Raw genomic sequence first — 288,358 nt, forward strand, 5'->3', positions numbered from 1 at the left:
TCTGCTTTAAAAATACTTGGGTCACTGACTTGAGTGCAATCCAGACTGTGTGCTGTGGATTTTTTTTAAGATTATTACAGTTTCCTCCAAGTGCTACAGCCACCGCAAGAAGTCATGAGACATGCTATTTATAATTTAACATTAAGTAGTTACTCATTACTATTAAAAATATACTAGTAATAATTAAAATGGTTCACTATAGTAGTGATGATTACCAGAATTATGTGATTGAGGACAAAGTTACACACTTTTATAAAAACACAAAGCAGACCATGCTTGACAAATCTGTAAGCTGGCCCCTCTGCTTAAACACACAATTCACATGTTCCCGTCACACATTTATCATCGATATTCTGTCTTGCTTATGTGTACACAACTGTCCGTCCACTTTCAATTCTGCTTACACAGTCCAGCAGCGACTAACCCAATAGAACTGCACAAGACACTGACACCACTCCTTGGTCAAGTCCTGTAGCTTTTAAAATAGATAACACCACGTCCATTTTCCCCAGAAATGTAGACAATGTAAGGGGTCTTTCTCTCATAGTTTTTGGTGTTACTGAATACTCTAAGAATAATCAAAAGTCATCACATTTTTACAAAACAGATTATTTAGGCAAAACATGATATGCAAAGAGGAATACAGAACTATAAAATGAACAATTCATGCAAACATGGTTTATTTGGATTGAACAATATAGAAATTTTGACTATTTCTTTTAAGTGCACTTTTATAACGATTTACTCATCTTTCTTCTGGATGACATAATAGTAATATAAAAATGCAATCAAAATATTTTATTTGTTTAAGGAATGATGCATTTTAGTTGCAGAGCTATTTCGGCTTATATATAAATCATATGCACAACTTCTATACAAATATGCAAGCTGAAGTAACTAGAAAGAGAAAGACACTCCCAATAGACAATGATCTGCAATTATTCCACTGTGGCCAAAGCCAGTAACAACTAAACAAAGTGTAAATAATTGATACAAAGTATGTGAATAAAAATACAGGTTACATATTGCAAGAATCCCACACCATGATATTATTTTCTGATTATTATAAGAAATAAATTTGTAGAAAATAGATATTCCTTCAATTCTATGTCCTTTTTTACAGGACTATAAACAACCTTTAACTTTAAAAAGCATTGAAAAGTATGCTTTATTTACTTTCTCAGTCTTAGGCCAAGTATTTATGCAATTACTGCAGAAAATCTTATTTTCAACGGGTTCTCATGAGCCATAGTGATCCTAAAAGACAGAAAAAAAGAGAAATTAATGGAGAAACAAAAGTTGAACTAGAAAGTAAACCCCCCATTTGTGTTTATTTTGCCTGTACATATCAAAAAGCTGCAAGGGCACCAGCAATGGCGTATGTAGCTTTCTCCAGACACATGCTAAAGGAAACCTTAATCAAGTTCTAATTCCTAGTCATTCGGTACCAGTCACCTAGTCAGAGAACCTGCATACGCTGTGCCCAAATGCATGCACATCATATTATATTTGACAGCTTGACCTCTAAATCAGTTTAAAACCAAAGAACTGCCAGCTTAAGGTGAGTTATAGTTGCAGGTTTACAAGCAGAAGTCATTAACCTGATATGCCAACGTGCAATTCCCATAGTAGGCAGATCGTCCAACTTGGCAACTTTCCCTGAAATGCTTTTATCTGCACCACAAACCCCTCCCCTGACATACTTTAGTAACTACAAAAGGAGGGGAAGTGTGTGTGTGTGTGTGTGTGTGTGTATAATCTTGGCGTGGGATGGATAGATACTTTATTGAAAGTCAAATTCTGCAGAAGGTCCTACATATCAGAATAAAACAAACCACACCCCAATATAAAAACTGCTAGATCATAGACAGCTGCTGTTGTCAACAACCAGCTTATAGAGAAACAGATAATATAGACATATTGTTGAACTACAATAAATTACATTGGAGGAATATACAGTACTACACAAGAAGTGTGACCTTAGTCAAGGTTTAACTAAACCAGAAGCTTTGTTACAAAGCAAGAAAGCCTGTCCTTTACAGTAATAATGAAAATACTGTTCTAAACATACCTGAATAGAAGTCATAACTCCATTAGCCAGTACAGACAGTCTCCCTGCCACTGATTTGACTCCTTGTTTGAGCTGACTCATATCAGGAGCAGAAGGCATAACATTGGTGAAGCTGTATTTCCCTGGAAAATAAACAAAATTGAAGGGAAAGCAAATGGTCAATGTAGAAAGGGTTGCTAGCCATAGGCCTTTATTATAGACAATAAAGTAAATAGAGGCAATGCATCAAGATTTTTTTTTTTATTCTAGAATGTTTTGAGATTATACAGTGCATCCAGGAAAGTATTCACCGCGCATCACTTTTTCCACATTTTGTTATGTTACAGCCTTATTCCAAAATGGATTAAATTCATTTTTTTCCTCAGAATTCTACACACAACACCCCACAATGACAACATGAAAAAAAAATTTACTTGAGATTTTTGCAAATTTATTAAAAATCAAAAAATTGAGAAAGCACATGTATGTAAGTATTCACAGCCTTTGCCATGAAGCTCAAAATTCAGCTCAGATGCATCCTGTTTCCCCTGATCATCCTTGAGATGTTTCTGCAGCTTATTTAGAGTCCACCTGTGGTAAATTCAGTTGATTGGACATGATTTGTAAAGCCACCCACCTGTCTATATAAGGTCCCACAGTTGACAGTTCATGTCCGAGCACAAACCAAGCATTAAGTCAAAGGAATTGTCTGAAGACCTCCGAGACAGGATTGTCTCGAGGCACAAATCTGAGAAAGGTTACAGAAAAAGTTCTGCTGCTTTGAAGGTCCCAATGAGCACAGTGGCCTCCATCATCCATAAGTGGATGAAGTTCGAAACCACCAGGACTCTTCCTAGAGCTGGCCGGCCGTCTAAACTGAGTGATCGGGAGAGAAGGGCCTTAGTCAGGGAGGTGACCAAGAACCCGATAGTCACTCTGTCAGAGCTCCAGAGGTCCTCTGTGGAGAGAGGAGAACCTTCCAGAAGGACAACCATTTCTGCAGCAATCCACCAATCAGGCCTGTATGGTAGAGTGGCCAGACGGAAGCCACTCCTTAGTAAAAGGCACATGGCAGCCCGCCTGGAGTTTGCCAAAAGGCACCTGAAGGACACTCACACCATGAGAAAGAAAATTCTCTGGTCTGATGAGACAAAGATTGAACTCTTTGGTGTGAATGCCAGGTGTCACGTTTGGAGGAAACCAGGCACCGCTCATCACCAGGCCAATACCATCCCTACAGTGAAGCATGGTGGTGGCAGCATCATGCTATGGGGATGTTTTTCAGTGGCAGGAACTGGGAGACTAGTCAGGATAAAGGGAAAGATGACTGCAGCAATGTACAGAGACATCCTGGATGAAAACCTGCTCCAGAGCGCTCTTGACCTCAGACTGGGGCAACGGTTCATCTTTCAGCAGGACAACGACCCTAAGCACACAGCCAAGATATCAAAGGAGTGGCTTCAGGACAACTCTGTGAATGTCCTTGAGTGGCCCAGCCAGAGCCTAGACTTGAATCCGACTGAACATCTCTGGAGAGATCTTAAAATGGCTGTGCACCGACGCTTCCCATCCAACCTGATGGAGCTTGAGAAGTGCTGCAAAGAGGACTGGGCGAAACTGGCCAAGGATAGGTGTGCCAAGCTTGTGGCATCATATTCAAAAAGACTTGAGGCTGTAATTGCTGCCAAAGGTGCATCGACAAAGTATTGAGCAAAGGCTGTGAATACTTATGTACATGGGATTTCAGTTTTTTTTATTTTTTAATAAATTTGCAAAAACCTCAAACTTTTTTCACATAGTCATTATGGGTGTTGTGTGTAGAATTCTGAGGAGTAAAATAGGTTTAATCCATTTTGGAATAAGGCTGTAACATAACAAAATGTGAAAAAAGTGATGCGCTATGAATACTTTCCGGATGCACTGTAGCTCTCAGATTTCTAAGATTCAAGAACATCCTGATGATATCTTGGTCTGAAATTTTTATAAGCTACAAACACTGACTACTAAGAAATATTTAAGGCTTTTAATAGTGGCTATAAAAAATTTCAACAGCATTAAATTTTTTGAACAGTGTAAAACCAATATACAGTTCTTTTTATTTCAGCATGTACTTATACATTAACACACAATGTTAATGTGTTTATTTATAAAAATAAATAAAAGAAACAAATTTAAAATGTCTTAAATGTATGCAGTATGTATCCCTACAACTGAAAGAAACCACTCTTACAACTTGTTTTGCCTTTTGTCTTTTGTTTTTTAAATGTGTCGATCAGCACAAGCAGCATGCAACCTGCTTATCCCATCCCTCACGGCCATAGCTCAAGTCGGACAAAAAGTTTTCCCAGCTCAAGTCTGTTTATCTGGGTGTGAGGTGCCTGGAGTTGTATAGGGTAAATAATAGAACGTTATTTGGAACACATGCATTTCATGTGTGTTCCGTGTCTACAACAATCTGGGTAAATGTAGGATGATAGGAAATGTTGCACATAACTAAAACAAACTTTTTTCATGTTATAGTACTAATGACAGAATTTTGACATGAAGTGTATAATGTGTGAAGACTGAAGTCCAAATATCAAATAAACATTTTCACAAAAGGTACAACCAAAACAAGTGTGCTTTTATTCAAGAATATAACCGATATAAAAACAAATCGGGTTAGGGCATAATGCCGACACAACCGCTTGGATGGTGCAGAGGTAAGAACTGCGGACTCAAAATCAAGAGGTTGCAAGTTTGATACCGGGCCCTTCCTAGATTTACCGTTTTGAGTAGTGAGCTGCCTCTTATTGTTACTATTATAGAATAAAAAACATACATTTGATTTATTTGAGTTTGTAACAGTCTGTGTAAATTTATGGCACTTGTAAAAGTTAGCGTTTTTTATTATTATTCAGTTTTATTCTCTTAGTGACATTCATGCTCCCCCCCATCTGACACTGCTAGTTTTCAAATAAAGACTTGCTATAACAGAGGAGAACTCTGATGAGGATGAGAGTTCTACATTGAAGAAAGAGAACAGAGGCCTTCCCTGCAAGAAACATACACTCACATAAGAACAATGCAGCTGCACCAGGTGTAAAAGTGAAAGATGGCACAGCAAGAGGTTGGGCATCATCCTGCCAGTCAATGTGCCACATGCATGTCCTTCAACGAAACAGCATGGTTTACAGAGCTTGCCATGGTATCGTGCAAAGTCCTGTTTGTGATTATGTTTTGCGATGGTCTTTATATGAAAAACATATATTACTTATAGAAAAGCCATATCGAATGTTATTGACCTATTTATACTTTGATTTATGTACTTCTAACAGCATAAAGTCACAAGTAGAATGCAGAGTTTCCCCGTGTTTGATCGACACGGGCATACTCACAAAGTACATGTACAATGCTGCTTAAGTATGCAAATGACTTTAGCTGCATGTGGAAGGTCCTGTCACACTTTACCAAACTGTTACTACGGTTCTGCCTTTGTCCAGAAATGGCTCCATAGACTTTCTGAGACTAAGGTCATAAAGCTTTTCTCCCATGGGACAACTGGGATCTTTTCCTGAATAAGGAGTGGTATTGCACATGTACTTTGTCAGCACGTCCTTCAGACTGAGAGAATAAAACTGAATAAAAAATGTTAACTTTTACATTTCATTCAGGCATTCATTATCCAACCCGCTATATCCTGACACAGGGTTACGGGGGTCTGCCGGAGCCAATTCCAGCTAACACTGTTGCTGGTATTGAAAATGCACTGTTGTTTAAAAAACAAAGTCCAACTTCCAAAAATGATTGGTCAACTAAGTTTCTTTTTAAGTGTCAAAACTTGCATTTGCATACTTGTGATATGTCATGAGGGAACAAGCCAAGAGGTCTCTTAACTTAAAATATTTCCCAGTGATAGGTATTTTTGGTATTATTTTGTCTACCCATTTTGCTAGTTTTAATCATCGCTTGATGATGTATTTAGCCATGCAGACTGCTTATCCACATATGCATGTCAGTGCCTGACATTCTGCGCAGATGTATGAGGATTTTTCAGACTAAATGGAGGCAAGTGGAATAGAAATTGTTCTCCCTTGATTCACCAATATTTTAAAATGCATCTTCCAGTTATAAAGAGAAACTGCACAGGTCTTTAAAAATCCTATATAAGCATGCTGGGTTGTACACTAAGCGATTTAAGCATGTGAAGCAAAGTGTTCAGAAAACAGACGTTTGCTTTGTTATTGCATTTCTTTATGACGCCAAGGTCATCTTGTTCAGTATGGCTATTTTGTACAGTGAACCGATTTAATGACAGCTCACAGTAAGGAGATTTTAGTTGATGGATAGTACAGTCTGTTTCATTTACACTTGTCAACTGTTATTATTTATTTTCAGTTTGGCAATTTGCTCAAACCTTCCTCCAATTAGGAGGTTCAAGAGGCATATACACGAACAGGTTTAATGGATAAAGTATATAGATTAACCATTCAAGCCAAAGCAAATCAACCCTAAACAAAAGGTTCTGCTGGGCTAGTGTGGCAACATTTTAGAAACTGTGGGTAGTTCTATGGGAAGTGCCAATGCTTCAGAATTTATTCAACAGGTGAATGGGTCACTTACTACCATACAAATTTACTAAGTACTCCATCATAAGTCAGCATCACTCAGTGGTTGAGGATCCAAGTGCAAAAATAGCAAAGTAAAAATGTGCATACGTTTCAAATTCACTCTCACAATTAACACATTTTCTTAAATGTTTTTGCACTGCATTGACATTTTCTTCCTTTATCTGTTTTAACTATTTAATATAGCAAAACAACTATTATACAGAGGTAGCAACTCCTATAGCACAAGGTTTATGGTAATACATAATGAATACTATACTTTTCATCTCACCTCTACTAGGAAGTAAACATCAGTGTTCACAAACAAAGTGGTATTTCCTACATTCACAAAAACTGTAGAAGTATTTTTTTCTGCCCAAAACTGACACAATAAAACTACTTTTTTAATGATGCATTGCACAAAATAGAATCAAAACTTAGTTTACTCCTTACCTATCTGTTTCTTTTGATCATCAAAGAGATCTGCTGAGCTTATTGATGAACTCCCAGAAAACCTTTCTAGCTTTGTTTTGGCTTCATACTGTATTAATGCAAAATAAAAACCTTGTCAAACACAAGTTTGTTTTCGCAAGATGAAATTGTGAATTATAGAAAAATATCTACCTTAAATTGTAAAATATTAAAGGTATATACATTATTTTAAAAAAGTGACATTACACAATCATATTATATATAGTTTGTCTTACAGTGGATATAAAAAGTCTATACACCCCTGTCAAAATCACAGATTTTGTGTAATTAAAAAATGAAACCAAGATGAATCCTGTTAGAACTTGCAATCAATACCAAGAAGGTGAAAACAAAATCAGAAAACTTGTTTAGTGAATCATACAAAAAACTTAGTTGCATTAGTGTGCACACCTTTTAAAAATCAACGATGAGGCCACGATCAGAATCAACCAGTCACAACAAGTCTCATCACAAATAAGTTACTATATACCTGAAATCAATTAAACTGGCTCTGACTGAGCTCAGATAAAGTTTGGCTGTTCCTGCAGGATTATTCTGATATCCTCTTGGTTGCAACATACTCCAAAAGCCATTGTCCACAAAGAGCTTTAAAAACATGAATGGGAGCTCACCATTGAAAGGTATCAAAGGACAGGGGTAAAAAAAAAAAAAAAAAAATTATCCAAAGCATTAAACATCCCCATGGACCACGGTGAAGACAGTCATCAACAAGTGGAGAAAATATGCCTCAACAATGACTCTACGAATATCAGGGCGCCCCTCCAAGACTGATGAGAACACAAGAAGAAAACTGGTCAGGGAGATCAAGAGGCCTATAGCAACATTAAAGAAGCTGTAGGATTTCCTGGCAAATACTAGTTGTTCCCTACATATGATAACAGTCAGTCATTTTCTTTTTATGTCTGGGTTGTGAGGTAGAGTAGAAAGACGAAAGCCTTTTCTCACAAAGAAAAACATCCAGGCCTGGCTAAACTTTGCAAAAAGGTAAGCTCAGACTCCTACAATCATGTGGAAAAATGCATTATGGCCTGATGAGACCAAGGTTGTATGTTTGGCACATCATCAAAAGAATACTATACCCATAAGTGAAGCATGGCAGAGGCAGCATCATACTTTGGGGCTGCTTTTCTTCAGCTGGAACTGGGGCTTTTGTCAAGGTGGATAGAATCATGAACAGCTCTAAGTATCAGTCTATTTTGGCACAAAACCTTCAAGCATCACTTCACCTTTCTAAAAGACAACGACCCAAAGCACACATTAAAAATCAATAAAGCACTGGCTTCATCAAAGGAGGATCAATGTTCTGGAATAGCTCAGCCAGAGTCCAGACCTTAATCCAACTGAAAATCTGTAGGGTGACCTAAAGAGAGCTGTGCACAGGAGATGCCCTTGTAATTTGACAGATCTGGATTTTTTCTCCCCCCCCCCTCAAGGTTGGACAATAAACACCAAGTCCAGATCTGTCAAACTGATAGACTCTTACCTCAAAAACACTGAGTACTGTTGTAAAAATCAAAAGGTACTTCAACCAAGTATTAGTTTAGGGAGTGTGCACACTAATGCAACCGGGTTTATGTATTTTTTCTTTTTTCACTAAACTGTTTGATTTTGTGTTCATCTTTTAACTTAGTGTATGTTAGAACACTCTAGACGAGAACATGCCATTCAGCCCTTCTTTGAATAGACTGCAATTTTGCAATAGAGGTGGAAAAAGATCAGACAGGATTTATCTTGGTTTCATTTTTTTTATTACCAAAAATCTGATTTTGACAGGGGTGTGTAGACTTTTTATATTCAATGCAAGTCATATCATAAATATATCTCAGATAAAATGAATTATGAATGAACATAGTAATAATATAATTTACCACCTAAAAACAAGGATGGCTTTCACAGCACACCTGCTTATGTGGTCAAAAAGTTTAGCTTGGTAAAGTTCAGAAATAAACCACGTTGTAGTTGAATTTAACAACGACAAAGAAGGAATTATTTAAATTTGTTCAATTGTAGCAACACTTAAAAAGTGTTAAAAAAAACAATTCTGACATAAAGACAATGTTTTGAGAAACATCAACGTTAATCATGATTCCAAATTACATAAGAAAACATTTTACTACAAGCATTGTGACAGTATAAATTTGGGAATTAGATTTACCATAATTAGTTATAGGAAATAGCACCTCATTAAGATAACTCTTTTTGAAACTGTATTTTAGCCACCTTATGTTGCAAACCAAAATATTATTTAAAATGATAGAAAAAAAACCCCATTTACTTCAGAATCGTCTTGTTTCCCAAAATACATGTCCGATGAAATTGCTTTTGCATTTCCAAACTTTTTTTGGGCATCATCCATAGAACTGGGTTCATGCTCCTGTTTTCGACGTGTTGTTAGTCTGCAGAAGAGTTTCAATTTAAAAATCAACTCTCAGAAACAAGCAACAATCATATATATTTTCTACATTAAACAAAAAAAGTAGATAGGAAATCAACAGACAAGGAAGATCGGACTTGCTCCACAAAAAAATGACACGGATCACAAAACGCAACTAGTTAATGCAAACAGTAGAAGTAGATGATGTAGGAAAAAGGAAATCCAAGAATAAGAAACCTTAATGTAAATTAAGAAAGCACAGCTGAGACAGAGTGGGAGGGAAGTTTAGGCAAAGTTACAAGGGTCCTACTACTCTTAACAGTAGAGTTTATACAAGGAGGAAAAGTGTGAAGATTGGAAAGGAGCACCTTCACAAAAATAAATTGATAAAACTCTTAGGTACACTATTAAATTATTAATAATAACTTACTGGGATAAACACTATAGATATTAAAGGTTTACACAGTCTTGCTGAATATGTTGTTGATGTAAACAGGCCAGACCCTGCAAACACTCAAAAAGATCTTCTAACCAAAAAACGTATCAGTGTAAATCAAATTATTTATAGGAAATTTACCACTAATTGCCAATTCAAATTTGTTTAATGTGTATGTTACCTAATCAGGTACACCATTTTTAATTGTTACGTTTGAAAAAACCATACTTGAGTAGCCAGGTAAGGCATTTTCATGTTCTCATAACAGGAGTGGGGTTAAAAAAAAAAAAAAAAGAAAATGAAGAAAATATTTTATATGATATTCTTCAATTTGATCACATAGGAGAACCGACCTTTAAAATTTTGTTGTATACCATATTTATTTAGTTATATTCACTTATTTGGTTATAACACTGCAATTTAATTCTGCCATCACCTTAAGAAAAGTTTTATTAAAACTACTCTTTAGGTTATATAACTTATTACATTTACATTATTTGACTTTTCATTGGAACTGATCAGGTTATTTTTAAGAAACAGATTTTGTAATGTACTGTAGACTTTGCAAAATGATTCTAAAAAGATTTGTAGCTAGCTAAGTCAAGGTTTAGCAAATGCTAGTCCAAATTGAATTACAAGTAATTTATAAAGAAATGTTACACTAATAGCCATTTATAAAAGTTTTGCAGTAGAGTAGGGGATAAGCTCAGGGATCTGAAGTGCATGTAGGTCATTTGCCTTACCTTCACCCTTGTGCAGCAATTTAACATTTAAATATTCACAAGAGCTGAAACAAAGTTCAAATTTAGAAATGATGTAGTATATCAAGTAATGTATTTTAGTGTTGCGATTACTATGCACAGTTGAACTTCTTGTCCACAAACTCTGAACTTGCACCTAGAAAGAACATACTAAAATGGAATTGGTGGTGTCTGAATTGGAGTAGGCAATTAGATGGCACTGAATACTAATTTTCCTTATCTACACATTTCTTTCATCTTTATCATTTTGCAGGAGGGCTTGAACTTAGTTTAGTCCCATTACCCAGTTCTGAAGGGCCTAAATGGCATGAGGATTATCAGTGCTGTTCTCAGACCACTGTCTAGTTTCTTCTCTTTAAACTGATTCATTCAGAGTAACAAGCAGCGATTTAAAGTATATTTTTAATTTTTGGACAATTGTAAATTAACAGTTAAATTGTAAATGATTGCTTATCCATCCAATTTCTCACCTGCTGAGTCCAATACAGGAGGGTATAGTTTCCTAGATCCTATCCACGAATTGAGAAAAAGTTCAAAAGCACTTATGTTAACACAGCACAATGATGCAGTGTTTCCATTTATTAACTTGTCTCCAGTCAATACTTTGAAGCTTGCATTTCACTCTTTGTATGGTAAAGTGAAAGGCCCACAGCTTACTGTTTCCCTCAGCATGTTTTAGAGTTTTCCAACATAATATTATTACTTGGAACTGAACCTTACAGTATTTGCAATTTTGGTTTTGTATTTTTTCCTTCCACATTTTCAAAATGTAACTTTTTTTTAGGTCATGCATGCAGGTCCTCAGCAACAACAAAGTTCAGCAACCCTCAGATTTAATGATTACTGTGTGCCAAAACAGCAAGCAATATGCAGGTTCTGCTAATGATTAAGATGAACATATATTGTGTAGAACACAGATACTGTAGGTATGAGTATGTATGATGAAAAGGTTTCAACAATTGCCTCTACTCATCAAGAAAAAAAAAAATCAGTAGATTTAATGTGACATACACACCTAAGCAAAGTTTAGCAGCGGTTCAGCAAGTTTAATTAAGGACAATATTAATAAATGTATGCCAATTTTGAAAGATTTTTTGAACAGTTATTTGTAATTTGAATGTTTTTTTCCAGTTTAGAGTAAAACAGAAAACTTATTTCCCACTTTGTTATGGTAGATGTTTGTTTTAATATGTCAAACAAAACATTTTAATAGCATATGTTTAACATTAAGCTATCTTACCATGCCCATAAAAAAGTCATGGTGGTTTTGAGTGATATAGTAACAAAACACAAAGACTGGTGAAACAGTCTGATGTAATGTAATGTAATGCACTTATGTTGATTAATTAGATAATTGAAAATCCAATCGTCTCTCAGAAAAATAACCTTTAAAGACTGTGGTAAGGAAAAAATTAACTGCTATAGAACATATAGGGTGTATGCACTTTATGGAAGGTCCTCTAATAAAACAAAACACTGAATACTGTCAACATGCAAGAAAAACAAATATACAAATATTTAAATATAGTGCACAGTATAAATTCGGTGCCATCACAGGCTAATTTCTAAAAGCATTACAGGGGAATTTTATTTTATTATTGTTTTAAAACATAAAAGGACAGACCCAGCAAAACTGCAAAATTCAAAGGATCAGCAAAAACAGTTTCAGTTTGATATAAACTGATAAGCCCAATAACCTTGTATTTCCCTAATCAAAGTGTCATAAAGCAGTGATGAATTAAGTACCATGCAAGACATTTGTAAATTAAATTTCTTGATAATTTAGCTTTTTTTTTTTCTTCTTTTAATATACATTAGCTCATACAATTTTCTTTCATTTTAAATAAAAGGCTATATCTTGTCCCTTATGCTTCTCCCTGGTAACATTTCTGTCGAAAAAATTATTTCTGTTGTAAAAAAGGAAGTAGGTTTGAATAACAGTGCATGGCCTGTAGTAAAAGTCACGTTTATGTATTCCTTCAACCATCCTTTCTGCCAGCACCAATTATTTTCTCAAGAGTATAGCTTACAGTTATAATTATATAAATATAATTTCATTTGTGCCCTAGGCAATTCACAGGAGCATATGCCTTGACTCTGTAATGTGCTTTATATTGTATTTTATATTGATACTTCCTGCACAGTAAAACGAGGGGACAAGCATTACCTGCTTATGATTTCTGAATAGCTCAGAAAAAGTAAATTTAAAGTGGTAGGAGGAAACAAAAAACAGCCCAGTAATAAAAGGCATGGCTCTTTTCTTCACAGATATTGTAGATGTAAAATGTTAAAAAAGTCAACCAAATAAAAGGCATACAATGGGGCAAAAAAGTATTTAGTCAGCCACCAATTGTGCAAGTTCTCCCACTTAAAAAGATGAGAGGCCTGTAATTTTCATCATAGGTATACCTCAACTATGAGAGACAAAATGAGAAAAAAAAAATCCAGAGAATCACATTGTCTGATTTTGAAGAATTTATTTGCAAATTATGGTGGAAAATAAGTATTTGGTCACCTACAAACAAGCAAGATTTCTGGCTCTCACAGACCTGTAACTTCTTCTGTAAGAGGCTCCTCTGTCCTCCACTTGTTACCTGTATTAATGGCACCTGTTTGAACTCGTTATCAATATAAAAGACACCTGTCCACAACCTCAAATAGTCACACTCCAAACTCCACTATGGCCAAGACCAAAGAGCTGTCAAAGGACACCAGAAACAAAATTGTAGACCTGCACTAGGCTGGGAAGACTGAATCTGCAATAGGTAAGCAGCTTGGTGTGAAGAAATCAACTGTGGGAGCAATTATTAGAAAATGGAAGACATACAAGACCACTGATAATCTCCCTCGATCTGGGGCAACACGCAAGATCTCACCCCGTGGGGTCAAAATGATCAAGAACGGTGAGCAAAAATCCCAGAACCACACGGGGGGACCAAGTGAATGAACTGCAGAGAGCTGGGACCAAAGTAACAAAGGCTACCATCAGTAACACACTACGCCACCAGGGACTCAAATCCTGCAGTGCCAGACATGTCCCCCTGCTTAAGCCAGTACATGTGCAGGCCCGTCTGAAGTTTGCTAGAGAGCATTTGGATGATCCAGAAGAGGATTGGGAGAATGTCATATGGTCAGATGAAACCAAAATAGAACTTTCTGGTAAAAACTCTACTCGTCGTGTTTGGAGGAGAAAGAATGCTGAGTTGCATCCAAAGAAACCCATACCTACTGTAAAGCATGGGGGTGGAAACATCATGCTTTGGGGCTGTTTTTCTGCAAAGGGACCAGGACGACTGATCCGTGTAAAGGAAAGAATGAATGGGGCCATGTATCGTCAGATTTTGAGAAAAACCTCCTTCCATCAGCAAGGGCATTGAAGATGAAACGTGGCTGGGTCTTTCAGCATGACAATGATCCCAAACACACCGCCCTGGTAACGAAGGAGTGGCTTTGTAAGAAGCATTTCAAGGTCCTGGAGTGGCCTAGCCAGTCTCCAGATCTCAACCCATAGAAAATCTTTGGAGGGAGTTGAATGTCCGTGTTGCCCATCGACAGCCCCAAAACATCACTGCTCTAGAGGAGATCTGCATGGAGAAATGGGCCAAAATACCAGCAACAATGTGTGAAAACCTTGTGAAGGCTTACAGAAAACGTTTGACCTCTGTCATTGCCAACAAAGGGTATATAACAAAGTGTTGAGATGAACTTTTGTTATTGACCAAATACTTTTTTCCACCATAATTTGCAAATAAATTCTTCAAAAATCAGACAATGTCATTTTCTGGGGTTTTTTTTCCTCAGTTTGTCTCTCATAGTTGAGGTATACCTATGATGAAAATTACAGGCCTCTCTCATCTTTTTAAGTGGGAGAACTTGCACAATTGGTGGCTGACTAAATACTTTTTTGCCCCACTGTATGGGAAAAAGATTTTTTTTAAATGAACTCAGAAAAAGTAAAAAAAAAAAAAAAATGCTTAACCAATAGCAGTAATATGGCAATTTGTTTTAAGTACAAAAAGCTATTTTTCCAGGAGATTTAAAATATCCTAAAATAATTAATTTTTATTACTTTGTGATTCAGAAATACTATTTCCAAATATTTTAAATATTCTATTATATGAAACAAAACATATCAATTAACAGAATACCTTTCATCAAATGATGACATTTTTGCACTAACAATGGTCTCTGGTTCTGGTTGGCTGGTCTCTTTCCAAGAAGCATCACTGTTGTCTTCCCATTTGGAAAAAAAACTACTTGAGTCAGAGTCACCATAGTACCTTGAAATTAGAACCATACAGAAATCCATCAGTTAAGATAGAATCAATTTGTTAAAGTTTGTTTAGATAGAGATAGAGATAGACAGACAGACAGACGAGATATATATACATTTTTTCCTTGATTTAAACCTCTGCTCCATATTTTAAAGTTATAAATCAAACTATTTAGACAGGATTAAATTGCATATTGTACACTTTCTTTTAAGGGTATTTGCATATATTTTGCTCACGCCATGTTAAAACTACGAACATATTCATATTTGTCATATTTGGTACTTTGTTGCATATCCCTTGCATGCAATCACTGCTTGAAGTCTGATTCATAGAAATCAACTGGTGTTGAGGAACTTCTCTGGTGATGCTCTGCCAAGCCTCTAATGCAGCCATCTTCAGGTACTTCTTGTTCTGTGGGCTTGTCCTCTTATGGAAGGCATGAATTTAACTTTGGAAAAACTCCTGTTATGCCTTAGCAGTATTTCTGGGATCATTATCTTATTGTAGCATGAAAATGAGGCTAGAAGCACTTACTGGAACTGCAGCTGATAACATGTTTCTGTACACCTCAGAATTGACTGTGCCACTGTCATCAGCAGTTCCTTCATCAATGAAGATAAGTGTGCCAGTACCTGTGGCAGACACACATGCCCAAGCCATAAGGCCTCCACCACCATGTTTAACAGATGAGGTGGTATGCTTTGGATCTTGGGCAGTTAATTTTTGTCTCCAGACTTTACTCTTGCCATCATTCTCATATAGGTTCATTTTTGTCTTGTCTCGCCACAAGACCTTTTTCCAAAATTCTGAAGGATCTTTTAAGTACTTTTTTGCCAACTATAATCTGGCCATCCTGTTTTTCTCGCTAACTAGTGATTTGCATCTTGCATTGTGGCCTTTATTTTTGTTTGTTGCCTTTGCATTTCTGTTCATGAAGTCTTTGATAGTAGTCTGACACACACACACCTGCCTGCCTCCTGAAGACCATTTCCGATCTGTTGGATGGGCATTTGTGGCTATTTCTTTACCATAGTGAGGATTCTTCTGACATCAGCAGTGGAAGTCTTCTTTGGTCTACCAGTTCCTTTGAAATTGCTGAGCTCACCAGTGTATTCTTTCTTCTTAATGATATTCTAGACTGTTGATTTACAGAATCCTAAGGTTTTACCAAATGTCTCTAATGGTCTTATTCTTGGTTTTCTGCCTCATAATGGCTTCTTTGACTTGCATTGACACAGCTCTTGTTCTCATGTTGAACAATGGCAACTACAGACTCCAAAGGCATTCTGTAGGTAGAGGCAAGCCCAGGTATCTTATGTCTGCACTACTGTAGCAATGAAACACATCTGCGTAACCACAAACACCTGTGACGCCAATTGTCTCAGACATTATGCTGCCCTGAAATGGGAGGGCCACGTACAGTGGGTACGGAAAGTATTCAGACCCCCTTCAATTTTTCACTTTTTGTCATATTGCAGCAATTTGCTAAAATCATTTAAATTAATTTTTTCCCTCATTAATGTACATACAGCACCCCATATTGACAGACAAAAAAAAGAATTTTTGAAATTGTTGCAGATTTATTAAAAAAGAAAAACTGAAATATCACATGGTCCTAAGTATTCAGACCCTTTGCTCAGTATTTAGTAGAAGCACCCTTTTGAGCTAATACAGCCATTAGTCTTCTTGGGAAAGATGAAACAAGTTTTTCACACGCTTTTCACAAGCGGTATGTGTGGAGACGACCAGGCACTGCTCATCACTTGTCCAATACAGTCCCCACAGTGAAGCATGGCGGTGGCAACATCATGCTGTGGGGGTGTTTTTCAGCTGCAGGGACAGGACGACTGGTTGCAATCGAGGGAAAGATGAATGCGGCCAAGTACAGGGATATCCTGGACAAAAACCTTCTCCAGAGTGCTAAGGACCTCAGACTGGGCCGAAGGTTTACCTTCCAACAAGACAATGACCCTAAGCACACATCTAAAATAACGAAGGAGTGGCTTCACAACAACTCTGTGACTGTTCTTGAATGGCCCAGCCAGAGCCCTGACTTAAACCCAATTGAGCATCTCTGGAGAGACCTAAAAATGGCTGTCCACCAACGTTTACCATCCAACCCGACAGAACTGGAGAGGATCTGCAAGGAGGAATGGCAGAGGATCCCCAAATCCAGGTGTGAAAAACTTGTTGCATCTTTCCCAAGAAGATTCATGGCTATATTAGCTCAAAAGGGTGCTTCTACTAAATACTGAGCAAAGGGTCTGAATACTTAGGACCATGTGATATTTCAGTTTTTCTTTTTTAATAAATCTGCAACAATTTCAAAAATTCTTTTTTTTGTCTGTCAATATGGGGTGCTGTGTGTACATTAATGAGGGAAAAATTAATTTAAATGATTTTAGGAAATGGCTGCAATATGACAAAGAGTGAAAAATTGAAGGGGGTCTGAATACTTTCCGTACCCACTGTATATATATATATATATAAAAAAAAAAAAAAAGTGTTGTCATTTCTACATTATGTGATCAAAATGTATGCAAGTATCCTTAAAGTTAAAGTCTGTAATTTTAAGCTGTGGAGCAGAGGGGTAAATCAAGGTGCCAAACATTATGGAGGGCAATGTATGTATTTATTTTTTTAAGTTGCTTTGGATATAGGAGTCGGGTAAATAATTCTACCTGTGAAACTCAGAGCCTCCAGTGACAAAGCATATATAAAAGGTGGCAGTGACTATGTGTTGTGGCCTCTTGCAGGACAGCATAGCCACAGAAATGGATTAACTATTCTGTAAAAAGAGTGAAACCAGTCACACACAACCTTTTTTTTTTTTTTTTTTTTTTTTTTTTTTTTTAAGTGTATTAACTTCCTGCATCTCTAGAAATATGAAATTAGACACATATTGCATAAAGTGCAGGCTTCCCTGCTTTCCCATGGTCTATGTCACTTTGTGTACAAAGAAAATCAGAAACTGTTTACTGAACTAAGGATAAATCCGCCATTTAGTGCCACTGCTGTCGTGTAGGAATTAGAAAGTTCCTTCAACTAAATAATGAGGCTCCATGGAGGAACCAGAGTTTTAAAACAGAAAAGTACGGTCTTTTTCACTGAAAAGAAGGCTGTGAAGTTATACAACCAAAAATATAAATGGGTTGTTTTTGGAATGATGTGCTAATAAGAGACTATGACTTTAAAAATTCCACAATGTTTAATAAAGACACACAGCATTTTGGGAATATTTGGGTGCATAAATTGGTGGAAGGGTAAGAAAGCCTTAAGTCTTATAACTTCAACTGAGTTTTTGCCTTTGAATAAGATTTATTTTTTTAACATTGTTAAATTACATTTAACTAACATATTTTGACTCATCTTAATACTATAAAAGCAAACACAACTCCGGCTCCACAAATATAGCAACCAAAAGGCATGAAAGTGCAGCCCTGGAACCTCACATTCTTGTATTCTATGACAGAGCGAGGAAATACACAAAGACCTTAGAGTAGAACCACTGCTTCACCAGATCTGGAAGAAGCAGATGAGGGGATTTGGGTATGTTGTTCATATACCTCCTGGGATGTTCCCATTAAGATTTAAAAGGTGTGACCCACTGGGAGAAGACCTGGGAACACTGGAGGCATTATATCTGTTGTTTCTGGGAAGGGCTGGTTATTCTTCTGGAAGTTTTACAAGAGGTTACTGTGTATAGGAAGGCCTGATCAGCATTGCTCAATGTTGCTACCACAACCCTCTCCACAAAAAGAACAAAGAAAATGATGCTGATAATAATATAAACTCTAACAGGCTCTACCGGATGAAGATGTGTGTAATAATCTGACATACGATGATTACTTACACATGAAGAGCATAATGTAAAAAATAAATTTTACCTAAATATTTCATTTTTTATTTTAAAGCAATAATCACAAAATCATTTAAAAAGGCTAATATATAAAAACTCCCAAAGCCTAGAGAAATAAGTTAATTTTATCAGAAATAACAATATAACATACTGTTTTGTGCCTGTGTGTGTCCGGAGACAGGACAACATTCTGTTTAGGATTTTAAACTTTTTGTATTTACTTATTACAAATGGTATATTCCAGTACAAAGAAATCATGCATATCTTCAGAAAATGAAAAGATATGGTTTACCTGGATTTAGAACTAAATGATGAATTATCATTTTCCGATTCATCTTCAATATACTTTTTTCTTGAAAGTTTAGACCCAGATGGGAGGTCCTGCTGTATTATCTGCATGTCTGAAACCACGGAATGTGAAACACCACTGAAATGAAAAGCAAAACAATTTTATTAATTTATAGACTTTTGCTCACATTATATTTGTACACGTTACTTCACCCAATTTATAATTTTCTTTCAGAATACATTGATAACTAATGCTACTTACACATTTCTAAATAAACACCACGAAACATTAGAAAATATGAAGCGTTTATCCTTAATACAGTATAGTGCACAAAATTACAAGATGTAGGATGAAACTGAATACATTTGTAATTTTGGTATTCATTTTTTTTGTATTATGGATGCATGGAATACTCCATGCAAGTTTCATAAATGTTCTGTAAAAGATGCATGCACAGTTATGCAAATATAAGCTTTCAAAAATGATTTTAAAACAAACAAGTATCCAAAAGTAGAAACTCAATTTGTGCCATACAATATGGAAAAGAATTCCTTAAAATGTTATATTTAGGACTTTTAAATCTTGATATGTAATTTAACTTCATAATAAATAAGTATGAGATGTAGACAAAAAACCTCTGAGCTGTTGCTGTAATAGAGTGCTTCTGTGCAGAAGAATGTACATGAAAGTAGCAGCTTCAGAATCTTATTTTCGAACAGTACAAGCTTTAAAACTGTATTTGATATTTACAATGGAAGAATACAGTTTTAAATACACAGTAAATTATGATTCATGTTTCTTCAGTTTTGTAATATAAAATTTAGAAAAAAAATTTAAATGAACAGCCACAATTAATTAAGTCTGTGCTAAAAAAGGTAATATCTGAAAGCAAACAAAGTTCTAAACAGATAGGACAGGTTAACCTATTATTTCCATCCATCCATTTTCCAACCCGCTGAATCCGAACACAGGGTCACGGGGGTCTGCTGGAGCCAATCCCAGCCAACACAGGGCACAAGGCAGGAACCAATCCTGGGCAGGGTGCCAACCCACCACAGGACACACACACAAACACACCCACACACCAAGCACACAGTAGGGCCAATTTAGAATCGCCAATCCACCTAACCTGCATATCTTTGGACTGTGGGAGGAAACCGGAGCGCCCGGAGGAAACCCACGCAGACACGGGGAGAACATGCAAACTCCACGCAGGGAGGACCCGGGAAGCGAACCCAGGTCCCCAGGTCTCCCAACTGCGAGGCAGCAGCGCTACCCGCTGCGCCACCGTGCTGCCCAACCTATGATTTACTGCTGTTTAAAACTTATTAAAAAAAAAAAAAAAAATCACTCTATACAGAACTTCCTAATTAAAAATCACAAAGAAATGTGGCTTACAAATTGAAGAAATGTAACTATTGATAGTAATGGCAATAAAATGCACTGATTATCAGTTAAAAAGAAATCTTCCATATGATTCTTTAAATAAATTATACAACATATAAAGCTTGCACTATTTCCTGGCACTATGCCGATTATTCTGTGTTTGCTGATTAAATTTGCAAAGACTGTGTGATGTCTGTGTTTTATTTATTTTATATGATTTCATGTTAGTGATACTGCGGTGGGTTGGCACCCTGCCCAGGATTGGTTCCTGCCTTATGCCCTGTGTTGGCTGGGATTGGCTCCAGCAGACCCCCGTGACCCTGTGTTCGGATTCAGCGGGTTGGATAATGGATGGATGGATGTTAGTGATAGAGATTATATATTATATATATATTTTAAACTGCCCCTCTTCCATTTAAGAATTTATGTTTAAGCTACACAAGAAAAAATCTCATTTATGTGAATACAAGTCTAACCCATGAACTGAATGAGGAGTTACTTCTGTTAACAAGTTTAGAAATATATGAACTACAGGTAAGTTAAAGTAATATGTCATTATATCACCAATCCTGCTTGACTTTAGTTTTCATTATCATGATCTAAAACAAAACATCAAGTTAATCTTAGAACTGATTGTCACCTTCTGTTGCCAAAACCCATTCCCAGCCTTTCCGCCTGCTCCTTTTTCTTGCCTGCCAAATTCTTCAGCTTTTCATTGTCCTTCACTCGTTGTATTTCAAGGTCATGATAAGCTAGTCTCATAGATGTTACCCTGTTTAAAATCAGGAAATGTTATTGTTACCTCCTTTTGCCATTTAGATAGTACAACCTCTACAATTTCTATTATTTATTTGAAAAAATACACCAATTAATTAGCAAAAGAAGAAAATTAACCTAAATGAGATTTTCTTTAATGAGTAATATTGGCTACGTTCATGCTCACACATTGCCCTAGGCCATTAAATTTGCTGGTATGTACTATTACGTGAATGGAATATTCTAGAAAGTAGATGTCTTTTAGTTTTGATTTCTGAATCATCCTAAACACATGTACGTTATTTATTCACATTCTATTCCACCCACTTTCTGTTTAACCTAGTCTCTTGCTGTAAACATGCCTAGCACACTACATAATGGATGCCACATATTTACTAACATGAGAAACCAAGTCTACCAAATGGCCTGTGGCAAATGATGCACTGCTCTCTTATACTACAATGGCACAACTTGCGGACTGCATCATGAGCTTTTAAACCCAGTTATAATACTGAATTTTACCATCCTCCTTTGATTTGTCCTAATGACACTCGTTAGAATACAAAGTAAATTTTTTTATCTAAATTTGGATGTAAGTAAAATTACTTGCTATCACTAGTCTGTATTATAAAATAAACAGATGTAACTTATTTAATAAAACTTATTTCCAATAAAAATTTAAAATTATAAAATTTCAAGTAAATGTTCTGTAAAGTAACTAAATAAACCCTTTTCACTTTATATTAACAATAGACGTTATAGTGAGCTCATTAACCCAATGTACTGACTATACACTATACTTAATTCTGTATATGTGAAATAGGCCATATATTTTAAATCAAACATCAGACAAAGCAATCAATATATTAACTTTTTTGTAGACCTACAGAAACCAAAAGAAAGAAACAATATTCAGTCAGTGCTAGCTTACAAAGTCTCTTCCTTTTCTGCTTTCTGTTTAGTATGTTGTTCTTCATTTTCTCTCAATTTATCCACTGCCTGAGCCCTCTTCTCAATTTCGCTGAAGCTCTGGCAGCTTACTTTCTGGGCTCCAAGACCACCTTTCTTGGCTCCAAGCTATATATAAAAACACAACACCAGTTGCCAATGAAAACATGAACTTGCTCATTACTTAGAAAATTACATTAAAAATAAATGTATATATGTTTAAGTTAGAGGGTTTTAAGGGTGTTCATTGTAAATTCTAATTCTAACATGAAATTCTAATGTGAAAATAATTCTAAGAGTGATAACTCTTTATGGAAATATCTTTATACATATGGAATCTGACATACTCAAGATCTATGATTTCTGTATCACATATTATGCAAGATGTATATCATTAATATCAGCATGCTCTGCAAAAGAATAAAATAAAAGTTATCTTTTACTTCAGTGTTTTGTACTAAATCACAAAACAAGTTTTATTTTTTAAAAATAATACCCAAGAATACTACCGTGTTTCCCCAAAAAGAAGACAGGGTCTTATATTAATTTTTGCTCCAAAAGATGCACAAGGGCTTTTTTTCCAGGGGATATCGTATATTTATTCATGTACAACAATATACATTTATCCAAATACAGTCATGTCATCTTCTGCTGGAATATTGTCGTAATTCTCCACATTCAAACCCTGAATTCCAGCCTGAATTTCTTGCTACTCCAGCCGTTTTTAGGATCCTCCAGAATCGATGTGCCTGCTTCAATGTTTGATGAATGGTTCGATGTGGTGAAGCAAAATGCTGACATACAAATGTATTCATGTTGCTTTTATATTCAAGCGTCGCATATTCCCCAAAGTAATGACATGACAAATTTTAAAAGTCTCACATACAATCTTCTGTTTGGGGATTCGGTGAAGCTACAATGAAGTTAGTGTACGTGTATGCTTGTGTTCACCTTGCAATGATCTGAAGCCCCGTTTGTTTCTGTTTTGCGCTGATGCTGCTGGAATGAGCGCATCTCCGAATTGATGGATGTAATCATTAAACATCCTTTTCAAAGATATTGTGGAAAGGTGTCCTCAGAATTTCATGGATGTTTCGGGCACACGTGTCGCATCTCGTGAAGTATAAACCTGGCTTTAGGCGCCTTACTTTTCAGATGACAATTTTGACTAAGGTTTATTTTTGGGGTAGGGCTTATATTACAGAGCAGCCTGAAAATCATGCTAGGGCTTATTTTCAGAGTAGGTCTTATTTTCGGGGAAACACGGTAATACACTTGTAACATTCACAAAGCTTCTCTATGCCATTCAAATAGTACAGGAACACAGTGTGCGGTTAGAGGAAGTAAATGCAGAGTCACTCTGATCCCAGATGGGGTTCTAGGGCATAAAGTGACAACAGGATGGGATAAAATGCTACTGCACAAACTGAAGTCAAATGATTGCAAAGTCAGGAGGAGAGTGGGTCAGACACTCAGTTGGCAGGAACTAGAGAGATCAAGGTGAAAGAGAGAGAGAAAGAATTAATAGCTGTGTGAAGCTTTGTTTCCTTCCTTCAGTTTATAACGACATGGATATTTAAACACACACAAATCCATGCGTCCAAATTTTTTTCCTTGCTCTCAGTACAGCAAGCAGACATTTAACATTAAAATTAGTACAGTGATGAAAGTAATCTAATCAACAATCCTTCACTGCTGAATTACTGTTACTGCCAGGCAACATCCAGGAAAATAGCACATGATCAAATATAACAGCTTAGTTATCAGCGTTTGTCTAAAAGCAACCAGCTGTCTTGGTGTGGAATATGTCATGTTATTCACAATGACCTGAGAGAAATTATTTACCAGTTTTTAAGCCAAAATAACAAAACTGGTCAGTCGCTAGCTACAGCAGGGGTGATTCATGGCAAGATCATGGCACATTCAAAGCCACTACAGTAAATTAAAATCAGTCATTCTCCTAAGACAGAAATTTCTAGCAACACTACCACCAGTTAAGAATAACTGTGAGCTAAGTATTGCTGAATATTTCCTATCTGATTCAATCAGATTGTCTACAAAGAAATATCCATCTCGGACAATTTAATAATGTTCTCCTCTGTCCCAAAATCCACAGTGAGCCCTTCACTTTATGACATTCAGGACCAGGCTGGGTAGGCTCATGTAAGGTACATATAAACCAGGTTTCTCTAGAATTGAAAACCAAACCTATATCATCATAGCCATTTCCTCAAAAAGTGTTGAGCTTCAAAAACATTGCAACTAAACAAGTAAGATGTGAAACAATGCAGTCTTGAACTAGGCAATGTTGTATTGTTTTTGAATTAAACCAAAATGCAGTCGTGGTTTTGTGTGCAATTTTATTAGGTAAGACTGGTCTTAAAGTTTCATGGTATCCAGAAAGACAGCAAAAAAATACAAGTCTGATTTATCAGACTGATACCACAAAGAAGGCAATAGATACAGATATTAGTCCATAACAAAATTATTGTTTTGTTAATGAAAACTGTAACTAACTAAAATTTTAAGCAGATACATAACTAAAATTAGAGTAGTGAGAAAAAGTGCACATTCGAAAATTAGCTGAAATAAAATTGAGTGGAACAATTAAAAAAAAAAAATAAACACCTGCCAGTAAGCCTTTTAGTAACCAGTGTCCATTCTAAGGTGCAAACAACATTTTCCAACAGCGCTCAAAGAACCAAGTCAGTTAATTTCCCAGCCAAAAATTTACAACACAGGGGCAGCACAATGGCCCTTACCCCAGGAATTATTAAAACTTGACTTGAAAAGCCCAAAGGTAAATCCTTTGAAAATTCACATTATAAAGTGACCCAATTAGATTAGTGTTTCTGATGAATGAGCAGAAGACATTCATTCACAGTTTTCCATTTATTCTCTTTGAAGTAATTTGGTTTGTTAAATATAGCAAAGCAAAACATGAATGGATAGAAAACATTATTTGTTAAAAAAAAAAAAATTAAAGATGTTGCTGGATGGTAGTCATTTTTACAAGTGTAGACTGTCTCACTATAGGAAATTCAATTTTTAAATCAAGTTTGAATTAATTTTAATAATCTATTGGTATATATTGCTCTGTGAAAAAAGATATAGTTAAACTGCTTACATAATTTTATTTTCTTCAATGTCTGGTTACACACCACATTCACTATATCTGTTCAGCTTGATTAATGAATGAATGAATGAATGAACAAATGCACAAACTGATCTGCTCGAGTAGTTTAAAAAATGACACTTCAATAAAAAACATTTTGAAATGCATTCTATAATGATTACAAATTTCATATTAAATATTAATAGATAATAATATTGTATAATATTAAGCCATGCTCACAGGATAATGCAACTAAAATGTTCTGCATACACTATCCCAGCTTTTACTACATTGCTGTTGACCATCCCTACTCTTTCACTAAATCGCTATGCATTTTCTTGGCTATAAAGCTTAATAAGCATGACGGTTATCCACTGCCTAGATAGAACATGAACAATCAGCAAAGAACTGATCATAAATAAGAAATTCCTGTCCAGAATAACATAAGCAAGCACATGATCGATGATGTGGCAGACTTGTCCATAACATTGGCAATCACAAACTTTATATGTTGTGCCCAGTGCTCATTAGTGCCATCTCTCTTTTGGATACCTAGAGCAAAAAGGTGCCCATTTTAGCCTTTTATGGGAATAAACGCAAGTCAGTACAATCCCTTTGCTACACAGGCACACTGTGCACTTCTTAATTGTCATCACATAGTAATATTTTAAGCTAAAATGAAAACTAAAGTGACTTTCTCAAAACAAAAACTAATTGAGGAAAAGTCAACAAAAATAAAAAGCAAACAGAAATGGTCAAAACTGAACTAAAAATAAAACAGGTAAAAATAGTATAGAAATAAAAAGTAAAAAAAAAATGGAACTGGAAAATAAAAGCTCTGTGATCTTTCATACTATTGGTTGATCTGTTGTTGCATTAAGTTTAATTGCTTTATTGATGATTAATTTATGTTTGTAAATCTATCTATTACATCTTTTCAATTGTGACATTCAGCTTTTGTTACCTGCCCTATTACACTTGCTGAACAAACAGGCCCTAGCCTAATGTTACTCAATTATGTTTATCCCTTTTGCAAATTGCTTTGGATAAAGGCAGCTGCCAGGCAAATAAATTTAAATGTAAATGAAATATCCTTTGTGCAGATGAAGACTGCACCTAAAAAAAAGGCATAGCCATTACCAGTTACGACTATTCATGTTCTGAGTACAAGAAGATGGCAAAGCTGTGGGTACCTGGGCATCACAAGCCACAATACAATCCAGGTTATAGAGTATCCAGAATGTGCACTTTACAGTTTCACAGTATGTAAACTGTAAAAAGTGTAAATGGTTTTAGCTTTAAGTTTTGTGTCTTGAGATAACGTGCCAGGTTACCTGGTGGTCTGGCGGCATGCAGGTGGCGAAGAGAAGCCCGTGTGATGCCCTATCCTACAGGTGGATGAAATGAGTACAGCAAGATGGCCATAGGCTTTCAGGTATAAGACGGAGTCCATAATTATCAATAATTATGCCCAGTACATGTGAAGAGGGGACAAGTAAGGTGAGATGCTACTTGCCCTACTGCTTGTGTGCATATTTTCATGGTGCTCTCCATAGCCCTAATAGTGGTAAACTTTGCATTGTTTTGCTGGGGTTCAGCAATTTTCCCATCTCAGTAATTGTTATAATACATTCCCTGCAGAACCAGAGGTGTTCAAATCAAGTTTTGCCCTGGTTACTTGCCATCTGCAACAGTTACTAATGACATATGGATTGGTGTTACGCTTAGATTTTAAGCAAATTATTACAAATAGTGTTTTTTCTTTAATTTACTGTACATGATTTTGTGTTGTCCAGCCATTGGAGTATGGGGTTTATCTTCAGGTTTCCAAATTTTCTTGTGGTGCTAAGAAACTGCACAATGACCCTTTCCAAGCTGCACACATTTGTTGCTAAGCACATTTTCTGCCACATAATTGTTACTGTATCCTTTGTCAGAATGCATGTTGGTGCTCTTTTTCCCCTATGCACCTTTATCATGCCACCATGGCAAATAGCAATATTTTCTGCCACTCAGGTGTACAAAATTTAGTATTATCAGAAAAAAGATTAAAAGAGTGTGCATACTTACAGCCTTTTTGGCATTAGGTGGTTTCTTCTTAATCAGAGATGATGATTCTATTGAAAGGAAACACTTATTCATTATCTGACCATTGAAACACATCTACATTATAGATAACCAAGATCAGAATGCAGAGAAGTGATTCACAAAAAACAGCTGCAAGGTTAAAGCCACACAACTCAAACGTTTATCCTTGTTCTCTAAACTAATTATTTTTTTTAATAAAATTTTGTCAAAAGGGTGGTTTCTGCTTGCATCAAACAGTAGAAGAAATAGTTGATAAACATGATAATTAGTGCTGCCAACTGAACTACCAGAGAGTGAAACATACATGTCGACCTTGTTATGCTTAGAGAGCTTTAGTGAATCTTGTTTATTGATACTTCTCATGAAAATGAGTTAACTGAAACCAGCAGAGTGAACAGTAAAGGGCAGTCCACACACAAACAACTAATATAAAGAACTGGAAATGTTCCATAAAGAGGACTGGTCCAGGATCCCTCAACAAGTGTTCTCAAACCTAGTTAGACATTACAGAAAGAGGCTCCATGCAGTTATTTTTTTGCCAAGAGAGGCTTCACTAAATGCTGTGCCTATAAAAAGTGGCAGGACTTTGAAAAGGCTGTTCAGAGTAGCTTTGTGGAGAGAGAGAAACCACAGTGTTCAGATGATAGACAGAGACCCGTCTACACAGACTTAAGGCTGTCAAGACTACCGAAGTGCATCTAATAAAAACACATGCAGCCGATTTTTTAAGAGATATGTTTTCAGTTTGACAGTAAAGAGTCTTTATGTGTTGGTCAGAGTCAAGAACAAAAAAATTAAATCCACTATGATTTAGTGTTGTGCAGCAAAAATGTGAAAGCTTCTAAGGGGTGAATAGTTTTTATATCACTGTCTAAATAATGAGTGTACCAGTATTTATGAAACCTATACTTTCAATAAATAAAACTGTACTACTAAAGAAAGGATTTTGCTTGAAAATAAGGCTTACACATGTTTAATCCCCAAATATTTTTTTTTAATAAATTCGCAAACCTTTCTGAAAACGTTTTCATTTTGTCCTTATGTGTTTGAGTGTAGATTGATAAGCAAAATTTACTTATTTATCCATTTAAAATGAAATCGACAACACAATAATGTGTGCAGAAAATGAAGGGATCAGAATACTTTATGAATCCTCTATACCTAATAAGGTAAAGGTGAAACATTAAAATGAAAGCACTAACAAAAGTCTCCCCCAAACATTATATTACAAAATGTGACTTAACATAAGTTGTAGATTCAGAGTTGTGCACATAGGAAGAGGTGCAAATTTGAATAAATTTTTCATCAACATACTGTAAAGCCCATGTCACATTATGCAACATCTACAGCGATTTTCAGTCATAGCCTTCATTTCTATAATCTTGCCAAGTCTGAGGCAGTCAACAGCATGTTCCCATGAAGCAGGTCGTCTAATGTGACATACCCAGTGACTCACTACAACCAGCCTGCAACTTGCTCCAATAAAATTAAACCGGTTTAATTTTGTCTTTAGTCTTATTGGCAGGCGAGCTGACAAGCAAAGAGTGCTTACCTGGAAGTGCAATGCATAGAATGTAGAGACGAGAAATATGAAATATGCATGCTCTGAACCTCGCAAACAGAAGAAATGCTTGTCTCATGTTTAACATTGTAAAACAGAATGGAAAAAAGAAAAAAGGGGTAAAGATGTGGGCTGAAATTGTCAGTAATCGATAATCTTTCATAAAGTGCCGGCTCTGTCAGGCAGCACATTATTGGCTGTTACAAAAAGGGACGAGCATGACCGTACTGGATGTTACGCACTTAAGTGGTAAATGTGACATGGACAGAAATTTTCAATGTGTAAACTGACATGGTTCAGCGTTTGTGTTCACCCCATAACTAGAAATCGTAAAATGTGACATCAGATTTAAATGACCACACCTTTGTGTATTTTTAATTGTCAATGTTCTTAAAACACTGGGCAAATAACCTGCTTAAGGTTAGCAAGCGAGTAAAAATAAAATTTATTTTTGAAAAAAATGGCTAAATTATAAGCTTGAGTCGACTTGCATGTTGCAATCTATGGTAGATCATTTTATCATAATGCAAAACATTCATTTCAACCAAAAGAAAGCCAGCTTTCATTAATTAACATTACAGTATAAATATCATGCATTCCAGAAGTTTTGTGCACATTAAGTTTTACCCTTTTGTGGTAATATCAAGGCAGAACAGTTGGGTAAAAGCTCCCAGACTCAAAGTTTATCCATTTTATGTGTCTGAGACTGGCGTGAAACAAAGAACAAACAACCAACAAATTGCAGCTTACAAAGTTCTATCAGTCACCTTTGCTATGTGTGACTCCTGCAGATAAGGTCACAGAATCAGCTAAAATGGGGAAAAATAAACAGTTTGAGTCAGACAGTTAGATAAAAGTCTGCTGCTTGCTGGAAACACAAATGAGAATGTTGCACTTTATAGATATTCCCATTAAAATACATTAAGAAGGAATCAATGTAAACCACCTGCTGTGAAATAACTAAAAAAAACACTTCAATAACTTTTAGAAATATTGCATCTTTTATATGTGTATTTATAATTTTTTTTACATTACCAAGTGCAGCTTTCGGAGACACACTGAGCAGGTCAACACTTGGTCCCTCACTTTGATCACCTAAACAAAAGAAAACACCACATTAGCCCACATAAAGACAACATTACAAATGAATCACTGAAGTCTCCATACAGTAAATTAGCTTTAATCTCTTCCACTTTGGTTTGTTTTTCTGCAAAGTATATTACATATATTATAACATTAAAAAAAATCTCCACAAAAATATGACACAGAAAAAAGCTTCTCAGGCTCTGAAACATTATTTCTTTTAGTACTTACTTTAATATTCATATATTTGGCCTGTTTGAGGTTCCATGTTAATTGTCAATAGCAAACTTTACTATAAACTTGCTGTATTTGTCAACATGTCATATTCGTAAACACAATGGCCTAGAGAACAGGCCATGAAATATATGCTTAGGACACTGAGCATGGACCTCAGAGGGTGGGAGAAAAAAAAAAAAAATCACAAGCTACAAGTTCAATTTGGCCACATTCAATGGCCTACCATTAACATCAAATATTGCGGAGTTTAGAGATTCATCATTGGTATCGACAGATTCCACAGCAGAGGACTGCAATAATGCTGCTATTTAAATGAAGCATTAGAAACTGACACATTTCAGCAGCCCAGTCATTGATAAAATCGACAGAGTAGAGGTTGTGAACAGTTGTAAAAGGCATTGAACGTGGATTTGGAATTTTTGGGGACATTTCTGTGCTACTTAGTATATCGACGAATTTTTGGGGACATTTCTGTGCTACTTAGTATATCAACAAAATCAATGTTAATTATTTTTTAAAAACTTGTATTTGTAGTGTTTCAGTTTTGATAAAACAACAATCACAACAACAATAATAACAAACCTTCCAAAAGTTGCAGCATAATAAAAGTAAATGATCAACATGGCTATATGACTGCAACTGTTTGCTTTCTCTGCATTGCTAAATACTGATTCAATTCAGAGTATAAGCACCTCACATATCGTCTGACATTGAAACTTGTATTAAAATGTGACAAATATTACTCAGTTGTTCACCACCAGATGACACTACTGATTTGCTCCTGACACAATAAGAAGTTGTCGATAGTTTATTTTCCATTGGAAAAACTCTGATATGTGCATTAAGTGAATTTTGATATTGCATTTTTGCATGCACTGGTGTGGACAAAGTAAACAGGGGTCAATATGTAAATGTTTAAAGATGATTATTATGCTTAGATTTAATTTAATTTCATTATTACATTGGGCCAGTTGGTTAATTTTAGGAGTCTACATTAAATTATGTATACTGCATAATTAATTAAGATTATTGTTTTGCTGTTATTGTCACAGTAAAGATACCCTGTTAAGGTTCTATCCCAATAGGTTGATTTTTCCCATAATTTTCAATCACAGACTTCAATTACATAATCTTAGTGAGTCGGGCGCAGATGCATCATGCTCCCATGACCACCAGTCATGCAGTTTACATACTCAGCAACTCTGACCAGTCTGTGACTCACCTCCACAAAGTCAAACTGGTTTGCTTTTTCCTAAAATCGAATAGATGGGCTTGTGCGTGTGTGAGTTATTAACCAAAAAGCACTGGCCTGAAAGTACAATGCACAGAATTCTGCAATGAGCAACAACAGAAGAGAAACTAGTCTGTCCCATGTCTTGTGTTTGTTGTACAGTATTAAGACAGAATGGGGAAAAAGGGAAAAAAAGGGTGAATTAGTGTAAGCCACCCTAATTTGGGGTATTCATAAGAAATGTAATGATTTGCTTCACTAAATATTTGAAATACTACATGTGTGCTTTAATTTAATGTTTCAAGTTTAAATATTCTCAATTTTAATAGAAATTTGACATTTTTTACCCTGTGATTTACTTTAGTTTGTTCAAAATTCAATCGTTCATATCTAAACCAGTTCCACACAAACAACTTAACATTACAACTAAAATGCATAAAATCAAAAGAGTTTATTTCTACCAACAAAAATATTCAATGAAACAAAAACACAATCAGCCACTATTTACAACCCTCCTATTCTTACGGCCATGTCTCTTTGGTCTTTACACTTTTACTTTTATTTTAAACAACTTGCACTTGCAGAGTCAAGACAGTCGGCAGGAGCTTAACGTGTTGCTATCTGCAGGCTGTGTTCAGCTCCAGCATAGCAGACAAACTCACCATCCTGCACACAATTGAGCTCATGGCTCCATCACCATCCAAACTGAAAAGTGCTCCAGATCCCCTTGACACCCAATTTTGATCCCCAATCCCAGGCCCTTAGCAATGCTGCTTAGCATCAAAAGCAGTCTCAGGGGCTGAGGGAGCTCTTCTGTGCCCGCACCAACTGCCTCAACTAAGGTGTTTGCTTGACTGTCAGTATTGCCCAGCTCAATCTACGAGGACCATTTCTAAAGAAACACATACCAAAATATTACAGTCATGATCAAGATAAAATGACACACCACACACCTATATGTTTCCCATTTTTTCAAAATCTTGTGAAAAACAGTAGATTTGAATACTCATACTATTAGGGGGTGAAACCCTGATGTTGGTTGATGTGGCATGCACAACTTCTGATCATTTCACCTGAAGATGTCTATTGGTTTACTCTATATCATAAGGGTGTAAATCCCTGCAAAAAAATGTGGTACAAAAAAATGGCTTGAAAAGTTTTTTTTCCACTCTAGAAAGCAACAAATAGGTGGGTGTGGGCTCAAAAAGCTTGACATCTGTCATGGTCAAACATCAATATGCATCGAACAGTTAATAATGATATGTGAGTGAGTCGTCGGACAAAAAACACTGAAATGGTTTCAAAGCGTTAATAAGTAATTCATATGAACATAGAAGAGGAGTGAAATTGTGAAGCATTTATACAGGCACTGCTGAATTCAGACAGCGTGTTAATTGGCTGTCATAATATGGCGAGCTTGCAAAACTTTGAAAATTTTTAATTGGGCTGAAAAGATGTCACAGAGTGGTGCAATTTTTCACTCCCTGCAATTAGCAGTCATGTAATCTGACATCCTCAATGCATTAAGCTCAAGTAAGAGTAAGTTTAACATCCCTTCTGACTGACAGTCGAATACTGTGCTGCCAGGCATTTTAGGTACAGAGCAGCCTCTAAAAATTTAAACCACACTGCAGCTGAATTCAAATTTTATTCATTCATGTCACACAAATGTCATCTTTACAATAAATAAATACCCTGTAAGCACCAGAATTTACATCGGGGATGGAAATTTATTTTAGTCTTGGTTAATCTTACTGGTGAGGCTGTTCATATTACTTTTAACTGAAGGTTGTAAGATTTCTGACATTTTTGCATTACCTTAGCCTCATCAGAATTTACATGTATCTTTGGAAAGAGTGGCTGGATGACCTGATGGCCATAGGTGGACAGATTATGACCTGCCTGTTTTAATGCTAATGACCATGTGTTATTTTTTTTCTATTGTCTGTATAGAATGAGATTTTTGGTTTTCTCTTCTTAATTGCAATCTGCTCTCAAATTAATATATTGTTTATATATTGTGGCATGCCACTGGGGGTGGTACCCAGCCGGGACACCCGAGAGCCTCCAGACCACGAGGGGACGACCGCCCTGGTTGCGTTGGGGACCACCGGTGCAGGGCTTGGAAGCCCAACCCTGTAGGGGCTCATGGTCACCACCAGGGGGCGCCCCGGTGCCTGGAGAGCCCTGGACCTCAGCACTTCCGCCACACCTGGAAGTGCTTTGGGGGGGAGAAGAACAGGGACACCTGGAGGGGTCCACACAGGGGAGTGTCGGGAAGCACCTGGAGCCCATCCGGGCGTGCATAAAAGGGGCTGCCTCCCTGCAGACAGAGACTGGAGTTGGGCAGAGGTGGACAAGAGTCTTGTTGGAGAGGAGTGGAGGCAGCCTGAAGAAGGCAGGCACTGGAGAGAGAGAGGCCTGGACTTTGGGGGGGATTGGTGCTGGAGGCAATGGGTTTGTGCAAATCTAAATACTGTATATATTATATAATAAACGTGTGTTGGGTGCAACCACGATGTCCATCTGTCTGTGTCTGGGCTGCTTCTCACAATATATATATTTTAGAAAACTAAAAAGTCAATAGAGTACATGTAAATTTCTGAATTAGTATTACATGGTATTCTTGTGCTTGTGTGTTCTTCAATGTGATTTAGTTTAATTAACTATTTTTGAATAAACAGAATTGAGTTGAAGGAAAAATTTAAGTAGCAGCTGGCTAGGTTTTTAGACTATTCATATATCATAAAGATACTAACAGGAGTTAAATGCAATCCTTATATATTTAAATTCTACATTTTACCCTCAGTCTGATAAGTGTGTATAGTACGTATATCCTGGCACAGTGATTTTATTTTATATTATTATTATTATATACTGTATTACATTTTTTGCTCAAACTTCATATAGGTAAACAATTTACATGGTGGAATGGTGTTCATCTAGTATTGTTTCCACCTTATATCCTATGTTGGGACATATTCTGGACCCCTCCAATTAGCTCATTAAGTAAATGAACCAAGAGATAATATAAATCTTACTTTTAAATAATTTTTTAAATATAAATAATATAAAACTTTCCAATGATTTCCTCAGATTTATTATGAGATGTTAACAAAATCAATTATTCGGGCAGCTTTGAGCAAGATATTTTACAGCAAATATGGAAAATACTAAGACTCAATTTAAAATAAAGTCAATTTGCTTTATCAGAATCAGAATTCATTTTGTTGACCAGGCACACTAAAGTGTACTAGGAATTTGTCTTGATAGCATTGGTGCAACATACAACGACAACACAGAATACAAAAGATAAATATAAACAGATAAAAAGTAAAATATAAAATGATAAAATATTGCTTATTGCTATCCAAAATAAACTATCATTTTAAAGTTTGTAATCAAACTGAAGTAATGCATTATCCTTAAACTATCCAAAAATAAGGTCATTTCTTAAGACAGAATTATAATTTTGGAATTGTAAATTGCAGGATTTTAGGATGTTACATTTAAATAACATTGTGTCTAGAGAGCAGTTTCAATGAATAATATGCATTTAACAATGGATCAAAACATTCCATTTATACCCAAGGAATAAAGTACTTAATTCTGTAATTCTGTCTTACCTAATAATGTGTCATCAATAAGAAATTCATTTTAAGAAAATAGTAAATACTACACTTACCTTCATCATGTTTCTGAATAATGTCATTTGATGGGTCTTGAATTGTTTCTGCCTTAAGATCTTGCTCACTTACCAATGACAACCAATCACCTGAAGGAACCTACAATTAAAACAAAAATTTCAAGTGTAAAAAAAATGCAAAAAACAAGGTTAAGAAGTACACAGAAATACAGTACTGTACATTTATACACACCTGTGTGTGCACAGCAAAGAAATCTTCTTGCTTTTCAAGTGGCGAAGTTGGAGAACTTGGGTTCTGTCCTAAGCCGTCCAACCACAACTGCAAGCAAGAAACACAGCATACATAAAATATTACTAGCATTACGAATAAATAATAAAATGTGAATGATTACTAACATTGGGTTCCAGTTCATACTCAAATTGATAGTTATAGTCCACACTTTCAAAACAGTTTCCTTTACCATTTTATTTTTATTTAACTCTCTTCTTACATACAGTTTGCTCCCTTAATTGTACCCAAGTACTGATTAGCTACAAGCAGTGCAGACCAAGGTGTAGACATGCGAAAGGGGATGAATTACAGCAAACTCTACAGAAAAAGATAAATTAAGAAAATGGCAAAAGAAAACTAAGCTTTTAAAGTTATGGTAAAGAACAGGAATGTTAATGATTTTTTTTAAAAATATCTATAGGCAAGATAACAAAACAAGGAGTTCAAATAAAATTAAGAATGACACACTGACTGACTGTGGACTGGTTGGAATAAAAACTTGCACCCATGGGGTTCTCCTAGTACTGAACCTGAAAACAACTGTTTTAGATTTAGCCATTATTTAAGGAACTGGTGGCAGTGTTTATCCATAGAGACTGGAGGAATGGGAAAGAGGGTGGGATGGGGAGGTGACAAAGGTTATGAAACAAGTCTTTCAGAAAATGGTAATATATTTGGATATTTACAAAAAGTAAGTGATCCGTGTATTTCATTTAATACAATTAAATGAGCCCATTAATGAAGTTTCAAGTCCAAAAATGACAAGAGTGCACTGGAGAGGGCAGCCAACAGGCAGAATTATGAGCCAGAAATTTGGGGGGTAATAAAGAAAGGTCTGAAGTGAGGAAGAGAATGATTCAGAAAGAAGGTGAGCTGGAGAAACTTGCAATATAGTGGGTAAACAGATCAACCACATCACAGGGTATTCAGGGATCTTTCCCTGGTTTAATTTGAGTGCTTAAGCTTTGTTGTTTTAGCCTCTTATTTCCTGTAATTTGCCCTGTTGTAATTATTTCTTTTTTTATTAATAAAACTTCTTCTGCTATTCTGATTTTTTTTGGTCATGATCTTGGTTCAGAGATTATTGTCAAGTAACTTTCTAAAGTGCACAATTGAAAAGAAAAACTGATTAATTCAGATTAGTAAAGCTGGATTAGTAAAGTAAAGTAAATGGAATTATACCACATTTTCAACCAGTTGAAGTCTGATATTGATTTTACCAGAAAGACAATTAAGGAGTAAACTAAAATAATTCTGTAACAAAAGGCACAGAGTAACAGTTCTGCATTATAGTATTGTAAGAGAAGAATAGGATTATGAAATACATGAATACAGGAAGCAGTGCAACATGGAATATTCAAAAACGGGTAATAAATAAAAAAAAAAAAAAGCATTACAGCACTTGCCAAATAAATACAGTATATTTGTAAATATAAAATAACAGCAAAGGAGAAAAGATCATTTCTTGTTCAATAAGGAACTTACATCTGTTCCATGCTTTCTTGTAGCTTGTGTAGCCAATGATTTAAGTTTCTCCCTGTACAGCTGGGCAGCCCGGCTATTATACTTGGCATTGGCATCATTAGTGGTGCACCCATGTTGACGAAAGAAAGACATCTAGAGTAATTTAAAACACATCATGAAAAAAAGGAAATACAAAATGAAATGTTTCTGGTAGATTCAAAACTATAATATACAGTAGACCCCCGCGAAATTTGCGGTTCAGGGTTCGTGGACTTTTCCTTAGAACCTAACTATTAATTATTAGCAGAAAGCGCAAATATCCTCTGCAATTTTTTATGGCTTTTTTCGTGGAAATACTGTGCTGTAGAGAGAACAGGAAGCAACCACTGAGGGAAACGCGGAATGGGATGGTGAAAGTAGCCAATCCGAGAGCATTATTCATTTCTCCTTGCTGCTGATTGACTGCTACCCTGTGACATGTCTCCAGCTGAGTGTCCTCGTGTTTTCCATTTTGTTATTGTATTCATTTTGTTATTCTTCAAGGCACAAGATGTCACCGAAACACGCTGCACCTTCTAAGGATTCTGGCACTGAGCCTAAGCGCCAGAAGAAGTTTAAAACACTCCAGGAGAAGGTTGACCAACTGGATTTGCTCCGGGAACTAAAGTTATGCTGCAGTAGTGCACCACTATGGCATTAATGAAAGCACCGCACGCTACATAAAGAAGAACGAAGCAGCGATCTGCAGTACCATATCCAAGTTTTTATGATAGTGCCAAAAAGGTAACGACCGTAAGGAATAAAAATATCGTTAGGATGGAATCTGCCTTGGCATTGTGGATCACCGACTGCAGGAAGAAGAACATCCCCTTGGACGGTAACATCATCCGTGAGAAAGCACAGAAATTGTACCAGCAGTTCGCTACAGGAGACAATGTAGCAACTTCCCATCACAATGTTCCTGAAACCTATAAAGAAAGACCAGCACGAAACCCCACCAGAAGAAGACCCATCCAAAGATTCGACTCCTCTTGAAGTGCCTGAAGAAGAGGTGCCACCTGAGGAGTTTTAAATCCTCTGCATCGTACTGCACAGCTACTTCATCATCATCATCATCATTCATCATTGGTGAGTACCCGTACATTTTACTGTATTTTAATTAAATAAAATTATTATTTACTCTACTTAAAACACAGAAAACGCGCTTGCATGAATTACAGTATGTATAGCGGTAACATCGGTATTTTACACTCTAGCACCGCGGGAGACATAGCAGTATAGTACTTTGGAGTTTGCAACGAAATTAAAGTGTTTTGGGGGCATACTGTATTTAGGGTTTAAAACTATAAAAATAGGAATTTAAAAGGCATTTTTTTAACCACATCCAACAGTTGTGGTTTTTCACAAGTCGCGGGTACTCTAGGAGCGTAACCCCCGTGAATTTTGGGGGTGTGCTGTACACCCAAGGTTTGAATACTGGGATATAGATAATATCTACAGGATGAGAAACATGTCATTCAAGAGGCATCAATACATAATTTAGGCATACTTTTATATTCTTACAAAATAGGCAAAATAAACCTTTATATATTAAAAGTACAGATTATTTTATACATCTTTGCTATATTTTCAAATATTTTAACTTTCCTTTGTATTAAAAAAATCAGTTGCAATTTAGGTGCATTACTCAAACTATTAAGATGAAAAAATGTATTGAATAATTCATGAACAGTTTTAATACATGATATAAAAATTTCAGTAATTTAAGTGTCAAGCTGACACATATCTTCTCTAACTTTGCATGTATTCACTACTTTACAGATGCCGGATTTGGTGGCTGAAAGGGTACCATTTATTTACTCCATTGCCTTCCTGGAAGACTTCAGTGCTCATATGGGGAAGGATGGAGTAAACTGGAGGGGTGGAACTGGGAGAACTGCTTGCCTGATCTGAATATGTGCAGTGAATTATTACAGGATATCTGTGCTAGTCATGGATTGTTTTCACACAAGGCTGCTCATAAGTGTACCTACTATAATTTTAGAGTACATTGAGCCAATGTAAATGACTGACTTTGGAGTCATGTTGTCTGATCTAATGGGGTTGTGAATGCTCAGGTAAAGAGAGGTGCCAAACTGTCAACTGAGCACCATTTGAGAAGCTGGCTCAGTCAGTTGCAGTGCCTGCTGGACAGACCTGGAAGACAAATACGGATAATTGAGGGGCTGCTGGAAATGCATAGCAGATGCCTCTGTTCGGAATGACTTTACCTCCCACATTCTGGGCCACTTCTCCTCCATCTTGGGAAAGGTTTGAAATGTAGAGTCCAAATGGACATGGTTCAAGACCTCAGTAATGGAGACAGCTTCAAGGACCTATAGCCAAAAGGTTGTTGTTGCTGTCATTGAGGCAACCCTAAAACACACGGAGGATAAACCCAAGTTGCAGAATGAGGCCTTCCATACAATATAAGCAGAAGGGTTAACTAGATTTAACAAAGAGATACTGACAGACCAAAAGTGACAATACCTGTGGTAGTGGCCAAAGTGAATGTTCTTGCAAACCACTTCACAAGTTAGGAAAAGTAAACTGAATGTCACCAAGACTATTCTCAGAAATGACGAAAGGAGACTTTGGCCCTAATGAGAATATCATCGACAGGAGGAAAAAGCACGCAGAGGTTCCTAGGAAAGGCAATGCTTTTCTACTATTTACACAATGAACGCACCTATATTTTTTTAAAATAAACACAGCCAAAAAACTTGGAATGGCAATTACAAGGCGTCTGTTCTTTAAAAAAAAAAAAAAATTCAGTAAATGGGCCGTTATGGTTATCACCATTTTTGATTCACAGTGCTCAAAAGGTCATTGTGATGAAGCAAACCACAAGCAGTTTGTGGAGTGACAAAGCAAGCTTCAAGACATGGGCATACTTGAGCATTCAATACTACTTTAAACAGAAGAACGAGAGTAACTGCCATGCCTGTTTTGAACAGAAACCCAAAGATGTCTAACATGATATTTGTAGGCTTACTACAATACAAAAATTTTATAAATACATGCAAGGGTTTACATATCCTCATTGTGACCTGCACAACTGTAACCACTACCATATCCACAATGTACAGTATACAAAACTACTTATTCCGGTAAATACAAAAAATAATTATTGCAAATTGTCTTAATTTGAGAAGTAATTTTTTTTTTCAAAAAAAATGTGAAAGGAATAAGACATGTTAATTGGACACTCTAAACTGGCCAAGTGCATGACTGTGCTCAGTGATGGAATGTCTTTCCAACTTGGGTTGACTCCTTTCTGTGGCATCCCTTGTGTAACCCGAGGTGACCCAATACACACTAAATTTTGAAAAAAATTAAAAATTAGCATTACATAAAAAATTCATTCACATCTTTACAAACAACACACTTCTATAGCTAGAATAAAAGAATAGCTTCTATAAACCGCTGCTTTATTTCCAGTATTGAGTCACGTTTTTCAGGATTAAACCTTATCCATTATTCAATAGCAGAAATCCAAGTACTATTACGACAACGTCTAGAAGAAAAATCTATACAGGAAGCATTTGCACACTTTGCTTTATTGACAGCTTTTTGTAAATATATGACTCACATTTCAATGACACTATAGGCCAGGAAAAATATAACTGGATATATTTACATTTTCTACAAAAGCCCTTTATTACATCAGAACAAAAAAATATAACTTCATAAACCTCTGTCTTAGCCATTTACAAGTGCTTAAAAATCTAAAATATATGAAATAAGGGAAAAAATACTTACAGCATTTACATTACCCCCAACTTGCATACACCGTAACTGAAACCAGGACCAATTAGAATCTAATTCTGTAGATCTGTAAAAATTACATTAAATTTCTATGTTAAACTAATTACAAAACATGCTAAAAATCCATGCAGCCTATTAACATGGTTTAGAAACCATTTATAAATAAAGGTGATCCAAAGGAAATGCAACTATGTTTTACCTCAAATATTCTGCACTTTGCTGATGCTATTATAATGTAATTCTTCCACAGAACATTCCTTTGTATAAAATCTTGTTTGTAATATATTTTGGAATATTCCTAAATCCTAGTAGATTTTAGATTATCATTATAGTTAAAAAAAGAGGTAAACCCACAGTCCAGTACATTTTACAATTCATTATATTTAGGATTTCCCAAATATAATTCTACAGGTTTGACATTTTGCCATTAGGATTGGGACCACCTTTATTACAGGTGTGGAATGTCATGTAGTCAATTTATCAAATGGCTGTTTGGGGGGAAAAAAAAATAAAATAAATAAAAAAGATATATCCTGAATGCTCCACAACCTGTAAAAAATGCTGCATCTCAAAATGCTCCATAATATGTAATTGTTAAAGGGATGCTTATTATGTCTACAAAATTTCCAAAGCACAGACCCTAACACCCGGCTACGTGCAATAACCTTTGTGCAAATATCTGGATTAAACCTATTCCCATGTCCAATTTTCCATATTCCTTCATAAAAGAGACCTACAACATCATCAGATTTACATGCCTTTCCTAAAAGTAGGACAAAATTACCACCCTTGGTCATTTATTTATTCATTTATTTTTTAAATTTTTATTAATTTTATTGTAATCATTCCATACAAATAGATCAATTTATAACAAAAAAAAAAAAAAAAAAAAAAATTGAAAACAAATCAAACCCCACCCCTGAGAAGGAGAGCTTAGCCAAAGAAGAATTGCTTAGGGCTTTTTAATAAGGTAACAATAAACAAAAAGAAGGTAGAAATATATATAGGTATATAAAAAATGGAGAAGGAAAATAAATGCAGTAATAGTTATTTCTCTTATTCTAAAATAATATTGATTAGATCCTGCCAGGTTTTGAAAAAGTTCTGTACAGATCCTCTAACTGAGAATTTGATTTTTTCCAATTTCAAATAATATAAAACATTGGTTTCCCACTGACTTATCAGAGGAGAGTTAGGATTCTTCCAATATAACAAAATAAATCTGCGTGCCAAAAGTGTAGTGAATGCAATCACCGTTTGCTTGTCCTTCTCCACTTCAAGTCCGTCTGGAAGAACACCGAACACAGCTGTTAATGGGTTAGAAGGGATTGTGACCCCAAGGCTGTCTGAAAGGCACTTAAAAATTTTGGTCCAAAATGATGTTAGTTTGGTGCAGGCCCAAAACATGTGACCCAGTGAGGCAGGAGCTTGGTTGCAGTGTTCGCAGGCTGGATCTTGCCCTGGAAACATTTTGAACAGTTTTAAGTGAGACAGAGGCGCTCGATATATAATTTTTAGTTGAATAATCCTATACTTTGCACATATGGAGCTCGAGTGAATTCTCTGCTTTGCTACCTTCCATTTCTTTTCTGATATATTGATTAAGAGATCTTCTTCCCAATGTCCTCTTGGGTCTTTGAAAGGTAGGGACTCTAAGATTTTATATAATGCGGAAATGGTGTTTAATTCCTCGAAATTTATATAATGCGGAAATGGTGTTTAATTCCTCGAAATTTATATAATGCGGAAATGGTGTTTAATTCCTCGAAATTCTAAATACTATCTGCCGAAAATATAATTCATTAACAGTCTTTAAGCTTAAAATAATCTTCAGCAATTTTAAGATATTAAAATAATAAAAGAAAGAACCCTGGGAATGGTTTTAAAAAGTAGTCTAGGATAAACATAGTAAATCCTAATATAATAGTATACTGAAATAGTATAAATAGTAGAAATAGCAATAAACCAAGAGTATGATGTTAAACAGTCTACATTAAGGTAGAAAAACAAAAACAAAAAAAACCCAGCCCTACTTTAATTACTTCCACACTCACGTCTATAAAAGAGGATCCAACAGCAGATGATAGGTCCTTCCCATGTCTTGACAGAATACGTCTCCTTATTAACTTTCAAAAAAGTGTCGGAAACAGCTTCTTTAGTTCCTTTTCAGCTTCCTCCTTGCTTGGAAATAGATAATATCGGTCTTGAACTTCCACTTTCAGTTTGGCGGGATACAAGAGGCTGTATTTGATATCGGCTTTCTGTAGCAACTTTTTAATCTTAAAGTAGGCTGCGCATTTTGCAGCTGTTAATGGTGAGAAGTTGGGGAAAATACGAATAAGATTATTTTCAAATATAATCTCTTACTTGTGTCTGAGAAGTGCCATCACATCAAGCTTACATCGTAATCGCTCAAAGCGGACAATAAAAGACCTAGGTTTACAGGTGCTTGATCTGTATGTGCGATAAGCAGCTGCTATCTCAATGTCGAGTTTAAAATAATCTCCAATTATTTTAGAGAGTAATTCTACTGCAAATTTCACTGGGTTTGAGCTTTCTCGTTTCTCAGGTATACCCTCAATTCTTATATTGTTTCTTCTGCACCCATCTTCCAGGGCCGCAAGTCTCCGAGTTTTTTGCATTCGGAATTCGCAGCTGTAGCTTTTTCATCAGCGTTAGACACCAATTGTTCCGCTGTTTCAACTCGAGCCGTGAATGCCTGCTTAACGTCATCCAGCTGATCTGCAACATCATTAATCTGGTCGGCAAGCATTTTCAGTTTGGATCTATTTTCTTCGATGTGTTCCTTTAATTTCTCCAACATGCCTTTAAAGTTCACGTCAAAACGTTTAAATACACACATTTCCCGGTCTTTGTTATCCTTCTTAAGCTCGTTCTTAAGCTCAATGTTCGCCTTCTTAAGCTCATTCTTGTTATCCTTCTTAAGCTCATTTATGGCCGTAGCCATGGCAGAGGCCAGTGTAGCGATCATCTCTTTCATTTCATTTCATTTCGGACTTCATGCTCAGCGAGTGGAAATGCAGCTCCTGTTACAGCAGGTGCTGCGGGCTTGCGGTGAGTAGATTAGAGCACATCCTGCAGGGCCTTTTCTAGTCTGGAATGATCCTTAGAATTCGGCGATCCATCGCGACCTGCATCACTTGCACCTTCACTCCCATTTTCACTCTCGACTGGAGACGATACAATGGAGCGGGGTCCCAGGAAATCTGCACATTCGTCTGCCTGTTCCAGGTCAGTCTCCGAAAGGCCATACCTTGCACTTGGGCCGGATGTCTGTCCAGACTTTGATGCAGCTTTAAGTTTCTTTTCCGGTTCTTTCTGACATTTCTTCTTGTTACTCATGCTTGTATATTGTAGTGTAGTAGTATATTGTAGTGGAAGTTCCTTGGTTGGATTAAAAACAGGATACCTCTAAATAATATGAAATACGTGGGAAAGTAAAGCCGCTGCTAGCGGAGCTCTGCTTCAGACGTCCATCTCCTATAACGGACGAGTCTCGATGACTATTGGTCATTTATTTATTAAGAAAAATGATCCAATGTCACAAATCTGTGAGTGGCAAAATTATGTGAATCTTTGCTTTTTGTATTTGATGTGACCCCCTTTTTGTTGCAATAACTGTGAATAAATGTTTCTGGTAGGTATTTATCAGTCCTGCACATCAGCTTGCAGGAATTTTAGCCCAATCCTCCATACAGAATTGCTTCAACTCAGGGATGTTGCTAGGTTTTCTCAAATGAACTGCACTCTTCAGGCCCTTCCACAACACTTCTATTGGGATGAGGTCAGGACTTTGACTTGGCCATTCCAAAACCTTTATTTTGTTCTTCATCAACCACTTTTTTAATAGAACGACTAGTGTGCTTGGATTTGTTGTCTTGCTGCATGACCCAGTTTCTCTTGAGCTGTTGTCCATGGACAGATGTCCTTTCATTTTCCTTTAGAATTCACTGGTATAAATCAGAATTAAATTTTCATGTGCACAGTGGCAAGCTCTCCTGACCCGGATGCAGCAAAACAGAACCCTGTATCTCTTGTGACCTCACAGACAATCACACACCTTGCCCTTGGAGTGTTCTTTGTTTGTGGACCACTACTGGGGAGAGTAACAATAGTCTTAAACTTCCTCCATTTGTGCACAGTTTGTCCGACTGTGGATTGGTGCAGTCCAAGCTCTTTATTTTTTTTAGCCTTTCCCAGCATGATGAATGTCAACAATTTTCTTTCCGAGGTCCCCTGGAATGTTCCTTGTCCGTGGCATGATACACTGATACTACACAAACATGTCTGAAGATGAAGCCCTTGATGGAACCCTGTTCTTTTAATATAAACAGGGTGCCTATTCACACCCGATTGTCATCACAGTGACTGACAACCATGACATTGACGGACAACGACTCTAATCTCACCTTCAAATTACCTGCTAGCTTCATATACTTTTGCCACTCATAGATATGCAACACCAGGCGAGTTTCCTCAATAACTAAACAACTAAATATGATATTTTTGTCTCATTTGTTTAGCTGGGTTCACCACATCTACTTTTAGGACTTGTGTGAAAATCTGAATATAGTTTAAGTCATATTTATGCAGGAATATGGAAAATTCTGAAGGGTTCACTAACTTTAAAATACCACTTTACCTGTAACTGCTGGTTTTCTTCTTAACCAATGACTTAACTAGGTGTTGATTGCCACTTTAACTTAGACACCACATTAATTTATTACCTTAATTTTGCAGGAGTGAAAATTCATCACAACACCTTTTGTAAGCAATTTTTTGTATTATTGTTTTTATATGAATTATTGTACAACACATTCAATTTGTTTAGATAAACTCATTGTTACTGGGCTCCCATTGATAGAGATGAATTTACAATAAACCAGAAGTTTAAAAGGAAAGGAATTGGGAAGCTACAAAGCAAATTTTTTGCCAGAGTTAAAGTATAAGTTGGGTATTTTTCAAGTTATTTCTTCACAAACAAATTGTGATCTAAAGTTTTTTATAATTTTTAAAAATACCCTACCTGCAGTTCATAATGGAGGCTATAGGGTACAGAGCAACACCAGAAAATAAAACCCTAAAGAATTACCGAATATGCCCACTTTGAAACAACAAAAGAAAAAAAAATATGACTTCCATATTTCCAATGATTTGAGACAAAAGAAATCTGGAAATAATCATTATATCATGAATTCCTGTTACTACATTTCTTGAGATATGTTTTGTGGTACAAATGTCTTTTGTGGGAGGAGTTCTCACATAAATATGGAAGTAAATCAACACGATAAGAAGCATGTGTCAGGAAAAGCTTACCGTGTTTTGGTCTTTTGACAGGAAACCACTTCTTTCAAACTGAACAGTTATTGAGGATGAAGACAAGTGCTAAAATGAGTGCAGAACTGGTCTTCTTATAAAAAAAAAAAAAGCTGAATCTCATAATATTGGTCTTTTTGCGGTTTGAAAAATTACATGCAGGAGCTATTTTATATACTACATTTTCGGTAAGTTTTTAAACTGTTATTTTCCAGTGGTCTATGCCCCATAGCCTCCAATATAAAATACCAGGGCAGGCAAGATATTTTTTTAAACTAGCAACTGTATATATGCCATGTTTAAGAATAAATAACTAAATTTTGAACTTAAAAATTTTAGTTCAATAAAATAAAAAATTTTGAACTTATCCTTTAAACAATTAAAACTATGCAAAATTCTTATCACTTATGGTTTTTATTTCCAGATAGCCTATTAAAAGGTTTTTTTTTTTTTTTTTGTTTTTTTTTTTTAAAATGGAGGCCCCCCACAATAATCAGACTAAGTAAATAACAGCATTTAATACAAAATCAACTCTGCCACAAAAACAAAAAGAAAGCAACATAAAGGATTGTGTTTGTTTATGAAATTGACTGTAGTCAGCATATCTTGTCCTGTGCTAGCTTCTTTTTCAAAACATGTTCAAGGTTATGAACTTCTGTCTCTCTTCAGTGCACATAATACTGTAGCTATAAAGGAAATAAGGTAGTCACAGACCTCTTACAAAGTTACTTTCCAACTTAACCAAACTAGCTTAAGCTCCTCATATTAGTTAAACAATTTAGAGGAAACATAATTGTAGACTACTATTAATATCACTCATGCTATATAACTATGCACACTCGTATCAAATGCAAGAGTTAAAAAAGACTCAAACTAGTCGAATGTCAAATGAATTACAGAAACTTTGCTACAGAGGACATTGTTTTACAGATGATAAAAGTAACAATGAATAAGGGCCTAGAGTTTTTTTCAAAAGGACTGAAGACGAATGATGACAGATATTATTGTACAATTTGATTCCTTCAATCAAAAAATTTCAAAATATGATGGAAATGTAAATGTCACTTGCTTGTCTATTTTGACTTAAAAAAATTTTGACTTTAGTTTCCACATTTACTGTATACAGTATGTGATACGCAAAAAATGTGTGTTAAACTGTTCTTCAAATAACAGTACATTATGGTAAAAAAATCACATGACAAAATTAGGCTGCACTATAGCAACAGACCTACAAAAATAAAAGATATACCTCATACTGCCCAAGTGCCAGACTGATTTTTTTTAAAACACTAAATTAGCCATTCCAGGTGAAGGCATTGAATAAGTAACATTTGACTCTTGCCAGGACATCTGACTGAAAGAAGCAGCTTTAATCATGTAACCTCCTTCTTTGTCAAAGCTGTAAATGACACAGCTTTGTTTAAGTTAGTCATATTTTTTCATAACAAAGTGTTACCTTCATGAATATACACAAAAGGCTGTCACTAAACTGACAACCAAAACTAAATTTCAGGCACCACAAAATAACAGCAGCTTTAATAAAAAAGTTTCTCTAGAAGCCAAGCTTTTCTTTTATCTTGAAGAGTTGCCCTGAGAAGTTTCACTTCATTAAAAAAATCTCACATACCCATTACCAGTTTTCATTGATTGTGAAAATTGTTCTCGGCACTCTTTGTAGCTGAAAAGCTAATTTCTAATTTGGAAAATCTTAATGATAAAGATTAACACCACACCCCAACAATACTATTTGTTTCAAGTCTGTATTTTGTTGGTTTGGATACTTGATCTATTGTGTTCCCCAAATAAATGCAAAGATGAGAAAAAAATTCTTGTACCTCCAAGACAACAAGAACAATCGATTGATAGCATTTGTAAAATAAAAAAATACATTAACTGTTTTAATAAAATATATTGTTTAGCTAACTGAATTAACAACTGAAAAAAAAACTACTGTTAATATAAGTGTCAATTTAACTCTTTTTAAATGTTGCATGAGCATATCTACCTGATAAAGGTCAAATGTACTCCCAAAGATCTGTGCGTTCCTGAGCAGTCAATACACAAAAATACACCATAGGTAATGCTTGCCCAGCTTGGATTTTTAGCTCCACAGTCAAAGCATACCTAAGAGAAAAAGGAAAATTATAAATTTATATAATTCCAACAGTTTATGGTTAAACTACATGCACTAGGAAAAAAAAAAAGATGTGTTTAGAAGAGAGTTTACAAAATGAACAATACCCAATATACACAAAAAGAGCATACAATTCACTTTCTACCTACACCAATGTATAAATGAACCAAGCAGTCACAGTCAAACATATCACCTCCCCACTACCTTACTGAACTCACAAGCCACATTCACATTACTATATTGTGGATGTGCCATTTACCTAATCTGTATATCTGTGGGATATAGAAGCAGAACTGGAGTACCCAGGAAAAAGCCCATGAAGAATGGGGAGAACATTCAATATCCATACAGTAAACGGATCACGTTTTATTTACCAAGTCTAGTTAGAACAGTGCATAACCAATAAATTACAGTGGTCTTAGTGAGATGGATTCCAAGTTAAAATGAAACTAGAATCTATATACATTTGTCAGTTGGTTTTCCTTCCAGAACTTAAGACTCTGACCTATATTTTATATAATGAAGCAGGTGTTACAAATGATAAAAAGTTGTTAAAGATAAGGACAGATGAATGTGGTCTTCCATTCACTTCTTTCTCCATACAGTTAACAGCAAATCATAGCTCACATCAAAGAGGTCCTCAACCCTGTACTACAGCAATTTAGGTAGTATGCCACATACTATAGAAGAGCCCACAAAGTATTTGTTTCATATGCTACAAAATTCCTTCCATTGTATTGCTCATTTCTTTTCCAGAGTTGTTTATAACTCATGGAAGTATTTCATTCAACTTTTTAGTCCTTTTTCTTCATTTACAAGTTCTCCATCCTTACAACTGTAGCACAATGCATGGGTTTGGAAGCCATTTTAAAGGCATTTTAATACACACAGTCAATATGTATGTGCCAAATCAAGAGATGATTTGTTTCACTCTCCAGTTAATTCAGCTGCGTTTCACACAGCAAACATTCAAGCAAACTAGAAGCAACAATAAAACACCCCATGGGCATGTTATGGACTTCTTTTTTTGGACAAAAGTTATTTCTTTTCAGGAAAAATGTTCATTTACGATTGATAAGAGCTGTGCTTTGTGCACCATTTCATTTGCAATTACCATGTGATTGGTCTACCATATACAGCTCCACGAGCAGAATGCCTATTATCTGACAACTACAAAAGAACATTAAAATTACACCCTACTTTTCATGCTTCAGAAAGGACACATTTCATCTAGAAAACTGTACACAGGATGGCAAGTTCTGGTGGAGTATATAGTGATGTACTGTATTTCAATTTCATTTAGACAGTGAAGGCATCAGATGAATTTAATTTCACTGCATGCTTATCACTGCGCATTTTCTCTCTAGAAACCTAGTAAGTGAACATCACCACTATTTAGTTTACCTCAAATTATATATCTGCTGTCTTTAGGCCTGTAAATATGTACTAGTAATGTTCACATTTACTAGATAGTATCAAAGTTAGTATGCCTGCTGGGTTTGCATTGTGCCTGAAGTGGGATCGCATTTAAAGAATGGCCACTCACCTGCGTCACTCTTGTGGAATAGTTCATCAGCTGCACAGAGCATTAGTTTCTAACTAACTCTGTACTGTATATGGTTTGATTTTTTTTTTGGATAGCACTATCCGATAATGAGGGAGAAAAGATGCTCCGAGGATGAATCAGAAGCTAGGATTCACCTGATTAACTGATACTTGTGTGAGCTGCTTTATGCAAATTCATATGTCGTGTAGGCCTGGGTAAAAATATCGATTTTCCAATTGTTATTTTTTCAACTGAACGATTCAATACTGATACGTACAAGTCTCAAGATCAATCTTGTGAATCTCTGTCCTGCTGAATTACTGTATAGATTTTTGCTTATCTTTGTTTTTGGCATCTGAGCCAGTAGATGTCGCTATTGCACCTGTTAGGCACTGGACTTTCTGCGTAAAATGCACTATACTACTTCACATAAAATGGTGTGTTGTCCTCAACTGAAAACACCACCTTTGACACTTAAATTAGATGTGTGGATATACTATGGATTCAAACAGTGCATCAGTAAAGAACATCTGTATAACAGCAGTCATAAGTTGTGCAATTCAGAAGTCAAGTATTGTTGTAACACAACAAATTTGAGAAATCTTTTATCCCCAACGTCACACAAACAATCTCAGTCAACATATAAACGAGTAGAGCCTAAATCTACACTGGAGATGGCGTTTAGCTCCAAATATCCATTTATGTCGCCTCATGCCCAAGGACAAAAAAAAAAAAAAAAAAAATCTTGAGCAGATTGTATCTGTAAAGGTAAAGTGACACTACACCGTTGTTGAAAATGAGGGCTTTCAACAAATGTTTAGAACTGTGGTATGCAATTCCAATCACAAAGCAAATGAGAGACATTATTGTATACCCAGGCTTTATGGGGATCTTAAGTAAAGCACTGCCATGTCTCTGAGGTCAGAGGAGAGAGAGTAGCCTTGGAAGCAGATTCCTACGTGACAATCACATATCACATTAAAAATGGTTGGGCACCTGTGGTGCAGATGTTGCAGATAAGACTGCTGCATGGCAGTCACACCAGGAGCAACCTCACTATATGCAGAGCTGCTAAGATGGCTTGCTGTTGTTCCAAAAACCTTTCCAGCATCTCCTATCTCCACCGTGTGACCGCATTAATCACAAGTTTGCGTTTGGTAAGTCCAGTAAATGTTGCTTTCTAATTAAGCATGTGGCTAGCTGCATTGGAAAAAAAAAGTCTTCAACATACCTCAACTGGCCAAGCAAGTGGCCAATTGTTGGAATTTTCAGAGCAGCTTGCGATACCAAAGTGAACAAGTGTGCAAAAGCAGCCAGCGTGAAGTGGCTCCATCAGCTGTACCGCATCGTTGTCAGTCACAATGGCTGGTTCTCTGTCTATTATATCCCATTCATCCAGCGTGCCTGTCAACAGGTATCAGCTCTAGATACTTGCTTTAAAACATTTACTTTTTGTCTCAGGAGGAACTGTGAGGACACATTTTTGAAATGGACTAATGTGACTGCATACAATTGACTTGCATATAATTTTAATGATTGTTACAGGAGTACTGGGTGACAATACACAGTATAATCCCTGCTAAGTATAAGGCTGCTTAGAAGCAGACCACTCAGAGTGCCCACGCTGACCTAATCCACCGTCAAAAGCACTAACATTGGGCATGCAAGTGCCAGAACTGAACTTGGATCACGATCACCTGGTCCAAAGAATCATATTTTATGTTGTAATATTTGGACAGCTGGGTACATGTATGTCATTTACCTGGGGAAAAGATGGCTCAAGGATGCATTGTGAAAAGATGACAAACGAGTTGGGGACGCACAATGCTATAGGCCATGTTCTGTTAAGAAAGCCTGTGTCCAGACATTCATGTGGACGTTAACTTGATGTAGTATATACCAAACGCCTAAACAGCTTTGCAAATCAGGTATACCCCTTCACAGCAATGGTATTTCCTGATGGAAGTAGCATCTTTCGGGTAAGCTCTGTGAACCAGACGTATAAGGTTTACATATTTAGACAACAATGAGGGAATCTTGCTTAAAAGGGGGGTGGGGGAAAAAGTAGACAGCTCACAAAGTGTCAGATTTCTAAACTAATCCAACACCTCATGAAGGCAGCACTCAAAACAGGGGCAGTAATTTTGAACTGTAAAGGGCAGAGTAGCTCTTATTAACCTGGTCCAAAAGAGCTTCTGATTACAGTGGAGCCTCAGTTAACAAACTTAATACGTTCCGCAACTGTTTGCCAACCAAAGCAATTTTTCCAATTGAAATTAATGTAAATACAATTAATCCGTTCCAGCATCAGAAATTCTGTAATTTTATTTTTTTTAAGGGTTTTTCTGTAATGCAAAATATAGAAAAAAATGTATATATCATTAGTACAAACAAATAAACTAAACTACGTAAAAGAGTACTGCATTTATCTTGTTTGTTGTATTTGGTGGCATAGGTGGATGGCGGAGGAAGAGGAGAAGGAAGCTACTGTTTTGAAGGGGAATCCCCCTCCGTAAAAAAAAAAAAAAAAAAAAAAAATCGGGTAACACTGATTCGGGTGTTTTTTCACATCGCAATTCCTTTTGTTTGGGCACAAGAAAGCGATCTAATAAGACTCATCTTTTTCTTTGCTGCAGAATTTTTCTAAAATGCGATATTGCATTGTCATTCATTATGTTAATTGCCCTATTAGCCACAACTTTGTTAGGGTGGTGCTTCTCAATAAATTCCTGCACATCATTCCACTTATTGCAAATTTCCTTTATCTGAGCACTGGTAATTTCCTCTCTAACCTCCTCTTCCTCTGATGAATGCTCTTCCTGTAAGGCTTTCACCTGTTCTTCCTATAAGGCAACCAGCTCTTCTGTGGTTAGTTCATCTCGATGGTCCTCCATCAACTCCTCCACGTCAGCATCACTGACCTCTAATCCCATACTCTTACCAGTGGACACGATTTCATTCACTACTTCGGCAGAGCTCTCTGCTTCAAATCCCTCGAAGTCTTGGACACAACTTGGCCAAAAGTTTCCTCCAGGCAGATTGCAATGTGCGGGAAGAGACCTCACTCCAGGCTTTGTCAATGAGGTTGATGCAGTGGAGGATGTTAAAGTGTTCCTTCCAAAAAACTCGAAGGGTCAAATCAGTTTCATTAGTGACCTGGAAACACCTGGAAAACTGTGCCTTCATGTATAGCTTCTTGAAACTGGAAATGACCTGCTGATCCATTGGTTACAGTAATGGAGTAGTATTAGGTGGAAGATATTTGACATTGATGAAGTCATACTCTATATCCAGGTCTTCCTCCAAATCTGGTGGATGCGCAGGAGCATTATCCATTAACAGAAGACATCTAATAGGAAGATTCTTTTCCTGAAGATAATTTTTGACAGTTGGGGCAAACACTTCTGTCAGCCAATCCATAAATAAGGTCCGAGTTACCCATGCCTTGTTATTTGCCCTCCATTGTACAGGCAGTTTAGACTATCACATTATTGCGCCTAAAGACGCGGAGATTTTCAGTGTGGTAGACGAAAAGTGGCTTAACCTTAAAGTCACCACATGCATTAACGCAAAATAAAAGTGTAAGCCTGTCTTTCATAGGCTTGTGACCGGGTAGTGCCTTCTCCTCTTGGGTGATGCAAGTTCTTCTGGGCATTTTTTTCCAGAATAACCCTGTCTCATCGCAATTAAACACTTGATGCGAGACATAGCCTTCACTTTCAACAAACTCCGCGAATTCATCCACAAATGCTTTTGCTGCGGTTTCATTTGAACTTGCAGCCTCCCCGTGTCTTATAACACTATGAATTCCACTTCGCCAGCGAAAATTATCAAACCACCCTCTACTCGCTTTAAAGTTTCGCTCGTTGGCACTTGTACTGGGTGTTTCGATCAACAAATCACTGTGTAACTGCTTAGCCTTTTCACAAATTATTGCTTCGCTAACACTATCTCCAGCCAGCTGCTTTTCATTTATCCAAATTAGCAGCAGTTTTTCCACTTCTTCTAGCACTTTAGACCTTTGTTTTGTTAACACAGTCACTCCTTTAGCCACTTCAGCCGCTTTAAATGCCTCTTTGTTCTTTAGAATTGTACAGACCGTCAATTTCGGCATGTTGTATTCCTTTTCGATGTTGGAAACACGAATGCCATTCTCGTGTTTTGCTATAATTTCTCTCTTTACTGCTACACTAACACGTTTCCTACTGCCACTATCATTAACACATTTCTCTTTCTTAGGTGCCATAACAAGTAAATATGCAAATAAAAAATAACATCGAAACTGAAAAAATAAAAAAGTAACGTTAGTGAACGCAACACTCAGAAAAGCAATGTTTACAGCAAGCACATCAAAGCACAAATGAGCATGAAAGCACAAAAACCGGTCTGTGCTTGCATTCGTTATCCAAATTTCGGTCGTTAACCAAGACAAAAATTGTTCAAAATAAAAGTTTGTTAACCAATTTGTTCGTTAAGTAGTGCGTTCTTTAACTGAGGTTCCACTGTACAATAAAGTGTCTACAGCTAAAAAGTACCCTAAAAAGACTATCAAACATTTAAATGTGTGTTAGAGCACATTGAATGTGATGAAAATAAACATATCTTGCACCAAGTGAAAACCATTTTGTTAACATCAGATTATATATTAGCAATCAAAGACATCAATGGACTAGTGATAAAAGTGAGCAATATGTTGTCACAGTTGCTGTATATGTTCTCTGTTGTTCATTTACAATAGTGTCAAGAGTTGAGGTGGGGTTGAAAGAACTAGCATCTAGGTTTATGAAAACATGAATTGTAAAATATGTGTTTGAAGCAAACAATGTGTAACACCCTGTTTAATGAGGTGGAAAGGACAGGCATTAAGGGAGGTGATAAAGAAAAACCACTGGAGATATATATTTTAGTACTAAAAACACCCAATTCAACAAATCTGCCTAATGACACCATGCACGGATAAGGCTGCACAACATCCACCTTCTGATGCCACATCTAAATAAATAAAGCAAGTTAACTTTACTGTTTAACTGAAAATGCAAACATACCCTGCTAGAATATAGCCATAACATTTTAATAAGTATTATACAACTAGACTACAATGCTCATCTAAACTCTACTTGATGCTGTCATTCCATATAGTAATGCAATAATCAAAATGACAGAAAGATAGGGTAGCAGATAAAAGCACATATCAAACATGCAGAGCCAAGTAGCTCCAGTGGTCTACAGTTGTGTGTGTCTGTCAGTCTGTCTTTCTGTTCTGTCTGTCTGTTCTGTCGCCATGCTCATTACAATTTGTGCTAATGAGCACCCAATATGAAAACAACAATTTTATCTTTTTATTTTCTCTCCCATGAAGTTTTCAGTTTAGTTTCTTTTGCTCTCTCCCTGAAACCCCAGGGTTTTAAAGTGCACTGTCTGGAAAAATTGGAGGCTGGTATTTTAGGAAGAAGCCTTGTGGGCAAAGTCTTTGCAGTGACGGATTTCTCCGCTACTCACTTCAAACTTTATAGACAGCAGAGCCCAGACATTCTTCTTTGAGAATCACATCAGACCCTCACAAGACTATCTTCCAGTAGAATAACATACCTTGCCACTTTGCACAAATTATTCAGGAATGGCTTGAGAAACATGATGGGAGTTTCAGATGTTGCCCTAGCCTCCAAATTTCCCAGATCTCAATCTAGTCGCCCATCTGTGGGATGTACTGGAACAACAAGGTTCAACCTGCAGTATTCCGAGGTCTTACAGAGTGCATGCCTCAGCAGGTCAGAGCTATTTTGGTGACACACAGAGGAGCAGGAGCACATTAGGCAGGTGGACATGTACTCTTCTGCTAAATAAATCTTAGGCTGGAGAGGTCTACTAATTTTTTAAATTGGAGATGACCCACTTAAACGTTTTCCAATGCTGTCTCTGTCCTAGTGTCTACATAAATGCAGAAGGAAGTCCAGTTTCTGTATTTTATCTTGCCTGAAGAAGGGGTCTTAGCTGCCGCAAAACTTTACACATTATAGTCTGTACAGTTAGCCAGTAAAAGTTGTCATTTTGCTTGACTTCTCATTGTTTCCATAATAAAAGTAAACTAGGGAGTAATTCAGTTTTCTTGAATAACATACTGAGATCATCCATCCATTCCATCCATTTTCCAACCCGCTGAATCCGAACACAGGGTCACGGGGGTCTGCTGGAGCCAATCCCAGCCAACACAGGGAACAAGGCAGGAAACAATCCTGGGCAGGGTGCCAACCCACCGCAGATCATAATAAATTTTTAATTGCTGAAGCTCTCTCTCAGAATTTATTTATATTATCTTTATCAGAAACCTAGTTCATTCCTGGCTAAAGACATGTTAGAGACTCGAACGAAAGCATGCTACATCACTACTGTAGCAGTTTGCAATATTTCCCTCATTTCAATCCACAAGAAGAGCAATTTCAAGTACATTTGAAGAAGTATTTTGTCACAAAACTCACTGAAACACTGGCATATACAGCCATGTATGTTGTATCAAAGAAATACCATAACCTCTAACTGTGACACTGCTTAAAACTATTTATGCTTGGGTGTAGGTCATTGCGGCTTTCAATTTGTAATCGAAGCTGAAAAGTGATACTGCTCTCATCATTATCAACATATGTTTTCTATAGTAATGACATACACACTGAGGTTGAAGTTTTGACATAGACTGTTCAAGAGACTATAATGTGAATTATAGAATCACCTCTAATTAAGCTCTCTACCCTGTCTTGAAGGTGAGGATCACATGTTTGTTCACATAAGTTCCTTATTAAATATCATGATTTATATATAAATAAAAAATTAATTGCTATGGTTTTGATAAAACTCAATGATACATGTTTTTAACTGAAGATGGATTTTGTGGTAATTATCCCATAATTCAGCCAATGAATTAATCTGTTAGTCAGAGATCTAAGTATACATTAGGTTTATAAGTTATGTTGATGATACTATTGCATGCTGAGCAGGTGACAAATATGAAGTACTACTGACCATGAGCAACTTGGATGTATCTGAAACACTTACTTTCAGAAGAGCTAAATTAGGGAAACATTCAAGAATGCTACAGTATTGAACCAGTGTGTTCTGGTTTCATCCATAATAGTATGACCTTGGCTGAAAGTGAACTGATTCTAATAATAATAATAATAATAATAATTCATTACATTTATATAGCGCTTTTCTATACAACATGTAATGGTATATTAGGTGGTACTTTGGCTTATTTATTATTCTCCAAGACTCAATTCATTGTCTACAGAGTAGTTTGAGTGCAAGCATTAATCTGAACACATTTAAATGTATCCATATCTAATAGAACGTCCGTCTGTCTGTCTGTATATTCCCAATACAATCCTACACCCTTTGACGAATCCAGACCAAATTTGGCATAGTTGCTGTCTAGGACCATGGCGGCAATATGGACTACCTTGGAACCCAAGATTATGAACCAGGGCTCTCGGTGTGTTTTTTTTTTTTTTTTTAAAACCTTTGCTGTACAGTTTGCACACCACTGCCACCTGCAGGCTCAGATCAAGTAAAACATCCAAAAGCCATATATCATGCCCAGAGCCTAACATTACTTATTTGGGCAACACCATATGCTGCTTCTATCTAATTTAATGATATAAAAAAAAGAGCATTGTGTGCTTTTGCAGTAGGATGTTGGGTCAGCAGTCCACCTTGAACTAAGAGGATGAGTTGGACATGACAGAGTTCATAGTTAGACGCTTCTTCCCACTTCACATCACATCACATACCCCCCCACCACTCACTGCAGGTGATCTCTGTGCTGTAAAGTCAAAGAGAGAAACAACGGTCTTAGATATTGATGCTCGTACTTCTAATGGAAAAGCCACAGAAATTGTGTTGCAATGACTAAATCTACTGCTCCATGCTCTTGTGAATTTCCCATTGGGATTAATAAAGTATCTATCTATCTATCTATCTATCTACATATTAATACGTCGGTTTAATACATAGGATGCCAACCCTTGTATATATCTACTTACAGAGGCACTCAAATCATAGGGTTACTTATGTACTAAATGGAAAACATATTTTTTTTTTTTTTGGAATCTGATCCCCTACATCTTTGAAAAAGTATGAATATATATCTTTTCTGTCTGTAGCAGCTCTCAGAAAAATTGAGAAGTGTAAGTAATGTTGAACCTAGATCATCTGACTTCTTAGACAGACATTCAAGTACCAAAATGAAGAGACTTACTAAATTTTTACATACATTTGCAACTTTTGTTTTCTTACTACAGCAGAAACCCAATTTAGCATTTCTATGTTTAACTTTTTTCGACTTTTTACATTTTTGAATAGTGAGTGGATATGATGACTTTTTTTCAGAAGAAACGTTAATTTTGGAAAAAAGGGACTGTTTGTGTTATAGTTAAGCTTCATTTAACAAATATTTCTATATAAGTAATTTACTTTATTATAAACAGTGCTACAGATTTTATATGTGTGCTGTACCTTTATTGCAGCAAATTAAAAGAAATATATATATATATATATATATATATATATATATATAAAAACACTAAATTTTTTTATCTATTAATTATGTAGTAATTGTTGGCTGGGATTTGCTCCAGCAGACCCCCATGACCCTGTAGATAGGATATAGCAGGTTGGATAATGGATGGATGTTTCTTCAAAAAACCTTTGTATGATACACAGCAACAAATAATAAACAGTACAAATCTTTAAAAAAGCCTATTGTGTACTAAGCAGCAATTTCAAATTTGTCTTTTTCCAATTAAAAGTGTTAGCTGCTGCATTTTAAACAAGCTCGCTGTCCAACCTCAAGCAGTGTCCATTTTAATTTAAAGGACAAAATAAAGCTCTGAATTCCTTAAAGTAGTTTTTCTTGCCATTTGTGTAGGTGCATAGGACGACTTCTTGGATTACCTTTTTTTCAGTTTATTACTCCACTTTCTTTAACATAAACACAGATGTTTTATCTGTATGCAAAGGGATGCAAGTCCTGTGTGTCAAGTATGCTCAACCTGGCATAACCAACATGGTGATAAAATGAGTGCCACCATCTGAAGTCATTCAAACACAGTATTTCAGATTACACTGGCAAACATGTGTGTTCTAAAATTAGTAGAAACTGTACTTCGTGCCAGACATATAATTAAAATGTCACAGAAAATGCTGACCAGCTGCTCAACACATGAGTTGTATGCATGACCTTGGATGCTGTCTGTACCTTTAGCTTTGCAAGTGTTCATTTTCATCAGAGACTTATTGGTTTTGTCTATGAACAGGACAAGAACCTGGAACACGTGGAGGAGCTTGTTCCGCTGACTGGCTGGGTGCTATTGGATCTGAAGCAAGCATATAAGTATTTCAAATGTTAATCACATCTAGTAAGGACTGTTAGACAGATAACTTTGATCTTATGGTCTGGCTCATTACCTTACAACATGTATCATTGAGATGAACTGTTAGATCAGTTTTATATCTAAATTTTGTATAGTTTAATGACAGTTCTAAGTTATTTTTTCCACAGCAACATAAATACATTCTAATTCTCAAAAATACACCATTTATTCAAAATCATATGTAGTGATTTTTTTTTGGACATTTCATATGAATCCATCCATCCATCCATCCATCCATCCATTGTCTCCCGCTTATCCGAGGTCGGGTCGCGGGGGCAGCAGCTTGAGCAGAGATGCCCAGACTTCCCTCTCCCCGGCCACTTCTTCTAGCTCTTCCGGGAGAATCCCAAGGCGTTCCCAGGCCAGTCGAGAGACATAGTCCCTCCAGCGTGTCCTGGGTCTTCCCCGGGGCCTCCTCCCGGTTGGACGTGCCTGGAACACCTCACCAGGGAGGCGTCCAGGAGGCATCCTGATCAGATGCCCGAGCCACCTCATCTGACTCCTCTCGATGCGGAGGAGCAGCGGCTCTACTCTGAGCCCCTCCCGGATGACTAAGCTTCTCACCCTATCTTTAAGGGAAAGCCCAGACACCCTGCGGAGGAAACTCATTTCAGCCGCTTGTATTCGCGATCTCGTTCTTTCGGTCACTACCCATAGCTCATGACCATAGGTGAGGGTAGGAACATAGATCGACTGGTAAATTGAGAGCTTCGCCTTGCGGCTCAGCTCCTTTTTCACCACGACAGACCGATGCAACGCCCGCATTACTGCGGATGCCGCACCGATCCGCCTGTCGATCTCACGCTCCATTCTTCCCTCACTCGTGAACAAGACCCCGAGATACTTGAACTCCTCCACTTGGGGCAGGATCTCGCTACCCATTTCATATGAATTACAGGTATATTCACACAATACCGTAGTTGTCTTAACATGTTACTCCAGAAGAAATCAGTTTGTATATACTGTGTATTTCCTTACTGTTTTTTAGCATGTTATACCTAAAAATCAATCAAACCCTGAAAAAATTAGCATTTAAAAAAATAAAATAGTATTGCACTTATGTTTTTCATCTGGTTGAGCTGCACTTTGTTATTATGTTAGGCATCAACCCTGCATCCATACCCATTACAAATACACAGATGGGATGCCAGATAAAGTAGAATTTTAATTTTTAATGTGGGAATTTAAGTCATCCACATCTCTCAGACAGAATCTCACAGAAGATGTGAATTGAATGGCATAGTCAATATTTTGGGAAAACCTAAGATAAAATTAGTTTTTTTGGGTAAATGATTGGTGCTACACTCTTGATGACCAACATATTGCAATAATTATGCAATGCACTATAGTAAATGCAAGCAGGCCTGTTAAACACTAATATGAATGAGGTTTTAATGTCAATGCAGTGTTAAAACACAACTGTTGTGTTTAAACAAGATTATTAAAGTCAGCTACACAGCCACAACAGCACAAAACCATAAGAAATACACATATTTTTTTGGACAGTATACAGATAAAATGTATAGTTTTCCCTTATAAATAAAAGTGCCTTATATTTTCTAACTCTGTTAGTGAGAGTAAATAAATATATGGATAGTTTGTGAGAGAAACCAAATGACTATTATGGTTAAAAAAAAAAGTGAATATACATCCTGATCAGTGACAAACTATTTTTAGGATGAATGCCTCTTCACTTTCATAAAGTGAAGCACTGTACTTGAAAAGATAAAATGTGAGGTTTTGTTTTACACTTTAATTTTCAAATAAGGTACAGAATTTAAATAAACAATTTTTTTAGGAATACTCCACTGACTATTTTTAAATATTACCTTTATCCACTATACATAGTCCAAGTGACTGATATCAGAGGATACAAAAGTTCACCTCTGTTGTAACAAATTACTGACCTTTGAACTTCTAAGCACTTGGATACTTTGTCCTTTCCAAATAGATTTTAAAACAACAAATACACAACACTCAATAATTAAGTATGAAGATAAAACTATTTAGTTAAAAAATGAAGTTTAATCAATACAACATAGTACTTAGAAACAACTGGCCTAAAAAGTCATACAGCATTTAATTCAACACATTATTAAACAGTTAACAATCTGCAAATACAAGAATACAAGATTGGGTCCTTTTTTGTAAAAAGGATTTATAAATAATTATTGCTATGCATGGATAGATTGAGGCCTCCGTTGACCCTTAATTGGATTAAACACCTTACTCCACTTGTATAATGATTTTTTTTTTTTACTTTGAACTAAGCTCTTCATCAACAATTTAAAAAAAAAAAAAAAAAAAATCAACCACCACAAGAGGAAGCTTTAGGCAGGTCAACATTACAGGGAGATTCATATAGATATCTGGCATAAGAAAAACAAGACACTTCTGAGAAAACTTTACACAGTAGTCATTTTCAGTATACAAAACCTGAAAGCCACATAAATACAGAAAATCTAATGCTGCATGTGTTTTTTAATTTCCCAAAAGGAAGGCAATAGCAAAATGAGGTAGGGGCAAAAAGGGTTTGTGTTCTTTTGTCTAAGTAAACAATAGCTGGATCTGCAAGAGTGGAAAATTTAACACAGGAATGTTTATTTGTAATGCATACTGAGTGATGCATGAGAAGAGGTACTGACTTACTATGAAATACTATGCTCTATTAGGACAACATTAACTGAAAACCAGCAAAAATTACTATTAAGAAAATCAAATTCAATTTTAGCTTGTGGCAAAATAAATAATTTTTTCCACAGGTAACAATAAATTTAATAATCCATTCGGCATATTCAAATTCAGTTAAAACTGCTGCCTCATAGCTCCAGGTTACCGGTTTGATCCCTTATCTGGCTACGCACTGTGACAGATTTGCCTGTTCTTTTAGAAACAAATTTCCCTTCATCTTCCAAAGATATGACTAATAGATTCATTGGCTTGGTCTGCTTGCGCGAGTGTGGCCATGTGTTTGATGGTGTTGTGACATGCGCTGGCTCTACAATATGAAAATGAATGGAAAAAAATGCCATCAATATGTAAGCCACTGAGGGTAACTAATCCATTCCCCATGCTATTCTAACACCGAAAAACAAAGCTAATGTCCTTTAAGTGTCTTTGTAAAAGGTTCTTTGAGTACCTAGATTTTCATCCAGACTCAAGATTCATTGCTTTATGTCGTGATGCTAAAAGATTGCTTAAAATGTACCATTTTAACTCTTTTTGTATTATGTTTCCTTTTGATTGTATGTCTTTGTTTGGTCTTACTGTGAAACTGATATATCATTATATCCAACAAACATTTTTTGAACTACAATATAAACTGCAGTTTAAACATTTAGCACCAGTGCAATACCTACATCACTCCTATGAATCAGTTACACTGGCTTCCCATAAACTAACTTGCCAGGGCATAAATTTCATCACTGCATATAACATTTATTGCTACTGCTTACTTCTAGAAGCCAGAGACTGTCTGATGGCAGTACCAGGAAATTTTGTTTGAAATGTTACCCCTTTATCTCTTCCAGTGACTATTTTAATTTGGATTTTTCATAACTGCATTTTAGTTCTACCTCTATTATATATTCACAGAAATATCATAAACTTCATGAATTTACAATTACTATTAATCTCTAATTATCCCTGATTTCCTTTTGTTTTTTCACCACCTGATCAAAGTACTGTGCAGCCACTTATGATGTTGGAATGAAAGCAGATACTCCAATTGTAGCCAAGACCCCAATACATCAAATCTTCTGGGGTGATGTTTAAAAACAACTGGACTTACTTAGGCACACTTATGTTAAGCAGAATGCCCAGTACAGGCAGGGCAGGTCTTTTGGCCTTCAAACCCCTGCTGATTTTGTTATTACTCTCCTGCATCACGGTCCTGAAGCGTTTTTTTTCTGTCCTCCCCAGCTATCTGACCACAGACTTATCATTAGAGACTTAAAAATGAATCAATATATAAGGGACCTTACTTTATCTACTTGTACACTTTTGTCATGTGTGTATTGATATATTTTCATTTGTTATTTTTGGCGTGTCATTTATTTGTTCTCATTCATACCTATTTCTAATTTCCTTTTCTTACAACTCTGACATCTTATAAAAGATATTCTACATTTACTTGTACGAAAATGTACTATAGAAACAAATGTTATTTTAGACCTATTATCCCCTTCATTTAATTGCATTTCAACTTTTAGATCCTACTCTACTAATGAGGACTCTGGTATGCTGTTTAAATAAATGTCAATCCACTGCTACATATATTTTATTGTTTTATACTGGAAAAGATGGTCCAGGTAAAGGGCACTAAGACATACATGGCCTCTTGCCACTGTGTGAATACCGAGCGGTTTATCCTGCATTGCTTTGCATCATACAACAACAATGGACACACTGTGCAAACACCTTGTGAATGGGACTTAAGGTGAAAGAATTCTTGCAGACTCTGAAGGGAGCTTGTATATGAAAAAACAGACTACAATTATATCATAAACAGATCAAATCCGACGAAGCCTTCTTGCAAAAACAACTTAGGTAATACTTTATTTTTTCCTCCCACAATGTTCAGATGTGTTGCACACTAGGCCAGTGCAACAAACACATCTGGATGGATTTTGGAATTTCGTGCCACGCAGCACCTTATTAACTTGGTATTTTCATGACATGGCCTGAAAATACAAACGAGGGCGTGATGGTGAACATTATGAGACAAACGACAAACCAGCTCACCAAGCAAATATTAGCCTCACCTTTAGAGAGCATTGTTTTTATCCTGCAAAAGTCAAACTCTGTTGCGCCGAACAGCTGTTACAAGTTAGACACGCGTCAACGACTACCGTTTCACCAGACAAAATCTGTGTATGTCTGTCCAAGTTGAACAAAGATATTTTTCACGTCATCTATTAAATCTGCATTCCACTGAAATATTTAGTGAAGCCATAGTTTCACAGAAAAATATATTATGACCACGAACGAGAGTTTACAGTAGATTACAACATTAAATGACTTGTCGCTTCGCTAAAACATACCTTCAGATTAATGTTACACCTTATAAACAGGTGTGATACTCGCGAAATATGCGTGCACGAAAGGGCTACGAAGAGCTTCCCACGCAGAAACAATCACAAACAATAATAAGTGCGACGTGTCACCGGCTAGCTGAGCTTAAAACCACACTTCCTGATGGTAGACCAAACTGATTCCTAAAAGAACGAATCCGACACCACACCCGAACAGTTTAAAAAAAAAAAAAGAAAAAAAAAACAGGAGCCTTTACCTTGTTCGTAGGAATGGATCGGAGTCGTTTGAAAATTGCTAAAATGTCTTGCTTGGTAGGGTTAGACATCTTCTTGCGGATCCTCCAGCACGAACCAACCAGTCAGTCAAACAACGCCACATCAACCTGGCTGTGAGCTAAGGATTGTGAAAGCCTCGACTTCCGGGTTGGAGACCGCGCGAACTGCAGGCGACTCTCGCGCGTGCTAGCAGAAAAACGCTCTTGTACCCTGTGGTGACGTCATCAACACGCGCCTACTCATCAATTCACGCGGTCGCGGAGCCGCAAAACTTAAGCAGATGTCCGAAAACAAGAGTTGACGGCTGCAGTTAGGTAGAGTGTGAGTTCAGGCTAAGTATGGAGTAAGTAAACTATATTTGTTTTTGTGTAAACTTTCCCTATATTGCGGTGTTCAGCATCTTTAGGTAAGGTTCGTAAAAGAGATAATGCAATATTTAATAAAAGTGATTTTCACGATTCGTGTTTCTTTGCAACTAGACTAAGGATCAAAGAAAACCCTCTTCATTCTTTTAAAAGCAATTTTTAGTTTTTCCAGTAATTTGAAAAACTACATTAGCGAAATATTTTATTTGTGTGCATTAAATATATTTTAACCTTTAGTGGTATCCATCAATTTTTATATTTGTCAATATTAAGCCAGCAGCTATAGTACCTGCAGTTCATAACAGGTAATCTAACATGAAACTTGCTGCTGGAAAGTTGGTAAGGCCATCAAAAGGAGGTTACCCTGTGGTCCGCATGCGGAACCCAAAACAGTGACAGGCATACTTTACAAAAAAAAAAAAAAAAAACTGGAGAAATTAGTTCCTTACTCTCGGTGGTCATAAACGTTCCCTAGGTATCTTTTGAAAAGAGTAGGTTGTTCCCTGATGGCCTTGTTAAACTGCCTATCACAGCATTGTTCATTCTGATTCCTGATCATTCCATGTCTCTGGACGGATGGTGACATCACACTGGCAGTAGGCTTCCCCAGTGTCGTTTATGGGGTTAGGCTGCATTACTGGGTTTGTCCAGCGACCCACAGTGGATAAAACAATTTCTGCAGTTATCCAACCAGTATTAAGATTGCCATTATCATTAAAGAGAACAAGTTTCTGCTGGGGTGGCACGGTGGCGCAGTGGGTAGCGCTGCTGCCTCGCAGTTGGGAGATCTGGGGACCTGGGTTCGATTCCCGGGTCCTCCCTGCGTGGAGTTTGCATGTTCTCCCCGTGTCTGCATGGGTTTCCTCCCACGGTCCAAAGACATGCAGGTTAGGTGGATTGGCGATTCTAAATTGGCCCTAGAGTGTGCTTGGTGTGTGGGTGTGTTTGTGTGTGTCCTGCGGTGGGTTGGCACCCTGCCCAGGATTGTTTCCTGCCTTGTGCCCTGTGTTGGCTGGGATTGGCTCCAGCAGACCCCCGTGACCCTGTGTTCGGATTCAGTGGGTTGGAAAATGGATGGATGGAAGTTTCTGCTGAGCTCTGCCACCTCCTGGTAGAGGTCATTATTGAACTAGTGTTTGCTTCCCCATGGATTTCAGACTTAGTTGTGGCAAAAAAGAAATCAGGGGGTCTGCATCTTTGCATTTGTTTGTGTTCTGTAAATAAAGCAATCATTCCCTATAAATGCCCTTTGCCAGCAATCATTCCCAATAAATACCCTTTGCCAGCAATCATTCCCGATAAATACTCTTTGCCGGCTGACGAAGAGTTGACCACACATTTTCATGAGTCTATAGATTTCAGTAAACCGGACATAAATTGTGGCTATTTGCATGTTCCTCTTACTTCTATAAGCAGAGATCTTACCGTTTTTGTGACACACCTCAGAGTCTTCCATTACAAAAGGATGCCCATTGGCCTCAGCTGTGCACCTAGCTGCTTCCAGAAGATCTTGTCACTGATCCTGGCAGGAATCACAGGTGTAGCCATTTATTTGAATGACATCATTGTGCACGGTGAGCGCCTTTCTCAGATGTTCCACCAACTCTTAAATCACCATGTCACCCTTAACTCTGAAGGGCATTGTAAAGCTGAAGCAGCATTGCAGTTGTACTGTGTGGTGGTCTAATAGAGACCGTGATGATGAGATAAAGGACTGCACTGCCTGTCTTCTCAGTGGCAAACCTTCACATAGTCCACCAGCCCCCCTCACTCATATACAATGGTCACTTGCTCCCTGGAAGCACATTCAGGTTAACATTTGGGGTGAATTACTTGGTGCACCACACCATGCCTGTTATCTCCTAATGGCATATGATCTCCATTCCAAATGGCCAGAGGCCCTACCGCTTCAACTGTGACCACCTAATCCATTATTACAGGCCTGGATTACCTTTTTGTTTGGTGGAGCCTGCCAGACATGACAACTATTGATAATGGACCCAAGTTCGTTTTAGGGGAATTTTATAAGGACTAGGAAGACAAGGCCAATAAATTGCTGTGTACCACCAGGAATCGAATGGTGGGGTTGAATGTCTCAACTGCACGATAAAGAATGAAATCCAGGAGTACCTATCAGATGGTTGGTATTTTGAGGCAGTAACAAAACATACCACAGCTGGGGTGTCGCCTACTTCCTTGATGTTAGTCAAAGAGCTGACCCTGCCTTTGCACCATCTTTCATTGGGAAAAACTTTGCCTCTGCCAACATATTCACAGACACATTCACATTTTACCTCTCAACAGCAGCATTTCAGTCAGGCCAGAAAACCAAAACTGCTTTTGCCAGTCTGTATCAGTAAGATGAGACTTCATTTTACAAATCCATTGCAAATTGCTGAACAGTTTGGACCAGCTACTTTTCTTCTGCAAGATGGTTCTAGGTGTCACACAAATAGTCTTGAAAAATTCATCATGGGCCAAAGATGCATAGCCTGATGCCATGGGAGCTCCAAGCAGTGGCTGGAAATGGAATGGCTGGTCCTCAATCACTACCGCAGGCTTCCTGTGGGGTTTCACATTGATTTAGGGCCAGAAGACCACCCTCCTGGCTTAAGGACTATGTTACCAACTAGGCCATAACTTTAAAAAGGGGTGAGGAAATGTGGTGTGGTGTATGGCCAGAAGCAGATGTGAGGGTGGTATGTTTGAACAGAAGAAGGAAAATGGAAATATTGTTTTTTTGGTGGATGTTAATACAGTACTTAAGAATTATACATGTGTCACCCTCTATTTCAAATATAACAGAGGCATGGCCAAAATGTTACTAAAAAATGACAATATTCTGTAAGTCATAACTTTTGATCTTTTAATCAAAGATATGTGACATTTTCTGGGATTGTATTTAGTATTAGGTGACATTAATTTCTAAAATAACTAGGACGCTTCGCCCCCTGCTCGCTTCGCTCACCAACCCCCGTGTTTGGTTTTCCGGATACACACTTTTAAGATTTTTTTTTTCTTTGAATTGTTACTATTTCATTAGTTTCACTTTTATTTCAGCACTTCTGTAAAAACAATATTTGTAATCTTGCGAGTCCCAATATGCTGAATCTTTTTAATGAGGTCAGGATAGGTTTCTCTGTTTGGAATTTCAGCACAGACAAAAAGATCTACATCATCAGCAGTTAATAATTTTTTTTTACAAAGTAAAAAAGTAAGTAGAGTTCTGCATTGGACTCCTGTCTGTAAAGTTGTGCTATTTTCCTCTCTCAGTTCCAAAAGTACATGGGGTTACCAAGGTGATACCCCAGCTTTGGTCTAGGTTTTTGTACAAGGGCTAGACAGAACGTTTTTGACTCCTGGGGTAAATGTAGCTTTTTAAATAAGCAAACAGATAAATATATATACGTACATGAACAAAGTAACCAATAAATGCATGTGCGGTAAACTCCATTTTTGAAATTCTCAAGATTCTTTATTTGTCACGTGCATAGTTATACAGGACAACACGCAGTGAAATGCATCCTGATCCGTGCAAAGTTAGAAGAATATCAGTTAGATTAACAAAAAGTCATAGATTGAAAGGTAACAGTATAGTAGAACATAATAAGTACAATTATGTGAATAAAGTAGAATTAAGTATTAATTTGCAATAGTGTAGTAATTATTGTGCAAAACCAAAGTTAGACTGGTGGATAGTTAAATGAGGCAGTTTGTTTGCGCTACTGCGATCTTTACTTTCTTTTTTTATATTTTCTAATTTTCCTACTTTCATATCCTTTAACTTTCTCCACATGTGTATAGTGCTTTTTTTTTGAGCCTTTCTAATTTCCCTGGTTTCATAGTCTCAAACCTGCTCTGCATGTGTTTAGTGCCAACGTTTGTAAACGTCTTTATGAAGTTCTACTTTCTTTTACTCATTGTCTTTTAATTCTGAGCCGGATTGGACGTGCTTTTTTTCAATTCCACTTGTTCCGGGCTGATAATTACTTTCCTTATTTTCTGAATTTGCACCTCAATTATTCTTTTTTGCTCTTTTTTCTGTCCAACGCATTTGAGTCTCTTTTCTCCTCGCTGCTTTCTTCTTCGCTTAGATGTCGACATTTAATTTATAACGTACTGTACTATCCTTATACGCTTTATATGCGCTGAGAGCCCTGGATCTGTGTGTGCTCAAATCCTTCACAAGACTGAATGTTTTGCTGCCTATTGTCCTATTTGATAGATTGTAAGTAGGGTGTATCTTTGGTCTCGCGGGTCTTTAAAATGTCTTACGAGAAGATCACGTATCATAGACTTGCTTTTTGCTTTCCAGGACAGGATTTCTTTTTATAATAGATAGATAGATAGTCCATAGTTGCATAGTTTATACCTTGCTGAATCTTGTATAAAAATTCTTTCATCCTTTAGAACAATTTTTCTCCACTATAGGTCCACACTAAATCACATCAGCTCTATCTATTACTGTTAATTCAGCTAACAGGTTATCTAGCAACAAGCAGCTACTGTCACCTTCAAAGTAATCTCAGCTCCTTTCTCAGCTGTGCATTTAGTTAGGCAACTGTGTAATTAATTGCTAGAAACATACATGGAACTCTGTTTCTGGAATACCATTGAGTTCCTCTGTAACATTACACTGGATATCAGAAATGTCTGGTAAACTTTGTCCTTTCATGGCAATTTTTAATTTTGGGACAAACCAGAAATCACAAGGGGCTATTCACATGTCATGTGAATACGGTGGATGATCCAGTTTGGTAATTAATTTTTTAGCAAGGAAATCACAAACATGGAGTGCATTATGTCCTGGGGCATTGTCATGACAGATGATCTACTTCTTGCATCATCATTCATAACTCACCCATACCTTGAACCTCTTATGCTACTCTAAAACACTTGACTTTTTCATAGCATCATCACCATATGCCACTTTCAACAGCTCCAGTGTTTAAGTAGCACTTTGTAGCTCTGGCAACACTACACACCTGTTCCAGCTGTCACACCTCACATGATAAAGTCTACCATATGTGGCAAATAAACAAGCCTTGACACAACAAAAAAGGTTTGGGGCAGCCTCCTGTATATTTGGAAGTGGCTACAGATGCAAAAGTTGAGAAAAATGGTCTTTACAGACAAGAGTCCAAAACAGAACTGAACAGATTAGGAAATATGGCAGATATATAGTTGAAAAACAGGAAGAGGAGGGATCTTGGACTGGAACTGGAAATGAGGTCATCAGGCTGCAACTTCTTGGGAAGTGGAAATAATGTCATTAGGAGGTGGTCTCTTCTGCTGGTCTGGAAGTGACATCTTCTGGGGCGGAACCGGAAGTGACATCATGGGAGTCAGGTGGAATTTCCCACATTTAGTCTACAGGAAGATAAGAGAAAGGATTAGTGCACTATGCCACCCCCTGGTCTGACCGGGAATTACCTTCTTTTGAGAGCTTTAGCTGCCTCCCATGCTCACGTGTGTGACAATAAAAATAATTTTACCACTGGGGAGAGCATAGTTTAATTTGTATATGCAGAAAATGTTAAATAGGTACCTTGAACCAAACTATATTTACTAAGGTGTCAAACAGGTCATGATATACTCCTGGTAAACAAAAATGTTCTCGAGGCACATTAATATTATTATCAGTAGTAGTAGTTTTATTGAGCTCCTTGAAAAAGTATTTGCCCCCTTCCAGATTTCCTCTATTTTTGCTTATTTGTAACAGTTAAATATTTCTGATCTACAAACAAATTTAATATAACATAAACGACAACCTGAGTAAACACAATACAATTTTGTAAATTATTTGATTTATTGAAGGAACAAATTTCACCAACACCTTTATATCATCCATGTGAAAAAATAATTGCACCCATAGTCACTCAATCAACCAATGAACCAAATTTAAATGATAATGTGTTAAATTAGAATGGACATACCCAAGCTTGATTGCTGCCAGTGCTATGGAATATAAACTTTGCCTTAATAGAACCTTTCCAGTATAACGAAGTTGGCTAAAAGGTCACAACAAGCAGCACACCATAACTCAAATTCTGCAAGACCTGACGAAGAATGTTACTGAAATATCTCCACAGGGAAAGAGTTACAAAAAACTCTTGGACTCCAGTCAACCACTATGACAGCCACCATTTCCAAATGGAGAAATCTTGGAACAGTTGTAAATCTGCCTAGGAGTGGCAAGCCTAGCAAAATTACTTGAACAGCACATAGAAAACTGATCCGGGGAGTCAGAGAAGAACCCAGATGAACATGTTAAGGAACTGCAGGCCTCTTTCAGTTCAGTTAATGTCTGCTTTCATGATTGCACCATTTATAAGACACTGGGCAAAAATGGTGTCCATTGTTGTTGCTGCTAAAAGGTGGCAAAACCAAGTATAAAATTTAGGGGGGCAATTACTTGTTTACATTGGTGATATATGTGTTGATGATTTTTTCCTTTAATAAATCAAGTGATCATTTAAAAAACTATTATATTTACTCAGGATGTCTTTTGTGGTAGACTAAATTTGATACAAAAAGAATAAGTGTTATGAATAGGCAAAAACAGAGGAAATCAAGAAGGGGCAAATCCTTTTTCATTGTACTGTATATACAACATTGTATGTACAGATTCTACCAGCAATCTTTAAAACCTATGAATCCACAAAATGTATAATGTTTTATTAACTACTTTTTAGAGTGCTTAGTTGTGTACAAGTAATACGTATGTATCCTCATGGTCTCTCTGTTGGGTCCCTCCTGTGCATATCCTGAAAGCCATTGACACACCACTTACATCAATGGGCAGACAGTATAAACTTCCAAATGATGTGCGAAAGGACATCTGTGTATTGTTCAAACTCTTAAAGTTGACATTATTTCTTTGGAGTTTCTTTAAATTCTAGAGCTGGGTTTAGCAGAATATGACTGAATAAAATATTGACTATTAAGTCATAAAATACATATATGAAGTCACTGATATATTTTTATAATTGTATTATACAGGTCTATGATTATATTGTTAAGTAGTATGCCTCTGTACTTTGCATTTCACTTTGTAGTAAAACATGGCATGTGTGGAGGAAAAATGAGACTTTGGGTGCATAAAGTGTTTTGGTATGCTTTCCATATTAAAGTTAGCATAAATGTCAGAAATCTGTTCAAACATATCAAGAAACCAGATAAAGGTCAAGTGAACAACAAAGATAAGAATGTACTAGGATATGGCTAATGTCATATACAGGATGTTCTAGTAGGATTAAGAAATCAGCAGATGTCTTGCACCCAGCAAAGACAGGACAGTTCCCACATACACAGAAATTTCAAGGGCAAGGGCTGAACCTGAGAGATATGAGAAGAACAAAACTGTAGCATAACAAGACTTTTATTTTGGGGTATTTAAGCTAGCTCTCTGCCCAAAATATTTTATATCTTTTAACCAATCAGATGGGCGTGTAAGCCAGCGAACCATCCATCCATCCATCCATTTTCCAACCCGCTGAATCCGAACACAGGGTCGCAGGGGTCTGCTGGAGCCAATCCCAGCCAACACAGGGCACAAGGCAGGGAACCAATCCTGGGCAGGGTGCCAACCCACCACAGGACACACACAAACACACCCACACACCAAGCACACACTAGGCCCAATTTAGAACCAATCAGAGTAAATGTCAAGTAATGTGTATGCATTAATTCAGCACTGTTACGTAAATTCAGTTGTTTATAAATATAGATCTTGCTTTTATTCTTTGACCACTTGGTGACAACCTCTGCCCAGGTCACTGTGCCTTGGTAGATTGCTATAACAGAGAAGCGAAAACAAAAGACGTAATGGACAAGCTTCCTCCTGCCTGGATTCTGACTCAAAGAGGTCCTAATTGTGGACAAGATTTCTTTCTTTAATATATTTCCAAACTAAATTTCTACCACATGTGTTGAATACTGTAGTAAATATAGTTTTGTTCAAGATACCAACTTCATGTTTTGTGCATTTACTAATTAAAACACTTCTTTTTATGCAGACTTTGTTATGCATGGTCAATATGCGTTGGGAATATAGACATTTGTTTTCCATTTTTAATGCCCCATAAATCAAAAGATTTGATTTTCTTCAGACAGGCACTAGTTGCTAAAGAACAATTATAACGTGAGTAATGCCAATCAAATTTTGAAACATCTGATGTGGTTTAATGTAGAAATATAGAGGGCCAAAGTTGCTAAACAGCATTAAAGAAATTTTTATAAACTTTGCAGCAAGCCATAAATCAGCAAATATGCAACTGTGGACAAACTATTTTAGAAGTTAAAGACATATAATACTAAAGATTAATCCATGGATTGACGTAACAGCTGCTGTGAGGTGAGTGTATTGATGTATAAATGGCTACCAATGCATCTTTCAGGTGGATGTTTACATTTGTGGTGGATGAGGAGGTCCCCCCTCCAGCAAAGTTACATAACTTCTAATCTAATTCAATAAAATATATGACAAGAAAATGTGAAGGTCTGGAACATATTGACCTCCTCTGGGCCACAAAACATTTGGATGGTGGTCTCTGGAAAAGTTAAAAATCAACTGTTCTGGAAACATAAACAGAGCATAGAGAAGCCATAAAAATAAATAACGCGTTACATTAGCAGCATGAATTGGCTTATAAGTAAGAAATTGGTTGGAGCAAAAATGTCATCCCTCCAGGAAGTGAGTTTAAATCCTTGAGTTAGCTCCCTTTACGTCTCATTATTATTTGTCAGCTGGCCTAGAAGCAAAAAAGAAAAGAAAAGGGCATTTCAATGAATATTAAAGCCACAGAAGTATGCGCTGTTTCCTTAGCAGCAGTAACTGGCTACTTATTGAGAAAGTCACTGGAAAGAAAAGGTTCTGCTCCCTTGCACTTCAGTTTGTATTGTATGGTATGTGTTTGTTGAGAGTTTATAATGTACGTGTAGGGTATGCATTTGTCTCAACTTGTTTTCTTTCTTGTTTTTGTGACACAGTTAATGACGTTGCCTAACCCAGGCTTTCCCTATAATTTTCAGGCCATCGCTTATCTTTGGTCAGCCTAACCACCTATTTTATTGTGCTGTTGGGCATTGCATTGTCTCTTACAGTAAGTTATACAGTAGATGCCATAAAGGACCCTGGGAAAGGCCAATCCAACCATTCCATTTCAGAACAAGTGTCAGAGGACAGCTCGAAGAAGAAGCCAACCCAGGCAGTCCATCACAGGTAGTACCCACCTTCACTCCTGCAGGGCCCAGGCTCCAGATACCTTAGCTTTCACATCTATGGCATGTGGGAAAAAGCTGGAGGACCTGAAGAAAACCCACATAAAATCCTACACAGACGCTGACTGAGTCAAAGCCGAGTCCATAGAGTGCTGAGATGGAAGTGCGCTCTGCAGCTCCCACAATGGAAGTTGTCTGTAAAGTAGATATTATTCTAGTTTTACACGTGTACATTCATTCACAAACCAGCACATCATTATTTCACTGGTTTTCTGAGGACCAAGTTAAAAAGAGCACAAACAGTCACACATCTGTCTGTCTTCTTGTTAGCCTACATTTGGCCAACTCGGGACGGCCTCAAACCCAGCATAACTTCATCCATCAACTGCCCCCTTCTCCTCAAATGAAACCCAATTCTATGTGAAGAACAACTCAGATGAAGAAACCAGAGCTGAAGGAAACACAAATCTGGTCCTGAGGCATTTGTTTATACCCATTCCCACCTGAACCTTCCATTACACAGGGGTTTTCCCCCCAATTTGAGACCGCAAAGCTCTTTTTAGTTCCCCTTTGTGAGTAATAGTGATAACAATGTGAATTGGTCATCAAACATTGACACAGATACGACATTCTATGAGCAAAACCAGCTGTAGCCAACCTTTAAAGTATGTCACTGGGACCTGTTAAGCGTATTTCATTGTATCTGATTTTACTCATATGAACAGAAACAGACACATTTAGGTAAGACAGCCGACAGAAAAAGACGTGTGTCTCTCTCATAGCACGCGACACAAGCTTGCTGACAGAGGAGGAAGACTCGTTAGGTTAGCAATATGACAAGAAGATAAGCTGGCAGGTCAGGATATTCAGGGAAAGAAGGAGTGTGCAGTGACCCAAAAGTTCAGTTTCTGCTTTAAAGTGGTTCTTCTATTTTCTGCTAGTGATGAATCAGAAACCCAGAACATGCCCATGTTTGGAGCTTGCATGATTGTGTTTCAGACTCAAACCATAGGAAATGTACAAACGCTGAGACATAGCCCGGAACAGCAGAGCTCACCCACGGACGGATGGAAGACATCATTCCAGCCCGGGCCTAGAACAACATGCTTTCCCATGCTCTGTCTCAAAGCTGCACAAACGCCGACTGCAGGAAACCCCAACAGTATCAAGCTTTGGCCAAGTAGCTCTCCTTTGAGTATTATATTTTTATGAGTGTTAAGCCTATATTAAACATTCCATTTAGAATCACTACTGTACCACTAGGGAGAGATAAAAGATATATCTTTATGTATATTGATGGGTTAGTAATGGCTGCAATCTCTGACAAACCTCTTCCCAGGGTGCATGCGCCCCCTGCTGGATACACATGCGTGGTGAATTCAGTCGCATAAAGGTGCAAGGAGGTGCATGACAAAAAAGGCAAAATGACTGTGATCAAGATGTTAACCCTCTAAAATACTATTCACAATTTAGCAACTGTCAACGTTCATCTCAGGGAAACTGTGGAAGTCACTATTCCTTTCACTCTGGTAGCCTACAATAACACAAGGGGCAGATCAAGCACTGACATTCAACTGAAAAATGCCTGCAATGACCTAACCTGTACCTCTTTAGTATGTGTATGGGGTGGAGGGGAGGTCAACGATGACAAAAGGACATGGGGAACACCCCACACAGAAATCATCTGAGCACAGGATTTGAACCGAGGATACTGAATTATTGTAGTTACAATACTAAAGTCTGGACCAGTGTCCAAAAATTCAAAATAACATTAACTTTATAAAGACTCTTATTCCAAATTATGTAATCCTGGGGCCTACCTGTCAGCATTTAGTGCCCAATTCAAAAATAATGGATGGCCTGCTATCATTAACATTGTTCTATTGCCATAATTATAATCATAATTATTTGTCCAGCAGAGGGCAACAAAAATCTATGTTTACAGTATGCTAACTGTTGAAACCAGCATGAAACCATCTATCTGTGACAGCTTGGCAGCTTCCTGAGTTGACAGATGTACCTTGCCAACAGTGGTGCTAATGGCCAGCACACAGATGTTCTACTTCATTCTCTGGCAGGCCTGGATATTCATTCAAATGTTCTTATGAAGACAAAGAGTGCTGAGAGTAACGAAAATACAAGACATCTTTCTTGATTTCACCTGTATACTGTATAATCATGGAAAGTGTCCATCTAGTAATTTGTGATTTACCTCATCAATATGTTAACCAAGTACAAAAATGTCTGTAGCTGTTAAAAACCGACAGTTTTAACAATGTGAGATAGGTTATGAAGACTTAGATAAAACTGAATATGAACTTCAAAGAGCCAGTGATGGTATAGCACTGTCCATGCCTGGCACCTGGAATACACCCAACGGTGATGTGTTGGCTTGAAGCGTGTAGAGATATTGGATGGATAAACCTTTAAGGTAAGTTCCATCAAGAGGTCCATTAATGAAATCTATGATAACTTTATATCTGGCAACTGCCCAACTTGTGACCCAAATCCCACACTATTAGTCAGACGACCACTTCCTCACGTCCATCCCATTTCCATTTAGTACAATTGGACAGGAGAGCAATTTCTTGCCTGTGATGGACTATCGGTGTGGAGTTTACACTTTCTGGCCTATGTATTTGTATGATGATGGGATAGACTGCAGACCCTCACTATCCTAAATTAGATTATGCAGGTTTGAGAATGTCTTGAATGAGCAACACAGCAGTACGATTAATGTGACTGCTTTAGCCCCCCACACCTGGTTTCAGTCCCCAGTTTGGCCCCTCTATGCAGTTGAGTCATCTCTCGTCTTCATTCAGGGGTTGGCAGTAGTAGGCTGATTCACTGCAGTAAAACTGCCAGAGCATAGAACTGGCCTTCTGTGCAGAGGTTCTGCCTTATCTCAGTATATTTACATTCTGCACTGCTTAAGGAATTGGGCATTGGTTTAATTTAGAAGAGGAGAAAACCCCCCAATGGACTCCAACAGCCTTCATATCAGAAATAATGCCACAGAGTTACAAATGAAAACACAAAGGGTGTTGAAATATTTTTGAGCCCGACCTTCCAAGGGAATCACCAGTTTAACCAACAAGTTCACGATTTCATCTGTAATCTCCATGAATGCTAATGTTACTCTGCATGAAGTTCTTAAAGCTTTTTGTGTGTGTCACATTTTGTTTTACTTTTGCATCCCAGTCTTCTTTAGCAGAGTTTCTGTCTGTGGATGTTAGGTTTCAGACTGAGAAGCAGGTGGTAAAGGCATGGGGTCAGGCGGCATTTCAAAACCACAGAGCAGACGTTTATGGGCACTCATGTGAAGCAGAAGGGGGCTGCCTACCTGTTCCCACATTGGTGACAATGGTAATGCAAATCTGCATAATTTATGACCGATTATGTGGGCCTGTTGAGGCAGGTCATCACTATGGACTACACCCTCAGCACCATACATTGTTCATCCTATCATGCACGCACAGTTTTGAACCTTGACTTTCCTTGATGTTGCAGTCTCTCCCTCTTTAATTGTTCTGTTTTTTGGTTAGGCCCTGTGTCATGGTGATGTATCCAAGGTTGAGCCCCACTTATGGAATGCATACTTTTTCCCAGTCTCCCCAGGACCCCGAGTGTGGTGAAGCTTTAGTTCAAGTGTCACCATTCTGGACACAATGAGCACACAACTTGGTGAATGAAATGCAGTCATTTGAGACGGTGGAGGAATGGTGGCAAAGTTCTACTGCAAGTAGGAGATTAGGTATTGGATAGCACGACAGGAAGGAGTCCACAAGGGGGCAAAGAGATGTGATGGTGGACAAGAGAGGCTGTGATAATGACTAAGGGGGGATGCAAAGAAAACATGGTACCAATCAGGGAGGGAGAAAGACCGAGAAATATATAGACAGACAAACAAGGAGGAGAAGAGGGCAGTGGCAAAAGCCAAGGTACAAGCTTTGAAGGAGGAGACAAAGAGGGAGAGAGAATGGCTTCTAGAACAGTGAAGGCTAGGAACAAGGATGGGAAGGATTTTAGTCAGATAAAGCAGAATAAAGATGAGAAAAATATGGTGCTGAGTGAGCATGAGAGGATCAAGAACAGATGGATTTTCTTCATTCAAAAGTTGCCTCTTCCAACGGCTGTACTTGGAGATGGAAACCCAAATGAAGAGCCAATATCAAGAACAATGATGGAGGAATTAAAGGAGAAATGGGGAAAAATGAAAGGCAAAGAATTCTTGTAAAAGTCTGCAAGTGCAGGGGAAGAGGAAATAGATGAGTTTCTGGGATCTAATATAATAGATTTATGCACAAGACAAAATAGCAGAAGGGCAATAGGAATGAGAAAACAACAATGAAAATATGGAAAAGGGTTATAGAAAGAAGGCTTCTCTTACATTATTCTAATTATTGGAACAGTTGAAATGTCTGCTTCTTCAGTGTGTAAAAAAGCCGATATACACTGTTGTTCCATTAATATTCCTTAAATATTTGCTTTTGCACTTATGGTAAAAATCACATTGAATCAAAATGACTAGGGACACTGTGGCAAAGGAGCATGAAATACTGGTCACAATAATTCTCATCCAGCAACTTTGACTAAACTAGACTTTTGTAAATACATTTTTAGCACCAAACTTCAAACAAGGTCCAACTGATTAATTCTAAAGTAGCTGTGTGACCATCTGGGACCTCTCTCATCACAAGCTGGGAGAAACAATTTTCATAAAAGAAATTTTAAAAAAAGTAAATGAAGGAAACTATTAATTATGATATGAATTAAATAAGGCAAACAATGAAAGTCAACAGTAGAGTTTGTTTAAATATTTTAATCATATCTTGCTTTCAAAACGATTTTATGTTTAAATCAATCATCATTGCTTTAAATTGAATAATCCCAAATTTGTAATTCATTTAAAAAAACAAAAACTTAAATACAATGCAAAGACAAGCAGTAACAGTGCATGTGAAGGAAAAACCCCTCTGCTTAATTAGCTTATTGGTTATTTCAAACAGGTTGACAGGGCCGAGTAAAACCAAGATGTGCAGATAGCTGTGTTTTTTTTCCAAATCCTGTGAAATACAGCAAAAAGCAAATACTGATTATATGAAAATATTTCCCCAAATGTGTTTTCAAAACACAGATCAAATATAATGCTGTACAATTGTTAAACTGTTTATATGTAATGAAACAAGATAAAATAGAATAGACAAAGGTCTATTATAAATTAACAAGTCTTTAATTTACTCTTTATTGTAACGAAAAGGTCCCATGTGTTTCTAATCATTTTTCATTTATATGTACAAACATTTTCTCTCTGAATATATTCAAATATTACTGTCATGCATTTTTTCAGCATGCCTTATTTATCATCATATCACACAAGCTCTTGTGCTAATGTTACTTAACAAGCATTTTAGCAAGGCACATTCTGAGAACACACACACATTTTTATATATTTTAATGTATATATTTATTTAATATATATATATATATTAAAAAGTCAGATCTATACCAAGATCATTTTTAACATTGTGCACTTAATGTCCTGAAATATTTGAACATATCACAAATTAAACAAGATCAGTATTTATAAGGCCAGTGTGTGGAAGATTTCTGCGTACGTGCCTACTTTGTAAGTCATAGAGCACTTCAGAGAAATATGCATTCATTTGTTCCAACCCCAAAAATAAACAAAATAACCATATATTAATGCTCTAATGCCGCATTTTATAAAAGTTTTCAAAACATTATGAAGTGAAATTATGCAACAAGTTGACATTTTGATGTAATGCCATTCTTTTTTTTTTTTTTTAGAAAAATGAAAAAAATTACAATGAGCTGCGAGACAGTTATAAATATCCTATCTCAAACAGACATGGTGTACTGGTATGCTTTCATTACCAATGTGCACACATGGTCAAGAAATTTATTTTTATTATAAATAGTACTATGGCGAAGGCTTAATACCAAATTTCACACTTTTCTCAGGAAACCTATTCAGATCTGCATAAGTTATTTTTTTCTAATTGTCACTTCAGCCTTAACCCCATCACAAAATGTCCAAGCTTTCATTCACTACTGTAAAATAATACAACACTAATAATTGCACATGGGGGTCCACTGAATCTTTATACCAGTGTTCTCTGGAATTGGTCTAAGCTATAAATTTAAGTAATGAAAGTCTTTGTACAATTCAATGTATTTCTTCAACATAATTTGCAGGGTAAAGGCCAATTTGTCCACTGCTCAAGCGTCCTTTGCACCAGCCTTGCTCATCTTCATTTCCAATTTTAGTGAGCTCATCACCTGTACATAAACATAATACACAACAAAGAATCACCAGGTTTTTATTCTTAAGACAGATGCAGGTTACTCTTTTAAATTTAAGGAAACTGTACTTGATTGTATATTATTCATCAAATAAATCCATAATGAAATCGGAAAATTTTTTTTTCACAATTAGCTCTGTACCATACAAATAAAAGGCACATTTGCAACAAAATCTCGGATCCTGTGAAAATACTCATATTGGGAAAGTGATACAGATATGTAGCCAGTTCATCCCTCTCCATCTGTTGTTCAAACATCCCACTTAGACCTTTGCTGGTCGTAAGCGCTAAAAAGCAATTTACTGTCATTTGTTTGTTATTGTACCAAGGGGATGTAAACCCTAAGAATGCTAAAACAGGTTGAAGACTGAACCACAATGAACAGAAAAGCAATTCACTTGACTGAATTAATATTATATTTAATAGTTTCAAACATAAAATTATTCTTCACTGTGAAAAGCAAGCAGAATTATGAGGTTTTGTCACATAAAAATATTCACTCTATCATTCTCATCATTAACTTGCAACAGTGTAAGATTATTTTATATTAGTGACAGAAAATGGTTATTCCAAAGGGACATTTTTAAAATCCAAGTGTCAATATCGGTTTGTTCACAAAACAAGAATGTAAATAAAGAAAATTTTCCCAACATGTTAGTGTGACTTCATAAGAATGACAATTATTCAAAATGAACATCATGCAGCTTTGTGATGCAGTTATAAAAGTCCTGCATAATCAATGATCCATTCCAGGCTGAAGAACTCTTTCTTTCCCAAGGCCATTAGACTCCTAAATAACTGACTGGAGTTTATAACCATGGGCCACCTCATTCTAGTTACCCCACACAACTGTAACTGTATTTGACTTGTCTATCACACACCTACCTGCACAATTACACTTTATACTTCTATTTGGTTTTTATACTTTATGCTGTCTCTGTTACTTATTATCTATCTGCTACTTATTATTTATGTTTATCTTTATACTGTACATTGGTTTTGCCATTTGGTGTGGTCAGCAAAGAAAGAATTTCATTGTACAGGGAAACGTGTTTCCTTACTGTGCACATGACAATAAACTTGAACACACACACTACACATGAAGTCGGTGATTCTGTCAAATAATTGCTTCCATGACCATGCTTGCATATTTGTAGTCTTAAATCTCTATATAAATGCTCAAAGAAAAGTGAATGTTTTTTTAATACTAATTGAAATACCACTGTATTTTGTTGCTCTCTGATGCATTATTTCTCAGAAAGGTAAGCTGTTTTGTCCTAATGACAGAAAGCATGACAAGAGGTGAAATGTACATAATTAGGGGGGTTTAGTTATGGACAATGCTGGTACATGCACTAGAAAAGTACAAACAGCTCATGTCCTTCTCCCACAACTGCATCTATACAAACAGGTCGCACGTCTAAACTAAACTTAATTTCCAAAGCTCATTCATTTGAGCACGTTTAAGGGCATAGGGGATGAAAGTAAGGCGGAATGTAATTTTATTGTTTTTGGAGAGGTTTTCTAAATTAAGTACAAAGTTTACAGGGTTCAGTTTATCAATTTTATAATACAAGTATCTAGATGGCGAAACAAGGACAGAGTTTTGGAAACATGCTACTCCAGTCAGATTAAGTATTTGTCAAAATTAACAAAAAAAGGTATACATAAAAGCAATTAAACACAAGTCTTAAAAATCATTTAAGAATCAACTACCTGATGCAGACCAGAAAAACACTTCTTGTTGTTATGCAAACTAGCCAGAGAGTATGCACAGATTTACACAACAAGTTCTGCATCAAAAAGTATCCAGACAGCTGGCATCACCGAGCCAGCTGGTATAGGACATTGCCTACTTGAGTTTTGTATCTGTTAACTTCTTCTTAGTCTATTTAAATTGTTGCTTGCTTATTTAAAAAATTCAAAAATCCATATATTAATATCTTTTACACTACTTTATTATTACGCATATGTTAAAAACTGCCATGTTTTGTTTGTTCAAGTAAAAACTCACTAAAGGACTGACATAGTCATGTTACCAACTGCTAATCCATTTGGTACAGAAGAAGCAACCAAAGGCACTTCAAGCTAAGGCTGAATAACATTTTTTAAGATCAGATTATTCCTGAAAATAAAACGATGTGCTGTAGTGATGAAACATACCCATCTTGAAGCTGAGTTCATCGTTTTCTTGACCCTCATAATCATAGAGCGCCTTGACCCGTACTTCTATGCCAGGTGAGGGTTCATCATCAAATGGATTGCCATTGCCATTGGCATCACTGGAAAAGGGGTTGCTAGTTTCTTCATCAGACCAATCTGGATTTTTTTCACAGCTACTAAAACAAACAGACAGCAGACTATTTTTTCAACAGAATTCATGACACGGAATACAAATAATCCTCATTTTAAATAAAACAATGCCACCTAGGAAAACAACATTATTCTTGAAAGATATTAAGGACAGTCAACAATAAAATAATAAATGAGTTAGCTTTTTTCTTCCCCAAAGTATCTGACTTACCATTTTACTATTAAATGTTAGGTAAACTCCCACAGATCCAATCTAACATGTACTGTATTTTTATAAACAGTGAACAAATTATTCCAACAAATACAGAGAGACACAAGACATGAAAAAGGAGGACAAAACCATAAGGTTAAAAAGAAAACATGAAAACCATGGCAGGCCCTAATTAGTTATGCATGCTTCAGAGAGTGTTTTGTAATTGAAAGGAGGAGACAGTGAAGCTTATGCTATTTACTAATAAGAATGTTCAATGGAAAGCCGTATCCAAAATGGCACAGCTTTGTTTTATGCTTAGCCATGACCAAGCTAAATCGATCAGAATTGTTAGAAATGGTACTTCCCCTACCTAATGTTTCTGCATGCCAAACCAAAAAAAAAAAAACAAACACAAATTTAACTGCATTTACCCAGCTGTTAATGTGAATAATCAAAACCTGTGGTCTCAATTACTGACATCTCAGGCTATGTTTTAGTCCCTCAGTGTGGTGAATAATCAGGGAAGCATTGAGCTTTTATTGATTGTTCCCATAATTTTAGAATTCAATAACTACATTTGCAAATAGGGCATGAAATGGTAATTTTGTTTATCATTGATACTAACTCTGTAACTCAATTTTAGAAATCTAAGAGGAGAATTGTGTTCACTGTAGTCTGTTTTTGTCTAGTCATATTTTACATAATACACAAAGTACAGTATATGAATATAACAAAATTACATTTAGCAGTTTTTGTAAGAACTTAATGTTTTATCCAAGGATAGACGTTTATATCCCATGTCCATGCATTACCAAAAGCACAGTGACCTGGAAGAATCAGAAAGAAACGGAAGGAAAAGACAAGAATTAGACACCAATTAAATATTCTTTCACCAACTTTTTGCTTTTAATTTCCTCCTTTTTTTCACTCAAAGGGCTGCTGTTTTTTTCTTCATCTTCTTCGTCTTCTTCAAATGGGTTATAACTTGATTGTATAGTGCTATTCCGAACACTAAGGCTGTTATTCAGGAAATAAAAAGCATTAAAAAGGACTGAGAATAATTCTCTTACCTTATTCATTATTATTAGTAATGTTTAAGAAAAGATTAAATGCTACACTCTTGTATTACTAGTTTCAGATCCTAAAAATCTTGCCTCATTAAAGGACATTGAAAATTGTTTTCATTATCCATTTCTTTTTTTTATATCCTTAAAAAGATGAAGTATGCTTACTTAAAATCTAGGCTATCATCCAAAAGATTCACACACACATAGTTTCCAAGAAATAAAATCCCTAAAACTGAAGCACAGTCAAAGCAAATAACTTGCTTAGAGTCTGACTGTTTAATTTTTATTCCCTTACCTAATAAGAAAACGCTGCATTTACCTTCATGGTGGTATTTTAATCAGTACTATTAAATGAGCAAACCATAAAAAAAAACCTCCAAATCATTAAAGATTAGATAAATTAACTTCATCTGCGCAGTGATTCATTATATTGTGTAACAGGTCACACCTGATTTTTCTCAAATATATGATTAACTTAGGTACAATTATTCTTTGGGGTCCCACATTTTCAGAGGAAAAAAACTTTTGAGTTAGTTTCAAACTATATGGTCTCAAGTGACCTAAAGCAATGTGATCTTTCAACTTCCCAATTTTTCACTGCCATTGTTTTTTTTTTTTATTTATTAAAGAAAACTAATATGACTGGTTATTCCTATTCAATTTCCTCTAAAATCCAAATTATTTTTCAGTTATTTATACTGTATAGCTAATGATTACTGTTTCTTTGAAACTTCAGTTATCCCAGTTAAACACTAACCATGTTCAATCCATACTCCCTATAATCATTTAGTCCTCGGTGATCTCAGCTAATCTTCAAAGTCTTTCATTTGTATCATATCATATCCTGCCTGTTCTGGACTCTTTATTACCTTTTTATGGCAGGTTTCCTGTTGCTTGGTGATTAAACTTGGGGTGTCAACTGGACTAGGGCTTCTTCTTTTACTAACGCACTGGGGTCATTAATGTCTGGACTTGCTCTCTCTGGGTCACGGAGTTATATGTGCCATTGCACATCTATCCATCTTAGAGGACTGACACTCTCCCACTTCTCATTTTTCAAGTCTTGTCACTTCTTTATAAAGGTACTATTTTACCTGTACTACCGAAAGCTTTTGTAGAATTATTTAAATACAGGAAATTGAAAAGAAAAATAAATAAAAAAATAAACTAACATCCTTAAGAGAGATGTTGCCTGAAGCATGCAAACCTGATCATCTGGGTAAGATTTGCTTGTCAAGACCAACTTATGCAAACATCCTTTAAACACTGTGTTAAGTCAATTGACAGTAAACAGAATCTGAGAAATACTGAATACATCACCAGTGACATTTCTGTTTTAAACTTAAGACAGTGCTTACAGCAGTGCAATTCAATTTTCTTTTTTGTATGTTTGCAACAAAGATAACATTTTCTTAAAATTTGGCACATCCCAACAAAAAAAAAAAAAAAAAAAAGAACACATTCAGATGGTTTTACTCATGTTTTTATGTAAATTACAGATGTATGCTTTTGGATCCATACAACATGTATGAACCTACTGAAAATACATGGGAAGAAGCAAATTTGCCTATCTTAACTCAAGGAACAATAAAAAAAAAAAAAACATTTATATATATATAATAAATATAAAGTAGTCACACCAAATATGACAGCAACAGGCATGTTTCTACAACTATTCTGAGTAGAGCTCAGAACCTAATGACATCACTAAGCTCCAGAGCATAATTAAAGTTAGATACGAATCATGCTCCAAACAAGCAGCTGGTGATCTAAACTGGCCTATTTTCACTACAAAAAAATCAACTGGTCATAGATAAATTGGCCGAACACAAAAATGATTTATTTTTTTTGTTAGCATCAGCTTTTCTAAGCGTTACAGTAACTTAGTTGTAGTGTTCCTTTACACAAAGTATTATGGAAGTCAAGCTATCATGTGTCTTGTTTTGCTGTGAACCTCCTGTGAATGGAGAGCAGTAAGACAGACTTTACCAGAGAAAGAGAGACACAGAAGGTTGGAATTTTAGCCTTTACATTAAAGAAAGTGGAGTTAAAAAAACTGAGAAAAAGGAATTGGTGGAGTTGTCCAGTGCAATTAGACAAACAGCAAGAAAAGCTGCTTTAATCAATTCAGACCTTTATATTTTGTATTTTAATTAAAACGAACACTGCTTTTCTGAAAGAATGGATTAAGATTTTACTGAGCAGTAAAAGTCTCCAAATCAAAAATATCCAAATATGATATATTCACTGATGGCCTTAATTGCAGAATATTTTCCTGGAAATCTGCCATTTGGTCAGCTTAGGAGAACATTTTTTCCACAGCACCCTAGGATGCTTTGTGAGGATACAGTGGCATGTACAGATCTTTCATGAGTGCAAACTGTAAGATTGTTCCAGAGCTGCTTCAGGCACAAATGATGTCACCCACTTTATCAGTAATCCTGCCTTTCACCCTGCATGAATTAAAAAATTACAGTACTTTCATTTGAGCGATATATTAGCTCAGTGGTTCTAAACATTCAGTCCTCAGGGCCCCCTGTGGCTGCAGATATTTGCCCCAACCCACGTCTTCTCTCATTTAGACTCCTGCCTTAACTAAGCAAGCCATTATTTTAGTTGTTATGTACAACCATCAGGAAATTATGAACTGGTGATGCTAAATATTTTTTACTGAATGAAGCAGGAATGTATATATGTTAGATGGGTAACAATTCATTATTTTTCCTTTTATATATTTTGCATTATTTCTAAATATTCTGGTTATTCTGACAATTATGTATTAATAAGAACACAAGTTGCTTTTTCCAGAGTCATTTGTTCTGAAGTCTGCTTTGCTCAATATTAAATTGTCTGTATTTAGATACAATGAAGAAAGCAATCTCCACAGAAAAAGTGATTAAATAAAGTAAGATAATTTAAAGATACATAAAAAACAAATATGTCACAATTACCTATCTGTTTAAATCTGACAAAACTGCACTTTCTAAATGCAAAATAAAAGGGAAAACCTGATCAGCCAATTAAACAATGACATCAATTAAACTTAACAATGCCTGACTGATTTAAAAACTGGTTGGAACAAAAACCTGCAGCTACTGGGGATTCCAAGGACTGCCACCAGATATATAACACTGATCCCTATGCAGCACCACATCACTAATTTGCACATATACTTAGCCAAGTGCTTAAACTACATCCAAAACAAGCCTTAAAGAAGCCCTGCCTCTCCCTGAGAAAGAAAACATAGTGCCACTCTGTGAAATAATAATAATATTAATACAAGCATAAAAGCATTACAACTGTTTACACAGCATTTCTGTCTTCTCCATGAAAGAAAAAATTACAAAGCATCTGCTCAGAGAAACAAAAAAGGCACGCAGTTGCACCTGATGCAGTTAAATCAAAATGCTACAGCAAGAATTATTACCAGGACAAGAAAATACAAACACATAGAGTAATTCCAGTTCTTAAGTCTTTATACTGGATCCCAGTTAAGTTTAGTACAGATTTCAATATCCTGCTTTTAACATATAAAATAGCCAATGTCCTGTTTACTTATCTGAACTTATCACTACTTATAAACCTAAGCAAACATTAAGTTCTCAAGATGCTAGCCTACTAATGATTCCAGGGATTAATAAAATAATAGTAGAAGTTGATCTTTTAGTTACAGGGCCCTGAAGCGGTGGACTGCTTGCTACTATAAGAGGTGCCCCTTCATTCTCAGCTTTTAACACTAGAATCACTGAAGCCGACGAAAAAACTCGTAATGCCGATCTGAGTTAGTGTAGGAAGACAGGAAATGTTGAACAAATACCTAAAATAGAAACTTTTTTCATGTTATAGTACTAATGACAAAATTTTGACAGAGTGTATAATGTGTGAAGACTGAAGTCCAAATATCAAATATACGCTTTCACAAAAGGTACAAGTACAACAAAACAAGTGCGCTTTTATTCACAAATATAACCAAAGAAAAAGAAATCGGGTTAGGGTACGTCATTGATAAGACTGCTTTGGTAGTACAGCGGTAAGAACTGCTGACTCAGAACCAACAGGTCATGGGTTTGATCCTGGCCACTTCCCAAAATTATTGTTTTGAGTAGTGAGCTGCTCTTATTGTTACTATTACACAATAAAAACATACATTTGATTTGAGTCTGTAACAGCTGGTGTAAATGTATGCTGCTTGTAAAGGTTAGCGTATTATTATGCAGTTTTATTCTCTCAGTCACGTTCACGCTCACCCCGATCTGACACTGCTGTTTTCAAATAAAGACGTGCTATAACAGAGGTGAACTCGGATGAGGATGAGGGTTTTACATCGGAGATATGTCCACTCACATATAAACTGTTACTAATGCTAACTTATTATGTTTCTCTTCTTGGTTTTCTCATGTGGCACTTGGTGCCACTACTCTACTGACAAGGTGTTTGCCTGCCTATGGAAAAGTCATCTCTGGGTAGAAGGGTCCTTTAATCAGATTGGCCAACCCAACAGTGACTCAGCTGTGGAATGGCCAGTTGGGGAGGATGCTTGTTGGCTGAGGTATCCTCAACGTGATAGTTCTGTATTTAGTGAGTGATATAATCTATTCTTACATTTTGCTTTGTATTTTGTACTATTGTATTGTATTCCTGAGGCGACAATAAAACATTATCCATCTAGCTCTGTGAAGATCATTTGTGCTCTGCTTTGTGTATTGTATTTACCCCATTTTTTTCCCTTCAGGGGTCTTTTTTTAGGAGGTTTTTTTTTTTGTCTTCTTTTAAAGGCTGGTGGGCTGTCAATAAAACTAGGCCTTTAAAAGCCCATTTCAGGATTCCTTGTGTGATTTTGGGCTATACAAGAAATAAATTATTGTTGTTGTTGCCTCAACTTCAAACAATGGAAAGAGCCAGTCTCATGATGCTGCATTATCGTACAGCCAATTTGTGACCTAAGCTTGTAACTCTGTGAGCAAGCTAGTTTGTGATCATTTGTTGTATTTCATTTGCGGTTATTGTTCTGTTTGCATCTTTTGTTGCTTGAGGTATGTTGGCACTGCTGCCTCACAGCTCAGATCACACTTTTGGCCACAATAATTGATCTAGCATAGTTCCCTAGCCCCCAGAGACACTAAAACACCATTGCTTCATTATAAGGCACTCAAAACTAGTTCAGTTCCTCTTTACCCAATGACTTAAATGTATTTTATAAAGTTTGGAAACATTTCTGTTTTCACACAAATTCACAGTGAGGTAAACACTGCAGGGATCGTTCATCATTAATGAAGAAGAATTTGAAATTGATGCTTAGTAAACAAAAGGCTTGTTAGTTTAACAGAAAATTTGTCTATTTTACTTGTAAACTTGTTAAGCATATTAGCCTTGTATCTTCTCGATAAACATCTCTGATAGATTTGCACCATTTTTAAAGGTTTGTATTATGCTTATTATTTGTTTGTGTGTGTCATACAGTACAAGTTTTGGAAAAACACAAGTACTGTATAATTAAAATAGTAACCCATATTTATAACTACACCTCAAGAATTACGAATGTCCAGCTGGTATGCTGGGAAAAAAACCCAACTATATACATACAGCAAATGTATATTTTAACAGCAAAAAAGCTCTACTGCAATAACATTTAAAGCCTATTAGTGCAAGCTTATTTATATTTAAGTATCAATTAACTGAATCATTGTGTGAGAATATATATATTTTTTTTTTTTTACAAGGAAGTGTATTTTTCTATGACAAATGGTGAAAACTACTTTTTTTAAATTAAGCTTTGTAATTATGAGAAGCATTCTGTTTTTTTTATTGATGCCATTGTATTATGGATAAATATTTTCTGTACATATTTTACTAGTTAAAAACATGGCATATATGCATTTACACACACAAATGTTTTCTATAAATTAAAAAAAATATATATATATATATGTCACTCCATTGCATTTTATAATGGAAAATAATTGGACACAGCTCACTTCTAAAAGAAATACCTAAAAACTTAACTGAATGTCAGTTTTTCAAGGTGAGAGTTGATGAGCATTGATCCAAGTCTTAAAATTATTGCAAAATATCTTATACAGTACATGTCATTTTAAAACAAAAAACACTAATATTATGAGATTCAGCCATTTTAAAAGACAATCAGCTATGCACGCTCACTCAGCATCTGTCTTCTTTTGCAACAGTCTTTAACCCCCCCCCCCCCCCCGCTAACCCAGCCCCCCAAGGGGCATGGTTTACTCTTGGAAGTACAAAATCACAGTAAACTATTTCTGCCTCGTGTTTAGTATTGTGTTGATTTTCTTAATTATCAGAGAACTCCTCTCAGGAGTTGTTATCACAAAAGTGAATACAAAACATTTCCTTACCTCAAGAAAAATAGTACCAGGAATATGCAATAAACTGATAATTTCCAAATTCCTTTTGCTGTCAAAAACATGTCAAAAACCATGGAAGGCATTTGCGTCTTCAAATTGGACATATTCACTAAGTTCTAAGGCTTTTGTTTTAAGGTGGTGTTCTATGCCCCATAGGTTATATTATGAAACTCTAGAATTAACTATATTTTTTTCAAATTTATAGAAAAAGCTTAACTTTAGGATACAATTTCACATGGCAAATACAAATAAAATGGCTGATGAATTTGCCACTGGATAATTAGAAATCTTTCTAGACAAGCTAAATACACTTATTATCAGGACAACAGGATTCACTCCTGGACATTTTCAGCTGCTGGAGACCGAAAACTACCTCTAATTCAATGTCATTAGTGGAATCCCTGCTCTTTGTGTCTAAAGAGTATCCAGAACTGTTACAACAGGCAATGGATGCATTTATTCCAGTTACATCAACACTAGAGGGCTTCGCCCCCCTGCTAGCTTCGCTCGCCAACCCCCGTGTTTGGTTAATTGGATATACAATTTGACATGTTTTTTTTTGGAATTGTTTCAATTTCATATTGTTTCCGTTTCTGTAATAAATAATCCGAGTTTCTCTGTTTGTCCCTGTGATTCATTGATTGTCATAGCAAAAGCTATTCTCACGGTAAACTGTAAACATTTTACTACGAATGGCATATCACGATCTCCTTTGGTGTGTAATGTTACTCGCGGAATATATACATCACCTTTATTTTTGCCTGTTAAAGTTTGCATCGCCTCTCCGAGATCATCAATATACACCTGACCGAATTGTGAACTCTTTGAAATTTAACCTGTCGTTCCTTTAACCGTTGTGTGACTACAGATTCTCATAGCATATGGTCCATTATTGTGTAAATCCACGTTTTATCCATTGAATGATGCGAATGTGAAAAGACTTTGTTGTCTATTCTTTTTTTCAGACCTAAATTTGTCCTGGTATTTTTTCAATTATACCTGGTTCTGATGATTAATCACCTTTTGTTTGCGGTAATGCAATCGTTTCTATCTCTTCTTTGATACTGTAGTGACTGACATGATAAAGTGTCACAAAAGTTTTACCTGAACAATCGCTGACTTCCTAACCCCAAACACAACTTTCTAGCACCCTCTCCAACGCCCCCCCTTACCGCATGAAATCAATACCCCGCTATCAGTCCTCCGTGCTGTACTCCGCCTTCCCTCAATCGAACCTAAGAGTCACTTAAAACCAAAAAGCCCTCAACCTGGGTGGGACGCTACAATACGTTCGAATTCTACTGCTTTCATAGTCTGTACCTTTGTCTGCATGTGTATTGCGCCATCATTTGTTTGACCCTTTCGAATTCCACCGCTTTCATAATCTCTTATCTGCCTTTATTTCTCTCCAATGCCTTTGGGTCTCTATTCTCCGTATTGTCCTTATACGCTTTCTATGCGCTGAGAGCACATGATTTGTGTGTACTATGTGCTTTTACAGGATTGATTTTTTTTTTTTTGAACGGTGTGCTCTTATATATTCCGTACTATCTTTGTGGACCTTTGCGGACCCCGTAGTGTCTTACGTTTGACTCTGGGGTGCAGTGCAGAATCCTCTTTTCTGTGTGGCTGTGTTGTTAATTGTTAGCTATGGGCGCGTTGTTAATCCAGGTGGGCTCGTGTTTGTATATCCGTCAGTCGAGCTCGTTCGTTTTGAACCCGTGCCTGCTTTGCTTCCGCAGTTTCAGATGCGCGTTGTAGGCGCCTGCATTCATTGATCTTATCCAGGTGGGCTCATGTGTGTATCGTTGAGCTGTATTGTGTTTGAATTTGGTGTAAAGCGTTCAGCGGTATGTACAATCCCAAGCAGCACATTATTCCTAACTTCACTCCGCAGTAGTGCCACTCACAATATGGCGGTTATTTTATTTGCGATTTCCGTTAGTTGAGCTGTACGCGCCTGCGCAGTACGTCTCCTGCGTCCACCGCCGTGTACCTGGGTCCATGCCATCCGGTTTACCATTCTCGGTTAGTAATATGGATATTTATAAGAAACAACATTTTCTCTCCTTGCATACTCGAAAAAGCACTGCAGTACACATCTTGAAGTGAAGAACAACCTTTGCATTATGTTTTTGGGGATAAAACCCAGGCTGGAACTCTTGTGTTCTCAAAGACAGTTCCACTCATCACATTATAGAACTGTATCACTCTAAGGCTAGATAGGTTTCTGTTGTCACAGTTGTCAATATAGCGAACAACTTAATAGATGTGTGCTAGTTATGACTTGTGGGTGCATATGAAAAACATTTCAGAACTGCTAACCAAGCAGACTCTTCCTTCAAAACACCTACAGACATTAACACAGTGAATGAGAACTGTAAGAGCCAATCTTAGAAAGTTAAAGTTTTGAGTTAAACTCATATTAATGTTTGCTTAATTTGAATAGAATATAATTTCTTCCATAGTCATAGACAATGGTAAAGTCTTTTCCCCCTATAAGTTAGTAAGAGATAGAACCTTCTTGCTATAACTGAGAAACAGTGTGATAATAAGCTCTTGTTGTGTTTAGAACAGGTCCCAGTAAACAGGGACTTGAAAGACTCATTTTCAACTTAGAAATGGGATAAGCATACAATTTTCTGACCGTTTTGAAATGGTTCAGAAATTATAAGTGATTAGTAACGATTTAAGATGTAACAAGATTAAGCTTAGAACTGAATTTTTTGCTATTTTAATTTTCTTTTTTGTGTGAACTGTTTTACTTTGAAACTTAACTAAACACTTAAAAAACGAAGATATTTTGTCTGTGGAATCATTTCTGCGCATCAGGCCTTTGTTGAATCCCATTTTTGTGTTGGAGCTGCTGAATTTTGGAAACTCTGGGAAAATGCAGCTATAAGAACTTTTTCAACTAAATCATGAAAAACATACTTAAGGAAACTGGTGGATAATAAGAGGATGTACACTCAAAATACAAAGCAGAAATCACTTGATTACATAAAGGGTAGCAAGTGCCTTGAACAAAATGTTCTATAGAATACAATTTATTTTTGTATAGCCCAAAATCACACAAGAAGTGACGCAATGGGCTTTAACAGGCCCTGCCTTTTGACAGACCCCCCCCTTGAATCTCTAAGAAGACAAGGAAAAACTCCCGAAAATGGAAGAAACCTTGGGAATCTATCTCATTAAAATGATGAATACCTGGCATTCGTTAAATAATTCATTTAATAAACACAAAATACGCAGTTTTGACAACAGCTTAAAAAACTCAGTGTTATTCACTGTATATTTCAGCATAAAAATAAACCGTTTTACTTTCACTCTAAGTAGTAGAAGAAAAAAAGCTTGCTATCTGAACTAGGTTAAGACCACATTATTTTATATTCAGATCTTGGTAATTTGCTTTGTTTACAACAGATCTGAATGTCGGTGTAAATTTTCAGTGGTTAATATATGTTTAATTGATGTCATATATGTTAAATGTTCTCATATAATGTGTATGACAAGAGCAAGGAATCAGTTAAAATACTGTTTTTAAATAAGGTATTTATTTAAAAAATAGGATTTATATGGATTTTCATAGTTAATAAACTTTTCAAAAAGACAAATGTGTTATTTATATCCACTCAACTCTTTTTTGTCCAAAAGGCCTTTGTTCTCTTTATTTTGCTTTGTTACATATACATTAGGAAGATCAGAAATTCAACACACTTAAGTAATGCTAAATACTGCATTTGTTCATGGTTTGAGACCAGTCACCTAGAAACCACAATTGGACACTCCTGTCATGTTGAAACATCTTATCAATTAATAAGCTAAGCAGCTCTTGGGCACAAACCATCATTAGTATATAATGATTTGTTTGGTTTATCTGTCAAACATTCAGAAAGTTACTCAGTACTGAAAGTGCATTCTAAACTCTACCAACTTTCAGAGAAGAAGATTAGCTGCAAGTTACAAAAGGGATTACTGACTATATGCAGCTACCCATTCATTTATTGACCAGTGATGTGACTTGGGTTATCTTATGGTAAATTCACATGATGCTCACTGGCACAACACAAAGACCACCACTCATTTTTAAGCATAAATCAGACTTTTTTCAGTCATTTGGTATCACTGTCCCCATCACTGGACATGCAAAAATGAGAAAACTATGTTCTTTACTGAGCTGGTCCCTCTAGTTGACATAGAGAACCAAGCTACACTACATTAAAACTAAGCATAGAAAAATTTGAAAAGGAAAATTATACATTTTTTTTGGACATAAATTGATGACAACAGGAATTATTGTAAAGCTGATTACCTGCTACTGTTCTTTGTATGATGAGTTGTTTGTTCTCCTGTCTGACTGATGCCAGTTAGTGTCACACCATCTCCTGGCTTCTTTCTATCCCTTCTACTCAGTGTACGATTCAAATCTATTGACCATTCCTAGAGAAAAAAACATTGGATTAAGTACATTTAAAAATGATAGACATCTGCATAATTTTATTTCCCATTATATGTGACATTTAAATTTCACAATGCAAATATTAATGGATGAAAGAATATAATGTAAGAAATTGTTTTGAAAAAGCTGTTAAACCAAAAATAATCCAGGTTTTCACACTTTCTAATGCTTCCAAAACACTTTGGATGAAGATTTGAAAGTACCCAAGGTGTTGCTTTAAAACAATGTTTCTTAAAGTGTGAGGTGTAATCCAAACTGGATCACGAACATGTTTGTAATGGATCACCGTGTTGTGTAATAATGCAAATTTTGTGGCGACTGAAAAAATACCCTCTATTTACATTCAGAGACATAGCCTACAACTTTGTTGATGCATCAGAGATTTTATTTCTAAGGTACAAAAACAAATATTCCCAATGACACCACCAACCCTCCTACAACCTGTGAAACAATGAAACCGAGATGACCAACTTCAAAAATGCATATAAAAAGGAAGAGGAGACAGAATGACATAGACAAGCTTGTGAGGTGAAGGGACAATGGTGATAATTTAATTGTAGAAACTAAAATAAAAAGTGCAGCACAAGGAAGTGATAATTATGGGTTGTATATATATAGTGCCATGGCAGTGTTGTATGTGAAATGCAGTTCCAGTGGCCATAAATAACTGGATGCTACCTCACTGAATGTTTGCTATTATAGCACAGATTGAATCCAGATCTGTAACAGAGGTGAAAATATGATTTCATATTATGATTAAAATGCGTTAGCTGCTAAGAATTACTTCCCTTAACATTATTTTAAAAAGTTACAGTAAATTTCAATTTATTGGTAGTGTGAAGGACTTGCTGGACCATTAAAAAAAGGAAAAACACCACAAAAAACTGAAAAGGGAGAGACAGGCTGTATGATGGGGACTTTAATGTTACCAACTGATGTTAAGCTGAACACCAAACATTTCAGAAAGGACTGTTTGGCAGGTTCTTCATCAGGATTTATCCTATCACCTGTATAGAATACAAATAGCACAAAAAAATTGTATGGAATAATTTAGCTGCACAGCTAAATTTTTGTACTAAGTTTACTGGACGGCTAAATGAAAGCCAGAATATGTTAAACAAATATATATACACTATCATACGGCGGTGTAAGAATAGGAACAGAAAAACTGTGAGAAAGGAATTCAGAAATCAAGAAGAAATAAATACTTCTTGAAAGACGCAGTATGCATGTAGAATTTTCGGCCAAGCAGGATTACATGTGAAAGTGATAAATAAAATCAGGCTTTCCGAATTTACGTACTATGGCCAAGGCATCTTGATAGTTTTGTTGCATGTATCTTGGACTTCCTGGAAATGTGAACGGTAAAAAGATCATTTTGCCTACACGTACGTGGTTATTTTCAGCGTTTGCTTGCAGTGCATCTGATAGTTCCACGCGCAGATCATGTTGATGTAAGCTGAGATAGTTGAGACACGCGCCCTGTTTTAACATATGCATCTACGACGTACTGTTAGAATAGTTTGCCGCTGGAGTGCAAAATAGTAAATGTATTCCTCATTGCTAATCTGTACGCGTAAAATTGGCATTGAGAAAAGCCTTATTCGCTTGGCAGTTCTTTTATTGGGAACATGTTGTAAATCTTTGTGCCAGCCAATGTCTCCGGAAGGGAATAAAACTGGGTAAACCATAGGATCACGATTCATATTAAGCGTGGAAATCTGTTTACAGGAGTTGCCTATGGGATAGATGTAAATGTCCCTTTCAGCAGGCGTTTCGCCATCTTCTCCGACGAAAATCGTGGTGTGACATGTCAGGGCATTGTATCGTCGTAAATCCTGCCTAGGGTTTTCCTTGAAAACCATTCGTACAGATGCTGTTGGATTGGACTGAGCGATTTCATGCATGTGTTTGTATGATTTAGCAAAGGGGTTGATGGTTCTGAGCATGGAATCTAGCTGGAGAAGTAAATTTTCGCTGCATGCAGTTTGCTTTATTTTGTAAGCGTACATCAGTAGCTTGCGCTGTGTCAAAAACATACAACTGTCCATATCCTGGAGAGGTAGAAGTGTTAGCGTATAGTGGAGAGGTTTGGTGATAAATTTGCCCGTGTATTTTAAAACAGTATGGTCCGTGGCCAGGAGGTTGAGTTATCTGTGCACCCATGGAAGCAAATGCTAGAGAAGAGTTGTATTCTTGAATGTGTTCACGATAATTTTTAGCTTCTGATGTTTGCTGTGTAAGAAGTAAAGACACAGGTGGCTCCCGCAAAGGTGGTAAAGCTACTTTACCGTTGTGGCAGCACCTCGAGTACTTATTGGCTGTATTATGCTCAGCAGGCCAGTATAGTGCATGACATGGAAGAGGACGAACAGGAATCAAGAAATGCTGTGTCGACTGCGTGTGGGCGGGACCAGTTTTGAAGTGGAAGCAGGACGAACCAGAAGAGAAATATGTATGAGATATATTGCAAATTTATGTTGAAGAATGTATTGTAAATGGGGTTCATTTGAAAAACGTTGTTTAAAAGACAAGGTAAATTAGTTACCAATGATTAATGTTTCTGACTACTGTATTTCTTATCTAACTAAATACAACCCAGATGTATGCAAGGTGAGACACAAAACATATTGCCACTCTCTGGCACTATGAGTCAGGTGACTAAATGACCATTAACTATCACATCCTTGTGCCACACATGTTAAAAGAAGAATTTATTTCTCTCAAGTCTATTACACTTTACATATGTATATACATATATACACACAAGATATAGATAGATAGATAGATAGATAGATAGATAGATAGATAGATAGATAGATAGATACTTTATTAATCCCAATGGGAAATTCACAGATATATACAGTTAGGTCCATAAATATTTGGACAGAGACAACTTTTTTCTAATTTTGGTTCTGTACATTACCACAATGAATTTTAAATGAAGCAACTCAGATGCAGTTGAAGTGCAGACTTTCAGCTTTAATTCAATGGGGTGAACAAAACGATTGCATAAAAATGTGAGGCAACTAAAGCATTTTTTTAACACAATCCCTTCATTTCAGGGGCTCAAAAGTAATTGGACAAATTAAATAACTGGAAATAAAATGTTAATTTCTAATATTTGGTTGAAAACCCTTTGCTGGCAATGACAGCCTGAAGTCTTGAACTCATGGACATCACCAGATGCTGGGTTTCCTCCTTTTTAATGCTCTGCCAGGCCTTTACTGCAGCAGCTTTCAGTTGCTGTTTGTTTGTGGACCTTTCTGTCTGAAGTTTAGTCTTCAACAAGTGAAATGCATGCTCAATTGGGTTAAGATCAGGTGACTGACTTGGCCATTCAAGAATTTTCCATTTCTTTGCTTTAATAAACTCCTGGGTTGCTTTGGCTGTATGTTTTGGGTCATTGTCCATCTGTATCACCACCCAATCAATTTGACTGCGTTTAGCTGGATTTGAGCAGACAGTATGTCTCTGAACACCTCAGAATTCATTCGGCTGCTTCTGTCCTGTGTCACATCATCAATAAATACTAGTGTCCCAGTGCCACTGGCAGCCATGCACGCCCAAGCCATCACACTGCCTCCACTGTGTTTTACAGATGATGTGGTATGCTTTGGATAATGAGCTGTTCCACGCCTTCTCCATACTTTTCTCTTGCCATCATTCTGGTAGAGGTTGATCTTCGTTTCATCTGTCCAAAGAATGTTTTTCCAGAACTGTGCTGGCTTTTTTAGATGTTCTTTAGCAAAGTCCAATCTAGCCTTTCTATTCTTGAGGCTTATGAGTGGCTTGCACCTTGCAGTGCACCCTCTGTATTTACTTTCATGCAGTCTTCTCTTTATGGTAGACTTGGATATTGATATGCCTACCCCCTGGAGAGTGTTGTTCACTTGGTTGGCTGTTGTGAAGAGGTTTCTCTTCCCCATGGAAATGATTCTGCGATCATCCACCACTGTTGTTGTCTTCTGTGGACGTCCAGGTCTTATTGCGTTGCTGAGTTCACTAGTGCTTGCTTTCTTTCTCAGGATGTACCAAACTGTAGATTTTGCCACTCGTAATATTGTAGCAATTTCTCAGATGGGTTTTTCTGTTTTCGCAGCTTAAGGATGGCTTCTTTCACCTGCATGGAGAGCTCCTTTGACCGCATGTTGTCTGTTCACAGCAAAATCTTCCAAAGGCAAGCACCACACCTCAAATCAACTCCAGGCCTTTTATCTGCTTAATTGATAATGACATAACGACGGACTTGCCCACACCTGCCCATGAAATATTGAGTCAATTGTCCAATTACTTTTGAGCCCCTGAAATGAAGGGATTGTGTTAAAAATGCTTTAGTTACCTCACATTTTTATGCAATCATTTTGTTCACCCCACTGAATTAAAGCTGAATGTCTGCACTTGAACTGCATCTGAGTTGTTTCATTTAAAATTCATTGTAGTAATGTACAGAACCAAAATTAGAAAAAAGTTGTCTCTGTCCAAATATTTATGGACCTAACTGTATATCTATATCTCTATATATCTATATCTATATATTGTGGAACCTGGCCCGGACACAGACAGACGGACATCGTTTAAAGTCACCCAACACACGTTTATTTTACAATATTTACACAGAATATGAAGCACACAACCCAGTGCTGCAGCACCAATCACCCCACAAAGTCCAGGCCCTCTCACAATGCCTTTCCTCTTGGTCTCTGACTGCCTCCACTCCTCTCATCCGAGTTCCGTCCTCTTTCACCCCTCAAACGGAGGGAGGTGGCCCCTTTTATATCCACCCGGATGTGCTCCAGGTCTCCTCCAGTAATCTTCCGTCGGCACTCCCCTGTGTGGCGGAAGTACCGGCTGTGTACCCGGAAGCACTCCAGGTGTCCCCGATCCTCTTCCCCCCAGCACTTCCTGGTGTGGCAGAAATGCCGAGATCCAGGGTTCTCCAAGCATTGGGACACCCCCTGTTGGTGATCACGGGCCCCTACAGGGGGTAGCTTCACAGCTCTGTACCCATGGTCCCCAAATCGACCCTGGCAGTCGCCCCCTCGTAGTCTGTAGGAGGCGCAAGCCCTCCTCCGGTCCTCTTTGGCGTCCCGGCTAGGGAACCACCCCCAGCCACGTGCCACAATATCTATCTATATTATATTATCTATATATATATATATATATATATATATATATAAATATAAAATTAAAAAAAACCTTGGTGGGAGACCAGGGAGACGAGACGTGATCTTCTTGAAAGAAACTTAAAAAAGACCCACGAGATGAAAGACATTGGCCACGGAGCTTCTCGCGGGGACCTTAAACATGAGATTTGGTGCCAAGAGATTGCAATTTGAAGTCCCGCGAGAGACACTGTAACATCACGCGAGACAAGGCAGTGAGACAACATTTAAAACAAGTTCACGGACATCTAACCATACAGTTGTTGGAATGCTTAGCGAGCATTCAGCCGCTCCCCCCCTTCACAACGCGAGCAGCGTTATATGTCCTGCGAGAAAGAGACTTAACCACGCCCGGGGCCGGAAATAAGAAAAAAGGACAGCTGCTATACAGGCTTTTAAATAAAATGATCGACACGCAGCACGACAAACATAACAAGCAGCTCGCCAGCAGCAGCAGCAAGACAACATGATCCGACTACATCTCCTTAGTGTGCATTCAGCCACCCCCCCTTCACAACGTGAGCTGCGTTATACATCCTGCGAGAAAGATATTTAACCACGGCCGGGGCCAGAAATAAAGGACAAGTATTGTTTTTACAAAAGTTTTAAAGTAAAAGTGAAAATAATACATAGGTAACAATTCCCATTGTATATCTGGTAAACCAAACCCAGGGGGAGGCGAGCAAAGTGAGCAGGGGCAGAGCCCCCTAGTGTGTGTGTGTGTATATAATATATATATATATACATTGTAAGCTGGAGCGCTGATCACACCCTCAGAGGACACAGACACCCCTGGGAAAACTCCTGAAACAGCTGACAGTCTACCTTCACATTGATCCTTACCCTTCTTACTTGCGCTATAACGCGCGATAAACCTCTCACGCGGTACTCCGCTTACTTAAAAGCCTTGTGCTGCGCCTGCCACCTTTGGAATTGGTTGTTTTGTTTCTCTCTCTCTCTCTCTCTCTGACATTCTCTGCTCCTGGCGGAACTGTCATCTCTGACTTGTCATGAAGCACGTTTAAACTTTTGAAAAGAGACAAATGTTTGTTTGTAGTGCTTTGAATAAAGTTCCTTTTTTTTCTACAGCCTCCTGTGTTTCTGTGCAATTCTCTGATCCAAGCGTGACACCCTGCAGCACTGCTGCAGCCTTACTGTCCCTGGGATTAAGCTGCTGCACTAGACTAGCCTGCCAGCATCAGCACTTACCTCTGTGTGCTTGAGTGTAGCCAGTTCAAGTGCAGTTGGCTCGGTGATTTACTGAATTTCTTCCACTGCGTCAGTTGCACCTTGTACATATTGCTCCAGTAGTTTTTTTTAAATAGTTTTTACAGTTCATTAGCAGTGTGTAAAATGATTAGTGTTGCAGTAATTGTGATGCTCTTTGCATGAAAAAAAAATGTGTTCCATTAAAATTTCACTTTTTCTTTGTGAATTGTGACATTTACTTAAAGTGCAGTAAAAAAGTATTTTGCATCCAGGGATGCATTAACCCCCAAGTATGTGGTAGTTTAAGAGTTAAAGCCCCAAGATGCCACCGAAATGCCCTGCACCTTCTAAGGCTTCTGGCAATGAAATTGCGCTTGCATGAATTACAGTACATACAATGGTAACGTCGGTATTTTACATTCTACCACTGCGGGTGACATATCAGTACAGTATGCAGGTTTACCTTTACATTCTTTTTTTTAGGTAACGTATTAAGCTGAGTTTGAAATGAAACTAAAGTGTTTTGGGGGCATATTTAAGGTTTAAACTATAAAAATAGGCATTTTTTTTTACCACACACACACACACACACACACATACATATGTATACATACATACAAAAATAACTGTCCTGCATGATCAAAGGCGCCTGGCTTTTTTTAGCTAAATACCTGCAGTGCAAACTAAAACTGACATTTCAGACACTGTACCTGTGACTAAGACCTTAATAAAATTCCTGAAATTACCATTTTGTAAAATGTCATTAATAACTATATACACACACAACACAATATATAAAATTCTGGAAAATGAATGCCAGTATAAGTTACTGTCATGCAGCTTTCAAATTTACATGCAATGTTTTGCTTAGAGGTTCACAGTGCAGTGAAGCTGTGCAATTTGCAGCTCTGAAATATTTCAACCTTTAAAACAAAAATATTCCATACAATTTTTAAAAGCAGTGTATATTTTAAAAAAGCGGCTATGATATGTCTTATGCTTACAAATACCTTTCATTTTTTGTATTATTTTGGAAGGTTTAAAAAAAAATATATATGAAAATGTCACCCTGACCAAAGTGTCCCCTGAGGGGATTGCAGTAGTGGGCAACGTAATCAGTATGACACTAAATGCTTATGTAGAAATTAGAACCCAACCAAAGAGATATCTTTGCCACCGGTACTGACAAAAAGAAGCTGCAACTTCCAGTAACCGATATTAGTTGAGTGATAAATAGTGGTAATCATTTAAATATTCAAACACATGTTAATTACAGATGTGTAGTAGCTCATTCCTGCATCTTTTCAGCAGTTATACAATTTCTGTATAACTGAGATGGTATTTTTATTTCTTCAAAGTTTAGTATGCAACGACAACAATTAAAATATACAACCTTTTAAAACCATAGCATAAATCTGTGCCTCATTTTATGCTAAAATTAATTAAGCATGTGCTGTGCTTGAACCCATTGTCCTGCAAATGTGGAAAAAAAAACTTGCAACACTATGGGTCTTTAATCTTTTGTTATGCTGAAGCGGATGATGAATTATAAAGTGGCTATATTTCTGAACTTGAATTAGTAGGAGGCCTTGCAACATCTGCTTTGTTAATTGGTTACTTTGATTATTTGATTTAGGAGTTTATTTATTTATTATTTGTAGTACTAGGGTGTTGTACCGTGTTAGCCATTATGAATGTAGAGAAAAGCCAAGCAAAATGACACCTTTTATTGGCTAACTAGAAAGATTACAATATGTAAGCTTTCGAGGCAACTCAGGCCCCTTCTTCAGGCAAGATGTAATCATTTTTATTTTTTATTTATTTATTTTTATTTATTATTATAACACTTGGGTATACTTACCTTGTTAAATCAAGGTGATTACCCATGTGCTTTACTTACTTTATCAAATAAGCTAATACTTGGCTGTTTTTTTTTCTATGCATGCATTGACTTCTCAGAACATTATCAAACACTGCATTGTTCAAAGGAATTTGCAGACAAGAAGATAAGCAAATACTGCAGTTACACTAGTGATTTTCTCCCAATTTGAGGAATTTTCCCATATGTTTTTAAATACAAAATATAATAAAACATCTTATGCATTTTCAGAACTCATACTTACCCCAATATATGTATTAGATGCAACCTCATATATTTCTTGTTATATTTATTTTGCATTTATGAATGCAGTCATTAATATTATAGTAGAGTGAGTGACAATTAAAATTATCTTAACAGGTCCAAAGAAAAATACTGACCTAAAGAAAAGATATGTCATGCAAATCAAAAAGGGAACTTCTTATTCATACATTACATATCAGTCTGGCAAATATTCATACCTCAAACTGTGGCCAACTCATTGCCATTCCAGGACCGTGATTATTTTTAAACCATTTAAGATCCTCCTCAGAATCTGCCATTCCAATAGTCTGCTCCAACTCAGTATATATATCACCATAGCTGCAATTAGAAAAAAACATAAATTACGCTCATTATTAGGTTAGGTTAGGTTAGGTTTCTTTATTTAGTCATGTTTACACAGGAAAACATGAAATTTGCCTTCTCAGTTGCATCTAATAACAAGTAACAGACAGAATGAAATAAAACATACAAATAGAAATAAGAAAGGTTAAGGTAAGGCAGTTAGATAAAACATATCTATACCAAAAAAAAAAAAAAAAAGTTAACAGGATATATATCAAAACCTTAAACATTATCTCCGATATTTCTTATTGAAAAGTCGTATGGCACTAGGAAGAAAGGAGTTTCTGGAGCGATTTGTGTGGGTTTTCAAAGCAACTATCCTTCCTGATTTACTGAAGTTTAGTTCTACATGTAATGGATGTCTGTCATCAGTTGAGATGATTTCCAGTTTCTTTAGCATTGCCCTCTGACACACACTAGTCAAATCATCTACATCAGCCCCAATAACTTTAGCTGCATACTTCGTAATCTGCTGGAGCTTTTTTGAGTTTTGGTTTGTCAGACTATTAAACCAGGCAATGAAACTGAAAGTGATCATGGACTGGATCATACTACGATAGAAGGACAACATGAGGTCCTTGTCTACTTTAAATAGTTTGAGTTTATGGAGGAGAGATAAGCGCTGGTTGCACTTAGAAAATAATTTTTTTGTATTTGTATTCCAGTTAAGATTGTTATCTAAGTAAGTTCCTAAGTATTTATATTCATTCACTATTTCTACCTCCTCTCCCAGAACTACAATAGGTGAACATACAGATTTCTGTCTCTTAAAATCAAATATCATTTCTTTGGTCTTTGTTACATTCAGACTGAGAGAGTTTTTATTGCACCAGATTACCATACAGTCCACTTGATTTAGATAGTGGCTTTCATCCTCCCCAGATATGCATCCTATGATCATGGTGTCATCCGCATACTTAATAATGGAGCAGTGGTCATTGTTCTGTCTCAGGTCACTTGTGTACAGAGTAAACAGTAATGGTGATAAGACACACCCTTGTGGACTTCCTGTGTTTGAATGAAGAGCTTTTGAAAAAGTGTCCTGAACTTTAACTGTCTGTGAACGATTTAAAAGAAAGTTCTGAATCCATAGTGTGATAAATGGGTTTACATTCATACTGTTTAATTTCCCAATCAGTATATGAGGCTGTATAGTATTGAACGCTGAAGAAAAATCCAAAAATAGTGCTCTGACATATGAACCAGGCTGATCAAGAAAGGTATAGATTTGATGTAAGATAACAAGCAGAGCATCTTCCACACTTCTGTTTGCACAATAAGCAAATTGATTGTTGTCTTGAAAAGACTTTGTCTCTGTCATTAAAATGTTTTTCACCAAGTGTTCAAAGCATTTCATTGGAATAGATGTAAGTGCCACTGGTCTGTAATCATTTAAACAGCTTGGCCTAGAAACCTTAGATACAAGGGTGATGATTGATTGTTTCCACAGATTTGGTACAATACCACAGGTCAGAGACCAGTTAAAAAGCAAATGAAAAACTGGGGAGAGCTGCTTAGAGCAAGACTTTAAGAGCCGACCTGATATGCCATCTGGTCCCACTGCACTGTTTGTTTTGGCCTTCCGCAAGCCTTTTTCCACTTCAGTTAAACTGAACCCAATCACAGCAGAATACCTGGTGTTTTTATAAAGCATCTCCTTTATTTCTGTATTTTGGGTGCTGAAATCACTTTTTTCAAATCTGGCATAAAAGTTATTCAGTTCATCAGCTAAAAGCTTGTGGTCTTTGTCAGCTGGAAAATCCACATTCATTTTAGGGCCCAGTCCTGTAATTGTTTTTAGTCCCTTCCAGACCTGCTTTGGATTGCTATCATTGAACCACCTCTTGATTTTTTCCCCATACATCTTTTTATTTTGTTTAATTAACTTGTTAATCCTTTGCTGTAAAATTCGCTTATCTTCTAACTTATTTTCTTGATGTGCATGTTGCTTTTGCAATAGTAATGCTTTAACCTCTTTAGTGATCCATGGCTTACTGTTTGGGTACACCTTGACAGATTTTTTCTTAATGATCATAGACTCACAGAATTGAATATATTCACTGACAGTATAGGTGGCCTCATTCAGTGACTGTGAGGATGTCAGCAGATCCCAATTTGTACTGGAGAAGCATTCCTGCAGTTCCTCTACACTTTCCTTGCACCAGTTTTGTGTTGTTCGTATGGCTGGTTTTTCTTGTTTCAGTTTCTGTTTGTACTTCGGGAGAAGATGAACAACGACGTGGTCAGACGCACCCAGGGTTGCTCTGTGATGCGATATGTAGGCATTTGGGACATTTCCATAGCACTTGTCCAGAGTTTTGTCCCCTCTAGTGTTAATATTCACATATTGATGATAATTTGGTAATACTGACTCCAGACTGCATAAATTAAAATCACCCATCACAAGCTTAAAAGAACCAGGTGATTTGGTTTCTAGTTTATGAGCAGTTTCAAGAATTGATTCAGCTGCAGCTCCCACATCAGCCTGCGGCGGAATGTAAACGACTGTCACAAATAACTGATTAAACTCCCGTGGTAGATAGTATGGGCGAAGTCCGACGGTGAGTAATTCAATATTTGGCATGCAGATGCGCTCTTTTTCAGTGATATTCCTGCACCACCTTTTGTTAATGTAAAGGCAGACCCCACCACCCGTCTGCTTACCAGAAGCTGGATTTCTGTCTTGCCGTACGCAAACAAATCCATCTACTTCGACTGCTGTATCCGAGTCTGTATTCTTAAACCAGGTCTCCGTAAAGCACATCAGACAGCTTTCACGGTACTCGTGGAGGTATCGCGCAGATGCTCTCAGCTCGTCCAGTTTATTTCGCAAGGACTGTGCGTTGCTCATGATGATGGTTGGCAAAGGTGTTTTAAAACTTCTCCGTCTCAGACGTACACGTAGTCCACCTCTTTTTCCTCGCTTTCTGGGTTTCAAAGATTTTAATTCGTCCGGTATAGTACACGAGGAGTAACCGGTAGCTGGTCTCATAGATAGCAACGCGTCCCGGCTGTAAATGAACAGCGCCGGCCACACACCTGGGATTTCCTGCGCAGGTAGTGCGTTAGTGTCCCGTTGGATTCCAAAGGCGATAACGATAAAAAATAAGAAACTTTCGCAAATGTTGTTAAGCATTTTATAGAAATAACTACTTGCAGACTAGTAAAAAGAAAAAGAAAAGAAAAAGAAAACAATTTTACACGATTTTAGAACAAAAAAACAGGTACAAAACACGGAGAGATGCACTGAGAGGTCTGCTACAGAGCAGCGACCGGAAAAAAGTCAATAAAATATAAAGTCAATGGTAACATTACTATAAAAAAAAAAACAAAAACAACTTTTATTCAGTTTATTTACTAATTGTGATATGATAAGTGTAAAAAAAAACTGACTCTCCAATTTCAGTGGCCTCTAGATAAGAGAACTGTTTAGGAAAAAATAACAGTATGATACTACCTATATATAAGCATCATGACTCTGCAGATATGAATCTCAAACATATAGTTTTCCTTTATGACATGCTCCTGGAAATTATAAACAAAACAATCTACTTTAATTAAACCCAAAAAGTGAAGGGGACAATTTCATTACATAATTAAACACTAGATCGTTTATAGTTATCTTATTCACCAATGTTTTTATTCATTATTTACCTAACCTACAAAATAACATTTAACTTTTAAAACAGAAAATAAAGCTGTGCTGTAATAATTTCCTGCTGCAATGAACATTATTACACATTTTTTTGTGAACACGTTCAGCAACATATAATTGAAAATTGCTGCTGAAATATCAGGGATCACAACTGGGTTTTACAACCAGTTTGTTTTTAAGGAGCTATACTAAAATAACAGAACTTATATGTACAGGATTAATTTGGTTTAATTTGAATCTAGGTGCTCTGTGAAAGCAAACATTACTGCCAATATTATGTGTGCAATGAAAATTCTGTGGGCAAGTGACACTTTCAATTTCAAAATATCAACCATCCTACGAACATGTTAAAAATTACTGCAATAAATTTAAAAGGTGAAAATGGTAAGAATCCGTTTTCTTATATTTAGTGCATTCACATACAATAAACTAATTATTCAAAGAAATATGGTTTCTAAAATGCAATGTAAACCCTAATTCCTATTAGTAAAACTGGGTTATTGGTCATTGACAAACCTGGTTGACAGACCTGGGGTGCACAGTATATTGGTACTGAAAAAGAATAGAAAACCCTATGTTTTGTTATGTTATTATGTTATTTTATCAGCACTTCTTTAATTTTGCCACTGGAAGTAAAAGGTAATTTTTAAGCACTCATGCACAGTCATTTAGACCCCCCTACCCCCGCCCTCCCCCAAAGTGCTGGAGACTAAAAGGAGTGATCTAGAGACCTGCGAGGTAGTCTGAATAAAGTAACATTAAGTAGTCGGATTACCTTTTAAAGACTTGAATAACCTAAAGAAATACTTATTTTACTGAAATAAAGACAACTGCATTAATATTAGCGCAGTACCACTGGGTGTGAGACAACAAGCACACATACTAGTGTGATGCTCCTTTGCGAAACTTAATCACACTACCAAGCAGAAGTAGTGTGTTGGATTTTATTTTCAAAGTTGTTCCTGCAGTTTTGAAAAATCATCAGTAACATGTTCTACAGAAAATGTAAAGTAATTAATAACTGCTTTCATGACTATATCAAAAAAGTTTTAACTTTCTTTACCTGGCATTGTTAGAAAGGTCTAAATGCTTCTTCACATCTAGTAGAACTTCTTTGAAAAAGATCAGACGTTTCTCCTCTGCTTGCTGACACTGTTCAAATACTTGCTCCATGTTTTCCATGTACTGAGGAGTGCTCTTGTCAAGATCCTCCAGTGCTTTTTCATACTTTTCCTTTGTCTTTAAAATATTGATAAATGAGAAAAAACACTAGATATTTTTATTTACTGTATATAGATCTTTGTCAAAACATCATAACTTCTTAAAACTGATCACAGTATTCTTCCTTTCAAAGGATATCTTTAAAAATATCTGTAATGGAATACCCTTTGGTTTCTTTCAAACATTAATAAACACAGTGATGAATAATATTCATAAGAAAGCCAACAATTTATGATCTTAAAGAACAATCTGGTAGATAATTAAATATAAATAAAGGGGCCAATAACTTTAAATTTGTCCTAAACAAGACTGTTAACCAAATGTAAGAATCCATCACCAAGCAGTACAACCTATCTTTTGAGCTGGTTGCAATACCTTTCCCACACTATTCTGCAAAAGTTTTCACCTGGCTATACCTTTCAAGCAGATAATCTAAAGAAAAGTTAACTACTAAACATTCAAAAATGGACAAAAAAAAAAAAAAAGTCTAAACGCCAAGATAGCATTTTTACAGGAGACCCATTTATAAAAGCAAGGATCAGTTCTGGTTTCTAAGAAAAATAAATGGACTGACCAAATATTCCACTCCAAAACTAGAGGTGTGGGGATCTTAATACATAGAACAATTTAATTGGTAGTATCAGATGTAGTGTCTGATTCTGAAGGGCAATATGTGATCAATATGGGTAATTTATTTAATCATAAATTGATTTTGATAAATATATACATAGAGACTTCATCCAAAACATATTTGCATCCATTCCAAATGTGAACACTCATAAAATTATAATGGCCAGAGACTTTAACTGTTATAAATCCAAACCTGGATAGGTCTTCAGCCACAGGGGCAATACAATCTAACACTGCAAAAACAATTACACAATTTGTAATTGATCATAACTTATCAGACCCATAGAGATTTCTAAATCCAAACTCAAGAGCATATTCCTTCTTCATACTAGTATATCATTGTTGCTTAAGAATTGGTTACTTTTTTTTTTTTAGATAATTTTTTGCCCACGATCAAATCTTGCAAGTTTGGCGCTATCGTTATCTCTGACAACGCTCCTCTGATCATGGACCTCAAATCATTATGCCCCACATACTCATCTCGCAGCTGGCTTCTTAAGACTCCCTGTTATTAGCTGAAAAGAACTGTAAAGAATTTATATCCAAGCAAATTGATTTTTTTTTGGAGACAAATACATCCTCAGAAGTCTCTGCAGGAAATACTCTGAAGGCATTTTTAGGAGGACAGATTATTTCGTATCTCTCCCACAAAAATAAATCGGAAACCAAAAAGGTATCAGAGCTAATCAGTGAAATTACCAGAATAGATGAAGAATACACCAGGTTCCCAAACGAGGCACTTTATAGGAAAAGACAGGCTTTGCCATCAGAACTCAACCTCTTGACAACAAAAGAAACTGAACAACTCATTTTTAAATCACATCATTATTACTATGAACATGGAGATAAGGCTAATAAGATCTTAGCTCAACAAATCCACAACCAGGAAGTTTGAAATGCAATACCAGTAATTACCAACAAAGACGGAGACAAAATCATTGACCATAAAAATATAATGCACATATTTAGAGACTACTATAAGTCCTTATATTCTATTAGGTTTAAAGAAGACAAGACACAATCTAATGTGTTTTTCAATGCATTACAGATACCACAACTAGATACTCTCAAGCACAGAGTAACTGGATAAACCTTCTGACACTCTCAGAATTACTAGAAACTATAAACTCACTTTATAGTAGGAAAGCAGCAGGCCCTGATGGCTACCCTGTCAAATTATATTAAAAATTTTCAATTAAGTTAGCTCCCCTTTTATTAGCAACATTTATAGAATAAAATTCTACCTCAAACTTTTCTCCAAGCATTAATTATTGTCTTTTCTAAGAAAAACAAGGACTTGTTACAATGTCCATCATACAGATCAATCTCACTTCAAAATAATGATGTTAAGATACTCTCCGAAGTTCTAGCTAGAAGAATTGAGAAAGTGTCTCCTTCAGTAATATCACAAGATCAAACCAGATTTATTAAAGGCAACCATTAGTTGAATCAATCAATAGTGATGACAATGTGAATTAATTTTAGACTTTGACACAAATAGTGAAATGGATGCACATGGCACTGTACAAGGAAACTGCCTTGATATGCTTGGTAAATCTGGTACTGTACAGCTTTAGCATGGCAAACAGGCATTACATTAGCAATCAGGTTGAAAGACCAGAAAAATGTTAGCCTACTAAGCACTGTTCACAATGCAGCAACTGTCAATGTTAATGTCAGGGGAAATGTGGAAGTCACTAAGCTTAGTGCTGTCATAGCCTAAAATAATACAATAGGCATGTCACAGTGTAGGTTGGGCACTGACATTCTATCCTCTCATGTGCAAGCAATAGAAAAAATATTATACGGAAATTGTGCAAAGAAACATACTTGTACTGTCCTGAGAGTATCCGGCTATGCATTAGTGACTGTTTCAAATCCTAACACATGAAAGACATGTACTAAATCTAAATTAGAACAGCAGTGAACACCAGACATACCTTTCTACCATGTTTAGTTTGACGTTTTACTGTTTACATGTCTGTTACATTTTTTCAGGAAAAAAAAGTATTATGTGTAAATGCCTTTGGCTCATTTTTTCGGGGGTAAACATAATGCTAAGGAGTCTATGTAATCAGGAGCGATTTTGTCAGAATTTCATATATGCATTATATGTAGTGTGATGTGTCTGGGATCTTCCTTTGATCATGCCCACTTTTTATACAAACAGAACAGTTCTTATGAAGAACTCTGATTTAAAGTGCTACTTGGTTTTGAAGGCTACAGTTTTCATGTGCATTGTTTAAGCAAAATGCATGAGTCAGAATGCAGTTCATACTTTAAAGCCACCCTGGCAAACAAAAAGTTAATAGATAAATAATTTTAAAAAATCTAAAAGCATGTAAAAGTACAAATGCACATGCAAATACCTTGAATTTTAAGTGACATTAAAAGATTTTCTTCTTTTAATATGTATTTTAAAACATCAATTTTTAGTTGACGTGACATACCTAGATGACACAGGTTAAACACTGTGCATGCACAGGATTTCTACAATAGTATACTAAAATACAAAATGCCTTTGGTGGTTATTTTTATTTCTGATGACACAGAAGGAATGAAAATAATTATAAAGTGAATTCACTTCAAGGAAGCTTATTATGTAAAAAATTATGTCCTGCCTACACTCATGAGCATTTTCAGTTTGCACAGCACACAGTATTTACATGATGATGGGTTAACAGTCCCCCACCAAATCCCTTCATGTTACTAATATTTACAGCACAACAAGTGCATTTAAGGCCATGAAGTCAGCATTGTTGGAATGTACACAACAATATCTGCCCATATCTTATTTTTCTTTATACTTCTGCAGTACCCAATGTGTAGACATTTATTGAGGAGCACTCATAGAAAACAACTCATAAATGAAACCTTTTTTCCCTTTTTTAAAAATTAGATGCTGCCCTTAAAATCAGGTATCAAATTGGAAAACTACAAAAGTTAACTGAATATACTTTAAATAATAAAAAATACATTGCCAAATAATGGGTTTTGAGGCTAGATTTATACTTACTTTTTGCACTTCTTGTTTACATTTTTCTACTTTGTCTTGTAACTTTTTCATAGTCTCTGGATTCATATTTGGATCAAGCTTGCTGGAGCTCTCTCTGGAAGTTGCTAGTTTTTCTTCCTTGCAAGCAGCATGGTATGCTTTTTTACAAGTTTCCACCTTTAAATATAAGCAAGAAAGTACAACTATTAACGATTTATTTTATACAGCACATTCCACAGAAATTACAAAGTGTTTTACACATGTATTTAAAATTAAAGACAGGGCAGTACATGAAAAATTGCAAGTGGTAAAAATCAAAACTCACTTTCATATAATAAATGTAGAAATGGCAATATTAAGCTAGATCACATAAGATGAAACAATATATATTGTAAGACATAACAGTTTGAATACCCAAACCAAGGATTAACAGCTTTTAAAAAATGAAACTCTAGGAATTAACATCTTTATTGAAAGTATACAATTTTGAGAGAAAATGTAGCAATGAACATACAAATAATATTGCTATTCAACAGAGGACAGGTATGCAAAGTGGAAATTAAGCAGGTAATTGGGGCTTTGAGCGGTTTCCTCTAAAAACTGGCTGTCAGTAAACATATTTTTCCTTTGTGCAAAAATGAGTGTACTATTACCTACAGGGACAAAAAGTTAAGCTCTGGCAAAATTATATCTTTCACTACAGGGGAACAGTGATTGTGCTAGGAAGGTTCCATGGAGTGTCAGAATGGAAAACTATTTTTTTGAACATTTGACAGTTAGAATATGGGTACTGAGCACTAATTCATCTTTCAAATGACATGCCTTTTTATCAATTACAAATAAAAGGTTTTTTTTCGTAACAATACATTTTTTTTTCTTGAAACAGTATGTGGTATTTGGAAGGGATATGCACTAGAGTAGTCACACAGCTTCAGGGATTCAGTCAAGAGTGGGCAGAACAGGATTATTAGCCAACAGTAAAACTCATATTTGATGCATAATAGTCTTAATCTTTTCAGTGTCTTGTAGTTAACCCTATTGATATGGTAACAGGACCTTGCGGTGACAAGTCATCTCCACTGTGGATTCACAGTCAAACCTAGAATAAGTGATTACCTGAAAGACAGTACATTGCATATTACCCATGTTCGGACTGAGTGCCCACTTAATCTAAGATATCTAGATTAAGAATTTAAATTTTTCCTGGTAATACTGAAAACCAAACTATTATGTTTATTTATACACATACAGTAATCCCTCCTCCATCGCGGGGGTTGTGTTCCAGAGCCACCCGCGAAATAAGAAAATCCGCGAAGTAGAAACCATATGTTTATATGGTTATTTTTATATTGTCATGCTTGGGTCACAGATTTGCGCAGAAACACAGGAGGTTGTAGAGAGACAGGAACGTTATTCAAACACTGCAAACAAACATTTGTCTCTTTTTCAAAAGTTTAAACTGTGCTCCATGACAAGACAGAGATGACAGTTCCGTCTCACAATTAAAAGAATGCAAACATATTTTCCTCTTCAAAGGAGTGCCCGTCAGGAGCAGAGTCTGTCAGAAAGACAGAGGAAAGCAAACAAATCAATAGGGCTGTTTGCTTTTAAGTATGCGAAGCACCGCGGCACAAAGCTGTTGAAGGCGGCAGCTTACACCCCCTCCGTCAGGAGCAGAGAAAGAGAGAGAGCCAGAGAAAAACAAAGTCAAAAATCAATACGTGCCCTTTGAGCTTTTAAGTATGCGAAGCACCGTGCAGCATGTCCTTCAGGAAGCAGCTGTACACAGAAGGTAGCAACGTCCCTATCGTCTAGGTGTGCGAACAGCCCCCCTGCTCACACCCCCCTACGTCAGCGCAAGAGAGAGAGAGAAAGTAAGTTGGGTAGCTTCTCAGCCATCTGCCAATAGCGTCCCTTGTATGAAATCAACTGGGCAAACCAACTGAGGAAGCATGTACCAGAAATTAAAAGACCCATTGTCCGCAGAAACCCGCGAAGCAGCGAAAAATCCGCGATATATATTTAAATATGTTTACATATAAAATCCGCGATGGAGTGAAGCCGCGAAAGGCGAAGCGCGATATAGCGAGGGATCACTGTATATGCATACTGTAGATTATTCACACAAAATATTTTTGATTTCGGTATTTTTTCCATGGTTTTTTTCCCCATTTTCTGTTTTACATGTTATGTTTAATTTTAATATAGCATTAGTTATTGTAAGAGCCATTTGCCAGTTATTTAGGTCATGTTAAGTTGATAGAAGTACTTTCTTAGTTAGATTAAATGTTTGCCTATAAATTAGTGCATAGTATATGGGAGGTTTTTATAACCCCTACAAGCTGAATTGAAATGGAATATTCTAACTATTTCTTATCCCAATGATTGTGGATTAGTCTTAGTTAGTGACCTACCTTGCCATGTGTAAGGTACAGAGAGCACACAGTTTCAAACATTGCCTTAACATGCTCAATTCTATGTGCAGTGCCGAATGTTTAGAACATACTGAATGTTAAGTAAAGCATAGAGAAATAACTCATCTATTAGTATAGAACATATCTGAAGTTTAACAAAAAAAAGATAATTTTAACTTTGCCTTTTATTCTATGTGTGTAACAACCATTCTCTATTCTTGTGTTGACTGTTTGCTTTGAAATTTCACTAAACCTTTTTTAAAAACAAACTTTTTTGGACTGAGAGATTTATTTTGGTGCACGTTTGGCTCATGCGTGATCCTGCCTTACTCTCCAGCAGCTACAGTTGTAGTGTAAAGTCTACATAGGAAATAGAGATAAAAGGATAAAAATGGCCCCAGAATTATACAAAATATTAGTAATAATTTAATAGATAAGACTGTTACTTTTGTAGTGAAATTTCACTTTGAGACTCTGATTACATCTAAATTTTCTTATCTGTTTCCCATGTTTCTGCTCTGACTATATAAAATACACGTTTGCAAAATGGACCACTCTTTTGCACAATGTCTGCAAAACAAAAAACAATTAACACCACCAGTAGTACAACACCAGATCTATGACACTGAATGAACTCAGGTCCATCAGAAAGGGGTCTAAAACTACCACCATGAAGCACAATGAAATTTTCTTGCAAATGGTAGTTGTAGTCATTCAGTCATTGTAGTAATTTTATTAAATTTGTGGAGAATGGGAACATGCAGAAGATCTGTAACAAGCTAACGGGGCTAATAACATTATTGATGAACAAAATAAAAACAGAATGTGTACCTCCTTCAGTGCTCACTATGCACTGGTGAACACTATGTTATTGACAGTATACGCACATGCTGCACCATATACTACAGTAACAAATTTTACTTCAGTGCTGCTCCTTCCTGTCACAATTCCTTTTCACTTGTTGTGTTTGCAGCCACTTTCTCTCAGTTAATGCTTCTTCAAACTCGAAAAAAAAAATTCCCCACTTAAAAACAAAACCAAAGCTATTTCCTGAACTGAAGATAGTGTTATGAATTTATAAGTGGAAGAGTATTTAATAAGAATATATACACATATATATATATATATACACACACACACACACACACACACACACACATATATATATATATATACACACACATATTTGTATACATATATATACATATACATATATATACATATATACATATACATATATATATATATATATATATATATATACACACACACACACACACACAGTGCATCCGGAAAGTATTCACAGCGCATCACTTTTTCCACATTTTGTTATGTTACAGCCTTATTCCAAAATGGATTAAATTCATTTTTTCCCTCAGAATTCTACACACAACACCCCATAATGACAACGTGAAAAAAGTTTACTTGAGATTTTTGCAGATTTATTAAAAATCAAAAAATTGAGAAAGCACATGTCATAAGTATTCACAGCCTTTGCCATGAAGCTCAAAATTGAGCTCAGGTGCATCCTGTTTCCCCTGATCATCCTTGAGATGTTTCTGCTGCTTAATTGGAGTCCACCTGTGGTAAATTCAGTTGATTGGACATGATTTGGAAAGGCTCACACCTGTCTATATAAGGTCCCACAGTTGACAGTTCATGTACAGAGCAAAAACCAAGCATGAAGTCAAAGGAATTGTCTGTAGACCTCCGAGACAGGATTGTCTCGAGGCACAAATCTGGGGAAGGTTACAGAAAAATTTCTGCTGCTTTGAAGGTCCCAATGAGCACAGTGGCCTCCATCATCTGTAAGTGGAAGAAGTTCGAAACCACCAGGGGCCTCATGTATAACGCCATGCGTAGAACTCACACTATAACATGGCGTAAGCACAAAAGCGGGAATGTGCGTACGCACAGAAAAATCCAGATGCAGGAATCTGTACATACGCAAATTTCAACGTTCTTCCTCTACATAAATCCCAATCAGCGTGAAAAGTAATGCACGTGCACGCACCTTCTGTCCCGCCCCAACTCCTCCCAGAATTACGCCTCTTTGAATATGCTAATCAATATAAATAGCCTTCTGTGAAAAGACAATGGGAAAAGCACGGGGGGAAATATAAAAATTTCAGCGAATACCAAGTGGAGGCAAAGGAAAAACGTACTATCTGTTGGTTTAAACAGTGGTATAAGCAACAAAAGGAAGTTGATCGAGTGACAAAGTGTCAGAGAAACTCGAAGGCTCAAGTTCACAAAGTCGCACAGTGCCCGAAATAAAAAAGAAATCACATATCAAAGTCACTGTGAAAAGGCGAGTCGTAGCCCACCGTCTAAGTGTCATATGAAAGCTTATTAGGGTACAGACAAAAGAAACAGGCACACAGTGGGAAAAAAGCAGGAAATGTTAACTTTAATCTCAAAATTTCCACTTTAATCACGTAGTTTATTTTGCCATTAAAGTAGAACTTCATAAACATCATCTTAAAATCGTTTCATTTACTAGTTTGTCAAATCCCATTGTAACTAAAGTAGCACATTAAATGCTTTCTTCTGTATTTGATCTTCTATGTGCTCTGTGTGTGTGAATCACTACCTACTTCTTAAACGGGTTTTCTCTTTCTCCAACAGGACACATAATCCATTACATTCGTGATATTACAGCTCTCTGAATAATTAAAATACTGAGATGTATACGTGATATCTTTTTCATGATGATAGGAATGAAAGCATGTTATTAAACATGGGAACACGGTGGCGCAGTGCTTGTTCATGTCTCACGCAAGAGGCTTGCTGCGCCATGCGCGACCTTCAATGGAATAATTTATCACAGCAGTACTGTCTCTTTCAAACGTACTAACCTCCAATTCCTGTCCTTACTTTTCTTTCTCCAAAAACCCAATCGCCACACAATCAGCTCTGTAATAGACGTGAAGCCATTTGTAAGCTTAAAATGCCGATTCTTCAAAACTTTTAAGGAACATTGAAATATCTTCGTAGTACGTGTTTAATTATTATATCTGTCTATCCTTCCAGTGTCGCGTCAGCACCAGCAAGAATACTACACAATGCAGTAACAATCCCTGAACTAGCTAGCGCTGTGGCACCGTGTCCTCACATGTTTAATTATTAACAATACAGATTATTTAAATGAAGTTAAAGTTTTATCTGTATAATATAATCAACATATTTTGCTGCATTTCATCTTAAAAATGATATCGTCATCATATGTAAATACGCGCTTTATAAAGTGGCACAGGTTGTGCAATATTATAACTGTAGTGCAAGTTTACAGTGAGGTGATTGTACTTATAAGTACAAACAGTTCTACAAGGAGCACTTGATGGACTGATTGAGTGCGTTTATAGTTCTTGTTGTGAAAGTTTTTCTATACCGCGAAGTCCGTACAGGAAAGTCTCTGAAGCGTTTTGCAGTGGCTCAGGCAGCATCTGCTTCATGCTGTGTACCGATAATTCTCTTTCCGATCAGCTGCTGCTGTGATTCCCCACTCAGATACAGTGATATAAATACTCCGAGTGGTGCAGTGAGAGTAATATGGAAAAAGATGATCTGCTGTGGCAACCCTTAACGGGAGCAGCTGAAAGAAGAAGAAGATGCAGTGAGAGTTACAACACTAAAGCAGTTATGGTATTTGGAATACTATGGCTATTCCCTGGACCATTATATTGCTGCAGGTTAATTACAATCAGATGCATTACACTAATAAACAATATGCAGTTAGTTTCAGTGTATTTATAAAGCCGCGTCAGGAATGTGGATCTAAGAAAGGAAGGGTGATCACACAGGAACAGTAGCACTGCTTTGACGCTGGGTGCCGCCAGTCTGCAAAACTGAGCGGAGAAATTGCGTACGCCATGGTATGAGGTACCGTGAAAATGTGCGTGGCTTTACGCCAAGTTTAGGTTTTATACATCACTATTTGAGCGTGGAAACGTTCGTATGCAACATTTCTGTGCGTACGCACCATCTACACATGAGGCCCCAGGACTCTTCCCAGAGCTGGCCGGCCATCTAAACTGAGTGATCGGGGGAGAAGGGCCTTAGTCAGGGAGGTGACCAAGAACCCGATGGTCACTCTGTCAGAGCTCCAGAGGTCCTCTGTGGAGAGAGGAGAACCTTCCAGAAGGATAACCATCTCTGCAGCAATCCACCAATCAGGCCTGTATGGTAGAGTGGCCTGACGGAAGCCACTCCTTAGTAAAAGGCACATGGCAGCCCGCCTGGAGTTTGCCAAAAGGCACCTGAAGGACTCTCGGACCATGAGAAAGAAAATTCTCTGGTCTGATGAGACAAAGATTGAACTCTTTGGTGTGAATGCCAGGCATCACGTTTGGAGGAAACCAGGCACCGCTCATCACCAGGCCAATACCATCACTACAGTGAAGCATGGTGGTGGCAGCATCATGCTGTGGGGATGTTTTTCAGTGGCAGGGACTGGGAGACCAGTCAGGATAAAGGTAAAGATGACTGCTGCAATGTACAGAGACATCCTGGATGAAAACCTGCTGCAGAGCGCTCTTGACCTCAGACTGGGGCGACGGTTCATATTTCAGTAGGACAACGACCCTAAGCACACAGCCAAGATATCAAAGGAGTGGCTTCAGGACAACTCTGTGAATGTCCTTGAGTGGCCCAGCCAGAGCCCAGACTTGCTTCCGATTGAACATCTCTGGAGAGATCTTAAAATGGCTGTGCACCGACGCTTCCCATCCAACCTGATGGAGCTTGAGAGGTGCTGCTAAGAGGAATGAGCGAAACTGGCCAAGGATAGGTGTGCCAAGCTTGTGGCATCATATTCAAAAAGACTTGAGGCTGTAATTGCTGCCAAAGGTGCATCGACAAAGTATTGAGCAAAGGCTGTGAATACTTATGTACATGGGATTTCACAGTTTTTTTATTTTTAATAAATTTGCAAAAACCTCAAGTAAACTTTTTCACATTGTCATTATGGGGTGTTGTGTGTAGAATTGTGAGGAAAAAAATGAATTTAATCCATTTTGGAATAAGGCTGTAACATAACAAAATGTGGAAAAAGTGATGCGCTGTGAATACTTTCCGGATGCACTGTATATATAATTTTATATATATATATATATATATATATATATATATATATATATATATATATATATATATATATATATATATATATCGAGTGGGTACTTAAAGTATTCAGACCCCCTTCAATTCAATTTTCCACTCTTTGTTATATTGCAGCGATTTGCTAAAATCATTTAAATTAATTTTTCCCTCATTAATGTACACACAGCACCCCATATTGACAGACAAAAAAAAGAATTTTTGAAATTGTTGCAGATTTATTAAAAAAGAAAAACTGAAATATCACATGGTCCTAAGTATTCAGACCCTTTGCTGTGACACTCGTATATTTAACTCAGGTGCTTTCCATTTCTTCTGATCATCCTTGAGATCACCTTCATTTGAGTCCAGCTGTGTTTGATTATACTGATTGGACTTGATTAGGAAAGCCACACACCTGTCTATATAAGACCTTACAGTTCACAATGCATGTCAGAGCAAATGAGAATCATGAGGTCAAAGGAACTGCCTGAAGAGCTCAGAGACAGAATTGTGGCAAGGCACAGATCTGGCCAAGGTTACAAAAAAAATTCTGCTGCACTTAAGGTTCCCAAGAGCACAGTGGCCTCCATAATCCTTAAATGGAAGACGTTTGGGACAACCAGAACCCTTCCTAGAGCTGGCTGTCCGGCCAAGCTGAGCTACCGGGGGAGAAGAGCCTTGGTGAGAGAGGTAAAGAAGAACCCAAAGATCACTTTGGCTGAGCTCCAGAGATGCAGTCAGGAGATGGGAGAAAGTTGTAGAAAGTCAACCATCACTGCAGCCCTCCACCAGTCAGGGCTTTATGGCAGAGTGGCCTGTCGGAAGCCTCTCCTCAGTGCAAGACACATGACAGCCCGCATGGAGTTTGCTAAAAGACACCTGAAGGACTCTGAGATGGTGAGAAATAAGATTCTCTGGTCTGATGAGACCAAGATAGAACTTTTTGGCCTTAATTCTAAGTGGTATGTGTGGAGACAACCAGGCACTGTTCATCACTTGTCCAATACAGTCCCCACAGTGAAGCATGGCGGTGGCAGCATCATGCTGTGGGGGTGTTTTTCAGCTGCAGGGACAGGACGACTGGTTGCAATCGAGGGAAAGATGAATGTGGCCAAGTACAGGGATATCCTGGACAAAAACCTTCTCCAGAGTGCTAAGGACCTCAGACTGGGCCGAAGGTTTACCTTCCAACAAGACAATGACCCTAAGCACACAGCTAAAATAACGAAGGAGTGGCTTCACAACAACTCTGACTGTTCTTGAATGGCCCAGCCACAGCCCTGACTTAAACCCAATTGAGCATCTCTGGAGAGACCTAAAAATGGCTGTCCACCAACGTTTACCATCCAACCTGACAGAACTGGAGAGGATCTGCAAGGAGGAATGGCAGAGGATCCCCAAATCCAGGTGTGAAAAACTTGTTGCATCTTTCCCAAGAAGACTCATGGCTGTTTTAGCTCAAAAGGGTGCTTCTACTAAATACTGAGCAAAGGGTCTGAATACTTAGGACCATGTGATATTTCAGTTTTTCTTTTTTAATAAATCTGCAACAATTTCAAAAATTCTTTTTTTTGTTTGTCAATATGGGGTGCTGTGTGTACATTAATGAGGAAAAAAATTAATTTAAATGATTTTAGCAAATGGCTGCAATATAACAAAGAGTGAAAAATTGAAGGGGGTCTGAAAACTTTCCGTACCCACTGTATGTATATGTGTGTGTGTATATTATATTATATATATATATATATATATATACATACTGTATATAAAACACGTTAAGGCTACAAATTTACTCTTTTATATAACTAGTATGCTTTAAATTCCTTCTGCATGACATACAAAATTTGTGTCAAACTACAGCAAGCTATTCAATCCACCTTAATAAAAGGATAAGTGTCTGTGTGTCTGTCTGAAAGTCCATCTAGTTGCTATGTCTCTGTCATTCTAAAAGATGATGCATCACCATCATGGTGGAGTCATCTCCTTGACACGGGTTCAAAAAAGTGATTCATCCAGTAATTAATTTTCTAATGTTTTTGTAGAACAACACTATAATTAATAATAATAAAAAAAAAAAGTATTCTAAAAATTATTCAATGATTTCTTGTATTTCGATATGCCTTTATTAAAATTATAAACTGGAATTTCATGCAAGTTCAAATTTTTCTTCACAAAGCCCATCCTAAATAGAAGGTGTAAATAAACAATGAAATAATTATAAGATACAAAGGGAAGTGCTACATCGTTTAAAGCATACCTTAACGGTATAAAGAATTGTATTGAGAGTTAGTTATATCCTGAACCACGTCTGAAAAATCATAACCACCATTAACCTTTCTGGATAAATCTGTAGTTTATTTAAACTTTGTGAATGAGAAATATTTGCCTGTTAGTGACTTGTGATGGAGAGTAAATTCCAGATCCTGCCACAGATTTTATGAAATTAAGGTCAGAAATCTTACTAAGTCAATTAAGGATATCTATTTTCTTTAAGCAAATGCAGTATTTGCATTAACAGAGTGCTTTAGATCATAGTCCAGATGAAACACAAAAGGTCTTCCTCAGTTTTAGTTTCTCGGGCAGAGAGGCATATGTTTTTAACCAGTATTTCTCAGTACTATACTCTGCTCATCTTTTCATCTACTCTGACAAGGTGGCTAGTTCCAACAGGTGAAAAGCAGACCCACAGGAAGTTCTACACTCTGAAAGGAGCAACCTAGATGGTGTGCACTGCCTAACCTGTATCAACAAACATAATATACCAGTAAACCAAAATGATCCCTCCAAAACAGACCACAATGTTTCATCCATATCTCTACAGTATTAAGTTGGGCAATTTTTTTCTTTTTTACCCTTTTTAGGGAAAAGCTTTGTTTTCCCAGCCATGGCTTCTTCTTTTCATTAAAGGTTCTTGCTGTTTCATCATCAATGTTTACTTTGGGTAACTCATTTAGTCACAAACAGTCTTGCACTAGCTTGTACAAGAAGTACTGTTTTTGTATGGTAAATATAGTTTTGGGACCCAGCCCAATCACGCAAGTATTGTTTTTGTATGGCAACTATAATTTTGGGACCTAGCCAGATCAAAGCTGTGTGGAGTAGTTAGAAAAACTTTATGCAACGGAATGCACTGAGCTCCAAAGGATTTCCATTCTTTCAAATAGTATAAAAGATTCCCTAGGCTTTTGGTTTTCTAAAGTAAGATCTATGCCTCACTTAGAATACTACTGTGTCACCATTTGGAAAATTTTCTTTATACTATGGCCTCTTACACAGAGGGCATTTGGAGCAACATATAATTTAAAGTAGATTTAAAATTTCTGAATGCAAATTCAGCCCAATACAAAATTAGACACATGCAGGGATAAAAGTTGGTATTAGAAATCTACATGTTATTGAAACAGACTTTGGTTAATGTAAAAGCAGAAAATTCATTCTGTTATGTCATACTTTTTTCACCTTTAATAAGATATAGAAAACCTGTGGACTCACAGAACACCCTGGCACTATGGTTAAGCTTGAACTCTTCAGAAAAGAGAAATTGACATAATTCAGATAGAGACATTTTCCAAAAGACCTAATTTCTCAAAGAAATATTTAAGGGGTGTACGTGCTTACACAACCAATCCATTAATTATTTAATTAAATAATAAAATGACAAAAATAAAATGGTATGGATACATGATAAATGAAGGAGTTGACTTTAATTGCTGGCATTATTCAGTAAGTAATACAGTACACACCTGCCAGCATTACAATAGGACAAAGTACAAACATTGTCATGAAGAAATGGATTTTGCACTCAACAAATAGTGTAGCAATACTTTAAATATGATCATTACTACTTGCACAAGTATGCTGTCCATTAAAACAAACCTCTTTGAGCTTTTTTGCCCAAGGTTTCTGGGCTTTTCTGAATCCATCATCTGCTTCTTTAGTTTCTTTAAACCCACCAATCATTTGTTTATGATATGCTTCCTTTTGCCAATTTTTGACTTTTTCAAAGTCTTCTGACATCAATGATCCTTTCACTTCTAGATGGAGGTCACTTATCTTCTCTGCCTCGGTCATTAACGAAATCCATGCACGTTGTAATGTTCCATACTGAGGTCCTTAAGGAGACAGAAATACTACACTTTAAATCTTGTTATATATGTCATATACACAAAAACTTAATTCTAGCAATTGTTATTTAACAGAATCTACATGCTGATGAACTTACAGATAGTATAGTCTACTTGAGAGGCTGTGTTGAGTTTGGTTCATGGTAAATTATTTTGACATTTATTTTTGCAAGTTTCCAATTAAATGCATGCAGTTTTACAACAGTTGCTGTCTGACACATTTTTTCCCCCAAGTAATTTGGATGAAACAGCAGTTATCTTATAAAAAATTAAAAAAGGCTAAAGTAACTGTAACCAAGCTGAAATTGTCCAGAATAGATTCCTGCACTTGCTGTTCCTTGGAATCTCTCATTATCCGTTTTGGTCCTTCAGATGTTTTTTGGAGGAGCTCCAACCATCAAGTGCTGATTTTTTGATGGATCAACATCTTTCTTTATCAGAATGCCCAGAAAACAAAATCTCAGATCAAGCAAGTAGTTCCTCTCAATCGTGCCCTTCAAGAAATCTGTCACCATTTTTCATTATGACTGCAGCCTTGTTATGTGGTACCCAGGGGTTAAATGAAGAAAAACGTCTTAGCATGAATATTTGGGATAGAGGCTTTTAGCTCCGGACAGGAATTATTATAAAAACTTCAATAACCAAAACAGTGTGAAAATAAATTTGTAGAAAATGTCTGCATTATATAACAAACAGTGAACATGTTTCAAGTGCTTCCTTTCGACACACATTTCAAGTTCCAAATACAAATGAAATACTTACCTAATGCATCAACAGAAAAGAAAACAGCAACATTTTCATGATAAAATTTGCAACCTTTCCTGGGTTACCAAACAAAATCTGTGGTGCAACATCATGTATTTAAATAGCTGCCTTGTATGCATGAAACAATCCATCTTAAATGCTGTCAGAAGAATGGAATTATCTTTTTTTCCCTTCGCAAGTCAATGAATGGGTAAGGTTATTGTGCATGACAGATCATGTTCCACAATAAATGTGGTAACATGTATTCTTTGGAAAGACGCCTGTTCTGGCACTGACGCAGTTGTAGCTGTGGTGGCTGTCACTGCTGGCAATTGTGATCTTAACTGAAGAGCATGAATAGCTGCCCTGCATCACGCTGAAAAGTACTTTTTGTTTCCCCACTTATGTCCTTGTGTAGCTTTTTAGAATACATAGTGCAGAGACGTGCTTCACCTATCGATTCCTTCTATCAATCCCACCACTAATTTTTATTTTAACACATCATTCTATTGATCTTGTGTCTTTCTCAGCCTTAACCAAATTCAATTCTATGGCACACGGCAACTCTCAGAAAGCATAACTGGTTAACATACTACACTGCTTGTATACAATTGTTAATTGCTAGAATCCTATTTTACAAGTGGTTAAAATGCATCAAAAACTAAATATCTCCATTGCTGTTTTTTACATGCATGTTGCCGTTTTAATAAAATGGTACAACAGTCAGTAAATATTTTATGAACCGAAAATAAAACAGCCATAACATCAGAAACCAGCTCATTCCTAGAAAACATCAAGTCCCAAGTACCTATTTGGTCTATAATAAGAATGAATAGTGTGAATAGTTCTTTTTTTGTGTGCACACCTAAACAGTTATACTTTCCCTGATTACAACCTGGAAGTGGGCCAACCACTGATCTGTCAGTTGCAACAATATATTTAAGTCACCCTCCTAAAATGTAGGGATTATGAGCAGTGACGAGTGAAAAGATATGCATTAAACTTTGTGCTTCAATTTGCCAAAACATTTACAAAATAAATTGCATTTTGCTTCCAAAGAAATTTGTAAACATTCACAAAAAACAATATGTTTAGTTCAATAAACAAAACTAACTGTTTCATGCATTAATTTAGAAAGCATCTATCTTAGGGATGCTCCAATCAGGTTTTTTAAGGCTGAAACCGATCACCAATTTCATGCTACTTGATCAGCTGATTTCAATTTTTTTCCCCCTTAATTCTTTTAAAAACCTTTTACACTAAGCTCCTGCATAACCAGACGTATAGAGGCCCTATATCCCACAATAAAGTGTATTTTTATAATTAAACTATTACCCACAGGTGTTAACTATTCATGTTTTATTAACAAAATGAAATTCTGTAGGCTTATTGTTCAGTGACCATAATACTACAATAAACTTTCCTTAAAATACATACTTTAACTAATAAATGTACAAAAACATGTATCCATAAAATATATGGCATAAAAGAAAATGCTTCTCATAATTTAAAGCACTTATAGGTTTTAATCATTTTTACTCATTAATTGCACTACAGCTATTTTCTGTTAAATATTCATTTACTATATTTATACAAATCTTTAAAAAAATAAATAAATAAAGGCTGCAAATGTATTAAATGTTCATAAGTTGTTTATCAAGACGACACATGACCAATACACTTAACAGGTTTATGAGTAAAACACATTTGCTGTTACAGTAACAAGCCTACTGTTCACTAAGCAGCAATTTAAAATTCACCTTTAACTTTTCTTTTTCAATTAAAAATGTAAGCTGCTGCACTTAAAACAAGCTCACTGTCCAAACTCAAATGTTATTTTTTAACATTTTTTAAGGGACAAAATAAAAAGGTTTGAATTTGTTAAGGTAGCTTTTCTTAATATTTGTCTAATTGCATAAGACAACTTCTCAGATTGCTTTTTCTCATTTTATTCTTCCACTTTCCTTAACGTAAAGACTAAGATTCCAATCTCACGCTCTGGTAAAATGAGCAAGCAAATGGCGACCGATCGATTACAGCATCCCTGGTCTGTTTGTTTTTCTTAAAAGAGTGAAGAGGGTGACTTCCCATGCAGTGAGAGTAAGAAACATATGGCATGTCATATTTATATTAAAAAAAACAAAAAAAAAACATTCTGCTCTCCTCCACAGTGATGTGAATGAGAGGCATAAACAAAAGTCATTTTATCAGCATGTTACGGAATACATGCCTTACAAGAGGCATGAAAAGAGTGCAGGTGAAATGGAAGTATGAACAAGACTTAAAGGAGCATTTTTCAACCAAACAAGAAAAAAAAAAAAACTCTACAGTAAGTTTTGTATTTTGTGATTGCAAAATCACCTGCAAAGCTAACTTTAGTGCCAGTTTTGCAAAATCACATGCATATTGAAACTTATTGCTTATTTCTACTTGTAAGTATCCTTACTTTCATTCCTTGCTTCTGTGGTGGAGAAATGCCATAGACAAGAAGAGAAACCAAACTTGTCCAAGAAACTTATTTCAAAGCCACTGCTGTGTGTAGAGGCAAGTCCAATTATATTTTTCTAGTATTTTTTTCTTCTTGCATAAGCTTGCATATTTGATATTTCAGCTGTGAGCTCACAGAGAGCAAGTATTAAATCAAAAAACTTTAAAGTGTTACTGCACATTCTATTCAATTTACTGTGACCTTTAACCCAGGTAATTTGAAGAAGGTGGCCCACTATTAGTAGCCTACTATTAGTGTATGATTTATCTGATGATAAACTAAATCAGAAGATAAGCACAACACAATTCTATTGATGCATCCTCTATAGCCAAGCTGAGGTTCAGTCTTTCTAAAGAATGAGCCAGTCTTAACTCAAACAGACATTTTAGTAACATCATAACAAGATCTATATAGTTATTTCACTGCAGTATACATTTTGCTGCTGTAGGTATTTAACAGAAACTTTGTACAGAGTTACCAAACTTCATTCATGTAATGACACTGTATTTTTAGAATACATTCAAATTAACTTTTTCTGCATATCCTTCTCACCTTTTTCAGTAAGCTGTTTCCATCTTTTAGCCCATTCAGTAAGTTGTAGAGCATAAGCTTTTTCTATACGTGCTCTTTCATGAATGCAGTTCATAAGATCATTGCACAGCCTGTTGCCATCATCGATGCGCTTAACTGTACGTTTATAATTTCCAATCTGTACAGTATAAAAAGAAGAATGATTACAAGAAGCTTGCACTGTAAAACTGGGAACACAAATATTTCTGAATTCAATTTCAAAATTTATTTTCTTCCAGCGATACACAATTTATTCATTAAAAACCTCATCAGTTTGAATCCTTGCAAAGTTAGTTTTTCATTAATTTCCATTTAAACTGTTAAGAATTATTCAAATATTTCAGACCATCCATCAAAAATGCATGCATTTTACACTGATTTTTTAAAATGTCGAGTGATATTTGTATATGATTAAAATACTATATTGGCTTTAAATTTTTCTATGTCACCATCACTTAACAGCCTGAACAATTCATTCAAAACTGCAAATAAGCAAGCTTTGGGTTTAAATTGATGAAATGTGTCTCCCTCTAAGTTTCTTGATAAAACAGCAAAAATATACTTTATTTTAAACAGACACTTTTAACTTCATTTATCTTTATGCACCTTGTAAACAACATAGTATTTATTAGGTTATAGCCTATTTGAGCAACTAGCACAAGTCTGAAAATTAACACTGAACAGTACAATAATACATCACAGAGGAAGATAACATACAGCAAAGGTTTTTGACAAAGAGCAAAATTAGCAATTAGGTTCAGTGTACCTGCCTCAGCTTGGAATGGCAACTAACACAGTCTCTTAAAACAAAGTGCTGTTTCTTTTCTTCTTCAACCCACCATATATTTCTTATCAATACTAAAAGTATTTTTTTTTATTGTGCTAAAATTTCATGGCCTTACCTGCTTGAAAACAAAAAAACACAAAGCATTTCACAAGTATTGTTTATTCTATGACCAAGCTCAACATAGACTGAGCCACCTGTAATTAAGGATTTTAATTCAAATTTTTCAGTCTATCCAGTTTGTTGTGGTAAATATAAGCTCTTTCATCTAGTGCAAAGCTCTTTCAAATACAAAAGAAAATCCTATTTAAAACTTTATCAGTACGCAGATAAATACTTTTATCTTCAATATTCACAGTAATGAACTGCTTTCTTTTTCTCTTTGCTCCGCTGTTGTTTGCTGCATACCTTTTTACTTGCATGTCAATTTGCAGACAAGCTTAAGCTCCTGTTTGAGACATAATTTAAAATCACAAACCACAATAAATAAATACATTAAATTAAATAAAACATTTAATAACTAAGCGTCAATTATCTTGTGCTACTGAGCTCCTGAACTGATAACAGCAATTTTAGCTCTTTATCTTTTTTTTCTCAGCTTCAAGTTTTTTGTTCAGTATCTCTCTTTTCTCCCTGAGCCTGGTTTAATCTTCTCGGGATGAAAGAATTGGGGGCGAGTGTTTATAAAGAAGCACTGTATGTGTAAGCGTTAGCAGAGCATGATTTCACCCTATTCACTACAAACTTTTAATCGGAAGTCACCAGACACGCATTCTCATTTGAGAATTATACCTGGCCCTGTACTAGGCTAGGCTACATGACAAAGTGAATGTGTGCACTGTCAAGGTGTGTTTTTGATTGTTTTTTGCAAAGTAAATGACATACTTAATAATGTCAACTTACACATCATTAAAATAAAAGTTAAGAACATCATGTATGACATATATTTCAAACTGTACATTTGAAATTCCAAGTGAGAAGCAAACTCAAGCTTCTTATTTAAAAGCCATACCTCCCAGAAACTGTCACTGGAAACTTCATAGATAGCAGAATCATCATAAGCACTCGTCATTGCTGACTTTGAATGATTCGTTAAACTTATATTTTCACAAAAACTGAAACCTGGAAAAAAACGGGAAATTACATTATTTTAAAAATAACATATTGCCTAAACCACAAAAAATATCTTGAAATGCATACATTGCTTTTACCTGCGGAGGCAATTACTATATATTATTTTGTAGTGATAAAAGGAAATTAACGAAGCTCTATTTCCATCTAGACAAAAGAAAAATACAAAAAATGTCACCATTTACTTTGTTTACAACCTGGAATTAATTACAGTAAAAATATATTATTAATTTAAGTGAAAGTCACATAAACCTAATAATAGAACTGTCACAGTTCTTAATGGTATGATATGAACAGACAGGCACTATCTCTGTCAAGTCAATTACAATACAACAGGTTATTGTATAAATTCTGAAAGCAGAATTTAGTTTCCATCAAGACAATTATAGCTTAACATTTCTACCAAATATCTCCTTATCTTGTAAACAAGGAAGAGCTAGCTAGGTTATAAATACATTTTTAAGTTCACTGAAAATAATCTGTCCATAGACAAAAAATAAGTTCACTTGAACAGAAAATATCTGAAAATAGGATTGTTATTTATAATAAGGCATCCACTTCAAAGCAGTCCAACTGACACCAAGAAAAATAAGATGAGAAAGAAACTGAGAAAGACTTTGTAATGACCACACACAACAATTACTACAATTATTTAAAAGCTAAATGTTAATGTAATTCACCAGTTCAAATAATCTACATTTTGTTGTACGGGACAAATATGACAGAAAATAAGCAAAGAACAGGGCAACTCCAACCAGGTGTGGATTCAGACTTAGAATTCTGAAGCTGTGAGGCAGTGGCATTAACCACTATGATGTTGTGTGCCTATAATATAGTTAAATATTTCTAGCTAGTAAATCCACTAGTTATGTAAAGCATGCTTAAACAGCTATTTTTGAGATTCATTAATGGTAATTGAAAAGGAATGTTGGGATTCAGTCTTGGTAGCATAAGGAAAAACAGCAGTACAAAAAAAATCAAAAGAACAACTGAGAGTGGTGCATAACCACGTTAAAAAAAAGAGAAAGCTTGGCTATAAATTAGTATAATACAATGTATTTTTTTAAAGCTTAGAAACTCGATTTAAAGGAATCAAATAATGCTTAAACTTGAAGAAAGTAGTGAGCCTGATATTATAGCACATCTCAAGAAGTCAAACAGCAAAAAATAAATTGATATAAAGCACAATATTATTTTTATATAAAATTTAAGTGATTAAGTAGTTACTGCAGCCTATATGTGAATGGTCAGAAAAATCAAGTATCCAATCTTTATTTTATAAAGAACCTACAACTGAACACAATGCCAAGGTACTTAATAAGTTTTTGCATTGTTTTAGCCAAAGGAAAGTGAGATCCAGATAGAAGGTTCCACAGAACTGAATCAGTAAGCTTAACCAAATGTAGAATTATCTGTTTTCTAAAACTTTTGAAAATTGCAACTGAGTGAAATGACTAAAAAGCTGCATGAATGACTAGGTATACAATAAGGAACTCAAAGCTTTACAACTCATGGCTCTCTAATAGCGACAACTAAGTCACACTTAGCTACAATCTAGAGCAGTCTAGTCAGAACCCCAACAATTGTACCTATGACTAGGAGAATAATATAGTCATCACTGTGTATCATCAGTATTATGCTTGTGCACTTTCATTACCCACATAATCACTGTATTCCCAAGTTAAGGCCAATTCATATTGATTCTTTTCCTTAACATCATTTGTAGCCAATCTGTACCTGTTTGCAGACTTCACACCATGTCTGTGAAATGTCCTGTGGCTGACACACTGGGAAAGCAAAATTATATTCTTGTAGCAACTCAGGCAGAGCCATAATCAAAAGAAACATCTACTTGGCAGTGAATATTCATCATCCAAGTATTTACTTTAATTACAGGATACCTGATTTACATATACTTTTTTTTACATCCAAAACTGATTTGCTCCTTAAGACAGCAGCAACACTTCTAAATTTTTCTTGGCTACAAAGGCACATACTTAAAAACCTGTTGAGGTATACTTTATGAATGGTAGTGTTCATTCTGTGGATAGTAGTAGCATTTTTACTAAACTTTTTAATCTTGAGTGGGAAATGTATATGAAAAGGCTGGTGTGTATCCACAAATAGATCAGTACATGAAAGATAAAGGTGAGTTGGAAATTGTAAAAAGGTTAAAAACACCCAGGTAGAATATTTAAATACTGTCAACATTTGCATCTTGAGCTCTTAGGTACAATGTAACTGAGAAGTAATTGTAGTAGTAGTAGTAGTAATTCATTCTGATAAATTAAACCATCTCATTTGAATGAAAAAAAATGTGGTTTCTGCTATTTATCAGCTTCATGTATTACTGACAAGTCATTTAAAATTTTTAAGTTTTTTCTTGCTTGGTTAAAACTAGTATTTTTATATAATGTTTAGCTTTATCAAAAACGTGTTTAAATCAAAAGTAATTAAAAAAATTGTGAGGGGTACAGTGCTGTCAAATTGTCAGGTGAACAATTAAACCTTTAAATGGGTTCCCCCACAGAAACAACTTGGTCATGTCTTGTATGTTATTTGCCAAGTGAAGTTAGACTACTTACACAATGTTCTACACAGGCTAATACCTCAACCAGAGTGATTTAGGGAATTCACCAAATCATCCAGATGATAGTAGTGGTGAGCTGTGCCACAAGCAGTCTACCACAAATATGGATAGGAATATGAGAAGGCACAACTTTAAGCACAGCCACTTGTGTGAACTTGTGTACATGTTGAGATATTAGTGGAGGTGGGGAGAAAAAATAAGCAAAAAACTAGTAAATCATGGCAAATAAGACTTGTGAATTGCATCACAATTACCCTAAGTTCTTGTCTATAAGCCGGACTCATGTATTAGCCGGAGACCAAAAATCATACGAATTTTTAAAATAAAATCGTATCATAGATAAGCCGGACTCATGGATAAGCCGAACGTACTATAACCTATAACTAATAGAAGGGAGGGAGGTCAGTGGTCTCACTCGCGCCCATTTAATTTCTTTAAGGGGGGAGAGAGTGTGAGATATTGCCGTCTCTCTCACTCCCCGCATGGCGCGGTTGGAGCGGCCGGAGCGCGTTCTTTCTGCTCTGGGCGTCGCCAAGTCAACACGAGCGCGTAGCGGTCATTTAAATTGTGATTTTATATGTAAGCATATTTAAATATATATCGCGGATTTCTGCGGACAATGGGTCTTTTAATTTCTGGTACATGCTTCCTCAGTTGGTTTGCCCAGTTGATTTCATACAAGGGACGCTATTGGCAGATGGCTGAGAAGCTACCCGGCTTACTTTTCTCTTTCTCTCTCTTGCGCTTTCTCTGATCCTGACATATGGGGATTGAGCAGGGGGGCTGTTTGCACACCTAGACGATACGGACGCTCGTCTAAAAATGCTGAAAGATTATCTTCACGTTGCTATCTTTTGTAAAGCTGATTCCTGAAAAGACATGCTGCACAGTGCTTCGCATACTTAAAAGCTCGAAGGGCACGTATTGATTTTTGACTGAAAAACAAACTCTCCCTCTCTCTCTCTTTGTCTGCTCCTGACGGAGGGGGTGTGAGCTGCCACCTTCAACAGCTTTGTGCCGCGGTGCTTCGCATACTTAAAAGCCAAACAGACATATTGATTTGTTTGCTTCACTCCTTTGAAGAGGAAGATATGTTTGCATTCTTTTAATTGTGAGACGGAACTGTCATCTCTGTCTTGTCATGGAGCACAGTTTAAACTTTTGAAAAAGAGACAAATGTTTGTTTGCAGTGTTTGAATAACGTTCCTGTCTCTCTACAACCTCCTGTGTTTCTGCGCAAATCTGTGACCCAAGCATGACAATATAAAAATAACCATATAAACATATGGTTTCTACTTCGCGGATATTCTTATTTCGCGGGTGGCTCTGGAACGCAACCCCCGCGATGGATGTATAAGCCGGACTTATGTATAAGCCGATATTCTATTTTTTCATTTTCACAACTTTTTTCCTTAGATAAGCCGCGGCTTATTGACAAGAACTTAGGGTAGCTTGTTTTCATTATGTATATTTCTGCAGGTATTTATTTTCATCACTACATCCCAGTTTTAATCTCCTTAAAAACAAAAGAAAAATGTTAACAAAAAGGTTTTGTATTTTTAATTTTGATTTTCAACACGCAAGTCTTTATGCAAAATGTACATATGAGCATGCAGTTGCCAGTATATTTATTAAGCATTATTCAAAAAGACAAGTTGTAAAATTAGTTTAGATAAGAACAGTGATTCGTGTCTAAGTGTAAGTACCCCTCGCTGCTTGGCATCAAAAACTGTGGATTTCATTGGTCATTTCACCTATTTGTCAGCTCTCCCTTCTAGAACTGAGAGTGAATACCAAAGCTTCATCATTTGACCTGTTCTATGGATTTCAATGCCCAAAAATAACCATTAGTCACAAATGTCCCACTACAGGCGAGTTGCAGGCAGATTTCAAAAACGTTTTATGAACAAGACGCTTAAAACATGCAATACATTACTTTGAAAGATGCAGCTAAGCAGGTTGAAAATTAGAGCCATGGAGGATTTATCAAGGTCAAATAGCCACCCCTATGCTTCAAATTCAGTCAATAATTAGACTAAATATATTATATATATATCTCTCTTTTAACATCTATATCTTTTAACTATACATTTAGTTTTAATGATGTTATCAGTACTAATGCTTCAACATGGGTGGTGTGCAGTCGCAGAGCAAGTTTTTGTCAATTTTTAATAGGGTCATTACGTCCCCAGACTGTGCTTGGGAGCTCATCAGCACTCCTAATTCTGAATAACACCATTCTGCACAGGGTTTATTTTAACAAAACTAATAGAACAAATATACACTACATTGAAATAAACTTCTTTATCTAACATTGCTAAGCTTAACATATGGCTCATGAATGGTAAAGCACTAGAACTATCATGATTCATTACGGACTGCAATCTTAATATGTCACACAAAAACAAAAAACAGAAAAAAATTTTAAAAAATTTTGGAGGTTGCATCTCTAAATGAGATGACTTCATCATAGCTGACAAATAAAAATTGAATGGTTGATGCCCTACTAGTGTATAGCTGTAAAACAGATAACGAAATTCACACTTATCCTATGTATTGTCCCTTATTGTCGTGGGTGATTACGACTAGGGATCCAACAATACTATTTTTTTCAGACCGAGTATGACTACCTATACTTGAGTTTTAGTATTTGCTGATACAGATACCAATACCATTGTAGTGAGGCTGGAAGATAGTATTTGTTTATGTCCATCAACTGTCTACTTAACTGTCAACATAAAGTACAAGACTAATAATTTGGAACAAAATAATTAAAAAGTGATCAAATAACGAAGTAGGGCATATTACATTGATTACATTGCAACACCATTTTTAAAATGGCTCAAATTTCACAGAAATAAAAAAAAAATCTTATATAATTAATGTATGTAATCCAAGTATTTCAACATGGGATGCTATATTACAACACAGGAATTTGACTAAACATAACAAGAACATTTCTCTTACTGGTATTTTTTTAAGATAGCTAGCTCAGTTGTGTAAAGGAATACAGGTCAAAAATCATTGTGGAATACCTGCCACTGGATATGTCCATGACTCTTTTGGGAAAGTAAGTGGCAAATTCATTTTGATGAACATCTCTGCGTGTTCAACTGCAAGCTGGTTTCTGGTTTCACTAATAATATGTGATAGTGCAGTAAATAAACTCTCTCTCTCTCTACACTATTACATGGAGCTGAAAGGTTATTTCATTGACATCTGATACAAAGTGAGGAACCAGTACTGAACAAGATCAAGAAACTGTGGTCGTGCCAGGTATGTTTCTAGCTCCAGCTGTATGTCAGCAGCTACTGGAATACAACACATTGATTCCGCTGCATGTTCATCTATGATCTCATTAAACATACACTTAAAACTACTACTCAGCTGGTCCTTCCAGAGATTTTTCACAGGCAGTGCTGTGTAATTATGTACAGCTACCTCTGGGCCACACAATTCCTGCAACTCCAGCAACACCATCTCTTTGGCCTCCTTACCTTTAGATATTTGAAAAGAGCCGATCCTTGTATCTACAACTGGAAACATTTTTTTGTGATTATATGCATGCCAGTTTTATGTTCAATCAATAGAAAATTTTTGATATTTAGACATTTTATGTAAATAATTGAAGATATCGTTCTAAAATGTTTCATATTTATTTTAAGAAATTATTGCAATTAAATTCATATTCAGGATACAAATTTGTGAAAATCTATTGATAACACATGCAGTTTGAAAAGAATATCTATACATCTGAGTGAGAAAAACATTCTATTTAACTAATTTTTAATAGTGAGTATATGGAACATTAAAATAATGAATTGGGGCCAAAATATGTGATATTTCTTAGACAAAGGCAAAAATAGCATTGCTCCAGTAAAATAATCATATTTTAATATTGATGCAGGCACACATATTCAATAAAACTAAGAGGAGAGAGGTTGAGAGCATGTGCTGATAGTATGTTGCCAAACCCACCACACAACAAACCACCTGGATTGGGACCAGAGTGCAGCGGATGATACCTCAGCACCACACTGGAACAGTGTGAGGTTTTTTTTACGGTGGTTGGAGTGCCAATCCTGCCACCAACACACAAGTTTTCCCTGTAAGTTGGACTACCTGCTTGTAAGGTTGGATGCAGATTAAAGTCCTACCCAGAATGAAGGAATTGTAGGTTAAGAGCCTTGCTCGAGGGCCCAACAGAGTAGAGTTACTGGCGTTTATGGGATTTGAATTGGCAACAGATCCCAAGCCTCAGAGCCACCACTCTGCCCTAATAAAACTAACATTTAAGTTTTATGTTCAGTGGTTATTTGCAGTGTTATACAATAACTAACAAAACTCTACACCAATAATACTTCAACATTATGAAACAATGATGAAGCACAGCACGGATTTCAATTCTGTCACGTTCTGTCAGAAAACATATGCATTGGATATGTTGTTTTCCAAAGAAACTAAATCTTCACGTCTATAAAAAACACATTTACTTGAAATATGATCCACCAAAATTAGTATGTATATTAAATGACCCTTGGAGTGTTTCATCTCATTGAATAAAACACAAAGTGACAAATGGGCATTTATCGTGTCTAAAACAAATTCTTCAATTATAAAAGGCTTAAAAGGTAACAAAACGTTTCTAAATTAATAAAATATGTGAAAAATATGTAGCATAGTTTAAATAGTGAAGTTTTTTTTTTATTTTAAGTCATCTTAGCATTTGCCATTTAGTATCCCCATTAGAAATAGAGTATGTGATCTAGAAAAAGCAAACAGTGGCATGTCCACACGTGCTGCTTTTAACTGAAATGCATCACATAGCCTATTAAATGGGCACGTTTTGAACTGAGCACAGTGCGAATGCTGATTGTCCTCTAAGCAGGAGTATGCTAAAGCAGAGTGCTTAAAATGCCCTTATATTTTAAGCTTGACTATCACAGCATCTGCCAGCACTTTCCTGTGCAAAAACTCCCTCCACCACTGCTAACTGGGGAGTATGAGCAATACAGGAAAAGCTTATGAGTCCAGAATCATCAACTGATTGACAATAATAATATACTGAGCGAGCGCTTCTGTTATTCTTCACTGCCCACAGATTATCGTTGGTAGTCTGCAGCAATATTGGATGAAGCTGTGCATAGCCACAGGCAATTTAGCTGTGCTCCTTCTTATATTTATTTTCACAGTTTACAGTCTGTGAGGCTTTCATTTTCATCATTAATTATAATAAAACTTCTGTATTGCAGACATTTTTGTGTCCTACATTTTTTTGTGCTCTTTAATGTTCACAAAATCATGTGTGTGTGTTAATAGTATTGGTTATAAGTGCTGGTACATTATTACAAGTATGACTACAAGTAAACGAGCACTGTATCAGACCAAAATCCAACCAGTATCAGCATTGTTGCATCCCTAACTGTACCATCAACATTTATATTCGTACATACAGTCATACACAAATTTTGTTATTTGTTCAAGGCTTTTTTTTTTTTTTTTTTTTCCTGCTCGTTTCTTAATCTAATTTAGAGCTTTGATTTTCAAATATTTATTATTAATATTTAATGTTTAATATTAGTATTGTTATTAATGTCATCTTTGCTTTAATTTCTGTTGTATTCCTTAGAATATTTGTGAAGTGCTTTGAGCATGGGAAAGTCACTATATAAATAAAATACATTATATTATTATTATTATTATTATTATTATTATCCAGTACCATGAGTTCAGGTTTGATTGCTAACCTGGTCAGTTTCTGCATGGAGTATATTCTAACCATGTATATGTATACTGTGCACAACATTCAGATATTGTTTCATAGCTAGATAGTAGAAGTGTGTCATTAAGCACTCTCAGTTGCATAAATATGTTTATTCCTACTTGCATAGTTAAATGACATCCTACCAGTTTAGGCTCACAGGGAGGTACCCAGGCTTTGTATGTTGCTTACTAAGTGAATGATCAGAGATGTTGCTATAACAGATGTTCAGTATTTAAAGTAAATAATAGGCTTGTAAAACTGCAGTATCTACATAGAGATGAAAAACTTTCTATTTCTACTTTACCTGCTATTAACACAGTTCAAGTAGTGACTTTAATAGTATTGAACAAAATAACCAAAGTAAGAATTCCCTGAAAAAAAATACAATTTCAAAGTTTCAAAATGAGTAGAAAAAATATAGTCAGCATCAAGAAATATTAAAAATAAACATAAAATAAGCATATATGTCTGCGGTGATCATATTGATCTCAATGGAAACCTCACAGATAAAAATTAAAGTTTTTTTTAAATTAACTATTTGCTTACACTTGTTGCTGATTAAAGTAACAAATTACATCAGAGCACACTTATTATTTGATATTTGCATTTTTTTGGACTTGAACTGTCACATATCATGAGAAAATTAAGGTCTGTCACAGACAGGTAAATTCCAGTTTCCAGCTGGTGGCCATTTTAGGAAAGCACAGACATTCACTATAAATATTCACAGTGATTAGTGCTGTTGCCTCATCACAGGATCAAGCATTCTGTGATCAAATCCAGCACCCAGTCACCATCTCAGTGGACAAACCGAGAGCTCAGTGGGTTTTATGGCACTAAAATTGACACAATTCATTTCTCTCATGCAAATCAAAGAAAAAGAACCTCTAGTTTTCTACCCTATTCTAAAACATTTACTCTAAATAATACAACCTGCTTTTTCCTTTCTATCTCACCTAAGCCTTTTCCTATTACTCACTAGTTAACTTTATTAATGTCCATTCATTTTTGCCTGCTTCTTAATATAACCTTAGGCTTCAAAAACGCCTATGCCTACAATACTGGTCACAAAGCAAAGTACATTTTTGAATAAGGCACTGATCTACTGCAAAGCATACTAATATAACATTCCCATACACTTTATAGCCGCCAACCAACCAAACAGGCAGATCCTTTGGCTGTGAAATAAAAACTGGACAATCCAGAGAAACACTTGTGCAACCATGAGAAGAACATACAAAAACCACAATATGTATAAAAAAAAGACAGACTTAAAACTGATGCATGCTAAAAGAGGTGGAGTACCCTAAGTAATTATAGTATAAAGCATTGTTTTGTCAGAGGTTTTTTTTTTTTTTTTTTTTTTTTTTTTACAGAAGGTGAGAAGCAATAATTTAATGTTCATCCTGCAATGCACATGAAAACTTTGCAAATGGAATGAATGTACTGTAAATCACAAAACAGTCCAAGACTTACATTTTCTGGAATTTTAGTTAAAAAAGTAAGGAAAGATGCATTACACCAAAACAAGCTATTAAAATTCAAAATATGATTAAAGCTAAGCAGTGCCTTCCTTCCTTAGTTTGTGTACTTCAGCTAAGGGTAACCCACCTTCATCCGCTTGTATCATTAAACATACTGCATAATTTCCATAGGAAGTGAGGGGGATTCCTGCAATTCTTGGAAAGGAAAGCTTTTTAAGCCTTTTTTGGCAATAAATGAGAAAAACACACTCAATTACTTATTTTCATTTTATATCTAAAATGTCAGCATTGCCTTTATATTACTTTCATTATACAGTATATCAAAGCTTAAAAATACTCTTTTTAATAAAAAGGAGAGTCAAACATAGCTGAAATTGTAAATGAGAAAACAGAACCTGAATCACACATCTACAGTACAAACCATGAAGATATTAAGCTGCCAGAGAACATAAACAAAACACATGGGCTCAGCAACACTATTAGGCAGTAAAAGACAAAAGCGGAGTATCAAAAGTCATTTCGCAACTGGTTTTATTTTTAGCTGCGTTCTAAAGAATAAAAGCCAAATGCAACAGTCAGTGTTTTAAAAAAAATAAAGAAAAAAAGAAAGCCTGCCAGTGGCAAAGATTAGCTATTAACTCAAAGGAAAATATTACACCACATATTTATGAGATGGGAACCTGAAGTCATGTTTTGAGAAGAATATAATTTTGCAACTACAGTCAACAGAGAACAAAGACATTTTCCAAAATCTACCAAAAAAAGAGTTATATCTAATATAGATGGATACATATCAGTCAAACACTATACCACATTACTGAAAAAAAAACTTGAATTTTAAAGATAGTAATAGAAAACAAACAGAAAAGTAGGAAAACTATTTTCTGTGACAATCTAGAAGACTACTGCGGTACACTCGATCAGAAATGGACACAAATAAATGCACATACACAGGCTTGGTCCGCAATAGAAGTAAAATCCTGTAGTACTTCTTTATATTCCCTGCTCTGCTCTCCAATAAATGAAAGTTATCGCAAATATACTAATAACCCAATTGTGCTTTACTCACTCAGAATATGGAACCAAATTAGGAAGCATTTTAAGATGGAAAATCTTTTATCAGTGGCACCTCTGCAAGAGAACCACCTCTTTCAACCTTCGCAAGTATATCCAGTTTTTAATACCTGGAAAAGTTTTGGGATTAAAATGTTCAGAGATCTTTATATAGACAACATATTTACATCTTTTGAACAATTACGTTCAAAATTTTACCTCCCAGCTACACATTTCTTTTACTATCTTCAAATTAGAAATTTTGTTAAACAGAAATTGCCCAATTTCCCCCACCTTGCACCCTCCACACTGCTGGAAAAAATACTGCTCAATTCCGAGGAAACAAACACTATTTCCGCAATATATAAAATCTTATTAGAGTCCCTACCTTTCAAAGATCCAAGAGGACATTGGGAAGAAGATCTCTTAATCAATATATCAGAAAAGGAGTGGAAGGTAGCAAAGCAGAGAATTCACTCGAGTTCTATATGCGCAAAGCATAGAATTATTCAACTAAAAATTATATATCGAGCTCATCTGTCTCGCTTAAAACTGTCCAAAATGTTTCCAGGCCAGGATCCAACCTGCGAGCGCTGCAACCAAGCTCCTGCCTCACTGGGTCACATGTTCTGGGCCTGCACCAAACTAACATCATTTTGGACAAAAATTTTTAAGTGCCTCACAGACAGCCTTAGTATCACAATCCCTCCTAACCCACTAACAGCTGTGTTTGGTGTCCTTCCAGATGGACTGGAATTGGAGAAGGACAAGCAAACGGTGATTGCATTCACTACACTCTTGGCACGCAGACTTATTTTGTTAAATTGGAAGAATCCTAATTCTCCTCTTATAAGTCAGTGGGAAACCGATGTTTTATATTATTTGAAATTGGAAAAAATCAAATTTTCAGTTAGAGGATCTGTACAAAATTTTTTCAAAACATGGCAGGATTTAATCAATATTATTTTAGAATAAGAGAAATAACTATTATTGCATTTAACTCCCTTCTCCATCTCTTATTTATAGAGATATTTACTTCTCCCCTTCTTTTGTCTAATGTTGCCTTATTAAAAAGCTTGAAGAAATTTTCCTTTAGCTAAGCTCTCCTTCTCAGGGGTGGGGTTTGATTTGTTTTCAAATTTGTTGGGTTATAAATTGATCTGTTTGTATGGAATGATTACAATGAAAATTAATAAAATAAAAATATTAAAAAAAGAAATGGAAGTATTTTGCCATGAAATTTATCACTTCTCTGCTGAAGTATTACTGCTTTTTTTGACCTTCCTGTATAAACCAGGTGACAACAGTTTAAGAACGCTAATGTCAGAGACTTGATCAAAATCAAATACTGTGAGTAAATGATCCTTCAGTTAAAATGTCTACAACTGGCTTTCTGCCAAATATTAAACTGCTTTCAAAATTCTATTGTTTATTTTTAAAGCTGCTTTTTCCAATTCTCCAGAATTCATGTGCAGTCATCTTATCATTGACATTTTCTGATATTGGCTGTCCAATTATCTAAAGTTTAGACAAAACATTATTGTAAGTCTACTCACAAGACTCTCATTGCCTTTACCCACATGTTCTCTTACGTTTTTAATTCATTCACAATTTCTTTTCACCAAGACAGTACTCTCACTCCTATCAAATTGAACACTAGGCTCCTTTGGTCTTCCATACTTGATAGCTCTATCCTTAATTTTATTAATTATCTGGTTCTATGGCTTTGTCTTTCTAGTTTGCAATGGAGCCCTTTTTAGCAGTATACTGTAGCTGTGATTACATTTTTATAGTTCTTTTGGATGCTGGGTGTCATTTGTACATCTCCTGTTTATGTATATCAATGCTACAATCTTTTTACTGCAGTGCTCAGTTTGCTCATATGAAATTGATAACAATCTAATCCTGTTTGCCCTATAAAGTGACATATGGTTGTGCAATATAAAAAGTGAATATTAAAAAAGCATATTTTACAGTAGATACTGCTTCAATAAATACTAAATTACACTGCAAGTACAAATTTTATAGCAGACTCCAGTTGCATGAAAATAACCCATTGTTCAGGTGTGGTCCTATCACAAGTCAGTGATAGTCACCTGTGAAGGTTAAATTTTATGCTGAATGTATATATGCATCAAACGTGTTGCCATGAGGCACATGCATAATATTAAGCAAGTTGTGTTCCACAGACAAAAGTGGACACTTTTCAGTAATCAGCATAAGCTACTAAAACTCATTTGGAGTTGGTACAAATCCAATTATGATTTGTTGGGACACAACATTTTCAATAGGTGCAGTCACAGTTACATGCACAGTAGTGTTGGATGGGTACTAAAATTTAGAAATTCAAGGCAATAGTCATCTTCTTGAGTTCTCTTCACCATGCTGTCCGTCTTCTCATTCTTTGCCAGTCCAAACCTACTGCCTCTGTTATGCTGCTGAATCATTAAACCTCTATCCTGCTATTGATTCTCACCTTATTTCCTCACAGGTTACGGTAGCAAAAACCTATAAATGTTAATACAAAAAATGCTATATGTGGAATATCCACAAGTATAAGGAAATTAATTTGAATTCATATGCTAAACAACAGACAGAATATAAATATAACATCAACGGTAACCGCTAACAAAACTGGGATAAAGTGAGTAACCTGTTTAAATATGCAAGTCCTCATTTTGGAGTTCTGTTAAAAATCAGCAATGACTACCGTGAATCTAAAAAGAAGCACAGGAAACTGCATCTCCTGGACATTTTGGGGAACATTACTTTTCAAAGTAACTTAGTAACATTACTCATTACTTAAAAAAAGGCAACTAAATACAGGCATATGAAAAAGTTTGGGAACCCCTGTCAGCCTGCATAATAATTTACTTTCAACAAAAAAAGATAACTGTGGTATGTCTTTCATTTCCTAGGAACATCTGAGTACTGGGTTGTTTTCCGAACAAAGATTTTTAGTGAAGCAGTATGAAATTAAATCAAATGTAAAAAACTGGCTGTGCAAAAATTTGGGTCCCCTTGTAATTTTGCTGATTTGAATGCATGTAACTGCTCAATACTGATTACTTGCAACACCAAATTGGTTGGATTAGCTTGTTACGCCTTGCACTTCATAGACAGGTGTGTCCAATCATGAGAAAAGGTATTTAAGGTGGTCAATTGCAAGTTGTGCTTCCCTTTGATTCTCCTCTGAAGAGTGACAGCATGGGATCCTCAAAGCAACTCTCAAAAGATCTGAAAACAAAGATTGTTCAGCATCATGGTTTAGGGGAAGGCTACAAAAAGCTCTCTCAGAGGTTTAAACTGTCAGTTTCAACTGTAAAGAATGTAATCAGGAAATGGAACGCCACAGGCACAGTTGTTGTTAAACTCAGGTCTGGCAGGCCAAGAAAAGCACAGGAGCAGCATTGTGAGAATGGTTACAGACAACCCACAGATCACGTCCAAAGACCTGCAAGAACATCTTGCTGCAGATGGTGTATCTGTACATCATTCTACAATTCAGTGCAATTTGCGCAAAGAACATCTGTATGGCAGGGTGATGAGAAAGAAGCCCTTTCTGCACTCACGCCACAAGCAGAGTCGCTTGTTGTATGCAAATGCTCATTTAGACAAGCCAGATTAATTTTTGAACAAAGTGCTTTGTACTGATGAGACAAAAATTGAGTTATTTGGTCATAACAAAAAGGGCTTTGCATGGCAGAAGAAGAACACTGCATTCCAAGAAAAACACCTGCTACCTACTGTCAAATTTGGTGGAGGTTCCATCATGTTGTGGGACTGTGCGGCTAGTTCAGGGACTGGGGCCCTTGTTAAAGTCAAGGGGCGGATGAATTCAACCCAATATCAACAAATCCTTCAGGATAACGTTCAAGCATCATTCACAAAGTTGAAGTTATGCAGGGGTTGGATATTCCAACAAGACAATGACCCAAAACACAGTTTGAAATCTACAAAGGCATTCATGCAGAGGGAGAAGTACAATGTTCTGGAATGGCCGTCACAGTCCCCCGACTTGAATATCATCGAAAATCTATGGGATGATTTGAAGCAGGCTGTCCATGCTCAGCAGCCATCAAATTTAACTGAACTGGAGAGATTTTGTATGGAAGAATGGTCAAAAATACCTCCATCCAGAATCCAGACACTCATCAAAGGCTATAGGAGGAGTCTAGAGGCTGTTATATTTGCAAAAGGAGGCTCAACTAAGTATTGATGTAATATCTCTGTTGGGGTGCCCAAATTTATGCACCTGTCTAATTTTGTTATAACGCATATTCCATATTTTCTGTTAATCCAATAAACTTAATGTCACTGCTGAAATACTACTGTTTCCATAAGGTATGTCATATATTAAAAAGAAGTTGCTACTTTGAAACTCAGCCAATGAAAAACAAAAATCCAAAGAATTAAGAGGGGTTCCCAAACTTTTTCATATGACTGTATATGAATGGTTACTTTTTATAAAGCAATGCTTTATATTTTTGTATGAAAAACTACACATTTGACTGCCTAGCATTTGTTATTAAATCCTAAGCCCAAACGTAAACAATGACGAAATCGACCAATAATTTTCCTGTGTTTTATAAAAACCATATGCTGTGAAGTAAATCACATTCAGCACCTTTTACATCTTCAGCCACCAAAGACTTGCAATATGAACACTAGCCACTACATCACCTGATCACACTGTATCACACTGTTTATAGCAAATAGCTGGATTAAAACTAAACTGACTCTTTATTAATAGGTTCCTGTTGCTGGACTGCATGCAGCACACTCATTTCTCCTTGGCTGTGTAACTCCTGCAAAGGAGCGGTGTACCAGCATGTTTGCTTCTTGCCTTACACCCAGTGCTGCTGGGATGAGAACACCACAGACATTTTTAGTTCAGTAACAGACATTGTGTTAGGTTTCTCATTACTTTAAAAGGGTAAGACTACTTAAAGCATGTTACTTTTAATGCATTACCCCACTGCTCTTGAGATTGTGTTGCTGAGTTTGAAACTGCATATTCAGGTAATCAACATAAATTTAGTGATTTCTGAAATACTGATACATATAGTTTCAACCAGGAAAAGGCATAACTCATTTGCCCATTTTCCTCAAGAAAGTTATCTAAGTGGATGCATGCTTCCACCGTTTTTCTACCTGTCAATGAGGGAATCATATGCAAAGCATGCTAAAGCTAATAGAGTACAACAGACATTTGCAGACTACAAAATCCTTAACTGTAAACAGGTTAAGGGTTTACATGGTCAAATAACTGGGTTAAACACACAGAAATTTACATTTGTTAACATGGTTTCTCAGAGATCAATATCCTGGTTTCTCTGACTACAATTTACATAGTACTTTGGAAACCATCTTTCTGTGACTAATTGGGTTATTAACACTAGAATCCCTGAAACCTACGAAAAAACTCGTATTCCCAGGCAACCCTAAATTCCTTTGCATCTCTCCATTAGCGTTTTGATAATGTGTCAATCAGCACAAGCAGACTGCTTTCCCATCCCCCCACCGCCACAGTCAACTTGGACAAAAAGTTCTCCCAGCTCAAGTCTTGTTTATCTCGGTGAGGGGTACCTAGAGTTGTATAGGGTAAATAATATATCATTATTTGAAGCACACGCATTTCATGTGTGTTCTGTGTCTACAACAATCTACGTAAATGTAGGATGACAGGAAGTGCAAGAAATTCAAGAAATGTTGAACACATGCTTAAAACAAACTTTTATCATGTTACAGTACTAATGACAAAATTTTGACATGAAGTGTATAATATGTGAATACTGAAGTTCAAATATCAAATAAACACTTTCACAAAAGGTACACGTATAACAAAACTATTGCACTTTCATCCAAAAATATAAGCGAAGAAAAATAAATTGGGTTAGGGTACGACACCAACACGACTGCTTAGGTGGTGCAGTGGTCAGAGCTGCTGACTCATAATCAAGAGGTTGTGGGTTCGAGTCCAGCCACTAACCAGAATTACCGTTTTGAGTAGCGAGATGCTCTTATTGTTACTATTATAGAATACAAACATACAATTGATTTGTGTCTGTAACAGCTGGTGTAAATGTATGGTACTTGCAACGGTTAGCTTTTTTTTTTCAGTTTTTTCTGTCAGTCATGTTCACGCTCCCCCCAATCTGACACTGCTGTTATCAAATAAAGACATGCAATAACAGAGTTGGACACAGATGAGGATGAGGGTTCTACATCAGAGAAAGAGAACAGAAGCCCTCCCTGCAAAAAATGTCCACTCACAAATAAGAACAACAAAAGATGGCAGTGGTGCCACTCCTTACTCAAGAAAAGATCCCAGTCGTCCCATTGGAGAAACACTTTACAAGACTATACAACTAAAGAAATCGGGATGAGTCACGAACTAGTTGGAGGTCACACTATGCACTGCTGCGCCACCTACTGCAAAATACCCCTTTCAGTCAAAGTAAAGAAAAGAAAAAAAAAGGACAGCTAAGAAAGAGAGTGCATATATAGTATTACTAGCAAAATACCCGTGTTTTGCAGCAGAGAAGTACTGTGTTAAAGAAGTTCTGAAAAGGAAACATTTTAAAAATAACATAACATGATTGTCAATGTAATTGTCGTAGGCTTATTTTAGTATTGAGGGTGAATTTGATGATTGTCAAGAGTTTAATTTATGATTGTAAATGTTGTGTATGTGAAATGCACATTTTTAGGATGTAAGGATCTCTCTTAAAACAACGTTTGCAGTTCTGCCCTCGGGCTATAAAATGACCAAGCTGTCTGCTGAGCTTACTCTTGAGCATGCAACGTACAGTTGGCTATGTGACAAGCAATCTTGTGTCAAGTCAATGCCGACCTTTTTTTAAAAAAGTGTGGCTATAGGCAGGGAGTCAACCATGTGGTAGGTGCGCGGACAGCAGCCGTGCGGAAAAAGTAAGGGGGACCGGAGGCAGCCCTTGTGCGTCTCTGCCATGAAATAAATCGTCTGTTAATGGAAATAAGAAATGAAACCACCAAAAAGACAGGTCAGTTCCGAAAGTTCCTTATGGCATAACGGTGAGAACCGCCTAAAAGACGACATTATTTTCGAAAGTTCATTATGGGGCACGGCGCAAAATGAAACATACTTAACGTTTGTAAGTACAGTGTAAAGGATGAGTATAGGAAATTTGGGCTTCCTACGTATATTGGAAGTCGCAGAAACAGTGAGGAGGGGTTTCCCCTATCTATATATATATATAGTTTAGGGGGTGCACCCTGTTTCCCACCCTGGGTGTTGCAATAGGACATGAAACATACCTAACTTTTTTAAGTACACTGCAAGGAATGAGCATGCAAAATTTCAGCTTCCCACCTATATGGAAAGTGGGAGAATTAGTGACGAGTCAGTGAGGGCTTTGTCTTTTATATGAATAGACTAGCAAAATACCCGCGCTTCGCAGCGGAGAAGTAGTGTGTTAAAGAGGTTATGTAAACATATATATACATAAACATATATACATATATATATATATACATATACACATCCACATATATATATACATATATCAACATATATATACACATAGACACATATATACATATACTTATTTGTATATCTACATATATATATATACACATATATACATATTTGTATATCTACATATATATACATATAAACACATATCTATCTACATACATACACATATATCTATCTATCTATCTATTATATATATATATATATATATATATATATATATATATATATATATATATATACACACATACATACATACATATCTATCTATATATACACATACATACATACATACATACATACATATCTATCTATATATACACATACATACATACATACATACATATCTATCTATATATACACATACATACATACATATCTATCTATATATACACATACATACATACATACATACATATCTATCTATATATACACATACATACATACATACATACATACATATCTATCTATATATACACATACATACATACATATCTATCTATATATACACATACATACATACATATCTATCTATATATACACATACATATCTATCTATATATACACATACATATCTATCTATATATACACATACATACATACATACATACATACATATCTATCTATATATACACATACATATCTATCTATATATACACATACATACATACATACATACATATCTATCTATATATACACATACATATCTATCTATATATACACATACATACATACATACATACATACATATTTATCTATATATACACATACATATCTATCTATATATACACATACATATCTATCTATATATACACATACATACATACATACACACATATATATATATATATATACTATATATATATATATATATATATATATATATATATATATATATATAATATATATATATATATATATATATATATATATATATAGCTGATTACCCAGTGGATTCGCTCACTGAGTGCAAGAGAAAAAAAATAAAATGTATGTATAGAATAAGTTAATTGCCAAATTTATTTTTCCACAAATAAAGGGCACTTACAATAACATAGAAATCAACATAAACAACATTAACATCATTATCATATGAGAATATGAAGTAATATATAAGACGCACATTGCATATAAATATAAATTATTAAACAGTAAAATGTTCTTCTATAATTTGCTACCGTGGCAATTCGTGTGTCTGTCCAGGATTTTAAATGACCTGTAGCTCGCAAACCGTTTCACCTATTGACTTGAAATTTGGTACACATATACTACGTCACGTCTACTATCCGCTTTATGGGTGATGATTGTTTTAGTCTTTTTATCTTTATTTTATTTTATTGTAGAATCAACTGCTATCTGCGCACAGCAGGGCAGCCGTGGGCGGATGCGTATGGTGTATTCACTCCATGTTATCGTGCATTGCGCTGTCAGTGGTATTTTGATAAAAGAATTTGAACAACATATAAGAAGCGTATAAATTATTAAACAGTAAAACATTAACATTTAAGAAGTAAAGTTACATTAAGTACTACTGCAGTGCCTTCGGGTATACCTCATTTTTTGTTTGCCCATTACATGCTTAAATGTATACATTTTTTGGTGCACCTACCCGAGAACACGCGACATATAACCGAGTGTGGGAGAAGCATGGATTTTAAACACGCGTTGAGTTGATCTGCTGGTCTCCCTCGTGGAATAACTGGTAATGTTTGACTAAAATCTACAGCGAGTAAAACGACATTACCTCCTATTTTTTTTTTTTACGATCTCTGAGATCTTGCTTTTTTCGGTTCAAGGCTTCATAAGCTGTTTTATGTTGTATGGTGTACTTATCCCAAACCATCATCTTTGAATGTTGCAAGACTTTCGCCTTGTATGTAGATCGGGGTAATTACATTCATTGCATTCCTAGTCTGAATCACAATGTGATTGTATGGGTGGTCACCTGGCACTGTAGGGTTGCCACCCGTCCTTTAAAATACGGAATCGTGCCGCGTTTGAGAATGAAATTGCGCGTCCCGTTTTGAATCAATACTGGACGGGATTTATCCCGTATTTTTTTTATAATTTTTTTTTTTAAAGCAGCGTCTCATGCAAATCATCCCACACGCATTTTATGAAGATGCCTCCTTTCCTACTTTTGATTGGGTAATACTTGATGTCATCGTTAGTTTGATTGGTGTTTTTAAGTGTCCAGTGAGGAGGGGCGTGTCTTTTAAGTACAGTCTGCAAAGTGTTGGCACTGAGATGTGGCGTCAGCGCCATACTTGAAGCCCCTAACGTTGCGGTCAGCAAGTCGGCTAACATCCGCCATGTGCCGTCTTTCAGTTGCGAGAAGCAGATCATAGAATGGTTGAAACTGTTGCCCCTAACGTTGCGCCACGGCGTGTGGTTCGTTTATACCTCGTGTGTTCTCATTAAACTTTTATCTCGCGAATATGTTATTGCAATCCGCAGCGGGAGCGTTTCTATAAACTTAATTTAAACTTACGTTTTACACCGTGCTTTCTTTCCCTTATGAACATGCTTGTATGCTTAACTCGCTCCGTTCTCAATTGTTTAATTAATTTTTTGCTCTTAGCTGTTCGTGGCTCTTCCTCCATTTCCCCCTACTTCGTTCTTTTATCTCGTGAATATGTTATTGCAATCCTTAACGGGAGCGTTTCAATAAACTGATTGAAAATAGTTTTGCATTTACCTTTTTAGTAAAAGGCGAGCTTTTAAGCCTGAGAAATCAGCCCGTAAATGCACACGTTTAATTGCACATGTGTTAATATGTATGGTTACACAGTATTAAAAGACAGTGAACAACGTCAGTTACCTTTGTTCCCGCGTTTGATAAAAGGTGAGCTTTTAAGCCTGAGAAATCACCCCGTAAATGCACACGTTTAATTGCACATGTGTTAATATGTATGCTTACACAGTATTAAAAGACACTCAAAAATTAACGTCATTTACCTTCGTTCCCGCATGTGACTCGTGCTGTAAATCTCTTCCTTGTTTTTAGTTCACGTGATTACGTAGGAGGCGTGATGACGCGATACGTGACTCCGCCTCCTCCATTACAGTGTATGGACAAAAAAGATGTTCCAGTTATGACCATTACGCGTATAATTTTGAAATGAAACCTGCCTAACTTTTGTAAGTAAGCTGTAAGGAATGAGCCTGCCAAATTTCAGCCTTCCACCTACACGGGAAGTTGGAGAATTAGTGATGAGTGAGTGAGTCAGTCAGTCAGTGAGGGCTTTGCCTTTTATTATTATAGATTACAAAAAGACATCGAAGCACAAGAGCTCTGAAGAACAAAGAGGAAGGAATGAATGACATGAACATTTTCATTTTACGCAAAACACATTATTAGACATTATTGACATGACTGAAGAGTTCAAAATTATGAAATAATTAACACAGTGGATCCAAACTATTATTTTAAAATTGTGTTTTCAACAAGATCACAAGAACACAGAAAGGAACATGTTATGGGTATATTTCACATAAACAATATACCGTAAAGTTTATCTTCACAAAGAGAACTAAATATACATGGAATAAATTACCAAAAAAGTCAGTAAATAGTGGAATTTTAGGGACCTTCAAATAAGAAACTAGGTGAATAGGATTAACAAGCTTTGTTGGGCTGAATGACCAGTTCTTGTCAAGATTGTCACACAAGTGTAGACCCAGAGATGGTTCCCCTCTTTGCATCCAGTTCTGACAGGATAAGCAGGGTTAAAAATCAGATGGATTTGTGGACAAAACATGTTTTTAGTTGAATAATCTAGCTTTCAGAAATGGTTATGGCTGGAGTTAACTAAAGACACAATACTGGACTTTGTAGCGTGTAGGCTTTAGATAAGAAAAATTACTTAATTATGGAAGACTGAAAAGAAAGGCTAATGCATTATTTCCTTTTATGCAGCTTGTGTCTATGATGCCGACATGACTGTTACATGTCAATAAAACACCTTCCTTTCATCTGCAAAATTAATTTTGCTGCCAATAGATTGTTGTCTTCTATTAATCAATCATAGTTTGATCTTCCACATTAATTGAATATATTCTCTAAACAAACATAGGAATGCATGAAACGCTAATTCAGATCAGCTACATATAAGCAGACAATCTATGACGGGGTACTCAAAGTCTGTCCTGGGGGCCATTATGGCTTCATGTTTTTGTTTTAAACAGATTCATAATCGGGGACAACAACTGATAACACTGATCTCATTTAATTAGCTTGTATTTTTTTTCTTCTCTTATTGTACATTCAGAAAAGCACAGCAATATATTTATAAGATATTTAGAAATATTTCTATTTTTACCATAGATTTAAATGCTTTAGTTGATTTCATTATATTTTGCCCTTTCTCTGTGCAGTTTGCTCCTTTCATTTCATCTTAATAATGACAAAAACTATTGGAGCAGACACCCAGGGAAACAACACTAAATAATAAAAGGCTGAAACTACTTTAGTGTCAGACCCACAAATTGGTAAATAATGGATTAATTAAACAATTAAAGAAGAATGAAAATCAAGATGAAAATATTGTTAAAAAGAAGAAAAAAAAATACATCATTCGTATATAACTGCTTAGAACATTTTAATTTTTTAACCAAACTTAGTTTTCTAATTTCTAGATTGTTCCCAAAACCCAGAATCTTGGAAAAAAAAAAACAGTTCACTTAATTAGCCCAGTTGTCCAATTAAAAACAGAAGCTGGCTGAAACAAAAACCTGCTGCCACATTGGGTCCGCAGGACTGAGTTTGAGAATCCCTGATCTATGAAATTTGGGAAGACGGCTATAGTGCAACAAGCAGCATCTCACTATGGAGGTGAATTTCAAATATACAATGGCAAAACATTGTGTCATATTTCATGCAATCATCATCTGTTTATGGGTGACAATGATGTGGGCAGTGGACACTGTGTGCAGGCGAGTGTCTAGGTGATTAAATTTAAAACAGTTATATATATTGAAGGAAATGTATACTGTATACTGTATATATATATATATATATATATATATATATATATATATATATATATATATATATATATATATATATATACATACACACACACACACACACACACAGGTAGTACCCAAGTTATGAAAATCCAACATACGACTTACGAATGGGGCCACATCTGTCTGGGGGACGCGACGCAGGCTCCTCAGTAACTGCCGCTCCGTCATCTTCGGCCTGGGGACGCTGCAAGCGGTGGCTAGACAGAAGCTGGAGGGGGGTGATTTCACTGCTCGCACAGTGTAGTGTCCCTCGGGCGGCTCTGGTTGATGAATGGGGCGGTGGGGGCCGCATCCCATTCATTCTCAGTGGGCAGCAGGGTGCACGGCAAGCCGTGACCCGGGGTCCATAGTCACCGGGGCCACAGCTATCACTCGTGTGCAGGACGGAGGCTTGATGGGGCGTTTCACTGCCCGCCCACCACGCAGCCTTGCAGTGTCCCTTGAATGGCTTCCCTGTTTGTTCTTGGTGGGCGGCTGCAAGCAGTGAGCCGGTTGTGACTGAACGGAGGCCATTGAGGGTGAATGGGGCATCGGGGGGCAGCATTGTAGTGTGCCTCGGGTGGCTGCCTGTTGAATGAGGGCAGTTGTGGGCGATTCACTACCCGCCTTTGGCCGCACCCTGTTCGTTCTCGGTGGGCGGACGCTGCAAGCAGCATACTGTGTGCAAGTGGAGGCGACTGTGTGGTGGGCGGGTGGTGAACCACCCCTTGCTGCCCTCATTCATTCTCAATAGTAAGCCTGCTTGTACTGTTACGTACATAGCAGGAAGTTGTCTCTCATCAGTACACCAGATTTGCTGATGAGGGGTGCCTTCCTGCTGTAATAGCTTGTACAGTGCTGTGCAGACGACCTCATCTTTACCTTTTGTCTTTACCCTTCAACAATGTCTCTGAAACACAAATCTGATGCAAGTGCTGGTGATACAGTAAAGAAGAGAAAAACCATCATCTTCGAAAATAAAGTAGAAATAATAAAAAGGTCAGAAAAAGGTGAAACTTCATCATTCATTGGCAGAGCACTTGGTTACAATCGGTCAACAATGGCATTTATTAAAATAATGTATCTGTTCCAACTTACATACAAACTTAAGAACAAACCTACAGTCCCCATCTCGTACGTAACCCGGGGACTGCCTGTGTAGGGAGAAAACTTTCAGAAAACAACTTTCATATCTACTACCGTCCATTATATTAATGAGAACTACAATCTTGTGTCAAGGGTGCTTTTTGCGACCTCTTTCGAAGCAAGCATGACTAAAACAGGTAAAAAAATTCATGCTTTGTTGTTTGAATGTGTTTTCAGAATTGACTGTTCACTTACGGCAAATAAGATTGTCTTTCTTACTGACCAAGGAGCAAATACGATCACGGTCTTGTATGGCTTCACCAGATTAAACTGTACTGCCCACATTCTTACTTTTTGCAGCAGCAGTGATGAAGAAACACCTGAAGTTGCACAGCTTCTGGCTAATGTAAAAAAGTTAGGTATTTTAAATATATTGGACAACAAGGCAAGCTTACAATGTCGTTTAAACAGTCCGTGGAGACCAGATGGAACTCTGATTTAGATATACTGGATGCAATGTTGCATCCATTTGACTATTGGCTGCATCAACAATGAAGCCGCATCTGTTAGGGTGCAATGTCTAAAACAACTTGTGAACTCACTGTTCAGCACCAACCCCTATATACATGCTCTACAAAGTGGCAACATTTCTGTAGCTTTTATTTAAGAGGATCGGAAAATTGCAGGAACAAGAAGAGATTTATAATAATTGTGCCTTAATGTAACTGCACTACATCAAAGAGTGCACAGTGAAGTGCAGTGAGGTACACTACACAGTTGTTTGTAATGCCCTCTCCTCTGAGCTAGCGAGCAGATGAGGAGATTCTTGTACTGTACATTCACAGTGCTTTACTCGGTTGCAATGTGCTTGTAATGATAAACAAAAAGTACTGTGAGCTGTATTTGGGAAATGAAAAAATGAGAAAAAAAACAATTTCCATCCATCCATCCTCTTCCGCTTATCCGAGGTCGGGTTGCGGGGGCAGCAGCTTGAGCAGAGATGCCCAGACTTCCCTCTCCCCGGCCACTTCTTCTAGCTCTTCCGGAGGAATCCCAAGGCGTTCCCAGGCCAGCCAGGAGACATAGTCCCTCCAGCGTGTCCTGGGTCTTCCGGAACACCTCACCAGGGAGGTGTCCAGGAGGCATCCTAATCAGACGTCCAAGCCACCTCATCTGACTCCTCTCGATGTGGAGGAGCAGCGGCTCTACTCTGAGCCCCTCCCGGATGACTGAGCTTCTAACCCTATCTTTAAGGGAGAGCCCAGACACCCTGCGGAGGAAACTCATTTCAGCCGCTTGTATTCGTGATCTCGTTCTTTCGGTCACTACCCATAGCTCATGACCATAGGTAAGGGTAGGAACATAGATCGACTGGTAAATTGAGAGCTTTGCCTTATGGCTCAGCTCCTTTTTCCACCACGACAGACCGATGCAGAGCCTGCATCACTGCGGACGCCGCACCGATCCGCCTGTCGATCTCACGCTCCTTTCTTCCCTCACTCGTGAACAAGACCCCAAGATACTTGAACTTCTCCACTTGGGGCAGGATCTCGCTCCCAACCCTGACAGGGCACTCCACCCTTTTCCGGCTGAGGACCATGGTCTCGGATTTGGAGGTGCTGATTCCTATCCCAGCCGCTTCACACTTAGCTGCGAACCGATCCAGAGAGAGCTGAAGATCACGGCCTAATGAAGCAAACAGGACATCATCATCTGCAAAAAGCAGTGACCCAATCCTGAGTCCACCAAGCCGGACCCCCTCAACACCCTGGCTGCGACTAGAAATTCTGTCCATAAAAGTTATGAACAGAATCGGTGACAAAGGGCAGCCCTGGCGGAGTCCAACTCTCACTGGAAACGGGTTCGACTTACTGCCGGCAATGCGGACCAAGCTCTGACACCGATCGTACAGGGACCGAACAGTTCTTATCAGGGGGGTCCGGTACCCCATACTCTCGGAGCACCCCCCACAGGATTCCCCGAGGGACACGGTCGAACGCCTTTTCCAAGTCCACAAAACACATGTACACTGGTTGTGCGAACTCCCCTGCACCCTCCAGGACCCTGCTAAGGGTGTAGAGCTGGTCCACTGTTCCGCGACCTGGACAAAAACCACACTGTTCCTCCTGAATCCGAGGTTCGACTATCCGACGGACCCTCCTCTCCAGAACCCCCGAATAGACTTTTCCAGGGAGGCTGAGGAGTGTGATCCCTCTGTAGTTGGAACACACCCTCCGGTCCCCCTTCTTAAAGAGGGGGACCACCACCCCGGTCTGCCAATCCAGAGGCACTGTCCCTGATGTCCATGCGATGTTGCAGAGATGTGTCAAACAAGACAGCCCTACAACATCCAGAGCCTTGAGGAACTCCGGGTGTATCTCATCCACCCCCGGGGCCCTGCCACCAAGGAGTTTTTTGACCACCTCGGTGACCTCAGTCCCAGAGATGGGAGAGCCCACCTCCGAGTCCCCAGGCTCTGCTTCCTCATTGGAAGGCATGTTAGTGGGATTGAGGAGGTCTTCGAAGTACTCCCCCCCACCGACCCACAACGTCCCGAGTCGAGGTCAGCAGCGCACCATCTCCACCATATACAGTGTTGACACTGCACTGCTTCCCCCTCCTGAGACGCTGGACCAGAATCTCCTCGAAGCCGTCCGAAAGTCGTTCTCCATGGCCTCCCCAAACTCCTCCCATGCCCGAGTTTTTGCCTCAGCAACCACCGAAGCCGCATTCTGCTTGGCCTGCCGGTACCTATCAGCTGCCTCCAGAGTCTCAAAGGACAAAAGGAACTGGTAGGACTCCTTCTTCAGCTTGACAGCATCCTTCACCTCTGGTGTCCACCAATGGGTTCGGTGATTGCCGCCACGACAGGCACAGACTACCTTATGGCCACAGCTCCGGTCAGCCGCCTCAACATTGGCTCATTCGGACTCAATGTCCCCCACCTCCCTCAGGACATGGTCAAAGTTCTGCCGGAGGTGGGAGTTGAAGCTACTTCTGACAGGGGGCTCTGCCAGACGTTCCCAGCAGACACTCACAACACATTTGGGCCTACCAGGCCTGATCAGCATCCTCCCCCACCATCGGAGCCAACACACCACCACGTGGTGATCAGTTGACAGCTCCGCCTCTCTCTTCACCTGAGTGTCCAAGACATGTGGCCGCAAGTCCGACGACACGACCACAAAGTCGATCATCGAACTGAGGCCTAGGGTGTCCTGGTGCCAAGTGCACATATGAACACCCCTATGCTTGAACATGGTGTTCGTTATGGACAATCCGTGACGAGCACAGAAGTCCAATATCAAAAAACACCACTCGGGTTCAGATCGGGGGGGCCATTCCTCCCAATCACACCCTTCCAGGTCTCACTGTCATTGCCCACGTGAGCACTGAAGTCTCCCAGCAGTACGAGGGAGTCCCCAGAAGGTGTGCCCTCCAGCACCCCCTCCAGGGACTCCAAAAAGGGTGGGTACTCCGAACTGCTGTTCGGTGCATACGCACAAACAACAGTTAGGACCCGTCCCCCCACCCGAAGGCGGAGGGAGGCTACCCTCTCGTCCACCAGGGTAAACCCCAATGTACAGGCTCCAAGTCAGGGGGCAATAAGTATGCCCACACCCGCTCGGCGCCTCTCACCGGGAGCAACTCCAGAGTGGTAGAGTCTCCAGTCCCTCTCAAGGAGGTTGGTTCCAGAGTCCAAGCTGTGCGTCGAGGTGAGCCCGACTATATCTAGCCGGAACCTCTCGACATCACGCACTAGCTCAGGCTCCTTCCCCTTCAGAGAGGTGACATTCCACGTCCCAAGAGCCGGCTTCTGTAGCCGAGGATCGGACCGCCAAGGTCCCCGCCTTCGGCCACTACCCAACTCACACTGCACCCGACCTCCTTGGCCCCTCCCATAGGTGGTGAGCCCATGGGAAGGGGGACCCACGTTGCCTCTTCGGGCTGTGCCCGGCCGAGCCCCATGGGTGCAAGCCCGGCCACCAGGCGCTCGCCATCGAGCCCCACCTCCAGGCCTGGCTCCAGAGGGGGGCCCCCGGTGACCCGCGTCCGGGTGAGGGAAAACGCTGTCCAAATTTTGTATTCATCATGGAGGTTTTGTTGAACCGCACTTTGTCTCATCCCTCACCTAGGACCAGTTTGCCTTGGGTGGCCCTACCAGGGGCATAAAGCCCCGGACAACAGAGCTCCTAGGATCATTGGGACACGCAAACCCCTCCACCACGATAAGGTGGCGGTTCGAGGAACTATATAATTTATTTTATAAATCTCCAATACTTTTTGAAAGTGGGGAGTGTTTGTTAACAGTAATATGCCGACTTGAAAAGCTTATGCTTTAAGCAAAACATATATGCGAATTATAGGTAGACAGCACCTATCTTCTGTGTCCACTGCACATTTTTATGGAATGAACAGCAATTATTAACGCAGATTGCACATTTTGGATAGTAAGCAGTTGATTGCTTACAAAGCTTTAACAAGACTTAACACTGCTCTTGTGCTTAGAAATTATTAAGTCCCATTGGAAGATCTGTATTAACCCTTAACTACTTGCACTGGTTAATTTTATACACTAATCTGTTATTTTTGTCCAACGTCCTTTTATTTGAACCTACTGGCAGAATCTGCCATCTATCCTCAGCTTGATTTACTACAAGTACAGCGCCGCAATGGTTTCCCTCCAGTGAGCCTCCAGCCTGTTCTATGAATGGATGTACAGTCGCAAGTTCCATATGGTGCATTTGGTGCACCACGCGGGTACTTAAGTATATATGACAATGGTTTTTCTTGCAATGACCGTCTCCAAAGAACATTCAACAACTGAAGTGAAATGTGATACATGTACAAATCCTGCAATAGATGAAAGTATGACCGGTGATGAATGAACAATGGAGAGGTGGATTAGGTTTATTTTCAGATAGTTCTAGACTGTGTCATACTATTCAGTAATATGGTATTAAACTACATTAAAATATTTTAAATTTAAAATTACTGCAATATTTTATATTTCAACCTCAGAACGTGCATATAAATAGCCTTTTTAAACACTGATGATTAAAGTACACTGCATGAGTACTTATGAGATGAGAAATGGTACAAGTAGCTAAGAGTTAAATACTGATGACGCAAAATCGTTATGATGCAAAACTGTTGCAAAGAAAGTGAAAAGGACAACTAGGCCAAAGAGGGGAAAACTTCAGCAACCCCCTTGTACAGGATCATGTTAAACAGGTCGATCAACCATACATGACTTTTTTCCTTAATGGATGCAATGCATTTCTGCTGGCAGGAGCGGAACAAATGAGGCCTAATGTACAGTATGTGGGAGAGGGCAAGCACAGGATGGAATACTGCAGAAGTGGATGGGGGGGAACAGGTTTAAAAAAAATCAGACCCGTGCAGACCTCTATGAGGAAGATCCCTACAAGTTGCTTCATTTACAGCTTCACACCAAAACATTACCCATCTGCAAACTATAGTTCTAGTTGTGCTTAGATGAAACCCATATGTTTTAGAAATGACTTTGTAACCCTTTCATATTTTAAAAGGAATAACTTTTTTTTTGTTTGTTTTTTTTTTTTTTTAATCATGGCCTGATGCACTTGTAGAACCTATTTCCTATTCATTAGATGGTGGTAATTCCAATTTAGAAAAATGTAAAGATTTTACAAAGATACCTTGTCATGTGCAATATTGAGGGTCAGGATACTACATCTACTCTGTAAAGAAAACATATCCATTTTTACTTCGCAATTTTACAGTTAACAGATATAATTCTGTCAAGACAGGATGCGATCAATTCTCATTAGTGGTCTCAAAACAGTTCACATGATTTCATATTATAATTACACTAAGATTTAAATATCTATTGAAAGTAAATTTAAATAGGTCTTGTGATAAATAAAAATAAACAAGATCTCATTAACTAGCCATGTCTTCATCTTAGATTAGATGGGAGAATATTATTAAAAATAATATTTTCTACACAAAAAAGATTTATACAAAATTAATAAAGGAGAAGTGGGAGTTATTCTGTTTAACTTTCAGTTCAATAACTGGTTTGTTAAAGTACATATTATGGGATTATACAGTACAGCCATTATATAAAATCTATATAACAATTTTTATCAATCCTTTCACAATAAAATAGATTTTTTTGAATCTATGCATTGACAACAATTTTCAAGTACCTAAAGTAGTTTAAAAAAAATCATGCAGTGCATTAAGCATGTTGAATGATTTTCCCACCAAAAGAAAAGTGAAGTGTAAATGACTAACATTTTATTTAGTTGTCCTTTCAGTATTTGGCATAAAGGCAACACAGTTTCATACATGATCCATTTTAATATACATTATACTGGGATCGGACAAAGTAACAGGACTATTTGTAGGAAAACAATATGATATTTATCGTAGGCTAACATCTCATGGTGAGATTTATGAACCAACCTGTGACAAGCAGTTCTGTTCTGTTGGGTGGAGTATTCCTTTGATATAGTTTAACTTATTTCAGCGATACTTCGCAACTGGGACTCAGCAGTTTTGTGCCTGTACTAATTCTAGTTATATTTAAACTAGCTATAACTTAAAAATGTTCCTCAATTGCCTGCTTTAAACACATCTTAATATCAATGTAGTTATTAACTAGGGCTGAAGGTTCAAGCTATGTGACACTGGACAGCTATCAGGTGACACGTGAGGAAAAGGCGTACACCTAAAAAAAAAAAAAAAAAAAATCTGGCAAAAAGTGGCACTTAAAAAACAAAATCTAATCTTGTTTCTGAAATACTCAGCTTTGCTTCAGTTCAACCACTTTGCTCTGGGCTGCAAGAATTCATTCCCATCTCTCCCAACCAACCATGTTCTCTTCACTGTCCAGAGTCCTCCTCTTGCACAAATTCAAACTCCCTATGCTTACTTGGGGTGCAAAGTAACTCCATCCTCTCACTACACACCTTTTCCCAACTCCTCCAGATTCAATACAGCCCCAAAACCATACATAAAGCTGTTTAACAGGCGAGTGCTGTCTTTCTTACACCCTCCTCTCCCCAAAGAGAAGTTTGCGTAGTGTGCATCTCACTCTCAGGTTCAACCTGCCAACATTACAATATTTTTCATTTAGATAAACATTTTTAGGGCGTCATCATTTTTATAAGGGAGAGAGGTTGTGAGCGGAGAGAGGTTGGGCGCATACTATAAGATTTGCAGAAACTGTCAAAACAAATACAGAAAAATGTACAATGAGGAACAAAAAATGTTTATTAATAAATGTATCTAACATTACATTTTAGTGTTCACAAATATTAATCAACAATGGAAAGCTTTTGCTTTGTACATTTTGTCAATGTTCAGGGGCCGTCATCCTTCCTTTAAAAATAAATACAGCAACATGGAGAACCTAAAGGGTATAACCAAGAAGCAGACTCAGCCTGCATATTGACATGGAGTTATTTTGCTCTTTTGTCCTGGAGTAGTATGCAAATTGTTGAAAATTCTTTTGATCTGGATTCATATGTACAGTAGACCCCCACAAAGTCACGGTTCAGGGTCCGCGGACTTAGTCATTGGTGGATTTTTCCTTAGAACATAACTATTAATTGTTAGCGGAAAGCACAAATATCCTCCGCAATTTTTTATGGCTTTTTTCATGGCAATACTGTGCTGTAGAGAGAACAGGAGGCAACCGCTAAGGGAAACGCGGTTTGGGATGGTGAACGTAGCCAAAATCCGAGAGTGTTATTCATTTCTCTTTGCTGCTGATTGACTGCTGCCCTGTGACGCATCTCCAGCTGAGTGTCCTCATGTTTTCCATTTTGTTATTGTATTCATTTTGTTATTCTTAAACGCACAAGATGTTGCCGAAACACCCTGCACCTTCTAAGGCTTCTGGCACTGAGCCTAAGCGACAGAAGAAGTTTAAAACACTCTAGGAGAAGGTTGAACCACTGGATTTGCTCCAGGAACTAAAAAGTTATGCTGCAGTAGCGCACCAGTATGGCATTAATGAAAGCACCGCACGCTACATAAAGAAGAACGAAGCAACGATCTGGAGTACCGTATCTGTAAGTTTCTGTGATAGTGCCAAAAAGGTAACAACCGTAAGGAATAAAAATATTGTCAGGATGGAATCTGCCTTGGCACTGTGGATCACAGACTGCAGGAAGAAGAACATCCCCTTGGATGGTAACATCATCCGTGAGAAAGCACGGAAATTGTACCAGCAGTTCGCTACAGGAGACAATGTAGCAACTTCCCATCAAAATGTTCCTGAAACCTATAAAGAAAAGCCAGCACAAAACCCCACCAGAAGAAGACTCATCCAAAGATACGACTCCTCCTGAAGCGTCTGAAGAAGAGGCGCCACCCGAGGAGTTTTAAATCCTCTGCATCGTACTGCACAGCTACTTCATCATCATCATCAATATCATTCATCATTGGTGAGTACCCGTACATTTTACAGTATTTTAATTAAATGAAATTATTATGTATTTACTTATAACAAAGAAAACGACAGCGCATACCAAAGAAAACGTGCTTGCATGAATTACAGTACGTATAGAGGTAACATCGGTATTTTACATTCTAGTACCGTGGGAGACATAGCAGTACAGTACTGTACAGTATACGGGTTTACCTTTACATTTTGTTTTTAGGTAATGTATTAAGGTAATTTTTTTAGGTAATGTATTAATGTATTAAGATGAGTTTGCAACGAAATTAAAGTGCTTTGGGGGCATACTGTATTTAGGGATTAAACTATAAAAATATACATTTAAAAGGCATTTTTTAACCACATCCAAAAGTTGCGGTTTTTCACAATTTGCGGGTGCTCTAGGAACGTAACCCCCGTGAATTTTGGGAGTGTACTGTATACTGTTCGCTTTATAATTTTTGTATATTAAAAGAAATATTAGGCTTTCAATTCTTTATTCCATATCAAACCACCTACTGTTCTTACATAAAAAAATAACTTATTAAAAAGGCATTTTGTCTTACATAAGAAAAACTTAAAAGCATATGCCCACACCTGCACAAAAACTGTCAGTATTCACTTGTTACAACCCCGCAATACACTTTTAGGGATAAGGAATTTAAGAAACATCACCTTCATTTGTTTTGCCTAATCAGGATTATATACTTAACAATTTAAGACTAAACAAATTATGGTATTTTGAAACATTCAGTTCCCAAGGGAGTATGCCAAGAAAAAAAAAATTTGAGAACACCTTGTATAGAGATATCAAACAACATTTGGTCACATATGTGTCAGTAGTTTACTGTAGTTATGTATTTATTTTTGATTCTGATAGGTTTATTGTTATCTGAAATTTTGCTGTGTTGCTGCTGTTAGCAGTACAGAGATCCCAGATTGTGCTCTACTTCACAGTTTTTGGATTAAATTAGTTGGGGGCCCTGACCAGATGGCACAATGCTTTGGAGGACCTCTGCCTAAAAACATTTGAGAACCACTGCCTGAGTAAACTGATCACATTTAGTCAAATGATACTTGTATCAAAATATTATACTGTATATTAAGAAAACTTATTTAAAACAAACTTTGTTTTCTTAGTCTCAAATGTTTAATTTCGAAGTTTCTTAGTTATACCCTTTGGTTATACTTATTTAAAAACTATATGAGATCATTTAAAGACAATCTTTAAACTTCAGCTTCATTATTTACGAACCTCAACCTTGGCAGGGTTGCCATGTTGTCCCCACTTGCTGAAAACCATTAGTTTACTGCAGTCTATTGACATTAAGTTTATAAACTTAATTGTAAAATACATTTTTTTTTAAATGGCAAAGGTGTTACTTTGAATCAAATCAAACTGCAGACTGTCAGGAAAATCGAAGATCGAATTGAATTGCCAAGTCACATTAATTTACAACTCTACTATAAAAGCAAATCAGACAGAATGGAACCTGTACTCGGCTATGCGGAGGATATATTGCAGTGAAATCTCCCAGTATGCTTTGCTCTCCGCATCTGTTGCTATAGACTGTCACCAACAAAGCTGAAATTTGGTGGTTCAGCACTGACTTAGAATACAGAACTAGTGTAAAAGATAATTGAAGGCTGGTAATTTTACAAGGATTATGCGCGTACCATAAGATTTTCTTCATATAAAGTATCTATCTATCTATCTATCTATCTAAACATCTTGATATGGTTTGCTGTTTCCAGCATTAGTCACCATGCACTTTTGGTTACCAAAGCATACACTTTATAAGCTCTGTTTTGCATGAAAAATTAGATTAAAATTTTAAACAACATGAAGTAACACTTTAAAAAAATATTTTTGGGTGGAATATTGCTTTAAGTACTTGTCTGAAACAAAAAACAAGATAGAAAGGCCCAGAACAAAGTTTGTGTACAAGTGCTGCACCCCAATGTTTTGATTACTTCAGAGACAATATTATGCTGTGTTCTTGTGTTGCATTTCATACATCTTAGTCACGCCATGGAAACACTTTTCCTACATGGCTCCATGACTTCAGAGCAACAATGTTTGCTCTCACAGCAATGGCAGTATATTAAAGCAGTCATATGGAAAGCATGCTCAATTGGATTTAAATTGTATGACTGGCTTGGCCACTCAAGAATTTTCCAATTTTTAGCTTAGAGAAAACTCCTGTGTTGCCTTAGCAGTATGTTTGTAATTGTGAATTTGTTGCCGGATGAAGTAGCATCCAATGAGTTTGAAGACATTTACTGGAACTTGGGGAGATAAGATGTTTCTGTACACATCAGTATTCATTGAGACAATGCCATCAGCAGTTGCATTCATCAATGAAGATAAATGTGCCAGTACCTGTGGCAGCCATATATGCCCAAGCCATAACACCCCCATCACCATGTTTAACAGATCAGGTGGTATGCTTTGGATCTTGGGCAGTTCCTTTTTGTCTCTACACTTTGCTCTTGCCAATACTCCAATACAGGTTCACCTTCATCTTGTCTGTCCACAAGACGTTTTTCCAGAATTCTGAAGGTTCTTTTAGGTACTTCTTTTGCAAACTGGCCACACTGTTTTTGTGGCTAACTAGTGCATCTTGCAGTGTGGCCTTTGTATTTCTGTTCACAAAGTGTTCTGTGGATAGTAGTCTCCAACACTTGCACATCTGCTTCCTGGATTTTTTTTCTGACCTGTCAGACAGTCAATTGGTGCTTTTTCCTTACATTGGTGAGGATTCTTCTGTCATCAGCAGGGGACGTCTTCCTTGTCCTACCAGTACAATTGTGATTCCTGAGCTCACCAGTGTATTCTTAATGATATTCCAGACAGTTCTTCTTCTTCTTTTGGCTGCTCCCATTAGGGGTCGCCACAGCGGATCATCTTCTTCCATATCTTTCTGTCCTCTGCATCTTGTTCTGTTACACCCATCACCTGCATGTCCTCTCTCACCACATCCATAAACATTCTCTTAGGCCTTCCTCTTTTTCTCTTGCCTGGCAGCTCTATCCTTAGCATCCTTCTCCCAATATACTCAGCATCTCTCCACTGCACATGTCCAAACCAACGCAATCTCGCCTCTTTGACTTTGCCTCCCAACCGTCCAAACTTGACCTGACCCTCTAACGTACATATTTCTAATCCTAGCCATCCTCATCACACCCAATGCAAATCTTTGCATCTTTAACTCTGCCACCTCCAACTCTGTCTCCTGCTTTCTGGTCCGTGCCACCATCTCTAACCCATGTAACATAGCTGGTCTCACTACCGTCCTGTAGACCTTCCCTTTCACTCTTGCTGATATCTGTCTGTCACAAATCACTCCTGACACTTTTCTCCTCCCATTCCACCTTGCCTGTACTCTCGTTTTTACTTCTCTCCCACAAGCCCCATTACTCTGCACTGTTGATCCCAAGTATTTCAACTCATCCACCTTCGCCAGCTCTACTCCTTGCATCCTCACCATTCCACTGACCTCCCTCTCATTTACACACATGTATTCTGTCTTGTTCCTACTGACCTTCAATCCTCTCCTCTCTAGAGCATATCTCCACCTCTCCAGGGTCTCCTCAACCTGCTCCCTACTATCGCTACAGATCACAATGTCATCAGCAAACATCATAGTCTACGGGGACTCCCGTCTAATCTCGTCTGTCAACCTGTCCATCACCATTGCAAATAAGAAAGGGCTCAGAGCCGATCCCCGATATAATCTCACCTCCACCTTGAATGCATCCGTCACTCCTACCATAGACCTCACCATGGTCACACTTCCCTCGTACATATCCTGTACAACTCTTACATATTTCTCTGCCACTCCCGATTTCCTAATACAATACCACAACTCTTCTCGAGGCACCCTGTCATATGCTTTCTCCAGGTCCACAAAGACGCAATGCAACTCCTTCTGGCCTTCTCTATACTTCTCCATCAACACCGTCAGAGCAAACATTGCATCTATGGTGCTCTTTCTTGGCATGAAACCATACTGCTGCTCACTATTAATAAAGTATCTATCTATCTATCTATCTATCTATCTATCTATCTATCTATCTAATCATCACCTCCCTTCTTAATCTAGCCTCCACTACTCTTTCCCATAACTTCATTCTGTGGTTCATCAATTTTATCCCCCTGTAGTTACTACAGTCCTGCACATCCCCCTTATTTTGAAATATCGGCACTATTACACTTCTTCTCCGATCCTCAGGCATCCTCTCACTTTCCAAGATTCCATTAAACAATCTGGTTTCTAAGGATTCTAAATGTACAGAGAGCTGGAATATCATACATATTATGTGGTCTGTGTTGCAATTGCTGTTTGCTGCTGCTGTCAGTTCAGGAGAAAGCCTGAGAAGCACGAAGTGATTAACAAGTGGGGCGGTTTTAAGATGACGTTTACGACGATCTACTTTAATGGCAAAATAAACCACTAGATTAAAGTGGAAATTTTGAGATTAAAGCAAGCCGAAATTTCCATTTTAATCACAAAATAGCCCTTTTTCACTGTCCCTGATTTTTTTTCTCTTTGGCTCAAATACGCTGCCGTACATTCTGATGCAAAAAAAGACAGTACATAGGATGTTATGAGACACCTGTGAGAGAATGTGTCATGTCATTACGTTGGGGAATATGTGACGCTTGAATAAGAAAGCACCACAAATGCATTTGTATGTTAGCATTTTGCTTCACCACATCAAACATCGAAGCATACACATCGATCCTGTAGGATCTGCAGATCGACTTTCTATCACATGTTGAGAGTAAACAGAGACTCTGACTTCACATTCCGACTTGATCACACTGCGCCCCCACACCCATCCCCGATTGTTTGCCGGTACTGCAACTCCCAATAATTTCTGAGGACCCGAAGGGTTATCAACAGAAGAAATGAGTACAAGGGCAATCATAGCACAGAGAAACGATGAAGTCAATCACATTAACGTGAAAATTGTCAATCGGTTACACGGCAAATTGGTTAAATGCACATCAATAGACTATGCTGAAATAGTTAGTGGTGATGGTGCACAAGATGAAAACATCAACTTACAATATCCCGTAGAATATCTACAACCATTAACACCCTCCGGTCTTCCACCAGCCAAATTACTGTTGAAAGAAGGATGTCTCATAATGTTATTGCATAATTTATGTAAGAGTGATGGACAATGCAATAGGACAAGATTAGTTGTATTCAAAATTGGTTGAACAATTCTGACATGTAAAATTTTAACAGGAGACAAGAAAGGCAATGTAGTACATCTTCCGCGGATAACATTAAACACCAAAGGAGATCTTGATATGCCATTCATATTAAAACGTGTAGTGTTTCCCGTTAAGACTAGGTTTTGCTATGACAGTTAACAAATCACAGGGGCAAACATTCGAAAAAGGTTGGTTTATTTATTAGAGAAAAAGAAGCAATAATAATAATACATTTTATTTATATAGTGCCTTTCCCATGCTCAAGACACTTCACAGAGTTGAGGAAAGAATGGCAAGGTATACAGTATATAGCATTCTACTAAAACAAATAAATAAATAAAGAATAGTAAGATAGTAAATTCAGAGAAAGCCTAACAGACAACATAATTAATGGTCTAGCACACACATACAGGTTACATGAGCATCTTGATATAGAGGTAAACTGAAAGAAGGGTAATAAAGTCAGGTAGAGCTAAAAGCCTTCCTGAAAAGATGAGTTTTGAGTTGTTTTTTTAAAAGAATTCATGGAGTCAGCTGATCTAATTAATTTCAGTAGGTCATTCCAGAGTCTGGGCGTTATACAGCTAAAGGCCCCGTCACCCATGGAGTGTATATTAGTGTGGGGCACAAATTTCAGTCCCAATTTGCAACAGTTCAGTTTTGTTGCAATTTAATTTTAAAGAGTTCTGCTCCTTCCAGGTTTTAATTTCACTGAGGCAAGTTGTGAGCTGAGAAAGCTCTGATGAAGTTCCACTTTTAACACTGAAATAGAGTTGAGTATCGTCAGCATACAAATGATAACCCAGTCCAAAGCTACGAATAATATGGCCAAGGGGAAGCATATAAATACAGAAGTGCAGAGGACCGAGGATAGAGCCCTGAGGAACTCCTTGTGTGACTGGCACTGTACTGGATCTGCTGTTGCCAAGACTAACAAACTCTTGTCTATCAGTCAGATAGGACTTGAGCCACTGGAGGGCAGTGCCAGAGATACCCAGCATGTTCTCCATTCTGGACAGTAGAATGTCATGTCTGACAGTGTCAAATGCTGCCCTGAGGTCTAACAGAATTAATATGCTGGTTTGTCCACAGTCTGCTGCCATAAGCAAATCATTGGTTACCCGTAGCAGAGCAGTTTCACAGCTGTGCTGTGCCCTGAAACCAGACTAAAAGGGTTCCATCAGATTATTAAGTAGTTAAGTAGTTGGTGAGGTGGGAAGCTACAACATGCTCAAGAACTTTTGACAAAAAAGCTAAGTGGGACATAGGCCGAAAATTGTTAAGATTGTCAGCATCAATGCCAGACTTTTTTAACATTGGGGTTATAGAAGCGATTTTAAAAGTGAGCGGCACAAAGCCAGTGTCAAGGGATGAGTTTATTATTGTTGTAATAGTTGGGATTATGGCATGAAGGCAGGATTTAAGTAGTGTGCTGGGGATGGGTCCAGTACACAAGTAGTCGGCCTCATCTTACAAAGCAGGTCATTAACAAAAGCAGATGTGACTGGTGAGAACTTAGAGAAGGAGCTGGATGAAGTGGGAAAACAGGGGAAGATATAAACAGATGATGTATTTATGTTAGTTGAATTATTTAGATCTTTAATTTTGTTACAGAAAAAGTGGAGGAATTTCTCACAGACTTCAGCACAAGAGGTAGTTGGGCCAGATGCAGGTTTGAGTAGTTTATTAACTACAGAGAACAAAACCCTTGGGTTGTCATGGCCACTTTCTATTATTCTGCCATAATGGATGTTCTTGGCAGCAGTAAAAGATCAGAAATGGATCCAGAAGGAACAGAGGGACAGATATTTTGAAAGTTTCTGTAAGAAATTTGTCGTTTACAGGTAAGAGGAGGGAGAGGTAATGAGACAGTGAAAAGCACTGCTTTATGGTCAGAGAGTCCCAAATCAGTGCTGTAAATGTTGGCAACAGATTTACAGATCAGATCCAATATATGAGGGACAACTACGGCTGCGCCGTAAGATGGCTGCACCGACGAGAGCTCCGAGTCATCTCAGCAAAAAGTTATTATTTATTTTCTTACTACTCACTCTTTTTGTGCGTTCTACTTTATCACACTTTCAGTATGACCGGCAAACACTATTGGAATTACGTTCATCAGCCAGTTCGGATTTTACAACAGTTTTTGATATCGCGGACACTGTACTGCCTGGAGCCTTTTGCTTACTCGCGCGACGCCGAAGGAAAACAAAGAGGGGGAAACGCGCCGGAGTTCTGTGCCGAACCCGACAGAGGAACAACAAGCCTCCTCTGCCTAGCATCCTGCTTGCTAATGTTCAGTCTCTGGACAACAAATTAGATGAGCTGCGCGCACGGATAAAGCACCAGAAAGACATCACGAACTGCTGCGTTTTGGCGTTCACAGAGACGTGGTTGGAGCCCAGCGTACCTGACTGCGCAGTCACACCAGACGGGTTCACAGTTTATCGGGGAGACAGAACGAAGGACTCAGGCAAGTCAAGGGGAGGGGTGTGTGCTTTATGGTTAACTCTTCGTGGGCTACGGATGTGTGTGTCTTAAAAACACACTGCTCACCGGTTCTTGAGCTGCTGACCATTAAAGTTAGACCCTTTTACCTCCCGAGGGAGTTCAGTTCAGTTCTCCTTTCAGTTGTTTACATCCCCCCACAAGCTGATAAAGCTTCAGCTATGGATGAACTGTATGATGTTATCAGTGGACTAAGAAGCTAACTCAGAAGCAGCATTTATTGTGTTGGGAGACTTTACAGAGCAAACATGAAGAAAGTTCTCCCTAGATACTATCAGCACATCTCTCCCCACACAAGAGGTGATCAAACACTGGATCATTGTTACACCTTATTCAAGGACTCCTACAAATCTCTCCCTCGACCAGCTTTTGGAAAATCAGACCATTGCTCTATATTGCTGCTGCCTGCATATAAACAAAGACTAAACAGGAAAAACCGGTTTACAGGAACATCTACAAATGGGACAGTGAAGCTGAGGGTCTTACAGGACTGCTTTGAAACAACTGATTGGGAGATGTTTGAGGATGCAGCTGATGGCAACATCAATGAATTCACAGACTCTGTCACAGGATATATCAGCAAGTGCATTGACGATGTTGTCACTAAAACCACCGTTTGCATATATCCTAACCAGAAACCCAGGATAAATAGGGAGATCCGGCCTAACAAACCTCTGCCTTTGGCTCAGGGGACTCTGATGCATACAAAGCAGCCAGATACGACCTCCGAGGTCCATCAAGAAGGCCAAACGGGACTACAGGGACAAAGTGGAGTCAAGCTACCACAGCTCTGACACCAAGCGCCTGTGGAATGGACTGTGCTGCATCACTGACTATAAAAAGAAAAACACAGTCAGTGTTCAGCCCACTGCATGTCTTGCAGACGAGCTCAACACTTTCTATGCTCGTTTTGATGCAGCCAACAAAGAACAGGTGCTATATCCTCAGGGGGCAGTGAGTCTGTCACTCTGATCCTTGAAACGTCTGATGTGAGAAGGTCCTTCAAAAAGGTCAATCCTCGCAAAGCTCCGGGACCAGATGGCATCCCAGCCGTGCCCTCAGGGCGTGTGCTGACCAGCGTTCACCAAAATTTTCAATCTCTCCCTGAGGCAGTCAGTGGTCCCCACTTCCTTCAAGGCATCCACCATCATTCCTGTCCCAAAGAAACCGGTGGTCTCCTGTCTGAATGACTATCGCCCGGTTGCACTGACATCGGTCATTATGAAGTGCTTCGAGCAACTTTGGTGTCAATGATGAATTCTGACAGCACCAATGCTTTGCCATTAAGAGATCTCTAAATAAACAATGTAATATTAGTTAACAAAGCTTCTTTTTACACAAAGCCATGACCGGAGTTTATTTTCATATACTGTAAATTTGGCACACTTACACTTTTATTTCCAGGGCCATGAGTAGGACAGCGTATTCCTGAGCAAATGCCGTCAGTGATCTTTTCATTCGCAGCCCGGCAGTGGCGGCAACCTGACCCGCAATGTACTTATTTTGGGCACCGCAAAATACCGGTGTCTTTTAGGATATTCCAGTCAGACCATTTGCTCTGAACAAACTGTTTAATATGAAGGAGTTTGTCACGAGAGTATTTTAGCATGATACTGAGCAAAACCTATCTGATAGCAGTGGAGAAGCAGCACATCACAGCGGAGCCTGTGGGATAGGCGGGTGCAGTAGCATAGATGAACGGTGATAGCAAAGCGGCGGAAAGCATAGCAGAAGGAGGTGGCAGGATTTGGAGGTGCTAACATACAGCCACAAAGAAGTAACGCTGGGTATTACAGGCGTGATCACCCCAGAGCCACAAGCCAGGCGGGTGTGAACATCAGATCAGTTCTTAGTCATAAAGCACAATAAAATGAATTGAGAGCAGACCAGCATAGCAAATATAATCAAGGAGACAAATCATCCCATGCTCCTAGATTGCCAGGTACAAAGAAATGTTCGTAGGTTTCGTCCCATAATCGACAGATTCAGTTGTTCCCAGTCCATAAAACCTGTAAAAATTAAACCAAATCCATACAATTTGAGTCAGCTGCATCCACGAACTATACGTACAATAAAGAAAATAAAACAAGCGTAAGAAAGTGCAGGATTAAGGCAAATTTTGCGAAAAGTGTTAACAGGGAGGAGCGGCAACAGCATGCGGGCACCAGCATCCCTTCCTCTGCTAAATGTTATTTAATATTCACTCACGGGCAGTTGTATGTTGCGTTGTCACGATGCAACTCCAAACATGGAATCAAAATTCAATGCGATATGTTTTTACTGAAGTTTTACAGTAAAAGTGTAAGTTTAAAAAGTATTTGCGTGTTAATTTCAAAGCCAAACAGAATGAAAAACGTATAATGCAACGAATACCTCTAACGCAACATGAAACATAATTTTCTTTCAATTTATTACGTTTTATACTATTTTTTCCATCCATCCATCCATTATCCAACCCGCTATATCCTAACACAGGGTCACGGGGATTTGCTGGAGCCAAACCCAGCCAACACAGGGCGCAAGGCAGGAAACAAACCCCGGGCAGGGCGCCAGCCTACCACAGATACTATTTTTTACTATGGTTAATTACTGGCTGTAACGTAATAAAGTTAAACAATTAAACAATTCCCATGAAAATAACAATCTGTTTAAATTGTACATCTGCTTACCCATACACTAGCGGCAGAGCCGTGAAGTGGCTAGCGCGTAGTGCCCGTCCAGGGGTTGGCGAGCAAAGTGAGCAGGGGCCAAAAAAAAAAAAAAAAAGTGATAGTTGAGCTTCCTAAAGTTATGCAAAATATAAAATGTTCCTTTCCACTGTGCTGACAAATGATAGCTTGGCAAATCACCTCTGTGTATTTTAACTATTCCATGCTGCAAAGTGATAGTTACATTAAAGGTCATGTTCTTAAATTGGTTAAAACAATTATTTTGAAAGGGTGCTTTCTTATTATTCAAATGAATCCTGAGTTGTTTTTTTTTTGTTTTTTAATAGAAGTGTCATGTCAGGCTATTGTTTTGCTTTGGAGATTGCTTCATTAAGGAATGGACAATCAAACTTTGCTTTCACTGAAACAGCTTTATTTGACAAGATTTTCACTGAAAGGTTAACTGACTCACACAGGGTCAAACACTGAACCCTGAAATAAAGGCTAAATCAGCAGCCATGTGGTTTACACTTCAGCATGTTGACTACCACACTACACTGCTTGTTTGTGCTCTGTGTTGGACAAGATTCTCTACTTATATCAAATTTGGCAACTTCTAGATCTCCCACTTTTTTTTCCTCCTCATCGAATTGCACTAATGAAAGGAATTTCTCTTCTTTAAAGGAACAAAGGTTTAGCATTCTTAATCTTTGAAGTTGGAAATAAAATATTAGAACACAACTCAATCAAACAAATGAAAACAACATATCCACCGCGTTCCAAATTATTATGCAAATTGTATTTAAGTGTCATAAAGATTAAATATTTTGTTTTCAATTAAACTCATGGATGGTATTGTGTCTCAGGGCTCTTTTGATCACTGAAATCAATCTCGGACACCTGTGATAATTAGTTTGCCAGATGAGCCCAATTAAAGGAAAAACTACTAAAGAAGGATGTTCTACATTATTAAGCAGACCTCCATTTTCAAGCAATACGGGAAAGTAAAAGGATCTCTCTGCTGCTGAAAAGCGTGAAATTGTTGAATGCCTTGGACAAAGTATGAAAACCTTAGATATTTCACGAAAACTTAAGCATGATCATCGTACTGTTAAAAGATGTGTGGCTGCAGATAAAGGCAAAATGAGGAAGGTTTCTGCCAGACAAATACGTCGGATTAGGAGAGCAGCTGCTAAAATGCCATTACAAAGCAGCAAACAGGTATTTGAAGCTGCTGGTGCCTCTGGGGTCCCGCGAACATCAACGAGCAGGATCCTTCAGAGGATTGCAGTTATGCATAAACCTTCTATTTGGCCACCCCTAACCAATGCTCACAAGCAGAAACGGCTACATTGGGCCCAGAACTACATGAAGACTAATTTTCAAACAGTCTTGTTTACAGATGAGTGCCGTGCAACCCTGAATGGTCCAGATGGATGCAGAGGTGGATGGTTGGTGGACGGCCGCCATGTTCCAACAAGGCTGCGACATCAGCAAGGAGGTGGCGGAGACATGTTTTGGGCCAGAATCATCGGGAGAGAGCTGGTCGGCCCCTTTAGGGTCCCTGAAGGTGTGAAAATGACCTCTGAATAGTATGTGGAGTTTCTGACTGACCACTTTCTTCCATGGTACAAAAAGAAGAACCGTGCTTTCCGTAACAAAATCATTTTCATGCATGACAATGCACCATCTCATGCTGCAAGGAATACCTCTGCATCATTGGCTGCTATCGGCATAAAAGGAGAAAAACTCATGGTGTGGCCCCCATCCTCCCCTGACCTCAATCCTATTGAGAACCTTTGGAGCATCCTCAAGCAAAAGATCTATGAGGGTGGGAGGCAGTTTACATCCAAACAGCAGCTCTGGGAGGCTATTCTGACATCCTGCAAAGAAATTCAAGCAGAAAGTCTCCAAAAACTCACAAGTTCATTGGATGCAAGAATTGTGAAGCTGCTATCAAATAAGGGGTCCTATGTTAATATGTAACTTGACCTGTTAAGATGTTTTTGATTGAAATAGCTTTTGATTTCAGTAAATATGACCTCCTAATGCTGCAAATTCAACAAATGACCATTTTCAGTTCTTTACAACCTATAAAATGTTTTGAAACTCTGTTGTTCATAATAATTTGGAACAGTGCATTTTAAGTTTTTTATTTTTGAAAAACATACCGTTATCATTAGGAGGTTTGTTCAGTAACATTCAAATTATACTCTAATGGTTGATGACTCAAAAACTATGCTGACTGCCACTTGCATTGACTATTTAGGAAAATCAGAGAAAAATATCATTTGCATAATAATTTGGAACGCGGTGTCAAGTACAATAACACGCTTTAAAAACATTTTTGAAATTCACCTCACAAAAAAAGCAGTTAAGATTAGACAGTTCCTTCTAAAATGGCTCTTTAAAAACAAAAGGGTTGATCACAGCCTCAGAATATTTACTTTAGAATTATATTGATAAATTCTTGTCAACCTTTTTTAAAAAAGAAAAATAAATAAATCAAGTATGCAGTGTTTCTTAGGATATTACAAACTGTTTTTATAGCACTCTTTTATCCTATTGCTGTTAGGTTATTAAGTGTGATTTTATATCCTGGGATACATGATAGATATAACATTTTGAGCAAAAGTAATTGCACTAGTATAGGACTTTTCCAAAACATGCAATCGAGAAATGCTTGAGCCTGATGAAATCACTCTAATGTTGCATCCTGCCCTGGGTACATCTTAGGGAATTTCAGACATGATATGTGATCAATTTATTTTTGATTGAATTGGGATGTGTTTTGTGCATACTGAACTAGAGTGTATTTTATAAATGGCTGAAATTTCCTTTTGTGAAACTGTAATTAAGAGATCTATTCTCCATCTTTTCCTAAGATCATTGAAGTTTGATGAGATTTAATATACTCTGGACATGCTGTCTGAATCATCATTGAAACTAGTAAGTATTCCATAAGGAAAGTTGAATAGGCACCTTTTCTACATACAGAAGAAAATGTGTGTCACTGGAAAATTACATTTAGAGGATAATAGTTAAAAAAGACTTCCATATAATGAATACTTATAAAATGGGTTGAAACTGATCATTATTATGCATAGAAAGGAGCTAGGGATGTGAATAAAGTTTAAATGTTTAGTCCCTTATGAAATAAAATAAATAAATAATTGTACCTAAACTCCACCCCCTACTTCCACCCCCAATTACAATGCACTTTATAAAGAAAACAAGATTTCGGTATAGCTTCCTCGTCACATATTGCATGTCAATCCCATACATAGAACTTGCACAAATGAATCAAAGTATTATAACAAAGCAACCTCTGACAGACCCAAGTAAAACTGGTTGTGAAGTTCTTCCTTACTGCACATGACAAGAACTCTCAAATAAAATAATTGAGGTCATACTCAAAGAACAAGTAGACATAGCACAGAGAATGCATGCTTTACAGAATGAGATAGTTGAATAATCAGCTCTGATGTCCTTCTATTGCACAGCTTGTTTTTTGTGAAACATTCAGGATTAATTGTTCTCTTAAAACTACCTTCAGTGTTTCCCAGAGTATTCCTACAAATCACTAGTCTCTAAGAAAATATAATTTTGCATGAAAATTGTTGTAATAAAGTCCTGATCAGCTACCATTAATGGATTAAGTCGCCAGTTGTAAATTGGGTTTAATGATCTGAGAACTAAAATAAGAGATGCATGATCTAACATAATAATTTTGTATTTGCAAGATTCAATACAGGACAGCAAATAACTGATAAAGGAAGAAAACGAGATCAGTTCTTGACTAGTTATGACATACTAATGAAAAGAAATAATATTCTATCAAATTTTGATATAGAAATTTCCATGGGTCAGAGATTAATAAACTATCATTACTGCCACAATTTTAAATATTATTGCAGGTGCTGACGACTGTAAAGTCTGGATTTAATACAATTCAGGTCTTCAGCCATTAAAATGTTATAAGTGCTTGAACTAGGAACAAATAAAGTTACCTTAAGCATGAACTCTTGGTCATGCAAATTTGGTACCTAAATGTACTGTATATACTAGTCAAAATTATTTTAGATTTGTATAATTTCCCCACTGCCACAATATCGCCCTTTAGATAGATAAATAGACAGATAGAGATAGATAGATAGATACTTTATTAATCCCAATGGGAAATTCACATTCTCCAGCAGCAGCATAATGATACAATAAATAATATTAAATTAAAGAATGATAATAATGCAGGTGAAAAACAGACAATAACTTTGTATAATGTTAAATGTTAACGTTTACACCTCTGGGTGGAATTGAAGAGTCGCATAGTTTGGGGGAGGAACGATCTCCTCAATCTGTTAGTGGAGCAGGACAGTGACAGCAGTCTGTCGCTGAAGCTGCTCTTCTGTCTGGAGATGATACTATTTAGTGGATGCAGTGGATTTAGAGTTAGGCACTACATAATTGGAATTGTTTTGAAAACTAAAATTGTAACACCTCTGGTTTTATCATAGTTGAAATAAAAAAATCTGACCAGCCCAATCTCTGCTCAGTCAAAACAAATTTTGACTTAAATGGGACTTTTTTAAAACTTTTAAGGATATAAAATAAGACTCTCTCTATAGCTTTAATATTCAAAGAGCATTGACTGATCAGAATTATACTGTCTATAATATTGCTTCTCTATATAATATTTTTTATATTAGATTAAAAAATAAATAGCCTTATCGCCAATTTCATACTGTTATTACCAGGCCTGGCAACCTAGCAAACTAACCAACAAATCACAGAATACTGTGCTCTCTTTCCTTTCTCTTCCTATAAACACACAAACCCTGCCCCATTTTGTCTCACTAAATAAGGCTAAGATTAGACATTTCAGAGTCCCAGATAGGTTACATCCTTCTTTTTGGTTTGACATTAACCTAAGAAATATAACTCGAAACTTACCAACAGTAAATGTAAATAACATAATTGCTATATCTCAATTTTAGCCAAACTGACAAAAACTAGTTTTTATTTTTTTTGACCAATGGGGAATACTCTGAATATAAAGTTTTATAAGCTTATCCAAAGTACATTTAAACATTTCATTTAAAAATAAACCAAACACCCTGGTAATATAAATAGATTAAACAGGATGTTTTTAAACATGGTTTAACCAGAAATCAAGAGGTGAAATAAATTTAGAAACGCCTAGCAAAGAATGTTCACAGATGAAATCAAACAGGTCTACAAAAAGATCACGATAAAGCTTATGAGTAGGGAATCCATTGGGAGCCCGGGATTCCCAAACATTTTTCATTCCCGGGAATGAAACTGCTGTAGTTCCCGGGAAATCGGGAACGGCCAAGCTCGCATATATAGCATGTAAAAGTGTAAAAATCGATCAAGAAATAACAGAGTTATAGCTGAAAATAATTAAGGTGGCGCCATTGCTGTAGCTTGCACTTCATCAGACAACAGCTTTGAACAGCAACTTGAAATTGCAATGCATCAGTCTGTTGCATCCGCATTATCTGTGCCAAGAAACTTGCCATCACAGAATGATGCCAAGAAACTGGATGCATCAGTAAAAGCTGAAATGGCGGGGTTTCAGAACAACGGCAAGCGCGGGCGTTGTTCAGAACAAGTGTATCAGTATCTGATGATTGTGCCGTCTACTTCAGTGGAGGCAGAGCGTGCTTTCTCAGCGGCTGGCGTACTTCTGCACGAAGGTGCGCTCTTGCCTGGACGACCGCACACTGGACACGTTAATAATAATAATTCATTACATTTACATAGTGCTTTTCTCAGTACTCAAAGCGTAATCCACACAGGGAAGAACCGGGAAGTGAACCCACAATCTTCCACAGTCTCCTTACTGCAAAGCAGCAGCACTACCACTGCGCCACCTGTGAGGACATTGTGCTTTCTATGCTCTTATTACCACAACTAAAGATACATGTACTTATATGACAGCATGAACTGCTTGTACTGTAGATAAGGTTAGTCTTTTATTTGTGTCAATATATTGCATTAGTTTTATTAAAAATAAGTGTCGGTCGTTATAAAACCGTTCACATGTGAGATGCCCGTGCCCGGGAACCCGGGATTCCTGGGAATGAAATGCAGGATTCCCGAATTCCCGGGAATGGACAAACTCGTCCGGGAATGGATTCCCTACTTATGAGGCATCAATTATCACATACAGTAGATTATTCTTGACAATATGTACACACTACTATATACTAAGTTGATGCAATCTCCTTGATTTTTAACCCGTTACTTAACTGGTAACTCCTGACTTCTTTTTTCAGCTGCTCCCGTTAGGGGTTGCCACAGCGGATCATCTTCATCCATACCTTTCAACTTCTAACTCCTGACAAACTAAGTAATTTTAAGTACATCACAGGTCTATTACAGTCACTTCAACAATGTATATAGAGTGTATGAGACAAAAATCTCACTATTCTCAATTAATATATTTCAGTATAGTGTTTGTACTGAAATATTTTCACTGTGGATTGAAACTCAGTGTATCTACTTTTATGAAGTCTTAAATGATGCTTAATAAAGGCTGAAATCTTACCTAACGTAATCAGCCTCTTTTAAGCCTCAACCACTAGTAATACAGTACTCAAAGAAAGCACACAAGCCTCATGTGGCAAGAACAAGTTTCAGAGTACAAAATATGACAGCTAACTCAATAAAAGCAAATAAAGCACTTTGCTAACAATACCAACAGTAATGAGAAGATAAGCAGAACGACTCCTTTTATTGGCTAACTAAAAAGATTACAATATACAAGCTTTCGAGGCAACTCTGGCCCCTTCTTCAGGCAAGATACAGTATCATTTTGCATGACTTCTTACTACATCCGTAATGGCTAACACGGTACAACACCCTAGTAATACCATTCACAGTCTCTCATAGGATGCTTGGAAAGTGCTTATTGGCAGAAAGTATTACAGAGGTCTACACAGAAGGAGAAATTTGTGTTTATTGCATACTAAAATGAAATTGTACATGTTAACATTCTGAACAGTAAGATATGGCAGGTTTTTTTCTCTAAAATATTTCAGCGCAGCATGCAACTCTTCATCAATGACCCTTGGTCACCAGTAATTCTAAAAAAAAAAAAATAAATTGCCTGTTTTGTTTTGCAATGAAAGCTGAGAATTAGATACAATGTGGCGAATATTAAGCACTAAGAAAATGCCTATTAGACTCTGAAACTTAACAAAACAAATAAAGAGAAAAATCTAATCTATAATAATAAAAGGCAAAGCCCTCACTGACTGACTGACTCACTCACTGACTCACTCATCACTAATTCTCCAACTTCCCGTGTAGGTGGAAGGCTGAAATTTGGCAGGCTCATTCCTTACAGCTTACTTACAAAAGTTAGGCAGGTTTCATTTCGAAATTCAAAGCGTAATGGTCATAACTGGAACATATTTTTTGTCCATACACTGTAATGGAGGAGGCGAGTCACGTATCGCGTCATCACGCCTCCTACGTAATCACGTGAACTAAAAACAAGGAAGACATTTACAGCATGAGTCACACGCGGGAACGAAGGTAAATTACGTTAATTTTTGACTGTCTTTTAATACTGTGTGAGCATACATATTAACACATGTGCAATTAAACGTGTGCATTTACGGGGTGATTTCTCAGGCTTAAAAGCTCACCTTTTATCAAACGCGGAAGAAAGGTAACTGACGTTGTTCACTGTCTTTTAATACTGTGTAACCATACATATTAACACATGTCCAATTAAACGTCTGCATTTACGGGGTGATTTCTCAGGCTTAAAAGCTCGCCTTTTACTAAAAAGGTAAATGCAAAACTATTTTCAATCAGTTTATTGAAACGCTCCCGTTAAGGATTGCAATAACATATTCGCGAGATAAAAGAACGAAGTAGGGGGAAATGGAGGAACAGCCGCAAACAGCGAAGAGCAAAAAATTAATTAAACAATTGAGAACGAGCGAGTTAAGCATACAAGCATGTTCATAAGGGAAACAAAGCACGGTGTAAAACGTAAGTTTTAAATTAAGTTTATAGAAACGCTCCCGCTGCCGTTTGCAATACCATATTCGCGAGATACAAGTTTAATGAGAAGACACGAGGTATAAACGAGATTTGGATCACTTTGTAACAGAGTTAAAATTGCTGTAGCGAGAAACTTTGAAGTGCCAGGTCTTGGCTAACATTAAATAAAGCTGTGGACATCGCAACATCACACAAGAGAGCGGCTCACGTGAACTGACTGAATGCAGCAGGAGTGATCACTTCGCTACTGCGGAAACAAAGCACGGTGTAAACCGTAAGTTTAAATTAAGTTTATAGAAACGCTCCCGCTGCCGTTTGCAATACCATATTCGCGAGATACAAGTTTAATGAGAAGACACGAGGTATAAACGAGACTTTAGATGACTTTGTAATGGAGTTAAAATTGCTGTAGCGAGAAACTTTTAAGTGCCGGGTCTTAGCTAACATTAAATAAAGCCGTGGACATCGCAACATCACACAAGAGAGCGGCTCACGTGAACTGACTGAACGCAGCATGTCGGAAACAAAGCACCGTGTAAACCTAAAGTTTAAATTAAGTTCGTAGACCTACAAAAGGTTGCCATTGATTTGAGGCAAAATTGCTTTTCTCCTGTACAACTATACGTTGCATTCTCAAGAGTGTGGTCATATTACAACCGGAGTGCTGAACTGAAAACGTGGTATACAAAGAGAACTATAACAATCGTAATATATATATATATATATATATATATATATATATATATATATATATATATATATATATGTAGATATGTATATATATGTGTATATATATAGATATGTATATATATATATATATATATATGTGTATATATATATAGATATATGTGTATATATATAGATGTAAATATACATGTGTATATATATGTAGATATGTATATATATATATATGTAGATATGTAAATATATATATGTATATATATGTGTCTGTGTGTGTGTATGTATGTGTGTATATGTATGTGTATATATATATGTTGATATGTGTATATATATACATATATGTGGATGTGTATATATATATATATATATATATATATATATATATATATATATATATATGTGTGTATATGTAGATGTGTATATGTAGATATGTATATATATGTATATATATGTTTATGTGTGTGTGTGTCTGTGTGTGTGTGTATATATATATATATATATATATATATATGACAGCAACACTCATAACAATGACAACACAATTACATTGACAATCATGTTACGTTATTTTTAAAATGTTTCCTTTTCTTTTTCATGACCTCTTTAACACACTACTTCTCCGCTGCGAAGCGCGGGTATTTTGCTAGTATTAAATAAAAGTGACATTTTATGCAGCATCAAAGCACATATTTTTCCTTATAGAACTGTCTTGACATGAACAAATTAAAAACACAATAGCATGACAAAGATGGAAATGAAAAAAACAGTTTAGGCATTAATTCTCGGTTCAGGAGCATGCATTAAACACAGATTTGGCTATAAAATTATTTTGCCAGATATGTGTTTCCAATAGGTGAGAAAGCACTGAAAGTCAGTACTAAGAGCTAGTCTTAATTAATTTATCAAAATAGCCACAGTTCAGGCATTAGGCTCACCAACAACATTTTCCAATACTCCTTTGCAAACAATTTTTCTGAGCTTCTGGTGCCCCATCTAATATAGAATTGCAGGGCCCTTCATTTATTTGGATGATTTTCATTCTGTATTTGTTACTCTTTGCTGTGCATAACCACTTTGAAGTCAGACTGACATCCACAGATGTTACAGAGATCACATACTGTATATTATATAGTACGGTCACATCACACCATACTATACCAGAACATCTGTTTCCTACAAATTAAAAAGTCACAATCCCTTGCACCTCAGCAACTTAAAAACAACAAATCTTGAAATCTATTCTTCTTCTTGGGGTTTGCCACAGCGGATCATCTTCTTCCATGTCTTTCTGTCCTCTGCATCTTGTTCTGTTACACCCATCACTCTATCATTAGCATCCTTCTTCCAATATACTCAGCAACTCTCCTCTGCACATGTCCAAATGAACACAATCTTGCCTCTCTGACTTTTGTCTCCAAACCGTCCAACTTGATCCGACCCTCTAATGTACTCATTTCTAATCCTATCCATCGTCGTGACACCCAGTGCAAATCTTTGCATCTTTAACTCTGCCACCTCCAGCTCTGTCTCCTGCTTTCTGGTCAGAGCCACCGTCTCCAACCCATATAACATAGCTGGTCTCACTACCGTCCTGTAGACCTTCCCTTTCACTCTTGCCGATACTTGTCTGTCACAAATTACTTCTGACACTCATCTCCACTCATTCCACCCTGTCTCCACTCTCTTTTTCACCTCTCTTCCACAATCCCCATTACTCTGCACTGTTGATCCCAAGTATTTAAACTCATCCACCATAGCCAACTCTAAATCTTGAAATCTATTAATCCCCCTAAATAAGATTACAAACTGAACATTTTGATAAAGTAAACCAGAATTTGGTTCTGTAAGTGAAAAATTCCAAACCATTAAATTTTTCAAACAGATGATAAACAAAAGTAGTTCTTACAAAACATTACAAAATTATTTAAATGAATTTGTAAGTAATAAACTAGATAAACCATCACTGGCAATTCCAGTCACAAAAATTGCGGTTCCCCTTTACTTCTGCATTGTTCTGTAGAAAAGCATTGCTAGAATCTAAGTCAAAACATAAACATACTTATTTTAAACATCACAGTAAGCACTGCGTTTTCATTCTAGATTAGTACATATTCCGCAGTTGAATAAATAGATTTAATTTTCAGTTCCTGTCAATGTATATACTACTTGTGTCCATTTTTAAAAAGTCTGCAGTTTTTTTCTGGAGTCAATAATTCTCTGTTAGCACACTGGTGACATACATTGATTTTATACTATATGTATTTTATATTATTCAACAGAGTCTTACAGACAAATATAAACCATGTGCATACTTCAATTGTTTAACTATCTCTGCACTCACTAGGGACAGTACTGCTAAACTGACTTCTTTCGAATATCACACACATTGTTAATGTTGCTCACTGAACTGGCATCCTTGAGGTAGTTAAGTGTTTAAATTCAGTGGTTTCCAAACTCAGTTCTGGGGACCCCATGTGCCTACAGATTTTTGTTCCAACCAGACTGACAATCACTGATAATAGCTAATAACTGATCTCATTTAATGTAGTGGTTATTTTTCCCTTTCTCATATTCTGCATTCAGAAAATCACTGTAGTATAATTTTTACAATTAAAAGACATTTACAAATATTTGCACTTTTTTCTTTAGCTGTAAATGCTTAATTTGTTTTAGTTGTTTTCTAATTATTTTGCCCTTTTTCTGTGTAGTTTGTTCACTTCACTGTACCCTAATAATAATGATTAAAAACAAGGAGAGCAGACACCCAGGCAACACTGAATGATGACAGGCTGGTACTATTTTACCATCATACCCTTTAATTATTAAATAATGGATTAAAATTATCAGAACATGTAGAAAATCAAAAAAAAAAAAAAAATAAGATGAAATTATTGTAAAAAAGATTTATCCCCATATAACTACTTATATATTTTAATAACATTTTAGTAAACTTACTTTTGCAACTTCTACATTGTCCCCAAAACACAGAAACTCAGAAATAATGGCTCACTTAATTAGAATGAGTCCAATAAAAAACTGAAGCTGGTTGTAACAAAAACTTGCAGCCACAGTGAGTCCTTTAGGAATGAGTTTGCCAACCACTGGTCACCTACTACTATACAGCAATCACTATTAAAAAGCATTCTACAATGTATAATGTAAACAAGAATTCATCCTAATGAAAGTACATATACACACTGGTTTAAACAAAATGTAGTAAACAACAGGAAAAAAATTCCACCAGGTAATTCTGCCATCCCAAATGAGCTGCTTTGTGCCATCTACCAGTTGAACTACATGGAAGCAAACTGCAACACCATACCCATATGTGGTACTGAATCAGAGTCCATTTGCATCCTAAATGAGAAGAGTACCTAGACTAGAGCTACATGATACCCGATTGATTATATATTTTTTAATATAATGAAAACTACTGCTGTGATTATGTATATTGATGTTTATTGATATTTACAGTCATATTTATTGTCTTTAATATTCTTTTAACACAGCCTTAAAAGTTTGGCAAATAAGCATTTCACCTTATATTGTACTGAGTAATGGTATGTGACAAATAAAACTTGATTTGGAGGAAAAAAATGGCTTATAGCATAATTCATAGTAAACAGTGCAGTTTGCTTTTTGAATTACAATTAACTGCCCCAGCTGCGATTAAATGCGTCTATAAACGTTTTGGACAAGGGTAATTTAGAACACCATTTGAGTTTAAGAACTGAGAATTATTTTAGCATAGTCAAGTACAAGGTAGAAGTGATATATTAATATTAAAAATCTTTCCTTAGTATAAACAATCTTTTTTTTTTTTTTTTTTTTAAATATTATGATGATAACATATTCTGTGATTACCATCTTGTAAGCCTACCTGAGGCAGCACTTGGAGTGACTGCTGTACTTACTGCATATACTGCTGTATTTTCCACATTTGGGGTCACAAGAGAACTGTCAATTATCCAAAAAGCACAGGGAGAATGACTGAACCCAGCCCATGACAGGACACCAGTCCAAAACAATAGATTGACGGGTAATAATAGATCAATCTATGGGCCTTTTTATTGTTGCTAGAGAGCAACTACAAACCCTATACTGAAAGCAACAGAGCATGTGCAGTAGTTAAGTTACCAGCTGCATATTTGTGAATGTAAGTAATCATTAATTCTGTCTCATACGATCTTATCCAGATTTTTTAAACCTAAAATCATACTATTTGATGACACACCTCAAATCAATAATTTTTCTTAAGTAAAATGATAAAGTACTAACTGTAATCCAATACCTAGCCAATTTTAAAAACAAAGATAAGAAGAAAAGGCTTAAACATCTAGAAATGATTAACGCCCTTACCTTAACACGGTAAGAACATGAAATCGTTTACCACTGACAGATGTAACACCATTGTATACTATTCAAAAAAGGACACGTCTAGTATACGCACGAAACGAAATGTATCGCGTGCAAGCAATTCATAACGGGTTATCTATGAAAAATGCGATACCGCGATACGTCGGCAAGAACTGTTTCATGTAGTTATAATGTGATAAACGGGGTGGAAAAGAACAGCACAGGAGGCAAACCCCAATGCAAGCAGTTGACTGACAGTACCCTGGGTGGGAGACGCCCTAGCCCCCTCCCCCCCATTTTATAGACAGGTGCCCCCCCGCTTTGGGGGATTGACAGTTAGACTACGCGGGGCTCTTCGGCCGCACTGCGCCAAACTAGAGAGAAATACGCTGAAAGGGCACATATTTTAACTCTTTCACCTTGAATTGTTCCCAAAGGTTTAAAAGTGCATAGAAGAGAAGGGCGTTTCGACCTTCTGAAGCCTAAACAAGATTTACGACACATCTTATCCGCAACAACTACAGCTGTTAAAGTTAAAGCGAAACTGCGCGTGCCGCTTCGATACTTCCTTCTAAAATAGGAAGCTCCAGCTGAATGTGATGTATTTAGATTTATTAGTGTACAAGACCCCGCTCCCCAAAACCCGCCATTTACATGATATGACCGTTTGGCTAAGAAGTGGTCTGTGCGGCATGTGGGTTGCTGAGAATCACAGTTACACCCACATATACCGTTTCTATCTTCTTTTTTTGTAGCTGCAGCTGGAGAGATCTTAGCCGCCGCCCGAAAGCTGCAGCCAGCACACGTCGGAGAGTAGATACTGTAACGTGTTAAAAAAAAAAACTTCTCTATGACAAACTTTTTAACCGTGAAATCAACTTCTTTTTCAATCATCACCTCTATTCAAAGTAAGCATCTTTGTAAAGACGGGAAAAAAGATTTGCTTTAATTACCTGTAGAATGATAAATTCCTCTCAGGGTGTGAAAATAAATCCCTACTAAAATTCCAGCTTTCCTCCTTCTCGCGTTCTCTCCCTCTCTCAGTAATCAGACAGACGTCCCGAGTGAGACTCGAAGAGCGGCGCGCCTCTCTGACGTCACCACTCTCGCCCAACTTTGTGTATGTACTGGGAAAGCAAAGCGGTGGCAGCGGTGTTTGTAAAGTAAGTGCCCAGCGCAATGCTTCTCCTTCCTTTAGATAAACAGTAACAAGCCATATAAAATGTTTACGTTTTTTTTTTCAAAAAGGTGTCGTGTAGACTTTCAACTAAAATAAAACATATTCACTGAGTAGCACTTCGAAGAGGAGACTTGAAAAATGCCATTTACTTTCAAGACTCGTTTACTTATCGTTTACATTTCTAATGGGCGGGGTTTGAGTTTTTTACTCATCCGCTGGTGGCTCGTTTACTTATCGTATACATTTCTAATGGGCGGGGTTTGAGTTTTTTACTCATCCGCTGGTGGCGGATACATGGAGTTTATCTTCACAGCATTGGCCGCAAGTCGGGCGGCAGGCTGTATCAAGACACCATTCAAGCACACACCTACGTCATTTAACAGAATGTCTGTAAATTGTGGAAGGAAACTAAAGCACCTGAAGGCACTCTGTAGGAATTTTAAGGAGAACGTGCCACATGGAACAGACCGGGAATCAAATCCAGTCAAAAATCAAATTTTATTTGCCACATACAGTTATACACAGTATAATATGTAATGAAGTGCTTAGTTGCTGAACTCCAAGACTGTGCATGAGAATATAAAAGACAATACACAGTAAATACTCAACTCAGTAAACAGCACCACTGTATTAATACAGAAACAATATATAACAATATAACAATATTGTGAATTTCCCATTGGGATTAATAAAGTATCTATCTATCTATCTATCTATAATGAAACAGCAGCATTAACATTTAGCTATCATGTAGAACTAGGCACTGCCTTCATTTCGGATGCTGACGGACTGTGGAAAGAAGCACCTCCTCAGTCTCTCTGAGCTGGTCTTCAGGCAGCAGTTAGCATTTATCTGTCTGCAGCACAGAGAAGTGGCTACTCTTGGGATGGCTGGTATCTCTGATAATTTTCTTTGCCCTAAGTTAGAGATTGCTCATCCTGTGATGCATTCTGTTGACCACACTACTCTCTGCACAGCTTTGCGGTGCAGGGTGCGTGTGCTGTTTCCAAACCAGGCGGTAATACTTCTTGTCAGGATACTTTCAATGGTGGAGTTATAGAAATAGTGGGAGGGCAGCCTGAAATCCTTAAGGCATCTCTGGCTGTAAAGACATCTGTGCCTTCTTCACCAAGATGTCAGTGTGCTTGGACTAGATCAGGTCCTCTGAGATGTGGACACCGAAATACCTGAAACAGTCTACCATCTCCACCTAAGTGCTCTTAATTCTAAAAGTGCATAGTACCTCTCTCTTGTTGACATTCAGGAGAAGACCAGTGTGATAAACTTAATCTAGTACATCTGTTCATTGTTATTGGCTGTCAGGCCTACTACAGCCGTATCATCAACAAACTTGACAATGACATTAGAATCATAGCCAGCCAAGCAGTCATACGTATAGACAAGAGTATGGCAGAGGACTCAGAACACAGCCCTACAGCCCTGTAGATCAAACACGGAGACTTTGTTGCACCATCCCATCTAATGGAAAGTAGCATCACAATGCACACTGTATTCTTTTATCATCAGAATTTGCTTCAGACGCTTGCAGTTATTTTAATATACTTCTAATGTACTTCTGTCACTTTTGGGTGATAAATGTATGCTGGTTAGCAGGAGACTGGCATTTTCTAGCTTAGTGCTTCACTGCTGTGTGACATAAACAAATGGATTATATGTAGAGTCAGTCCAGTCTTTGTTGTGCAAAAAACAACTATAGTGAAAAGACAGGGCCCACTCACACCTGACCAGTTCAGAGCTGCCAGTAAAGTAAACCTGTACATACTGTATTCAATTTGAGCACCCAGGAAAAAATGCATTCAGACATAAGGAAAACACAATGCAGGTTCCACAAATTATGTGACTATGCCAGAAATTCAGACCAGTCCCCTGGAGCCGTGAAGGAGCAGCCCTAAATTCTTGCCCGTTTATAAATCAATTTTTTTTTTAATACAGTGCATAATTTCAAAGCCCGAGCCAATTCTGGCAGTAGCAAGTGCAGGATAGAGACCAGCCCTGCACAGGGTGCTAATCCATTGCAGAGTGCACTTATACCAGGCCAATTAATATATTGTCGTCATACAGTTTAAGATGTACCTCTTTGGGGGTGTAGGAAGAAAACATCCTTACAGACTCACAACATGCAAACTTCACACAAAAAATGACTAAGTGCAGGCTTCAAACCCGGGCCAGTGGATCCATGAAGCATCAGCACTAAGCACTGCGCTAACATGTATCCTCATATCAAAGTATTTTTTACTAAAATTACAAGTTTGTAATGTATTGTGTTGCTATTGCCCTAGGTTGTCCAGGTTGCAGCTGTGTGCAGTAACTACCACAAATGCAATAGGCTTCCATTGATGACTACATCAGTTAGATTCAGTTTTTGTACAAATTTGCTCAATGCAAAGGTATCCTTCACAAGAACATTTTTTTTAATTGTACCCTATGCTGTTACCTATAATTTCTGAAAATATTTGAAACTATTTGGCAACAATGTTTTCTAGGGATAGTAATGTATATAATATAGATAGATTCATTCATATGAATCGTGTGACACTGCTTTGCCATTTTTCTCCAAAACTGCAACAAAACCAGACATTTTATCTGAAGAGACCACATGTAAGATATCTATTTAGGCTTTGTGTCATGTAAAAACAAAAAGGGAAGCTTATCTGGCAGAGCAAGTGGTGTAATGGAGTTCACATGTGTCTGCTGCCTCACTATATCACAGTCACAATTCAGCTGACAGATATAATCTCTAGTGTATCCTTTAGGGCTATACCTAGAACTCCTCTTGTGGCAGGTAATGTGAGGGAATCCTTACTATACACACAAGCCACCTCATCTAGTTCTATGTGATCCACAGGAATAGCAGTTCCACTTCTGGGACCTCCTGAATTGTCAAACTCCTCACAGTGTGACAAAGAGTTAAAAAAAAATGTAAAAATCACACCCCCTACACCAGAGCCTTGTTTCAGCTGTTTCTATTCATGACCCGATTCTTTTGGTCATTGCCCAAAGCTTACAACCTTAGTTGATCATAGAGATTGAACAGTAAATTGAAAGCTGTGTTCAAGGAGTAAGATCCTGACTTACCACCAACTCTAACACCTAAAGTACTGCTGATATGGTTATTTAAACATCCTACACATGAGCTAGCTGCTCTCCTCTCAGCTGCAGAGAATGAAGACATCCTTTCCTGCACAGGACAATGAGCTAGGATTTATAGAATTGGATTCTCATCAAAACTATATCAAATTTAACTATGGACCACTCACATTGTACTCCATTACAATCAAATGAGTCCACTTGCTACAACTTGTAAATTTATGAGCATCTACTCCCAAAGTGCACAATCCCTGCCCCACAACAGTGCCTTTGTATCCTGCCTTTGAAAGTCCCAAACAGGAGAGAGGACAAGATGCAACACTGGTCCCACACCCAAGTTAAAAGTATTCAACATAATGGCAAATGTGCAAAGTGTAAAAGTTTCTGCACAAACAGAAACACTAATGTATGCAGTTGTGAATTCAGAACACTCATGTAGCACCTCAAGATGTCACATGGTTATAAACCTTTCCTGAGCCTGCAAAACAGATATAAATATGTGTAAACTGCCTTGATCTCTCAATTATTCAAACAAAGACAAAGGCCTGATTCTTTGTTCCTTAGCCCTAATGGAGTCCACATTACTCTACTTGTTTCAGTCACTGGGTATAGGCTTTCCAAGGGAGAGTGAGAAGTGTGATTTTTAAAAATGAAAGTACTTCCACTACCCTAGTTTGAAAATTCTGAGGCACTGTCCCTGCTTTCTATTCAGTGTTGAAGAGGCATGTCATCCAATACAACAAAACAATATCCAATGCTTTTGACATTTCTGGACAGGTCTCCTCTAGACCTGTAGCCTAGAGGTTAGGGAAGTGGAACATATTTCACTAGATGCACCTGATAATGCTTCCTTTTTCAAAACTGTATATAAAAAGTTCTTCGGGTGCTCTTTCAGTCTCTTTGGATGTAAAATGAAATTTCCCTGGCAATGTCAGAAGGTTGAAAAACACTAGCTAGATATAACTGCCTCACCTCTTCACTTGGCTTCTTGATTAAGGATGGTCCCTCTCGTGCTCTAAAATTCATTATAGAAAAAGCCTGGGTGGGTTGTGTTGGGGCAGGAGTTGGGAGATACGTGCAACACAGGCCTAATAGTACTTGAAGTTTTGTAAAAAAAAAAAAAAAAAAAAAAAATATTCAGTTTTTAAAGTTTACTTTAAAAGAATGATTAATTTAAGTGGTTATTTTTAGTTAAGTCTTCTATCACACTAGTGTACATAACATTTACTATCTAGTTGTATCATCATTCACGCAACAAGATTAACCAAAGCAGTGGTGCGGTAGATGCCATATTTAAATGCTAGACTGCAGACAAAGTAAAAACGTACTTACAGTAATGAGTTCAATTGAAACTCAGATTCACTGACTGATACATAGGTAAATATCACAGAAACAGCCACAAAGGTGTATTATGTTAAAACAAGAGTGTAAGAAGAAGGGAAGAGAACAATTATGCACTACATTGATTTCCACCAGCTTTTCAATATGTGTAAATAAATATGTCAGTTCTCTAACCCACTTAATCAAGACCAGGGTTGCAGGAGGAGCTGGAACCTATTCCAGCTAGCACAGGGCACAAGGCAGAAACAAACACTGGACAGGGCACCAGTCCATCACTGGGCTAACACTCAAAACACACCCTAGGCCCAATTTAGCAATGATAATTCACTTAACTTGCATGACTTTGTACAGTGGGAGGAAACCAGAGCACCTGGAATGAAACCCACAAAGACATGGGGAGAACATGCAAACTCCACAGGAGGAGGAGGACCTGTAAAGCGAACCCTAGTCTCCTTTTTTAGATTGAAGTAGTGTGCAAGTAGCACCACCTCCTTACTTGTAATGGAACTAGTTAGTCTGTTGCCGGTTAAATGACTATTTTGCATGGAAAAGGCATGGCAAAAATAACTGAGATGTATCTGTGTTGCAATGTTCATGTATTTTCTAGTGGTATATAAGTTAGTTTTTGCACTTTGGTGAACTTAGCCATTTTTCAGGGTTTTCCCATTCTTTATGCCTGTTACAATCACTTTGAATTATCATGTGAATGCAATTTATTAACTGTTTATATAACAGTTTCCTTATTTTCTTCATGGACGTTTTTACATCTACTCTGTTCTTTTACTAATTATAAGATTTACATGTGGTTATTGTGGTTGTTAACCTGAAATAAATACAAAATGCCATAAATAAGCAGGAGCTTTATTTTTAAATGATATAGTATTCTTTGGTGTACAAGTCAGAAAACTATGCATTCAACTGAATAACGAACATACATTTGTCCATCCAAATATTTTCAATATTCAAAATGAACAATCTTACAAATGGTAAAAAAAAAAAATATATAAACAGAAATAGGAAATTTTTTTTTTCCCTTTAGCATGTCATTTGCAAAACAATGTAATATTTCAAATAAAAAGTGCACTTTTTGGCCATTAATATTGATCATACTTTTATATAAAAATTTCTGTAATATTATTAGAAACATAAAACAGAAAATTGTTCCAAATAAACACTGCTATCTGTTTTTTTAACAAAGGTTTTCAGTTGTACTCCCTTACAAGCAATTGTGAGGCTTCACATAGTAATCATTGTAAAAGGTGGCTATTTGCTCTAATTAGCTGGATTCAGGTGGCAATTATTGTAAATACAAATGCTGCACTATTGTTATCAGTAAATTACAAAAGCACTGTCCAAGTACACATTAATAAATTGTCATATTTTCTAGTTAATTTGATACATACAAGATAAATTATTTCATGCAATCTAAAAGATCTTTATTAAACAAAGTATATTTATTTAAATTTTTTTAATAAAATTTTAATCTTGAAGGCAAGGAACATACAGTAAATATTTGAAGTTAAATAATGAAATAAACAACATTTTGAAATAAATCTCTCTATTATAAAAGAAAATCCTGTGGGATGAAATGACTAGGAGACAATATGTGATCATCACGAAAGACAAATAAAAGACCCGCGAGACGAAAGAGAATGGCCACGGAGCATCTCGCGGGGATACAGATCATGAGATTCTTGCAAGACACGACGTGACAGCAGCTGCCCCCCTCTTTCACAACGGGAGCAGCGTTATACGTCCTGCAAGAAAGAGATTTAACCACGCCCAGGGCCGGAAATAGAGGACAATTATTGTTTTTACAACGTCACGCAAGATAAGGCAGTGAGCCATCATTTAAAAGGGGTCCACAGACATCTAACCAAGCAGTTGTTGGATTGCTTTTGGCAGACACGCATCACGTGCTCCCAGTTCTTAAAACAACGACATGCGACAAGCAGAACATGCAGCTCGCCAGCAGCAGAAAGACAGCTGATGCTTAGTGTGCATTCAGCAGACCGCCACCCACCCCCCTGCCCCCATCACAACGCGAGCAGCGTTATACGTCTTGTGAGAAAGAGATGTAACCACGCACAGGGCCAGAAATAAAGGCTCAAATAAACAATGGTGAGATACACACGCAGAGAAAGGTACAGAATATGAAAGCAGTACAATTCGAAAGTATTGTAGCGTCCCAGCCAGGTTGAAGCCTTTCTTGTTTTAAGTGACTGATAGGTCCGATTGTGGAGTACAGCACGGAATACTGATAGAGAGGTACTGATTAATGTGGTAAGGGGGAGGCGAGACCCAGAGGAGGATGGGTTGGAGAGGGTGCTAGACAGTTGTGTTTGGGGTTACGAAGTCGGCAATTGTTCAAGTAAAACTTTTGTGACACTTTATTACATCAGTCACTACAGTATCAAAAAAAAGATAGTAAAGATCGCATTAGCGCAAACAAAAGGTAATTAATCATTAGAGCCAGGTGTAGTTGAAAAAATAGCAGGACAAATCGAGGTCAGAAATGAAAGGCGAAGAGTAGAAAACAAAGTCTTTTCGCCTTCGTATCATTCAATGCACAAAACGTGGATTTACACAATAATGGACCATACGCTATGAGAATCTGTGGTCCCACAACAGTTGAAGCAATGACAAGTTTAATTTCAAAGAATATACAATTCGGTCAGGTGTATATTTATGATGACGGAGAAGTGATGCAAATTTTAACAGGCGACAAGAAAGGTGATGTATATATTCCGTGAATAACATTAGACACCAAAGGAGCTCGTGATATGCCATTCGTATTAAAATATTTACAGTTTACCATGAGAATAGCTTTTGCTATGACAATTAACAAATCACAGGGACAACCATTAGAAAAAGTCGGATTATTTATTAGAGAAACAGAAACAATATTCACTCACGGGCAGTTATACATTCCGTTGTCACAATGTGTCTTCAAAAACGGATTCAAAATTCTATGCGATCTTGAAGAAAAGGTAATTCCAGATATTGTTTTTAATAAACCTTTAAAGTAAAAGTGCAACTAATGAAATTGAAACAATTCCAAAGAAAAAAAAAGCTTTTAAAATTGTATATCCGATTAACCAAACAGCGGCACTGTGACGCAGTGGGTAGCGCTGCTGCCTCGAAATTAAGAGACCTGGGTTCGCTTCCCGGGTCCTCCCTGTGTGGAGTGTGCATGTTCTCCTCGTGTCTGCGTGGCTTTCCAACGGGTGCTCCGGGTTCTTCCCACAGTCCAAAGACATGCAGGTTGGGTGGATTGGCTATTCTAAATTGTCCCTAGTGTGTGCTTGGTGTGTGTGTGTGCGCCCTGCGGTGGGCTGGCGCACTGACCGGGGTTTGTTTCCTGCCTTGCGCCCTGTGTTGGCTGAGATTGGCTCCAGCAGACCCCCGTGACCCTGTAGTTAGGATATAGCGGGCTGGATAATGGATGGATGGATGGATGGATGGATTAACCAAACACAGGGGTTGGCGATCGAAGCGAGCAGGGGGCGGAGCCCCCTAGTATGTTAAAATTTTAATAGTGATAAAAAAAGAATAAAACATGTAACCCAGTACTATAAAATTACTCAGCATAACCAGAGGTTTAGGGTTGTCAGATTCCTCATGCAATTTTCAGTTGTGAGCTAAATTTCAGGGTGAGGTATCCCAGGCAGTGAGTTGCTAAAGCTGCAAAGTTGTTCATGATCCCTTGTCCTAAATAAAAAAGGCACAGTACTGTGAATTTTATTAGTCTTTCCCCAGGATTAAACCAGCTAAAGCAGAGGCACTTTCTTTCGAATGTTGATTATTTCCATGTGGCAAGATGAGGCCTTGCTGAATTATTTGCTTTTACTCCTTTGGATGCTATAGACTGACCAGATCGACTCCTTAGGTCCCGATCAGCATTTTCACTTTGGGCAAGCTCTTCATCATACCTATATAAAAACAGCAAAGATAAGTCAACGTATAAGGACAGTTAAAAGCTATTTCTAATTTGGTAAAGAAGGTACTCTTGAAGCTAAAAGCCAAGTCACCCTCATTTTTCACGAACTAAGCTTTCATATTAGCAAATGGGGAGTCAGTTGAATTATTGGTTCAGTGCCCATGAATTTTCTCAGCTTTCATTGTGGTCACTATCTTCTGTAACATTTAAGCTGTTCAGTAAGTTCCATTTGGCTGGTTTAATGGTCCATCCTATTTATCAATACTTAATGCTTTCCAAAAAATCCAATCCATTTTCTGAACCTTCTTAGTCTACTCCCATTTGACCTAACCTTTTTAAGAGTTTTGGGATGAAACTGGAATATTCAGGGGAGTGCATGTGGTCATGGCAATAATGTGCAAACCCTACAATGTGAATTACTAGGACAAGAATTAAACAAAGGTCATTAGATTATGAAGAATCTGTACTAACCACTGTTCATCCATTCTGCAAACTCTCCCAAACTATATAATTAAATAATACAATATTCTGAAATCCACTTAAATCGAATTCAGGGAGCAGAGCCTATCCCACCAGAATCTGGTACAAGGTTGGAACCAATCCCAGGCAATCTACTGCATGGTGCACTCATGCACACATTTACACTCCTATGGGAATAATTTAGACACAACAGATAGCCTAAACACCATGTTTTTGGGAATGCCTGGCAGGGGAGGGAAGCCAGACTAGCCTGAGAAGAACTGAGAAGAACCCATGCAACCATAATACGACTTTCTGTAACACTGCACAAAAACTTCTCATAAATTTATCATTTTTTAAAATATGTTAACACATTTAATTTGAATTCATGTTCCATTATTTTTTTACACTATGATATTAAATCTAAAAGCATTTTTTTTCTCTAAAAGCATTTTTTTCTAAATAGAAGTGTAGTCATTTCTGTCACACAAGATTAAAAATGTTTAGTGGTGGTGAATGCTTAACATTTTACGTAAGTTATACAGCAGACAGTTGATTTAATTCTAACCTCTAATGATTATCATATTGTCCCCACTTACAAAATTTCATAGTTTCCAAGAACCTCTTTCTGGTGACTTCTATTCCACCTGCTCTCTGGCATTTCACCATTGGGAGTAACAATATTAAGGGTGTCATTAATAAGATTATATTTCAGAATCCTGTCATTGGCTGTACTTGAAGTAAGTGATGGAGAAGCATTTACCTGAAAAAAGCAAAGAAATAAACAATTTTTCTAGTATTTGTAAATGTGACTAGTTTCATATTGATTATAACCACAGTAGGTTTCTCCTACTTTCTATTCCTGTCACTTGTATTCAATAACCTACCATATCTTTGTTAGATATGCATACAGTATATGACAAAATAATTTACTTTAAACTTCACTTTGAAGCAAGTCAATGGATTTAGCATAAGCATTTAGAACTTACACTTTTACAAATCACAAATGTTTACAGGATAGCACTCTTCTAATTAAAGTTCTTCAGCCAAGTAGTGTAAATGTCAAATAATTTGAAAGAATGACGAGCTCTAGTTTCTAATTTACACAGCTGTAGAAATTTATAAAATGCAAATTTATGAATCCTAACACAAACGGACATCCTAACATGATCTGTACCTCAAAATTACATATAAGAATTTGCAAACTGTTTTTTAAGATCAGGATGCAGGAAGTGTTCACAAAGAAAATGCGGCCAAAATATTTACAGGTTATCAAATATGATCGCCACAAAATAAATAAAAATTATTTTTTATCAACTAAACAGGAGTACATAATAATTTGTAGTGATAAGCATTTAGAAGCATACTGTAGATGCTTGGTGTAAACCATCTGAATCTTTGTTTCTCTTCATCCATCCATTTGCTATGGCTTGTTTAATAATAATAATTCATTACATTTATATAGCGCTTTTCTCAGTACTCAAGTTTAGTAAAACAAACATTCCCTGGCAAATAGAGGCATATATTTACAGCAGTATCAGGAGTAAAAGAGAAACCTGTCCTGAATGGGACACCAGTCCATAGCAAAGACACTGGCACACAGCCCACACTAGCTAATATAATACCATTTTACATACAGTATGCCAGTTATTCTAGTGGAAAACACTTTGAAATGGGCAGGGAAAAGTCTGCACAGAAAGAAGTTTTCTGTTTTGTACCGCTTCACATTTAGGATAAGGTACATGTGCTTTTTTAGTTGAAAGTGAATTCCCTTATGAAAAGCTTAAATAAATCGTGAATCGTCCATAAGTTAAAAAAAAAAAGTGGAGGTTTTATTTATTTAATAATGATAACATTGCAGTAAATCTACAGAAAAGCAGTACCAAAAAATAACTTAAGTACTCATTCTAGTTGTCCATAAATTTGTGCATTTCGATTCAACCTAGTCAAATTTACAAGAAGTGGGAAACTATCACTGAAACAACAGGCACACGGTAGGATCTAGCCCTGGATGGGATGCCATGATATCATAGACCATTCTGATGTAAGAACTTATACAGTAGTTTTATAGTCTGAAATTGACCTGACACCATGTCATGTGTATGCACTGGAAGAGGACACTGCATTTTCCTAAAAAGTTCCAAGTGACTATGGAGGAAACATATACTCCATACACCTAAGCTGGCAGCATTGCCTGATGTGTCACACTGAACCTGGTTACCATCTATAAAATACATTAGTTTGATCGTATTTCAATAATGAAATTTTCAACACTAGCAATGTAAACTTAATCCACTGATGAATAAATTAATACAGTACTCACTTCTATTAACCATGGCTTCAATTTTTCATCTATTATGATGTCATATCCATAGCACTCAAAACAGTGTTTATCGTTGTTCATTACAGGCTGCAAAAAAAGGGAACAGTAATAAATAAAACATTTACGTAAGGAATACCTATGAGCTAGATGACTGTTTTACCAAATACAATTTATCATGTTTCATTGATAATGCATTGACCAATGAACAGTGTACAGTATTCAGATATATGGAGAAATAGTTTAAAAATAATAACTTTTCACAGACAAGCTGAATAAAGTCTTGAACAGAGTGCAATGTATTTCTATTGCCAGAATAGTGTCATAATTTCCAGTCAACATATCCTTAATTCTCTTTTGCAATTTTACAAACATTTCTTAAATAAAATAGTTTGTTTTTTTTCATGACATGCATTCTTTTTAGTTGTAATTTCAGAAGTTAACTTGTAACTATTTTTTTCCAAAATGTATGCTGTAGACAAATTAGAAAACAAGCACTGTAAATAGAGTGTTAATTTAGAAGAATGTTGGAAGACCACATAATCTGTATACTTTCTGGGAGAGTTCTAAATTAATCTTTGAACCAAGGTACCAGAGTGGGTAAATCACTTACTGCTACAGCTTTTAGAGATTGCACCATTATCCAGTGGATTTCATCAAATAATTTATTTGTGACTTCTTTGCCACGGGTGCTCTCCAAGTACAAGCGTAAATTGCTCACTGTCCATTTCCCACCATGGATATGATTATAGTCATCCTGAAACAAATTTCACAAATTATCTTTAATTTAGTTCTCAGTCTCTTAAAATATATCTAAACCAGCTAGAACCAATTACCATTTTGGCCAATTATTTGTTATATTAACTATTTCAAATTCTTACACAACATCCTAAATATCATGAGGTACACTTATTTTATAAAAGTATGTATGCATTTAGGATTAAAGGAAATATACAGTAACATACAACTTTCAGTATAATATGTATTATTTTTATGAGTGTCTCTCCATAAATCAAAACAGAAATTAATACACTGAACATTTTTGTGTAGTTTCTTTATAACCAACACAAGCACATTAAAACCATTTTGTGCTAGTAAAATACTGCAGAAATTACGTTATAGTTCTGTAAACTTAAAGTTTTTTCATTTTACAATTGTATAAAGTACAGGTTTGTCAAGGAAGACATGGGGAACTTTTACTGAATCAGGGAGTATAAAATTAATATCTAAAATGAACTCTTTACGACTAATCATAGAAATAATTACTTGATGCTATACTATTCCGAAATGTTCTGAACTTTAAGGTCATATTATAAACATAAAGCCTGCAGCACTTGTTAAAAATATATGAACATGATAAAGTAGAATCCTGAGACATTTAAATTGTATATCCACATGTATTGTATAAACCACCGTCACCAATAATAAGAATTGCCAGACGATTTCCTTTTCTGACAAGATAGGCATCTACTCTTTCGTGTTTTTGTTTGTTTTTTCTTGCAGCTAGTGTTTATATTGTTGTCAGGGAAGAAAATGAGCATTTGTATGCCTTTCCTGACAAGAAAGCTAAATGTCTTTAAAATTAGACAGGGTGTAAAATAATCTTTCTGTAAGAAATTAAGACAATTTATGAAAAATCTCTTTTTTGTTTTAAAGTACATGCAATTAATACGCTATTTAATAATGCCAATATTCAACATACTGTACATCAACAAAATTATATTCTAAGTCTTTTGATTTTTAACTCACCCCATGTTTTTGAATTGCTACATTAGTAAGGTGGACAAACATATTATCAAGTTCACTTGTGCTTGGAGTATATTTGACTGTACAAAACCGACAAAATCCCAGTTTATACCTAAAAAAAATAAAACATGACAATTGCCAATTTGCTATATGGCTCAATTGTTTCTCCATTAAGTTTTATACAATAGGAGGACTTATCATAAGGAAATTTTAAATAGTGCACTCAAAGAACATTCCTGGAAAAAAACTGCATTTTTGATTTTGTGCTAATGCCATCTTATGTGTGCAATTTACTTTCAACTTTGAGGCAAGTATTATAAATATAGAAGAAGAGCATATTAAACTGTTTAGAAAGCTTATACTACAAGCATGATGTAAACTGCATGTTGCTCTCTATGTCACAAACAATAAAATGACATTTCACATCATTTAGGTAAAGCATTTCTGATTATTGTATTCCCGTGTTTTTGAGTGGCGATCTAATAATTTATCTAATACTTCATCTTTGAACTGCCATGTTTTGTCTACTGACACTACTTTACAAACTTTCTATCTTTCAACTTTAGCATTAGTAACCTAGGAAAGCACAGTGGTTAATGCTTCTGCCTCACAAACTCAGAACTGTGGATTCAAATCCTGCAAGAGGTTGTTGTTTGCATGGAGTTTGGACATTCTCCTCCTGACTGCGTACTTTTTATCTATGTACATTTCTCCTTGTTTTGCCCTAATGTCTCAAACGTGTGTACGGTAATTCTATATTGGTCCTGTGTAAGGGCACTCATGATTGGGCCCTGTGATGGACTGCTCCTGTTCTGTGCCCTGTCTTTCTTTCTGCTTTGTACTCAGTGCTTCTGAAATAGGCCCTAATCCTCAAGACCCTAAAGTGTACTAAGCGTGTTTGAGAATGTTATGTTAATAGTAACGGGAACACAAAGATGTGTTATGTGTCTTTGAAATAACATGATGGTTACAGCATTCTGTATGTTCATCAGCATTTATATTACAGATTCAAAGATGTTTGAGCATTAGATGCGGTTGTCTCCATTTTCATTTGCCCCTGTGGTTTATGGGGACATTTATTGTCATATTGCCAAAAGCAGACAAAATAAAGTAAGGAATATATTGAGGCTAACCTCTAACCATCTTTTAAATGGACAATGCAATATTCAGAGTACAAAGACTTTACATCTTTGCAAATTTAAAGCATTCCTCTTTGTGGAATGGTTACTGGTATGTACAGTATATGTAGTTTTAGGCAGACCCATGCAGTTGTAAATATCCAAACTGCCTTACCCATTTAAAACATTTACAGTAATGTAATCTTCAGTAATATGATGATGCATATTGTATACTCGATCGAGTAACCAAGGATTTTTTTAGGCCAGCCTTATGTTATCATTTTTATTGGAAGAAAAATGGAAAGAATGAGAAATGAGGTAAAATATTATGAAAGCTGCAGTTGGGACATTACATGGGAAGAGAAGTGTGCATTTTTTACTAATGTAATGAACTGAAGCTGTTTAAATGCACTGTCAATTGAAGGTAAACTTATCCACAAAATACCACAGTTTAACAAAAAAAAAAATTACGCTGTCTAATGAAGTTACTGTAATAAAATAATGTTCTTAAGGTATACTTGTTAATTAACTGTACACTAATACATAAATAAGATGCATTGAACATAAGTATGGATATTACAATTATTACAGCAGACTCATTACGTGGGTCATTTGGAGCTTAGCCTTAGAGTCAGTGACTACCTTAGCACTGGGAGCAAGGTGAATTCTTACAGTAATTATAACATAGTTAAGTTTGTGCAATAAGAGTTGGTCCTCAAGGTTCCTCAAAATGAAATGCAGTTGTTTTCTAAGTAGATTTTCTAAAACTTAACCACTGCTAAAATATGCTGGCATATTTTAAGTCACTCTAGGTTTGATAAACTGCAAGTCAATAAGCTCATTATAAACACACATCACGGAGCAACATTAACTTTGCATGAGCCATCTTACATTTGTATGTATCTAAAACCATCTCATGGACTCTAGTTAAATTTCCATCAACATTTTTTCCCATCATACCTCTATTCATCCACTCCTGAACATGTGTAATCGAATATAAGGCTTGGGGGCCTGAGGCCGGTCTCCACAATATCGGGTGCAAGGCGACAAACAATTCTGGATTAGGAGACATCCATTGCTGTGTACCCTCTCACACATACACTTGTTCATATTGTACCAGTTTAAAGTCAACCTTTAACCATGTCTAAACATCTGTGAGGGAGAAAAACCCATGTAGACAATCCACATATTCTGCACAGATAGTGAGTGAGATGATACTTGGAGCTGCGAAGCAGTAGCACTAACCACTGCACTATTACACTGCCCTTTTTCAAAAGAACTGGTTATAAAATTCAGTGTTGTTTCTTAGTTTTAAAATAAGACCTCTAAATCCTTTTGAAAATAATCCCATATTTGTGACACACTGCAGTGCAATGCCACAAACTATTCTGGTATTTTTTGGAATTACAGTAGGTGGCTGAGAGCCAATTGTGAGACAGGGAGTAGAATGGCTTAATATTACAGGGAAATTTCTCTTTATACTCTTTCTTGGCTTTTCATATGTACTATATGCCTTTTTTCAAAAGTAAACTGTATTGGCAGTCCAAACATTTATAAACTACTACAATCAAAAGTGCACATTCTATAAATTAAGTAACACTATGCTGCAGACACAAATATTTCATTTAAGATTTAATTCTGCATGTAAGCAGTCCTCTTACTGTAAAATTATTTACCCAACTTTATTCATGCAGTTTCTATACAGTCCAGTAATGTATTTGTAAACAATTTAAACACCACTCTATTACTCTAAAGTATAGACAAGAACTGAAGTGAGTTCAGTCTATTTCATTTGACTTAACTAGCTGTCAACAGTGTCAGTAAATCAGAAAGAGTAATTTTCAGTGGTGATTCTCTTTAACTCTGTGACCCTTTTATTAGAAATCAATGAGACTAATGCAGTATTATAGTTTGGAGAATAAGATCAGTAAATTCATGTTTTGGAAGAAATCGGTGTATTCCAGAAACACTTTTATTTTCTTTAATTAATATAACCCAAAGTGATATTTTCATAGTAATGATAAGTGATACTAAAACAAATTAATTTAGATTATTTGCTTTAAACTGCCAGTGTACACACAATAAATAAAACATCATCCTAATGAGCAAAATGAAGGTAGCTATTTATTTGAAAGAGAAAATAAAACTCAAAATAGCATTAATCAAACACTTACATGTAACATTTCAGGGGGCGGTATGTGGTCACTAAGACATACAAACGCAAATCAAACTTCTTCCCACCAATCAGTAATGGATTGTCAATGTACAAAGAAATGACATAGGCTTCCTTGCCACTTGATGCTGCTACAAATCTGTTGAAAAAAAACATATCTTGAACTGAGAAAAAAGTAATAAATTAGTAATATTTAAAGAAATAAGACACAATAATGAACATGTACTTCATTGCAGAATTTCGTATTTACATAAAATTGCTGTGAGGAATTAAGCATGAGCTACATTACAGATTACAAGACAGGAAATAATGCAATAACTCTCTGCACTTTAAAGGCAGTGTTTACATTTACTGTAATACTTATCCCACTGTGGCACAGTTTCAATGGCCTAGGCAGATATTTCCACACAGTAAAATATCTAAAGCATAAAAGCCATTATATTTATTTATAACACTTTAAATTAGGTATTATGATATGTATGAGGGAATGAACTCCAAAGAGTATTTCTATTTGAATATGGACACTTATCATATTGTACAAAAGCCAAGAATTACATCAGAAGATCAGCATGAGAAAATAAAACAGGCTTTGCAAAGTTACTGCCACCTGTCAAGCATAAATGCAAACATATTGGGATAAAGAATTATCTACAAATTTTTTTTTACATATAGCTCACGCTGCAAAAAAATGCCTTAAGAAAACTTAAAGACCTTGTTGGAATGCTTTCATAACAACTGAAAAAGGTTGGTGTATTGCCAAACACTCCAGCATAATACTTCATCTGATGATTGATTGTTGCAGTTGCCCAGCAGCTAATCCCCCATTTACACAGCCTCTCTTGAAAGCTAACTACGCCACAAGGACTATGTTTGGCTTTGCTGTATTTTTAAAATTAGCTGACCTATAACAAAAATTTAAATGAAATGGACATCAGAGCTAATGAGCACTAAACTGCATTACCAAAAAGTTTTTTGTTGTGAAGTTTATGTTTAGTACATGAGAATATTGTTTAAAATACAATAAAAAAGTACTGTTAGCATTCAATTGAAAAATACAAAATCAAAAAAGAATTAACATTGTAAAGAAAATAAGCTTAGAACTGACTTTAAAAAAAAAAAAATACAGATTTTTTTGAATACAATCCACAGTTCAAGTTGCTCTCTTAGCAGAGAGAAAGAGTCAATCATTTTTGCCTGGATAAAAGGTACTGTTTAAACAATTTAAATGTGCATCCTGATTTTTGCATTTGTGTACTGTAAATAGTTAAAGTTCCTGTGGAATACATTTGTAAGACCATTCCTCTAAGACAAATGTAAATAAGCTCTCATAATAACTTACGTAGATGTTCTGCTGTCTCGTGACCACTTCTTGATTTGCGAAAGCTTATTAATAAGAAATATTCCTTTGCCCTGGGCTTTGCCACATGGTTTCATAATCCAAGTACTAGATGGATTTTTACGAAATTCCTCTACAAATAGGTTATAGTCTGCAGGAAGCATGAATGTCACTGGAACAAAGTCTAAAAAAATGATCATTAAGTAGTTACATATTCATACTTTACAATAAAGTAACATTCAAAAATAAAATATATAGATTAAAATATTTCTCCAACAATTTTTAAGCACTTTTACTTCAGTTAAGGAAGAAGAAGACTGAAAAAACATCAGTAGCTCATTAATGTCAATGGTTTAATTTTTTTAAAGAATATTTTATAATTTAGCTGAACTGTCCTTGTAGTTTTGCTATGGGCAGAGCTTTTCACAAATGGTGTTACAGTTTTTCTTTACTTTTTTTTTTACTTTTATTGCATGTAGTACAGTTTGCACAAGGCATTAAGTTGGTCCAGGAAAAAAACATCACTTAATAGCTCTTTCATATTTTATATGAGTACTCAGCATGTTTTTCCCAGTAGAAGAAAAGAACCAATCCAGAAAGTGGGCTTCACATCAGTCAGTGTCTATTATGATCTGGTTTCTATTTTTGTTTATTGTGAAGGATGTTTTCTATACTTCTCATTGTAATACTTTTGTTGGGTAAAGCTGCAAAGTCAGCTACTGTAATTCACCATAGATAAACAGGCCCAAAGCAGCTTCAGTTCATCAGGGATGACTCTTTTGTAGGTGATTCTTTCCTACACAGGAAGAAGACATGTCTGCTAGAATCCAAAAAGTGACTAGGAATTAATAAACACAAAATGGTCAAACCGCTTTAACCAGTAAGAGTAAGGAGAAGGCAAAAGGGTTAACCAAAAAAAAAAAAGATTGCGAAGAGCGAGAGAGAAACAGAAATGAAAAGGACAGTTATCCAAACACAAAATTCATAAGGAAGGAATGGCACTGATAAAAAAAGTATGCAAGCCTACTGTTTTCATGTGAAGTTTTAGACAGAGCAATGAAAATAAAAGGGAAACAATATTAGAGACCAGACAATGAAAACTGAGTGAGTGTATTCTGGTAATTTATATATTTACCCTTATGTATTTCAATATGTTTTTACACTTAATATGTAGAAATAATATATTGATATTATTGCACACACATTTTTCCTGCTTCATATTCTTGTCAATTCAGAAATATGCAATTTCTAAATGTGAATACAACAGAAAGAAAGGAGCTCAATCTATTTGGAAATCTGGACTTTAAAACTATTTACTACAAGCCATCTGTAGAATTTTATTATGCAGCAGAAGAAATTGCTTCTTTTTCAGACTACTTTTGGTGCTTTCCTTAACATAATCAATTGGAACAATTAAACAGACTTATTAAAATATTTGTATAATTATTCTGAGTAGGATTACATACCTAAATAGACATATTTGCCATTTTCATCTTTTTCTGCCAAAGGACCTCCTTCCTTTTCAAGATCCTTTCTGTATCGCTTAATGTTCTTTATCATAAGGTCTTTCCTGGTCAACTCATAGTGATTTGGAAAATGATTAACAATTTGATCATCAGAGAGCCTGTATCCATTGTCCACACTGAATACATTACGAATTGTCTGTACACTCATCCTGCAAGAGGAAAGAAAATTTGTCAATCAATGCTACATCCATGAAACAAAAATCAACACCATATTATATATATATTTCTACATGCTTCTGCTTCACTAAAAATATACGCTATATTATGTGAGAAACTTTAAAGACAAAGGCCATTTCAGTTCCATTTACCTAAGAGGATTCAGCCACACAAAGAGAACTGAAAAATACATGATTAATTATTTGTGTGTTAGCAGGAATAATATGTTAATGAAAATAGGACCTTTCGGTTACACATTTCATTTTCATGTATTTATCTAATGCCTTTATTCAGGGCAACTTACAACATTTATGATGCAATTGGTTACATTTCTTTTGGTTTTCCAGTTGGAGCATAGGCAGGTCAAGTGTGACATAGTCACACAGTGTCAGTAGTGGGATTTAAACCCACAACATCAGGGTTTGAAGTCCAAAGCCTTAACCACTACACCATACTGTCTAAGGTAATGTGGCAACAGCACTACATTTACATTTATGTTACTTACTTGTCTAACACCTTTATCCAAGGCAACTTACAACATTTATGACACAATAGGTTACATTTCTTTTGGTTTTGCAATTGGAGCACAGGCAGGTTAGGTGACTTGTTCATGTTCAAACCTCAGGGTTTGAAGTCCAAAGCCTTAACCACACCACCACACTGCCAGTTTTATTTGGCAGTATATAAGAAACACATGCAATATGAAACCCAAAGCAGTTTAGAATGAAGAAAGAACTAGAACTAATTATGCAGGCAAGGTGGTGTAGTGGCTAAAGCACTAAATATTAAACCCAACATTCCTGTAAAAAATAAGAACGCCCCTTGGAAATTATTGACTTTTTCAACATATTTAAACTGGTAAACAGTAAATTGTCATGTAAACAGTGTCTAAAGATAAATGTGATATACTGTACTTAAACAAATCACACAAAAATTGATATGGCATATTCATTCTCATAATGTAAATTAACAAAAATGCAAATTTTGTCACATGGAAAAAGTACATGTGAATTTGAAGTGTTATCAGCACTTCAAATTCATAAAATTAGAATCTGGTGTTCCAGATTAGATACCAATGATAAGGAAGTATGCAGGTAGCACTTGTTTTATTTAAACCACAGATACAGTATCTAGAGTCTGGTATTCTCCTTGTTATTGACATGTGTGGTTTCATCATATCAAGTCCAAAAGTGCTCTCCAAGAACCTCAGAAAAAAGACTGTGCATGCCTAGGAGAAGATATTAACATAGCTTGCACAAACTTTTTTAATCCAGTTCACAGTCATGGACAGCCAGCCCTGGACAGAATGACAGTCCAGTGTAGTGCCTACTCAAATACCCCACCAAACTCATACTTACGCAAGGCTAATTCAGCATCACTGATTGCCCTAACATAAATGTCTTTTGTGGACGTGAGTTTAAAACAAGAACAACTGTAAGGAAACCCATGCAAACACAAAGAGAATATGAGGTTAATGTCTGCCTTATATGGGTTAGGATTTCAATACTACATTTGGAGAGTGACTTGGGAGTAAATCAATGATTTACAAGTCTTCCTGTTTACCTGCACATATGAAAAACCTAGAAGAAAAACTGTAACCCAGCCTCCAACCCAACTCTTTCCAATTCTGCTGACATAAACCTGCCAAGAAACAGGCAGACTCTACCACTTAAAGACCTACTGCAAAGATTGATGAACTTTGAGTATTATAATGGCATTTAAGACATCTGGGCTGTTCATCACAGTCTTACAACTGAAATATTCTAGCCCTTGACTCATAAATTTGGTTTTCTCTACTGAAACTACAAATCTTTATGATTGTCATTTGTCGCTCATTTACATCAAAATCACATCATTAAAAAATTCAGGTTTCAGACCCAGGACTCTGGATGTGTGAAGACGCAGTACTGATCCATATCAGATTTTTTTATTAAAAAAGTCACTTTTTGGCCAGTGTGCCACCATTTTGGAAAGACAACATGAATGTATTAGGCTTTATCTCATTATTTGTCTTATAATCATAATAATAATACATTTTATTTAGAAACATTTTTGAGGGACCCAAGGACATTGTGTAATGGAATAAAATAAATAAAAACAAAAAAAAAATAAAGACAAGAAAATAATTCCATACTGTATGTCATATGAAATACATACACACATAATGTTTAAATATTTACAAACATACAATTAAAGTAACCACAGAATGTATACAAAATGCCAGGAAAATAGTATAGAAATTATAAAAGTTACAGTAATGAGAAAGCTAAGTTTTTAGTTGTACATTTTAAGAAAACAAGCCTTTTAGCTTGAAAACAAGCCTTTTAGGTGCCCAGAAGCTAAAAGTCAAGAGATTCCAAAGTTTATGACAAGCATCGCTGAACACTCAGACACTCATAGTGTGAAGCTTGGAGGAAGGGACAGATAGAAGATGGGACTAAGAGGAACTAAGAGGATGTGATGTTTTATATAACTTAAGGAGACTACTAAGATATGTATAGGCTAGACCGTGGACTTTAAAATCAGCAGGAAGCCAATGGAGTTATTGAAGTCTAGTATGATAATTCTGCTACCTGAACTCTGTACATACTGTCATTTCCAACAACCCTGGGAAGTAACATCATGCAGACTATCATGACAGTGCTGTACATGAGAAACTTGTACAACTTGGAAATGTTTTTTAAATGAAAGAAAGTTGCCTTAATTATGTTCTTAATATGGATTCATATAATCTAGCACATAGCCTAAAACTTTTGTCTTCTTCAGGATACTTGGAGTGGAAATAAGAAGCATATCTGTTTTATTACTATTTAGCTTAAAAAGATTATACATATGTCATTCAATGTAATGTGCATCCTTTTGATTTTAGCTTTATGCCCTAAAAGTAAGTCAGGTAAACATTACTTTATACATGTCTTGGAAACACTTTTGGCTCTTGTCATTTTGGATTCTGCATTTTCTGCAGATAAATATTTTCATTTCTTTCAGAACCCCTATCATACCTCAGATGTTTCAGCATGCCTGCCTTCTGCCTTTTCTTACAAAAACAAGTAGGCGGAGTCGGAGGAGATCTGAAAGCAAGCATCACTTTCCTATGAAGTAATCCAATCCTCCTTTCCTTTCCACACTTCACTTATTCAAATAGTGCTGGACATTTGATATGTAGCAGTTCTTACAACACATAAAAGTGTGCGTAAAGCTTGTGGCATGGTCAAACTGTGGCACCCAGTTGAAAAAGACAGCTGAGTATGCATACTAGACACCCTAACTTTTTAAGCCTTAAGGAAGGCCATAGTACAGACTTTGCAGATGTTCTAATCAGCCATACATCTTCTCTTTCTCAGCTTTTGTTGATTATCAACATGGCAGCTCTGCCATGCAAACAACAAGCTAAAGCTTGCACAAACTCAGTACTATCTACTGACACCAAATGGATTTGAAAATGGTCTGTGTTATAAAACATGGAGTGTTCCAAAGGCAAAAATAGGTTGTGGTCTAAGTAACAGAGATGACTCCTAAGCCTACGATTGAGTTGCTTTAATTAATGACCACGTTTGAAGGCAAAGGTTTCAATTTCTTGATACAGACCAGAGAACAAAAACATTATAAAAGCAAATGGGGAAGTGCGGTTTCACTCATGACACATTTAAAAGATCACACATTGTAAAATTTAAATGTTAAATCTTACCATTAAAACTTCTCACATGTGGCTTTTGCATGTTGACTTGTTTTTATTGACTAAAAGATAGAGTTAAATCTGTTAAATATATTTAGAACTTGATTAGGAATTAGATGATTGCTTATGTCCAGTTTATGTAAAACCACACCATTCAAAGACTGTGTACGTACTTTTTCACATGACTATACATTATGCTATATGGCAATAAGTTTTTAAACTACAGAAGTTATTTAACGTGCTCAAGTGTAAAGGTTTGCTTATATTAATAATAATAAATATTACAGTAGGTCTGAAAATCTGAAGAAACATTTACAAAAAAAATGTTTACTATAACAAATGTTTAACTAAAAATGACAGACTCTTGAATGCTGTGTTGAACCTGCATACATAAAATGACTCCCACTCTATCATTAAATAGCCAGAGTGGTCACGTTATTACTTAATTAGTACATGAACAGATTGGAGTCACTAAAATAATGATGAATACTGAAATACACAAAAATTTGCTTCCACTTACAATGTTTTAAGAAATCTGTGGAAAATACTTTTTTTCATAATTAAACCGGTTCTACAGTATCACAATATAGATTATGTAGAATTAGGCAATAATGTTTATACACAAAAAACAACTGTACAGATATATTTTAGCATATTTGAAAAAAAGTGTGCTTATCCCATTTTATTTATGCATTTTATATTTATCTAAAATAAAAATACAGTGTGTTAATTATTAAACACTACCACAGATTACAATTTTATTTTATGTTAAAAAGCAAAGAGGGAGACAAAATTCCTTACATGTTTTTTTGGTTTACAGGCAAATAAGTGGTGTTAAACAATCATATTTTCCTCCCAGAAAAAGAGTGATAAATGAAAGCCAAAATATACACTAATGATAATCAGTCAGCCTTGAAAAGCAGAAGTAACCTTGATAATAAGCAGCAAGTGCCTTTAATACTTTTTATAATCCCACTGTTTTAAATTACTGTGATTGGGTTTCATTTGCATTTCTGTACCCACCTTTCGCATTGCTGATTTTTCTGTAAATACATAAATGTAATTTCGTTGTACCACTTGCAGAACAATCAGCTTAAAGCATCAATTATTCACTACCATATGTGGGTATTGGTTTGTTGTATGCAGTTACCTTTTTGCACCAAAAATGAAAATGGTGTTCATAACCAAAAATCTTAATGTTCATCTCCTCTGACCACAATACATGATTCCATTTGGAGTTCCAATGATGTATGGCAAAACTTCAAGCATTGTATTTTGTGGCTTTTTCCTAAGAAAGGTGGCGTCAAATAGTTGATTTAGAAATATTATGACCACAAAATTCAAGCAAACTAAGTAACCAAGAAACTCTAATCTTTGCATTTTCATTTGCCTCTTTTACTATCTTTCTCCCTATGTGTGGGGGTAGTAAGATAATGTATCCTACTTGGTAACTGTTTGAACTGCTTAACAGTTTTTACAGCTACCTGTGACTTTTTGTATAACCATCACCTAATCTATACAGATCAACAAACTTTAGTTTCATTGCAATTAAAAGGATTTTGAATTTACCCACATTTTTGAATATGGATAAAAAAGATTTTAGATATGTTCAACCTGTTTACCCCAGGGAAAAAGAACATGGTCACAGACAACTAATCCATCCTGTTATCCAAGAATGTCTTTGAACATTAGAACAATCTAGACGAGAACAGGCCATTCAGTCCAATAAAGTCAGACAGTTCTATCCACATAATTGTTCTACAATAACATCAAATCGAGTCTTGAGTCCTTCAAGTCTTATTATTTACCACACTACTTGGTAGCTTGTTCCATGTGTTTATGTTTCTCTGGATAGAGGAAAACTTCTAATGTTATTGGTACATTTTGCAGAAACAAGTCCAACTGTGTCTCTGTGTTCTTGAACTTATTTTCTGAAAAGAAAAAATTGTTTCAAGAAGGATGCACATTTATTTGGTTTCATTTACGATATTCTTGAGGGGTGGTAATAATTGTGCCCCATATATTCTTGACAGAATAAACTATTCTCAAAATAAAACAATGGACTTGCAGAATATTTTTTATTAGATAAATGGTTTTACCAAATTTCCTTCAGGGATTCTAATAATTCTAGAGTTGACTGGATACCCTGCCATTACTATCAGGATTGTTAAGACTGACAGTTCCTGCTGTATTAATTATACTGTTGAAGTCTTAACTACCCATGTGCTCCTTGACTGACAATCAGATATGAACCTTTTGAATCCCTTTCATAAATGCATTGTAGCCTGGCCCCAAGATGGTGCAGGATTAACTATTTAAAAAAAGTGGAAGCTCATAAAAATTTCTGAAATAACTGAGAATTACAGGATAAAATACATACATAAACATGTAATTGGATTGAAGCCACCTATGAATATAGTGTAAAGAGCATATTCTGTAGATATAGCACACACTTTAAGAAAGCATGGACAGTAAATTATATATTTAGCCAAGACAAGTGCACAAATGGATATCGATAATTATCATGACAGATGCTGAAAATTGTCCATTCTCTTAGCAGTACATATGTTTAATTTGTCTAGGAGATCATGTAGCAGAACAATGTAACATTAGATTCAAGTATTTTCATATAGAGTATCCACCAATAGCATGATTAGCAAATCTAGAACATTTCAAAAGAGTTTCACAAGCTTTGTTTAGTCTAAACATCACAGCTTATAAAAATGCAAAAAAATCAAATATCTGCAGATTGTGGAAGATGGCACTTTGCAATGGGCATTCTTGTTTTGTATTATATCTCATCCCTTTTTGAAAAAAATACCAAGTGGTTATCATCCAAACCTGAATGTATATGTTATGCTGCATTACATCTGGAGGATTTTGTCCTTTAGCCAATAATAACTAATTACATTTATATAGCTGTTTTTTAGCCTACTCAAAGTGCTTTACATCGACAGTAGAGAACCGCTTCATTCACCACCAATGTGTAACATCCAACTGGTTGATGCAAAGGCAGACATTCTCACATAAGTATGCTCACCACACATTAGCTATTAGTTGATAAAGGGATGAGAGAGATAGTTAGCCAGTTACAAGTAGTGGCTGGTGAAAAGCACTCTAGGTGGGGCTGCTTATACCATATTCAGTCATTTTCAGTAACCATCCCAATAGGCTGCATGCAGCACAAACCGCACAATATCAATGCTCTTTGAAATAATCAGTCATTTAATTTGCATTTTTTTTAAAAAATCAGCAGATTAGTGATTAAAGAAATTAATTCATTTCATTACATCTATATAGCACTTTTCTCAATACTTAAGGCACTCCACAAAGGGAGGACCCGCGTGTGCCGATGCGGGTTTGCTGCATGCTCCCGTCTGCTGTCCGGGAGCCCTTAAACCCAACACCGTCTGTAATGCTACCGATGAGCTAAGCAGTGAGGCACAACCTAGCAAAGGGGATGGTGCAAAAGTGCTTTTATTAAAACAACAGAACACAACCGTGTTCAAATTAAATAAAGTGCAGTGTTTCAAATCTTCAATAAATAAATAATCCATAAAAACAGTAGTGAAACGTGGACATTAAAAACAATAGAAAAAAAGTCTTCTTAAAAACAACGAGGTTAAAGTAATGCAAGAAGCATTCTTTAAAAAAAAACAAAAAAAAAAAACAACAACAAGCCCAGTGCCTTTTTACCTGGCGACTCCCCTGCTTCCCCCGTCTAGGCTTCTCAACAGGGGAGTTGCCCTACTTGCAGCTGCCCTTCACTCTGCCTACTTCAGCTGTTCAGTTTGCCTCTCCTCCTGACAGTGACTTGGGTTCCACAGCAACCAGGGCGCCCACACTGGGGAATACACACCCCAAGTCCCGACACCCGCTGCCTTACGCAGAGAGTCATCCGCCTTCCGGTCACTCCCGCCCTTCAGAATCAATTCTGCGGGAGCGACCACTACTGCTACTCCTCGGGTGTTGGCCTAACACCCAAGCTACCTTTACAGCTGCACGCAAGCCTGCACTCGCTCGCTCTCCCGCACTGACTTTCTCCTCCTGCTTCCTGAATTCTCCTGCAACCTCCGTTTCGTTCAATCTTTCATTTTTCCACTTAGCCGACTTGCGCTTCTATTTATCAAAAGGGCATAGCAGCTGTGGCAAATCAGCAGCCCCAGGAACAATCATGGATGCGGACGGTTTCTCACCTATGCACTTAGGTGAGAAACATCCACATTGCAAATCGCTCTGAGAACCGCTTCAGCCACACAACCACCATGACCCCTCACCAAGCCGCGAGCGCGGTGATTATTATTTTAAAACGGGCCTTTGATGGGAGCTGTGGACCCGCTATACCACACCGCGATGTGGGCCCATGATCTTGTTATTGCAAGGCAGCAGCACTACCATTGCACCACCAAAACCACCAGATAGTGAAAAATATAGCCTACAGCATATAGAAAAGTTAGCAATCACACTATTAAGACAAAGTATTAGGAATTTTTGAGTCCCATATATTGCTGGATGATGTCATATGTTAAGGTCAACTAATACAAAGAAAAATGGGATTAGGGGAACGTGTGTGTGTTTGTGTGACATCTTATTTATGCAGACATTTTGCCCTCCCTGAGTGGCAAATCTCTCAATGACTTTAGTATTAAAGTCACTGCACTAATGTTTTTTTAATGTTCTCAGATAAATGTTTCATGTCCCTAAATCCTGAAAAAGTGAATGTTGTATCTGTCCCTGCTGTTTTAAAAAATAAGCATGGTAAGCAAAATAAGGCATTTACATGACTGTATCCAAATAGCCAAGCCTTTCTGTCACATCAATAAGGGAGAATCCTTGCATGTAAGTTTTACCTGTTTGTGTGATTTTGATGTCTAGTCGATCTGGGCCAAGCTCTTTGACTTGTAGTTTCTCCACCAAAGTTCTTCTCTCAATTGGATTTTGGAGAAAAGATTTTATTGACTTTGGAGGCAGCTGAAATCCCTTATCTTGATTATGTGCGCTCATCATTGTTAATAATGGTTTGTGTGTATTCTGGCAAACAATGTCAAATGTCCCTGCTCCAGCAATGGACTCTGCCTGGGGCAATGAATTAATCACCCTTCACGCATCGGATTCAAGGATGCTAATTGGCTAAATTTATGTTGGTGTGGATATCTTTTGTCAGCGATTGGCTACATTGCTGCAATGACTGGGCAATTTTTCTAGTGCCCACAGTGTCCCAGAAGAGATATTTATAGAGAGGGGATGAATATTATGTGAAGTTCCCCCAAACAAAATTATTATTTACTAGGGGGCTTTGCCCCCTGCTCGCGTCGCTTGCCAACCCCCATGTTTGGTTTTCCGGATACACACTTTTAAGATTTTTTTTTCTTTGAATTGTTGCTATTTCATTAGTTTCACTTTTACTTCAGAACTTCTGTAAAAACAATATTTGTAATCTTGCGAGTCCCAATATGCTGAATCTTTAATGAGGTCAGGACAGGTTTCTCTGTTTGGAATCTCAGCACAGACAAAACGATCTATATCATCAGCAGTTAATTTTTTTTTTTTACAAAGTAAAAAAGTAAGTAGAGTTCTGCATTGGACTCCTGTCTGTAAAGTCGTGCTATTTTCCTCTCACAGTTCCAAAAGTACATGGGGTTACCAAGGTGATACCCCAGCTTTTGTCTAGGTTTTTGTACAAGGGCTAGACAGAACGTTTTTGACTCCTGGGGTAAATGTAGCTTTTAAATAAACAGACAGATAAATATATATACACTAACAAAGTAACCAATAAATGCATGTGTGGTAAACTCCGTTTTTGAAATTCTCAAGATTCTTTATTTGTCACATGCATAGTTATACAGGACAACACGCAGTGAAATGCATCCTGATCCACTTATCAAAAACTGTGCAAAGTTAGCAGAATATCAGTTAGATTAACAAAAAGTCATAGATTGAAAGATAACAGTATAGTAGAACATAATAAATAAGTAAAATTATGTGAATAAAGTAGAATTAAGTGTTAAGGTGCAATAGTGTAGTAATTATTGTGCAAAACCAAAGTTAGACTGGTAAATAGTTAAATGAGGTAGTTTGTTTGTTTGTGCTACTGCGATCTTTACTTTCTTTTTTTATATTTTCTAATTTTCCTACTTTCATATCCTTTAACTTTCTCCACATGTGTATAGCGCCGTTTTTTTTTTTTTTTGGAGACTTTCTAATTTCACTGGTTTCATAGCATCTAACTTGCTCTGCATGTGTTTAGCGCCAACGTTTGTAAATGTCTTTATGAAGTTCTACTTTGTCATTTTACTCATTGTCTTTTAATTCTGAGCCGTACAGTACAATACATAGAACAAAATAAATCCTCAATACAATATAAAAATAAAAATTCTAGAAGTATGGAGTAGAATTTCACATTAGATGATATCACATAATATGATTTGGATTGTTTTAAGTCCTGGAGACCTCATTCATCAAGCTGCCTCCCCCATTTTGCCATTCAACATCTGAAATAGCGCTAATCTGATGAAAGAATCCCTCATTCCCACGTCCCCATTCATCAGGGATGAATTTACCTTAGGTAGGCAATCTACAATTTAAAAAGAGATTGTTATTTTCTTGTGAATTGTTACATATGCATTATTTTCAGTTTTACTTTAAAACCTTTTGTAAAAAAAATACTTGTTTCTTTATTTCCTGCCCCACGCGTGTTTACATCTCTTTCTTTCCAGACGTATAATACTGCTCGTGTTGTGAAGGGTGTTGCGGCTGAACGTACGCTAAGGATATGCCTTTGGATCATTTGCTGTCTTTTTGCTGCTTGCTAGCTGCCTCTTCTGCCTGTCGCATGTCGTTGTTTTAAGAGCTCCGAGCACATGATGCTTGCCTGCCAAAAGCAATCCAACAACTGCTAGATTAGAGGTCTGTTGACTTGTTTTAAATGATGGCTCACTGCCTGGTCTCGCGTGACTTTGTAAAAGCAATACCTGTCTTTTATTTCTGGCCCCAGGCGTGTTTGAATTCTTTCTTGCAAGATGTAGAACGCTGCTCGCGTTCGTTTGGGGTAGCTGCCGTCACGCTACCCTTCGATCTTTTTAAAGCCTGTACAGCCGCTGTCTTTTTTCCTACGGCCCTGGAACAAACTCTTGGCACCAAGTCTCATGTTTACGGTCCCCGCGAGACGCACCGTGGCAAGTCTCCTTGGTCTCGCAAGTCTTTTAAATGTCTTTCGAGATTATCACATAAGCCTTTAAGAGATTATCAGCCTTGCATTTGCTTTCCATTCCAGGATTTCCTTTTATATGTAGATATATTACACCTTTTACCTTTTATATAATAGATATATTTCACGTTATTATGTATTTTAAACACACCCATTCTTAAACTATATAATTATTGTTTATTTTATAAATGTATATTTTAGAAACAAAACTCAAAAACATTTTCCAGCAGGGAGGGTGGCACCCTAGCATCCTCTATTGGCCAGCCACCACAGCCAGTTACATACAAAAGATGATTAGGAGGACAGAACGGTTAGGCCATAGTTGCCAGTTTAGCCAGGACATTGAGAAACACCCTATTCTTTTCAAAAGATGCTCAGGCTTTTTTTATGACCACTGAGAGTCAAGACCTCGATTTTAAATTTCATTCAAAGGATGGCTCCATTTTACAGCACAATATCCCCATCACTGCACAGATTATGGGGGAAATGCCCCCTGATAGCCTCACCAACACCTCTTCGAGCAGCAACTCAAGCTTTTCCTAGATTGCCTCCCTTCCAAGTACTGTTCAGGCCAACACATACTTAGCTTTAGGTGGTTTACCTGTTCTGAAGTGCAGGTATGGTTGCTGAATTGAATATGACATAGAAATAAGAGAGATGCATGTAAAATGAAAAAGTGTGAAACACTGCCTCACAACAAGGTTGCTGCTGGATCGGCCATTAGGTAACAATCCAGTATATGCAGGTAGAGTTAAGGGTTAACATAATAGACGTGTTTAAAACAATTAGGAGAGTTAACAAAGTGGATATCAGCAGATAGTACACGTATACTGGGCATAGATGAACTCTGGTTAAGTGAAGATACAAAACCTTTCAAATGCTCAAAGTACTTTACAGATATTCCAAAGAGTACAACTGTAATAAAAGCACAGGTTGGGAACATGCAGTGATACAGTACTTTGCCACACCCACCACATGACCAACCCCTCAGAAAACGATTAAATGATTAACACTGGAAGCAAGCTAATATTCAACATTAAACATTAATAAAATATACATTCATAAGACACAAACATCTGAATTATAATAAGAAACAATAATCAGGAATAAAAATGCAAAATGCTGAAATACCTTAATAATAAAACTTGTGATATATCATAACTTACAGTATACATATCAGCACTTGGACAGAGAGGGTCAAAAGAGAGAAAGGTAGTAATGGTAGTGAGAATTCAGTGCCTTCCTGAACAAATGTGTTTTAAGTTACCATTCATCAGAATTGATTGTATCAATCAGATTACTTTATGGACACCATTACAGAATCTGGGTGCAACAGAGTTTAAAGCTCTGTGACTTACAGAACACAGGTTACTCTGGGGTAAAACAACATTGCCAGTATCAGTAGAACACAGTAGGTGAAGAAACTGTAGTGCTGCAGGAAGTCACTGATGTAGTCTTGTGCATGGCTAATTACAGATTTTTATTGGTTAGAAATGTGGTTTTATATTCAATCCTATAAGACACAGGGAAACAGTCAAGGCTGAACAGGTGCTATGTACTCACTTTTGCAAGTGTGAGTGAGCTTTCTTACAGCAGTTTTGAACAAGCTTCAAACAAGATAACATATTAGAAGAGCCGACAGAGACTTACAGTGGTCAATGCAGGATGTGTTAAAAGTATGAAGAAGCTAAGTATCAGACAAAAATAGAAACAAGTAAGCACAGAATATGTTGCAGAGGTACAAACAAGATGTAAAGAAGCTTTCTTAACATGATTTCTGCCACTTGAATAAGAAAGGGAGGAATCAGAAATGACATCAAAATAATGCATCATGCATTACTTAGACTTAATAAAAAGAAATTAATTATCCTCAGGTGAGCTTTAGTGTCATTTAGCAGGAAGTCTGTTTTGTTGCAGTTTCATTTTAAAGAGTTCTAATTGAATTAAATTTTAACTTAACTTGTCCGAGGGAGATTGTGAGCCAAGAGATCTCTGATGAGCACCCACTTTTAACAGTGAAAAAGATCTGCGTATAATCTGTGTAATAGATATCATAAAAGCTACAAGTGCAAGTAATACAAGTAATATGGCCTGGTGGAAGCATATAGATACAGAAAAGTAAAGGGCCCCCTCCTTTAACCGTCACCTTATCGTGGTGGAGGGGTTTGCGTGTCCCAATGATCCTAGGAGCTCTGCTGTCCGGGGCTTTATGCCCCTGGTAGGGCCACCCAAGGCAAACTGGTCCTAGGTGAGGGATGAGACAAAGAGCGGTTAAACAAACCTCCTATGAAGAAAAACCATTTTGGACGGCGTTTTCCCTTGCCCGGACGCGGGTCACCGGGGCCCCACTCTGGAGCCAGGCCTGGAGGTGGGGCTCGATGGCGAGCGCCTGGTGGCCGGGCCTGCACCCATGGGGCTCGGCCGGGCACAGCCCGAAGAGGCAACGTGGGTCCCCCTTCCCATGGGCTCACCACCTATGGGAGGGGCCAAGGAGGTCGGGTGCAGTGTGAGTTGGGTGGTGGCCGAAGGCGGGGACCTTGGCGGTCCGATCCTCAGCTACAGAAACTGGCTCTTGGGACGTGGAATGTCACCTCTCTGAAGGGGAAGGAGCCTGAGCTAGTGCGCGAAGTTGAGAGGTTCCGGCTAGATATAGTCGGGCTCACCTCGACGCACAGCTTGGACTCTGGAACCAATCTCCTTGAGAGGGGCTGGACTCTCTACCACTCTGGAGTTGCCCCTGGTGAGAGGCGCCGAGCAGGTGTGGGTATACTTATTGCCCCCCAACTTGGAGCCTGTACATTGGGGTTTACCCCGGTGGACGAGAAGGTAGCCTCCCTTCGCCTTCGGGTGGGGGGACGGGTCCTAACTGTTGTTTGTGCGTATGCACCGAACAGCAGTTCGGAGTACCCACCCTTTTTGGAGTCCCTGGAGGGGGTGCTAGAGGGCATACCTTCTGGGGACTCCCTCGTTCTGCTGGGAGACTTCAATGCTCACGTGGGCAATGACAGTGAGACCTGGAAGGGCGTGATTGGGAGGAATGGCCACCCTGATCTGAACCCGAGCGGTGTTTTGTTATTGGACTTCTGTGCTCGTCACGGATTGTCCATAACGAACACCATGTTCAAGCATAGGGGTGTTCATATGTGCACTTGGCACCAGGACACCCTAGGCCTCAGTTCGATGATCGACTTTGTGGTCGTGTCGTCGGACTTGCGGCCACATGTCTTGGACACTCGGGTGAAGAGAGGGGCGGAGCTGTCAACTGATCACCACCTGGTGGTGAGTTGGCTTCGATGGTGGGGGAGGATGCCGGTCAGGCGTGGTAGACCCAAACGTGTTGTGAGGGTCTGCTGGGAACGTCTGGCAGAGCCCCCTGTCAGAAGTAGCTTCAACTCCCACCTCCGGCAGAACTTCGACCACATCCCGCGGGAGGTGGGGGACATTGAGTCCGAATGGGCCATGTTCCGTGCCTCTATTGTTGAGGCAGCTGACCGGAGCTGTGGCCGTAAGGTGGTCGGTGCCTGTCGTGGCGGCAATCCCCGAACCCGCTGGTGGACACCGGCGGTGAAGGATGCCGTCAAGCTGAAGAAGGAGTCCTACAGGACCCTTTTGTCCTGTGGGACCCCGGAGGCAGCTGATAGGTACCGGCAGGCCAAGCGGAATGCGGCTTTGGTGGTTGCTGAGGCAAAAACTCGGGCGTGGGAGGAGTTTGGGGAGGCCATGGAGAATGACTTTCGGACGGCTTCGAGGAGATTCTGGTCCACCATCCGGCGTCTCAGGAAGGGGAAGCAGTGCAGTGTCAACACTGTATATGGTGGGGATGGTGCGCTGCTGACCTCGACTCGGGACGTTGTGGGTCGGTGGGGGGAATACTTCGAAGACCTCCTCAATCCCATTAACATGCCTTCCAATGAGGAAGCAGAGCCTGGGGACTCAGAGGTGGGCTCCCCCATCTCTGGGACTGAGGTCACCGAGGTGGTCAAAAAACTCCTTGGTGGCAGGGCCCCGGGGGTGGATGAGATACGCCCGGAGTTCCTCAAGGCTCTGGATGTTGTAGGACTGTCTTGGCTGACACGCCTCTGCAACATCGCATGGACATCAGGGACAGTGCCTCTGGATTGGCAGACCGGGGTGGTGGTCCCCCTCTTTAAGAAAGGGGATCGGAGGGTGTGTTCCAACTACAGAGGGATCACACTCCTCAGCCTCCCTGGAAAAGTCTATTCAGGGGTCCTAGAGAGGAGGGTCCGTCGGATAGTCGAGCCTCGGATTCAGGAGGAACAGTGTGGTTTTCGTCCTGGTCGCGGAACAGTGGACCAGCTCTATACCCTTAGCAGGGTCCTGGAGGGTGCATGGGAGTTTGCCCAACCAGTCTACATGTGTTTTGTGGACTTAGAAAAGGCATTCGACCGTGTCCCTCGGGGAATCCTGTGGGGGATACTCCGAGAGTATGGGGTACCGGCCCCAGTGATAAGGGCTGTTCAGTCCCTGTACGATCAGTGCCAGAGCTTGGTCCGCATTGCCGGCAGTAAGTCGAACCCGTTTCCAGTGAGAGTTGGACTCCGCCAGGGCTGCCCTTTGTCACCGATTCTGTTCATAACTTTTATGGACAGAATTTCTAGGCGCAGCCAGGGTGTTGAGGGGGTCCGGTTTGGTGGGCTCAGGATTGGGTCACTGCTTTTTGCAGATGATGTTGTCCTGTTTGCTTCATCAGGCCGTGATCTTCAGCTCTCTCTGGATCGGTTCGCAGCCGAGTGTGAAGCGGCTGGGATGAGAATCAGCACCTCCAAATCCGAGACCATGGTCCTCAACCGGAAAAGGGTGGAGTGCCCTCTCAGGGTTGGTAGCGAGATCCTGCCCCAAGTGGAGGAGTTCAAGTATCTCGGGGTCTTGTTCACGAGTGAGGGAAGAATGGAGCGTGAGATCGACAGGCGGATCGGTGCGGCATCCTCAGTAATGCGGGCATTGCATCGGTCTGTCGTGGTGAAAAAGGAGCTGAGCCGCAAGGCGAAGCTCTCAATTTACCAGTCGATCTATGTTCCTACCCTCACCTATGGTCATGAGCTATGGGTAGTGACCGAAAGAACGAGATCGCGAATACAAGCAGCTGAAATGAGTTTCCTCCGCAGGGTGTCTGGGCTTTCCCTTAAAGATAGGGTGAGAAGCTCAGTCATCCGGGAGGGGCTCAGAGTAGAGCCGCTGCTCCTCCGCATCGAGAGGAGTCAGATGAGGTGGCTCGGGCATCTGATCAGGATGCCTCCTGGACGCCTCCCTGGTGAGGTGTTCCAGGCACGTCCAACCGGGAGGAGGCCCCGGGGAAGACCCAGGACACGCTGGAGGGACTATGTCTCTCGACTGGCCTGGGAACGCCTTGGGATTCTCCCGGAAGAGCTAGAAGAAGTGGCCGGGGAGAGGGAAGTCTGGGTATCTCTGCTCAAGCTGCTGCCCCTGCGACCCGACCTCGGATAAGCGGGAGACAATGGATGGATGGATGAAAGTAAAGGGCTAAGGACAAAGCCCTGAGAACTCCTTGCATGATCGGCACTAGGCTGTATCTGCTGTTGCCAAGGCTGACATATTGGTAAGAAAGGACTAGAGAGCAATGCAAGAGATGCTCAGGATGCTGTCCTTTCTGGATAGCAGAATATTGTGATTAGCAGTATCAAATGCTGCACAAAGGTCTAACATATCTAACATGTTGATTTGCCCAGAGTATGCTACCACAACGCTGCTGCCTCGCAGTTGGGAGACCTGGGGACCCGGGTTCGCTTCCCGGGCCCTCCCTGTGTGGAGTTTGCATGTTCTCCCCGTGTCTGCGTGGGTTTCCTCCGGGCGCTCCGGTTTCCTCCCACAGTCCAAAGACATGCAGGTTAGGTGGATTGGCGATTCTAAATTGGCCCTAGTGTGTGCTGGGTGTGTGAGTGTGTTTGTGTGTGTCCTGCGGTGGGTTGGCACCCTGCCCGGGATTGGTTCCTGCCTTGTGCCCTGTGTTGGCTGGGATTGGCTCCAGCAGACCCCCGTGACCCTGTGTTTGGATTCAGCGGGTTGGAAAATGGATGGATGGATGCTACCACAAGTAAACTGTTAAGGCTACGTCACAACAGGTGACTTTTATAGTGATTTTTAGCTGTAGCCTTCATTTACATAAGCTTAGGCAGTCAGATCGTCTGAGACCAAATAGTCTTGAGGTTTGATTTTCTCGTTAATCAGAAGGGTGGGCTGGGTTTGCAGTAGAGTTGACAACCAAATGAACCAATGAATGCTCATCCAGAAGCACAATGCATAGAATGTACCAAAGAGGAATAAGGAAAATGCATGTTTTGAATCATGACTGTCCAATACCTTGTATTTATCCATGGCCTCACAAAGGCCAACAATTTGGTGTTGTTGGAGAACTGACAGCTCTGTTGCTGAGTTGAGGTATTTTTGGTGTACTGTAATGCAGTTCCGGCTTTTCAAGGTCATTACAATAACACCCTGATCAATTACTTTCTTTTAATTTAAAGTTATTGTCATGTATACATATTACAATGAAATTCTTACTTTTATGTTCTCATAATGGAGACATTACCAACAAAACACACACAAAAACAGCATACATAGAATACCACATATACCTTTAATATATGGCACACATATAAGTATATGTATAGTATTTGGTTTTACAGCTGACTTTACTAGTGTGAGTGTGAATGTTCCTTAGCAGTTTGCCAGAAGGGGAAGGCACCTAGGTGGTGGTAATATTCTGTGCCGCCTTCACCATCCATCTTTTAATACGTAGTCTGACATGTGGCCCCTTAGTGGAAGCACTGAGTTAAAACAGACATGCAGTCTATTTGCATACCTGGCTTTCAAGGTGGAAAATAATTTAAAGTACTGTTTTCCCCTCACTTATTGAAATCTTATTAACATGTAGGAGCATTTGGGGGAAAACAAAACAAAACAAAAAAAAAACACAAAACAACATATTACCTTATGAGAATAATAAAAGTGACAATTGTGTCTCATTGATAGCAGAAATAAAATTACAGATTAAGCAGTTTATAAAATTACTTTCTATTTTTACAAAAAAAAAAGCCTAGACAGAACTAGATTGTCAGACCTATATTATATTGCAATAGTGACAATACATACTAAATTATTACTAATATTGCAATAAATTTTCGGGGATTTTTTTTTTTGCTCCCATCCTATTGTTTTATGGAGCAACATTGTTTAAGTTTACGGCAATATACGGACTTTACCCTAGGTTATTTCCAGAGCTGCAAGCTATGCTAATCTCCTAAACAATCACATACAGCATTTTTTTCACAATGCTTATCTAAGGACTTCTTCATGAGAATTTTATGTTTAGTGGAGTCAATTTATTCTTAAAAGATAATCATAGAATTTTGATTTATAGGGAAAAACATCTAAAGAAAAATAATAACACAGCATCAATAATGCGTGCCCTAATATTTAATAAGCAAATCCATTATTCCGTCCTTTAATTTGAAGAAACAAAAGCAGTTAGAGCAGTCTTTTTTTAAGACCATGATTAACATAAGCAACATTAATGCAGAAATCCACACTAGTGGAATAAAATGTTTTATTACATACTATGGGTTGGTATATTATAAAACACTTCTCTAATTGCAAAAAACAACTTACATGAAAAACGGGTAAAAGATTCTTACTGCAGTATTGTATGCTGTATATTAAAAATGAGCATACAATAATATTTATTTATTTTTACTCACCAGTAGAAGTTCCAGTCTTCAGACTCGGACACCTGAATCCACCCTCTCTTCTCAAAATTATTAATAAGTACTGATTTTTCAATGTCTGTTACCCATTTTATTTTACCAGCCATTTCCTATCTTCCTTGGACCTTCAATCTGTATACAAAAGTGAATAAGATTACAAATTATCTTAGAAATAACTCAGTGGTAGCTTATACATTTTCTGTTTAGCCTATTAATTACAGTGATGCATCATTTTTGAAAAATAACTTACCCATTCTTCTCTGTAGCTCTTATCACGATGTTCACAGTACTGTATTTATATTATCACTTTCAAACTGAGCACAATTACATAATGGCAAAATACAAATCCCACATGCATAGCTTCATTACAGCCTTATACATTTCCCAAATACTGCTGTGTACTGCACAAAATACAGCTCTGAATACATTTAAATTAGCATTATGTTTCACTGAAGTACTGTAATCAGAATCTGCTACAGTGAAAAATGTCTAAGACTATGTGCATTTTCATAACCCTAGAGTCAATATGAAATAAAATGGTATTTTACAGTATAATGAATGTTTTTGTAAACATTTGTACCAACTTTGTTTATTAGTCCTACTAGGGTCTTTTGGGATTACTGAGAATCACGTCTGGACAGCAGCAGTATAAATCTTGAATAAAGATGTTAGCCATTAACTTTGATTATAAATTTGAACAGCTATATGATTTATTTAAATTTGTATTTCTAGTAACACATACAACATTGTGATTACTAATTTAATCACCTACATGACCCAGGCTTCAGTAACATATTTTGCTTATACACTACAAGTCAGTCTCAATAATTGATCTTGCATCAAAGTGACTATACTTTATAGGTTTCACATACTGCAGAGGCATGGCATTGCCAAAGCAGTCCTGCACTTATTTGACAAATGCAGACACTTACCTCTGATCATGTCCAGGATGCACATGCTAATTAATGATCATTCATCAACTGTTACCAAATAAAAACTGCAAAAAAAGGCAGTTGTGTTTTTATCCTGTTCTGACCTTTTAGAAGAGCTAGAACTATATTTTTGTTAACAGCATTTTGCATTAATGAGTTGGTTACTTTTCTGCTGTGTGGTATATTCAGGTTAGTGGTAGCATGTGGTGATGGGGTTTACCTAATTCAGATTGGGCCTAATTACTTTATTCCATACAGCAGGTTGCGTGAACCTATAAGACTCCTGTTGTAGCTTTGTTTTACAGGTTAGCAAGCAAGGCTGAAAAGGTATATACCAAAAAGCAGTTTTCCTGCTTCATTTTCCTTTCACATTTTTAGGAACACTAATTTACACACCATTTGTTTCCAGCAAACAATATTTTTTATGTAGCTATTGAGTCTTAATAGCTTCCACACTTCATTTCTGTTCAAGTAAATGAAAGCCCAGACAGTTTACAGCATTCATACATGAGCTGACTCCAGAGCACGTTGGTATATTACTATTCCTAAACAAAAATTAAAAAAACAGTTTTTGTAAATTGTTAGTTTGTTACAAATTCTTGTATGCATAAATAAAACTTTTCTACAAAATGTATTGTTGTATTATTTTGAGTGTTATTAACTAGGGTGTCTCCTTTTAACAATTAACAGTTACTATTCAATGAACAGGGGGTCAACTATCAATTACAGTACAAGATATTATCACAATTTGCATCCTATTCTTGAAACAGATATTCTTTTGAATTCTGGTCTGAGACACTAGACATCATCCACCTTTTCCTTAAATTTCAACAGCCTCCCTACCTGTGCAGATGCAAAGCACCCCAGAACAGAAGGCTAGCATGTCCACAATTTACCGTAGGCATGGCCTTAGCAGAACTGTGACTCGTTAGGTTGAAAGTGCAACAAATTTAGCTTTCTTTTGATATTAAATAGCTCCACTTTGAGCTCATTAGACAATAAAGTCTACACTAATGTATTTTCTTGTAAAAGCTATGCTCCACATCATATGGCTTTGTTTCAACAGTGGCTTCCTTCTTGCCACTCTCAGATATAAACCATATGGAGTAATACTGAAATTGCTCAACAGTCAGTATTTCCCCAGTCTTAGAGGCCTCTGTAGTTCTTTCAAAGTAATTTAATAACTTTGTAGGGAAGGGCTGATGGAGACACTGTCTTTGTGGCACTAAATTGTTTCCACGCAGCAATTACATTCCAGCTCACAGCACTCAAAAATAAATTCAATATTACTAAAATTTTCTCACAATTTATCCTGGGGTTCTTTAGATAGTCCCTTGCTCAGTGCATTTTATTCTTTCTTCACATTCATTTCAAACAACATAATTCTTAATCCAAGAATTGTTGGAACAAAAGTATTGTACAGTAGGTAGCACAGCTGTCAGTGTGATTGCCTTACAAGAAAACAACGTTAGAATTCCAGTCAGGTCACTGTCTGTGTGGAGTTTGCATATTCCCCCTCTCATCCCAAACATGTGCATATTAGGTTCACTAAACTAGATTTGACTGTTTGAATGTGGGAGGTTGCCTCAGACATTAGCAACTTAACTCATCTTTTTCACTCAGACTAGTACCAGACATACATGAGCAGCTCCACTGTATCATGTGTGAAGGTCCAAAGAGCTCCATGGAAGTGGTTAAAGAAGGCAAATACCCAGGCTAAGCCCTAGCACCACAACAACTAAACAATTTTTTCTACTTTGACAGCAATCATGAGCACCGTGATGAATATTGATAATATTTCTACAATAAATAGAGGTTAGGAGCACGCACTGATACAGCGCATTGCCGCACCCACCACACGGCAAACCAACTCAGGATCCAGATTAGGACCGAGTGCAGCCATGCAATGGGTGATACCTTAGCAGCACACTAGTTCAGATGGAGTGGAACAGTGTGAGGTTTTTTTTTTATGGTGGCTGGAGTGCCAATTCTGCCACCAACCCCCAAGTTTTTCCCTGTAGGTTGAAGGGCCTGCATGCAGGGATGGATGCAGATTAATGTCATACCCAGGATGGAGCAATTGCAGGTTAAGGGCCTTGCTCAAGGGCCCAACAGAGCAGAGTCTCTTTTTGCCATTTATGGGATTCGAACCGGCAACCTTCCAATTGCCAGTGCAGATCCCTAGCCTCAGAGCCAATAAATTCAATAAATAAACAACATAGTTTATAAGAACAATGGAAAAACAAAAACAAAAGTGAAAATACAACTTTTAGATTTATAGCTTTAATGTCTTAAACTAACAACTCCACATAACATTGTCTCCCCTACTATTGAAATTAGTATGCAAGCCATAATATGATCCCCCCTTGACCCCAAAGCAAATGTACACCTGCAACTCTGACCCTGTTTCACGAATTTAACTGCAAAGCAAACAACAGTGATCTGACCTCCTACTTATTGCTCTAATTATTAAGTTAAAAATTTCAAGACAATTGAAAATCTGTATGCCTTCTTTGTGTGCTTTCTTTATACAATTTAAATAAAAACTTGTATGTATGCTTTTTTTGTTACACATAATTCCACTCTTTGCATTATTAGTTATTTATTGCTACTATTCATCAGCACCACGGGGACATCCAACCATATCAGAAAACAATGCCACCCACTATGAGGAAATTCTGAAATAAGTAAAAACACCTAAGGCTACATTCCCACTACTACATTTTTGTTTGAAAACTGTGTTTTTCAACAAAAATAAACTCAGCCCACACTAGCATTTTCACATCATTTATGAAAGTATTTTTATTCATGAGCAAATGAGCAAAAATGCATTATTACATAATTGTCAGCCTACATTAGGCATACATGCAGCATATACTTCTTTAACTGGGCATATGTTTAGTGATTCTGGCATGACTTTAACACTGATTTGCAGTAGCTGACTGATTTTCTGGGCTGTCGTACAATCCAAAGAATTTCTATAATGTCAGAAATTTCAATCGGCTATCTTGTAGTGTGAGCAGTCTCATGAGCCAATTTTCTTGTGTTACCATCAAATTTCCCAAAATTCACTATGCAGCAAACACCTATGTCTTGGCATGCCAATTGGATTGAATGTGCCCTTGCATTTTGAGTACATACACAGCTGGTGACTCATGCACCGTATCTAGTCCCTTGACCACAATTTTTAAAAATCACATATAACGCAATTTAGATGCATATTAAGCAAACAACAATTGCGATGGAAAGCAACTCTTCTGTGTTGGCTATGTCAGTATATGTTTTCCTTCCTTGAAGGGGAACCAGTTAGGGAATGAGAAGTTATAATGAGCAGTATGCAGTGAAGGAAGAACCACATAATAACCACAAACCAACCAGAACCAGAGTCTGGAATCAGAAAATAATTTATTTCACTCATCTATATTGAAACACCACACCGCACCGACTTAAAAAAAAAAAAAAAAAAAAAACTGTGTATGGGGAGTGTTTTCAGAAGCATTTGTGTTTGTGGGCTGAAATTTCCAGGGTAGTGTGGGTGAAAGGCGAAAATGGAACGGAGGTTGCAGCAATCCTAAACAAGATTTCCCAAAACATTTAACCTTTTAAACACTTTGAAGGACACCTTTTAAAATAAAAGAGAGAAATCCAAAACTAAATTTAAAAAAAAAATGAACACTAGAAAACTAACAAAGCTTAAATAGAAAACAGAAACAGAAGATAAACTCAACCCCAAACTACAGGGACCGTGGCAGAACTGGTGAAAAACCCAAGTATCTCTAACTAAAATGGGACAAAACTAGAAAATGAAAACCTGCTTGAAAAGACTGAGGCTACAAAGCAAACTAAAAAGAATGCTTAAGCAATGCCTCAAGGCGGGGATTCCCTTTTCAATGTCAAAGCCCCGCCTATTACTTTATTGCCCAAAAGTTCATGCAGATTACACATATCTGGCAAGGAACAAAGGCAGGAGTCCTGAATGCTTAGGCAAGGCTCCTACAGCATTAACATCCCTACAGTAAAAATCAACACAATTGGCGGTGCCCAGGATAATTTTCAGATCAAAGTAGGGCAGGGTGAAGACTAATAAGAGACCAAGATAGAGGCAAACTTGTCATATAATAATGCTTACTATAATTAGACGAAATAAATCCTGTTCAGCAGTAGTGCAGCCCAAGGCAGTATTCAAGTAAAAGTACTGTTAATTAAAAATATATATACACAATATTTTTATATTACATACGGTATATATATATATATATATATATATATATATATATATATATATATATATATATATATATATATATTATATATATATATAAAAAAATAAAAACACACACACACACACACACACAGTACTTGTCAAAAGTTTAAGAACACCTCCGTTTTTTTCCACTTTTTCTTCAAATTTAATCAGCTGAAATGTAATGAATGACCTAAAATGGTGAAAAGGTAAGCAGTAAACTGCCAGAGGTTTAAGTTTAGGTTAGCAAAAACTGAAAAACAAATTTCAGAATATTATACAGGTGCTGGTCATAAAATTAGAATATCATGACAAAGTTGATTTATTTCAGTAATTCCATTCAAAAAGTGAAACTTGTATATTAGATTCATTCATTACACACAGACTGATGTTTAATCAAATGTTTATTTCTTTTAATTTTGATGATTATAACTAACAACTAATGAAAGTCCCAAATTCAGTATCTCGGAAAATTAGAATATTGTGAAAAGGTTCAATATTGAAGACATCTGGTGCCACACTCTAATCAGCTAATTAACTCAAAACACCTGCAAAAGCCTTTAAATGGTCTCTCAGTCTAGTTCTGTAGGCTACACAATCATGGGGAAGACTGCTGACTTGACAGTTGTCCAAAAGACGACCATTGACACCTTGCACAAGGAGGGCAAGACACAAAAGGTCATTGCTAAAGAGCCTGGCTTTTCACAGAGCTCTGTGTCCAAGCACATTAATAGAGAGGTGAAGGGAAGGACAAGATGTGGTAGAAAAAAGTGTACAAGCAATAGGGATAACCGCACCCTGGAGAGGATTGTGAAACAAAACCCATTCAAAAATGTGGGGGAGATTCACAAAGAGTGGACTGCAGCTGGAGTCAGTGCTTCAAGAACCACCACGCACAGACGTATGCAAGACATGGGTTTCAGCTGTCGCATTCCTTGTGTCAAGCCACTCTTGAACCAGAGACAGCGTCAGAAGCGTCTCGCCTTTGGACTGCTGCTGAGTGGTCCAAAGTTATGTTCTCTGATGAATGTAAATTTTGCATTTCCTTTGGAAATCAAGGTCCCAGAGTCTGGAGGAAGAGAGGAGAGGCACAGAATCCACGTTGCTTGAGGTCCAGTGTAACGTTTCCACAGTCAGTGATGGTTTGGGGTGCCATGTCATCTGCTGGTGTTGGTCCATTGTGTTTTCTGAGGTCCAAGGTCAACGCAGCCGTCTACCAGGAAGTTTTAGAGCACTTCATGCTTCCTGCTGCTGACGAACTTTATGGAGATGCAGATTTCATTTTCCAACAGGACCTGGCACCTGCACACAGTGCCAAAGCTACCAGTACCTGGTTTAAGGACCATGGTATCCCTGTTCTTGATTGGCCAGCAAACTCGCCTGACCTTAACCCCATAGAAAATCTATGGGGTATTGTGAAGAGGAAGATGCAATACGTCAGACCCAACAATTCAGAAGAGCTGAAGGCCACTATCAGAGCAACATGGGCTCTCATAACACCTGAGCAGTGCCACAGACTGATTGACTCCATGCCACGCCGCATTGCTGCAGTAATCCAGGCCAAAGGAGCCCCAACTAAATATTGAGTGCTGTACATGCTCATACTTTTCAGTTGGCCAACATTTCTAAAAATCCTTTTTTTGCATTGGTCTTAATTGATATTCTAATTTTCCGAGATACTGAATTTGGGACTTTCATTAGTTGTCAGTTATAATCATCAACATTAAAAGAAATAAACATTTTGAAATACATCAGTCTGTGTGTAATGAATGAATCTAATATACAAGTTTCACTTTTTGAATGGAATTACTGAAATAAATCAACTTTGTCATGATATTCTAATTTTATGACCAGTACCTGTAAATGGGCCTTCTTCAGGGAACAAATAGGTTATAACCTACACATTTTCCACAACAATTAAAGTAAATTAAGCCTTGTAAGTTGAAGCAAACAATTTGCACAGGTGTCCCAATTTCTGTTGATTAATTAAAAACCCTCTGTATGTCTTAGAGCAAAGTTCAAACAGACTCTGAAGTACTACTTGGTCATATTACACTGTAGAAAGTTGTAAATTCCAGTGAAAAAGGCAGTTAACAAATGAAATACGACAGAGCATTGTTACCCTTAGAACTGTTGGCCTTTCATTTAGAGAAATTGCAAAAAAATCAAAATGTCAGTGAGTATGGTGTCCTACCCAATTCAAAGGCAAATGGAAACTGGAAGAAACTCTGATAGGAAGAGATCTGTCAAACCCTAAGTCATAACCCAATCAGAAGACAAGCTTCTGAGGGTCACCTGCTTTCGTGATAGGCACCTCATGGCACAACAGCTTCAACCACAGCTTAACAGTTTGTACTGTGAAGAGGAGACGTTGTGTTGCAGTTTTCACTGGCCAAGTGGCAGTAAGAAAGACCATTGAAATGCCATCTATAAACTACTGCAGTCTAGAATATAGTCTTATGGACTGATGAATCAAAATTTGAAATCTTTGGTTCATCACACAGGGTGTTTGTACACTGTTGAGTTGATGAAAGGATGGTTCCTCCATGTATGACACCAACTGTCAAACATGAAGGAGTACGTGTGATGGTCTGGGGTTATTTTGCTGGAGGCAGAGTTGGTGACTTGCACACAGTGACTGGCATTCTGAATCCAAAAGGGTTACCACAGTTTGACTGTTAGAGGTGGCTACTTTGATGAATCAAAAACTTGAATAAAATGTAGGACACATAATGATTCCTTAACTTATTTTTTATTTGCCATTGTTTATTTGCTCTATGCCTTGATTTCATGAAACATTAAGACATTTTTGTGTGCATTTGCATTAAAACTGAAAAAACAGTGAAAAAGCCCAGTGAGTTTCAATGTGAACCCCCATCCACTCTTCCCAAAAAATATCCAACACCCCTTGTAGTTGCTTGCCAAATAAAAGTTCAAATGGACTAAAGCCAGTAGATGCATGAGGAGACTCACAAACAGTGAACATGACAAAAGGCAACACCTTGTCCCAGGATGTTGGATCATCATGAGCCACATGCCGAATCATCTGCTTTAAAGTCTTGTCAAATCATTCAGTCATGTCATTCATTCGAGGTCAAATCATTCACAACACCTTGTCCCAGGATGTTGGGTCATCATGAGCCACATACCGAATCATCTGCTTTAAAGTCTTGTCAAATCATTCAGTCATGTCATTCATTCGAGGTCAAATCATTCAGTCAGGTCATTCCTTTGAGGATGATAAACAGTGGTGCTCAACTGTTTAATCGCAAGGCTCTCATATAGCTGTTTCATAACACAGAGAGTAAAGGGTGTACCCTGGTCTGTTAAAATCTTGCATGGAATGCCAATAAGAATGAACAGAGCCTTTGCAACAGGGTGTATGTTAGCATTCTGCAAAGCAGCCACCTTGGATATCTTGTTGCATATTTAACGAACACAAGCATATAGACATAACTGTTCTTACTCTTAGGAAGTGGACCAACAATGCCTAACCCAACTCTCTCAAAAGGGACATTCTAAATAGGCATTAGTGAAAGGGGAGCCCCAGCAGGTATATGAGTAGAAACAACTTGACAGGCAGGGCAAGACTCACAAAACTGCTACACATTTCTGCCCATATTCAGTCAATAAAAGCATTCTGAAATGCGATCCACTGAACAATATTCCTACAGAATTTCATTTTGTTAATAAAAAATTAGCAGTTAACACTCTGGTCTATAGTTTAATTATTAAAATACAACAATTAATATAGGACATAAGGTTTATATGCGTCTAGTTATGCCGTAGCTTAGTGTAAATAGTTTTTAAAGGAATAAAGGAAAAAAAAAATCAGAATCGGTATCAGAATCGGCCGATCAAATGACATTTAATTGGCAATTGGTATCAGCCATGAAAAACCTGATCGGAATATCCATAAAATATATATATATTATTTTTTACAAAACACTATTTGAGTAAAAGTAAAAAAAATAACAGTTAAAAAAACTGCTCAAGTACTCAGTTTACCTTCATTTATTTTAAGCTTTAAATGTACTGTAACAATGTTACAATTGTCAATACTACAGAAAGGCATATAGTATGTTTTTTCAATAAATGAAATCTACTACTTCCAATAAAATAGGAATATCCAAAAAAAAATGTGATTAAACACAAAATGCTAAACAAACTTTGAAGCACAGTCTTTAGCATACAGTCCTTTATGGAAGCTTATTCCCAACAGACAAAAAAGGAAATATGAATTGCATTACTTCACTAAGATATTGCCTGCTTGCCACACATAACATTGCACACATGAATCTGTCTTTCACTACAAGACAAAAGCGCACATCAGGCATGAAACATGCAATTAAGAGACAAACCAAATTGTTGTTCATTGCATAAGAAGTTAAATTCAAAACTGGATGGTAACTGTTTTGTTAAAGAAGGAGTTGTTTTGTCGACATGCTCGCCTTGTTTGTGTATTAGCAGTGGGAGGAAAAGTAAAAGGGATAGCGTTTTGCCGATGTTGGTGGCTAAGTGACTTTGTCTTTCTTCTGAGGTTTCGTTTTGCTGACTTGCTGGCCTCGCTTGAGTTATTAACGGCTAAGTGAGTTTTCTGTTTCCTCAGAGGCGGAGCCCTTACCCCAACTCCACCTCTCACTTCCAGGCTGGACAGACACACGCACTTCCACGCGTAAACACTTATATATAAGATTAGATTAATTCCATCAAAGATTTCTGAATAGTTTTATATAAAAATACCCAAAACTATGAAACCAACTCCTTGTGATAAAAATACATTTAAAAGTCTTTAAATGTACTGAACATTCTAAATGCAATGCAAGCTGTGTCCAGGTTGGAAATTGGTAGGATGTAATTTATACCACGGCATTGGTAAGAATGCATATTTTGTGGTAATTGAGAGTGATTAATGACACATTCCAGTATTCAGTTATAAAACAGGTTATCTACCAGAATTTTACACACTCACTCATACCAGTCAATCCATGCAGTCATGTAACATGTAAACTCCATACAAACCCTGACCAGGTCAGCAAACAAATCTACACTCTTGACGCCTTGAGGCAAAAATGCTAGAGCTTTGCCACCACTCAGGTCATGTTAAAGGAATGCTCCACCCAAAAATTATATTTTGTAGTGGGGGTCAGGAAACAGTTTTAATCTCACGTTTTTAGGCAGAAGAGAGAAAAAAAGTTTCTTATATAATAGAAGCCAATAGTGACCAATGCTGTACGACAGCAAAAGATTAAAAAAAAAAAAAAAAAATCCATGGAAAAAAACAAAAATTTCATATTGCTCATGTCACATAATCCACATGTCAGCTGTCCAGATGTTTGCTCAAAATGTTAAAGATATACTTCCAGAATAATCAGCACACATCATAAGCATGAAGCTAGAGCTTGATGGGAGTGACTACTGAATTGAAGACAGGAGTCTTGACCAACTATTAAGAGGGAGAATAAGCTTCTTAATGTAAATGAATTAATAGCTAGCTACAGTGCTCAAATCCACATACTATGAATTTTTTTGCTGTTAGGTCCTACGCAGTTTTGACAGCAAGACAATAATACATAATAATTTAGCAGTAATAACAATTGACTTAGGACTTCAAAATCAAGGTTCAAGCTACCAGCGTCAACTTCCAAGACATTTTTTACAACCACTGTAGCAAAACTAGTGAATGTTCTTGGGCTAATATTCACACTGAAGTGCTATTCAGAACACAAGCAGAGGCAATTAGATACACAACTGGAGAAAAGCAAAAATAATTTTTTAAAATAAACAGGATGTGGTTCATTCATGTAATTTCTACCTCTTTTGGCGTAAAAATGATGACACAGGTATTAACCCATGTCATTTGTTATTCATATTCATTCTTAACACTGACTTAATTTGTGGCCATGTATTATTTTGAGTCTGTGGTCAAATCATGAGACTTCTTCATTGGCTACAGTATTAGTACTAGAAGAACAAAAAGACCAATGAAATCCACAGACTTATTTAGATAATGGTTAAGAGATGGTGCTACTTATTCATAACAGAAGGGTCTCGAAGTAGTGAAAAAAATAACTGCAAATTATTCACATGTAACAGATGAAAAGTACATTTTTTGTTTTCAAATATACTAGAGTATAAAAGTAAACAGAACTATTGCCAAGAACTACTCTGAAAAGGACAAATCTTCAAGAAACTGACTTAAGCAAAAATAACAGAGAAAATGTAATGCACTACTGCCCACCTCCACCATTGTTATACATGACCCTTTGCATTCAATATCCACACCATGCTTTTATTTATTTTTTTGTTTTGAAATGAAGCTGTGTGTGTGTGTGTGTGTGTGTGTGTGTATATGAGTGAGCTCTTTAATGGATGTAAACATTCTGGTTTGAGGACGGTTCCTGTCTTGAGCCCAGTACTACTGAGATAGACTCTGCCCCATCCCATGACTCAAAATTGGGTTAAGCTGGTTTAAAAATAATGGAATAATGAATTATTATAATAATGTATCATTTACATTGTTAAAGCAATTTATGGCACATGAGCTAAATCGTGTTTGCTATAACAAAGGCCATGATGACTTCTGAAATAAAACTTTTTATCAGGTGCATTTGCATTATGAAGGTTCTTTAATGTACAGTATTACTTAATGTGGAAGCACAGAAAAATGGCTCCCAACCAGACATTCAAGTACCCAAAGCAATTTCACATTTTTGATCTATTACATTACAAGCACACTTCACTTTATTAATCAATGGTTAGATAAGCAGATAATTAAATGAATCAATTGAATTAATAGAACTCACTTGGCTATTCACTGAATCCTTTGAGTCATCAATGTAGAGAGGAAAGAAAAAAAATATTGGTATTGCAGCTATTCAACATTTTCACAAAAACTGGGCACACACCACCCTGTAATAACTCATATTCAAAACATAAGGATTTTCCATGTTGAACCACCAGGTCATGTCATCTTAAGAGAAATTGGCAAAATAAGCAAAATTAGCACACAGTTCATTATAACCCATTCAACACTTTCATCAGCTTTATCATATCAGACACACATCCAGAATTTGTTCTCTTCTGATCAAACTAAAGGAAAAAAAAATAATTGTATCAATGAAGAACAATCTTGGTTTGTTTGTTTCTTCTTAATGTACAACTTTGCTTTTCAAACCACAGACTTGAAATTTGGAACACAGGTACTCCTTGCCATAAGTCAAGTCTCTGAAGTAAAACTTTGAGGCTTGCCCCATCAGCTCAGGGTCAGGGCACGTGACAAGAAATACTATAGTGTGATCTGTCTATAGAGAAACAGTATCATATCCAGGTTTGATTCCTAACCATTGCAATTAAAGTTTTATTTAATCAAGCATTTCCATCTCATTTTAGTTATGACATCATGCTGCCCCAGGTGATGCCATAGGTTCTCCAGAGTTATATATTGCAATTTTTGGGTTGTTAATTGTGTAGATGTATTTTGCATACTAACTACTGTATGCGGTTTTATATTGTATTTTTTTCAACTGTTCTAAGGAGAGATGCAACTATGAATTGCATCATACTATGTGTGCATAATAATAAACTTGACTTTGGCCCAGAAGTAAAAACTAAGAATATTGTCTCTCTATTATAAAAAAAAAATCTTGGAACGGTGACTAGGAAGACGAGACATGATCTTCTCGGAAGACAATTTGACGTCCCACAAGAGACACTTTAACGTCACGCAAGACAAGGCAGTGAGACAACATTTAAAACAAGTTCACGAACATCTAACCTAGCAGTTGTTGGAATGCTTTTGGCAGACACACTTCATGTGCTCCCAGCTCTTAAAACAACGACAGGCAACAAGGAGAACACGCAGCTCTCCAGCAGCAGCAAGCCAGCAGATGATCCGACTGCTACACCTTAGCATGCGTTCAGCCAAGCCCCTCCCATTCCCCCCCCCCCCTTTACAACGTGAGCGGCAGAGACGTGAAGTTGCAAAAGGACAGCTGCTGTATAGGCTTTTAAATGATCGACGCACAGCATGACAAGCAGAATACACAGCTTGCCAGCAGCAGCAAAAAGCCAGCAGATGATCCAACTGCTTCTCCTTATCTTGTGTTCAGCTGCCCCCCTTCACAATGCAAGTAGCGTTATACGTCCTGCAAGAAAGAGATTTTCTGGGGCCAGAAATAAAGGACAAGTACAGTACTGTTTTTACAAAAGTTTTAAAGAAAAAGTGAAAATAATGCATATGTAACAATTCCCATGAAAATAACAATTTCTTTAAATTGTATATCCGGTAAACCAAACCCGGGGGTGGGCAAGCGAAACCCCCTAGTATACAATTAAGCTTTCCCATACTAGCGATAGATAGATAGATAGATAGATAGATAGATAGATAGATAGATAGATAGATAGATAGATAGATAGATAGATAGATAGATAGATAGATAGATATTTATCCCCATGGGAAATCTGTTTTTTTGCAGAACCTTAATAAATAAATCAATAAAGCACTATTATGCAAAACAAGAACCCCCCCCCCCCTTAAATACATACCAGAATGAATAAAAGAAAACTTAAAAGAAAGTAAAATTTCAGATTTCGCTAAACATATAAAGAATGGTTTACAGCCACAGAAGGCCTATTGCTATATTGGTATAACAGAGATCCAGTAGTGTTAATTCACACACTTCTGCCGAACAATTTGTTGGATAAAAATCCTCAGTGTTAGATGGGCAGCATTGTTCAAGATGGCACTTTGACCTTATTCTCTCCTTTGCTACTACCTCCAGTGGGTCTGAAGTGTCTCCTATATCTGAGCCTGCTTTTTTTGACTCTGTGTGTCTTTTAAAGTGATTTTGCTGGCCCAGCACACCACAGCATATCAAATTGGAAAAGTAATTAGGAAAAAGGAGCACTGGAATCATTGGATGGAAAGATTCTCTCATTAGACTGGATGATTCAGCACAGAATCTACTACAGAATGCCCAGGAGGAGGTGAGCGGCAAGTTGGTCATGGTCTCCAGGACTATGACTTTGACTTTCTCTTTCAATTTTCATTTCTACCATTGTCAACTGGCCATAGTTCAACAGTTATTTAAAAGATAGATATTGTAGGTTCCCATTTATGTTAATCAGTTTCTGCACTGTTTTCTGGAAAAATATATGGTCTAATTCTGTATTTAGTAATTCGTATAACCTATACTTTTAACTGAGAATTTGTACACCGTGCTGTGCACCTGCACTCACTGAAGAGCTTTGTTCAAAAATAAGTTGTACTGACATTATTGAAAAATTGCACTGGCCATCACCGAGTTACAGAACATATAAAGGATGTCACCTCCTACATTAAAGGAGCACTGTCTCCTAAGAAATGTCTGCACTGTCATTTCCTATATACTGTAGTTTCTCTTTGTTATTAGACTAGTCCAGCATGTCACAGATGTGGACCCCGAAGTACTGATAGCAGTGCACCACCACCACATCCACTCCCTGAACAGAGACTGGACATATATGTTATGTACTAAATACAACATGTTTTAAGAGTAATGATGTTTGTTTATACTTATTTTGTGAATATTTTTATTCTTCCACATTCTCAAATGGGCAAATACCAGGTAACTCCACTACTAATAAATAAAACTTGTACGAAGAAGTCTGCTAAAGGAGTTGCAGAAATGATCATTTGGGACATCCAATTAGCATTTTGAGTTCTGTGTAATCAGTGCTTGAACATTCTGTCAAATTAGGATATTTCACTGATAAGAAAATATGCAGTCTTTCAGTATTATTGGAAGCACATCAATGAATTAGTGCAGACTGGGTGATAAAGTAATACAAAGAGGGACTTCTATAGAAAAACTGGAGCTGTGTGGCATCCCAAGCAAAGAAGAAACCACATGATAGATAGATAGATAGATAGATAGATAGATAGATAGATAGATAGATAGATAGATAGATAGATAGATGCCAGTCCATCACAGGATGAACACACACAGTGTATACGTACATATTTACATATACATACATAGACACACACACACTCATATATATATATATATATATATATATATATATATATATATATATATATATATACACACACAGGATAGAAGAGAGGTTTTAGCAGTGTTAATAATATGAAGCAAACACTAAGTTCCGTGACCAAGACAAGGCTTTAAAGCAAAGGGACTGGGCCACCACACGACAGCTCGCCCAGTCTTTCACCGTTCACGTTACGTACTACACTAACGACAACCTAAAAACGTCAAAGTGTGAGAACACGTTCAAACATTCATCTACTCAGTCTTTTAGTATTCGTATTTCTACTGGGTGACAAACCCTTGAAGTGATCGTAATAGTGTTGAAATAAAAAAAAAATCAGAATAAAATTGTAACCTACCTGATTCGCTCAAGTTCTCTTGTACGGACCATTCAGGAAGAAAAACATTCCCAGTGGAAGAGAAGAAAAGGCTAATTATTATTTCATTCTTATAGCTTTTTAATTTCAAGCTTCTTTCTGGAGCTACACCCACTGACAAATCAAAACTGTCGGACAACTACGGTATAAACGTAATGCCTTGTCTTACTAAGGGCTATTACTACCGTAAGCTGATTTAGCGTTTGAAAAAATTAACTAATATTAATACATTGCAATATGTGAACGCTCGACAAAGAGAAAGGAACACTTCCAGGTCAACGACATAGCAACAAGGACGCGAGAGGAGGAGAGTCTGGTTACAGACGTTTCCTCAGCGGAGAGATAAGGAAACAGAAACAGCGCAGGTCTCCGCCTCAATCAATACAGGCGATCAGCCACAGGAAACGGGGCTAACAACAGTACGATGGAGCGGGGACATATTTATTTATACACATTTAACTGACATTTTTGTTAATATGATTTGTATAGCTAAACAATGTTTTTGGAAAAAAAACATTTCAATAACTCATTTCAGCATCTGAATGTTGAAATAAATGCAAAATGATTCGTCAAAGCATTTTCAATGCTAATTTTCCAAATTCAGGGGTGTCCAGAGAAGTCGGGGCCATCCCTATGGGAACCAACCCCTGGCTGGATGTCATTCCCTAGCAGAGCACACAACCACATTCGAAGGACTAGACATTCCAAATTTGTCCTGTTTCAGTGGGCTATGTAATGGCCTGGCAGCCTGTGTACACGGTTTAACTCCCATCCCCGTAATTACTCTTCTTAGAAGGGGTTACCAGAGTGCTAGAGTTAAACCTTAGGCCACTGTTTTCCACTATTGGTCTTGAAGCCCTCTGTGACTATTTTTGTTCCAACCAATTTCACAATCAGTGAGTAGTACAGTATTTATATTGTGACGTCCCGTCGTATAACACACTCAGGAGCCGCTTGTCCGGGGAAGTCTTCCAAAATGCCGACTGGCTTTTTATTCAATCTGCCGCGATATAAACGGTGCCCTACAGCCGCCCGTTGTCTGGGTCACGGGGACACCTCCAAAATAACAAAGACTAATCACCTTCGTCCTATCTACCTCTCTTACTCTCCAAACAGTTACTTCCCTTCTTTACACCTTATACTGTTCTCCTCACTTTCTCCAGCCTCCAACTCAAACTTCCGGCCACACACCCCTTTTTATCACGCCCCATTAATTAACCCAGATCCCTGTCACTCATCTCTCTCTAGGGAGGTGCCCCAAGCCCTTACAAACAGGGTTCCCTCAAGACTCCACCACAACACTGCTTCCCTTCCCTATAGCCCATGCAATGGCAAGACACGTCACAATATTAATATTGTCACATGTACAGAGTACAGCAAAATTCTGATCAACTTGCAGCACATCACCATTCTCCAGCACCATGATAAAATTAGTGTGTGCCTTGCAGTAGACTAGTGTCCTGTCCAGGACTGGTTTCTGCCATGTCAGGGATAATAGAAGAAAAAACTGTGGCCCTCCATAAACCTGCATTTTAGAACATTAGAACAATTGGATAAAAATTAGACAGTCAGCTCATCAAGCTACACAGATTCTTCAAAATAACACTAAGTAGAGATGAGTGGGTTATTAAAGTATGAATAGTTATGTGGATGGAGGAAAGTAGATTATTTCTTATATGGAAAGTTTTGTCAATATAATTTAGTTCTCTTGCCATCTTTATGTATAAGGCTTTTAATTAGAAAACAATATGAACCTGTTTCTGATAAGAGTGAAAGTTTGTTTTGCAGTTTAGTGTTTAAATTTTGTTTAAAAATGCCCAGGTTGTTTTTCTATTTAGTACACTTACATCTATTAGAAATTGTGATATTAATAAATGATAATATCCAACTAACTATGGTACAGTATGTCTTTATTGCTTTTGTTGATTAATCTGTGGAAAGCACCGTGAGTGGCATGTGAATGTATGATAAGGTGCTACATAAAAGTTATTATTATTATTATTAAAAACTGTCATTAAAGTATTCTTTCCATTTTTTTTTACTATGGTGTAATTTTCTTACGATCTTTTGTAGCTAAAGGCAAATAAATCTTATTGCTTCAAAAATATTTTGGAGAAATGTGTTCATCAGGTTTATAACCCAAGTAAACAGGTTTGTGTCATTTTAAGATGCTACAGAAGTACAGTAGAAGAAACATACTAGAAAAATGAAACTCAGCCTAAGTAAACAGTGTATGATAATTGGAACTATAAATGAATTCATGCTTTCCTACACTGAGGATATTTGATTTGAGGAGTACAATGCAATAACTGAAGAACATAAATTAAATAACATCACTCTCATAGATAGCATAATCACATGAATAAGTAACCCTCTATCCAATAAGTCCAATTCAAGGTTGTGGAGGCCTGGAGCCTAGCCTGGCTGCATTGGGTGCATGGCAGGAACCCAACCTATTTGAAATGCCATGACATTGAGGGAACACTTATACACACGCTCAAACTGAGCCAAATAATGTAACACAAATATTTTTGGGAAGCAGGGTGAAAACCAACAAGGGCACGGAGAGAACATGCAAGCTCCACAGAGACACTTAGCTGAGACTCAAACCTTGTCTCTTGGAGCTATGAGATGACAGCACTGCAACACCATGAAACATGAATAAGTAACCAGCACATCAGAATTCTCATTTGTATTAAGAAGACAAAAACTGTCTGAATTCTACTGCCAGACATAATTAATAAGAACTAGAATGCATTACCAACTAAAAAGAAGATTCATTTAGAAAGTGAAGTGAAGTACAGAAGTGGCATATAAAATAACTTACCTAACCAACAACAGATATTACTCTTAACTGTGTAATACTGGAAGAGGTTCTGAAACTGAATAAAGACCTGAGAGTCAGGGTAAATAATAGATTTAAAAGAAAATAAACAGGAACTTGGAAGAATTTTGCGAGAACCTGAAGAAGAGAGAAAGTGGGAGTGATGCAGTTCTACAAGTAGAATGAGCTAAGAGATAAAATTCTGAAAGGATTAATTAAGTGTCTAGGAAAAAAAATATATACAGTATGTATATAAATAAAGGAGGGCAGTGTTATGATGCAGTGGTTAACACTGTTGCCTCACAGATCCAGAGTCCTGGACTTGAATCCCAACCTAGTTAATGCCTATGTGGAGTTTGTGTGTTCTCCAAATGTTTTTGTGGATTTTCCTCCAACATCCCAAAGGAATACAAATGATATTAATTGATAACTCTAAATTGTCCCTGGATGAGTAAATGTGTGTGTGTGCCTAGTTACTGTCACGCTATGGTTTGACAGTCTGTATTGGGTTGGTCCCTGGGGCTGTCAGGACTAGCTCCCTGAAATTCTGAATAGACAATAAAAACTAGATAGTGAAGAGTAACCAGAAATAAGTAACCAGGAGATTGATCTTTCTAGAAGGCAAAGAAATGTAGTACTCAATGAAAGTGAGCTCAAAAGAGTAACAGGAAATTATTTTGACTAGTGGTGAGAAGCTCAAAACACTAATCTTAGGTCACTAGAGGAATAAAGAAAAATATATTTAATAAAGACTCCTATAAAGAATACACAGAAAGAAACAACATGACAGCAAGTACATTAAGAATAAAAATGGTGTGTTACTAAAGGATCCTGAAGACATCTGAGGCAGAATTGAGACAACAATGAAAGAACTGGAATAGAGAAAGTATGAAAAGATGAAAGCAATGAACATGAAGGGAAAGTTATAACTCATTAGAAATGGAGATGGAGGGAACCATGAAAGACTTACAAACAGGTGAAGTGTAAAGAGGAACTTTCACCCTAACATAAAAAGAACAGAAGTGATTCTTGAAAAGTAAGCAAATGCTATGGAATGTGCTACTTGTATTCACATAATCATCTTTTTTATTTTACATTGAAGATGATGTTCGAGGTCCATGAGTTTTCTATAAAATTCTAGTCTTTAGCCAGACTTCTCACTACTTGTTTATTTTCAGATATTTTCCTGACTAAATGTTCATTTTTATCAATTGCATAGTAAATCTCCTTTTCTGAAACTTTTGGAAGCACCTTGAACATTCCCGTCAGTTCTTGCATCACCCCAGTCCCAAAGGTATCACCTCCTAGTGAACTGAATGACTTCCGACCTGTCGCTCTGACATCACATGTGAGGAAGACCATGGAGCGGCTGCTGCTTCACCACCTGAGGCCACAGGTTCGCCACGCCCTCGACCCCCTGCAGTTCGCATACCAGGAGAAGGTGGGAGCGGATGATGCCATCATCTACATGCTACACCGATCCCTCTCCCACTTGGACAGAGGCAGTGGTGCTGTAAGAATTATGTTTCTGGACTTCTCTAGTGCCTTCAACACCATCCAACCTCTGCTCCTTAGGGACAAGCTGACAGAGATGGGAGTAGATTCATATCTGATGGCATGGATCATGGACTATCTTACAGACAGACAGACCTCAGTATGTGCATCTCAGGAACTGCAGGTCTGACATTGTGGTCAGCAGCACAGGAGCGCCGCAGGGGACTGTACTTTCTCCGGTCCTGTTCAGCCTATATACTGTACATCGGACTTCCAATACAACTCGGAGTCCTGCCACGTGCAAAAGTTCGCTGACGATACTGCTATCATGGGCTGCATCAGGAGTGGGCAGGAGGAGAAGTATAGGAACCTAATCAAGGACTTTGTTAAATGATGCGACTCAAACCACCTACACCTGAACACCAGCAAAACCAAGGAGCTGTTGGTGGATTTTAGGAGACCCAGACCTCTCATGGACCCCGTGATCATCAGAGGTGACTGTGTGCAGAGGGTGCAGACCTATAAATACCTGGGAGTGCAGCTGGATGATAAATTGGACTGGACTGCCAATACTGATGCTCTGTGCAAGAGAGGACTGAGCCGACTATACTTCCTTAGAAGGCTGGAGTCCTTCAACATCTGCAATAAGATGCTGCAGATGTTCTATCAGACGGTTGTGGCGAGTGCCCTCTTCTACGCAGTTGTGTGCTGGGGAGGCAGCATAAAGAAGAAGGACACCTCATGACTGGACAAACTGGTGAGGAAGGCAGGCTCTATTGTAGGCACTGAGCTGGACAGTTTGACATCTGTGGCAGAGCGACCACGCTCAGCAGGCTCCTGTCAATCATGGAGAATCCACTGCATCCACTGAACAGTATCATCTCCAGACAGAGGAGCAGCTTCAGCGACAGACTGCTGTCAATGTCCTGCTCCACTGACAGACTGAGGAGATCGTTCCTCCCCCACACTATGCGACTTTTCAGTTCCACCCGGGGGGTAAACGTTAACAAAGTTATTGTCTGTTTTACCTGCATTTTTTATCACTCTTTAATATTGTTTCTTTGTCAGTATGCTGCTGCTGGAATATGTGAATTTCCCCTTGGGATTAATAAAGTATCTATCTATCTATCTATCTATCTATCTATCTATCTATCTATCTATCTATCTATCTATCTATCTATCTATCTATCTATCTATCTAATTCAGAAACAAAGTGCATTTCTTTTCTTTTGAAGTGTCATTATTGTTTTCATGGAAAAATCTTAAACCAGGTCTCTTTTTATGCTAGGGTGAAACATACTCATTTGATTTGCAATCATTCCTGTGACTGGTAGATATCAAGAAAGCTTTTAAGGCAGTAAATTGAAATTAGCTAACCAAGGAGGTGGAGACCAGGGAATCAGGGTACTTGTTACTAAGGTTTATATACTGTATATTTAACAACAGTCACGGGAAAAGAGAAACAAAATCACAATCCAGTGAAGTCAGGTAGACTTTTAGTCAAGAATGGGTATTTTAGTGTTAGCATTCTGAAAATAAGGTGTTCAAGGAGACGGAGGAGGTCTGCAAAATATCAAGAAGAATATGTGTCTTACTGCAGCACATATATTTTGCAGAACACCAGTCAGTGGTAAATTGAATGAGTGCAGAATGCTCATACAGGGAGCATAGGTTAAAGATCAATGAAAATTAAAAGGAGATGAAGAAATAAACATCACAGTAATTAAAGAATGAACAACTGAGGTAATCAGTGAAAGGTACAATTAAATTAAGGGTAGAATCCGACAACTGTAATAGACAAACTCCTCATCTGGAGCTGGTCCATATCTTGTGCTTGCTGCCGCTGGCTTAGGTTCCAGCACCTCATGACCGTGAAGTGGATTAAGTGGGTTTAAAAAATATATATGTCCAGTTATAAAAGAGAGGACACAGCTATTTACTAAGGGTATGAACAGGGAACTACAACGCTGTATATGTCAGAAGCATTCAAAATGTGGACATAGAGGAAAATAGATAGGTTTAAGCAGCCAAGACCCTAATAAAAAATACATTTTACAAACAGAGAATGATGATAGTATTTAACTCTCTAAAATAGACTGTACCGTGTTTTAATATGCAATGGCTTCTTTCTGTTGAATTAAGTTCCTCTTTTTCTCTGTTGCAGATATCAGGTCATATACAAACTGCTAGAGTCTGCCAAAACTGCATTCCTGTTTTGACTTGTACTGTAAATATTTGCTGTAATATTCTACGTGAATTTTTCAATTTAATACTGTATTGTTATCTTGTTTTCTCTGTAAAGGACCTTGTGATGGTACATCCTGTGGATGGCACTACTGTGTACAAAATACACTTTCTTTAAATACTATCAGATAAAAATTCTGTTAAAAAAAAAAAGAAAGTCTTTACTTTCACTTCACTTTCAACTCACTACTGGTAACGGGTGCAGTGACAAAGTGCTAAGCCAGACAGACCAGGCCATCTTAACCCTAGCAGCTTTGTTCAGCTGGAGAATTGCCACTTCTTGGAAAACCTCAGTCGGTTCCACTAAATCCAGAAAAGAAATGGATTCACTCCAACGTCCCTCCTGTATTGCGCATCTACCTAGCTTGGAGAGTGAGCACAGCAAACATATGCAGAAACTTCATTTTGATCTCTTGTACTTGTAATCTTATTATTTTGATCATTATCAAAGCTAGATCTGGATGAGAATGTGGATTGACCGGTAAATTAAAAATTTTACTTAAGGACTTAACTCCTTCTTCACCACTGTGGTCCGGTACAAGGTCAACAAAAACTGCCACCCCAATACCAATTCATTGGTCAGTCTCACAGTCACCTTTTCCCTCTCATGTGAACAATACCAATAAAAGTCAGTCTTTTCTGGTAGAGGACCGTGACTTTTAGATTTGGAGATACTGACTTGCATCGAATCATCTTTTAACCATTCCAGTACACATTGAAGGTCAAGAGATAGATAGATAGATAGATAGATAGATAGATAGATAGATAGATAGATAGATAGATAGATAGATAGATAGATAGATAGATAGATAGATAGATAGATAGATTATTAATCCCAAGGGGATATTCACATACTCCAGCAGCAGCATGCTGATAAAGAAAATATTAAATTAAAGAGTGATAACAATGCAGGTATACAGACAGACAATAATTTTGTATAATGTTAACGTTCATATATTGGACAGAGTCTCCTTTCTGGTACCGCAGTATAGACTCTCGCAGGGCAGCTGAGAAGTAATCTCTCAGTAAATAGAAAACCTCCTCCTGTGTCTTTTTTAAAAATTGGGGGCCACCATATCAGTCTGTCCGGCACTGCCCCTAACTTCTACACAACATGCATGTTAGCCAAACCACCCCCAGATTATTCAGGACTTTCAACATTCCAATCAAATCTCACCTACCTCGTAGGGCTTGACAATACTAAGCTTTTTAATCACCGCAGTAGCTTCAGCCACAGTAATGGAGGCAATCCCCATACTTCTGGCACTGCCTCCATATTGACTAGATTTAGCAATGCCACAGACTGCTCTTTCTGCCTCTCCATGATATCCCAAGGGAGGTTAATGTTTCCCTACCCTTGCCGAGAAAAACCTGAGCAACATACTACCTACTCTCCTGAGTCATTGAACCTCTTTGATGCTATGCAAAAGTTATTCTCCACAGCCTCATTAAACTTTACCCACACAATTTGCTTCACTTAGGCCACTGCTGCAGGTGCAACATTTTCAGCTTGCTGGCAGATCTGTTTCAAGTCCAGAGACCTTCCTGCTAACACCACATATAAAGCCAGCCTATTTTTTAAGCACTGGTGTTAATTAATGGGCCTTAGAGCTGCCATCATGACAGGCGGTAACAATCTCTTAGCCACAGCTCCTTGCAGCTGCCACCGCTACTGAGATCTTGAATGGGTCAATTCAAACTCTGTATTATTAACTTTACCATGCTGTTGGAAAAGAAGCATCTAAGGTTTGTTCCTGGCACATCCTCTCTCCCAATTTTGATCTTGCAGGTCTGGAGAACACATGCTGAGTCTGCGCCTCATAGATCCTTAGGGCTGTGTGGGCATGACATACTGTAGTTGGCCAGGTGAAGAAAGTTCCAAAAATGTAATATACAACATCGCAGTTCCTTCTTCACACCCTTAGTAAATAGATAGATAGATAGATAGATAGATAGATAGATAGATAGATAGATAGATAGATAGATAGATAGATAGATAGATAGATAGATAGATAGATACTTTATTAATCCCAATGGGAAATTCACATAGCTGTCTTCTCCAAGTTTTAATATTGCAGGTACTCAATCTGTGCCTTAAAGATCCTTATAGATTGTTGGTCATGACATATAGGGCCAGATGAAGAAAAGAACAAAAATATAACTTCCTGGGTAATTCTAAAATAACCTACAAGACCTTACCCAAAATGGGTAGGACCCACTCCAGGAGCCACACAAGGAAGTTGTATTTGCTGGCGGGGGCATGGTGGTCAGATGACCCACTTAGCTATGTTGTGCTCAGCCTGAGAAAGCTTCATGAAGCCGCCATGTGGGCTCAGTACTCTCAAATAAGGTGAAGATCATGTGTAACACCAACTGGGAAACAGGCACAAGAGAGACAAAACAGAGGTAGGTATAGGTAAAACAATGCTTTTGAAGAATATAAAGGGATGGGGAGCAAACAGGCAGAGACAAGAAAAACTTAAGAAAGTGGATGTTTTCAATCTGTCTTCCAAAGGAGTACTAACAAGGGTGGTGACATTGATTACTTGTTTAAGTATAAGTATTATGTTACTCTGTAAGCTTGTATATATTTACAGTTTAGATTTAGAAAGAATACTTAAGAAAGTGGATGTTTTCAATCTGTTTTCCAAAGGAGTACTAACAAGGGTGGTGATATTGATTACTTGTTTAAATATAAGTATAATGTTACTCTGTAAGCTTGTATATATTTACAGTTTAGCTTTAGAGTCTGACTATTTAATCCTAGGATGGTGGAGAGCTAGTGCCTATCAGGTTGATAAGGCTCAAACAGAGCCGGCCCTAGACAATTTTGGGCACAAAGCAAACTAATACCGAGGGCCCCATAAGGTGCCCGACCCCTGCAGCTAGGGGGTCCGGGGCCGAGCCCCGGCCGCCAAGCAATTTCCTGCATTCTGAGCTGCAAAAATGCGTTTTCCCGGCATCTACAACAATCACTTTTTGACGATTTCCGTTTGACACTGACAACCGTAACCGTAACACACTGACAGGAGCCAGATTCGCAGGCTGTCAGCGCAGACTGTCGTACAAGGCCCTGAGTGAAGGGTATGAGTGATGGAGGTCGGAGTGGGCCCGCATAAATGTCTTTAGTGACGATACATTAACAGATAAAGCTACATTTTAACTCTTTCAGGGCTGATGTCGACTTTTGTCAAAAGGAGGAGTTGACGATGGTAATCAACTGTAAATTGTGAAAAAACCAACTGTTATGTTTTAGTTGGACTCTTGTTGCCTGAAGGAAAGTTAGATTCATTGGTTTGACTGAGATTTCTTGCACTCGTGTGAGTAGCAAGGCACAAACAACGGCAAAAATGGGACTGACATCTGGCAAGAGATCAAAGCGGATGCGTAAATCAAAATACTCCGCAGACGACATTTTGCCTATTATCTCTGAACTGGACTATGACTTGTTGGACTCCGATTTTGATACAAGTGATTGAAAACGAATGTGAGGTTCCAGGTTCAGCTGATTGGTCCCCAGCTGATCGTGGCACTGACAATGTTTAGCCAGCTAGGACTGCCACTTAGCAATGATAGGAAGTAGAAACCACATTGCAATACACTGCGACCATGATCGCTGCTGCAGCTGCCCCAGCCATGCGAAGACAGCCTGGCAGCAAGCCTGCCGCACATTCTTGGCAAACTGGCAGCCACAGCATGCAGCAACAGACGTTTTTTGTTGATTTCTGTGTGCAACCATTGCTTTTCAGAAACTGTTTTTTGGAAAAAATATTCAGCCCTCAAAGAGTTAAGCATTAAAGTTACATTTTAACAGCTTTTGCTGTTTCCACCAGGCAGCACGTGGAATATATTGATATGAAGGAAAGTGATGGCTTTACGAAGAGAAGGGCCCATTTTATGCTCTGTCGAGAATGCAGTGCAGCGGAGCGGCCCTGACTGAAGTGTAAGTAGCCGCCTACTGAGGACAGAGGCACAGATGAGCCATGGAGGCAGCAACAGGCATGCGGGCCTGAGTAAAGTGAAATGAAGATTGGAGTGCCGAGTGGAGATGTCCACGTGGAGTAATTAGGTGATGGAATATGTTTCCCGTGAATTATATATATAAAAAAATTAGTAATAGAGGTTGGAGTGAAGGAGTCTGTTGCTCCATTGGGCCCTCCGCAGCAGCGTCGCACAACCTTGGGTGCAGTGGGCCCCCTCCAGCTGTGGGCCTGAAGTGGTCGCTTCATTCGCTTCGCCCTAAGGCCGGCTCTGGCTCAAACCTGAAAGCCAGTGAGACACCAGTGCTTTGCAGGACACACTCATGCATAAATCCACTTGGAGTGACATTGAGTCAGTTGTGAGTCACCAAATAACCATGCCTTAATAGATATGGAATGTATTAAGAAATGGGAGATGTTGCAAAGAAAGTCCTCAACACTAATCACTTCTCCCAAGAATGCCACCAAGCCTAAACCTCAGACCACACTTCACTTATAGTTCAAGGCGTAGGCAGAAGTAAGAGATGAGACACAGATCTAAATACTATTTTAAAAAATAGTATTCTCAGACCTTGTTAATCTAATTCAGGATGATCAGGGGCTAGGGCTTTACCTAGGAGTGTTGGGTACAAGGCAGATCAGAGTATAAGTCAATTGCAGTGTATTCCCATGAACTCACACCCTGGGACGTCTCGGACTACAGATTTGCACTGTGGTAACTGCTGGTTGTCAGCTGTGAACCCACAACATCTCGATTACAAGGGCCCTCAGAAACAAATTCTCTGCAGATTTAGCAAAAGGGGTTTTCTAGCACTAGCTGTGCGGCTACTGCTTCTAGACACTGCAAGTGAAGTGCTTCCAGTATTGACACAAAGGCTAAGGATATCCAGTGAGAGACTTTAATTGTTTTGAGAGAGAAAAGGATAAATCCATACTAGCCACCGATTCTACAGTTATGCGTAACTCCTAAAAACTTTTTCCTCACTTCAGTTTAAATAAAATGTCCTTAAAAGCCCACTTTATATTTTGACTAAAAAGGTGAAATTATCCCGACTAAATCATTTTACGTATTTATGAGTGATCACACATCATCTAATTCCTTATTTTCTACTTTATCTTTTGTACATGCCTTTATATCCTTTACTGCATTAATCAGCCAATGGAGCTGATTTGGAAGAAGACATTTACTTAGGGGGTGTGTATACTACAGTACAATCATAATAAGCATATACTAATGGTAAGACAATTGCTATGTTTTTCTAAGAAAATGAAATGTTATTATTTCTGTTATCTTTACTGTTTATTGCCAAAATGACAATGTTAAAATCCTTCTCTAGATGCTTCAAATTCAACCCCCTCCCAGAAGAGTAGTGTATATACCTAAACCATGTAAGTCCAGAAAACCCATTACTCAAGGATTGAATTCCCTTCTATAGCATTGCTCTCTTTTCTACGGCATATGCTCTCTATTTATTTATTTATTTGCTCTCGTTATTTTTAGTACTTTTTATTTTTAGCATTTTGAGTATAAATAATAGTAAATAATAAAATACTATGTCCATTCTTTTACCTTTAAATCATATCTCTATTTAACATTAGGAGAAAAAGGGAAACAGGTTTATTACAACACTTCCAGCATTAGATGCTGTACGATGGCACGTGATTCTGCTACAAACCGACCTCCGTGCCGCTCTGATTCATATTGCAAGTAACCCAGCTGCCCATGCAGTCAAGAATGCAGCAGCACATCTGCGCTCACCTCACTCTTTCACCTGTAACCAAACGCATACCATAGTCAGCGGAGCAACCAATCAGAATACGCCTAACGCCGGCAGCTGCGCACATCGTCTGCAGGATCTGCGACGGCATACACTCCTTGAGCAGGTACGAATCGCCCTCTAGCGTATCTGAGTTACTGGAACAGCGGCTGCGTGATAGCACAGCTCTCTTGGGCGTGGCTGCATTGTATTTGCCTAGTACCTCAGGTGATTTCAGTTTCAGCCAAAAACTATAAGGTTAAAGGACGCTGCTGTAAGTGATAAACAAGCTTACTGATTATTAATCTTTGCTTATTTTTCGCCGAAACAGAACAAGGCAACTGATGTTATTTATTTATTTATTTACTTATGTATTTATTTCTGCAGGGCGGCGTTCACTTTAATCTTGTGGATCGGATCGAATTGAATTGGGTAAGTTTTTTTTTTCTGAACACCTGTGCAGCACCTCTTCGCTGTATGTGACGATCATACCGCTTAAATGTCTGTACTTATTTTTATACAGTAAAAATCACTTTGTTATTTTTATTTTCGGTTTCATATCTGTAAGTTTTTATTAATTTTATATCGACGAGCATTTTGTATTGGTGCACGGTAAGGAGGCCATAATCGATTAAGTTTTCAGCCATTAGAATGGGAGACATTTCTTTCTTTCGATTTTATATGTCAAACGATCGGAATGTTTTCGTACACCCGTTTATTGCCTATCTCTCTCTGCTTTTAAGGTATACCGGCGAATCACCAAATCCTTTCACACGGTAGCTGCGCAATAAAAAGCACTTGCCTTCTGTGTTTATGACAACATGCTAATTCTGGATATAAAAAAAAGTGGCGTGGCATTTGAGCAGCGACGATGAGAATGGAGCTGCGAATGTAAACAGACGGGCAGCTGTCTCCTGGCCACTGTTTAAATAAACGAGGCTATCACTTTAGTAGTTGAGGCCAGTTTACAACTGTCTTATTTTCTAGTTTTATTTCGGCTTCATCATGTTACAAAGTGATTCTGATTGTGTAGCCTGTTTGAATGGAAAAAAAGGAAAAATTAAAAAATGAAGAGATGTACTGTATATGACGTTTAGAACGGACATTTGACAGCAGTGCATCAATGGCGGATATTCAGTACAATATTTATGGATTTAAATAGATGAAATGCGACTTTTGGGGTGATATTTTCATATTTTATATCTATAGCATGGTCTAATATTACTCCCACGAGTGAATGTGGTATTGTGTTAATTTTTTATTTCCACTCAGTCCAACCTGGGGACCCACACTCTTGACACTGGATGGAAGAGTGGTTGTATTTTCATTGATCTATAAGATCCTTCAGTTTTTGTCCATTGGTGATGTTTACCATACATCGTACAAAATAAAACCTGAACAGGCTGGATGCAGCAGTTTGTAGACCGCAACAGTGGATGTTAAAGGTACAGCATAGCAAGCACTATCTCAAGTTTTAATGTCAGAGAACAAAAAGTGGGCTGGGTGGTCCCATGAAATGTGGCACTTCCAGGTGAAAACTTGAAGGATAAGAATTGAATGAAAGAACATTCAGAGAGAAAAACTAGTGAAACTACACATGCATTTTCTTTCAGTATGTTTCAGTTTAGGGTCGTCAGGAGAAGCTGGGCAAAGATCTTCTAAGACTTGGACTTTTAATTACCTTCTGGCTTTGATACTGGATTTATTTTTGAGCTTTTGTTTATGTTCTTTGCTGATTTTTAACTATGTATTTGGCCAATTCATTTCCTGATCCTTTGGCCTACTCTCACCCCAAGTTTTGCTTGGCATAACACCAGCAGATGAAAAAGAAATGCATTCATACTCCACCAAGGCAGGTCCTGGATTTGAAACTCATAGCTCTGCATCTGTGAGCTAACTATTGTACCACCATGCTGCCCAGCAAATCCGAAATGAGATCAAGTCCGTAAACTGTATGGCCATACCGTAATCCCACTTTCACATTTTCTGTAAAAATGCGTAGCTATTATACACCTCTGCTTTGATCCTGCCGCCTAACACTTTCATGCAATGCGCTTAACCACAGTCCACGTCTGCACCTATGTACACAAATTAAAATCAAAAAGTAAAATGAACTTATTTTTTAAAATTAAAAATAAACTGTTAATGTGAGGCACCAATTTTAAAAACAACATTATCAAACCTTTTTAATGTCATTTGAACAACGTTTGCTGTAGCTTATGGTGTCATCATCCTGTCTGTCTGTCCACATGACAGTTTGGCTTTAATTGAACCTTTTTTTTTTTTTTAACTTTGGCCCACTTACTTTTAAAGTAAATTTTTTAGGAAAGTTCAGTTTTAATTTTGGTATGTCAAATAATGTACTCTATACCAAATATTTAATATTTCAAAAACTTCCTGAAGCACTTTGGTGAATTTAAAAAACTTGTCTGTCTTACAACAGAGAAACATTCTGTGAGACTTCAGTTATGGATTACTGGTTCAAATTTACCCTTAAAAGAGAACAATGACTCCTAATGGCAAAATAGCGAAACAAGAGTTGCAAGCGTGGCAATGGCTTGTGCCTTCTGTTACCTGCAGAAGCTGTGGTTTGCGTGAACTTCTGTCACAGCATCTCATTTCTCCTGCTTAAAAATGGTACCAGTTAAGTTACATGATCTTTTACCCATCATAGTCCCTTTGACTATTTTAGCTTGACACTTAAACCTAGACTAATTCTCCATTGGGTACCTTCTCTCAAATATTTTTAATAATTCTGAGCCACAATTAAGGCATAGACCCTTCACAAGCAACAACTAACAATAAGACATCAGTCAGTAAAATTGTTACACCAGTTGGAATCTGCTGTTAAGGAAAGCTAATTCAGACACCACAAGCCTATTTGCACTTTCCTTCTAACTATGGTAAAAGTGCTTTTAAAGCATGTATTTTATATACACTAGTAATACATGTAACTGCATTCTATTATTGTCATTATTGAAAATGACTCTCTTTCACAAAAACATTTAATAAATTTCAGACTCCCAAGTGCAATCTAATTCCTGTGACTCAATGACTTACCCAGGGTGGGAAAAGGCTGATGTGGTCAGTATAGGCTCCTCCCCGTGACTCTAAAATGAATTTTAAAATGAAATTCAGGGGTGAATGGGGCTGGGATCTATCTTGGCAGGATCAGGTGCATTGCAGCAACTAACCCTGAATAAGGTGCAAATCCAACATAGGGCTCACATTCGCACACAACAGTTTAGAATCTCCAATTAACCAATATCTATACATTTTGGGGATGCTATTTAAAAAACGATGAATGACATGTTGGTTAGCACAGCAAACGATTTAAACCCCACGGTACTATGCCACCATACTACCAGTTTTTTTTTTTTTTTTTTTAAGGTATAATCTGAACCTAGAGCTTTCTTTATTTTTTTGTTTGGAGATCAGTCAGTTGACCTGCAGATCTAAAAGAAAACTGAAAAATTACTCTTTTGTCTGTCTAGTCATGTTTCTACTGACAGATTGTATGCAGGCATTGTATTCTTTAATGCTGAGTCATGCCTGATAAATAAATCAAGAGTGGTATCTGTGTTTTTTCACAAGGCGTTGTTTCTTTGATTGTTATCTTGGTTTTATATTTAACAGAAATTGGGTATATGTAATGTCTATGAAATGCATTGTTAGCAACATTTGCATAGCATCACATTTCTCAATGCAAAATACAGTATTACTCATCCCATTATTATTTTCATAGTGTATTTATATGGGTTGTGAATTTTTTAAGGATAATATACATGAAAACAAATACTGATATATAAATATTTTTTATTTGTAACGTGAAAACTTTTGTTTCATGAACAGCTTACGTACTTGTCATAATAATGTTATTTTTTGACAGATGCTGACACATAGCTGTGCATTGCCTTTAATAATTGCCCGTCTGTTTTTTTTTTTTTTTTTTTTTTTTATCTGAAACCAGCTTTCAGAAGCATTCATTTCCCTTAAATAAAGCGCAAGTTGTTTTTTGTTCTCTTCTCTCTTCTCTTAAAGGCCGGAGCTTATGAAATGTAGTCTATGCAAATCTAATATTTGCTTTCCAGAAATTAAGTTTCATGACGACGGATGAAGTGCCACATGTTGATCTGTAATTGGCTGCTTGCCTTCCTGAACACCACCAAACCAAAAAAAAAAAAAACAACCAGGACTGCGTGATGTATGCAAAAGCACTATGAAGTACAGGTGGCTTTAGCTGCCTTAGCATGTTTTCAAAGATCAAAGGCAACATCTGTTGTAAAAATTAAAGAGTCCCTGAGAGATAAAGCACCCATTGTTGCTAGCATTGTACTGCACCACCTACAGTTCTGTAGGCTCTATACTTAGAAGCCTCAGCAGTAACTGTTTTTTTTTTAATTAAAAAAAAAAGGGGGTGGGGACGCATAACACACTTTAACTGACTCCCTATTGCTTGGGTCATAACTCAGCTTAATCTCTTTGTGTTTATTTTTTTTATTCCACGTCAAGATGGTTTCGTTTCTGTTTGCCTTGAACAACAACCTTGAGGCAATGTGCTTTGCAAAGGGAACACCCACATGTTCCTAGAGTCTCACATCCTGGTATTATAACATGATAATAAGGGTGTTTGTTTTACTGGAAAAACAGTCACTTTTAACCTTGCTACAATAACTCTAAGTGTAACAATAATAAAAAAAAAAGCATTTTGTTTAGCTCCTGCTTCCTGAAACTTGAGCTGCAGAAGGCTGAAAATGTTTATAATAAGTGACACTGAACAACTTCTTCCCTACCTGGAATGTTTTCCTTTTTTGCTCATCAACTCGGTGTATTGCTTTTCTTCTACTTCCTCTTTTATTCTTTTTTCATAAATTGTTTAGATGACTGCAGCACTCTTTATTTTATATATTTACATTGTTTTTCTTCCCACAATAGAGTGTAAAGGATACTGTATACTTATTTACACTCTTTTAATCAAATTATCTTGGACCTGCTTGATCTAATTCTTGTTTGTGGAGGGATTGAGCCTGACCTGGCAGCATCAGGGTAAGGCATTTACCATGCCTGAACAGGATGCCATTCTATCTCCGGGCACACTCGCCCTCGCCCTGAATCTAAAGTGAAGTCTGTTTTCAAAAGAGAGCACAATAGAAAATGGTGATTGATGCAGCTTATTGCACAATTGTGGGAGATACTGTATATGAAAAACGTATGTGAGGCTTCACTATGAATAATCCTGAGAGAGGGAGTAGTTTATGGTATGACTAAAAGATGAGGGTGCTCTGCTGATTAAAACCTGCCTTTAGGGGTCCTTTCCTTTCATGTTCCAAGGCTAAAATTGGAAGGTCCATGATTCATGTGTACATTTGTGTAATAGAGACTGACCTTTTGATAAATAAAATGAAAATGTTCTGATAAGAGTTTTCATGTAAGGGTGGAACAGTGCTTGGTGCTACTGGTTTTAGGGATCTACTGTCCTGAGTTCAATCGGGCATCTGGTTATTGCATGTGGAGTGGGCACATTTTCATTGTGTGTGTTTAGGATTTCACATTTCAAAAGATGTGGAGGTCATGTTAATCTGTAATTCCTAATTGGCCCTGTGTGAGTGTGTACATGAGAGCCCTAACTATGACAGGTGCCATTTCTGGGGCTGGTTCCTGATGTGTTCCCAGTACTGCTGGGATAGACTCTGGCTCCCATGATTCAGAACTGGGTGTTGTAGAATGTGTACATTTTAGAATTTTTTTCATATTTGTGATAAACATGTATAGTGGGTAAAGTACTACAATTCATGTCACCAATTAGCTTTATTGTTGTGTACATAGTAAAATAAAATCATTTAATATGTCACCCACAAAGTAGTAACAGCAGTGTAGTACATACAACAGACAAGTACAGCATCATGCCTTAAATGCAACAGGCTTATAAGCTATAGTGTGCTAGGCCAGTGACATCATTTCAAGAGAGGCCCACCAAATCGACAAGCTGATTAAAAAGACAGGCCTAGTTATAGAATACACTCTTGACAAGCTGAAGGTAGTAGCAGAAGAGAGAATGAAGTCAACAATGCTGGGCATTATGAACAGTGCTGCATGATGTACTATCTTTAAGTAATTTTAGCCAGCAAAGTATTTAGCAGAAGTCAAGAAATGCTACTGGGGCTCCATTATACCTACAACATGTAATTTCTCCTTGGGATTAATAAAGTATCTATCTATCTACAACAATGAGCTTTTTTTGACGCTTTACCATGACTTCTCTCTTATCTTTAGCCAAACTTTCATTTTTCTTTGTTTCCCTTTCTTGTAATTCTTGTGTGTCTTTGACATTGTTTGTAGCCGTGCTACCTGTCAATGATGGGCTGAAATCTAATTAATCAATGTAGACCTCGGTGTTAACATTTTCAGTGCACCATGTAATGCATATGACTCTGTTATATGCCATTTAGTATGGGATTTGTAAAAGCAGTATCAGTGTTTGTGATGTGGCAGTTATTGGAATGACAGAGACATAGCAATTGGATAGACACACAGACACTTATTCTTTTACTAAGGTGGATTTCTTGCCTCTGTGAAAGCTATATCTATCTATCATGGAATTGTCAATATTAGTAGCAGTTGAGTGCCTTTATAGCCTGTGGACATGGTTGCCAGATATCACTTGGAATTTATAGCCATGAATCTTCTTAAAATAGCCCAGAAGCAGCCCAACTGAAATAGACAGCAGTGTCCCGTCATTTGTATCAATATACCATATTCAAATGCAGAGATGATTGATAGCAGAGCATACTTTTGTATTTTGAAGTGAGAAAAACCTCTTTCCTGCACTGAGTTTATATCGTGACAGTACATTTCTATTCACAGAGAGGCAGTGTGTTGCATGTTTAGCACCATCAAGTAAGAATTTCACTGTACTGTGTACATGTGACATTGGCGACCCAATAAACTATGTAAACTTGAAAACATAGCATACTGGTTACTACTTAGAACTACTGCATTTCCTTCTTTCATACAAATGTCAGCCTCTTATGAAAAATCACAAAAATCCTTAAGATTCTAAGTATTTTAATATGTAGGCATGGAGATTTCCTTTTTCCAGTCTTTGCTGTATCTTTTTGAATATCTGCCTCAATTGCTGACCTGCACTAGTCCTAACAAGTATTTTTTTTCTATGCCCTTTTGTTTCTATTCTTTGTCAGTTAATCGTGCCCTTGAGATGTTTGATTATTTCAAAAGCCTTTAGTTTTCTTTTGTGTTTACTTCTGTTGCCTTTAACCTGCTACACTGACCTGCTATAACTCTTGCTCCATTGAGTAAAGTTTACAGTAGTTATCCCTAAGCTGCTTGATTAGGTTAAGGACCCCAATCCCCAACACTAAGGTAATGGACTGGCTGGGACTTTGTATTCGCTTTTCATAATGTTAGCTTGAAAACCCACAACATTATGGAAACTGAGTGTAGCACAACTTTAGCAATGTTATTCATACTTTTAAAAATTGTCCAAAATAATGAGGTGTTTTTGCAAAAGAAGCCAATAAAAAACCAAAACCAGTGAAAGGCTTTTTTACTGATCAAAAACAGGCAAACTGGGTGGGAAAACTGTATACCTGTTAACATTGCATTTGGATTTAAAAAACAAAAAACTCTTCCTGTATCTCGTGGTATGAGTGCTAATAACCCTGTACTTCTTTGGCAGAACAAAGGAGAGGGAAAAATGATTGTGCAGGACGGTGGAGTTCTCTAGTAATGCTGCTTATCTTTAAAAGGCAGCATGTGTTGTACACAATGTATTGAATGGAAGGCAGCTGTGCACCAGTAATATTCTGTGCTGCCTTCACCAAACCCCTGCAGTGCTTTGTGATTCTGAGATGGGCAGGTGCCATACTGGAATGATATGCAGCCAGTCTTGATGGAATCCATGGTGTATCTGTATAATTTAGTGTGCACAAAAGGAGCGATCCAAGATTTTTCATGAAGTAAATATGTTGCTGTTTTAGTTTGGGAAAATGGTTCAAAGGTTTTAACAGAAAATAAGCAGGCAAGAATCAGAGAGGAAAGGTCCAATACTTCAATTGTTTACTTGTTCAAATATAATATCAGTTACATACAATATAATAGCAATATACATGCAGATATAGGAATTGTACTATTGACTTACAGTAATATATATAAAGATATATGATTTATACTATTCTTACAGTAATATCAAAAGACCCAGAGCCATCATCCTAGACCAGTAGACTGTGGGAGCCCGCGTGGCAGTCTCGTCAGAGGATCAACTCGTGAGCCTGGTCCAATACCGGGCGGTGTGCACGTTCTCCACGGTTGAGCTTCCAAAGAAACTGAGGGCGGAACCTTCCCTTATATACTAATTGAGTGTCCTTACCCAAAATGGCTTACGTGTAAGCAGTGTATACAGAAGTGATCAGTTTCTGCACACCTTCTTCCCACGGGACATCTTATTGTTTTTCTTCTACTTGGCCCTCACTGAGATGGTGCCTAGTATCAGAAGACACACAATAACAAGCGTTGCTTGCAATGAAGCCCCTCGAAGTGAAAAACAAGTACATGGCCTTGACTGTATTCCCATAACATTCTGAAACTCTTTATGAGAAGCAAGTTTTTGCACATTCTTTCGCTATCATCCCAAACATTCCAATCTTTGTAGCTGGTTTTGCACTGAAGCGACCAACCCCCCCCTCTTACTCCTTTATTTCATCCCTTCTCCTGTTACAGAGAAAACCTTTTTTATTACAGTTGCTATAACTGAGATGTGTTGTGTTCACACTAGATCATCATTGATGATGACTCCAAAAAATAGAAATTTGCTGAACGTCTCTACAGCATCCCCTTTATTGTAGATGTGGTCTGTTTTCTGCTTCCTTAAGTGTATAACTAACCCTTCAGTTTTGCTGACTTTAAGCAGGAGATTGTTGACTTGACACCATTGTGTCAAAAACCGCATCTCTTTTCTGTAAGTTGCTTCATCATTGTTCGTGATCAGGCCTATGATGGTGGTGTCATCAGCAAACTTAATAATGGGAGTTGGAGCTGTGTCTGGCCATACAGTCATTAACGAGCAAGGAGTACAGTGTGGCCTCCACACACTACCCTAGAATGGATCAGTTTAAAGGATATGATAGTGCCAATCTGCAAATGCTGAGGTCTGCCAGTTCAGAAGTCCAAAATTCAGTTGCAGAGGACACGTGAAGTCCCAAGTCTAGCATCTTAGTGGTCATGTTTTGTGTTAAATGTTGAGCTGTGGAATATAAACACTGCTCTGACATGGAGGAGCTTGTTATTATCTGGAGCTCATAAGAATGATGTGAAGTACAAGGGACATGACACCATTCTGTGGAGGAGCTGCCAGTTCAGACTCTACCTCTCTTTGTGACTTTGCTCTAGCCTCATAACCCGTCTGCACGCTAATTCTAAAAAATCCTGGTAAACAAATGTAAGCTATCTTGTATTTACTAGTAAGCTTGATGTCTGTGACTGCTCAAAACTACTTTAAAAAGTGGACACATTAAAGAAAAAGAGTGTTGGCAATGAAAGAGTTTATGCAACATCTTTAATGTAACTGCATTCATTATGAGCACTTTTATAAAATGCTTTATGTTGTTAACGCTGTGTAATATTCCTCTTGTATTTTAGACTGAAGAACTCCATTTCAACTTATCAAGTTTCTGAAATACAACTTTCTGAAAAAGAAGGAACATTTTTTCTTTACTGGCAGTATTTTGTGGTAATTAACAAATAAACTTATCTCAAAGTACCAGTTTACAGCTGAAAAATGCCACTTTCTTTCTAAAAAATGTGTTCAATCCGTTTTGCTTATGTCCATTTCAAGATCCTATCTTGGCAGATAAAAGGGAAACAACTCTGGAAAGGACACTACTGGGCACACTCAGTTGCACAAGTCAATTTAGACTTACAAATATACATCTTAGCAATGTTACAGAAAAAAAAATTGAGATATAGAACCCCAAGCTACGATTCTGGAGCTGTGAGGAAGGTAGCACTAGCCAGTGTGTCAGCATGTCCACCTGTTCTAGAAGTGTTTAAGACATAGGCCTGCTTCTGCAGCTAGAAAATTGGGTTGGCGAATAGAAAGGATATCCAGAGGACAGCCTAGCATTTTTTCTCGGCTTTTTGACTATTCACTATAAAATACTTCATGTGCATGTCTCGGAGGACAAAGCTGTTAACTCTTTTGACCTGTGATTTTCAGGATTTGTCACAATATACTCTGCTTGGTTGCTATGAATTTGCATTTTTGGTAAATTATCCTGTCAATTATAAGTAACAATTTGCTTGAGTATAACTTGATTGGTGATTTATCTGAAGCTTAACCCATATTTTCTTCCATATAGATTGCAAAGTTTCCAAAATGTGCTCAAGCAACTTTAGGCAGCGACTTCAGAATAAGGCAAATGAACTCTCTGAAAGTGATTTAAGGTATCTATGAGGACTAATGAAATTGCTGCATGGTTTGTGAGCAGGACCCATCTTTTAATATTAAGATTTGTAAAATTATATGTTGTTTATATTTAGAATTGCTACTGAAATTGGACGCAGGCTTGCTACAATAGGAGATGAAGTGAATCAGTCTTACCCTGAACAAGTACAGAGATTGGGCTCCCATCAAAGGTTGGATACTAAGTATTTTTTTTTATACGGAAATTCAATGTTTTGTTTCTAAGAAGCTTTCCTTGCAATCATCTAAATATTTTTTTTTCATTTTTATTAAACTGATAAAGATCAAGTGAAACTTTCCTGAGTGTGTATATGTAATTATGACCAAGTAGGGCAGGCTGAGAGAACTTGCCAGTGGATAATTAAAGTAAGAAAATACCCTCAAAGTGAGGAACCCAGCCTCCAGGAAATTGTGGAGGCAGCGCTAACCACTGCGCCACTGTGTTAATTTAAACATATTCATACAAATTATTTTATTCTGTTCCTAAGAGTCAAAATGGCTACAGGTTCTTCTGGTTTTCATTCCACCACTTTCTTAATTATTGACATTTGTTAAAACATTTATTTAATTCTATGGCTTGTTGGTGCTTGTGTTCTGCCTAAACAATACAGTATTTTATAATACTGCAGATTTTACTTTTTTGAGGGCGTCATCAAAATGTTTTGGAAAAACATCTGGGGCCTCATGTATAAACATTGCGCACGCACAGAAATGTTGCATAAGAACATTTCCACGTTCAGATCACGATGTATAAAACCTACACTTGGCGTAAAGCCACGCACTTTTCCACGGTACCTCATATCCTGTCGTACGCAAGTTCTCCGATCGGTTTTGCAGACTGGCGGCACCCAGCGTTAAAGCAGTGCTACTGTTCCTGTGTGGTTACCCTTTCGTAGATTCACATCCACGACGGCAGCTTTATCAAATACACTGAAATTAACCGCATATCGTTCATAAATTTAAAGCATCTTATTGTAATTAACCTATAACAATATAATGGTCCACAGAATGGTCAAACACTATTCTAAATACCATAACTACTTTAGCGTTGTTACTCTCACTGCACCTTCTTCTTCTTCTGTCAGCTGCTCCCATTAGGGGTTGCCACATCGGATCATCTTTTTCCATATTACTCGCACTGCACCACTCGGAGTATTTTATCACTGTATCTGAGAGTGAATCACAGATCTACAGCGATTGGAAAGAGAATTATCGGTATACAGCATCAAGCACTCGCTGCCTCAGCCATTCGCTATTTGAACTGCTCTCATCCGACCAACGCTTCACAGCCTTTCCTGTTCGGACCTCGTGGTTCACAAACAGTTTCATCCCAAGAACTATACACGCACTCAATCAGTCCATTAAGTGCTCCTTGTAGAACTGTTTGTACTTGAAAGTTACCATGAGGTAATTGTACTTATGATACTTATAATATTGCACAACCTGAGCCACTTTATAAAGCACGTATTTACATATGATGACGATATAATTTTTAAGATGAAATGCAGCAAAATATGTTGATTATATAATACAGATAAAACTTTAACTACACGGTGCCTCAGCGCTAGCAAGCTTCGTTCACGGTTTGTTCCTGCCTCGCGCTGTATTCATGTTGTGGCTGACGCAACACTGGAAGGATAGATGGATCGAATAATTAAACATTACGAAGATATTTTGATGTTCCTTAAAAGTTTTGAAGGATCAGCATTCTACGCTTACAGATGGCTTAACGTCTATTACATAGCTGATTGTGTGGCGATTGGGTATTTGGAGAAAGAAAAGTAAAGACAGGAATTGGGGGTTAGTATGTTTGAAAAAGACAGTACTTCTGTAATAAAGCATTTCATTGACGGTCGCGCATGGCGCAGCAAGCATCTTGCTGTAAGACATGAACAATCACTGCGCCACAGTGTTCCCATGTTTAATAACATGCTTTAACTCATATCATCATGAAAATTATATCACGTATACTTCTCAGTATTTTAATTATTCAGAGAGCTGTAATATTACGAATGTAATGGATTCTGTGTCCTGTCAGAAGAAGAGCACGTAGTGATTCAGGCACATAGAGCACATATAAAATCAAATACACAACAAAGCATTTAATGTGCTACTTTAGTTACGATGGGATTTGAGAAACTAGTAAATTAAACGATTTATGATGAAGTTTATGATCTACTTTAATGACAAAATAAACTACGTGATTAAAGTGGAAATTTCGAGATTAAAGTTGACATTTTGTGCTTTTTTCACACTGTGTGCCTTTTTTTTCCACTGTACCCTAATAAGCTTTCATACTGTATGACACTCAGACGGTGGGCTACAAGTCGCCTTTTCACGCTGACTTTGATATGTGACAACTTTTTTATTTCAGGCACTGTGTGACTTTGTGAACTTGAGCTTTCGAGTTTCTCCGACACGCTATGTCACTCGATCAACTTCCTTTTGTTGCTTATATAACTTTAAACCAACAAATAGTATGTTTTTCTTTGCCTCCATTTGGTATTTGCTGAAATTCTTCTATTTTTCCTCATACTTTTGCCATTGCCTTTTAACAGAACACTGGGCTTAAGGGCTATTTATATTGATTTGCATATTCAAAGAGGCGTAATTCTGGGAGGAGTTGGGGCGAGACAGCAGGCGCATGCACATGCGTTTATTTCCACGCTGAGCGGGATTCATGTAGCGGATGAACGTGGAAGTTGGCGAACGCACAGATTCCTGCACCTGGATTTTTCTGTGCATAACCACATTTCGGCTTTTGTGCTTACGTCCTGTTATAGTGCGAATTCTACGCACGGTGTTATGCATGAGGCCCCAGGTTACTATTTCTAACCAATCCTTTACATTTTCTCCAATTTATTTTTTTATAAAATTGTATTCAAGCAGATACGGTACATTAGGATGGATACAGATATGCACAAATGAGAAGCGTTTATAACATTTTTTTCTTTAAATACATTCATGTTTTTGCACTGATTTTGGAGATTGCTTCAGTTATAGAGTGTCAATTTTTTGAAATTACACAGACTTGTTTCTCTTAATAAATTTTAAGCTTTCTGCTGTCATTTTTGTTTCTGTCGGGCACTGCCATTCTGTGAATCCCATTGCTATGATGTGTCCTCTAGTTGCCGGGGGGGCGTGTTCACAGAGGTCGTGACCTTGGCTTCATAAGGTCAAGGGTTTATATGTCTGCTTGGGTGGGCAATTTTAATCCAAGTTTGTGGATTCAAAATCTTTTTTGACTTTCATCCTTTTCAGAAGTATTGCTTTTTTAAGTCCTTTTGACCTTTAGCTTTGAATGTCTTTGATTCTGTGAAACAGCATTTGATCTCAGTTTTGTCCTTTTTTTTTTTTTTTTTCTTTTTTATGACTGTCTTTTTTTCGTGGTCATTCTCAAAAGTTCTTGCTAGAGAAATACAGCATAACAAGAAGTTATCTGTTGGATTACTGTGTTTACTTTCTGCTCCACTATTGCTCTGCAGATATTCACAATATAAAATGCTGGAAAGTGACATCAGTCCATGAAAGTACACCTGCTTAGTTTACTAGGGTAAGGTTCACCCTTCTTTAACCTATGATAGCCAGTGACTTCCATAAATTGAATACTGCATAACATTTTTAGACCTCTATATTGATAATGTATTTGAGTCCTTGATGCTCCAAATGCAATCTTCCAGAAAGATTATATTTACAAATTAGAAACTGCATCATATTCAAGTTTATCATATTCTTTATAAACAGTTTAAAATGTACCCAGTGCAAGATCCAATCTATGAGTGAAGTCATCAAACAGCTATATCTCTAGGCCACACACCTTGGAAATGTTCTACACTCAAACTATTATGGGCAAACATCTTTGTATATCTCTCGGATGTACATTAGTTAGGAGAAATGAAAGATTGGCTAACATTGTGCTAATGTTAAAAATCTGTTATGATATCCTGTACCAAGCTACTTCCATGAAGATCTGTCTCAACAGTTCTGCATTATATTAAACTGGAAAAGTTAAAATTGTCATTACAAGAATTAGAAATTCAGAACATTGTCTGTAACAACTCTTAAGTGGAGAGCTGAGTTTCAGTTTGATGGATTGTCTTCAGACCTTATTCTTGTATTCAATTTTTTTGGTTTGGTTTGTGTTTTGTTACTGCTTTTTAAATGAAATAATGTAATTAAAACAATAGCTGCACAATTGAAGGAAACTCTGTTCTTGAAGAACCGACTTAATAAACATAAGTCTATTTTTTATGTTACTTCATTTAAGAAAATGTTATCTTAGAACTTTAAAGTGGCAAACATTAAGTTAAGTTTATTTATCATGTTTATACAATGTAACATAAAACATTGTCTTCCTTCCCTTATACACTGAGAGAACAGGTTGAAAGCTTAGAAGATTTGAGGAAAACCACTCAAAACACATTCACAACATTTTCAATGTTCAGTCTACATCTGCCAGAAGAAGAATCTCTCCCAATGTCTGAACAATAGATTATGAGTTCCAGGACAAATTTGATGATCTGATTTGGTGCCATTTAGTGGATGTGATGGGCGGCATGGTGGCACAGTGGTAGCGCTGCTGCCTCGCAGTTAGGAAACCCGAGTTTGCATGTTCTCCCTGTGTCTGCGTGTGTTTCCTCCAGTGCTCCGGTTTCTTCCCACAGTCCAAAGACATGCAGGTTAGGTGCATTGGCGATTATAAATTGGCCCTATTATGTGCTTGGTGTGTGTGTGTGTGTGTGTGTGTACGCACCCTGCGGTGGGCTGGCGCCCTGCCCGGGGTTTGTTTCCTGGGGATTGGCTCCAGCAGACCCCCGTGACCCTGTAGTTAGGATATAGTGGGTTGGATAATGGATGGATGGATAGTGGATGTGATACCCAGGTTGTATTGCCTTGAACCCAGGTCATAGATCGTCATGACCAGGATGAAATAATATGATGAGGACACAAAACAACAACGGTTGGTGCAAGCAGTGCTTTGTGCGTTTCATTCCATCAAAAAAAAAAGGCAACCTGTGCAGTCTAATATCTTCCCAATAAACAAATAATTCCATTAAAAACCGTGCCCATGTGGAAGTCCTTCAATAAATAATTAATCAACCAGGTTAAAATCAAAAATAAAATTGGAGGATCAGTTATTTCACACCTTGAGTCCCAGTGCATCCTTCCTCAACCTTGTCTTCTCTGCTCACCCATGGTCTCTGCACAGCTGAGGGAGATGCACATTGGCATTGAATCTCCACCCCCATCCCTTGGCATGTGTGAGGACCCCATGAGCCCTGCGGTTAGGAGCAGGAGTGACTGTACGCCCGCAGCACTGTTGCTCTGCCCGAGGCTTCCCTGACCACCTTGCCTCATTTCTACTACTCCAGCTCTACCTCGACTCTTTAACTCTGTTTTATTGCCCATCATTCTTTCAAACCTTTTCTTTTCCAATCTTTTCTCTATCTTAGTCGGGCTGTTTTATACTTTGTGACTGTTTGCTTTGTTAATGAGGAAACTGACTGAGCTGAACACATTCGCATACGAATGCACGATCAGCCAATTTCTTCATTAAAAACTCTGGGGCCACATGGCATTACAGTAGCATGCACCCACACCCACAAGCCTGAGCCGCAATGTTTTTATTCTAAAAACTGTGCACCGCCACAGACCCCTAACTTGTTTCACCACAGGGGAAAAGGTTCTTATGACTCAAATGTAAAATGGAAAACGTAATTTTACAGACTGCAAAGGAGAAAATATAAACATGTAAGAAATACAGAAAGGACTAAAAGGGTTTTAAAACACTGAGACTGGAAAAAAAACATGTAATGGCTAACGGAGTAAAATGAAAAAAAAAATCAAAAGCTTTATTATTATTTTTTTTCTTTCTTTTACCTACAGTGGGCAAATGAGAATTGATATGGATAACACTGTTCTGGGCAGCATTTAATCCTTCATTTAATCCCTAAGATGAAGTGCTTACAAGTAACACCACCGATGGAAGCCATCAACATCTTGACTAGGTGGATGCTGAGTTGGTAGAGTGTCATTCAAATGTATTAAACACAGTGGATCCATAAAATATTCACATCCCTTTACTTTCTGCACACCTTATTGTGTTGCCAATTTAATTTTAAATTGATATATTCTTTTGACCATCAACCTAGACTTAATCACCCATAATGACAAAGTAAAAACATGTTTACAGAAAGGTTTTCAAATATAGTAAAAAATCCAAAACTGAAATCTCTCCTTCAAGTAAGTGAGCAGACCTTTAATTCAATACTTGATATAAGCCCCTTTGGCAGCAATTACAGCTTCAGATCTTCTTGGGCAAATCTCTACAAGCTTTGCACACATGGATTTGGCCAGATCTGGCAGATCCTCTCAAACTCCACGCGATTGGATGGGAAGTGTCTGTAAACAGTAATCATCAGGTCTAGCTCCAGATGTTCTAATGGGTTTAAGTCTGAGTTTTGGGTGGGCAACTCAAGGAGAGTCAGAGACCACTCGAACAGGACGTATGCACTCTAGAGCAGGTTTTCTTCAAGGACCTCTTTGCATTTGGTTGCATTCCTTCCCTCTATTCTGAGCAGTCTTCGAGTTCCTGCCGATGAAAAGCACCCCATAGCATGATGCTGCCACCACCATGCTTCACTGTAGGGATGGTATTAAGCAGGGGATGAGCAGTGCCTGGTCTTAGCATGGAGATCTGCCTGAATGGTTCAATGTCTGTCTCATCAGACCAGAGAATCTTTTTCCTCCAGCTCTGAGTCATTAAAACTGTCATATACCTTTTTCTTGAGTGGCTTGTGTCTAGCCACTCTACCATAACTGCCTGATTGATGGAGTGCTGCCGAGATGGTCATCTTTCATACAGGTTCTCCCAGCTTAGCAGAGGACTTTGTTAAAGTTACCATTGCGTTCTTGTTCATCTCCCTGACCAAGGCCCTTCCTGCCCAGTTACTCAGTTTGGACAGATGGCCAACTGTAGGAAGAGTCCTAGTGGTGGTTGCAAACTTCTTCCATGTCACAATTAATAGGGTCACTGTGTGCCTGGAGATATTTAACACTTATAGAAATCTCTTTATGCCCCTGATCCTTGCCTCACCACAATTTGATTGCAGAAAAAACAAAAAATTCTTAGGGATTCATGGCTTGGTTTTTGTCCTGACATGCAGTGTGAATTGAAGGACCTTACATACACAGGTGTGTGCTTTTCTAAAAAATGTCCAATCAATTTTAGTTTGTAGACATGTCTCACGGGTAATTAAAGCAACTAAGGTTAGGGTTACTTGACCATAATTTGGAGTGGCACTGCAATACTTACCATGAAAGAGAGATTTCAGTTTTTGATTTTTAATAAATTTGCATGCCTTTCTGAAAACATGTCTTCACTTTGCCAATATGGATTATTGACTGGAGATTGATGGGCACAAATTGCAAGTTTATCCATTTAAAATTACATCTACAACACAAAGTGTGCAGAAAGTGAAGGCGTCTGAATCCTTTCGGACTCCACGGTAGGTACTGTAGGTGACGCTCTCTCTCTGTCACTCTCTGTCCTTCTTGAGAAAGGTGGATAAAGATGGACTGACTTTACCACCAGGTGAATGCATCACTGGTCAATACAGACTGTCAACATTCATTTAAAGCCATACAGGATGTAGACATATGCAGATACATAGTACTATTATCACTAAGCCATTTTAGCTGTAATTTAATCTCAGTTCTCTCGACTACCATGCACTTCAACACCACAGTTGAATTACATCTGTCAGACAAAGTTATCTTGAAAAGAGAGAAATCTCATCTGAAGCTACAGTATGTCTGAGCAACACAAGACATAACACTTTCGTTCACTTCTCTTCCACTGTGTCTTTAGTGTAATCTCTAGTTTTGCAATGTGAACTGCAACAGCAGGTTGCTAAATTAGCAGGGCAACTGACAGAGCTGGGACTTCCCCCTGTCTGCTGAGCAGCTGTCACAAGACCTTCCCAGCTCACAACGGAAAACATAAAAACAGAAGCTAAAAAGGCTTCACGGAATTGAAATAAATAGAAAAAACTTCATGAATCTTTAATAAAAGCAACAGTACATTAAAAGCATGAGATATGCAACAGCTGGCCACACTGCCCCTCCCTGACCACTATGACAGTCCACGGACAAAACTTGGCACTCAAGTGGTGATACTGGTAGAGGGTCACACAAACTGAAAATGAGAGTGTCATGGTGCCATTCCTTCCACGTGCTGTTAAACTGTATCCATAACCAGGAGAAGTTGCTTAGCCAATGTCTGACATGGTGCTGGTTAAAATGAGGAAAGAACCAAGGAAAGCAACAAAAGGATCCTTCCAGCATGTTTAAATTAGTGACTTGGCTTTGCACTCGTCGTTCAGACGAGTATTTAAAGAAAAATTTTTTTTTTATTGCTTATACTCCACAGTATGAACAAGTACCACCACATGCTTATGCCATAATAGGGAATGTATAGCTGTTATGCTTGCTTTAATTATGGAGAACATGCACAATTGTCCAGCATCGGTGCTGGTGTACAGCCACATCATGAAGGGTAGAAACACAGCCAGTTGAAGATATAATTTACTGACAGTGTCTGTTGTATTGTGGTTTATGTTGTAGGCGGCCACAGTTGTACCATGCTGGCCTTAAAACACTGGTTGGAGCTATGGCAAGAAGTATCTCAAAATGCTCTCACAGATCCGAGGCTTGGGTAAGACTCACTTCTCCTTATGGCCAATTGTTGTCATAATAATTGTTACCATGATTACGTTGATTTCTATGCAAATAACCATTTATTGTATGAGAAGAAATACTTCCAAAGTGGACTCTGTGACAGAGTGTTAATAAAGTATTTCATCTGCAAATCTCATATCTGCATTGACCAAGGATACAACATACAGTTTTATGCTGACTTGAAATTTCAGCACATTACCTGCAAACGGATAGTTTAAGAAAATATTTACTGATGATTTTTCCAAGTAATGCAATTAAGGCGTTAAACATTGAAGTATTTTTCTCTAGGTTTCGAATGCCTGCAATTCTAAAGATCTCACCATTTTGTCGTTTGCACAGATCAGCAGTGTTTCCTCAGGAACTCCATACGTTAAAGTGGTTGCTGGAATTTTCATCATCATTTTCTTGGGGATGGCCATCAGAATTGTTTTGTAAAAATGCGAAGAGGAGACTGAAGTTGCACTGAGAGGTCACAAGCTGGTCTTTGACCAATAGTTTAGGATGGATAATGTCACCCAGGAGGTGATGCTTGTACTTTTTCTGCATTTTATTTTGTCTTTGGATAATTTGTGAGTGCTGGGTCACTTTGTGTTTTTTAATACTACAAATTTGGTTATGGGAGAAATTTATTTTGTGAACGTATTCCTGGTTAACGGTTTTGCCAGATTTATCTCTGTATAATGTCAGTTACTGGTAACTGGCATTTTGATTTGTGTGCTTATTGTTCCTATGGTGTATCAATTCTAACGCAACCTCAAAAAGGAATGCTGGCCTTCCTGTCCTGTGGTTTCAAATGTTTATCAGAGGAAATAAAAGGGAAAACACTATGACCCTGTCTCTTGTTGGGTCAATATTTTCACTGTGTGTATACATGCATTTTTTTTTTATTGCCAAAAGGCACAAATGAGTGAACTGTTATTTCACTTTGTATACTCCTGATTTAATATCTGATTATGAACAAAATGACAGAAAAATAAGCACTTCTTTCATTTAAGGTTCTGTAGATAAAGCACCTGTGTTAAGTATGTGCACTGACCTCCAAACCCTGGACACAACTGGCACAAACACAGTCACAGGTTCAAATATAATAATTTATATTTCATCCAGGTACCTTTACAAAGCACTGTATACACGGGGACGGGGAGTCCTTCCTCTTTCTTTTCTTCCTCCACACAAGTGTTGTCCTCTGCCTTCTGACTCCAACTGCCCTATGGCTCCTTTTAGAAAGTACTTCTAGTGTTTGAGCAAAGTTCAGGGGAGATACAGTTAGGTCCATAAATATTTGGACAGAGACAACTTTTTTCTAATTTTGGTTCTGTACATTACCACAATGAATTTTAAATGAAACAACTCAGATGCAGTTGAAGTGCAGACTTTCAGCTTTAATTATGATTGCATAAAAATGTGAGGCAACTAAAGCATTTTTGAACACAATCCCTTCATTTCAGGGGCTCAAAAGTAATTGGACAATTGACTCAAAGGCTATTTCATGGGCAGGTGTTGGCAAGTCCGTCATTATGTCATTATCAATTAAGCAGATAAAAGGTCTGGAGTTGATCTGAGGTGTGGTGCTTGCATGTGGAAGATTTTGCTGTGAACAGACAACATGCGGTCAAAGGAGTTCTCCGTGCAGGTGAAAGAAGCCATCCTTAAGCTGCGAAAACAAAAAAAACCCATCTGAGAAATTGCTACAATATTACGAGTGGCACAATCTACAGTTTGGTACATCCTGAGAAAGAAAGCAAGCACTGGTGAACTCAGCAACACAAAAAGACCTGGACGTCCACGGAAGACAACAGTGGTGGATGATCGCAGAATCATTTCCATGGTGAAGAGAAACCCCTTCACAACAGCCAAACATGTGAACAACACTCTCCAGGGGGTAGGCGTATCGATATCCAAGTCTACCATAAAGAGAAGACTGCATGAAAGTAAATACAGAGGGTGCACTGCAAGGTGCAAGCCACTCATAAGCCTCAAGAATAGAAAGGCTAGATTGGACTTTGCTAAAGAACATCTAAAAAAGCCAGCACAGTTCTGGAAAAACATTCTTTGGACAGATGAAACCAAGATCAACCTCTACCAGAATGATGGCAAGAAAAAAGTATGGAGAAGGCGTGGAACAGCTCATTATCCAAAGCATACCACATCATCTGTAAACCACGGTGGAGGCAGTGTGATGGCTTGGGCGTGCATGGCTGCCAGTGGCACTGGGACACTAGTGTTTATTGATGATGTGACACAGGACAGAAGCAGCCGAATGAATTCTGAGGTGTTCAGAGACATGCTGTCTGCTCAAATCCAGCTAAATGCAGTCAAATTGATTGGGCGGTGTTTCATGATACAGATGGACAATGACCCAAAACATACAGCCAAAACAACCCAGGAGTTTATTAAAGCAAAGAAGTGGAAAATTCTTGAATGGCCAAGTCAGTCACCTGATCTTAACCCAATTGAGCATGCATTTCACTTGTTGAACACTAAACTTCAGACAGAAAGGCCCACAAACAAACAGCAACTGAAAGCCACTGCAGTAAAGGCCTGGCAGAGCATTAAAAAGGAGGAAACCCAGCATCTGGTGATGTCCATGAGTTCAAGACTTCAGGCTGTCATTGCCAGCAAAGGGTTTTCAACCAAGTATTAGAAATGAACATTTTATTTCCAGTTATTTAATTTGTCCAATTACTTTTGAGCCCCTGAAATGAAGGGATTGTGTTAAAAAAAATGCTTTAGTTGCCTCACATTTTTATGCAATCGTTTTGTTCACCCCATTGAATTAAAGCTGAAAGTCTGCACTTCAACTGCATCTGAGTTGTTTCATTTAAAATTCATTGTGGTAATGTACAGAACCAAAATTAGAAAAAAGTTGTCTCTGTCCAAATATTTATGGACCTAACTGTACATCTGGTTAGGCAGAGGTGTCATAACATGGGGTTGGTCCATCCTTACAACTCGCCCTTGCAGCATCCATGAACACCCTGCAGCGCTGCCCCAGGAGCAATAAATCCCAGGCTGCAACATGGTCTGGAAAAATGGGAGCAGCAACACATGGATGCTGATCTGTAGCGTGCTGGAGGAGTATATACTCTGAACAGGCTAACTCCCCTGGTCCCTCCATTATTCTGGCCTCCCTTCTTGGCAAAGGATCAATTCCCAACTTGGTTGCGATGCCAGTCCATCGCTGTCCTTCCACTTCGGCTTCCCTTCCTGGCAAGGGTCCATCCGGAAACAGGACGCCGGACAATCCCATATGGCACTTACACAGCCTTAAAAACTATCCATATTTTCTCCAAATAGTAGGAAAAAAAATCTAAAAAATTCAAAAGAGAAGTCAAGCAAAATGACACCTTTTATTGGCTAACTGTACAGATTACCACTTGCAAGGCATCTAAGACCCCTTCTTCAGGCTCAGCTGCCTTGAAAGCTTGCATATTCTAATCAGTTTAGTTAGCCAATAAAATGTGTCATTTTGCTTGATGTCTCACTACACCTTACTACTTCAAAATTCTAAACATTTAAAGCACAGCACTAAGATAAGCCTTACAACCTTTATTAATATTGATTTTAATTAGCTCTCATACTGTTTATTCAACTGAATTCCACACTACATAGCACTCATGCTTGTCTATTGATGCTGAACTTTGTAGAATGGGTGGAGTGGTGGGGATCTGCACTGGTAATCGGAAGGTTGCCGGTTCAAATCCTGTAAATGCCTGAAGTGACTCTACTCTGTTGGGCACTTGAGCAAGGCCCTTAACCTGCAATTGCTTCGTCCTGGCTATCACATTAATCTGCATCCATCCCTGCATCAACAGTCTGCTATGGCAGAATGTAAGCAGCAACAAGTCATGATGTTCAATAACGGCTTTAATTAACAAGAATTGGCTTCTCATTAAGAAACTGTCAGTCCGTCATTTTCCAACCTGCTACAGAGTAAGAGTGAAATTGGTTGGAGTTTAAAATCCCAGTTTAGCTGGTCATCTGTCGTCTCGTTTCACGTCTCATTTATGTTTGGCTGCCATTATATGAAGAAGAATCAGTTCAGAGGACTGAATCCTTAAAAACAGGGCTATTAAAATGAAGGGAAAAGGAGTTAATTAGCAGTAAAAACTGCTCCCTGATTAGGGAAAGTGTTAGAATGAAAACCTGCAGCCACTCTGGCCCACCTGGACCGGAGTTGGACACCCCTGGTTTAGATCAAGCCATTTTCCAGAATTACTGAATAAGCCAGGAAGCAATTATCAGTGAAGCTGCCATGCACCCAATCTCAACTCCGAGGGCTTTATTCACTCACAAGGTAAAGAATGGAAAACTTGTAGGAAAGATCCACATGTAAAAGTTCATGGTAAAGAAAACCAACTCTTGGTATTGGGAACACAACGTTCAAGCTGGTGATGGAGCAAAAACTCACTGGAGAGGTTAAAAGTACAAGATGGATGTAGCTGAACTTAGATATATGATCAGCATTGGCTCTTACACCAGTACCAAAGGTGACCTCTCACCTATCTTGCTGTTTTCTGGAAGAAGCAGTAACCAAGTGTAAGTGTTCATACCAATGGATGAAAGTGTAACATCAATGAAGACTGTGAGTTCCAGAGAGAAAGACTTTGTTGTCTGCACATCCGTGATTTTAAGAAAAATAGGTTCACTTCTCAAAAAGAGTACTGCGTACTGACTCTGTGCTCCTGCTAGGAAAATACAGAACTTACACGATGGAGCTAACTGACGAGTCATGGCCGGGAGAAACTGATGCGTCATCTGAATCTCAGTGGTCAATTGTTCATGTATTGTTACGCTAGTCTGGGATTGTTCATAACAAACACCACATTGTAAAACAGTATTCATAGGTTTACCAGATATCATAGTATATTAGACTAAACTCCCTAATCTTTTGTTAGGTCAAGGCTCTGAAAGAAAGGAGGAAGGAAAGGAAGAAGCATGGAAATGTGGCCAGATGTTGGTCAGTGTTTGTCATTTTGGCAACCCTAGGACACACAATTGCAGATGCAGACACAATGGAAAATGTCAGTAGCCTTTCACTTTAAAAAAAATAAATAAAAACTCTGAACTATGCTGAAACTAACAAAAGAACTTGGTGTCCACAATTCTTTACATCACATTTCATAAAATGGAAACTTTGCTTTTGATTTATGACTGAACATGTTACTTTAAATAATTAAAATAGCATGGATAAACAATCTCAAAATATCATTAAGCTCCCTCTATTTTTCACTGCGTGGATGAAATTCTTTTCCTGGAACATTTTTATTTTTTACTGTGAACACATGGCTATCAAAATGCTCGTTTTGTCTGTCCATTGAATATTTTCACAGAAGTACAGTGGATGCCAACATGTATTGCGTCAAATTCCAGAGCTTTTGTTTCTTTTTTACAAGTGAGGTCTTTCTAGGATTTCTACCTAATTTTAGGGGCAGCTTGGACCTATTTTGAAGTTTTCCTCGGTTCTCTGCTCCACCAGTCAAACAGAGTTTCTCTTCAATTTGGGTCAAATTTCTTCAAGCAATAACATCTGGGAATGTTGGTAAAAATACCATGGGCTTTAAACTTTTGAATTTTATTGGCAACAGTGGTCACAGGAACATTAAGACTCTTTGGTTTTGCCATCTTGATGTTGCTCACACTTGGTTGGTAACATCTGTCTTTTCAGACAACTGTGTTTTTCCTTCTCTTTCCCAGTGTTTAGCGTGACAGAAACCAGTTGAGTGTGTTCTTTTTCTCCATTTAAACTGACTGAGTGATTCAAAGATTGAAGACACCTGAGATAATCGTTAAAAGACAGTCTGCTTGAAGGATCACTACAAGACAATTATTTCTTATATTTTGCCCCGGCCATTTTGGAATATCTTTTGTTAGGCTGCAAACCAAACAAATGCATGTATGGATGACAAAAAAATCTTTTAAATTCAATACTTTCATGAAAAGTTGTGCATTATTTGAATGTAATGCAATAGTATTAATATTTTTGGTCACACCTGTGGATTTCCATGTAATATTAGCAGGAGGGAGTCCAGGGTGCATAAACACTACACTAGCAAACCATAAAAGTGTCAACAGTGGAACCGGCTGAACTAAATACACATGTGGAGGAGGTGTTTAGTGAAGCCATGAAGAATGACTCTGCCAGAGTATTTGGAACCTCAAGAAGGGTAAGCAGAAGTCACCCATGTTATTTTCAGCAAGGATACAGTGAAAAATTGACAGTATGTCACTACAGTGGTAAAAGCAGTCTTACATGACAAGCATCATAAATTCATTACTGTTAAACAATATCATTATGTTTTTTCCTAAACTGGGTGGACCTTTCCTCCCCAGCAACTCTATCCAGATCTTCCTTGAGAATACCCAGATACTCCCAGGACAATCTGTCTCTTGATCTTCTTCCGGTGGGCTATGCCTGATATACAGTGCATCCGGAAAGTATTCACGGCGCATCACTTTTTCCACATTTTGTTATGTTACAGCCTTATTCCAAAATGGACTAAATTCATTTTTTACTTCAGAATTCTACACACAACACCCCATAATGACAATGTGAAAAAAGTTTACTTGAGATTTTTTTACTTTGAAATTTATTAAAAACTAGCGACTTGGCACGCGCTACGCTGCGCGTTGGATGACCACAGTTGAATGACTCCCTGTTTAAACGCGGCTGCCAGTCGTGAACTGGGTCCTTCATCGCACCACATTTGATTTTTGCATGGGAAACAAAATTTCAAAACAAAACCCATGATTCACGAAGTGTGGGACGCAGACTAATCAGAATCGTATACGTTGTGTAAATGGTTGTAAGGAAGAGGAGGATCATACTGTTCAGGACGTCCTGTGCTTGTCGAGGGGGCATGTAGTGGTACTTCATTCTAAAGAGCAAAGCGATGTAGGTCATTTGAGTGGTCTTCATTAACTTCGTCAGTGAGTTATCGCATCCGTCACCTTCATTGTGCATAGTAATGTCTGTGGAGTCACACAATCCCGTGGCATTTGAGTGGACAGAGTCAAGTACTTCTTGGTAAACAACGTTCTGTGTGAAGTATTTATTAGTATCTTGTAGTAATTTCCCTTGACTTTTGCAAGGCAATATTTTGACTTTCACTTTTGGAAAACGTTTTCCTCTGGAGAAGGCGACATAGAGCTGGCCATGTGTGAAGACAGGCTCAGGTAAGAATATACCTACAAGATCTAGTGTTTGACCCTGTGCCTTATTTATTGTAATAGCGTATGCCAATCGGAGTAGGAATTGGCTTCTGTGCATGTCAAAAGGCAGGTCAGAGTCATCCATAGTATCCAGACCTATCGTGGGGAAGAAGACGTGTTGACCACAGTGTTTACCAGTGATTATGTTTGCTTCAAGTAAGTGGTCATGCGTAATGTGTCCTCTCTCTCTGTAGGAGTTTGTCTGTTACGGTTGTTTTGCAATCGTAAGGACCTCTCGTCGGGTGTCTCATTGGCACGCTTTTGCCTCTTTCTTTCGCGATCATGGCGTAATCTGTCTTCTCTCTCTGTAGGGGTTTCAGTTGCCTTTCGTTGTGCGGCAGAGACGCATCGATGAGCTAATCTGTGTGAATGCTGAGTGTCCGTTTCTTGCGAGCGACTGGCACGCCTTTGCCTCTTTGCTTCGTGATCACGCTGTAATGTGTCCTCTCTCGCAGCAGCAGGTTCAGTTGCCTTTCGTTTTGGCATTGTTCCGTAAGGTCTCCTCCGTACAAGTGCACATGGGTATCTGAAGACGGAAAGGCATAGTGGCCGGAAGGGAGAAAATAGAAAATCGCGGCTTGAAACACACAAATTGGTGACCAGGGGAACCATCTGACTCAGACGCGGGGCTCGAAATACTCACGTGCACAAAGGGGAAAGAACGGAGGGGGGTAAGCAGGAATTCTGAGAGGGGAAGGACTGGGGCTTTTCTACGGGGGCGGCTATACAGCCAAAAGGAACCCGGACCCGGACACGGACACGGACGCCGCGCTGGGCTTTTATTATATAGATAAAAAAATTGAGAAAGCACATGTACATAAGTATTCACAGCCTTTGCCATGAAGCTCAAAATTGAGCTCAGGTGCATCCTGTTTCCCCTGAACATCCTTGAGATGTTTCTGCAGCTTAATTGGAGTCCATCTGTGGTAAATTCAGTTGATTGGACATCATTTGGAAAGGCTCACACCTGTCTATATAAGGTCCCACAGTTGACAGTTCATGTCAGAGCACAAACCAAGCATGAAGTCAAAGGAATTGTCTATAGACCTCCGAGACAGGATTGTCTCGAGGCACGTATCTGGGGAAGGTTACAGAAAAATTTCTGCTGCTTTGAAGGTCCCAATGAGCACAGTGGCCTCCATCATCCGTAAGTGGAAGAAGTTCGAAACCACCAGGACTCTTCCAAGAGCTGGCCGGCCATCTAAAATGAGCGATCAGGGGAGAAGGGCCTTAGTCAGGGAGGTGACCAAGAACCCGATGGTCACTCTGTCAGAGCTCCAGAGGGCCTCTGTGGAGAGAGGAGAACCTTCTAGAAGGACAACCATCTCTGCAGCAATCCACCAATCAGGCCTGTATGGTAGAGTGGCCAGACGGAAGCCACTCCTTAGCAAAAGGCACATGGCAGCCCGCATGGAGTTAGCCAAAAGGCACCTGAAGGACTCTCAGACCATGAGAAAGAAAATTCTCTGGTCTGATGAGACAAAGATTGAACTCTTTGGTGTGAATGCCAGGCATCACGTTTGGAGGAAACGCGACACCATCCCTACAGTGAAGCATGGTGGTGGCAGCATCATGCTATGGGGATGTTTTTCAGTGGCAGGAACTGGGAGACTAGTCAGGATAAAGGGAAAGATGACTGCAGCAATGTACAGAGACATCCTGGATGAAAACCTGCTCCAGAGCACTCTTGACCTCAGACTGGGGCGACGGTTCATCTTTCAGCAGGACAACGACCCTAACCACACAGCCAAGATATCAAAGGAGTGTCCTTGAGTGGCCCAGCCAGAGCACAGACTTGAATCCGATTGAACATCTCTGGAGAGATCTTAAAATGGCTGTGCACCGACGCTTCCCATCCAACCTGATAGAGCTCGAGAGGTGCTGCAAAGAGGAATGGGCGAAACCGGCCAAGGATAGGTGTGCCAAGCTTGTGGCATCATATTCAAAAAGACTTGAGGCTGTAATTGCTGCCAAAGGTGCATCGACAAAGTATTGAGCAAAGGCTGTGAATACTTATGTACATGTGATTTCTCAGTTTTTTTATTTTTAATAAATTAGCAAAAACCTCAAGTAAACTTTTTTCACGTTGTCATTATGGGGTGTTGTGTGCAGAATTCTGAGGAAATAAATGAATTTAATCCATTTTGGAATAAGGCTGTAACATAACAAAAGGTGGAAAAAGTGATGCGCTGTGAATACTTTCTGGATGCACTGTATCTCCCATGGGATGATGTCTAAGCCACCGTAGCAGGCTCCCATAAATCCAAAGAAGCAGCAGTCCAGTCTCTCATGAAGAATAAAGCTGAGGAATCCTGAATTAAAATTTCATTTTGGCAGGTTGTATTTGTAATCACATTCTTCAATAACTCCTCTGAGCTTGGCTTGGTTTGTCATTCTTCAACGTGTCAAAGCTACCATAGAAGGTTTTAATTTGCCTGGAAGAGTGGTATGATTGTTTGTAATGGTGGTATTAATTTCGTTATTTTTTGTCATTGCTGTAAAGGAGTCATTACTCAAGTAGTGGGCTTTGAATTCCATTTAACATATTTGCTTAGGATCTATGATGGCTTTTGATAGTGCATTGTTAGCTGTTCTGTATAGCCTCTCACTTCCAGACTTAAAAGCTTTACTAAGGTACCTATTTTGTAGCAGATCTCACCGTTAACCATAGCTTCTTATTTGAGAACACTCAGATGATAGGATAATGCACACAGACAGAGAAGATGTGCCAGTAGGAGTAGCAGCGGATTGTTTCAGTGCATTCTCTGACCAAGTCCATGTCCAAAGCCTCAAAACAATTGGCCAGTGTACTCTTTGTCCATCTTTCAACTTATTTGAAAGTGTGTGGTTCTTCTTTTAATTTCTCAACGTGGATTGAATTCTGGACAACCCAAAAATTCCCATAATCTGTCAGTAGCAAAGGAGTAGGGCGCAGCAGACATATATGCCACTGTGTATTGCGAACCTACAAGTGTGACATAACACAGTTGATCGAGTGCATATTTCTGGTGTTTATTCTTAAATTGTGCAGGTGACTTTACCGATTTTGCTTCTCCAAACCACCAGTGCAGATTTTCAAGAGACAATGGTGATCGCTTTTATTCAAAACTGATTAACTTATTGATAAAAGATTTTGATCCCTGTGAGCAGATTTGTTAATCAATGATATTACACGGAACTCCTGACGTGTCAGGAAATGAAACCGTCCAAAGCAGTAGCACATGCTACATATTGCACCATGACAATGCAACTGCACACACCACATTATTGGTCAAAGAGATTTTGATCAAAAACAAGGTGGTTGTTGCTTTGTACCCTCTGTATTGGTGAGATCTTGCCCCTGTGACTTCTTTTTGCTCCCGAAACTAAAATTGAGACTGAATGGAAGAAGATTTGCTACCATGATAGAAACACAGGAAAAAAAAATGCAGGAAGCTCTGGACAAGGTAACAAAAGAGGAGTACAAGAAATGATAACAGGAATGAGAGAAGCTCTAGGACCATGTGTATTGCATCACAAGGAGAGTAATTTGAAGATGACTAATATATATATGCACACATTAAAACTTATAGCAATGGGCCCCTTCTCATATATAGTCCAATTTGCCAAGATTTAGTATAGAAACTGTCCAATAAGCATTCGTAAGGTTTCTGTAGCAGTGTTCCTGTGTTTAATTTCCTGTTGAGGGTGAGGAGATATTGATACTTGAGACAGCAATGAATAAAATCCCATCAATGACAGCAGCAGTGTCCAGATAAGTATTCCTCACATTCACCATATTGCGCACATATTTTAGCACACATAGTAATTGAGGAGAGGGATGTGAAAAGCTTGCCAGTAAGCTACAGTGTAATTCCCTGGTAAATGTAATGGTGTTTATTACCTCTGTGTCCATGAACCACTACACTACTGTTTTTCTAGGAGTGCAGACCCCAAACCCCCCAACAAGTTTTACCAGAATCCTCAGTGTTTACGGTCACAGCTGTATATAGTTTATCCAGATGGGGTTGACTGCCTGGGCAGCTATCAGTAGGCTTAGCTACATTTAACAAAAACACACAATGGAACAGCCTCTAATATAAGGCAATGTAGAAATTCTATTATGTAGATGGTCTACTTTATGTTCCAGCAATTGTGTGCTGATCAGATAAAATTGGGAAGTGCCAGCCTTCCTTGCTTAGCCACACACCTTTTTGTTTCAAACATGTCTAAAGTCGGTGGAACAGGGTCTAAAAAGTAGAGTGTGGATTACATGGCTTAGCAGATGCCAACCTGGGCTTTGGGTGGCAATCTGTCTGGGCTGAAGTAATTTTTATTATATTCATGTAGTTATCAACAGCTTGATCTCTAAAATGTCAGCAAAGTGAAATCTACTCTATAGTAAAAGAATAAATTGAAGGAAAGCAAGTGTATTAATAATCATTACCATGGCATCTGGGAAAAGGAGGAAGTATGGTGTGAGATAACACGCCTAAACCAGAATCCACATCTCCAAAACAACTTCATAAACCACAAAAAAGGCTTTTTCATTTGCTTACTCAAACAGTTCATCATCAGTGATAAAGTATTAATGATCAAGACCAAATAAAGACATAACTTTTACTCTTATAATAGCATAAAACCCCTGTCCAAGTGACATTTAACATGCCACCTAACAAAACACCAGGTCCAGTTTCCAAATAGTTGCAAGATATTTTTCACATGAACATCTTAAATATAAATACAGATATTTATCAAACTGGATGCCTCAGAAATAGACACCTTGCAATGCCATCTTCTTTGATGCCCAAAATCAAAAATGTTGTTTGGCAATAAATGTAATCATTCACACATCAGTATGTGTCTGATAATGAAGACAATAGTTATAACAAATCATTGTGAATTATTCTTTGGTCTTCCAGTTAAGTCCATGCAAAGTATAAAAACTGCAGAGTTTTAAATTTTTCATTCTGTTCATTCAGCCATATAGTTTTTACACACTGTCAAACCAATGGAGATCAGAGGAATCTATTGATTTCATCTATGATTTTATTTACTCTGTTTGTACATCAATATGCTTATATGCTCTCCAAGCTTTTAAATTACACTTCTGCAACATAGATCCAAGTTGATTTCCTGGTCCTACTTCAAATGTTGTTGGAAAGTCTGTGCCTTGTTGACGTTCATAAATGGCATGCATGGTTTGTTCCCATTTTATGGGGGAAATAAGCTGTTCAAGGAGCAAACGGTGAATACTTCCAGTGGATGTATATTTTTTAGCATTCACATTAGAGAAGACTGAAATCCCTGGCTTTTTTATGTCCAGTTTTTGTAAAACATGTGACAGTGGTTCCACAGCTGATTGCATAAGTGATGTGTGAAATGCCCCACTCACAGAAAGCATTTTAGTGCGAAGGAAATGAAACTTGCGTGAATTCTTCTGTAAATATTCCAGTGCCTGAAAACCAGAACAAATTGTCTTATTAAATATTTGCAGAAAATTGTAAATGCCACCAGATTTATGCTTTACTCATTCATTATCCCTCTACCTTTCCTGGTGAAGGCAACAGTGACAACAATGCCAGGATGGACTGATCAGCACTCTTTCCCTACCAAGTTTTTCTAGCTCCTCCTGTGCGTTCCCAGAAGCCCCAGGCCATTCAAGAGATATAATCCCTTCTTCTTCTTACACCTCCATGGGACACAACCAGGGGGCATCCTGCTACATACTGTACATGAACCACATCTTGATCTGGAAAACCATCCATTCTATTTTGAGGTCATGCCATATGCTAAGCTCCTCGAACTATCATAGAGAACAAGCAGTCCTTTGCAGGAACCTCATTTCCACCAGTAGTTTCAATCTCATTCTTTCAGTCACTACCCAAAGCTTGTGACCAATAAATGAGGACAGAGATGCTGACTGACCAAGAAGTTGAAAACTTAATCTGAGAATCTAACTTCTGATTCACCAGCATGGTACGATACAGCGTCCATAAAACTTCTAATCTCACAATCCCCTCTACCCCCATGAAGACCACAAACTGTTCTGCTTGGGGTAAATGATCACTCCATACTTGTGGAAACAGACCACTCTTTTCTGGATGAAGACCATAACTTCTGATATGGAGGTGGAAATTCTCATACCAATCATATCACACATAAATTTAATTTATTAACTGCAAATCACTGCAGTCTGCGGTGGGTTGGCACCCTGCCCAGGATTGGTTCCCTGCCTTGTGCCCTGTGTTGACTGGGATTGGCTCCAGCAGACCCCCGTGACCCTGTGTTCGGATTCAGCGGGTTGGTAAATGGATGGATGGATGGAAATCACTGCAGTGCTCATCAGATATCACAATCTGATGAGAACAAGAGGGCAATTTAATCTGAAAACACAGATGCAACTATTAGCTTCCCAAACTGGATACTATCCAGACCCTGGCTGTACAATGATTATTTCATTAATGCCAAGTATGAAAACACAATTCTCACTCCTCACAAACTGAGACAAAATAGCACAAAGATGTCCTGGAACATCATAACCTTGTTGCACCTTCTACAAGATGCTCACCTTTTTTCTCGACTTTTAAAGTGATCTTCAGTTTCACTTTACCTATATTATGTATTCTGGTATTTTAGGGATAATATTATTAATTGCACACGCCCATATATAAACTTATCAAATTATTACAAACATGAAATGAATGAATTTTATTTTTGCGCTATTTCTAACTAAACATTTGGTCATCTGTTAATGATTAAACTAGCAGATCACCACAACTATATTATAATACAAGTATCCTCCTCTTTTCGAAAGTTTGCTTTACAACACTTTGCTTTTATGAAACATTTACTTTACAGTATGTGCCAGTTTTTGATAACCAAAGATGATTTTTGCTTGTATGGAAAAAGCGAGCTGTTACAGAGGAAGTGCGCACTTGATCGACGAGAGTACAGCTTGGTGCCACTCTCGCTGCTTGGGGTGTGCACCAAACTCTTTCCCCAGAGGTACACTCAAAATCAATCTGCCATAGCGCTGACTTGTTTGTGAGCACTTGTGCTTTATGGTATCTCAGTTTATTTTGTGCAATCTTACAGAGATGAAGTTAAAGAGATGTTGGCACTTCATGGCCAAGAACTGACAGATCAAGAGGACAGGATACAAATCGAACACCAAACGAAGTTGTAAGCCACCTGAAAGTGAAGCTGACCATGAACTGAACATGAAGCACCTGCATAAGATTTTCACTACAACCAACAGTGCTGCAATGATTGCACAAAAATATGACTTTAATTCTGAAAAGGCACATAGGTTTATGGCTGGTCTGTGGGATTTTTTTTGGGTGTCTACAAAGAATTGTACGGTAGAAAACTGTGTGAGGTTAAGCAGTCAAGCATTACTGTCATATTTTAAACTTTACACATCAGTCACAAGAGACAACGAACCTTCACTTTCAACACTGAGGCAGGTAAACACAGAAGGTGTAGACATTAGTGACCTGCCTGCCCTGAAGGATTCAGGCGACGATGACATGTTAATGGATGGCTCTTTTCCAACTCTCTCCTACATCAGTCTCCTTTACCTCCCACCAGTGCAACGTCCAACAACTCAGACTGACACACCATCATCATTACCACCACCACCACCTCTCAACCTTCCAGTGTGTGCACTGTCTGTCTGATTCAGATTAGAGAAACTAGACTGTACATTCATTTATATAGGCTGTGTATATATCATATCATTCCTGGTTTTACTATATATTAGTCACAATTTAGGTTTTATGTATTGTTTGATATGATTTGGTAGGTTATTTTTTAGATCTAGGAATGCTTAAAACTTTTTCCCATATAAGTTAATGGTAATTACTTCTTCGCTTTACATAATTTCAACTCACAAAAGGTTTCATAGGAACATTGTACTTTTGGATAGTGCTGGACACCTGTAGTTATTTTTACATTTACTTTACTTTAATGTTGAAAACCTTTTTAAATCAAAAAGAACAACGTTTAAATACTTAAGTGTCGCATTGACATTTATTAATGGAAAAATACAATTCAACTGTAAAAATGAAAAAATGATCAGATAAAAGGAAAATTTATATTCTGGTAAAGGCAGGATTTTGCTTTATCGTTAGCAGTTATTTTAGCCATCTGAGAAGTTCATGATTAGTTCATTCTCATTATTTACAGTACATCCACTCACAATCATGACATGATTTGTTCAATTCAGGGTCACAGGGGCCACTACATATTCTGTTAAGGGTGTCCACGGATAGTTAAGTACACAGATAACAGTATTGAAAATATACAGTAACCTATATACACCATTGCATCATAGGAAGACAAAGAACTATCAGAGAAGTTCCAAGATGCCCTGGAAGTAGTAAGAAAAAAGATGATGACTAAAGACGTAATCACTTCTCTCTTCAATAAAGATTACAGTACAAAAGTGTCTGCCGCCTGGGAGAAGTTTGGGCTATTCACAATGTAACCCTACATTCCAAGAGATATACTGGCCCAATATTGACTGTAATGGGAAATGTTAGTTCGCTTTCAAATAAGATGGATGAACTACCAGTCCAAACTGCAAGTCAAAGTGCATGGCATTTTCTGTATTACAATGAGCTGGTTTCAACCTGATATACCTGACAATATTTAAATGCTTGACAGATATCATCTAATACAAGCAGACAAAAAACCTGGTGTGGTGTGAAAAACGCAGGAGAGTGGATTGGTCATCAATATGACTTAGTAATGGTGTAAAAGGGAGCGTAATTACAATTAAAAGTAAAACCTGTAATCTAGGCACTGAAATTTTGGCTGTAGGAATTTGTCAACGTTATCTGTCTAGGTAGGTATGTTACAACATCCTGATTAATGTTTATATTGCTCACTCTGCAAATTTATACACAGCAACCAGAAATGATTCACATTGTTATCCACACTCTGATAAGGAATCATTCTGACCCTGCAGTAAAATATGTGGTGATTTCAACCAAGTGACTATGGAAAGAACAATGATAAACGTCTATCTGTATGTGTCATGTTCAGCTCGTGGGTACAACATGCTGGACCTGCCCTAGTCAAATGTTTAAGATGCCTTTAAATGTAAACCTATAGCACCTTTGGACAGATATGA

General features: G+C 37.5%; 4 protein-coding genes across 8 annotated transcripts in view; all 4 read right to left on the minus strand.

Moving 5' to 3' along the window:
* Positions 1-649: 649 nt before the first annotated feature.
* Positions 650-64,615, minus strand: arfgap3 (ADP-ribosylation factor GTPase activating protein 3). 2 transcript variants are annotated; one of them, XM_028816916.2, is made up of 17 exons: positions 64,444-64,614; positions 48,057-48,175; positions 40,709-40,781; positions 36,929-37,060; positions 35,405-35,491; positions 35,212-35,311; positions 30,011-30,070; positions 29,743-29,784; positions 27,397-27,443; positions 22,195-22,340; positions 21,148-21,279; positions 19,125-19,259; positions 14,848-14,979; positions 9,404-9,524; positions 7,090-7,177; positions 2,072-2,193; positions 650-1,257 (listed from the first exon to the last, which is right to left on the minus strand). In XM_028816916.2, exons 1-17 carry the CDS (start codon positions 64,510-64,512, stop codon positions 1,240-1,242), a joined length of 1,623 nt encoding a protein of 540 aa, XP_028672749.1. In that variant the 5' UTR covers positions 64,513-64,614; the 3' UTR covers positions 650-1,239. The 2 variants fall into 2 exon arrangements, with proteins under 2 accessions (XP_028672749.1, XP_028672756.1); XM_028816923.2 differs by lacking the exon at positions 29,743-29,784 and having other exon boundaries at positions 64,444-64,615.
* A 14,236-nt stretch (positions 64,616-78,851) lies between these two features.
* On the minus strand, positions 78,852-187,034 carry pacsin2 (protein kinase C and casein kinase substrate in neurons 2). Of its 4 annotated transcripts, none has more exons than XM_028816941.2 (11): positions 186,853-187,032; positions 129,381-129,490; positions 127,567-127,723; positions 123,535-123,770; positions 112,166-112,321; positions 108,362-108,537; positions 103,499-103,619; positions 94,638-94,765; positions 83,779-83,898; positions 82,539-82,711; positions 78,852-80,352 (listed from the first exon to the last, which is right to left on the minus strand). In XM_028816941.2, the coding sequence occupies exons 2-11, from the start codon at positions 129,438-129,440 to the stop codon at positions 80,240-80,242; spliced, it is 1,440 nt and encodes a 479-aa protein (XP_028672774.1). In that variant the 5' UTR covers positions 129,441-129,490; positions 186,853-187,032; the 3' UTR covers positions 78,852-80,239. The 4 variants fall into 4 exon arrangements, with proteins under 4 accessions (XP_028672774.1, XP_028672768.1, XP_028672788.1 ...); XM_028816935.2 differs by having other exon boundaries at positions 82,539-82,714; XM_028816955.2 differs by lacking the exon at positions 83,779-83,898 and having other exon boundaries at positions 186,853-187,034.
* Positions 187,035-192,373: 5,339 nt separating this feature from the next.
* Positions 192,374-240,795, minus strand: ttll1 (tubulin tyrosine ligase-like family, member 1). The gene is made up of 10 exons (XM_028816961.2): positions 240,496-240,795; positions 224,922-225,059; positions 206,087-206,295; positions 204,624-204,804; positions 203,286-203,423; positions 199,997-200,105; positions 198,861-199,004; positions 198,251-198,337; positions 196,527-196,690; positions 192,374-195,460 (listed from the first exon to the last, which is right to left on the minus strand). The coding sequence occupies exons 2-10, from the start codon at positions 225,032-225,034 to the stop codon at positions 195,331-195,333; spliced, it is 1,275 nt and encodes a 424-aa protein (XP_028672794.1). The 5' UTR covers positions 225,035-225,059; positions 240,496-240,795; the 3' UTR covers positions 192,374-195,330.
* Positions 240,796-283,969: 43,174 nt separating this feature from the next.
* Positions 283,970-288,358, minus strand: part of mcat (malonyl CoA:ACP acyltransferase (mitochondrial)) — a 16,935-nt gene continuing 12,546 nt past the window's right edge. Inside the window, exon 4 of the mRNA XM_028816999.2 lies at positions 283,970-284,677. Within this exon, the coding sequence (XP_028672832.1) occupies positions 284,273-284,677 (405 nt within the window). The 3' untranslated portion in view covers positions 283,970-284,272. The remainder of the gene's footprint in view (positions 284,678-288,358) is intronic.

The sequence above is a fragment of the Erpetoichthys calabaricus genome, chromosome 1 (genome assembly GCF_900747795.2).
Source record: "Erpetoichthys calabaricus chromosome 1, fErpCal1.3, whole genome shotgun sequence".
NCBI lineage: Eukaryota > Metazoa > Chordata > Cladistia > Polypteriformes > Polypteridae > Erpetoichthys > Erpetoichthys calabaricus.

Coding starts and splice junctions, on each gene's coding strand:
- arfgap3 (XM_028816916.2), bottom strand. CDS start 64,512: ATGTCTAACCCTACCAAGCAAGACATTTTAGCAATTTTCAAACGACTC. Junction 37,061..40,708: donor TTGGGGGTAATGTAAATGCT/GTAAGTATTTTT, acceptor AAATTACTCTAG/ATGTCTTTCTTTCGTCAACA. Junction 14,980..19,124: donor TCATTTAGTTCTAAATCCAG/GTAAACCATATC, acceptor TCTAATTTCAAG/GTACTATGGTGACTCTGACT.
- pacsin2 (XM_028816935.2), bottom strand. CDS start 129,440: ATGACGAGTGCTTATGATGATTCTGCTATCTATGAAGTTTCCAGTGAC. Junction 94,766..103,498: donor TGAGTTGGCCACAGTTTGAG/GTATGAATATTT, acceptor TTTTTTCTCTAG/GAATGGTCAATAGATTTGAA. Junction 82,715..83,778: donor GAGGAAATTAAAAGCAAAAA/GTTGGTGAAAGA, acceptor TGTTTGTTTTAG/TAGCTGTGAAAAAAATCCAG.
- ttll1 (XM_028816961.2), bottom strand. CDS start 225,034: ATGGCTGGTAAAATAAAATGGGTAACAGACATTGAAAAATCAGTACTT. Junction 203,424..204,623: donor CGAGACAGCAGAACATCTAC/GTAAGTTATTAT, acceptor TTTTTTCAACAG/ATTTGTAGCAGCATCAAGTG. Junction 198,338..198,860: donor AATCTCTAAAAGCTGTAGCA/GTAAGTGATTTA, acceptor CTTTTTTTGCAG/CCTGTAATGAACAACGATAA.